The 288,358-nt window shown below is 33.2% G+C and overlaps 5 protein-coding genes and 2 long non-coding RNA genes across 52 annotated transcripts; 1 reads left to right on the top strand and 6 right to left on the bottom strand.

Annotated features, from left to right (window-relative positions):
• Positions 1-5,252: 5,252 nt before the first annotated feature.
• On the bottom strand, positions 5,253-8,950 carry LOC141454110 (uncharacterized). The gene is made up of 2 exons (XM_074127962.1): positions 8,420-8,950; positions 5,253-8,308 (listed from the first exon to the last, which is right to left on the bottom strand). The coding sequence occupies exon 2, from the start codon at positions 7,940-7,942 to the stop codon at positions 5,300-5,302; it is 2,643 nt and encodes an 880-aa protein (XP_073984063.1). The 5' UTR covers positions 7,943-8,308; positions 8,420-8,950; the 3' UTR covers positions 5,253-5,299.
• A 2,331-nt stretch (positions 8,951-11,281) lies between these two features.
• Positions 11,282-50,053, bottom strand: LOC141454749 (uncharacterized). 11 transcript variants are annotated; one of them, XM_074129315.1, is made up of 5 exons: positions 49,915-50,047; positions 46,304-46,443; positions 45,021-45,160; positions 39,929-40,061; positions 31,608-35,963 (listed from the first exon to the last, which is right to left on the bottom strand). In XM_074129315.1, the coding sequence occupies exon 5, from the start codon at positions 34,357-34,359 to the stop codon at positions 32,689-32,691; it is 1,671 nt and encodes a 556-aa protein (XP_073985416.1). In that variant the 5' UTR covers positions 34,360-35,963; positions 39,929-40,061; positions 45,021-45,160; positions 46,304-46,443; positions 49,915-50,047; the 3' UTR covers positions 31,608-32,688. The 11 variants fall into 11 exon arrangements, 3 of the variants coding, with proteins under 3 accessions (XP_073985416.1, XP_073985417.1, XP_073985415.1); XR_012458931.1 differs by lacking the exons at positions 31,608-35,963; positions 46,304-46,443; positions 49,915-50,047 and adding exons at positions 11,283-13,166; positions 45,298-45,829; XR_012458930.1 differs by lacking the exons at positions 31,608-35,963; positions 46,304-46,443; positions 49,915-50,047 and adding exons at positions 15,118-17,766; positions 45,298-45,829.
• On the bottom strand, positions 25,517-31,527 carry LOC141454748 (uncharacterized). Its single transcript, XM_074129313.1, has 3 exons — positions 31,114-31,527; positions 30,780-31,025; positions 25,517-30,691 (listed from the first exon to the last, which is right to left on the bottom strand). The coding sequence occupies exon 3, from the start codon at positions 30,468-30,470 to the stop codon at positions 26,727-26,729; it is 3,744 nt and encodes a 1,247-aa protein (XP_073985414.1). The 5' UTR covers positions 30,471-30,691; positions 30,780-31,025; positions 31,114-31,527; the 3' UTR covers positions 25,517-26,726.
• A 3,702-nt stretch (positions 50,054-53,755) lies between the features above and the next one.
• Positions 53,756-75,689, bottom strand: LOC141454750 (uncharacterized). Of its 16 annotated transcripts, none has more exons than XR_012458948.1 (11): positions 74,760-75,678; positions 73,380-73,594; positions 71,456-71,604; positions 70,821-70,927; positions 68,656-68,920; positions 67,472-67,620; positions 61,402-61,494; positions 59,452-60,607; positions 57,554-57,681; positions 57,220-57,308; positions 56,965-57,142 (listed from the first exon to the last, which is right to left on the bottom strand). It is a non-coding gene; the product is annotated as an uncharacterized lncRNA (long non-coding RNA). The 16 variants fall into 16 exon arrangements; XR_012458951.1 differs by lacking the exon at positions 57,220-57,308 and having other exon boundaries at positions 59,429-59,541; positions 59,699-60,607; XR_012458945.1 differs by lacking the exon at positions 57,220-57,308 and having other exon boundaries at positions 59,452-59,541; positions 59,699-60,607; positions 74,760-75,671.
• A 4,044-nt stretch (positions 75,690-79,733) lies between these two features.
• Positions 79,734-84,470, bottom strand: LOC141454711 (serine/threonine-protein kinase mos-like). Its single transcript, XM_074129253.1, has 5 exons — positions 84,031-84,470; positions 82,757-82,985; positions 81,700-81,886; positions 81,438-81,587; positions 79,734-80,036 (listed from the first exon to the last, which is right to left on the bottom strand). Exons 1-5 carry the CDS (start codon positions 84,335-84,337, stop codon positions 79,854-79,856), a joined length of 1,056 nt encoding a protein of 351 aa, XP_073985354.1. The 5' UTR covers positions 84,338-84,470; the 3' UTR covers positions 79,734-79,853.
• A 2,071-nt stretch (positions 84,471-86,541) lies between these two features.
• On the bottom strand, positions 86,542-264,084 carry LOC141454708 (somatostatin receptor type 2-like). 21 transcript variants are annotated; one of them, XM_074129241.1, is made up of 9 exons: positions 263,907-264,065; positions 198,369-198,486; positions 195,101-195,260; positions 152,340-152,451; positions 129,729-129,858; positions 125,286-125,387; positions 93,382-93,530; positions 93,161-93,288; positions 86,542-88,905 (listed from the first exon to the last, which is right to left on the bottom strand). In XM_074129241.1, exon 9 carries the CDS (start codon positions 88,870-88,872, stop codon positions 87,613-87,615), a length of 1,260 nt encoding a protein of 419 aa, XP_073985342.1. In that variant the 5' UTR covers positions 88,873-88,905; positions 93,161-93,288; positions 93,382-93,530; positions 125,286-125,387; positions 129,729-129,858; positions 152,340-152,451; positions 195,101-195,260; positions 198,369-198,486; positions 263,907-264,065; the 3' UTR covers positions 86,542-87,612. The 21 variants fall into 21 exon arrangements, with proteins under 21 accessions (XP_073985342.1, XP_073985343.1, XP_073985338.1 ...); XM_074129242.1 differs by having other exon boundaries at positions 129,802-129,858; XM_074129237.1 differs by lacking the exon at positions 93,382-93,530.
• Positions 255,782-276,246, top strand: LOC141454712 (uncharacterized). The gene is made up of 3 exons (XR_012458906.1): positions 255,782-255,907; positions 261,025-261,203; positions 275,911-276,246. It is a non-coding gene; the product is annotated as an uncharacterized lncRNA (long non-coding RNA).
• Positions 276,247-288,358: the final 12,112 nt, after the last annotated feature.

Raw genomic sequence — 288,358 nt, 5'->3', positions numbered from 1 at the left:
TCTTCACTTCTTGGTGAAGCATGGACGATCTCACATCACAGACTGCTTTTCGATTTATGCTGAAATCTCGGGGTTATTTTTGGACATAACTTTATAGCCGGAGATTATTTCAGTTTAAATTTCGATGTAAGTAACATTATTTTTTTCTAATGATAATGCAATTGTTCTTAAGTTCAAAAAAAAATTGGTCTTTCTATTGTCTAAATGAAAGAACCTAGGCTTAGATTATGAGTGTGGTGTCAAGCAAACCTATGCCACCGTAAATCTCTCTAGATTCTGTATTAGTAGATTTGTGTAATCCAGTCTTGGTAGATTTGGAATCAGAAAAAGAAATATCTTGATAATTTAGGTACTTATTTCAGAAATTGAAAACAAATCGTGCTTGTACCTCAATATTGAGCACATACGTATAACATGTTGAGTTCATGGTTTCAAATTTAATTTTACCATGGCTTCAAAAAGGAACCAACAGTTTCACATATCGTACTCTATGGATATAGTGCAAGATTCAGGCGTTTTGGTGTTGAATGTTGCTTGTATAGTTAAGCTGGCATATCCGAAGGTACCACCAAGTAGCCAGAATCTAGTTCCAGTGGAGCGGGTTACATGGTAATGGTTACAATTTTATGGTTAGCAAAGAAATTATTTTTTATTGAATTTAAAACAAACATTCAAATAAAGAAAGGTATTCAATGATTCAAGTACTTAAATGCTGTTTAAAATTAGTCGTAAGTAGCCCTAATCTGCTTAAAATAATCCCTACAAGAAAAGAAAATCGTTACCAGGTATTCGCACCTTTTTATGCTTTGTTATACCTTTAAGTAAACTAATTAAAACCCTAAATTTATGTTATTTTAGTATACTTAAGAGAGAACTGATTGAATACTTTGAAAATATACCGATTAGTGATGAAATCGATTCTGGCTTGGTTTAATATCCACTACCAGCTTTTTAGCTTACTCGATTATTTATTTAACTATTTAACATAAGTTTATTTGATTATTTAGATTATCTAGAGCTGCTGATTAAGGAGAGGCTATTTTCGAGTTATCATTTAACGTGCGCTCTCTTTAACGGAGGGGATGAGAAGATGGTGCATCTCTAAGCTGAAGCTACTTTGAGGAAGTAAGTAGATTGTGAACAGTAACCAGGCATTTTGACATCCATGAGTGTTTTCAGACAACACTGGATTTTGGAAAAGTAGTTAACTGTAAGGCTGATTTAACTGCGTACTTAAAAACAAAAAAAAGTTTTCAAATTTGAAAATATTTGTGCTTCATGGCCAGCAAAGAATATAATTGCTGATGATTGCTGTTATGAACATTCTGCCTGTTCTGACGAATTTATTGATCTTTCAATGATTTATTCGCATATTCAAATATGCAATTGATGTTTATAATTGCATATGATACTTTATCCTTTTTTTTAACGGGTATTTTCTTATTATTTCTTCCTTTTAGATGTAGAGGATTTTTGGAAACCGGGAAGGGCAATTTTTTTTAAACATTTTGTGTGAAGTTCTTAAGTATATTATGTAAAGTGCTACTTTTCGTTTCTATGACATAATCTTTGACAATGGTGTCAGCTGATACTTTAATATTCCAAGACAATCCACTAGATTGACGAAAAGACTTATATTTAGATACGACACTATTATTCCGAATGACAACCTCGTCGAGATAGAAGTTCGGATTTCAAGATATTCTTGGTCTGTACGTCAGTACGAATCACAGCATAACGTAGCCTTTAAGTCTTGAAATATCCGATATTAATCTTCTAATGAACATAAAAAGAGAAACACTATTATATTTTTTAATTTTTACAAGTAATGGTTCCACCAAATACAGAGTTTAGCAGACACACAATATTATCGCTTTGTTGAAAGCATCTTAAATTAGATTGTCTCACCATCACCGTTGTTAGGGGGCGCTGGTACATGATTCCCGTCTCTCTGGGTTTAATATTCTTTTTCTCAATCTCTTTGCTCGGCATTCATTACCAATTCTGTATAAACTGATCAAATATTTTTTTTTTTTTTTTTTTTATGATTTAAGGCGCGTCAACATCTAAGGTTATTGGCGCCCGGAGCTTTTTTCAGTGCACTGCCGGCCTCCGGACAGTGTTCTCTCGTTACAGACAACACTGTCCAGTCACTGGACAGTGAGCTGTAAGAAGCTCCTAGGAAGAAAAAATCTAAGGGTCAGCAGCTGGATTCGAACCCGGGACCTCCGCGTGGGAGTCCAGTATGCTAACCTCATAGCTAATCCCTTCCCTCAGATCAAATATTATTTTAAAATAAATTTCAGACTTTTATTTCCATTAAATTCATTAATAAAATGACTTATAATTGCTTCTTTTTTTACTTAAAAGTTATTCCTCTTTAAAAAATAAAATAAAAAGTGCACCTTATTGAAAATTTTAAATTTGTTTTTCAATTTTGGAGACCTGTTCTTGTTATGAGCTTTTTAAGTCAAAGATAACATCTCTATAGCATTAAAGGATAGGTTAAGGTGTTTCTCTTTTCTTATTTTTTTAGAATTACTTTCCAGGAGATTTTCCATAGCTGAATTGCTGTCCAAGTATTCTGTTTTCTCGTGTTCAACGTTTCCATATTCTTCCTCGTAGACCAAAGGCACAATAAGTCTCTTGTGGCTGCGGTGCCGTGGGGCATAGGTCTCGTTCCCCCATTTCTAATCTATCTTCGTGGACCATGCTCAGTTATGATCTTCTTAGCAAGGTTACCTCTTTTTATTTTCGAGAAGAGCAAGAATAATTGACTGTGTGTTTTGAAAATTCAGATTTTTTTTTTTTTTTTAAAGAAACTTGTCAGGGAAATCATTTTAAGTAAATAAAAAAGGTTATAATAAACTTAACTCCTACTTCGATCAATTACTGAACACTTCAAAACTGATTATAGTTTTAACATTCATGTCTAATTATAAATTTTTACCAAAATAAATTCTGAACAAATAGACTTCCTTGACGGTCGAAGTTCCACGTGGACGTCTTTTTGGCTAAAAATATAAGTAAAAATTCAAATGTAGATAATAAAAAATAAAAAACTGTTCTTTTTTTGTTTTTCTTATTATTATTTCATTTATTAATTTGTGAATTCTATAATTTATACCTATTTTAGAAATTAATGTTATGTTTCTTTTGAATTGAATAAAGACTTCTTTCTTTCTTTCTTATCAATGTTTACCAAAGTTCTAGACCTTTTTCGGTCAATTGGACTGTCGGGGCTCAATTTACGAGAGATGTTACCAAAAGCTAGCATATCAAAAGGTACAATCTATGGTCTACAAAAAAACCAATTGCCTTGGAATAGTCGCGCTTTCTACGTTACTTTAAGTTTTAACACCAAGATTAGCAACTTATTACCAAGTTACTTGAATTTATTAATTAGCTAATAAGTTTCTTTTTCTTGGGTAAATACGAGGGTCGTTTGAAAAGTCCGTGCAAAGTCAGAGAGATAGCACTACTGGCGCGTATCGAGGTTATGTTTAGTTAGTAGCATCTCTTGGAAGAACACACACCAAGTTTCAGCCAGATCGGTCTATTTCTTTGTGTTTGGCATTCGTTTGAATCGAGGAAGTCGAGTGATTTTCAAAAAATGGACGAAAAAGAATTTCGTGTGTTGATTAAACACTACTTTATGAAAGGCAAAACGCCTGAGGAGACTAAAGAGAAGCTTGATAAACATAATGGTGACTCTGCACCTTCGATTAGAACAGTTTATAAGTGGTTTCAAAATTTTCGGAGTGGCCATATGGGGCACAAGTGACGCTGAACGTTCTGGACGCCCTGTTGAGGTTACTACTCCAGAAATCATTGATAAAATCCATGATATGGTGATGGATGACAGAAGAGTGAAGGTGCGTGAGATTGCTAGTGCTGTGGGCATCTCGAATGAACGGGTACATAATATTTTGCATCAACATTTGGACATGACAAAGCTATCCGCAAGATGGGTGCCGCAATTGCTCACGCTTGACCAAAAACTAAATCGTGTGAAGTGTTGCAAGGACGGTTTGCAGCTGTTCCAGAAGAATCCGCAGGACTTTAAGCGTCGTTTCGTCACTGTGCATGAAACATGGATACATCACTACACTCCTGAGACCAAAGAACAATCTAAACAATGGGTTACCAAGGGGGAATCTGCGCCAAAAAAGGCGAAGACCGTTCCTTCGGCCGGAAAGATTATGGCGACTGTCTTTTGGGATTCACAAGGAATAATCCTCATCGACTATCTGGAAAAGGGTAAAACTATTACAGGTGCATTTTATTCATCGTTATTGGACCGTTTGAAAACCGAGCTGCAAGAAAAACGCCCACGATTGGCCCACAAAAAAGTCCTTTTCCATCACGCACCAGCTCACACCTCAGCAGTTGTGGTCGCAAAATTAATGGAAATAGGGTTCCAACTCGTTTCACATCCCCCCTATTCTCCAGAGTTGGCTCCCTCGGACTACTATTTGTTCTCCAATATGAAGAAATGGCTGGCGGGAAAAAGATTTTATTTAAACGAAGAGGTGATTGCAGAAACGAATGGCTATTTTTCTGACTTGGACAAATCCTATTATTCGGAAGGGATCAACAAACTAGAGCATCGTTGGACGAAGTGTATAAGCCTAAAAGGAGACTATGTTGAAAAATAAAAAAGGTTTACCCCAAAAAATTAAGTAGTTTTTATTTTTGCACGGACTTTTCAAACGACCCTCGTATTCCTCCAGATAAATCTCCGATTCTTCAAACAAAAGTAATAGAAACTGAATCAACATAAATAACTTCTCAAATGTAAGTACTGAGGATCATTCTCATTGTGAACAAAATGAAGATAGTAGTAACAGCTATAATCAATGTGAAAGTGTAAAAGAAAGAAATCAAGAAGTCAATATGACGAGGGAAAAGGAGTTTATTACATCCAATAACTATTGACATAATTAATGAAAAAAAACATAATATGGGGAGCAACAGAATCGATAAAATTTATTTATTTATTTATTTTATTTATTTATTTATTTACAAGACGGGCAATCACCCAGTTACAAAGAAATATAATTTAAAATAACATTTAATAATAACTCAATATATAATAATTATAGAATATACATACATCATACATTTATACATATATATATCGTAGAATAGAAATAAAGATAATATAGAAATAATATATACACATAATTTACTTAATAGATAAACAAAATACTTCAAAATATGTACTATAAAATATACTTTAAAAATCTTTATATCACAAATAACCGGTAAGTTTTCCCTAGTACCAATCACCGCAAAATCAGCCATTTAACAAATGTTTCAACTCGATCATGTTGGTGTTAAATATATCAAAATCAGCGGGTAGATGATTAACTTGATCCGCAACTCTTGGAAAATAACTGAACTTACGATAATTAGTACCATGGCACACTTGTTTTTGTCTAGTACCGTTTGTTGGCACGTGAAAATTTAACAATGATAAAAGTTCAGGGCAGTTTATATTATTATTTAGAATTTTGAAAATAAAATTTAAGTCTGTGGCTTGTATACGAAACTGTAAAGTACTCAAACCAGTAAATTCCATTACGTCATCGTACGGTACCTCCGTCATGACTTTTGTCTCTCGATACCAGAGCAATCTTAGGAATCTTCTTTGAAGTGATTCAAGTTTGTTGACGTAAGTTTTCTGATAAGGAGACCATAAAGCAGAGCAGTACTCAAGAATAGGTCGCACCATTACTTTGTAAAGGATAATTATGGTTCTGACATCTTTAAAGTTTCGAGTAGATCTAGATATAAAGCCAAGCATTTTATTTGCCTTTGTGACTATGGAGTTCATGTGGAGGTTGAATGAAAGGTTAGCACAGAACGTAACACCAAGGTCCTTCACTACATTAGATCTACTTAGAGTTGAAGCATGAAGAGAATAATCGAAGTTTGTACACGTCCGACTACGATGATAGGATACTACCTTACATTTAGAGATGTTTAGGCTCATATCATTTTCATCGCACCAAACACTCAGTCTATGAAGAGAGTTTTGGAGGAGGAGAAAGTCATCCGCAGAGTTAATGGCAGTATAAATCTTTAAATCGTCAGCAAAAAGCAGAAAGTTTACTGAATTGAGACATGTAGATATATCATTGATAAAAATTTTGAATAAAAAAGGGCCAAGAATAGAACCTTGAGGTACACCAGATGATACAAGAAATTCTTCTGACATTAGTGATTTGTATTTAACAGATTGATGTCTTGCGGTGAGGTAGGAGTAAAACCAGTCAAGTAGTGATCCATGAATTCCACAATGGGATAGTTTATGAATTAGTTTGGAATGATTGACACGATCAAAAGCTTTGGCGAAATCGAGATATACAGCATCGACCTGCTTGGCAGTAACTAAGGCTCTCCGCAGATAGTCCTCAAATAGTAACAAATTAGTGAGCGTCGATCTACCAGAATGGAAGCCATGCTGTTCACTGAGGATGAGGTTGTCGAGTAAAGGCCGAAGAATGTCAATTACAGACTTTTCAAATATTTTCGCAATTGCTGATTGAATGCAAATTGGTCTATAATTTGTAACATCCCTCTTATCTCCAGATTTGTAAATCGGAACTACAAAACTTGTTTTTAGCATGTCCGGATAAATCCCATGTTTTATGGATTTGGTAAATAATGAGGCCAGAATCGGAGCCAGAGCAAGTTGACAATTTTTTAATACTGCAGATGGTATTCCATCAGGTCCTGTACCTTTCCTGATGTTGACATTAGACAGTTGTCTTAGTACATCTTCGGTGCTGAATTCTATCATTGAGATGTTCACTGAATTCAAAGATATCACATCTTTATTGGTTGCGGTATCTAGAACAGACTTATTATATACACTTGAGAAATACTCAGCAAACAGGTTTACCGTATCTTGGTTACTCGAAGAATAAGTGTTATTGAAGTGGGCAGCATCTGGAATGGCATTATTGTTTTTTTGCCTGTTGATATAGTTCCAGAAATCCTTTATATCACAACTTTCATTTATTGCTGATTCTACATCATGTATATAGAATGCATAATCCCGTTTAGTTAATTTTTTACATTGCGCACGTACCTTAGAGAAGTGCTCATAGTCCTTACGAAGTAGAGAGATTCTATATTGTTGATGTGCTGCTTTCTTTTTCTTAGTTGACGTTATTAACTCCTTTGAAAACCAATTCGGGTAGTCTGACTCGAAAATTTTCTTGCGCGGAGTAAATTCAGAGATTAATTCCGTCACAACTCGTCCAAACAAATCAAAGGCAGTATTTACATCAGCTGTACCTAGCACGTAATCCCAGTCGTAGTTGACTAGATAACTCGAAATTGTCTTGAAGTCGCAATTTCTATAATCAAAGACTAGATAAGGTTCTTTAAACACATTTTTCTCACAGCCTAGATTAAAGCTAAACTGAAGTGGCGGGTGATACCCTTCCTTTTTAAAGATGCTGTCATGAGCCAAATTAACTGCTATGTTTTTATCAGTAGAGAACACTAAATCAAGGAATTCACCTAGACAGTTTGTTATGCCATTTATTTGATGCATTTGAGCGTAAACATAAGTATCCACGACAAGTTGTCCCGCTGGAGGCAGAGATTCACAGGTGTTATCAGCTACATTTAACCAATTAACAGAAGGAATATTGTAGTCACCTACAATGAACGCTTTGTTGAAATTAGTTGACTGAAGTATATGTTCGATCGTCATGCAATGTTGTTGATAATCTTGCAGAGGTGAGGCAGGAGGAATGTAGACTACACCAATCAGTATGCATTCTGACTCAAACTTAAGTGATACAAATTTTTGCTCTATAGTGTTCGAACATAGCTTTAACTCAAACGATTGTATGTTCTTCCTAACAGCAATTAAGACACCACCACCAGATTTTTTACAGCTAGTATCACATGTTCTGTCCATCCTATAAACGTTATATCTATCCAATCCAAGTTCAGAAGTATTTATATCGGTATTTAAGTTAGTTTCAGTCAATAAAATTATATCGTATATACAGGAGTTGGCAAACTGTTTTAGTTTACATAATTTCGTTCTTATTCTATTTGCATTTTGGTAGTAGATTTGTAACTGGGTATTTAAAAGTTTTTTTTACTTACAATTTGTGGCTGCCCTCTAACATATTTAATAGTTAAGTCAGTTTCTCCTGCTGTAATTCTTTCTTCCAACTTGATCCGTAATTGACGCAAGAGCTCTCTTTCCATTGGCGTTGAATCTTTTTTAACACGCACGTCACTTAGTTGTGGTACATTAGTAACCAACCGCCTTTGCCTGAATATTTTATAGGCTGCCGTTTTATTTTCAAATATTACTTTAAGTGGTCTAATTTTATTTTCAGATGGTTTACCTAGCCTAAAAGTAGTTAGCACAGTAGACACTTACCCCAGCAGATCTAACTAGCATTTCAACTTGATTCTTGTCGTTGCTTTTCTTTTCCTCATTATCTTCTCTATCCTCCTCAGGCAGGTTAAAAATAATTAGATTACTTTTTCTTTCGTCACGGTCCTCAAATTCTCTTACAAGTTTATCTTGCATAAAGATATCATTCGCATACTGGCAGTTACAGGTGTTACTTTGTTGTTTTAAATTTGCAATGTCTCTTTTTAACTCCATTATTAGATTTTTTAGAGAAGGTAGATCTTTTAATCCTATATTGCAATCATTGCAAAGGAATTTTAGTGTTCTTCTCTTTAAAGCCATACACTTAGCTTCAGAAGTAGACAACCCAGCACATGAAGAATGAACAAAACCATTACACCCATCACAAGTATAAACATTATCACTTGATTTCTCGTTATCCGCAATAGATTTGGAACAATAAAGACAATCTTGAACATTCACCATAGTTGAATAATATGTAAAACTAATGAATATTGGTGATGTAAATATTAGCAAGTGTTGATGGAAGGAAGGTTATATCCCTTAAAGATTGGGATATATAAGGGAGAAAGTAATTAACGCCACAATTACTAACATTCTGGTATTATGTACAGTGCCTCACAAAAGTTTTCATAGACCCTGGTAAGAAGAATTAATATAATTAATTTGGAAATTAATAAATTGAGAAAAATGTAATTTTAGTATTCTCGATGAAGAATCCATTTCGAAAAGTTTCATTTGCTGAAACTTTAAGCCGCTAGTGAATGAAACAAGAACAAAAATTAACCATTTTTACCTGACAAAAGTTATCATACATTGATCTATCAATATTTTATTTTCATGTGATTCGCCAAATGGTTAAATGTGAGAGCAAAGAGGCCCTATATAAGTCTAGAGAGTCGTCAACATGGTTAAATTAAGTGTAAGGTGGTACTTTTTAAGTCTTGCGAGTCGGCAACATTGGTAAATGTGAATTTAAAAAGGTCCTGAATAGGTCTAGTGCAGGGGCCTGCAACCTATTTCAAGTAGAGAGCCATTTTTCTTTAAATAATTTTAATAAATATTACCAAGAGCCGCAAGGATGATAGTGTAAAAAACTCTGTAGATCATTTGTTTTTTCACAAATTATGATTTTATGATATTCAATAACATTTTTTTTTATCCATTTATTTTTACATATTACAAACTAAATAAACAAATAAATAATAACTAAACCTGTGTTTGAATGAAAGTATTATATAATTACGTGCTTTATTTTAACATAATTCTATTCAATTTCAAACCTATCACATTTAAAATTCTTTTTGAAAAAAGTAGCTGTAATAAATGAAGTTTTCATTTGTTTCAATAAAATTATAATATATAATATACGAGGGTCGTTTGAAAAGTCCGTGCAAAAATAAAAACTACTTAATTTTTTGGGGTAAACCTTTTTTATTTTTCAACATAGTCTCCTTTTAGGCTTACACTTCGTCCAACGCTGCTCTAGTTTGTTGATCCCTTCCGAATAATAGGATTTGTCCAAGTCTGAAAAATAGCCATTCGTTTCAGCAATCACCTCCTCGTTTGAATAAAATCTTTTTCCCGCCAGCCATTTCTTCATATTGGGGAACAAATAGTAGTCCGAGGGAGCCAAGTCTGGAGAATAGGGGGGATGTGAAACGAGTTGGAACCCTATTTCCATTAATTTTGCGACCACAACTGCTGAGGTGTGAGCTGGTGCGTTGTCGTGATGGAAAAGGACTTTTTTGTGGGCCAATCGTGGGCGTTTTTCTTGCAGCTCGGTTTTCAAACGGTCCAGTAACGATGAATAATATGCACCTGTAATAGTTTTACCCTTTTCCAGATAGTCGATGAGGATTATTCCTTGCGAATCCCAAAAGACAGTCGCCATAATCTTTCCGGCCGAAGGAACGGTCTTCGCCTTTTTTGGCGCAGATTCCCCCTTGGTAACCCATTGTTTAGATTGTTCTTTGGTCTCAGGAGTGTAGTGATGTATCCATGTTTCATGCACAGTGACGAAACGACGCTTAAAGTCCTGCGGATTCTTCTGGATAGCTGCAAACCGTCCTTGCAACACTTCACACGATTTCGTTTTTGGTCAAGCGTGAGCAATCGCGGCACCCATCTTGCGGATAGCTTTGTCATGTCCAAATGTTGATGCAAAATATTATGTACCCGTTCATTCGAGATGCCCACAGCACTAGCAATCTCACGCACCTTCACTCTTCTGTCATCCATCACCATATCATGGATTTTATCAATGGTTTCTTGAGTAGTAACCTCAACAGGGCGTCCAGAACGTTCAGCGTCACTTGTGCCCATATGGCCACTCCGAAAATTTTGAAACCACTTATAAACTGTTCTAATCGAAGGTGCAGAGTCTCCATAATGTTTATCAATCTTCTCTTTAGTCTCCTGAGGCGTTTTGCCTTTCATAAAGTAGTGTTTAATCAACACACAAAATTCTTTTTCGTATACTCCTGTATAATTCTAGTGGATCGTCAACATGGTTATATTTGAGTGAAAGGAGGCCCTACATAATTCCAGAGAGTCGTCAACATGGGTAAATGTGAATGTAAGGAGGTCCTATAAAGTATAGAAAGTCGTCTACGTTATGGTAGTAACAAATATAGTGCATAAAGCAATAGTAAAGATGTAATTATAACTTTTAGTTGTTTCAGACTGCGACCTTTTATTTGCCATTCGCAACTACTGTAATAATCCTTTGAGCGCTGCAGTTTTTGCAACTAATTTTATTTATTTTTACCGATTTTTTTAAGCAGGCAAGCAATACTGATTGGAAAGGGTTATAAAAAAAAAAGGTTATATTTAAACATGCAATTTATCATGAATAAAATACATTTCTTATAATAACATATAGACACTCTCCGAGTTTATTTACATGGAGAAAAGTGATAAAAAAAAATGTAATAACATTGTAAAATTTATAATGAAAGATTTATTAAATCAAATCACTCTAAAGTTTAGAGTCTAAAATAAGGATTTCTAATGTAAGTACATAAACATCACAAATATGAGTTAACCCGTTGCCGCATACTTTTAATTTGATGATCGTGCTCAGAAACACACTTTTTTTTCTCAATTGTTTATGGCTGCCAGATGGAATCAAGTGTAAGTTGTATGTTTGGAAGTAAAAATTATCACATTTGGCCACGGTTTTTCCAAAAAACCTCTCAACGGCTATAACCGTCATTTGCTCATCATGTCATTTTTTCTCTTTCCAGAGCTAATGACGGCTATGACCGTCGTGACGACTATACAGCATTTGCCTTACTAATTCAAAATGATTCCTATGAATAAAAGAGAGTAAATAGGTGTAATCTTAACACAAGAAAATCAATTTAAAACAAAATGATCATTTGTAATTTATTTTGCTTATAAAATAGTAAAAATAAAAAAAAAAATTAATTTAGGAAACAAATTACAAATCTCTAAACATACAAAAAAGCATTATAAATGATAGAATTCGAAGCATTCTGGACACAATGGTGGTTTACTTGGACAAATTTTACATCTGTATGACGTTTCTTTTCTAATTCGGAGGGTCGTACATTGTCTGCACCGTAAAAAATAAGTTTTACGCTGAAAATCAACAGGCGGAGGTATCTTTTCCAAGAAATGTTGTTGTGGACAATTTGTTGATGTCAGTGGTAATGCATTTATTTGTTTCGGTCGACCACGCGTAGGTGTTAATGCCACTAAATTCTTTCCAGAAATCTCAGTATGAGGTAGTCCGATCAGTGATTGTATTAGCAAATCTCTAAACTTATATACCATCTAATGGATTTTCGAGGTGACGAATAATACGAAATCATTTGATCACATCTGTCAACTCCTGACATATTCAAATTGTGTTCGGCTAAATCATTTGGTTTATTCTTCTTTTGTCCAAATTTGTTAGTAACTTCCACTATTTCCGGATGATGATTTGTTGTTATGGACAGAACGTTCCGTTTATCTCGCCATTTCGATACATAAATTTGACCTCGTCTACGCCATATATATATATATATATATATTCGCCCTTTTTTAACTTCTTTGATGTTACTTCTTGAGGATTACCTTTTCTGTTAGGACGAAGCGTTCCGGTTGTGTGTGTTTTATGTTTTAGCAGCTCTTTTGACAGCTCGACACTGTTGTAAAAATTGTCCATAAAGAGATGATGTCCTTTATTCAAATATGGCTGCATTAACCACAAAACAAGACTACTTGTTTTGGATGTTTTCTCTATGTTATGTGATTTTCCTTCATAAATTTCAATATTTAGCACATATCCGTCCGGCGTATTAAGTTCAAATAGTTTTATGCCATATTTTGCTTTTTTTTAATGTATTATTCAATAATTAACAAGTGTATGCGTTAGTACACTTCCTACTAACGCTGTACTTTTTTTTTATTAATTAAAATGTGCACGATGGTTATAGTCGTCGTTTGCCTACATATCAACAAAGATCGGACGGCTATAGCCGTCATTTGCGGCAACGAGTTAACAAAGATGTTCATTATTAATATTTTTACATCAATGTCACAATAAAATTGTTTTAAAATAAATCCAGTGCCATCTATTAGATGCCTCAATTCGTAATTTTATTATATAAAGTAGTTAGTTCCTGAATAGGTTTTCTCTATTGTAAAGGTGTATAATTGTAGAATAACACTCTTTCTTTAGGTTTGGTAGCTCGTTCAATATCATATACTTGTAACGTTAAAACTGCCTCATTCGTATCTGAAAATGATAAAAATAATTTATTGTAACTTGCTTAATAAATATTAATAAACATCTTGATTATACTCTTATCCTGTCTATAGATGGCTGTTTTTTAGCCAAATTAAAAAAACTTAAAAATTTTTTACTTTATACATTACTTTATTTTTTATTACATTATTTTATTTATACATTACTTGATTTTATTTTATAAAATTTACTTCTATCGATCATTTTTACTTTTACCACTTTAACCAATTTTATTTTTAAACAAGCGGGCATTTATAAATGTTTTTTGTTTTTAAATGCTAGTAATGTTTGTTTATGGACAGTACTCTATATAACTCATTCATTTTCAACAGAAGATAATTCTCCGTGTACTATCACTAGAATAGTCTTGAAATACAATAATCCTTAACATCTCCAACAGGATGAAGGTGAATGGGCCAAATTGATAAGATCTCTCACGTACTGAACATCACCAAAATACTAGATCTTCCTACATTCCACCTCCACTTTCTCTTTCTCCCAACATTATACCCTTCAAAAAACTGAACTTACGAATGATACTTAGCGAAGGGGACAGAAAAAATAAAATCAATCAAACGTTTGGTTTAGCGCCCACACGAACCTTTAATTCTAAGGAGTTTCAAAGTTGTGCAGGAATAACAAATTTTTAGAGATGTATTCTTAAAAAGAGGTTGGGAGCATACGCGCTGCTCATTACTAAGTAATTTTAAATATATAAATGTAATAAATGAAATGCTAAATAAATGTAATACAATTAGAGGATGAAATTAAGAAGAAAAAAATAGTTTTTAGTTAGAAAAGTTTTTTTCCTAATTCCCTAAAATACCATAACTTTGACAAAATTCACACCTTTTACAATACAACATACTATCATAGAAAATTTTACCAGTAATAATACCAAGTATAGATGTAAGAACACATCTTATCAGATAATATTTTGATGGGAATTTCCAATTTTTATGGAAAGAAAATATATAACTACCTTTACCAAGGAAAATCTAGAAGAAAAAGTAACTATACAAAAATAATAAATAGATACTCCCTCTTGAAAATGGTTATCTCAAACCAGATTTGTTTTTCTCTCAAGAAAAATTAACATGAACTTTAAACTTTTCATTTAAAGAAAAACCTTTTTTATCAATCCCAATTGTGACGAATCTTTTCAATGTTGTAAAAGAAGTCTTGGAAAGTGATTTCCAAATTACTTTATTTCCTAATAGTAACAAAGGAACGTTTTAATAAACTAAGACAGGAGTTCCACTAAATATCTTTTCATAGAAATTACTGCTTAACATGCACTGGATCATTCCTAAACTCTATAAAAAATGTATTGGAAAATAGAGCCTAGGTGAGAGCTTACTTCGTGCACTTTTCATAATTGTGGTAATTAAAACAGAGAGACAAAAAGAATTAAATCAGATTTTTGGTTTATTTAACATTAGCTGGCCTTAAAATTACTTTTAAATGCAAATTTAAACTGATTGCCCAAAATTTTATTTAAGGGCAACCTGAACCCATTAAAGTCCACTAACAACTTCCACTTTATTCACATAAAGTACCATTTATCAGCAATTACTCCAAAAACTTGGAAGTAGGTTGTCCTTAATCTAACTATAAAAAAAGAAGGCAGAAAGTAGCCTAAATTGAACGTTGTAACTTCAGTATGATTGGCTAAAATCTTCGAAAACCACTTCCTCTTACTACAATTCTCACAATCATAATTGGACCAATCTTCTTGATAACTCAGTAAAACTTGATTGCTCTTAAACCAACTATAATTGAAGAAGGTGACAATATACTGGTAAACAGAAAGTGTTTCAGAAAATTTGGATCAATCTGAATTCATTCTTCAAATCTAATATTACATTTTGGGACATGACAAAACTCCACATATTAAAGTAACAGAAGATTTTATTATATTCAAGTATTTTATCAAATATAACATTCATTTTTACTGAAAACATTAGAGAATTGATTTTTAAAGCATATGTACATAGAATGTAATAAATCATAAATATAACAGAATCATAAATAAATCAACAGGGGAAGTATTTAATAACGAAAACAGTGTTCTATTTAATATCCTTTCAGCGAAAGAGAGAGCTTACTTCGTGCACTTTTCATAATTTTGGTAATTTAAAGAAAATCTAAAAAAAATAAATCAGATTATTGGTTTAATTTACCAATTAGTTTACCAGTTGATAAAAGAAATGCCTGTAATTCAATGTTCGAAGAATATTAGCTTTTTTACTATTATTACAAATATCATTCACAAATTTATCTTTGCTTATAAGCTTAGTTTGATCTTATTTGCTGGTAAACTTTATTTGTTGTCTAATGTGGGTAAGAAGATTATACAGAAACTGAACTGGTAATAAACTATCTTCTTTTTTACAGCAACTTTTTACAAATATGATAAAATTTAACTAATTTACAAAGATTTCTATAGAATTCACATAGAATAACTTTATTTTTTAATAAACTTCTGTATGTTCACGTAGTTACAAATCACATAATTGATAGTATTTTGAACGAAATGACATCCCAGATTCAAATAATTTGTAGGTATATTAATCTTTAGGATTCTAGGTGGTATATTATTATTAAAATACATTAATTTGATCTAAAATTGCTATATTGATCAACCAGAAAAGTAAATATTGAATGTATAGTTCAGTATTGATTGGTTTTTGAGCTATCTTAGTGAACTAAACATCACATCTAAGGTCTAAACTGCCCTTATTAAGGATAATATAACTGGTTTAAAACAGGCACATCACATAAACCTAAATTTTATTTTTTGATTAATATTAACGAATAGAAAGAAATTGATTGATTGTACTTACGGGAAAAAAGAAGATTGGGTAAAGGCTGATTTAAGTTATTTAAAAAACGGCTCACAGGTAAAAGTTTCCGCCTACACTTAACTATTATTATTAAGTATTATGTAAAATTCAATTACAATGAGGAAATGCGAGCTAAAATTTTATATGAAAAATATGAAGGTTTTCTGCTTTAGGGCTTACATATGAAACAATTTCAACACAAGATTAAGATCTTACCACTAACGTAGTATTACAGACAATAAAGATTTTGCAAAAATATTAACTTAAAGGAGAAAATTATCGCGTAGGTTCGTGAAAATTCGCCACTTACAAGGTAGGTAATAGGTTAAGTAGTTTTTACGGATTTTCTTAAAAACAGCTTCAAAGATTTTGTTCAATCTTTGTGTACTTTTTATTTAAGCCGCATTACGTAAATTTTACTGAAAACTGTTCTCTGACATCTTGTTTTTAGACCACTTCTGGAGTACAACTTCAGCCCTAGGTCTAAGTCGTAAACTAGCATTTAAATAAAATTTTAAGTTTTACTACTAATTTATTATTAAACATTACCTATTATTTAATTAAAATTCCAATTTTGAAGAAAATCTATCGAGCAGATTTTCAAGAATTAGCCAAAGAAGGTCAGGAGTACAGGTGCTCATTTTTGCCTTAAAAAACAATTTCTAGAGGAAAAAATATTTTAAACTACTTAATTCAACTTGATAATTTAATATTCTTTCATTTTTTAAAAGAAAAAAATTAGTTTTATTAATTTTCAATTGGAACTACTTTTCGTATTCTTCCGCAAAACCATGTGCTTAGGTGTGACGTCATAAAGTAGTCCAACATTATTTCTTTAAAAAAAAGAATATAAAACAATTAATAGTGTAGGAAAATCATTTTTTTTATCTAAATTAATTTGTTATTAATCCATTTTAAACAGAATTATGCTTAAATTTGATTTTATAAAAAAACAAAGTTCAAATATGGCGACTAACGGATTTTTGCAGTCAGTTGCCATTGAGCTCCCGACCAGTGAACATCTATGCAGTTCACGTAAGTAAGATTTTATTACTTATTTAATTAAATTCAATCAAATTTTTGTTAAATTTAATAAAGTGATACGACTATATTAAATTTACGGGGTTTTAGATATTTTTTTACTAAAAATTTAAAAAAAATGAATTAGCACGTGGTCGACCAATGAATCTTGCATGCCTGGACAAGCAATGATTCGTATTTCTTTAATTATTTTTCTATTTCACTTAATTAATTTTTACTTTTTAACATAACATTAATTTTCGGTATAATTTTAAACATTTTTTAACTAAAAAATTTAACAAAATGAATTAGCACATGGTCGACCAATGAATCTTGCATGCCTGGACAAGCAATGATTCGTATTTCTTTAATTATTTTTCTATTTCACTTTATTAATTTTTACTTTTTAACATAAAATTAATTTTCGGTATAAATTTAAATATTTTTTAACTAAAAAATTTCAAAAAATGAATTAGCACGTGGTCGACGAATGAATCTTGCATGCCTAGACAAGCAATGATTCGTATTTCTTTAATTATTTTTATATTTCACATTATTAATTTTTACATTTTGAATTTAAATTCATGTTTATTGTAATTTCAATTTTTTTTTTTGTTGTAACTTGACTCTTGAAATAGCTTTAGACCTTGGGACATTTCTTATCAACTTTTCTATAACAATCAATAGTCCGAATTGTGAAGTATGTCATCCCGAACAGTCTTTACCTACCTTGAACAGAATAAGCAGGGGTTAAGTAAATTTAGGAAAAAAACAAGTAAGTAATAATATTTATTATTTTATTCAATAAGAACACTGCAAATTAAAATTTTATAATAGAAATTCAAATAGTTTAAAATAAAATTAATTATTGAAATCAATTAAGGATTCAAATGAAACATTCTACAATTGATTGCATTTTGAAATAATTTTAAAGCGCACAATAAGAAAGGCAACCTTCACTTTGGAGTTAAGCGTTGAATGAAAAGAAAGATATAAATATCTTTGATTTAAAATACACCAAGTAAATTTATATGATTCTATGAGTAATGGGCTAACTTCATTAAAAAATTTTGTTTTGGAGGGCATTTCGTTTCCCTAAAAAGATTTCTTATGTTCTTAAATATAATATTCTAGACTGAGGAAAATTAAAATATTATTCAAGGTTTATGAGACATTTTCATACAGCAAATCATAAAACGTTCTCAATTATTGAAAACAATATCTAGATTTTAAGTTTGTACAATTCATTAATAAGGAAAGATAATCCTTAACCTTTTAGTTATTGCGATAATCGGTAGGTAATTTTTGGGGAGCGAAATCTGATCTCTACCTCCTCGAGGTGCTCCCTGGGCAACTACTCCCGGGAGTAGGCTAACAGAGACAGTACACGTTTCAAAGCTCAAATTTAGCTTCAATTAACACTTACTTTTACAAATTTTCTAGTATAATCTTTCGCTTCAATGTTAATTATAATTCCACTTATTTTACATTTTCATATTTAATTAATATGGTGTAACTAATAGCATGATAATAATGCATGAAAAAATTAAATCATTTCACTAATTGCATGTTCACTACTCACCTAAATGAATATTTGGAATTATAATTATTTAAAACATTTAAGTGGCCACTAAAAATGTTTTTACTCGGTTTTTTAAAACTAAATGTGAATCACATATACCGACTAATTAATTATTGCGTTAGATCTATCTCGGATACGCATCCTGCACAACACTTCGTGACAAAAAAAACTGGCTCCGATTTTATACATTACACGTTTCTTTGTTTTAAAATCTTTTGTTTCTTGGTTGATTTGTTCAATTGCAGGCTGAGGTTTCAGTTGTTAATCGACTTCTTCTTGATTCTTGAATTTCTCTTTCTTTGTTGGATTTGCAGACTTGCTTTTCTTCAAGTCTGTACCTTTTTGTAAGCCCACTTACCCACCAGTCCCATCAGAAGAAACTATATCTCAGGAATTTCAATTGATGACTAAAGTATCTAGCTTGTAAGTTAGGTTAAGCTTAGTTGTAAGTTGGGCAAGTGTTCCCCAGACATATATAAAAGAAACCATATCTTAAACATTTCAATACATAGCTAAAGTATCTAGTTTCTAAGTTAGGTTAAGCTTAGTTGCAAGTTGGGCAAGTGTGCCCCTGCCATATAAAAAGAAACTATATCAAAGGAATTTCAATGGATGGCTAAAGTATCTAGGTTGTAAGTTAGGTTAAGCTAAGTTGTTACTTGGGCAAGAGAGCCCCTGCCATATGAGAAGAAACCACATATCAGAAATTTCAATTTATAGCTAAAGTATTTAGTTTGTAAGTTAGGATAAGCTTAGTTGTAAGTTGGACAAGTGTGCCCCAGCCATATAAGAAGAAACCATATCAAAGGAATTTCAATGGATAACTAAAGTTTCTAGTTTGTAAGTTAGGTTAAGCTTAGTTATAAGTTGGGCAAGTGTGCCCCTGCCATATAAGAAGAAACCATATCAAAGGAATTTCAATGGATAACTAAAGTATCTAGTTTGTAAGTTAGGTTAAGCTTAGTTGTAAGTTGGGCAAGTGTGCTCCTGCCATATAAGAAGAAACAATATCAAAGGAATTTCAATGGATAGCAAAGTATCTAGTTTCTAAAATAAGTTAAGCTTAGTTGTAAGTTGGGCAAATGTGCCCCTGCCATATGAGAAGAAACCATATCAAAGGAATTACAATGGACGGCTAAAGTACCTAGTTTGTAACTTAGGTTAAGCTTAGTTGTAAGTTGGGCAAGTGTGCCCCTGCCATATAAGAAGAAAACATATCAAAGGAATTACAATGGATGGCTAAAGTATCTAGTTTGTAAGTTAGGTTAAGCTTAGTTGTAAAATGGGCAAGTGAGCCCTTCCCATATAAGAAGAAACCATATCTTAGAAATTTCAATGGATGGCAAAGTATCTAGTTTGTAAGTTAGGTTAAGCTTAGTTGTAAGTCGGGTAAGTGTGCCCTGCCAATAAAAAGAAACCATATCTTAGGAATTTCAATGGATGGCTAAAGTATCTAGTTTGTAAGTTACGTTAAGCTTAGTTGTAAGTCGGGTAAGTGTGCCCTGCCTATAAAAAGAAACCATATCTTAGGAATTTCAAAGGATATCTACAGTATCTAGTTTGTAAGTTAGGTTAAGCTTAGTTGTAAGTCGGGTAAGTGTGCCCTGCCTATAAAAAAAACCATATCTTAGGAATTTCAAAGGATATCTACAGTATCTAGTTTGTAAGTTAGGTTAAGCTTAGTTGTAAGTTGGGCAGGTGTGCCCCTCCAATATAAGAAGAAACCACATATCAGAAATTCCAATTGATGGCCAAAGTATCTAGTTTGTAAGTTAGGTCAAGCTTAGTTGTAAATTGGGCAAATGTGTTCCTGCCATATAAAAAGAAACCATATCTTAGGAATTTCAAAGGATATCTACAGTATCTAGTTTGTAAGTTAGGTTAAGCTTAGTTGTAAGTTGGGCAAGTGAGCCGCCGCCATATAAGAAGAAACCATATCAAAGGAATTTCAATGGATAACTAAAGTATCTAGTTTGTATGTTAGGTTAAGCTTAGTTGTAAGTTGGGCAAGTGAGCCCCTCCCATATAAGAAGAAACCATATCTTAGGAATTTCAATGGATGGCAAAGTATCTAGTTTCCTAAGTTAGGTTAAGCTTAGTTGTAAGTTGGGCAAGTGTGCCCCTGCCATATAAGAAGAAACCATATCAAAGGAATTTCAATGGATAGCTAAAGTATCTAGTTTGTAAGTTAGGTTAAGCTTAGTTGTAAGTTGGGAGAATGTGCCCCTGCCATATAAAAAGAAACCATATCTTAGGAATTTCAATGGATGGCTAAAGTACCTAGTTTCTAAGTTAAGTTAAGCTTAGTTGTAACTTGGGCAAGTGTGCCCCTGCCATATGAGAAGAAACCATATCAAAGGAATTACAATGGATGGCTAAAGTACCTAGTTTGTTAGTTAGGTTAAACTTAGTTGTAAGTTGGGCAAGTGTGCCCCTGCCATATAAGAAGAAAACATATCAAAGGAATTACAATGGATGGCTAAAGTACCTAGTTTGTAAGTTAGGTTAAGCTTAGTTGTAAGTTGGGCTAGTGTGCCCCTGTTATATAAGAAGAAACCATATCAAAGGAATTTCAATGGATAACTAAAGTATCTAGTTTGTAAGTTAGGTTAAGCTTAGTTGTAAAATGGGAAGGTGAGCCCTTCCCATATAAGAAGAAACCATATCTTAGGAATTTCAATTGATGGCAAAGTATCTAGTTTCTAAGTTAGGTTAAGCTTAGTTGTAAGTTGGGAGAGTGTGCCCCTGCCATATAAAAAGAAACCATATCTTAGGAATTCCAATGGATGGCTAAAGTATCTAGTTTGTAAGCTAGGTTAAGCTTAGTTGTAAGTTGGGCAGGTGTGCCCCTGCCATATAAGAAGAAACCATATATGAGGAATTTCAATGGATGGCTAAAGTACTTAGTTTCTAAGTTAAGTTAAGCTTAGTTGTAAGTTGGGCAAGTGTGTCCCTGCCATATGACAAGAAACCATATCAAAGGAATTACAATGGATGGCTAAAGTACCTAGTTTGTAAGTTAGGTTAAGCTTAGTTGTAAGTTGGGCAAGTGTGCCCCTGCCATATAAGAAGAAAACATATCAATGGAATTACAATGGATGGCTAAAGTACCTAGTTTGTAAGTTAGGTTAAGCTTAGTTGTAAGTTGGGCAAGTGTGCCCCTGTTATATAAGAAGAAACCATATCAAAGGAATTTCAATGGATAACTAAAGTATCTAGTTTGTAAGTTAGGTTAAGCTTAGTTGTAAAATGGGCAAGTGAGCCCTTCCCATATAAGAAGAAACCATATCTTAGGAATTTCAATTGATGGCAAAGTATCTAGTTTCTAAGTTAGGTTAAGCTTAGTTGTAAGTTGGGCAAGTGTGCCCGTGCCATATAAGAAGAAACCATATCACACTTTAATTTTGTTTTGCAGACTGTTGAAGTGTTCTTGAAGTATTGGTATATGTTTAAATTTTTTATTCTAACTTTGCATTATTGGTTCATTTAAGTGACTTTTTTTTCTTTTGGAACAGATAGTGTATATTTCTTGGCAATATATTTTTATTAATTAACCTACGTTTTAATCTTAAAAAGAAGGTTTTATTTAGGTAAAAGAGTGACATTGATTGGATGAAGAAAACGGTTAACAGGTTGATTGCGTTCGCTGGTTACTGAGAAACTTGTCGAGACGGTTTCATTTCAAATTCGTCCAAGGGTAGGAGATCTTTTCTAGTTATTATTGATAGTATTCTCAAAGCAGTCTTATTGTTGCTACATTAATAGCTTTGCAGTCAGTCGCAAATCTTTAGGAGTTCTATTATTAATAATTGAAACACTTACTTTTACAAATTTTCTAGTATAATTTTTCTCTTCAATGTTAATTATAATTCCACTTATTTTACATTTACATTTTCAATTAATATGGTGTAACTAATAGCATGATAATAATGCATGAAAAAATGAAATCATTTTATTAATTGCATGTTCACTACTCACCTAAATGAATACTTGGAATTATAATTATTTAAAACATTTTAGTGGCCACTAACAATGTTTTTACTCGGTTTTTTAAGAGCAACTGTTAATCAATTTACACCAACTAATTAATTATTTTAGTAGATTTATTTGAGATACACATTTTGCACAACACTCCGTGACAAAAAACACTGGCTCTGATTTTATACATTACACGTTTCTTTGTTTTAAAATCTTTTGTTTATTGGTTGATTTGTATAATTTCGGGCTGGGGTTTTAGTTGTTACTTGTCTTCTAGTTATTTCTTGAATTTCGTTTTCTTTGTTGGTTTTACTGACTTGGTTTTCTTCAAGTCTGTATCTTTTTATAATGCCAATTATCCACCAGTCCTTTCTAATTATCCCCCTATTTCCCTAATTGCCCCATCCTATACATAACCTAGAAATCTAGGTTTAACTCATTCTAGTCTCTGGTCAATGCAGGTAGATCTCCCTGTATTTCCTTTTATCTCGAAAGGATTTATTGATCCTATTACTTTTACCTCCAATTTTCTCCAGAAACATTTATATAAACTCCATTGTATGGAGTTCTACGTATCCCTATGCCTGCTTATATGACCAACTAGAATGCGGATGTGGGTAGAAAGGCGTTCTTTGGGGAGCAAAAACTGATCTCTACCTCCTCGAGGTGCTCCCCGGGCAACTACTCCCGGGAGTAGGCTAACAGAGATAGTACATTTTTTAAAGCTCAAATGTAGCTTCAATTTAAATTTTTTCCAAATTTAATTAAGCTTTATAAATAGAAATATATTCATTAACGATAAGCGAAATGATTACAAGCTATAAATTAGAACTGTTTAAAAAGGGTTGTAGAATATGAAAGTGTTATCTGGTGCAGTATCGCGAACGTTTGAGATATAGTACTAAATCTAAATTTGCTAACAAAAAATAAACCTCAACTGCTCCAGTTCGAGCATGAAATAAAACTAATAAGATCTCGTCAAGTTATTTCTTCCTCTGCTGCAAGCGTGTTTAATTTTTTTCAACTTTTTTCTATATTGATATCTTCTTTTCACTTAAATTTGTCTTTTCCTTTTATGATCAAAACTTAAATTAACTAGCGAAAAATTCATTGCCAGCTAAATATACAACTTCTGTACTAATCTAAGAAAAAGGTTTCTTTTTAAATCAATAATAGTTTATTTACAAAAACAAGTAAACGTGATAAACAGAAAAATATATACATAGCGATACTTCATAGAAGAATAAACATACTGACCTGACAGAATTAAAGAAGGCTTTTTGTTAGTTTAAGTGTAGTTTATTTAGTGACGTTTCACGAAAATAACATTATAGTTTACCTAACAAATTAAACTATTCATGTTCCAAACAATTAGTTTTAAGTATAGTTAAGATAATTATTAAGATCAAGGATAATGAAGAACGACAATGATAATGAAGATGTGGAACCAACCTTTGAAGTGAAAACCAAAAAATTGAAATGCTACTTAGTTATAAGTTAGTTTTAAGTTACGCTAATTCCAAGTTGTGATGAGGAAAACCAACTTTATTTAGTTAAGTTAGTTTTAAGAGACTTAAAACATTGTACATTGTATTTAAAAAAAAGAACAAAAAAGATATCTCTTACTATTTTTCTCCCTGATCCTCTTAATATTAAACTCCAGTATGTCATTAACTTGTATGACGAAGGGCAAAGCAACTATGATATGGAAGCCAAAAATGGTTAATACGAATTAAATAAATAAGAAGCTACAGAAGTGAGGAAGCCAAACCCTGACACTCAGTGATGTGGAAGTCAAACATAGTTTTAAATTAATTAATTTAGTAAATTTATAGCTGTAACTGTGTTGCAGTGATGTGAAAACAAAAACATTTGGTTAACATAAATTAGTTTTAGAAAAAAACATAAATTATTCTGTGAACCCATTATTGTTTAGTTGATAATTAGTTATAAGATATAATGTTAAAGAAACGCTAGTAGATATGTTTTGGTGATTGAGGGTCTTTTTTTGGAGCCGCGGCCTTATGGGAGACAGGGTGAGGGAATGCAGGGGGGTACCCCCGCTTCCTCACCCCGGTCCACACTAGGATAGCGCTGTGCGCGTCCGTGCGCGGCCCCCACTCCTAGCACTCCTTATGGCCGAGGTTGTGCGCACACGAGCGTCCGTATGCCGGAGGGTGTGACGTCATACGTCATCTTATCCACACTGATAACACAAAGATTAAGATATATTACACTTATTAAGACTTGGAAATATTTTAACACATTTTAATGTTATTTTTATTACTTATAGAGGATAAATATTAACTTTTTTTAATATTTACCAATAACGAGTGATTTTTGGTGTAAGGTTATGGATAACCTAATGTAACCTCCCCCGTATGTTATTTTTAAATTTATGAGAATATTTTTATCATTAAGAGGATAATCTTAACACTTTTAGCACAATAAACACTTGGAAATATGTTCATAATAATATTTTTAATATACTTACCAATAGCAAGTGAGTATTGGTGTAAGGTTATGGATAACCTAATGTAACCTCACCCCAATTAGAATATTATGTGTGTTTTTGGTGCTTTTAATGTCACCTTAAAGACATTAACTAGGTATCTCACATATGAGAGGTATTGTTAGCATCTTATCACTCATTATGTCACCATTTTAACACAAAATACGACATCTTACTGAGAGAGAGAGACGTAAGATTATGGATAACCTAATGTAACCTCGCCATCCATTATAATGTGTTTTTGGCGCTGTCACCTAAAATAACATTTTAAAGGTTATAATAATAATACATAGGGAATATACATCTTACCATATATATATTAACTAGGAAAGTATGTTGGAAAAGGAAAAAAAAAAAAAGAAAAAATAGTTTTATTTCTTTAATATATATTTATTGTGTTATAATTTCATCATCATATAAAATGTACAAGCATATATATATTTTTTTATGTAAAACTAAAATTATTCACTCTTTTAGACAAATATACTTCAATGTGATTACAATTGTAAATTTCATCTAATTTGGTAATAATATTATAACATAAACTTGAGATATTACAACATTTGCAAGTATCTGGCCCTTCCGTGCATTTAGGATTTGACCAACAACAATTAATATAGTGGAAGTCTTTATAATCACCTTTTTTTACATATGCATGTGATAATGTTTCCAATTCTTGCATATTGTTGTATAAAAGCATAAATTGAATTGCTTGCTCAGGTCCTAAAACACGTTTGTAGAAATCGTGTTGAAATTGGTGATAGAAAGGGTGAGTCATAACCAAATTCCATTCTTCCATTATGTAATTTTTTTCTAGTCACACAGTGTGTTCGTATAAAAAACTGAACTCACAATGGGTGGAAAAAATCTCCTCAGGAGAGTTAAATAAGAACGGAAGTGTGGTTAACCATAAAGTGGTGGGGATATCCATAGTTTATTAATACAATTTTTTTAAGCACATATCTGTTCAGGTAAAAAATGTTCTACACTAAATAATGGACATTTAATACAGTTAAAACACCAAAATAGTTTATCATATATAATACTTGAAAGAAGATCAATATTGTTTGTATACATACAGGTATAATAACAATTCCAAATAATACCTTTAGGTGGTGTGAGCAAGTTACAACATTTAACACAAAAATTATAATGTGAATTGGTATTAGTGAATAATATATCTCGGCCATTATTATTATTATTGAAAAGAATGTTTATTTTTCTAAAATAATACATTTTAATGGTTATTTTAATTGATTTAAAGTGATGTAATAATAAAGATGTCTTGTCTGGATAACAATACATTATAGCAATATAATCTGATATTGACATTGGTTTACCAGCATCAAATTCCACATTATCAAAACAATATAAATCTATGAAACATTTTTTATACGTATCTATACAAAAATAAGAGTAAACATTGAATAATTTACATTGGATAGTTGAAGGTATTTCCAATCGGGAAATATCGTTCCTTTTATCTAAATTTAAACATATTTTAATCATACTTGCATCTAAAAGTGATAATGGTTGGAAATACCTCTTATCATCATCGTCAATAGTAAATTTTAAGCAAAGATTAGATATTGTATGCATGGTTAATGGTGCTGTTATTTGTCTAGCTGGTGGTGTCCAAAAGGAAGAGTATGCACACCATCGGATAAAATGAATCGTTTATCATCTAGAAAAGATAAACTCTTCTTATTACATTCATATGTGAACAGGTGGTGAAGTTTGGATTGAATAGTTTTAAAGGAGGAATATAAAACACATTCTTTATTGTGTAAAATATTTAAATAATCGGAAAAAGTGATCCTATTAACACCACTTTTTTTAACACCCTTCGCTTTTTTTATAATACCACGCTTAAATATTTTCAGGCTATACATTTTAGGCCTTAATGCAACCAACTCTTGAATAGGATCACCACCAGTCTCATCGGAAAATTTACCCAACACCTTCTTATTGTGATTTGAGAAAGATTTATGCGTGGGCGGGTAGTTGGAAGTGTCAAAGTGTGTTTTTAATGTAATTAGGTCATCATAAACATCGTTGGTTTCAATTTTATAAATATATGAGTCTGTGTCGGAATAGAGAAGGGTTAATGTTTTAGGAGTATAGTATTTTAACATGACCTGGTAATGGAAATGATACATGTAATGTTTGGAAAGTTCTAAAATGGAAAATCCAACGTAAATGGGCCGATCAAAGTGAATGGACTCTTGTTGCAGATGAACAGCAATAACGTTTTCATTGAAAATTGTACGATCTTTAAAGTTGGCCCGTTTGGACAGCTTTAGCAATGCTTGTTCAGATGTGACAATTTTAATGTTTAATCGTTTCCTCTTGTTTTCAATACATTTACCAAAAACAGAGTTGTTCATCAACTTATAGAAATCCTTTTCAAAATCATTTCTAGCCGCCTTTCTAAGGTTAGTATTTAGTTCTATATAAGGTTTAAGCCAGGGAGATTGATTGAATTTCAACATTCTATGCACCTTTTTAAGAACAACACCCATGGATAGTGCTTGTTTTAAATTTCTATAATGAATCACATAATGGTGTTTATCCTCTAGCGTGGTATAGAGTTTTTTATTTTGATGATGCGGTAGTGGTGGAAACTGGGCGAAATAGTCGTGTAAGTGTGTAGGTATGTGTAGATCAACCTCTAGAATATAGCCAATATCGCTGTTGTCTGGAATGGCGGTTATGTCAAAGTCCTCTCCCCCACCCCCCTCTCCCCCATTGACCCATTCAAACCCGCCGAACGGGAGGTGCTGTATCATTGCGAAGCCGTAAAGATTGTTAACATCTATATAGAGAATATAGTTTGTTGGTTGTGTAGCATCATAGTCGGGTATGTAGGGATTATTGGCTTTAGCATATCTTGTAACACAGGAAGTGATGCCTCCTCTAATACCCGATTCAATCATTAGCAATTTGTCATAGTCCGTTAGAAGATCCAATTTAACTTTTGTACATTTTAAACATGCATCAAATGCTAGGCCAGGTGTTGTGAAATACCAACTTGGATCAATATAGTAGATAGACTCACAAACCTTTCTAAACTGTTCAAATATGTCGCTTAAGAGAATTATATCCGTTGTCAAATACAATTCTGTGTATTCTTTGAGTGTTTCTATATGGAATGTAGACCAAACCTTTTGCGCATGTTGATAGTCGCCAGCGGATATGTGCTCATCGGTTAAATCATTAAAGAAATACTGTTTAGGTGGTAAAGATCGATCGGACATTTTTTCCATACTAGTTAGATAGGTGTATGGATAAACACCTTTTCTAAGTAGTAAAGCCCGCTGCCCATTGTCGGGAAATTGTTTCTCCATTTGTGGATATTCCGTCAAGTTATTTATAAGATGTTCTAAGCTATCCGGTAGAAACTTATATGTATCCAAAAAGCGTAGCCATATGGATGGGCAATCGGAAAACTTTTTCGAAAAACTTATATATTTCTCCTTGGAATTTGGTATTACCTTCACCTCTCCTGGATCAACGCCCAAAGACAAGATAATTGGATGAGCATCATATCCGCTAAGGTTATGAATGTAGACTGGCAGGAAATTGGGTAATTGAAAATTCAAATTGCAGTTTACATGTGCAGCACACACAAATTCCCCCGTAAGATGGTCATGATGATGCGCTTTTTTGTCCAATCTATTGAACACCCCTTCACACATTCCACAATGAGTAGCATTAGCAAAATCCTCACATTGTTGTGTGGTTAGCTCTTTCATGGGAATAATCGTCTTATATAAGACTTCCACATCTTTAACCACTGAATGTAAATATTCCATAAATTTTTCAACCGCATCATCACCAGTATATAGGAAAATGTCCTTTTGTTGATAGTTTGCTAGCGAAGAGACAACCTTAGCCCCAACACTACAGATTTGGTGTTTATGTGTTTGTCTTGACCAGGATGTGGATGAATTTCCGGGTGCGCCGTCTATAGGTAAAAGTAAGGATTCAAAATCTGCATAGATAACTATTGGTATGTGTTGTTTGTGGTGGTAATTTGTAAACTGTAATTGTTCACATGGTAAAGGCATACTAATTCGACACGGTTCGTGTTGATTACAGAATAACTGGTGTGCTTTTAATCGTTCCTCACCTGTTTCCCCATCTACTGTTCTATAATCACGAACAAATGTTTTAAAGCACCGTTTACATATAACAACACCATTACCATGATTACTAAGTTGTGAAGATACAAGTCTGGATAAATCTTTTATTAATGAATAGTGTAAGCTATTATTATTTTCCTCGCTGGTTAATAATAGTAAGTCGAAATGTTCTACGGACTTATTATTCGAACTTATTGAGAGAGGATAAACCAGATTCTGCTCGGTTAATGAGTAAACATTTATCGAGACTTTATTATCTTTTTCAAATCTAGCAATATCCTTTAAAGGTGTTGGAAAGGAGATATTATCAAAATTATAACAATGATTCAATTTTTTATACATGGTTAAACACCCAGGTTTCTTTAGTTGGCCACACAAGATGGCATATTTAAAGCAATAATCATCGCTATTACGTATATTTATGATAGCCTTTTTATCAGCTATTTCCTTTGGTAAAGGAATATACCCTCTTCCGCCCAGCGGACGATATTTAGTTAATCTAATGACAATGGAATCTATGGAATCTAATTTCCAACCTGATCCACTAGTTTCAAATTCCTGCATTTCACTCATAATTTTTGCATAGGTTTTGTTAAGATAGTGAATCAAGTTGGAACTAGCATTGATAATTTCTATTGATGTTTTAAAATTAGCATCCGTATACTGTTCAAGATCAGAATTCCTATATCGACTGTAAACACATTCTAAGAAGATGGATGATTTAAAAATTAATAGCTCTTCTCTGGCTTTAGTTAAATACTTTAGAAGCACCTCGTGTTTATCTTGTAAAAATAGCGCGGGGTCTTTTATATTATTAGTATTTTTGATGCAAATATTTTGGGCTGATTTATTTAATGCACTAATCACTGCACCATCTTCTAAAGGAACCGATAATAATCGATATTGTTTTTGATTACACACATTCATGCTTCCGGCCTTAACGTTTGTCGTCGTCGTCGTCGTCGAATCATCACATTTAATACAATTTAATGAGATATGATTTAATAAATCTACGAATGTGTGGAATATACTAGCACAGTTTGCACATTTTCTTGGTGAACATGACACAATATGTCTCTTTAAAGTGCCTAAAGTGTGGAATATATTACCACATTTGAAGCATTTTTTGGGTGAACATATTACAACATGTCTCTTTAAATTGTATGGTTTGGAATAGTGTTTGCCACATTTATCACACGTTAGATTAGGCATAATTTTTTTTTTTTTTAACTTACAAAAAATTAACTATTCTTCGTTGTTGTTGTTGTTGTTGATGCATGTCTTCCTGGTCTTCTTTGGCTTCTTCTTCTTTGGAGGTTCCTCCTCCTCCTCCTCCTCCTCCTGCTCCTCTACCACCTCTTGGTGAGATGATTCAAATTGAATAACGTTTATGTTATTTTGTATTCCCTTATAAATAAGGACTAAATCACCATCTTGAAAAAGAATGCAAAGGTTAGTGAGAAAAAAAAAATAATTTTTACCTTAATTAAATTATTTTTTTTTTTAAAAAAATTAATATACCTTTATAGTCGAATATATCTTCGTAATCAAATGAGTTAACAAATCTTTTGGGTAAAAAAACGGAACTCAATGTATCACTTTTATCATGTATTGTGACTAATATTGCAGGTCCGAATTTAGTTTTCTCTAATTTAGTAAAAGATGCTATCAGATATGGTTTATTTACTTCCAAATCGCCGAGTTTTTTGTACAATTCACTCGTAGGGTGATTAAGTTTTTTTAATAGATCATTACTCATTATCTTTTCTAAAAAAAAATGTTCATACTGTACAATTTTCTTCTTCTTCTATTTAACTTCTTTTTTACAATTGTAGTTTAAAAAAAAATTAATTACCTGGTTTTCTTAATGGTGATGATGATTAACACGTACACGATGGTGAGAGAGAGAAACAAATACTAGATAATCTACATCCGATATGCACCTATTTTATACTCTCTCTCATGTGAGATAAGAGTTAACCACAAACTTCCTTTGCATACGCGCGATTATACTTATTCACACGGCCCCGATTAACGCCAAAAAAACTAACTTGGATAAAGATAAAACTTATTTTGAATAATAATAATATGTGGTTAAAAAAATAAAAAACATAATCTTTATAAATATTTTTTCAACACCACTTGATAAAACTAGGATATAGATAAAACTTATTTTATTAATAAGAGGTTAAAAAAACATAATCTTTATACATATTTTATTTAAAAGAATTTCTACAAACTTTATATATATAAGTCTATAATAACAGCGTAACACATGTAGAAAAAATACTAGATTTAAAAAAAAAAAACAAAAACTCAACTTTCCATACTTAATAGTAAATTATGTATTTTTTTTTAAGTTTATGTGTGTGTGTGTGTGTGTGTGTGTGTGTGTGTGTGTGTAAAAACTTAAAACTCATTACTTAATTACTCCATACATACACAAAACTTAATACTCAGTACACAAATTATGTACGTCTTAGATCATAATCATGTTCCAATCTTTCATACTTAATTACTCCATACATACACAAAACTTAATACTCAGTACACAAATTATGTACGTCTTAGACCATAATCATGTTCCAATCTTTCATACTTAATTACTCCATACACAAAAAAACTTAAAACTCATTACTTAATTACTCCATACATACACAAAACTTAAATATACTTAATACTCAGTACACAAATTATGTACATCTTAGACCATAATCATGTTCCAATCTTTCATACTTAATTACTCCATACACAAAAAAACTTAAAACACATTACTTAATTACTTCATTCATACACAAAACTTGATCCTCAGTACACAAATTATGTATTTCTTAGACCATAATCATGTTCCAATCTTTCATACTTAATTACTCCATACACAAAAAAACTTAAAACTCATTACTTAATTACTCCATACATACACAAAACTTAAATATACTTAATACTCAGTACACAAATTATGTACGTCTTAGACCATAATCATGTTCCAATCTTTCATACTTAATTACTCCACACACAAAAAACTTAAAACTCATTACTTAATTACTCCATACATACACAAAACTTAATACTCAGTACACAAATTATGTACGTCTTAGACCCACATCATGTTCCAATCTTTCATACTTACTTACTCCATACACAAAAAACTTAAAACTCATTACTTAATTACTCCATACACACACACACACACACACACACACACACACACACAAACACAAAACTTGAAACTCAATACTTAATTACTCCATACATACAAAAACTTAAATATATACTCAATACACAAAAACTTTATGTAGTTTTATGTTTTTATGTATTGCTACAAGCATGTTTTTAACCCCCTCGGGATGTTTCCATTTCTCCCCTAAAAACTTTATGTTTTAACCCATCATGTTCCCATATGTTGATCTATACATAATACTCAAATTAATCATTCTTCTTCTGCTTCTACTTCTTTCTCTTCCAACTGAAGATTCATCGTCAATTTATTCAAAAGGTGTTGAAGTTGATTTAAAATGGAGTTTTGATTGCAGACAATATTGAATAAAACTGAGGAATCTTCTATTGTATCAGTGACGCTATCTAGGAATTCATTAAAACTATAAAATAAATCATCAGATTTAAAATATATACGACCGTTTGTATGTCTAAAGGCTGTTTTTACGTTACGCGGTACACCGGGAAAAATGTACGATACATCACCGATAAAGGTGCTAGTTAAATCACATTCATTAAATTTGTTAACAAAAGATTTATTGTAGATTATGTAAGTACTTCCTGTATTTGAATGAAAAATTGCGTTTACGGAAACATTGACACCTCCAGGCACCATCAACAATGATTGAATGTCCTCTTGATAGGTTAGATGAAGGTATGGATAGTTAAATATGTAAAGATGATTGTCTGCAATCATAACAATATCTTTGTTTGGACGTTGATAAATGCCTGATACATGGGTAAAATTTGCTGGTAGAAATCTTAACCATCTGTTTATCATCTTTGGCCGCGTGTAATCACGTTGTAAACGTATCGATTCTTGTAAAGGAATTATCCAAACATAATTGTTATAAAATAAATACAGACGTTTATGAGCCACCAAAAATGCCCCAATGTGTTTCAAATAATAACATATGTCCATAAATGGTTGATTAGTTGGAGGCAGAGGTCTTTTTGTGGTGGTGGTTACAGGTGGTGGTGATGATGTTGTTGTTGTTGTTGTTGTTGTTGTTGTTGTTGTTGTGGATGGGGTTGATGCAGCAGGTGTGGTTGTTGTTGTGGGAGGTGGCTTCAAAGGTGGACCATACATAATTTGTATTGCACGTATTTCCTCTTCAAATAGGTCTAATTCATCAAATGAGGATACATGTGGAAAGATATAAGATGGGAACATAAGACTTTGCCTATCCGATGAATGACTTAACCCAAGTCCATGACCTATTTCGTGAACTAATACCCAAAAAAGCGACGTGACATCATCATCCTTTATCGTGGAGGAGGAGGGAAGGGTTAAATCTGTGTGCCAAGTTATAGCATCATTTAAATGGATTTCCACTGCTTTCTTATATATATGAGGATACTCTGCATGTGCTAAGATACCGCTTCCATCAACAAAAGGTGCGTAACAATAGGTGGATTTATTTGTAATACATAGATGTTTCCCTCGGGCAAAAGCAATAGAGATATTTGGTGAATTATGTGATCGTTTGAATGTTAAGTTTGCATATTTTGACCAAATGGAAAACGCCCGTTCTGCTACTGAAGAATACTGTGGCGGATATATGTACCAAGTTATATCATTTTTACCCCATTTAGTTGTACTGGAACCCACAATAAAAGGTGTAAAATTATCCTCAACACCACACCTACGTGTCTTAATTACTTTTAACGTTTGCGGATTTTCCATACCATCTGTGGGTAAATTATATTTCTCTTGTAATATTATGACAGCATCTTTAATCGCTGCTTCACTAGTATTGTCTTCATGTTTTAAATAACCAAACCTTTGCAAATACGCAATTGTTGTTGGATTATATGCGCTTATTAGGTGGATAAAACATACAAACAAACAAAAATATTTGGCGGTAAATATTAAAGTAGACATCTCTTATCACACACACACACAGCGAGGCGACAGCACACTGTTAACCGCAAAAGTTCCTGTAATGTACTAGTAAGAAAACCACAAACTGATAACCCGTGCTAAAAACAAAACACACACACGCGCATGCATGTACATGTCTCTCAGTGTGTTTTTTATCTTAATACGATACACGACCACAACGTTAATGACGATTACAACAACAATGAGTCTTCATTATTCTACACCTGTTTTACATTTTAAACGTGATTTCAAAGTTTTAGTGGGGTTAACAAGTGCAAGTGTTGTTAATAATAACTATAGTGCTGTTGTGCATATAGTAAAGAAAAAAGTTGAAATTAATCTATCACTTCCTCAATGGCAACAACTACAGCAGAAATTTGGTGAAATTCTTCATTATTTTGGAAGGATGAATAGAAAAGATCAAGATAAGAATGTAACGCTTATAGAAGATAATAACGTCTTTTTGTACCTTAGACATCATCAAAATAGAAAATTATTAACGCTTAAGGAAACAACCACGCCCAATTCATCTATTAAAGAAATAAATTTAAATAAAAAACAAATTATGTCAATTATACAGAATGCTTGGTTAATTAATAATTATTTACATAATTTAATGTTGCTAATATCTTTGGAAAATACACTTGTTATTACCAATGAAGTGAATAACCAGTCGGTTAACGAAGACAACGATGGTAGTGATAAATGTGTTTTTAGTTTACAATAAAATGATGACGTCACATCCTCCAATAGTGGAGGGAGGGGGGGGGGATGATTTTAGTATAAGAAACTTTAAAAAAAAATACCAGTTCACATCCATATATTGTCTAGTGTAACTAGACCTCTTTACAAAAAAAAAAAAAAAAATCATGCAACCGCTAATTATTGATTTACAAGGATTTCAAAAAAGGAAAAGTCTCCATGATGAAGATACATTTATTGTTCGTGAAATGGCCATTGCTGACACAAACCTACACATAATTGGCAGTTGGATGTTTAAATTACCCAATAATAACGAGAACTTATGCTATGCTCCAAATAGATGGCTTATGAAAAACCATCATGGAATTGACCACAATGCAGGCAATCAATCTTACGATCAATTCATCATCATTTTACACAAGTATACATCAGGATGTAACTATTTGTTCTCCAAAGGTATGGAAAAATGTCAATTTTTAGAAAAGAAATTGGATAAACCTGTATATGATTTACATGATTTTGGTTGTCCACCCATTAAATCATTACCCAATGTTAATAATTATAAATGTTCATTTCATTATAATACTAATTTTATTTGTTCATTACAATATGTATATAGATTATCTTCTTGGGCAAACATTAATAAATTTAAATTAGATTTTTTCAATTATAAAGTTAGATTAAATACTTTTACTCATTGTAACAACAACATCGATGATGCTGGTGATGATGATGATGATTATAATGTTTGCGTGAGCAAAGAAGTGTTAGCCTTTAATGGATTCATATATATTAAGAAAAATTATGTAAAATGTATATATTGTAATCTTGTTTTAGATTTAAATACGCTCACAGAATGTCCATGTAGTTTACATAAAAAGGAAAGCCCTTTTTGTTCTTACCTAAAATATAAACGCATGTAAGAAAAAAAAAAAAACAATTATATGCTATTGTATTTTAATAAATATATATATTTAAGAAAAAAAAAATCTATTTTCTTTCTTTTCCTTTTCCAACATAATTTCCTAGTTAATATACATATGGTAAGATGTATATTCCCTATGTATTATTATTATAACCTTTAAGATGCTATTTTAGGTGACAGCGCCAAAAACACATTCTAATGTGAGGAGGTTACATTAGGTTATCCATAATCTTACGTCTCTCTCTCAGTAAGATGACATATTTTGTGATAAAATGGTGTCATAATGAGCGATAAGATGCTCACAATACCTCTCATATGTGAGATAATGTCTTTAAGATGCTATTTTAGGTGACTTTAAAAACACCAAAAACACTAATGGAGGGTGAGGTTACATTAGGTTATCCATAACCTTACACAAAAAATCACTCGTTATTGGTAAGTATATTAAAAATATTTTTATGAACATATTTCCAAGTGTTTATTGTGCTAAAAGTGACAAGATTATCCTCTTAATGATAAAAAATATACTCATGTTAAATCACAACCCTAATTTGTTATCCATCATAACCTGTGATAAGATGTCGTATGACGTCACATGGGGGTGCACCTACAGCGCACTCCTGCGGCCTGTCTCGTTATTTATTAGACACCTACTCGTGTGGACCGGTGGTATTATAATAATAATAATAATGGAGGAGGTTACATTAGGTTATCCATAACCTTACACAACAAAATCACTCGTTATTGGTAAATATTAAATAAAAAAAAATAAATAAAAATATTATTACGAACATATTCTATGTGTTTATTGTGGCTAAAAGCGACAAGATTATCCTAACATTAAAATTGTGATAAAAAAATGTCTTAATAAGTGTAATATATCTTAATCTTTGTGTTATCAGTGTGGATAAGATGACGTATGACGTCACACCCTCCGGCATACGGACGCTCGTGTGCGCACAACCTCGGCCATAAGGAGTGCTAGGAGTGGGGGCCGCGCACGGACGCGCACAGCGCTATCCTAGTGTGGACCGGGGTGAGGAAGCGGGGGTACCCCCCTGCATTCCCTCACCCTGTCTCCCATAAGGCCGCGGCTCCAAAAAAAGACCCTCAATCACCAAAACATATCTACTAACGCTAATTCCAAGCTGCGATATGGAAGCCAAATACCATTTAAATGCTTATTATTAATAAGTTAGTTATAAGAACCGCTAGATCTAAGCTGGGATGTGGAAAAAACTCACAATGCAATCGATAGTTAGTTATAAGCTAATTTTAAGAAAACGCTAGCGCTAATGCTGTGATGAGGAAACCAAACATCGTTCAGTAATTAAGTTCCCTAGTTTCAAATAATAGTTATAATTCTGATGCAGTGATGTGGAAACCAATATTTTTTCAAACCTAATTTAGTTAGTTAGTTTTATAAGATAGTTATAATCTTCATGAGATGATGAGAACACCAAAAAATATTTCAAACGTAGTTAAATTAGTTATTTTACTAACTCTTAAGTAAGTATAAACCAGAAGCTGTGATGTGAAAACCGTGTAATATAATAAGAAGTTATATGATTCGCACATGTACCAACTTAGATGTCAAGCAAAAGATGGATAAATAGAAAAAGAAATCTAACTCTACAATATTTTTACATAAGGGACTTATGTTTTTAACATTCTCATCCAGGTAAAAAAAACTTAGTTTTAAGAATTAGTTTTAATGAGGCTGGGATGACGTTATAGATGAGCAAAGTGAATATGGATGAAGGTATGGAATGGAAGTCCTATAAATATTTCGGATGTAATGGTAGATGGCTTAACGGAGAATGGAGAAAAGAATATGTTCTAATCAATTTGGTGTTTGTTGAAATTGGTCCTCTCGTTGTTGCAAAATATTTTTTTTTAAGAAAATGTTGATTGGATCAATTGTAGTTTGTATAATATCGCATTTGCTTTGAGTGCTAGTAGTTGAAACGATACTCCAAAAAATGATGCACATGGACTTTATAAAAACAATTCTTTCCTAGTGTCCCATACCATCGATTATTAATCTCGATTGAATTATAATCACTGCTGCTCATCATTGAATATTTTCAGAAGCAGATTTGTAAACTCTGTTCTTATTTGTATTGACCCTCTATATTTATCATTAGCATTTATGTATATTATTATTTCTCTCATGGCAAAGACTGTTGATTATTTAGGCATTTATTCCTCCTGAAACTCATCAGTATTGACACACGTTGGAATTTCGTAAAGTTACAAGTTGATACTTGATTAAACTTTTCTTAGTGAATCTTTCTCTTATGTATTAGGAAGTAAGAATTGAAACTGACTATATCATAAGTGACAATAAAAACTGATAGATGGCACTACTTTTAGTTACATTTTTAGTTGTAGTTTAGTTTAAGTAAAGCATTAGTTTTAGAGTAGCGATAGAATTAAGTATTAGTTATAAAAGTAGGTATAGTTTTAAGAATTAGTTACTGATGTAGGTATAGCTTTAAGAATTATTTATAGAAGTAAGTATATTTTTAAGAACTAGTTATAGAAGTAGGTATAGTTTTAAGAATTAGTTATAGAAATAGGTATAGTTTTAACGAATTAGTTATAGAAGTAGGTGTAGTTTTAAGCACATTTAAAGGCCATCATATCAGTTTACATTCATTGAAAAAGTTTAGGTGTAGTGAGATGCAGTTTTAATAGATAACTAACCTGATTTGTTTAAAATTCTTACTCCTACTACATTATGTTACTAACCTGTATATAACTAGCTCCTACCCTAACTTCGTGTAAAAGATAAGCGAATTTGAAGCTATTTTCCAGACATGCAATTTTACTCTTTTATTCGTCTAAAACTATCTGCACCTTACGCTCCTTTGCACGTTAATAAAAAAATAATTGCTAGCTTAAATGCGACACTTAATTCTTCTAGAGTTCACTACTAATACGATATATTTTAAAAGTATGGTACCATACTATTAATATCCTGGCTAATATAAAATAAAACGGTGCGCGTTCTGATCATATTTGTATTAGCGGGTCTTCTAGGGAACGATAAAATCGGATATCCGGGTATTAAGATAATCCGTGAACGTCAAAACATTCGGTATGAAATATCCATCGTCCGAGTTACTATTTTATTTTAAATAGCTTAAAAGTTTATTCGGCTTGAAGCGTCTTCGGGAAGTAATACGGTGTGGCAAACGGAATTAAATCGGTTACCGCTGTATTTCGATAATATGTGATCTCTAGAACAACTATTAACGACATATGTCGCCGAAAAAATAATTTACTGTTATTAATGTGCCAAGCAGAACTGGGCGCAGAGCATGTTCGAGTATAAGAGTTCTAATTTAGTGAAATTGCTTGTCTTGCTTCGAATTGAGTGCTTCAGTCTCAAATTGTCTATTTGTACGGTTTTATGTGTATATTATGATTTTGGTTAAACATTTATGTAGATTTTTAATTCTACTTAATTTCAAAAAATGTGCTTTTATTTAATACGTTCAACGTTTTGAATTTAATGTTTTGAGATAGTTTTTCTTTCTGTTGAGAGTTTAATGTTCATGGACTTGTTTTCGCTGCAGTAGATTAACAATCCATAGGGGTTAAACTCTAAATAGATGAAATCCTTTTTATAGATTCGAAACGTGGGAAGTTAAATAAAAACTAAAAATATTTTTGTTGTTATCGTTAATGTAAATTTTAAACGTATTAGTAATCAAATATTTAGAAGCTAATGTACTTCTTTTATTTTTGTGTTTACTTTGACCTTGATCTGCGAAATCTGAGTAGATTGTTAGGCGAACACAGAGCTTCGTTTTGTTTGGTTTGTGTGTGAATTCTCGATAGCTGTTCTTCAAAAATGGTCCATTGTAAATTAATTGTATCTTTAAAGGCAGTTACTTTTGTTATGTAGATAGTAAATGGAAGTAAACCTGATACCTCTTTTTTAGGATTCTTTGATGTTCGTTGGTTCATAGATTCTTTGTAGGCTGTTATTTCTGCTATGCAACTAGAACATGGAACTAATCCAAACCACCGCATTACGTAAATCTACTTCTTATGAAACTCCAGCCTAGCAAAAATTAGAATAGAATAATCATTAGTTTTTAAGTTTACTTAGATATAAGTTAAGGAAATTTTACAGATCATGGCAAATGATTGGAATCCCAATGGGTGCCAACTGAAATCAGTTCTAAGGTAACTTGGCTACAAGACAGGAGACATGAACCCTTTATGTCAGATGAATGTAATATCCTTAGAATCGCAAAGGTTGCCCAACCAAATTCACATTTTACGAAATATCTCAGGATACGATAGGTGTTTAGTTAATCAAGTAATGGATTAAATTAAGCTTTTAAAGTTCGCGTTTATATCTTAAGACTTCACCTATTGGTGTTCACATCTCTTGCAAATAATTAAGTAATTTATAAGTAAACCACAAACTCAGACGAAACCCATATCTTAGGAATATCAACGTGTGCCTAACGTGATTAGTTAGTAAGTTAAGTTAGCTGTAAGTTGGAAGAAATCCACCCTCCAAGTTAGACGAAACCGATATCTTTGGAATATTAAGAAAAGCCACACGTGATTAGTTTGTATGGGAATAGAATGACTTAAGCTTATTGTCTAGGTGCGATACTAGTCCAATGACTTCTTTTTTTTATTTACATCATCAGCAGTTAGCTTAGTTAGATAGTAAATAGCTTTAGTTAACATGTTTGTAAGTTGGGCAGTGTGCACCTTCCACATTAGAAGAAACCTTATCTAAAGAACCTCAACAGATGACTCAGTAATTAGTTTATAAGATGGTTTAGTTGTAAAGTTGGGCAAGTGGGCCCCTGCTAAATAAAAAGAAGTCATATCTTCGGAATTTCAATGGATGGCTAAAGTATCTAGTTTGTAAGATAGGTTAAGCTTAGTTGTAAGTTGGGCAATTATGTCCCTCCCATATAAGAACAAACCATATCTTAGGAATTTGAATCGATGGCTAAAGTATCTAGTTTGTAAGTTAGGTTAAGCTTAGTTGTAAGTTGGGAAGTGTGCCCTGCCTATAAAAAGAAACCATATATTAGGAATTTCAATAGATGGATAAAGTATCTAGTTTGTAAGTTAGGTTAAGCTTAATTGTAAGTTGGGCAAGTGTGCCCCTGCCAAACAAGAAGAAACCATATCTTAGGAATTTCAAAGGAAAGCTACAGTATCTAGTTTGTAAGTTAGGTTAAGCTTAGTTGTAAGTTGGGCAAGTGAGCCCCTGCCATATAAGAAGAAACCATATCAAAGGAATATCAATGGATAGCTAAAGTATCTAGTTTGTAAGTTAAGTTAAGCTTAGTTGTAAGTTGGGCAAGTGTGCCACTGCTATACAAGAAGAAACCATATCTTAGGAATTTGAATCGATGGCTAAAGTATCTAGTTTGTAAGTTAGGTTAAGCTAAGTTGTAAGTTGGGTAAGTGTGCCCTGCCTATAAAAAGAAACCATATATTAGGAATTTCAATGGATGGCTAAAGTATCTAGTTTGTAATTAGGTTAAGCTTAGTTGTGAGTTGGGCAAGTGAGTCACTGCCATACAAGAAGAAACCATATATCAGAAATTTCAATGGATGACAAAATTATCTAGTTTGTAAGTTCGGTTAAGCTTAGTTGTAAGTTGGGCAAGTGTGTCCCTGCTATATAAGAAGAAACCATATCATTGGAATTTCAATGGATAACTATATTATCTAGTTTGTAAGTTAAATTCAGCTTAGTTGTAAGCTGAGCAAGTGTGCTCCAGCCATAAAAGAAGAAACCATATCTTAGGAATTCTAATGTGTGGCTAAAGTATGTAGTTCGTAAGTTAAGTTAAGTTTAGTTGTAAGTTGGGCAAGTGTACCCCTGCCATATAAGAAGAAACCATATCTTAGGAATTTCAATGGATGGCTAAAGTATCAGTTTGTAAGTTAGGTTAAGCTTAGTTGTATGTTGGGCAAGTATGCCTTTATCATATAAGAAGAAACCATTTCATACGAATTTCAATGGATGGCTAAAGTATCTAGTTTGTAAGTTAGGTTAAGCTTAGTTGTAACTTGGGCAAGAGAGCCCCTGCCATATAAGAAGAAACCATATGTTAGGAATTTCAATGGATGGCTAAAGTATCTAATTTGATAGTTAGGTTAAGCTTAGTTGTAAATAGGGCAAGTGTGTCCCTGCTATATAAGAAGAAACTATATCTTAGGAATTTCAATGGATAGCTAAAGTAACTAGTTTGTATCTTAGGTTAAGCTTAGTTGTAATTTGGGCAAGTGTGCCCCTGCCATATAAGAAGAAATCATATCTTAACAATTTCAATGGATGACTAAATTATCTAGTTTGTAACTTAGGTTAAGCTTAGGTGTAAGTTGGGCAAGTGTGCCCCTGCCATATAAGAAGAAACCATATCAAAGGAATTTCGATGGATGGATAAAGTATCTAGTTTGTAAGTTAGGTTAAGCTTAGTTGTAAGTTGGGCAAGTGAGCCCTGCCTATAAAAAGAAACCATATCTTATTAACTTCAACGGGTGGCTAAAGTATCTAGTTTGTAAGTTAGGTTAAGCTTAGTTGTGAGTTGGGCAAGTGTGTCCCTGCCATATAAGAAGAAACCATATGTTAGGAATTTCAATGGATGGCTAAAGTATCTAATTTGATAGTTAGGTTAAGCTTAGTTGTAAATTGGGCAAGTGTGTCCCTGCCATATAAGAAGAAACTATATCTTAGGAATTTCAATGGATAGCTAAAGTATCTAGTTTGTATCTTAGGTTAAGCTTAGTTGTAAGTTGGGCAAGTGTGCCCCTGCCATATAAGAAGAAATCATATCTTAACAATTTCAATGGATGACTAAATTATCTAGTTTGTAACTTAGGTTAAGCTTAGTTGTAAGTTGGGCAAGTGTGCCCCTGCCATATAAGAAGAAACCATATCAAAGGAATTTCGATGGATAGCTAAAGTATCTAGTTTGTAAGTTAGGTTAAGCTTAGTTGTAAGTTGGGCAAGTGTGCCCGTGCCATATAAGAAGAAACCATATCAAAGGAATTTCAATGGATAACTAATGTATCTAGTTTGTAAGTTAGGTTAAGCTTAGTTGTAAGTTGGGCAAGGGTGCCCCTGCCATATAAGATGAAACCATATCTTTCTAATCTCTATAGTGGATCTCACAGTAATTGATAAGTAGTATTTTAAGGAAATTGTTTGGAACTAATTGTTTATTTAGTTACATACCGACTATAAAGGTAATTTTAGTGCAAGACAGCTAATAAATACACAACTTAAACTAATTTAAGTAAACACTTTAATTTTGTTTTGCAGACTGTTGAAGTGTTCTTGAAGTATTGGTATATGTTTACATTTTTTTTTTTCTAACTTTGCATTATTGGTCCATTTAAGTGACTTTTTTTTCTTTTGGAACAGATAGTGTATATTTCTTGGCAATATATTTTTATTAATTAACCTACGTTCTAATTTTAAAAAAGAAGGTTTTATTTAGGTAAAAGAGTGACATTGATTGGAAGAAGAAAACGGTTAACAGGTTGATTGCGTTCGCTGGTTACTAAGAAACTTGTCGAGACGGTTTCATTTCAAATTCGTCCAAGGGTAGGAGATCTTTTCTAGTTATTATTGATAGTATTCTCAAAGCAGTCTTATTGTTGCTACATTAATAGCTTTGCAGTCAGTCGCAAATCTTTAGGAGTTCTATTATTAATAATTGAAACACTTACTTTTACAAATTTTCTAGTATAATTTTTCTCTTCAATGTTAATTATAATTCCACTTATTTTACATTTACATTTTCAATTAATATGGTGTAACTAATAGCATGATAATAATGCATGAAAAAATTAAATCATTTCATTAATTGCATGTTCTCTACTCACCTAAATGAATACTTGGAATTATAATTATTTAAAACATTTTAGTGGCCACTAACAATGTTTTTACTCGGTTTTTTAAGAGCAACTGTTAATCAATTTACACCAACTAATTAATTATTTTAGTAGATTTATTTGAGATACACATTTTGCACAACACTCCGTGACAAAAAACACTGGCTCTGATTTTATACATTACACGTTTCTTTGTTTTAAAATCTTTTGTTTATTGGTTGATTTGTATAATTTCGGGCTGGGGTTTTAGTTGTTACTTGTCTTCTAGTTATTTCTTGAATTTCGTTTTCTTTGTTGGTTTTACTGACTTGGTTTTCTTCAAGTCTGTATCCTTTTATAATGCCAATTACCCACCAGTCCAAAAACCCTTTTCTTTCCGAACGCCTTTCTAATTATCCTCGTATTTCCCTAATTTTCTCCATCCTATACATAACCTAGAAATTTAGGTTTAACTCATTTTAGTCACTGGTCTATGCAGACAGATCTCCCAGAATATACCTCAATCACTAAATGATATTCTCACCCTATTCCCTTTACCTCTAATTTTATCCCAAACAATTTTTACAAGCTCCATTGTATGGAGTTCTACGTATCCCTATGCCTGCTTAAATGACCAACTAGAATGCGGATGTGGGTAGAAAGGCGTTCTTAGGGGAGCGAAATCTGATCTCTACCTCCTCGAGGTGCTCCCTGGGCAACTACTCTTGGGAGTAGGCTAACAGAGACAGTACACTTTTTAAAGATTAAAAAAGCTTTAATTTTTTTTCCAAATTTGATTAAACTTTATAAATGCAAAGATTTTCATTAACGATAAAACCTCCCGTATTGGGAAGTGGACTAGCCACTTCTTTGAGGACCTTGGTGTCACAGCGGGTACCCTAGCCTAACACGAACAATACATGTTCGCTAAAATCTAGCGCACCACTCCTACGTATGTATGTTGCGGTCAATTTTTTTAAGTAGTAACACAGGTAAATTTCAATGATGTCCTGAAGGAAGGTGGCCTTCTATTATATATTGTACATAATGATACTTCATGGCAGAATAAACTTTCTGCCCTGACAGAATTAAAGAAAGCCTTTCGTCAAGCTTCATCAAGGCAAAACTAACTAAACATAAATATTAAGTAGATTTTTACCTCTTTTGAAAATGATTATCTCACATCACATTTGTTTTTTCTTCAAGAAAAATTGACAAGAACTTGCATATTTCGTTTTAAGAAAAACATTTTTCATCTATCCCAGTAGTGACGAATCCTCTCAATATTATAATAAAATTCTGGAAAGAGATTATCGACAATATAATTATTTTATTTCATAATCATAACAGAGGAAGTATTTAATAATGAAAACAGAGTTCTATTTAATATCCTTTCATAGAAATTACTGCAAAATAGAGCGTAAGAGAGAGCTTACTTCGTGCACTTTTCATAATTTTGGTAACTTTGGTAATTCCAACTGAAACAGTCTGCAGTCTTGTATACCTCTTGACTGCATTTCTATTGAAATTAAATATATTTATTCCACACAAAGCCACACAAAACCAAATCACCATATAAAGAACCAAAATATTCCACTTTTGTTCTCTATTACCAACAATCACAATACACCAAAAGAAATGTTTAGTACAAATGGAGGGAAACTTCTAGAATCATGTGTCCTCACTTTTGCAGAAAGACAGTGTAGCAATTATATATTTAATATTTATCAATATGAATATTATTAATAATTAATTGAAAGTATTTAAAATTTTAAATATAAAATTATTTTTATAAAACCTTCTGACAATTAGTTATAATAATGTTTGAAATAATTTCTTATTTCTGTTCCTGTGAACGAATCAAGATAACAAATTTACTTCGTTTCACTTGAGTTTGATTCAGTGACTTTTATCTAAATCACTAAGTTCTATTACAGAAGAGAAAAAAATTCGAGAGAATTATCACACGATTTTCTCCTACTACAATAATTGTCCAGGTTCTTCCATTACACTTCGATACTGCAAATCTTAAAACCTCTTAATTTTTAAAAACAATATCAAGATTTTAAGTTTGTACATTGCATTAATAAGAAGAGATATCCCTATACATTGATGTTATTCCGATAATCGGTAGACAATTTTTGGGGAGCGAAATCTGATCTCTACCTCCTCGAGGTGCCCCTGGGCAACTTCTCCCGGGAGTAGGCTAACAGAGAAAGTACACACTTCAAAGCTTAAATGCAGCTTCAATTAAACATTTTTCCAACTTTAATTAAACATTAAAAATACAAAGATCTTCATTAACGATAAGCGAAATGTCTACAAACTGTAAATTACGACAGCTTTAAAAGGGTTGTAGAACATAAAAGTCTTTTCTGATTCTGTATCGCGAAAGTTTGAGATATATATGAAAAATTGCTAAAAAAAAAAAAAAAAATATACCTCAACTGCTCCAGTTCGAACTTGAAATAAAACTAATAAGATCTCGTCAAGTTTTTTTCTTCCCCTCCAGCTAGCGTGCTTAATTTTCTTCAACTGTTTTCTGTATCAATGTCTTCTTTTTACTTAAATATGCCTTTTACCTTTTATGATCGAAACTTAAATTAACTAGCGAAAAATTTATTGCCAGCTAAATATACAATTTCTGTACTAATCTAGGAATCGGGATTCTTTTTAAATCAATAATGGTTTATTTACAAAAACTCGTAAAAGTGATAAACAGAGAAATATATACCTACATAGCGATACTTCATGGCAGAATAAACATTCTGGCCTGACAGAATTAAAGAAGGCTTTTCATTAGTTTAAGTGTAGTTTATTTATTGACGTTTCACGGAAATAACATTATAGTTTACCTAACAAATTAAACTATTCATGTTCAAAACAATTAGTTTTAAGTATAGTTAAGATAATAATTAAGATCAAGGATAATGAAGAACGGCAATGATAATGAGATGTGGAACCAAGCTTTGAAGTGAAAACCAAAAAATTGAAATGCTACTTAGTTATAAGTTAGTTATAAGTAACGCTAATCCCAACCTATGATGAGGAAAACCAACTTCATTTACTTAAGTTAGTTTTAAGAGACTTTAAGTTTGTTTATTGCATTAAAAAAAGAAAGAAAAGATATCTCTTACTATTTTTCTCCCTAATCCTCTTGATATTAAACACCAGTATGACATTATATTGTACGACCAAGGGTAAAGCATTATTGTTTAGGTGATAATTAGTTATAAGATATTAGTTAAAGAAACGCTAATTCCAAGCTGCGATATGGAAGCCAAATACCATTTAAATGCTTATTATTAATAAGTTAGTTATGAGAACCGCTAGATCTAAGCTGGGATGTGGAAAAAACTCACAATGCAATCGATAGTTAGTTATAAGCTAGTTTTAAGAAAACGCCAGCGCTAATGCTGTGATGAGGAAACCAAACATCGTTCAGTAATTAAGTTAATTAAGTTCCCTAGTTTTAAATAATAGTTATAATTCTGATGCAGTGATGTGGAAACCAATGTTTTTCAAACGTAATTTAGTTAGTTAGTTTCCTAACTCTTATGTAAGTATAAACCAGAAGCTTTGATATGAAAACTGTGTATTATAAGAAGTTATGTGATTCGTACCTGCGCCAACTTTGATGTCACGTATGAGTTGGATAAATAGACAAAGGAATCTACTTTTATTCTACAATAGTTTACTTATGGGAAAATAAATACAAGGATTTTTTTAATTAAACCTTCTCTTTCAGGTAAAAGAAAATTTAGTTTTAAGAATTAGTTTTAATGAGGCTGGGATGACGTTATGGATGGGCAAAGTGGTTATCGATGATGGAATGGATTTTTAATAGTCCTACAAATGTTTTGGATGTAATGGTAGATGGCTTAGCGGACAATGGAGAAAAGAATTTATTCTAGACAATTTGGTGTTTGTTGAAATTGGTCGTTTCGTTGTTACAAAATCTTATGGTTGTTGTTTTTTCCAATTTGTTTGTTTACGAAAATGTTGATTGGATTTATTGCAGTTTGTGTATTCTCGCATTTGCTTTGAGAGAATTGATACTCCAAAAAATGATACACATGGAATAAGAAACAATTCTTTTCTTTTGGTGTCAGACCCAGTCGATTATTAATCTCGATTGAATTATAATCACTGCTGCTCATCATTGAATATTTTGAGAAGAAGATTTTGTGAACTCTGTGCTTATCTTACCTTTACCGTTTATATTTATCATTAGCATTTATATATTTTATTATTTGTCTCCTGGCAGAGACTTTGTTAATTATTTGGGCATTTATTCCCCCTGAATCTCATCAGTATTGACACCCTCTAATTCTACCATCATTATGTTTTTTTATTACCAATTATCACATTTTGGAATTTCGTAAAGTTAAGCTATGATTTTAGATTAGCAATTTTATGCCAGGCGTATATTATACTCATTAGGTCTGTTAGATTTGTGTGTAGGGTTTCAAGAAAAACGGAAAAAGTATGTAAATTATTAGTTTTATTCGGATTTCCGGGTTTTCCGTTTCTACCAATATATTTTTATGCCTGTTGTAAATTGTCCTTATTAAGCTTGCTAGTTTTGGATGAGAAAATGGAAAACTGAATAATTTTCATTGCTTTTACTGGTAGTTCTTAGTTTTATGTTTCTTTAATGGTTTTGGTTTTGCCAATCGTAAATTATACAAGTTAGATCGGCTATTTTTGGATTTGGAGATTTTGAAAATAGGGAATAATGCTTAATCTTTATTTCTTTTGCATGCATTTCCTTGTAGTCGGTTTCTAAAATTGTACATTTATGCCAAACGAATATTATAAACATTAGTTCAACCAATTTTGGATGTTTTGTTTCATTACTTTTTCATGAATTTCGTTATTTTGATTGAATATTGAACACATTTAAAATATAATAAATGAAACACGCTATAATGAATAATCTAAAAGATAGGTTGAGACGCTTTGTTCTAGAAAGGATTGCGAAGTCTTTCTTTGGTAATGGTAAGACAAAATTAATAGTAAATCTTAAATTTTCGGTATCGAGCTGAATGAAGTTTTTAGTCAGTAGTAAGTGATATTGTCATCCGATGAAAGTACGAAGTCACCTTTGGGCCAATCTATTATCTCCTTCAATGTATTTTCATATTAGCATAAAGTTATTGCAGAAGATTGAAGTCTTATTGTTGATTGATGGTTACAATGGATTGGCATGGCTGAGGAACAACGTTAGATTTGTTGACATCCTTTTGCTCCACATCTTCAACTTCATATAAAAATAGTTTTTATTGATTTACTTATGAAAATTTTAGTTACGTTACTTTTAAATCGTGAAATATCAATACATCTTATGGGGATTTATTAAAAATTTTCCTCGTTTGTTATACCAATATTATTGTCCCATTATTATTAATATAGTTTCATAAGATTGGTTGGTTCTGTTATACATAGCTTGTGAAGAGAGTGGAATTTCTAAATATATTATTTTGGTATTTGCTCTGTTTAAATCAAAGGATAAATTAGAAATTGAAGTCCTTATATTTAAATTAAAGAAATTGTAGAAATTCTGTACATTCTGTTCTTACTTTTAAAGTAACTTCAGGAATGGAAAAAATAGACATTAAGGTCATGTCAGTGCCATCTAGCGGCAATAGCTTGAACTAGAGAAATCTAATTATATAGAAACTAGTTTCAGTGATCACCGCTAGGTAGCAAGAACATGGACGTTGACACTATTAAAATAAACATTAAATAACCTCCTAACAAAACAACTGTCTGACAAGGCATGGGGTAGATAGGGTATACTAGGCATTGTCCAAATTTTCGCTTTATCTGATTTATCATGTAGCAACAGTAATAATTTGCCTTTTTTATTAAATGTTCTTCAGCTACGTTGATAAACATTTTACACCGTCTTTTAAAAAGAAGTTTTCCTCTAAAAAATATAGATGTTTAAAATTCACTGTTTACCTCTTAATTTGATGTTTTTTTTTATTTATGATTATTAGTTTTCTAGTTGATGCTGCTGTAACTAAGTCAGTGAGAACTTTACATACCTTAGAAAATTGTATTGTCAAATTGCATTAAGCGATAGCTTCCTAGGAAATTAAAAAACTTGTTTTTGCATCATTACTGCGTTTAAGGACTTCTTACAGGTAAGCTACATTTTTGTGTATACTTTTATTTTTAATTACGAGTTGATGTGATTAGAAGTGTTTACGAAATTGACTTGTTTCCAAGACAGTTGATACTAGGTGCATTTTAAGTGTACACATGTAATTTTAAATTGTTGATTTTAGTCTTCATTATTTTGTTTCATTAAAATGTTTCAACGGTCATAAGTAGGTAGATTTAGTTCGTAACATGTAATAATTTTATTACTGTAAAAATAAATAGCCAATTAAGATTATGTATTTGGGAATTATGAACTTCCACTTAAATATTCACATTTCCCTTATTTAATAGGGAAAGTAATCTCCATGAAATTTAAATTAATAATGTAAAGTTTAACAACGTCCTAAAATTATGGACCTTGGATATTGCAAGGTTCACACCAGTAGTTTTAAATTCTAACATTAAAAATTGATTTTTTTTCTAAATATTTGTAAATTACTATGAAAACAATGGTATAAATAAGAGTTTATATAATTTTTATTTTTGTTCTCAGCGTTCTTTCGACATTCTAATAGTTATTTTGAACTAGTCAATTCAGACAAATGACTGGGTTGATGACATTCACGACATTTTATCCAGTGAAACACATTTTAACTCCTACAGCAACAGTAAGTACATGTTTTCAGCTTACAGCATGTTGTTTCTCAGTTAAGATATTAGTGTCTTAGATATTAGTGATATGTCGTATTATCTAAAGAGAAATAATAAAGTATACAGTAATAGATTCGATACCTAGAAAGTGCAATGATTTTATTGATTTTTGCAACAATTAATTCTGTGTCTTGGTGCAAGAAGTGCCAATGTCAGATTTTGGTAAAAATGAGTAAAAAATCTGTTTTGATATATTAACCATCAAAATTTTTCTTGCAAGGAGTGCCGAAGTCAATTTCAAAGTAGAAACTGAGTTACTAAAACTTACTAGTGCCAATGTCAAAATTTAGCATCAATATTTCCTCCCCTCCAGGTAAACTAAAGAGGACGTACACTCGTAATCCTTTTTTTGACATTGGCACTTCTTGCACCAAGCCACAGAATTAAAGTATTTCAAATAGGAAGATGGGGCGTGTTGTCTTCCGATAATTCATTATTTCACCCATTTCTTTATTTTGAAGGATCCTTCTATTCTTCCAGCAAGTACGGCCGTATTTATAAGGTAATTCGCATCCATTCTATTTTGATGATAAACTAAACTAGATTCTCTAATTGTGGAAGTATTCTTATCTATTATTTATTACGTTCAGAGTAGTACTACATACATAAACTAAAATTTTTTTTCATATAAATTTTTATCTTTGTAGCTGAAATAAAGCTTTTAATTTTTGTGAAAGAAGGTTTTAATTTGATTGAAATTCTGTTATATTTTAAAATCACAACTATTTCTAATCTGTATAAAAAAAAATAATTAAATAATTAGAATATTAGTAGCATGTTTGTTGTATTGTTCAATCAGAATAATCTTTTTAATAAATGATGTTTTTGAAAATATATTTCATTTTCTTTGAAGAAAGGGTTAGGTTCTTTAAAAATTGATTTAAACTTTTATATCAATGCTTTAGTTTTATTGCAGTCATATTTATTTAATTTTTATGAATACATAATCAATTATTATAAATGTTTTTTTATTCCTAGATCCTTAATTCAAGCTAAACTCAGTAAAAACTAATTATTTTAAGTACTTAAATATTGTTGATTGTACATAATGTTGATTTTCAGATTAAATACCTCTGATACTGGAGTACTGCCTGCAAAACTGTTCATCAATAGAAGCCCAAGTGAAATAGACGTAAATCATCTATCCTAGGAAATTTTTGTGAAGAATCAATTAATAAAACAAGTATTATGTAGTTACTTCAGTAGGGTTTATAAATTTAATACTGATTCCCCCTGCCCGCTATGTGGGAACAATAAAGATGACCTAATTCATTTCCTAATTATCTGCCCGATGTTAGATGTCTTAAGATCCAAGTATTTACATATGCACAACATTAACTTTTCTTCCTGTATACAACCTGAAATTCTGTTGGAGAACCTGTTATGTTTCGACTCGGTAAATAAAGTAAAATATATGTATTTTTTTGTAATTAATTCTATAAAAATTAGAAATTTGTTTTCATTAATTTAATAGGTTTTTTGTTTTATTTGTAAAAGTGAATAGTTGGTAATCGATCTTAGTAGTGTGTCATTTCCATCGGAATCTATTAGATTTAAGTATATCTAATTGTTGATTATAATTTATCATAATTTGTATGGAAAGGAATTGTTTTTAGAAGGCTGTATTGCTAGAAGCTCAACATAGTTGAGCAACACGTTTTGGTATCTGTAGTGTTAAGACTATTAGTCAATAGTTTAGGTGGATTCTTATATTCTCCATTCTAATTTTTAACAAGACCTAAGGGTCACCATTTTTGTGTTGAAATGAAGGCCTTCACGTCAACTCTTCAGCTCTTTCTGTGTGTTTTTCATCTCTAGATTATTTATTTATTTCTGACTTCTCATTTTGTTTTTCTTGTATAAATAAGTAATTATCTGTAAGGTGAGATTTGTGATTTAGATTTATGAAAATCAAGGATGAACGGTTTGCTGTTGACTTTCGTATCTTCTCCTTCACGCTGACACCTTTATTCACACTGAAGTTTCGTTATTTCGTAACTTTCCTTACAAGAACCCACCTGTTTCCTTTAATATACGTACAAACTTTATAGAAATTGTATTTTATTTCATTGATAATTGAAGTAATATTAAAATACTGTACGCTATACACAATATTGGTCTAATTTATTGGCAAAACTTGAACTTCATTCATAATTGTGATATCAAAATTGCATTAGAAAAGGTTTCAATGAAATTCTTTTGTTCTTTAGCTGGAACCTTCGCCCAAGAACTGTCCTTTGTCGACTTGCTTATTGCAGAGATGGCCTTTCATCACATCCAGCATGTAATTTGATATATTTCAAATCTATTTCTACATTCTGTTAAATAAATCAATAACGAAATCTCCATACCTACCATGTTATCTTATGGAGCTGTTCTTCATATAATCGTATCCATTGTTTGTTACATCTAAAGCATCAATTAAACCTTTATTGCAATAAATTAAATATTTTCCTTTGAATCTGAATAAAATTTGTAATTTCGTGCCAAAGAAACTTTAAATTAGATCGAAAAAATAAGACGTCAAACATTCATATTTAATCAAACTATTTTTCTGCGGAACTAAACATTTTTAACTAATGAAACTTGTTTTCAAATTTTAATTAATAAGTTCTTTAACAAATAGTTTAGATGTGTAGGTTTTTTCAACACAAATTAAACCTTTTTACGAGTTACTTGCAGAAAGGTTTGATTTGTTACAGACTTAACTAAGATTTTGTATGTAAAATGCTATATAAGTGTATACATATAAGTGCAAATGAATATCTATCATTTACTAAGGTTATACATGAAAACTTACAGCCCTTGGCCGACTCGCAGCCCAGTAAAGCTGAGACATAATCTAAAATAATTACTTTTGAGGGAATTTCTTTGAATGCTGCAGCACTTCCGTAAATAAGAGGTGATTCCAATCCATCTCTATTCCTGCATTATCCAAATAAGGAAATCTACCTACCACTCTGTGGTGTTATCTTCCAGGTAATCTTATCCATTATTTATTAAAACTTGAGCTTTTTAACGTGATTAATTTTTTTTGTACATATTCTGTTGAATCGAAATGAGTAAAGATTCGGTGTGAAAGAAAGTTTTATTTGACTGAAAAATTGAAAGGTACGAGATCAAAAAATGACGAGTACCGTATTTGACGTCATATAAGACGCACCCTTATTTAGAAGGCCACACACAAGGAAAAAAAGTTTCAATAGTCCGCGCGACAGCGCGGTACCACAATAACTTAAAATGTGGTTTCTTTTAGTTCTCACATTTCGTAAAAGCCAAATAAACAATCATTGAATGCAATTACCAAACATATTTTTATTAAGGAAAATTAACAAACGGCAAGCTTTTTGAACATGATATGTAAATTTCAGTTCAGTGAACGCTAAACTGATCCATAAACCAGAAGAGAGGTTTTTCTTAAGAGTCCACCAGGTCGCCTCGCCCATACGTTCTGTAACCACAGTTTCATTCCAGCTTCGTCCATCCAGCCTTTCGGATGAACAGTCAATTATAAATTAAAGCAACGCAGTTTAGTCATTATTAAACCTGATAAAATAATTATGGCAGATGTAGAAAAAGTTATGTGTGTCTAGAACTTTATCCGGGCTAAAAATAGCATTCAGTATTGAAAGTTAACCTGTGTCCTTCACGTATAAGACGCAGGTAACTTTTTTGAGACCTAATTTAGGCAAAAAAGTGCGTCTTATAAGCCGTCAAATAAGGTATTAATTTAAAAAATGTTTATTTCACTTAAAAGCTTACAGTAAACTACTATTTTGAAATGAATTATGTTAATGTAATTACTATCACAATGTTTAACTTTCTTGCGTTTTCTTTCAAGGAGGTTGAGTTTGATTTGTAGGACGATGCAGTAGACGAACAGTCTATCTCATTGTATAATGTCATTTTTCAGAGTTGAAACAGGCCAAACTGGAGTGCTTCCTGCAAAAGAGGTTCATCGAATCAAGCCAAAATAAAAAAGACGTTGGAAACAACTGTCCAACTGCAACGCTTCCAATTCATTTATTATTTAGTCGATTATTTGTAAAAAAATATATTTAAGTTTGAAAATTTAATTTAAATTTAAATTTTATAATGTAGATAATTTTAAGAATGATTACCTAAAAGATGTAATTGAATTCAAAATGTTTTTGTAATACAAAACAAGAAAAAATGTATATTTGGTAGCAAAATAAAGAATTATCTATAAATGATTAAAAAAGTCATTATGTATTTTCTCTTTTTTCCCTAGACTTCTTATTTTTATTATATTTGCAAAAAAAAACAAAGTTAATAAAGACCAAAAATGATAAGAGGCAAATAAAGTAATGTACAGCAGGTACGTATAAACCTGAAAATTCTTTTTAATTTAAACAAAAAAAATAAAATAAAGTAGTAGTAGTACCAAAAAATAGCGTCAGAGAGCGTTAAAAAGCAGAAAAGGTAAAAAAAAAATGAAAAAATTGCATGAGAAAGACGTGAAACAAAAATAGGAAAATTAGTTCAAATATTTGCCACCAGGTAGCAGCACCCACTGAACTTGCTTACATGTAAAGAAAGTTTAGTTCATATGTTTGCCACTAGGTAGCAGCACTAACACTGTTTATATACTACTGTCAAACAAGATGTCTCCTCAGTACGACTACAGTGTCGTACTCGTGAGGAGGGGGCTATGTCGCTCGTCGCTCCAAAAATATCTAATCTAGTCAAAACTCCTCTCTCCACATATACAATCTTTACAATATGTCATGTGCAATGGTTAGGGAGATGCGTTCACCTCGACGGTCGGAAGGCAACTAATCGCCCCACCCGGCCCGGCCCGCTCCGCGAACTTTCTTATATACCCTCTAGATGGCGTCATATCACCATGACAACGGGCTCCCCCCTACTTTTAGTTCCACCAGCTGTCACTAGATCGCTCGTGCTGTCTGTTTTACCTCTCGTAGCCTTCTTTGCACACTCTCAAGACTTTGGCAGCCATTGTTGTAACCTTGCTATCTTCTTACACACTCTCTAGACTCTGGCAGCCATTGTTGTAACTTTGCTATCTTGTCACACACTCTTAAGACTTTGGCGGCCATTGTTGTAACCTTGCTTAATGCTTCTTACACACTCTCACGACTCTGGCAGCCATTTTTAACCTTTTTTTATATTTTCTTTTAACTTCTACGCAATTTTTTCATTTTTTTAAAATGTTGTATATTATTGAGAGATTAAAAGGGAAAATAAATACAATATTGTTATAATTAAATCGATTATTATTTATTAATTATTTATACATTTTTTTACAATAAATTTTTATAAAATCTTTACAACTTTAAACTAAAATTTAACCTCGTTGGTGACTCTTTAGACATTATTTCACCAGTATTTAACCATGTTGGCGACTCACTAGACTTATATAGGACCACCTTACACCCACTTTAAACCACATTGGTGACTCACAAGACTTATATAGAATCACCTTACTCATACTTACAATCATGTTAGTGACTCACAAGACTTATACAGGACCTCTTTAAACTCACATTTAACCACGCTGGTGACCCTTAAGACTTATACAGGACCACCTTAAACTCATATTCAAGCATGTTGGGAACTCACAAGACTTATATTGGACTACCTTAAGCCCACTTTTAACCATATTGGTGACTCACAAGACTTATGTAGGATTACTTAACACTCACTTTTAACCAAGTTGGTGACTCTCAAGACTTATATTGGATTACTTTACAGACACTTCTAATTGAATTAGTGATATTTAAGACTTATAAAGAACCACCTTACATAAACTTTTAACCATATTGGTGGCTCACAAGACTTATACAGAACTACCATGGTTCAATGTGTAAGGTGGTCTTATATAAGTCTTGTGAGTCATCAACATGGTTATATGTGAATGTAAGATGGTCTAATACAAGTCTTGAGAGTCACCAACATGATTAAATGTGAGTTTAAAGTGATCATAGTTATAAGTCGTGTGAGTCGCCAACATGATTAAATGTGAGAGTAAGGTAGTCCTATATAAGTCTAGTAAGTTGTCAACATGGTTAAATGTGGGTGTAAGATAGTTCTATACAAGTCTAGTGAGTCATCATGGTTAAATGTGAGTGTAAGGAGGTACTGCAGGTATATAAGTCTTGTGAGCCGTTAACATGTTTACATTTAAGTGTGCTGCATAAGACTAGTTAGTTGACAATATGGTTAAATGTGAGTGTAAGAAGGCCCTATATGTCTTGTGAGTCGTCAAATTGGTTAAATGTTAGAGTAAGACAGTCTTGTATAAGTCTAGTGATTACTTAGTGTGTTCATTATGCATAACAAAAAACTTACATATCTCAGTTACGTTCAGAAATCCGATGTTCTCTAAGCAGATTCCAGGAAAGTATCTCTGTCGTTGTCGGAAGTTGAGAAACCATCCATTTCAGGAAGATATCTTAGGTGCTGACGTAGTGTTTCCTGTAAAATAAAAAAAATAGCTCAATTTGTGGTTTGAACTTATTTATAAGGATGTACAGTTGATTAATAATGCTTACATTGTCAGATAAGAGGTTTTTTTTCCTCTTACTTCAGTTCGAATTTGTAGGGACTGATAAATTTCTGGACTTAAAGGGATTCCGTTTTTCTTAAGCAATAAATAAATATTAATGATTAATTCAAGAAAATAAAACAATGGAGGACAATTTAAAAAATTGTTCTCTCCCTCTTCGTTTAATAATCAATTTAATTTCATATTAAATTAGGCATGTTCTCAAACTACTTTTTTTATGATTACACTATTTTGAAACTATTCACACCTTATTCATGAAAATAAACTATATAACGCATTCTTTAAGTATAATATATGCACATATATTGCAAAAAACTTACATATTAATGTTTTGTTCAGAAATCCGATATCTGTAAAGCCCAATATATGGCACTGCAGGTAAATATTTATGACGATGCCAGAGGTTTCAACCAATTCTGGAAGATAACTAGTATTTGATGAGGTGCTCCTTGAAGAAAGAAAAATTAATTGGCTTAATATTCAATGTAAAATTATTACTTAGAAGGATGTGTAATTCAAAAAATAATGTTTATATCTGTAGATCAACTTAATTAAGTAATAAAGAGGAATTTAGAAATTATCTGAGTTTTGATTCTTCCCTTAGTTCGAATAGTGTAGAGAATGGTAAACCAATACTTAAAGGGATTACTCTTCCCTTAGGCAATAAACAAATATTAAATGATTAACTCAAGTGAATACAGTTTTGAGAACAAATTGTACTTTTTCGTGTAATAATCATTTGAGGTTCACAAACTACTTACGTTAATTTGAATTCATTTCATGTTTTCAAAACATAATAATAATGTTTTATACAAATATGCAGCTTGAGATTTAATAAAATATTTCGAAACCAACGGCTCTAGCTCTAATGTACTAATGTCTAACTAACTTTCCTACCATGATCAACATGTGGAATACAATAAATAAGTAGCATTGTCTATAATCGTAGCGGTTTAAAAATCTATATAAATCTGTATTTTGTATTTTCAACAAAGTTTAAATTGTCAATATTTTCAATGATTGGTCGATAAAACTGAATATTCAATTTCTCATTAAACTTGTTTTCAATCAAATTACCGGTACACCTAAAAAAGATAACTGAAGATACTGATAACAGTCTCAAGTTTTCGTTTTAACATGTTTGTTACTTGAAAGTAACAAGAAACGTTACGAAACGAAACAACATTCATTTAGATAAAGTGAAAAATTTAATGGGTCTTAGATTTGAACAAATTCCAAATGAAATCTGGATAGATCGAAAAGATTATATTGAAAAACTATTAAGTAAATTTAATATGGGTGTAAACCCAGAAAATTCAGATTACGAATAACTTAAAAATATTATCAACAATCACTATTAACTAAAATTGCCATTACAAGAATTAACAGGAAGCTTAATGTTATTGGTTGCAATACTGCAAGAGGACTGATCAAGAACAAAGAATAATTATACAGAAAAACTTGTTAATTCATGCATGAATTCAATAGTAAATATTCCACCTGAGAAACAGGAGTGGGTAGAGGTACAAATTTGGCAATAAACTGCTCTCTTACACGAGTGTAAAAGCTCAATAAACTAGAAAATGCTGAATATAATGTTTATAGTTAAGCTTAATGGATACTGATTGGCTTATATCTATAGATTGCACGTTTCCGAAATAGCATGCGAAACTTCATGCATAATGGCATGGTAGGTAATATCGATTATATTACCATGATGTGAAGATAAAGTTTAGTGCAACCTAGTGAACTATATTCCTATAATTGACATTAAATTTGGAATGAGTAACCTTTTCTATATCTTTACTTAACAAATGTTTGTTCTCAATTCAATCATTAGAACTACGACAATTATCTCCCGTTTGTTCCACATATCATAGGACTGTTTTAAAAACCCCATGTCTTTTGAGTTTGACTTTTCAAATAAGAGATGTTATTATTACTTATATTAAGTAATATAAATATACAATATATTAGAAGCAGTGTAACAATACAAACAAGGAAATCGAAACTAGGCATTACAAACTTTTCCTCCATTATGTTCGCTCAATTTTACTGACAATACAATATACAGTCTGAAAAGCTCCGAGACAAGTGCAGTAGAACTTTTTAGAATCTAAAGCTGAATTCATTCAATAATTTAGGACGTAACAGAGGCCTCAAATTTATTAAGAAAATTTCGTTATAATACCAACGGAATAACAAAATCTGCACATACTGCAATCCCAGTCACTCTTCCAACTTCTTTCCTCAACAGATGTCCAAAACAATGCAGGGTAAGGATCTTCACTCCTCCACAGGTATCACACTAAAGATTAATAAAAAGAAGAAATTATTTCTTTATCATCATTTCAGTTTGGAAATGTCTTAACTGGATCCCTAATCACCACTTAAGAATGTCGACAACTAAGCTCGCGAAGCCATCCATTCCTTAAAGCTAAACAGACATAGGAAAAAATGCTTACCAATATTAAATCTGAATATTATCTTTACTTTTTGTAAGAAAGAAAGAAGCACTTATAAAAACGAAGTTTACTATTTGCTTGAGAATTCATTTCTATGAAATTCATTAATAATTATTTCGTTTTTGCCTCAGAATTTTCTATTATTTTTAAACTTAATTCATAAAATATTGTTTATTTTGATTTAAGTACTTTCTACCAAAATAAATTTGGTATTTTTATTAACTGAAAACGAATAATAATTGAGAACTTTTATTTTACTCGCCACAGCACACACTTTAATTGTATCCCTGACAAGTTTCAGGCTTTAAACCATCCTTAGAGATGGATTAATCAGAACAGATAACACACAACGACTTCACCACGTTACCATCTCGTACAACACAGGTTGACTGAATGAGGGAGGTTACATGGTGTTTACATGTATTATTCAATATTCAAAATGTTAATGAATTGAACAACATTTTGTCAAAATGATGAAACAACTACTGATGAAACCTAGTACTTGTAAAGGGTTATATATTTAGTACATATTTTAGAACTGTAAAGTTGGAATTTTATTTTACATGGGAGACACGAATTTAATTTAAGAAAACGCGGAATTAAACTAAGTTCATTTGAACAGGGAAACAATTATTGCTAAAATATTGATGAATATAATGTTTTTGAGATTGACTCTTACGTTTTGCAAATTAATATTATTTCTAAGATGTCCATCCGTTTTCTCTTGTTTCTTTTATGTAACAGCGTCATTGCGTTATTGATACCGTCATTACATACCTTTTTTTTATAGATTCCTAACCAAAGTTGTTGGAATATTCACACTGAATTGATGTTTTACGTATTTTTCACCTGGGCTTACATTGATAAACAGTTTTGCAGGCAGTCCTCTAGAATCCCCAGTATGTAATTCTGAAAATTAAAATTATTTATTTTAATTAAAATAATTAAAACGTGTACTGAGTTTTACCTAGTATTAAGAAGCACGAGAAAAACATCTATAGCAATTTATGTATATTATAAAAATTAAATAAGCACTATAATTAATCTAAAGAATTGATCTCTTTTTAAAAAACCTTTAAAAACCTAAATCTTTATCTGTTTGTCACTAATTTAGCTGTGAATCGCGATTACGTTTTACCAAACTCTGAACTTGACTACAATACTGACCATTTTCTTATTATAGAAATAAAATTTGCAAATAACAGCTAAAAATATTAAAAAACATTGCTCTCTGAAAATAGACAGGTAGAAATGAAGTGGTGAAAATAGGTAGAAATTTGACACTAAGGGTACGCTACACCGAATAAGTTGCACCATTAACTAAAGTATGTAACATATGTAAACTTTAAGCGGAAATAAAACTAAAAAGAATTTACTCGGAGTAACCTACAAGATCGATTAAAAGCCTACACAACCTAAAAACTTAATCAAACTTCAAAAATAACATTCATAACTTAGTTTAGACGATGCAATGATGAGCTACACTAACGAATTAAATAAATATTAAATAACGTATGAAATAAATATTTTTTAAAAAAAGTAAACGTTTTTCTTAATTCTCCTGCAAAATAATATATATTTTTTAGTGTCAATAAATCATATAATAAATAAGATAGTGATACAAACATACAAATTACCTACACCTAACCTAAATAATGCTTTTTTAAAGTAATTGATTCATAGCGAAAGTTGTTTGTACATACCCATTTGATCAATGTCAACAACGTCTTTTTCATTTCCACTTCTGTTGATAGACGGTTTTGCAGGTACTACTTACAGTATTGGCTGTTTTCAATCTGAAAATCATTATTACATGAAATAAACAATTTACAGAGTTATTCTTGAACTAAAAAAAAAAAAATTATTTAATGATATCACAAATTAAAACGCAATCGTTTGTTTAAGATAAATTTGTATATTTCAAAAATTTAAGAAATAAATAAAATATAAACGATGTAAATAAACGATTTTTCAAGTTTAATTTTGTTCAAAATTATTTCATTTCATTCAAAAAGGCTTAAGAAACACATTTACCTAAAGATTGATTATGGAGACTAAATACGTTGAAAATTGGAAAGGTAGTAAGTGCCCCATGATTACTGTCCAAGTACAGATTGCCCTAGTAGTCTTTCATTACAAAGTTTTTTTTTTAAATCAATTTTTCAAGAGAAATGTTCCAATACATGCTCTAGACCATAATAATATAATGAAAGTACGATGTTTACAGTAAATCGTACATGCTGTTCAAGAGAAAATACGAAAAATCAGATTCAGTAAATTTGTAGTTAGATTGCGATATTTTCACCAAAAAAAGCCATTAAACTAAATATCAAAATTACAATTCTTTATGAGTTTCAATTATTGATTTTCACCACAAACGAAACTTAACGATTCGTAAAAACATTTATCGAAAACAAATATATCCGTAGAAAACTGAATAACATTCTACTTGATCGTAAAATCTTTTTAATTACTATAGGTAAGAAAAAGTAATTGAATTGTAACGATTGCATGGTAGACAAAAGTGAAAGGGCCAAGTGACAAAGGTAAGTCGATACAAAAGGAAAGGTCTTGTTCTCACTACACTTGCTCCACCAAGTACTTCTCATTGTACTCCTGCTCGTAGGCAGGAAATACAGAGCTAGTTACTTCTTATCAGTCCTATCTACGAAGCCATTTAATGTTTCATCTCAATTGCCGAAATCACCATGTATAAATTTACCTAAGTTTCGATATTTCTCACATCTTTTTCAAGTCTTAAAATTTATTATATACGAAGTACAATAACAAAAACATGAAACGATTCTCCCAAAATAGATAAACAATTGTATGTAATACCTACATACGTTACTTAATATCATTAAATACGGTTCCTTTTTATTAAACCTATATCTGTTGATTTAATGACTCCTCAGTTATACTGTTAATATAATATAAGTAGTCGAGTTCTACAAGCGAATTAAGCTTATCGTACTCATCTTCCTCGTCTTAGAATCTTCATTGTGGTTTTCGTTTCACTTCGATATAAGACTACTACTTCTAGAACCTTACTTTTTATAGGTCTTCGTAAAGGCTTAAGAATTTACTAATTTGATGAGGATCAGGTTACGTACGCAGTACATAATAATATTTGTTATTTTGTCCGTAGTAGGACGTATTTTTATATCTCTTATCGGTTTTTCAACCATCTCAGAGGTAGAAAAACAAGATTAGGGTAAGGATTTCAACTTAACTGCTCTCCCCGTGTCGCACTACACTTACTAACTGAGCAGACTACGTAAGGGAGGTTATGTGATGTTATCCAAAATATTAATGTATTGTCAAACATTTGTAAAAATTATGAATTATAATAATTGAAACCTAGTACATGTTAAAAGGATTTTTTTTTTTTAATTCTGTGCGAGTAATATTTTAGAACTGAGAAGTTGGGAATGTATTTTATACATATGTATGAGGGAGGCGCGAGAATTTAAGTTTAAAACACGGACATTGTTGCATTTTCACTGCGACATAATTATTGATAAGTAAAATCCTTAACAAAAACTTACAGTTTAAAAAGTTAAGTATAAGGGTTGATTAAACGCCAAAAGGTACACAAATCAGCAAGTACCCAACATTTCATTCAAGCTTAGTTGATATAATTTAAGTAATTTTGCTGCATTAACTTTTCCTTCACATTTTTTAGAATTTATTAGATGTCACAGACCCTTATGCTGGCCCGTTCGTTCATAATATTATTTGGTTATAATTATGATAAAATGTATATTATATCTTCGTTTTTAAATAGGTACTTTATTTTAACTCTATTCCAAATTATTCTTCTGATTTATCTTTAATATGCCCTTTATTCTGAAGTTGTCACATCTTATACATGCATGTTAAAGTAGAAAAAGACAAAGTTAGAGTCGGCTACTGTTTAAATTTGAATCACGGAGGATTTAAAACAATATTTCAGACTTGAATTCGTCTTACCGAAATATTCGTGAGCACAAATAACACACAGGTTATAACAAGTAGATTATTCAACAACAATTATTCATTTCTCAATTGTAATTTAATTTTACTTATAGTAAAATACTGGAATAATTAGCTGTCCTAAAAGTATGCAATACTTATTCATTTTATATTACATAACATATATATAACATTGTGAGAAGAACAGCTACATTGAGAGTGTGATTGAAGAAAACTATATTATTTGCGATAGAGCCAGATAATTATTACCTATTAAACAGTAGCCGACTCTAACTTTGTCTTTTTCTACTTTAACATGCATGTATAAGATGTGACAACTTCAGAATAAAGGGCATATTAAAGATAAATCAGAAGAATAATTTGGAATAGAGTTAAAATAAAGTACCTATTTAAAAACGAAGATATAATATACATTTTATCATAATTATAACCAAATAATATTATGAACGAACGGGCCAGCATAAGGGTCTGTGACATCTAATAAATTCTAAAAAATGTGAAGGAAAAGTTAATGCAGCAAAATTACTTAAATTATATCAACTAAGCTTGAATGAAATGTTGGGTACTTGCTGATTTGTGTACCTTTTGGCGTTTAATCAACCCTTATACTTAACTTTTTAAACTGTAAGTTTTTGTTAAGGAGATTTTTGTACCTTTTGGATAGATTTTCATTTTTGTCTATTTTGCTAAGTTACATATCTGCTTTACTGTTTTTTTTAAATTAGGAATAAGCAATTCTATCATTATAACCTGATAAGGTGTTAAGTAGGAACCGTAACTACCACTGGAGAGATCTTTTTAAAGAATGATTATAGTTGCGGTCCCCAAACCATCCTCAATAACAATTTTTTTGAGAAAGCCTTTTTATATAAAATAGGAAGGTATTTGTACGTAAAAAGCAAATTTAAACTGCGATTTCAGACCTTCCTTTTAAGAGGAGTAAGAAAAATAAACGGGCGATTACAGTACTTCTCCCTAAGGCAAAGATTTTGAATCGAACGACAATTCATTAATGTAAATAGGTTCACCCATTGATAATTTTAACGATTTCAGTACTTCCTCTTAGTAGGTGTAAGAGCATGATGGCACTTCACAGCCATGTAGAGGAGCTTTAATCACTTCTTCGTGCTAAATTTTATCAAAATCGGACAAAGCGTTATAGAAATATTGGTAATAATAGTTTTAGAAACGGCCTTACTTGGGTGGGGCAAACTCCCCTCCATATGAGGCATAGCGACGAGACTTTTAAAGTGCAAATCTGTACAAAATTTCGATTCGAATGACACTTCATTCATGAAAATCAGTTCACTTGTCGATAATTTGAAACGATTGCTATACTTCCCCTTAACTAGTGTAAGAGCAGATCGCCGCTTTAATGTTACGTAGAGGAACCCTAACTCTATCATCCTACCAAATTTTATCAAAATCGGGCTAAGATTTACAGAGTAATTAGTAATAATAATTTTGAAGGGGGCCTTACATAAAAGGGGCTAACTCCTCTCCCATTCGGTGTACAGCGTCGAAACCCCCAAAAGGCACATCTACATAAAAGTCCCAATCGAATAACACCTCATTCATGAAAATCGGTTCGTGCGTTTAGGCGCTACGCAGTCTACAAAAAAGGTAACAACAAGAAGAAGAAGAAGAACAACAACAATTTCTGAAAATGCCGTTTTTGCTCATTTTCGGCAACTTTTTTCTCGAAATCTATTAGGTCTGGGGGGTTGCAAAAAAATTACAGTTATAAAGGAGGGTTTGCCCTATATTTTAAAGAAAATTTGGGAATTTTATCTTTTATTGAAAAAGAGAAAAAAATTGTCAAAGTTGGGTGTTTTTCAACGTTACGCTTTTTCGTGCACTTTTTGACGATCAATCCTTATACAACTGTCCTACCGGACAGTTTTAATGTCCTACCGGACAGTTTTAATATGAGATTCTAATCATTTAAGAAATGCGTAAATTAGTAAAATCTTTAAAGGAAAACTTTTAATCAGCAAAGAACTTGCAATATGCTGGAATATTTAAGCTTTATGAATGGCTTTCTATTTGCATGTTTCTAATACTTAGATTTCTATCCGAAGCAGAAACACTTTAGTTTTATAAAAGAGAAGCTAATTAGGTCGATCTTTTTTGAAAAACAAGATGTAAAAACAATGGCTGAAGGTGGAAAATTTTTCGTAATTTCACTAGAATACTTATGTTTCCATATTTGACAGTTAATATTATTAAGACCAGGGCTAGATTGTGTGAGCTAGGTAGATCTGTTTTGAAAAACCTGAAGTAAAAACGAATAGGAAAGGTGAAAATTACTCAAAATTTCACTAGAATACACGTTTCCTTAATTAATATTAAGTCCATGGCTAGTTTAGAAGTGGACCTTTTCTCTTAATTTCACTGGAACGCTTCTGTTTCCGTTTTGATAGTAATTATTAAGTTAAAAGCTAGATTCTGCCAATCTATTTTGAAAAAAGAAGTAAAAACAGTTGGAAAAGGAGGAACATTTCTCCTAATTTCACTAGAATACTTACTTATGTTTTCGTGCTTTACAGTTAATTTTAAGACCAAGGGTAGATTATGTAAGCTAGGTCAATCAATTTTGAGAAACAAGAAAGAAAAACCATTGGAAAAAGTGGTTCAGTAGTCTTTCTGGAAACAATTTCTCCTGTATCCAATGCTATTTACTTCTTGTGTTTCGAAATTGATCATCCCAATATGCACAATCTAGCGTTAGCCTTAATATTAAGTATTAAATACCGGAGCAGCATCATTCCTGTAGCATTGTCTTATTATTAACTATCGTATACAGAAACCACAGCATCTCAGTGAAATTGGAATGAAAGTTCAATTTTTCCAATTGATTTTACTTTTCTTTTCTTTTTTTTTTACAAAAATGATGGACTTTACAATTACAATCTAGCATTGGTCTTAATACTAACTATCATATAAGCAAAATTAGACGACAATTTTGACTTTTTCTATAGCTTTTTACCTCTTACTTTTAAAAAAGATCATACCTACATGTACATTTTACCATTAGCCTTAATAGTGACTATCAAATACAATGCAGGAGTGTTCGAGTGAAAGCAGAAAACGATTTCTACTTTTTCCAATGGTTTTTACTTCTTGATTTTCAATCTAAATAAACCCAACATATAGAATCTAGAATTGCGTTTCATATTAACTATCAAATACAGAAACAGCAGTATTCAGATGAAATTAGGCAAGAACTTTAACTTTTTCCAATCGTTCTTACTTCTTAATGTTAAAAAAGGATCGTACCTACATTTATATTGTAACATGAACATTCCCTTAATATTATCTAACAAATGCAGAAACAACAGCATTTCAGTGAAATTAGGAGACCATTTCCACTTTTTCCAATTTACTTTTACTTCTTCATTAACAAAAGAGATCATCTCTTTATGTATAATGTATCATTACTCTTTATCTTAACTTTAAAATGCAGAAACATCAGCATTACAGTGAAATTAGGAGAAAATGTCCACTTTTTCCAATGGCTATTTCTTCATACTTTAAAAAGAAAATCTACATCTACATTTTTTCTTGAAGAACAGTACCACAGTTAGAGAATCTGTACCTTCTGGATAGTTTGAATTTAGGGAAATCACTGCACTTACTAGGTATCTAATCTATTGCTGCATACTTTTTAAAATTACATGCGTACACTTAAAATGCATCTACTATCAGCTGTCTTGGAAACATGTCAATTTTATAAACACTTCTAATCACATCAACTCCTAATTAAAAATAAAATTATACACAAAAAATGTTGCTTACCTGCACGAAGTCCTTAACGCAGTAATGATGCAAAATCGAGTTTTTTAATTTCCTAGGAAGTTATCGCTTAATGCAAATAAATAATACCATCAGTTTTCGAAGGTATGTAAAGTTCTCACTGACTTTGTTACAGCAGCATCAACTTAATACTATCAATCATAAATAAAAAAAACATCAACTTATGTGGTAAACATTGAATTTTAAACATGGACTTTTTTTTAGAGGAAAACTTCTTTTTAAAATACTGAAAATATGAAGTGCTTATCAACGTGGGTGAAGAACATTTAATAAGTAAGGCAAATTATTACTTTGCCACAAGGTAAACACAATACTTGGACAAAACCGAATGATCTTTTTACCTACCGGTCAGTTGTTTTGTTAGGTTACTTAGTGTTTATTTTAATAGTTTCAAAGTACATGTTCATGCTACCTAGCGGTAATCACTGGAACTACTTCCTATATAATTAAATTTTTCTAGTTTAAGCAATCGCCGCTAGATAGATCTGGAATGCTTTTTATGTCTTTTTTTTCCATTCCTAATTTTAAGTAATGAAGAGAATGTATAGAATTTCTAATAAGGTTGCCGAATTTCTTTAAGTTAAATATAAGGTTATTTAAGGTTAAGGTTATTCTTTGATTTAAATAAAACTTCACAAGCTATGTATAATAGAACCAACCAATTTTAAGAAACTATTATAATAGTTCCCACGATGTTTGTCAAGGTACAGATTGCTCCACACCAACTGTTATGGCAGTCTTATTTATCACAGAGAGTTTTTAGTTTTTTATCAATATTTGAAGAGAAATGCTCTAGATCATAATAATATAATGAAAGTACGTTGTTTAGAGGAAATCGCAAATGCTGTTTAACAGAAAATACGAAAAATCAGATTCAGTAAATTGGTAGTTAAATTGACAGATTTTCCCCAAAAGGAGCCATTAAACTAAATATCAAAATTTGATTTTTCTATAATTGATTTTCATCACACACGAAAGTTGACGATTCGTAAAAACATTAATCATTAACAAATATTTTCGTTGAGAACTGAATAACTTTCAAATTACTCGTAAACCATGTAATTATTATGGGTAAGAAAAAGTAATTGAATTGTAACGTGTGCTTGGTGGATATTAAAGTAAAAGTGAAAAATTAAAGGGCCAAATGATAAAGATAAGCAACATACCTTATTAAGCCGATACAAAAGGAAAGGCCTTGTTCACACAATACTTGGTCCAGCAAGTACCTCTCATTCTACTCCAGCTTGTAGGCACTACTACCCTCTTCACTCTTGTTACGAGATAGTCCAAAACCATTACCAACGAAATAACGAGCTGGTAACTTCATATCAGTCCTATCTACGAAGCCATTTAATTTTTCATCTGAATTGGCGAAATCACCATCATGTATAAATACCATAGTTTCGATATATTTCACACCTTTTTCAAGCCCTAAAATTTATGATACATAAATATTGTCATCTTGTTATTTTTTCTTACACTGGTTATATTATACGAAGTAAAACAATAACAAAAACGATTCTTTCTAACGAAACGCTTTTTAACAATAAAGCTGTACAAATATGTTAATAAAACATCTTTAACAGTTTATGTACTTTATCAATTGTTATAGATGTTTTTCTCTAGTTTCTTAATTCAAGGTAAAATTCAAAATGCACTGTAATTTAATTAAACATTTTGGATTTTCAGATTAAACACTGCTGATAATACAGTACTGCCTGCAAAACCGTTCGTCAATAGAAGACCAGATGGAAAAGAAGTAAATCAACTAGCTAAGAAAATATATCTTCAGATTTAATTAAGAATAAGTTAATTAAATAAGATTGTCGTAACTACATTAATGTATACAGCCAGATTTGGGCAAAATTTCTAAAGTCTAGACACAGCTCCACTAGATTTATACATATAGGACCTTCTTTCATTCATATTTAATCATAAAGACGACTTCTTTCATTCACAATTATTTAACTTAATTGGTTAAATGTGAGTGAAGGGAGGTCCTATATAGGTCTCGTGATTCACCAGTCAATTGAAGTTTTCCCAAACTGTGTAAAGATTTTATTAAACTTATTGTAAAAAAGTTTATAAATTATTTTTAAATAATTAAAAAAATTGTTAATTAATAATATTTTATTTATTTTTCCTTTTCATCTCTTAATGAAATTAAAAATAATGAAAAAAATACGAAAAAAGAAAACAAAAAAATTAGTTGAAAAAGGCCCCCCCCCCAAAGTCTAGAAAGAGAAATCTAATCGTTAAAATAATGATTGTTCTGCTACCTAGGAGTGACAGTACAAACTGCAGTTCATTTGTTATTAACTCCATTGTTTTATTTAAATTATTATGTACCTCAAGCTTTTTTTAATTAGAATATATTATAGTTATATGGCATTATGAATGTTTTAATTATTGATACCGGAAGTAAGCTAAAAAAAATTGTTTCATTTGATTCTTCAAAAAAATTTCTTAGGATAGATGATTTACGTCTATTTCACTTCGGCTTCTATTGATGAACAGTGTTGCAGGCAGTACTTCAGTATCAGAGATATTTAATCTGAAAATCAACATCATGTACAATCAACAATACTTATGTACTTAAAATAATTAGTTTTTACTGAGTTTAGCTTGAATAAGGAACCTAGAAAAAAAAAAGTTTAATAACTGATTTTGTATTCATTAAAGTTAAATAAATGCGAATAAATGAAAGTTTAAATCATATTTTAAAGAGCCTAACCTTTTCTTTCATAGAAAATGAAATATATTTTCAAAAAACATACTTATTATTTATCAAAACGATTACTCTGATTGAACAATACAACAACAAACATACTACTAATATTCTAAGTTTTCAATATATTTTTTTTATACAGAATAGAAATAGGTCTGTAATTGAAAAATATAACAGAATTTTAATCAAATTAAAACCTTCTTTCAAAAAATTACTGTTTTTAGCTATAAAGATAAAAATTTCTATGAAAAAAGTTTTAGTTTATGTAGTATTACTCTGAACGTAGTGAATAATAGATAAGAATACTTGTAGGACAGTTCTACAGTTAGAAAAGTGTAATACCTAAGAAAAGTGTAAGCAAATGCACTTTTTTTAAAAAAACGTAAATCTAAGTTCATGTACCTTCTGGATAGCTTGAATTTAGGCAAATCATTGCACTTAGTAGGTATCTAATCTATTTTTTTTTGCCGGCGCATCGACGTCTATGGCCATTAGCGCCCAAATCTAATCTATTACTGTAAACTTTATTATTTATCTTCACATAATACGACATAATATCTTAACTGAGAAACAACATGCTGTAAGCTGAAAACATGTACTTACTGTAGCTGTAGGAGTTAACATGTTTTACACTGGATAAAATGTCATCAACCCAGCCATTTGTTTGAATTGAACTAGTTCAGAGTTACCATTAGGATGTCGAAAGAACGCTGAGAACAAAAATAAAAATTATATAAACTATTATTTATACGATTGTTTTCATTGAAATTTACAAATAATAACAATAGAAAAAAATCAGTTTTCATTAAGTTAAAATTTAAAACTACTGGTGCGAACCTTGCAAAATGCAAGGTCCATAATTCTAGGACGGTATTAAACTTCACATTATTAATTTAAATTTCATGGAGATTACTCTCCCCTTTAATTGAGAGAAATGTGAATATTTACGTGGAAGTTCATAATTCACAAATACATAATCGGAATTAGCAATTTACTTTTACAGTAGTAAAAACGACCAAAAATTGTTAACAAGTTACAAACTAAATCTACCTACTTATGACCGTTGAAACATTTTTATGAAACAAAATAATGAAGGCTAAAATAACTTATGCGTACACTTAAAATGCAACTACTATCAACTGTATTGGAAACATGTCAATTTCATAAACACTTCTAATCACATCAACTCATAATTACATAAATTAGAAATAAAAATATACACAAAAAATGTTGCTTACCTGCAAGAAGTCTTCAACACAGTAATGGTGCAAAATCAAGTTTTTCATTTTCCTATGAAATTATCGCTTAATGCAAATAAATAATACCATTAGTTTTCTGGAGTATGTAACGTTCTTACTGACTTTGTTACAGCAGCAGCAACTTAAAACTACCAATCATAAGTATATAACATCAAATTATGAAGTAAACAGTGAATTTTAAATATGGTAATTTTTTAGGAAGGAATCTTTTTTTTAAAAAATATGATATTAACGAAGGTAAAGTATATTTAGTGAATAAAGCAAATTATTGTTATTGCTACTAGATAGAGATTACTTCGAAAAAACTGAATAACACTTACGAAGAAATTGAATAACACTTTCGAAAAAACTGAATAACACTTCTTGCCTTACTGGGCAGTTACAAAGGTTTTGTTGTGAGGTTATACCTTTTAATATTGTCAAAGGTACATGCTCATGCTACCTAGCGGCAATAGCTCGAACTAGTTATGCAATTACATCTTTATAGTTCAAATGATCGCCACTAGATAGGACTGACGAACCATAAATCCAACGTCTTCCTTCTTTAAATTTTTCATTGATATTGAACAAATATCAAAATAATCTCCTTAACAAAAACTTACAGTTTAAAATGTTAAGTATAAGGGTTGATTAAACGCCAAACTGCTGATTTGTGCGGATTTTGGCGTTTAATCAACCCTTATACTTAACATTTTAAACTGTAAGTTTTTGTTAAGGAGATTTTTGTACCTTTTAGATAGATTTTTCTTTTTGTCTATTATTTGGGTGGGGCAAACTCCCCTCCTTATGAGGCATAGCGTCGAGACTTTTAAAGTACAAGTCTGAACAAAATTTCGATTCGAATGACACTTCATTCATGAAAATCGGTTCACGTCTCGATAATTTGAAACGATTGCTATACTTCCTCTTAACAAGTGTAAGAGCAGAATGTCGTTTTAAAGTTACGTAGGGGAGCCCTAACCCTATCATCCTACCAAATTTTATCAAAATCGGGCCAAGATTTACAGAGAAATTAGAAATAATAATTTTGGAGGTGGCCTTACATAAAGGGGGCTAACTCCTCTCCCATTCGATGTACAGCGTCGAGACCCCCAAAAGGCACATCTACATAAAATTCCGAATCGAATGACACCTCATTCATGAAAATCGGTTCACGCGTTTAGGCGCTACGCAGTTTACAAAAAAGGTAACAACAACAACAACAACAACAAGAACAAGAAGAACAACCATTTTTGAAAATGCCGTTTTTGCTCATTTTCAGCAACTTTTTTCTCGAAATCTATTATATCTATGTTGTTACAAAAAAATTACAGTCATAAACGAGGATTTGCCCTACATTTTAAAGAAAATTTGGGAATTTTATCTTTTATAGAAAAAGAGAAAAAAATTGTCAAAGTTGGGAGTTTTTCAACGTTACGCTTTTTCGTGCAGTTTTTGACGATCAACCCTTATACAACTGTCCTACCGGACAGTTTTAATACAAATCTTATGAAATTATTTTAATAATTATGGAAACAATGTTGGTACAGGAGATGAAAATTCTTTATTTATTTCCATAATTTGTATTAATAATTCACTGTTTACAATTAATGTACCTATTTCTATTAGTAAATTCTAAAAACTAACGATTTTTATAAGATGAAGATGAGGTTGTCAACAATTTAGAAGCCACGGCAGCCGAGCGGTTAGAGGTGAGACCTGCAAAGCTAACATGTATTGTGGTACTGGGTTCGATTCCCGGTCTTAGGCCTTGGAATTTATTTAATGGTTAATAGGAGTAATTTACAGTAAAGTATGTTTGCTAGTCGCCTCCGTCCACGACACCTAATTGGTAGTTGGACCTAAAGGCCACCTGAAAATATAGGAATCACTTTACTTTAAATTCCTTAAAGGAAATACTTACTTGTCAACAATTCTAATGTTCCCAGCCATGCTAATCCGTTGTATCCATCAAGTAAGACTTCAAACTTTTGCATTTACTTGTTGCTAATATGAAGATATTCACTCAAGACCAGAGGTAATTAAAGTAAGCAGAGAAGAATACCCAAACTGCTTTTTTTTTTTTTAACTCTTGAAGCATTTCTCTTATTGAAGACTAGAATAACTGCAAACGGACTACTGAAATAAATCAGCATTTACAAAGAAATATAAGATACTCGATTACATTAAATTAACCATAACAAAAAATATTTTAGGTCGATGCACCAGTAAGTGTACACCAACGAATTCTGGTGGGAGCATTCACGAATTTCTCTCGTCAGGACATACATATTTATTAAATTTTCATTAAACATAGTATTTTTACTAAAATATAGTGTCAGGTATTATAAAATGATTCTATTGGAAGAAGTGTAAGAGCTTTCTCAAAACCACAAAATAAAATCGGGAAAAAAGGATTTCGCTAGGTGTAGGATAAAAGGGATTTTGAGGTTATTATGAATGGTAAGATCAATGCAAAACGAAGAGCATTTACTATTTTCCCAAAGATTCTTGATTAGGGAGACTGGATTCGTTGACAGTTGGAAAAGTAGTACCCTAAGATTTCTGTCATAAGTATATATTGCTGCATAAGCAACAGCTATAGCAGTCTTTTATTTATTACAGAGTTTTTAGCTATTCTTCAAGAGGCTTAAAAGAAGTTTAGATTGCGGAGTTTGCTTCCCTTCTTTCGGTCTACTGCGAGAGATCCAGTGAATCTTTAGTCGAGAAACAGTTACATGAATGAGTGGGAGAATTTCACGGACCCATAGAGATTTTTCTCATGCCGTCTGCAAATGAGATGAGTCTGAAGTGAACAGCGAGCGGCAACAGGATCAAGATTTAGGAAAAAAATTATTGCTCTTTCTTTCGCTAAGGTACACGGTCCTGCATTAAGGTGTTGCGCAATAGAAATAAATAAAAGGGGAATGAGAATTAAGTTTTGAGGAACGTCAGCTTGTTCGGGGAGTGTACAGGATTAGACAAATCCACGATTCAGCGAAAATATCGGGTCAAAAATCCGAAATATGGGATCACCGATTTCTCATTCTGATTTCTTACTCTTCCCTGGCCCAGACACAAGTCTTTGTAACATCCAGGGCCATCAAAAGCCTTCAGTTCAAGGAGGGAAGCGATAGCGCACAGAACGCGAGACGTACGCTTGATGGATTTTTCAAGAAAAATGTTTCAATACAAGCACTAGATCATAATAATATAATGAAATTACTTATTAAAGTATATTAAAGTAAAGGTGAGAATGAATGCTCAAATTTAAAGGGCCAAGTGACAAAGATAAGCAACATACCTTATTAAGCCGATGCAAAAGCAAAGGTCTTGTTCACACAACACTTGCTCCAACAAGTACTTCTCATTCTACTTCTGCTTGCAGGCACTTCTACCCCCTTTATTCCTGTTACAAAATAGTCAATAACTATTGGCAGCGAAATACTGAGGTACTAACTTCATATCAATTCTATCTCGAAGCCATTTAATTTTTCATCTGAACTGCCGAAATCACCATCATGTATAAATACCATAGTTTCGGTATATTTCACACCTTTTTGCGAGCCCTAAAATTTATGGTACATACATATTGTCATTTTGTTATTTTTTCTTACACTGGTTATATTATACGAAGTACAACAATAACAAAAACGATTCTCCCAAAATATATAAACAATTGTAATTATAATTAATGTAATACGTACATAGGTTACTTAATATCATTAAATAAGATTCCTTTTTATTAAATCTATACCCATTGATTTAAAGACCGCTCGGTTATGCTGTTAATGTTATATAAGAAGTCAATGTCTTGTACACGTCTAACTCATCCTGCAAGCGAATTAAGCTTATCGTACTCATCTTCCTCGTCTTGTGGTTTTCGTTACTTCACTTTGACATAGAACTAACACTTCACGAACTTTATTTTTAATAGGTCTTCGTGAAGCCTTAAGAATTTACTTATCTGATGAGGATCTAGGTTACGTCCGCAGTACATAATAATATTTGCATTTTTATTATACTCCTTATCGGTTTCAGACTTTCATTCATCTCAGAGGTAGAGTTACCAGAATAATGTAGAGACTTCGCCTTCGCTGATGTTCTGGTGTTGCAAACATACGTGTTGTTCACTTACAGACTGAGCAGACTTTGTAAGGGAGGTTACGGTGGTGTTATCTAAAATATTAAGGAATTGTCAAACATTTGTAAAAATTATGAATGTAAAATAATTGAAATGTAGTACATGTCTAAAGGTTCTATATGTTAATTCCGTGATAGTAATATTTTAGAACTGAGAAGGTGGAAATGTATTTTATGCGGGGAGAGGGCACGAAATTTAAAATATGGACGTTGTTGCATTCTCACTGAAATAATTATTGTTAAATAAAATATGGATGAATATGTTAGTCAAATTGTTTCAAAAATTCGAAATGAGTAAACTCTGAAACACCAGCATTCCAGTGAAATGAGGAGAATATTTCCACTTTTATCAATGGTTATTACTTCTTGTTTTTCAAAATAGATCATCTCAACATGTACAATCTAGGTTTGCCTGAAATATTAATTATCTAATGCAGAAACGGCAGCATTCCAGTGAAATTAGAAGATGATTTCAACTTTTTCCAATGGTTTTTACTTCTTGTTTTTCAAAATAGAATGAACCAATTTGCACAATCTTGCATTGGCTTATCAAACACATAAACAGCTGGGTTCACGTGAAATAAAGAAATAAATTGAACTTTTTCTAATGGATTATACTTCCTAAGTTTCAAAATAGATGGACCCTTCATTTGTAATCTAGCATACATTCACTATCAAATACGAAATCGCTGCATTTCAGTAAAATTAGGGTTTCGACTTTTTCCAACGGTATTACTTCTTGATTAACAAAAGAGATTGACCCTTTATTTATAATGTATCATTGTTCTTTATATTAAGTATAAAATGCAGAAACATCAGCATTCCAGTGCAATTAGGAGAATATTTCCACTTTTTGCAGAAGTACATTAGAATTAATTAGAAGAACATTAGAGGGAAGGGATTAGCTATGAGGTTAGCATACTGGACTCCCACGCGGAGGTCCCGGGTTCGAATCCAGCAGCTGACCCTTAGATTTTCTCTTCCTAGGAGCTTCTTACAGCTCACTGTCCGGTGATGGACAGTGTTATCTGTAACGAGAGAACACTGTCCGGAGGCCGACAGTGCACTGGAAAAAGCTCCGGGCGCTAATAACCTCAGCTGTTGATGCGCCAAAATAAAAAAGAATATTAGATTTATTGGCAACCTTTTTACTCCACATCTTCATCTTCTTATAAAAATCATTAGTTTTTATTGATTTTCTTATGGAAATTTTACTTACGTTACTTGTGAATAGTGAAATATCAATACATCTTATGTAGATTTTTTAAGAATGATTGGTTGGTTCAATAATACATAGCTTGTGAAGAGAGTGGAATTTATAAATATATTATTTTGGTATTTGCTCTGATTAAAGCAAAGAATAAATCAGAAATTCAGGTTGTTAAATATAATTTAAGAAATTGGGCAACCTTATTAGAAATTCTATGCATACTGTTCTTACTTTAAAATTAAGAATGGAAAAAATTGACGTTTTAAGAGCATGCTTATGCTGTCTAGCGGCGGTTGCTTGAACTAGAATGATGAAATTACTTAGAAACTAGTTTTAGGGACCACCGCTAGGTAGCATGAACATGTACTTTGACACTATTAAAATAAACATTAAATAATCTCCTAACCAAACAACTGTCCGGTAAGGCAATGGGGATTATTTATAATGTATCATTAGTCTTTATATTAAGTATAAAATGCAGAAACATCGGCATTACAGTGAAAGTAGGAAAAAATTCCCACTTTTTCCAATGGTTATTTCTTCATATGTACTTAAACAAAAAAAAACATTCTTACATCGGTCTTCATATTAACTATCAAATACAAAACAGGAGTGTTCGAATGAAATTAGAGGACAATTTCTACATATTCCACTGGTTTTTATTCTTGTTTTTCACTTTACATCGTCCCTTGCTGTATAAACTAGAATTGGCTAATATATACAGTAACCACAGTATGTATCTCAGTGAAATTGGAATAAAAGTTCAATTTTTCCAATTGTTTTTCTTTCTGTTTTTCAAAAATGATAGAGTTCACAATTACAGTCTAAGCATTGGTCTTAATACTAACTATCAAATAAGCAAATTTTTACTTTTTCTATAGCTTTTTACCAATCACTTTTAAAAAAAGATAGTACCTACATGTATATTTTACCATTGGCCTTAATAGTGACTATCAAATGCAAAACAGGAGTGTTCGAGTGAAAGTAGAAGACGATATCTACTTTTTCCAATGGTTTTTACTTCTTGATTTTCAATTTAGATCGATCCAACATATACAATTGTAGGATTGCCTTTAATATTAACTATCAAATGCAGAACAGCAGCATTACAGTGAAATTAAGAGACTATTTCCACTTTTTTCATTCGCTTTTACTTTATTTCAAAATAGTTCGACCTAACTTGTATAATCTAGCATTGGGTTTTTAGTTGACTATCAAATTTAATTAATTATAGAATAATTATGATTCTATTTATTTATAAAATGACTAGTGTCATTTTGTCATGCACTAAAGAGTGGCTGGCTGGTTGATGTGTAGCTGAAAACCTTAACTACAAAAGCAAATTCTAAACTTTAATTTTGATATTACATTAATTATCTAACTAATATATTGGATTGGTCCACCTGAAAACCCTAACTAAAAAGCAAATTCTGAACTTAAATTTTGAAATTCCTTTAAATATCTAACTAACGTGTGTTTATTTCCAAAGTAGCTGGTTGATGTGTACCTGAAAACCTTAACTAAAAATCAAAATCTAAATTTTAATTTTGTAATTATTTTAGTTATCTAACTATATATTGTATTGGTCCACCTGAAAACCCTAACTAAAAAGCAAATTCTAAACTTTAATTTTAAAATTACTGTAACGAAGTTGACCTGGGCATAGAAGAAAGGCCTAGATTGTTCTAGGGGTTAAGCGACCAAAGTCGGTATCAGGCCACCACTGTGTAGAAAAAAGGGCGGTATCTACCTGTGGCAGAGAAGAAAGGCCTAGATTGTTCTAGGGGTTAAGCGACCAAAGTCGTTATCAGGCCACCACTGTGTAGACAAAAGGGCCGGTCTCTATCTGAACTAGAAAGGAAAGGGCTAGATTGTTCAAGGAGTTAGTGACCTGTGTAAAAGCCAGCTAAGAGAAAGGCCTCAGTTGGGGTGGTGGCATATGTGTTTTCCCAGCCAGTGATTGACAGGTAGGAGCGAGACAGAGAGTAGGAGGAGGGCGGCCCCAGCTGAGGTGGTGGCAGTATGTTTTCTCCAGCCAATGAACGTCAGGAGGGCGTGGAAACTTATGCTCAGAGAGTTGGAGGAGGGCAGTCCCAGTTGGAGGGAGGCACGCAGTTAAAAGGAGGCAGACACAGCTGGAGAAGTCAGTTTTAAGGAGTTCTTAACGAGTTTTTTAATCGAGTTCTGAGAGTTTTACTGTCTTGTAGTTTCTAGTCAGTCAGTGAGTTTTGGAGTTAGTCTTGGAGAGTCAGTGTTGGGACATAGTTAGAGAGAGTCAGTGTTGTGGAGTGCTTCAGTGGTAGCTAGTTGGGCAATTAGTCAGTTGATGAGTAGAGCTGTGTTAGTGCAGCTGAGCCTAGTGCAATTCGGTGCAGTGCGGATCAGGGGTCAGTCGTGGAACAGTTTTGTGGCGTTACGTAGTGAGTAAGTAACAGTAAACTGTTGTGACTGTTGTAAATGGTGACTGTAATGAATAGCGTTAGTTGCTAGTAAATGTTAATGTTAGTTAATATTAATGTGTGAATAAATCAGGTTATTACTTACAACTTTAGCGAGTTTTATTATTTAATCAAACCCACATAATATTAAAATAACTAGTGGCAGGCACTAGTTGTGTAAATAAAGTTTTTGGAAAAACTTTACATTACTTTAACTATCTAATATGTTGTTCCTTTCCTTCCTCTAGGCATCCCTGACAAATTGAATCATAATTATAAATAAATCCGAAGTATTTATCGTTGACGTTGATAGCAGAAAATTTGCCAAAGTATGTTATAACAAAAATAAATTTTGATAAGGAGATTTTAGTAAGTGACAGCGAGCCTAGAGCGAGTGACACTCTACTAATCGCGCCCAAACGTCATCGATATAACCACTATAATTCCCCAGTCTACCTTTTTTTGCTGTAGGTTGAGTCAAAGTAGATAAAAATAACAATTATTTATATCAAAAGTACATAAAATTTTAAAACATTAAAACAACCAAAATTAATGGTTAGGAACAATTTCTAATCTAAACAAGATATGCTGATTCATTTGAAATAGTTTATAACAATTGAAAAATTGGTTTGATATTTTTTATAGTTGATAATAATGCTTGTAATTCTAGTCTAACTTTCGACATTGACGGTCTGTTGCCGGGAAATGAATTCCAACATTGCCTGTATAAATCAGAGTATCCCGGTTCGTGAAAAACGAAACATTTAGGTCTCTCTCCCAAAGATACCACCTGTAATTTCAAGAGGAAAATTTAGAATTATTTCAAATTTGCTATGGTTTTATAATGTGTCGAAATGGGTTTAAAACATGAAGCCCCATCCTCTTTTGTTCTCATGAGCTTAAGATGAGATGGTGTTTAAACTTAGGTGCCAAGGTAGCCGAGCGGTTAGAGGCGAGACTTGCAGTGCTAATGGGTATTGTGTTATAGGTTTCGATTCCCGGTCTAGGCCTTGGATTTTATTTAATGTTGAATATGAAAATTTTATAGTAAAGTACAACATTGCTATTAGCCTCCGTCAACGATAGTAAGTGGTAGTCGGACGTAAAGTCCCCTGAAAAAATTGGTAATACTTTATTTATAAACTCCAAGCTCAGAAATCAGAATAATGTAACGAGAAGACGAAGAAGGTACAGTGATTTGTCGAATGGTGAAGGAACATCGCTTCTAAACCATGAGTGAGTTTAATACTTTCGTTCGTTAGAGTTTATTTATGAAAAATCCAACCAAACTTTCAATAAAAATTGTATTTACCATGCAACAAAGGAAAAATTATGATACGTAAGTAATTTTCGGCCCTGCGACATACTTTTCGAGAAACGGATCAAGCAGAAGTGAGAGTTGTTACCGCGTATAAAACTATGGCACAAGTAAAGAATGGCACATGAAGCTGATGGGTCAGTGTGTTTATGGTTAAATGTTGGAAGAGAAAAGAGTTACGCGCAATCTTTGGGTCGGATGCTCGGGATAAATGCAGAAAAAGAATCTCCAAAAATGAAGAATTGATTTATTTAGAAAATTAGATCTAGAGTACACACACTGTGTGATATGTATATGGGTACTAAGTAAATATGAGAACTTTTGGAGTTCGATAAACATAAAGAAAAGTGCCTAGAAGCTCTAGGATACAAGGTGGAAACCCAAATTTTGTTCTGGAAGGCGATTTAGAGCGTCCGTGAATTAGGCCATAGATGAAAAGGAAATGTGTCTAGGAATCCTGGCAACTGGTACTAAAAATAGCTAACGTCTATTTTCGGGCATCGTAAAAGTCTAAAGAAGTATAATAAAGTTGACAATAATCTTATTACATGTCTAGCTGAGGTCAAGCTAGCAAAAGTAGCCACATTCTTGCAGCAAAAGTTTTAACGTAGGTTTCGGTAAATTTGTTGGTCTGAACGTACCAGAAAGGAACGAATTGAAGACTACGAGAAAAGAAGGAATTTTTTGACAGTTATTATTAGATATGATTAATAATTAAAGAGATACCTTCAGATAGTTAAAAAACAAAATTCTGCATACAAACATTTTAATTAGTGTTTGAAGCAGATAAATGTGGCGTTACAAAAAGAAAGAAAAAGTATTCGAGCTAATTTATCCGTTTTTGAGAATATTTACGTGGTAAACATTGAATACCTTATAAATAAGAGCTTCTTTTGGTATTCCTTTATAGGGTAAATCGCAATGTAGGAATTGCCACATGGTTATGCCAAATGAATATGTATCACATTCAACAGTAGGTAAATCACCTCTAAGTAATTCGGGTGCTGCGTAGGCAATTGTTCCCTAAGAATAAAACAAAGTAAACCTTATATTATACTCCTGATATATAAAATTAGTCACTCGGTATAGCGATGTTACTAATTGTTGTTTGCAAAAATTAAAAAAGTATTACTACCTGATGGTTCAAATTATGACCTAAATTTTCTATTTCATTTTTAAAATAGTTGTATGATGCACCAAAGTCGCATAACTTGCAAGTTTTCGTTGTTGGATCAACTAAAATATTTAAAGGTTTGACGTCTAGATGAATAATTCCTAACGAATGGCAGTATTCCAATCCAGCGCTTATACTTAATAAATATCTAAAACACAAAAGAGAGTAATCATTATTAAAAAAATTGTCTACAGATTCAAATTTTAGTATAATTTGATCAAATCTTATTGATACTATCATTATTTTTTCTTTCCTCTACGATTAAAAGTTACAAAAACTTTAAAGTTTTTCACTTTTTTCAGCCGCGAAATGTTATTATTTCTAAAAACAAGCACCTGAAAAAAAAAGAAAATTGAAATCTGTTGAAAGGGAGTTGAAAAGTAGGTACACCTACAAACCGCTGTTTCCCGTGCGCTTTGGCAAAGTGTAGTATTCCCTTTAACCATTTGGCTGATTACTAAAAGATTACTGCTTTCAGAGATAGTATTACCTCTGCTGAGAATGGAGGAGGAAATGGCAGAGGGCGAATAAATGAAGACATGTTCAGTCATTGACAGATAGGACTTGTTCTTACACTAATACTGTAACAATTGGAAACAAATAAAAGCCTTAGTAAATGACAGCATGTAGATTCTTCAGCCTCCAAAAAATAAAAATAGAAAATAATCTTAATAAAAAGAAAAAATACATAAGATAAATATTTTTAAATATGATTTTGTAAATTTCTATGATTATGATTTCTATTTATCTATTCCAGTTTTTATTCCAGCAATTAAAAACTGTTCATGAATAATAATGAAGGTTAGTTAATTTCCTGCATAAAGAGAATAAATTGCTTTTTTTTGTCACCTTAAAGTAACCAAGCCCACTCCTATAACCGACCCGTTGGTCAGTGTAAAATTGACTTTAAGTCTATGGGAATATGAGTACATACTACCCTAGAAAATTAGTTAACACTCAAACACTGTGTTCTATGAATAGTTCAGAGAATCACTTATACATTAACACTTATTATTACCTGAGTCTCTCGTCGGATGTGATAGGTCTGTAAGTATTATGTATAAGTGTGTGGAGATTAAGAGAAAACCATGGTTCCATTACTACTAGACCGTAAGGTGCATCTGCATTTGTCAGTACATCAAAAACTTTAACTAAACTGGAATGATTTAATCCCAATGCATTTTTCTCTTTTGCTAAAGATGTTGCTTCTTTAGAGCTCATTAATACTTTCACAGCTACATTCCTGTCTGAATAAAAAATGATCAATTATAGCTAGGTATTTCTGATCTTTAATATTAACTGTTAATAACAAACATGATGAGCTGGTGAAAATCCTTCTGCTAGATAAATAAATCATAAAAAATTAAAATAGGCATGCAATTTTCTTGATTAAAGGTAAATATTAATAGAAATAACTTATTTTTAGAGCAAGTGCTTGAATAATATAAATATGATGCATTGAGGAGGATCTAACACACACAGTGATTAACAAAGCAAGTCAACAAACTAAATCATTTCTTTGAGAAATGATTGTTGAGGGGAATTGTGGATAAGACTTCTACAGCTATGGCAGGGAGGCAGCTTTTCGGCTCTTCTGTAGTTTTTTGAAGAACTGCTCTAAATGATTAATAGATTGGGATAATCTTTACAAGAAATTTTAAACTATGGAAGAATAATCATTTTCAGTCAGCACCTTTACTCTGTGGGCAAGTTAATGAGGGAGCAGATTGAGCAAGTATTGTTATGGCAATCCTAAATTATATCCTTGGTTTGAATTGCAACACTGATTTGATTTTGGTGCTTTTCTCTTTAATTGTGAAAAGTTTCGAGTTGTTTGTACATCTTAGGCTCCAAGTATGACATAACTTTAAGGGGATCCAGCCTAACGACACCAATAACACTTGTTTCAATCACTTATTTTTCTCTTAGGATATAACAAAATAGAAGACGACTACAGTTAATAAACCATATCTTCTAGGTTGCAAGAAATCTAGCATTATACCCATTTCTTATTCACACCACCAATCTAAGTATCTTCTGATTTTGGTTTATGATGTTCCTACAGTAAATTTCATTTTCCGAGCAATTAGAAAATGGCCCCTAACTCTTAAAAAATAAAAAAAATAATGTGAAAATGAAGCTGGATGACAATCCGAAAGGCACGAATCAGAGAACACAACGATAAAGGCACAAATAAAGTCAATGATATCTCCAGAAATTGAACAGATTAACGGACGCAAAATATTGTTTGAAAACTGCTTTAACAAGAAAGTAAATTAAATTCTAACTGACCTTTAAGATTTAGTAAAACGACGGTGCCAAAGCCTCCTTTACCAAGTATCCTGTATTTATTTTCATCTTGAATTCCATAATACATCAAATTCCACAGTTCATAATGGATAGCTTTTTGAGATGGTTTATCAAAATTAAGTGAATTTTTTAATGTTCTTACTGGTTTACTGATTAATGGGGAGGCAGTCTTAGGAATATCTGGTACTGATAAAAATTTAGCTGAATTCTGAGGTTGAATTACATTACTGAATGCTGCCGAAAGATATCGCGGGCTAGATCGTTTAAAACTTCTTATTGGTGATGCCATTTCTATTCACATTAGATTTTGTCCAGTAAAGATAAAATAAATCAATTTTTTTTTTCTTATGGACTGTTTTGTTTCACTTAATTATATGATTTGTGATCGTTCATCAAGTTTCAAATAATGCTGAGTTAACTTTGAACTCGTGCTTGTATTTACTTCTTGTGTCTATTAATTTTATTGTTAAAACTATGATAAAGTGTTTTTTCGTATTGAACGTTATATACATTTTTTTAACATAAATTGAAGAATAGCTCAAACTTTTTTGGTAATGATGTTTTAAGATTTTTTTTTTTTGAAAGAATATCACTGTCAGACATTTAATAAATATCCATATCCATGTTTAAATGCATACCTACTTTCTTTTTAATAGTCACGCTGACACTAGTCTCCAATATAATATGGGTTCCGTGGTCAATGACTTTTTAATTAATAATTACATGTAGGCGTTATCATGCCAAAGGGCTTCGCATCTTCAACAAAATAATTTATTTCTTTTATTTAATTAAATTAGTCCCTGTTACAGTTTCGTTGATTTTACTTGGTTTGTGTACTAGCTGTTGGAATATTCTTCGTCCATTATCAAATAAAAAAATCTGATTAGAACGGATTACTTGGGATTTCCTCTTTCTCTGAAATTATTGAATTGACCTAATCCGAGTTCCATAACGTGAGCACGTATTTTTGAATTCACTTTAGAGACAAAAATGTTTATTAATAAGCGTGGGTCAGAAAAAGTTTTCAAATTAAAGATAGCTGAAATTAAAAGTAGTACCTTATTTTCTATTCAACACGTAGTTAATTTATACAAGAACGCCACTTATGCTGTATGAGTGAGATGAAATTCAGCTGGTACCTTCCCAATATCACGAGGTTTAAAGCCAAGTTGTAGTAGGTCTTTTCAGCAACATCAACATCGAATGGAAGACGTATGGGAAAATTAGGGTACTGGCTGGCGGCGAGACCCTATATAGCTGCTGATGATCAAATTGTAAACTGCTTCAGATGAACAAGCTTTAGCTTTGGTGTTGAGGCTATTACATGTGAAAGAAGTGTTTCTAGATTACTCTGAATGGGAGGCTTGGAAGTTTGCAAACTGCTATTTATCAAATACTAAGTTAATTCATAACAGTATGAGATTGCTTGGACATACTTATGGGTATTCTTATTCATATTTTCATTGGGTTCCCGGCTTTTAGGTCAAAATACGTAATGACCCAGGAGGATTCCGATGATATCTTCAAAGGATTTAAACCGCATTTACAGCCCAGCCAAATGCCGCAGTTAAGCTGCAAAAAAGCGAGGGCGCATAAATGGTCGTAGCAATGGTGGGAGGATTTTGAAAACAAATTTATTACTAGATTATATTGAACCAAATTGATGAAACTTCAGATCAATATATATTTTTTTTATTTCAAAACAGAATTGCTGAAAAAAGAATCAAACTTGTGGAATATGCTGCTCGGCGAATATTATAACTGAAAATTATTGTACAAGATGGTGAACCAATAACTTTTAACCATTATTACTAGTAGAATCAAGTGTTAGAAGTAATTAATTGCAAGTGAGATTGATGATGATGGTGATGGGCAACAATTCAGTTGGATATCCACTTATGCTTAGGCTTACTGAGACAAAGAAAATGAAATTTACTTGCTCGGAGTTACAAATGTTACCATAGCCACAAAACGCTTAATTGTTTTTACACAAATATTCACACATCAGTTAAAGAGGGCAAAAAAATTAAAAATTACTTATAGGTCATTTATTTAAAATGTCAAATCATTTTAGTGCAATGGTAGATTTCTACTTTTGTAGTTCAACATTTAAAGCTGGTGAATTAAATGATAAAATGAAGTAAGCATAAATTTAAGAAGTCCAGAAATAACAAGAAGAGTCTTTTATCTATAAGAATAAGTTCATTTGAAACAGTTTTGGCGTTACATGTGAAAGATTTTGTTCACTTACATAGAAAAGTTCAAGTTTTAGCTAATGATGGCCTAAATTCCAAAGACATAACTCAATATACAAGCAAACTAAACCTTCACGACTTGCAAACTGTAAGACTTTAGTTTGACTACTTCCAACGTTCCATGATGGACTGATTAAATATAGTTGAGAGTTGCAATGTGAGAAAAGATGAGAGGCTTTACACCTAGATATTTGCATATTAGAGAAGAAGGGATGGAAATAACAAACAAAATAAGAAATTATTCCGAAAGTTTTAATTTACAATACTAATACGTTCATTTTTTGAGGCTAGGAAAAGTAGTATATAACATGAGCATTTATTAACTATAATATAGGATAATAGTATATATTATTTTAATTGATTATTAAATAATACTATATTTCTTAATGAAAATGTTACCCTGCATTTACGGTGGGTTGTATTCAATAAAGAGATATGAGACATGAAAGAAGAGTATTTTTTTTTCTTTGGTCGAGCTTTGGTCCATGGAGTCGCCACGCCATCCATCTCGTCATGGACCAATTTCTTTTTGGACTAATGATGACGAGCAGGAGGGGCGGGCTCAAAGGCGGCTCTGTCATGGCTCGAACGCTACGGCCTTAAATCACATACAGACTCTTTTTAAATTTTCTTCTCCTTTGGACTAGAATTATATATCATTGGAACTAATAAATCTTTAATTTATAATCTAATAAATTTAAATAAATGCTGTATACATCGGATACATCGCTGTACACAGTACACACACATAGATAACTAGAATTTTCTCTTTTCTTTCCCATTCGATCTTTTTGGTCTTTTTTTTGGCATATTTACAAATAGACAATGAATTTACATGTTTAATTGTATAAAACATATAATAAGGTACAAGAGGAGTTTCTAAACAACAATTTTAATGTACATTGAGATGTTTACTTAGGAATTAGGTATAATATAATTTAATCTTACCATACTTTATAAATGTATTTATATACATGTACATTATTTACGAAAAAGAACAAATAAAGGTAATTAACAAATAGAAAGTCATTTTCTTTTCAAGTGTAAGTAGTTATAACAGGTGGCAGATTTTCAGAAATATATATTTACAAATTCTCGAAAACTATTCACTTAAAAAATAACTTTTGTTTATTCTTGAAAAAAATGATATGTCAAATTTGATCGAGTTATACATACGATAACAAAGTCATTCCGCAGCTTTATTTACAAAAACTAAGTTCAAAAAAAAAAAAAAAAAAATAGGTACATAAAAAATTGTATATTATTACTGTGAGCATAACCACTCATTTTTGTAAAGTATGAATAAATTTTACAATTCAGTTGGAGTTAGATTAATTTTCACTCCATTTTTGACTGGAGTTGTAGTATCACTAGTGACGGTGATATTAGACCTAGATGTGAGCGCCGTTGTGGAATGTTCACCTCTGCTCACCAACGGTCCAGTTTCAGCACCTTCGTCTGTATGGTCGGCTCTATTTTTACCAGCTCTGGCACGTTCAGAGCCGCCTCTCTGGGTACGCCTGGGAAATACACTATTCTCTAAGTGTAAAGTGGCATTCACTTCTTTACCAGCAGCACAAGTGCACGCTTTTACAAAACTTTTCTTAAAATTATCACTTAAAAATGCATAAAGTATTGGATTCATTGCTGAATTTGAATAGCTAAAGAATCCGGCAAACAGGAATACGGTAACAGTGAACTTTGATTGGCACTGTTTTGGCGGAGTGAAAATCAACGCCATCTGTGTGATCCAATATGGTAACCAACACAAAACGTATACTGTTATTACAGTCAATACTAATTTAGTAACTTTTCTATGTGATTTCTTTTTCTCTTTTGATTTATTCTTTGGTCCTACTGTTTGTAACTTTCTTATAACCATGAAATAAAAACAAAATATTAACACCACAGGTACAGCAAATCCCAATACAAATGAGTACAATGTAAACGCTGTCTGGCCGCTTAGATTTTCGCCTTCCGGCCAAAGTATATTACAACTTTTCACCTGGTCATCATCCATTATATTTGCATACATGAATATTGGTATCATAAATATGGCACTTGCCGTCCAAGCGCTCAACGATACAATTTTCGAGATGAAAGGTGTCCTCATTTTGGGCGCCGTTATCGGGTGACATACAGCCACATAACGATCTGCACTCATTATGGTTAAAAATATACTACTAGTAAATTGATTTATACTTGTTGAAGCCATGTACAATTTACACATTACATTACCAAATGGCCATAATTGAAGGCTCATCGTTGCTATTAAAAATGGTATACCTATTAGGAAACATTCATCGGCTACAGCTAAATTTACAATATACAAATTTGTAACAGTTTGCATTTTGGAAAATCTCAGTACAACATATATTACTAATGTATTGCCCAACAGGCCGACAATACAAACAAACGCATACAGTACTTGAGTAAATATGTGTAATGTTGGTTGATCTGTACTGCCACAGAACTGAGTCTCGTTACCATATGATGAGTTGTAGAGAGATTCAATTGAACCGTTTTCTAAAGAATCGGCCAACCAGCTGACTGTGGTATCCTTAGACATTATACCTTTTCCTCACAAGTATTCACTGACCACCTGAAACTCAAGGATTATCATTATTTTGTCTCTTTTCAAAAAAAAAAAAAAAATTAATTAAGATATTCATTTATATTTAATTATAAATTTATATTCCAAAATAACAAGCTTTATGCTTGTTTCTTTACGTTCAGTCTACCTGCTCTCGGGAACAGAGATAGTTGAGATAGAAACAGATATTAAGAAGTAAAGAAAAAAAATCAATCTGTTTCCAAATAAGTATTGTTTAGTAAAAGATTCGATTTATTAGTTCACACATAAAAACTGATTTCACGAACTGGGCTATTTTTAATTTTTTTTTTCATTTAAGGCGCGTTACCATCTGAGGTCATTGGTGCCCGGGGCATTTTCGATGCACTGGCAGCCTCCGGACAGCGTTCTCTGGTTACTTCATTGTACTCACCGGTTAGTGTACTGTGAGCGGTTTTTTTTCCCAACGTTTCGATCATCAAAGGGGCTAAAAAAAAAAAGTCCTAACATTAATGCAACAATGTACGCTATTGCTGGACCAAGCAAAAGAAGGTGGGATATTTCACACTAATTGCTGAAACGGCGATGTGTTTAAACAGGTATCTGAGAACATTATACTTGTGTTTAGTCAAAGGGACAACACTGTTTTACCGAAGATTTTATAAACAGATCTTGGAAGGCCAATTGATCATTCCCTCTTTCATATAATTTACTCTGTCCTAAAGAAAACTATTAGAAAATTCCTACTTAGAAATAAATTTTCTAAGAGGAAACTTGAGGTAAGTCGTGTGATTTTTCACACAAATGAATTTTTTTGTCAGACAAAATCTTTTCCTAATTACACTTTACTTTTAAAGCATTCCAGAAATTACTACTTTTTAAAGAAAGTCTGCTTTGATGGCCTTGTGATGCAACTGTGGTCCCTTTTTAATTGACCAATTTTTAATTGGTCTAACATAAACTTAACATTAAACATTAAATAAGCTCCATTTAAATATTACTGTAACGTTTCGTATTTAATATGGCTTTAAATATATATTTCTACTTTAAAATTCGGTAAAATTTGAATTAAAAGAATTATTTTAATGCAAAGTGAATAAAGTGCTGCAACTAAGGTAAATGAGATAATTAACCATATTTCATCAAAATGAGTACTGTTTCTTGGGACAGGGTATTATAGATCTATTTTCACAATTTAACGTTTGAGGAATACTGTGTCCTGAGAGTGTAAATTTATTATTAAATGTCAAATATCAAATTAACCTGAGAATTTTATTTGGCCAATAACGGCACCAAACAATCAATTTAACAGAAAAGATTTTACAATAAATAGAAGTACTTTTAGAAAAACTTAATTTCCAACAAACATTTTTTTCCCAATTCGTACTTTGTCCTACAACTTGAACACTTTTTAAACCAAAAACTAAAGTAACATTTTCCGGCCAGTAAATAAAGTGTAAAACAATCAAAAGGTTTCTTGCTCTTGTTGTCAGAAAGCCGACTAACGGAAATTGCCAGAGTTTTGTTGGAAATGGCTGATAACTTTGTTTTCTTCCAAGTTTAACTTTTTTGTGATTTCTTGTATTTCCTTTTGCGTTAGAAACATTCAATGATGATAAAAACAATGTTATCTTCTTAATAACAGTAAAAACTGTATTGTTTTAAAAACAATTTTAGAGAAAATATGGCATAATATTGAACCAGGTGCGCACACAGAATTTTTGGAGGGGTTTTCAAGTTTATTAGTTTTTAATTTTTGAACTATTCTTTCATTTAGAATATATCACAATGATTTTTTTCCAATGAGATTAATTTTGAGAAAAATATTACAAAATAATTTAGGCAACACAATCTCTTTAAACTATTTTTAAAAAAATATTAAAAATAATTGGCTGTCATTGCTTTAAACTTATGTCTCTATCAGGTTATTGGACTGCTCCCGTATAGAAAAGGGGAGGCCGGTGTGTATGCCGCTAATCCGAGGTATGAAATCAGTGAGTCTAAAAAAACTAGATTTTCTAGCAGTAATTATGCACTCGTCGGAGTACAAACCATTAAGTATAACTAACTATTAAACAAATAAGTTTATTCTAACTAATAATTCGTTTATCAATACATTCAAAGTTGGTCAAAAATTGCTAACTTTTTCTTGCTAATAAAACATGAGAAACCGGACATCGTTGCCTCTTTTCCATTCCAGCAGAAGTAAGTAGGCACTTTCAAAGAGATTCGTTTTCTTTTCCCTTTACTATAACGTCTACATCAAACTCATACCCTACTCATACTTCTTTGGCTTAAGACCCTGAATATTCCATACGCCAAAAGTAATAGACTTTTACGAAGTGTTTTTTCGTTTGCTATTAGATCCATACTGCTTATTTCTTTTATGGAAGCCTTACAGTTGGTTTTAAGAAGAAGGGATGCTGGCTCTTCGCCCTACCGCTGCCAGGATGACTAGGGGCAGTTATTTTGGGGCGCCCTACCATAAATAGAAAGCCTTCACCACGGCTACGAGTCTATTTACCCCGCCGATTCTGACATCCTACATAAAGAATACGCGTTTTCCATTGGGCACCATTAGGAGGTAGAGATCAGCGTTAACCTATCAGCACCAATGCTACATCTGCACTAAAATAAAATGAAGGAAATGTGGTTTTGGATTCTTTATTATTCAACCGAATAAGTTTTGTCAGTTAAAGAAAATTTCTGCAATATGAGATTGTAAATTGAAAAGCAAAGGGCTATACGATAAAATGATTTCATTTAGAAATGGCGATGTAGTACACTCCACATAATTTAGTAAGTGAATTGCATTTGCAAGTTTAATTATTGATAGACATGTTTATTGAAATAATTTGCAGCATTTGACCAAAATGAAATCATCTGATAAATATTATAAATTAAAATTTGTAAATAATTACAAACAGGAGAGACAGTTATAATGATTTATTACTAATATTATTATTTATCTTAATTTCACCTTATTTTGCATTCGAGGGTCACAAACCACCCAACTATATTGAAAGCAAACTAAGATTTACAACCCACTAGACAGTGCAAGCAAGCCTTATGTTTATATCTTCATAGACGTCCATTCTTTTTCACTTTTCGGCAAACTTCCTTTAAATTTGTTTCCCCTCTCCATCTATAATAAATTTCCACCAGTTTCCATATTTATTTAAAAGCATCCACCGTCAAAGGAAAAAAAAACCTTATGACACATGACTCTATTTCAATGCTATAAATCTCTCATGATTGTGAAATATATCAGCAATATTTCAACTAACAACAACCAACCGCAATGGAAGAATATATATATTGCAGAAGGTAAAAATGTTTTATTTACTTAGTTTTATAAATATATAAATAACGCTATTTGCACAGGGTAATATTTAAATACCAATTTTTTGTTTTTTATCTATTCTTTTGCTATAAATCTTTGTGTCCTCGAAAAACAATAAAAGTCTGTCTAATAAATGATTGATTGGAAAGGTAAGCTCGAAATTAACTAAGCAAAGTTACCGTAGCCGAAACCTGAATCAATTTTGATTTTAAATATAATTATTAGTTTGCAACTCTGACCAATAACGGATGTTGAAATAAGCAGAGGTCCAAACATTCTATGTATTGCCTGATTTTTCAGGCTGGCTTTTATTTTTTGAAACAACTAGCAAACATACTTTACTATTAATTTGTCATATTAAACTGTAAACAAAATCCAAGGCCTAGACCTGGAATTGAACCCAGTACTACAATACTGTCTTACTCATATTTCATAAGAAGATTTGGAAGTTTTACTTACTGGGGAAGTAATCATACAGATCAAATCAGCTGCTTCATAAATATGATAATTCTGTAAAACATTTTGACGTTGAAAAGTTCTCACAAAGAAATTAAAAATATATTTTAAATGAGGTAGGTACGAACTAAATACTAGGAAGATTAATTTTACCCAAAATGATTGATGCACATAAAAAAAGAAATTTCGTAAGATAGATAATTATTAAGAGCAGTAACATATGGGATGAGCAATTAGCTCATGTTTAACGACTGGATTCCCACGTTGAGATCCCGTGTTCTACTTCAGTTGCTAGCTGGGTAGGTTTTCTCTTCCTAGGAGCTTCTTACAGTTCACTGTACGGTGATGAAAAAAAAAAACATTGAAATAAGCTCCGGGCGCCAATGACCACAGATATTGCAGATTCTCTAAACTTAAGGTTGTCTAAAGTCACAGTTCCATGTATATCGATTAATAGAAGTACTTTTTTAAAAGACATATTATTACCTGAATGAGGATTTGGAACTAGTTATACATCAAAGTAAAAAGTATTAGCACTGCTAATAATCCTCCCAACTAGATCAGTTTATAGCTGAGCATGTCTGGCAGCCTTCCCAGTCCACAAGATCAACTTTCTGGAAAAAAAAATTAAGATTTAAATGAAAGAGTAGGTTTTACATTTTTTTTTTAGTCGTAGCGCGCGCGTTTTTTTTTTGTTTTTTTATAACCTTTCTGGTTTCGGACTTTCATCCATTTTCAGAGGTTGATTCTCCGTCTCACTCAATGCACCAAATCCAGAACTGAAGATCTAATCACATTTTAAGCTATTTTGTTTCTTAGCATGGAGGGTTCTTCCTCCACTACTTCAGAATGTTTCCTGGAATATAAATATTTAAGAGGACTATCAGCACTTTTCGTTCAGTAATAATAAATAATCCTACTCGTTGATACAAAACTCGAGAATCAGGAAAATTGTAAGTTCTACTTGATCAGTCAGTATTTAACGAAGGCCTATCAATTATCTGCTCTTATCTCATTGCAGCCTCAAGGCAGGCATTATTCCCTCGCAACAGAAAACAGAAAGTTTAAGGCAATCCTGCTTCGAATCCGGCGTGACTGTCGAGAGTGATACCACCTAGCTAAATCTTTTACTCAATGGAACCATTCCATAGTTACCGTTTTTAACCAAGGAATTCAAATTTACTGGTTTTGGAGGGGTTAACTAGGTTGAGTCCCACGCTTTCAAGAACCAGCATTGTCCAATAAGATCTTGGAACACTGTCGCTGACTGATCTATCATGACTAAGAACATTCTCTTAGAATAGCCAAAGAAGAATTGAGAAAAAAGATGTACCACTATGTCTATCCAACCATAACCTAAGAACGTTCTCTCGTAATTTCTAACCCTGGATACTCCCGTTAACATCTAAATGTCAAGGCCACTTAATGTCTTCTCGGTAAAAGCGAGTGAAATGACATCCTACAGGATCAATATGCAGAATTCCAATTAAAGGAATCTTTATTCAATAAAAACTTTATCGATAAGAGGCTAGAAGGAGAAAAATATTATGTTTCAATGAGACTAATATTTCAATAGAATTTCTTATTTCAGCTTACATTCAATTTGCCTTGAATAATCTCTTATTTTCCAATAATTTCCCAACATTACACTAAATTATCAATTTTCCTATTTATTATAAAGAAGAAAAGAAGTTATATTTTGTCGCTGCCATTACCATGATATCGTAGACAGTCTTTTTCTTTTGGTCTAGTTCTACCTACTTTAAATGGTCTTCATTCACAAACTGACCATTTTGAAATATTTTCAGTAACAGCTGTCAATGGAAAATTAAAGCTTGGGATTGTCAAGATTTTGTTACGCTCTCAACGACTTCTCATGCACCCAACGAGGTAATGCATTTCCGTGCCAGTCCCTAACTTTTCTGGACTGGTTAGATTTTTGCTTGATGACCATTCACCACTAGAATATGTCATAGACTATACTAGATGTCTTTTACACAATGCCGGTCTAAATAAATGTCCACAGGATATTCTGTTTTGAAGAATATCTATCACTCTGGAATAATATTATAGAAAACGACAGTCGCATGAGGATCTCTCATCAGATTTACTCTGAGCGCATCCGAAAATATGTATTTTTGGGAAATCTCTTCTTGAAAAATCAAGACAGTCCTGAAAAGAAGGAGTTTTAGCTGTCAAAGAAAGCACATGGATTCTGCTGCTGCAGTCATAAATTTTTTTGAACTTTTTCCTTGTTTTCTTTTTAATCTATAGAGAGGAAATCATTAAATTTTGATTTTCCAAATTGAAACAAAACAAAAAACCAGAAAAATAAATCTTCTAACACCACCTGTGGAGGAAAGTTTCTCTTTAGATAAATCACAAAAAAAAATGGATATTTTCTTTCATGTACAGTTTGCTAACTATGTATGTTATAACATAATTATTCACTGTGTCTTAATGATATCTCGCGAGTCATGTTGCAGTGATATGTAAAACCGCTGTCAAAATAACGAGATATCATTATAATATTAAAACAGGATGCGGTTTATTCTTAATGGGTGCCACATCGCATTTTATCTTTCTCTAACACAAATGGCATGTGCATATTACATGCTTTTTTAAAGTAAATTATAAAACAATTATTCTCATTTTCAGAATTAAATTTATAATTCACTCAGTTCCTCTTTTAATTAAAAATTATCAGGAACTCAATCAATGGCAGCTTTTATTTAAAGAAGTATTATAAATACATTTATTAAAGGTATATTCTCTTTGCCAACTTAATGTTTCAAGATTTCAAGTATTAAAACGCTACAGATTTTATTTAGGCAAACAAGTTTAACGAGGAGCTTAAATTTGCCACCTCTAAAACTTTTTCCTACCCTTTCCCTTTATAAGCGATTCAATGGTTACCATTCCTAAATATTTAAACTTTTTTCCAGCAGAATAAGTGCACTAAATTTGGTCGAAATCGATGTAATGGTATAAGATACAACCAATTTCCTAGTCGACTCCCCATCACACATGGACGATGCGTTGTAAACCTCCCAATCTGTTTAACACTGATTATTAATTTTAGGATATTATTTATTGAAGTTAATTTCATCCAATAAAATAACAGTTAATGAAAAAATTCTGTTACCAAGTGAAAATAAAGGCCGTAAGATAAGAGGTAATTCTTCTTTCTTTTTTTTATAGCGGGACTGAAGGAAAACGGTGTGCCCTACAGGAGAAAGCATTCAAAGCATTTGATGGATAATCCAATAGAAAAGTAAAAGGAAAAGGATATTGGACTCCAGTAATACCACCCTTTGAAGATCCAACAGCGATTTAGAAGTGTCCAGCGAACGCTCAGGACACGTTCCGCTTTTATTGACTTATGAGTTCTGGATCATTGGAGAGTGACGTAATCTCTAAAAACTCTTTTGGCTTTAAAACGTTATTTATTTATATTTGTGAGTTATTATTTCTTGGATCAAATTTACTATTAATATGACATTATTTATAAATATAAAATTTAAGAGAACTATTTCTGAGTAGAGTTAATTTTATTTAGATAAATTTGTGAACTAAAACTGGTTCAAACACTTTTATTCAAATTCTCAAGGTTCTAGCACACATTTTTTTTTAAACTTAGCGTTTATATTAAATATATTTGTTCACTACGATAAGAAATAATTTTGAAGGAATTCCCAGATCCCAGAACTCTATTTAAGTAAAGATAAATTACAATTAAAAATAAATTCCAATGCTTCAGTTTTTTCAAACGTCTAATTTTCAATATCATTAATATTTCTCATTAGAATATTCTAGAAAGAAATGCGGCCTGCGGCTTTAGTCTGTGGGGGAAACCAAGTTTCAACTTCATGGAAATCGTTTCATCAATTGTGTGTTACTGGTACATTAAGGGTGAAAATGGAAAACCTGCTATTTGGTGGATGAGTGATGTACAGTGATACCTCAGATCAAAGGAATGAGAAACATTTTCGAGTACAGAGGTGACATCATCAATTAGAGCCTGATGAAGTCATGTATCAAATAATTGTCTCTCTTGCCAGTTCTCTGCGTTATGAAGATTCCCTTCGTATAGGTATGTCCATTGTGTTTTTGTACGTAATCTGGATTTATAAAGAAATATAATGTTTACATAATATCAAGAATAACAAAAGAAAAACAACAGAGCAGAGTCCTCTAATGATCTACCTGATGCTTTAAACTTAGGTGATGGACAATGCTGTTTGTGAACGAGAGAATATGTCCACAGGTCGGCAGGGCACTGAGTGTATTGGAACCCGAGCGCCTTAAGATAATGGGCATTAAATTATATGCAATAAAGAACTTAAACTCAAATAAAGAAAAACCCTAACATTTCAACTTCGATTTGGTGATTTAAGATGAGGGAATATAAAATGTTGCAAGAGTAACTGGATGACCAAAACTTCTAACCAGCTTTGGCTTAATATATAGATCCATTAGCTGATACTAATTGATTAGAAACTTAACAAAATTCGATATAAATTACAGGCTTGAAGCCTTCGTTTTAATGACTTCCAGCCTATACATCTCTGATGGAAGGTTCAGCTTAATTAGGTATTGCTGCTACACAATAATGCGAAATTCACCCAAAGCAATTTTTTCCCAAATCTATATATATATATAGAGCAATTTATTGGAAAGCCTCTCTCTTATTTTCTGTACAATTTTCTAATTGTAGTTCCCACATAGCTGATGGAGAAAATTGATATTTGTAAGACTGTATTAGGTAAAAGGCGAACTACATATACAACACCTTGGACAACATATGGGTTTGATAGCAATATCAATCTTGTTCTCAATAAATTTAGAAATAGAAAGAATTTCCAATTCTAGAGGAAAATGTTTTCTGCTGAAAATAATTTTTTCTACTTTGTTCTCTTCTCTCTAAAAATGACAAATAAATCACGCACAAACCCTTTATCCATTTTCAGTTAGGAACACATTTTTTCTGTTGGTTTTTGAAAAAAAAAAATATATATCCAACTGAATAATTAATTCTATCCATTTAAAGTATATATTTGTAATTATTCAAAGTAATTGGGAAAAGATAAGTTTTATTATAGGGGGGAAAGTTAAGAAAAAGGCGAAGAAAAGAATTAAAAGGAAAAACGCCTGAAGAAGTTTAGTGACAGTAACATTGATTAGAGTTAACAGAATCTCGGACAAGGAAGGGAACTTGGGATATCATTGGATAAAGAAGAAGAAGAAGAAGAAGAAGAAGAAAGTGGAATTGTTGAAGCTACTTAACAACTGGGCATACTTCCCAGTATAAGTTGGAACTAGAGTGAATACATCTCCAATTAAGGGATATAACAGACAGCTGTGACCATCAATCCATTTGTCGTTAAACTGGCCAGCATCCAACCCCCTCTTCTTTTCACTAACTCAACATTAAAACTTCTTTTTTTGCCTTTTAAGGGTCGCACATGCAACCAGAAATTTGACCAAAGGCAGAATCTGACCAAATTTTTTTTGCTAACAAAATTAGAGCTCTTATAAAGTTTTTAAAAATTTCATTAATTTTTTTTTTATGTACTAATTTCTTAATTGTGAACTAGTTTCTTAATATTTATTACAATGAATAGCTTAGTTTGTGGATGGAACCGACTAACAAACGTACTTACTTCACACTATAGCGCCTAGTCCAGAAATCTTAGCCATTATCAGAATACATCTTAGCCTGTCGGACAACTAACAATCTTGGCTATCTTAGTAATTTCCTTGCATTTAAAAACTACTGGGAGGAATATAATTCTACAAAACTAAACTTATACTGAGATTATATTGAAGTTGTACTTGGCAGACATTCAAGAAGATAGTGCTATCCTGAGAAATGTAAATTTTCAAATTCTCTTTAAAGGATAAAGCAAAACTTTTTACCACCGCTATCGAACATTTAGAATTTTTTCCCATATAATGTTTAAAACTAGGTAAAAACAAGTAGTTTTAATAATTTCGTTTTTCTGAAAATTGCTGTTGTTTTACAATTAAGCAATAATTATATTTATTGTAAAAATAAATTAATTTCCTTATCGTTTATTCAGATAACCGCATACACGATGTACACGATTCATTCTCTTTGAACAAACATATATGTGTACGCTGTGTTATCTTAAGTAATCTACTAATATAATCCACGAAGTAAAATTACACTTGTGCTCCCTGCTCCAGAGATTGTAACAGACGATCAACATTATAAAACCACTGACTTCTGAAATTTAGTTTATGTAACATAAAATATTCCTGGTCTATTCTTGTAACTTGTTTACTTTTTATCCTCTGTGTTATTTATTTGACTTGTATATTATTTTATGGAATAGAATTTTCTTTGAATGTAAATAAAGATGTATTTTCTTTATGTTTGCTCTTTTATGAAATTAAATAGGAGCTTTTAAATTTATGAATTTGAGTATTGATTTCTCGTTCTGAATTATGCAAACTAACAGGTTTCCTCATGTTGATTCAGAGGTCTTCTGAAGAAGTTAGATCTGGAAAGGGGTGGCACCAGCAGATTTTGTGGGAAGATGGGGTAAATACTAATGAAAATTCCTGTCTGACCGCGATACTAAGGCGATCCCAAGCAAGATTCCAGGTGCTGGAGAAGGATATACTCTTTCTAGAACCCTCTCAGATCTTGCGATTTCTTAAGATGAATTGCGCTCTAATGCACAACTTTGTTTCATGGGTAACATATGGGAAAGTGGAGAGTCCAGAAAGATGGTCAATTCGGATATTTATTTGAATGTCTTCCAGACACGAGCAATATAGAAAGAGTTGGTTGTACAGATAGACTTCCCTAGGATGTAGGAAGCAACATTTTAAAATAATAAAACTTAATATACAATATTATAAAAGTTCTACTTGAAAAGAGTGTTCAGAAACGAAGTGAATGTACACACAATTCACTGGCAATCTCAAAAGACATGTATGAAAGAAAAATCTATCCAAGTAAAACAAACTTTGGGTCAAAATGAGTAACATAAATGAATATTGCGGATGAATGGGTATTTCCGTTATTCCTTTTTAGGACATTTTCTTATCGAGGAAGGTTTGAGCCGGCAGTCGGTTGTTTTGGTCCATCGACTATGATCAATGCCCGACTTCCTTCTCCCCTTCACCTTATCTAGTCTATTGACCTCTGAGAATTGAATAAAAGTTGCTATGTTAAATGTGACAACGTATAGAACAAGTAAGAGGACGTATCTACTTCTTCTATGTACTTCCTTGTTTACAACCTTTCCTTCCTTTATTTTCTATCTATTGGATTACCGTTCTACATCTCTAAAATAATTCCTCTATTTGTGGACCTCAGACAATCTTTTCTTTTTATTCACTAACTTCTTTCTACTTTTCGATTGTAGTGAGTGTTTTTGTTTTAAGTATTACTTACGTTATTGTAGATTACTCTCTCTTTTTTGTATCAAATTCTCCAACGAGACCTCTATTTCAAAAACGAAATACATGTTTCAAATTCTCTACTAACAAAACTAAGCAAAAACAAAAATAAAAAATAGTATGGTTACAATATTGGTACTTTACTGAAAGATGAATACGCTTCTTCATCACAAGCTTTTCATACATTATTTCATTTTCAGTCAATGTTTAGAGTTGCAGTATGCGGCAGTCCTCTCAATCCTTTGCAAACACTCTGGCAGAGTTAGTGCTAAGTTAGTTAGGACCAGCAGACCTGAAGGTGAACTCTATTGGTCAACTGCAACAAAACTCTCCCATTTTCACTCTGCACACTTTGAAAACTGCTAAACGAGTAAAATTAACGTCCAATGGAGCCACAATAGATCTTATAGACTACTCCAATTTAAGTAATAACACTGTCAACAAGGGAGCCATAATAGTCCCTATTATTTACAAGAACGTAGGAAACCAAGTACTCCTTCCTAAGTAATAATACTAAAACCCAAGGGAGTCACTAAAGATTTTTGGAGTAAGATTAGAGTTAGCTTTATCAATTCTTTTTTCTTATCTAACAATAATTTACATTCAAAATTACACATACAGACTCTCATGATAATTACATGAAGACTGCAATTATTCGAAAAACTTCTAATTAAACAAATACATTCACGAATATAAAAATTTGAGTTTAAGTTTAAGGAGAGATTAGAGAAAAGGTAACTAAAGAATTGTTTGGAGGTTAGCGTGCAGCATTATCATTGGACGGTTTATGTTGCACCTAAAGTAAGAATAGACAAAACTAAATCCAACTGTAGGCACGGCTATGTCACGAACCAGTCATTCTATTTGTTTGAACAGTTTGTAATCAGCAAACTATAAACTACATCATTATGATGATTAGAAGATTAAATAAGGCGTATATATTACTAATTATTATCACATTAGTATTACAAATTATTTAAACAATCTTTATGTATTACTAAGTTTAATTTATTGAATTGGAAAAATATTAAATTTCAATTCTGAACTGTTTGTTCCATTCATTTAATGTAAATGAATGAAATGAATTTTCTTCGCGAGTTTAGTTTTTTCATTTCCCTAAATGATTTACAATGATCAATTACATTAAAACGGATACTAGTTTCAGGAATAATCTTATGAAATATGACAAAATTTTGCATTTTGTGGGACGTGCAACCATGAAACATAATGACTAGCAGCTACTGCATTCGACAAAATTCAATTTAAACAGATAAGTTTGTCAATTTTTTTTATTTATCCTTTTATTGAAATTTACACCTATACCAATAAGGGTACAATAAGTAAATGAGATGTGTATAAATAAATAACGTGACAGACGTGAATGACGGTCATCCAGTGATCAATTAAATTGTAATATTTGCATTAAAAAAAATCGTGTGGCTGTATAAAACTATATAATCAAATTATTAACTATAAAAGTCAACTCAGTTAAATAGAATTGATAAACGGAAAGATTATCAATTTTAAAAGATACGTTTAATCAAGACGCATTTTTCGTAAAAAGCTTTCTGAAGAAAAAGAAGAGAATTGAGATTTTATCGATAAATATTATTATCATTGTTGTAAACCAGTTTAAATTAAAGCACCAACTCATCAATTCCTGAAATGTTCCAGAAATTATATTTATTTTATGAACTATTTTTTTACAATAAAAATAAATTTATAACAAATGGGAAACAATAAACTATTTATTCAATAAAAATTTTAGTTACAGACAATAAAACTTTAATATGGTGCTCATAAAACTCCTCGCCATGTGTTCTAATAAAAGAAAAGGTTTTTATTGCAGGCAAGGTTCTCGATTAGGTGCAGTTTTTATTTTTTCTTATTTTCTGTAAAAATAAAAGTTTTGAGAAATTGTCGAATATTTTATATCTAGGAAGCCCCTAGAAAAGAAAGGAAGAGACAGCTAATTTGGGATAACCAACTTGGTGGGTGCCAAAAACTCTTTCACTTGCTACGAAAGATTAATTCTGGTAATTTCCAAGTTCATAGTTAGTCAGGAAACGCTACTACATATTCTGACAGCACAGCTGGAGCCTCGAAGATTTCCGTTCTCGATATCATCCATCCTTTTAACAGGGGGTTACGAATCCCAGATTGGTCTCAGCTAACGTTTATCTGTGGGTTTGTTAAACCTAAACTTGTGAGCAATGTGAGCGTAATGTGTTTTAGTTGTTAATCTTAGAGCCTGCAATAAAGCCAAGACTCCTAAAGAAGCGGCTAAACCGCTTCTATCTATGGGGATTAGGCGGGGGGGTCTTCAGGGCTTATTGACAATATAATATTTTACATTGTTATTACAAAGTTAGTTTATCTTCTGTCCTGCTTGATTATGAACTGTGTGTGATCGGTTTTATATGTTTAATAATTAATTATTATATCATTTATAGCATTAACACAAAACATCCAGGAGCCGGCTTTTGGTGTACGCTCATTGGATAATAAATTAAAAATGTAGAATACAATAAATCGAAAGTTGGTGAACAAAAAAAACCAACTATATGAAAGAAATAGTGAAGCCTCTCATTTATTAAGCTGGAAGTTCGCAGAACATTTTGCCTTCAACGAAAACAAATGATTTGAATCGCTTCAAAGAAGACCAATATTGCTTGTATTTTGCAGATTTTCGTCAATTTGTCTCATTACCGTTTTTGTTTTAGTCTTTTAATACATTTATCTTTTTAAAATTGTTAAAAAAAAACATGTGAGAAACATTGAAAAGACAAAAATTATATATTTTAATTTATTTTCAACCTAGAAATAACATTTTCAGAATATTTTATCTTTTTTTGCTTTTTATCGCCCCTAATGTCCATCAAGGCCAGTACCTTCCACTGGACTTCTTTACCGCCCACAGAGGGACGTTTTTGTCCACTCTGATAACAGAATAATTAAGGAGATTACATCTGAAACAATGTTAAATTTTTACATGATTAACGAAAAGAAAATAGAATTTTTTTGAGCACTCATGTATTTGCACGTTAAAGTTACTAAATTATATTTTAGTGAGTTGGGTACATTCTGCCCATTGCAGCTTAGAATTTAATTTTAAAGTAAGACAATAAGCCCTTAGTTAATGTCTAAATAAAAACAGGACATTATGCTGGCTACTGATAATGTAAATGTTCTTATGCAAGTGCTTTTCGCTGTCAGCTAACACCAGTTGGTTAATTATTTAATAACGAGCTAAAGCCGGGAGAGATGCTACCTGAATTCCTGCGAGAAATCTCAACTTATAGCCAGGTTTTTTGTTTTGTTTTGTTTTATAATCGCTGCAGACTTAAAAAAAAAATAAAATAAAATAAAATTACAATATTATAATTTTCTGTTGCAAAAATTGATTTTATGGGTGCCCTGGGAAAGCTGTAAGAATAAGCTTTTCTCCGAGGAGTAATTTTATTTTGTATTCTTTTCTCGGACCTTATTTTTAATTTATTATTTTTTTTAAGCACTAGAAAAAATTTGCTGCAAGAGTAAATTACATTAAAAGAAATTAAATCTACTAGCAGATTTTAATTTAACTATATCTGTAATAAAAAAATATTTATTTAAAGGGAGATAAGCCGACCGGATGGAAATAGGATATGACAAAGAACTTTATGACTGCGATAAGTGAAATTCCAGAAAAAGGAAATCTCTCCCAAAGGAGATTGTGAATTAATCTAAGAAGGAAACAGACCTAGTTAATCTAATGAATTAAAGTTAACAGATAATAACGCAATAAGCAATTTCTATAAACTCTAAAAGGATTCAAACTGTTTTAATCCTGAAAGTTTAAATGAATGGTAGGCAAAAAGACCCTCATGCGAAAACTTTAACTCAAATAATTAAAATTTTCATACTTATATCTCACAAATTATTCTTCAAACTTTAGACTTTAAAACTTTTAAACTGTTCCTCTCTGATTATACAAGGGTATAGCAAGAGAACGGTACCTGTAAAAGGAGCTGGAGGTTACAGTAACTCCTAAAAAGTAAATGTAACTATATTATAATACTTTTAAAAGTGGCCTAACAGAAGAAAAGATGGTGATAGCTTAACAGAAAAATGTGCCCTTCTAAAATGATTTTTTCTAGAAAATTATTATTTTTTTTCGTTCAAATAAATATTAATAGTCATACTAACCAACTTTGCGGGAGATAGAAATGTAATTTAGGGATCTGTGGTGAGAAATATTTTGAATTTGACCACCGTTGTTTTGAGGTCATTCTGAAATGAGAGGGAGAGAAAATTGATTAAAATTATTTCTACTTTTGAGGATGATCGATTTTCATCAAAAACCGATTTTCACCGTAGGAGCTTTTATGCAAATCTCAAATTTGGTCTTTGTGCAGTTTTCTGTTTTGTAGTTTAGTAATGTAAAAGTAAGTAAAGTAATTGCCTATTTATTCAGGCGGGCTTTACGTCCAACTACCAATTAGATGTCGCGGACGGAGGCGACTAGCAAACATGCTTTACTGTAAATTTCTTTTATTAATCATTAAATAAAATCCAAGGCCTAAGACCGGGAATCGAACCCAGTACATATTAGCTTCGCAGGTCTCGCCTCTAAACGCTCGGCTACCGTGGCGCCTTGTTTTGTAGTTTATGCTGACCACGTACACAAACATAAACACACATCATAGCAATTTAAAGAGGAGGGAGGGACCAATTGTATAAACCATTTTTTTTTTTAGCTACTAATGATGGCAAAAGAATTAGCTAAATAAATTTAACCAAGATTTAGATAAATTTAATTTCTATAGATGAAATATTGAAGATGTAAGGTTTGCTTGGAATAGGATGCCACAGAATGGTTGTAAACACACAAAGATTCCCACTAGTTCAATATTTATATACACCAACTTGAGTAATGGAAGATTACAGCTTTGGAACGGTTTATATAATTATGCTTTAGTAAATATATGTATATAAGATGTCTGAGACACTTCCTGAATGCAAACAATTTATATACAAAGCTATAAGAGGGTCCTAAATTCAATATTTATACAGTATTTTCCCGAAAGATCTAGTTTTTTACTAAAGGAGTGCTGCGATCGTGTCCAATATTTGAAAATAAGATTTTAATGGAAGAAGACGTTTTGGAGTCTCCTGAATGCGAAAGAAAAAGAGAAGTTTCGAATGGGTCAATCTCTATGTGAACATAAGATAACGCAACCTTGCTGTTCTGCCTTCTGGATCAACTATCGCTCTCAATTTAAGGTAGATGAAAGGTAGTGTAATTACATGCTTAGTTACCTGAAGTGTAATTTCTGGCAGGTCTATCCATCTACCTGTACCACATGATGTTCTGTAAATTCAATGTTAAATCAAAGAATGTCTTATAAGATTCCAAGTAGATGTTTTAAGTTTGAATTAGTATAACTGACCATGGCGGACAAAAAAGAACTATATACCGCCCTAGTTGCCCCAATATTGACGTACGGAATACAACTGGAAGGGCCAAAAAATCGAACATCAATCGACTACAAAATTTACAGTCTAAAATTCTAAAGACAATAGTTAACACTCCCTTCTACGTCACCAATCACACAATACATTCTGATCTAAATATTCCTCTCGTTTCTGGAAATAGACCCAATCTCGATACACAGAGCTCCTCTCAAATCTAACCAGTCATTACAACCCTCTGATCCACAACATGTCTACTAAAACACTTCCTTCAAATCCACAGCGCAGACTAAAGCGGCTGTAGCGACCATCTCAATACATAACGCCGATCTCCTAAGATGGTTGCTGTGTAAGCTTGCCAATCTGGCGAACTAAGGGCTTCCATCACTGGATTGTAGATGTCCACTCCACTCGCCCTCTTGGCGCATATGCATGTGCGGTGTTTTTGTATTTGCGCTGACCTTATATCCCATCTCTTTTGCTTATTGTAAATTAATGACACTTGCAAAATAAATAAATAAAAAAAAATCTAACAAAAATTATACAATTTATAAATAAATTACTGCTAGACGGAAAATAAAAAATAAAGTTTAAATAATTTTTTAAAACACATTTTTGGAAAATATGATTGAAAAAACAATCAACTTTCGCAATTTAGGTACTGATGTGAAATATATATCCTCTTTGGTCCTTCAAAGATTTTAGGAAAAAAGCTTCTAATAACACAATTAAATTCTGGAGTGGAATTTTAAAAAAATCTTCTGAAGCAGAAATAGGCATTACAAAATGAGCATTACTATAATCCGTCTTTTTAGATCACATATTTCGTGTATTTAACAACGAAAGAATCCATATAGTCTATTGAAAGAATTATCGATATTTTGTGGTGCATATTGATCCTGTACATTGGATCTTACTTATGAAAATTATAGATATACACAGAATTCTAAGCGTGCACTAGATGATATCTTGGAATAGAAGTAGATTAAATAAAGTTGAAAGTAAATTCCGGATTTCCAGTAGAGTTGTTGCCAAGGCAGGTAGAATATCACGTAGTTTAAAGAAGTTCATCGCCTTTTTATCCCTTCAAGCTACAAACCGTCCCCAGTTCAATTATCTGCAGAAAGTTTCATCTCATTTTACTAAACAATTCAATACATTTTCTTATTTATACAGAAAGAGACATTTTCTCTAATACTATTAATTCATTTCAAAGATACTGCCTGCGCTATTATTATTTCAATTTGTTTTTTATTGCCCCTTAGTTGTTAATCTTTAATTTTCTTAGAGATGTTTAATGTATCCTTTCTTTTATATTCAAATTATGCATATCTCATTTTGTTTATTTAAACAACACTCTCATTCTTGCTGTAACTCTGCTTCCGTTTTTAAATTACAATTCTCTAATATCACGTATTCTTTTAACAAAATTCGAGTATCCAAGACTTCTTTTTCTTCTCCACAGCTCTACAACCCGGGCTGGGCCATGGCTTCCAAAACAACAACCTTCAACGGCATCTCTATCCATTTCCTTCTCTTTCCAGTTTGTCACTTTTAGCCTCTCCATTCGTTCATCACATCATCCAACAAGCACCTTCTGGATCTACCTCTCCTCTCTTTTCTCAAAATGGAGAAATATCCAAGGCAACTTAATGTTAAATTAGAATTTCTATATGAATTTTAATAACTTTGTTCCATATAAATTGTTTGTGCTGCCAGTTTGGGTATCTTAAGTCTGTGACGTCCTTAAAGACCTAAAGAAACTTCCCCTTGAAGAGCAGATGCTATAAAATACTATTTTTCCTCTACACTATACTAATTACAACCAAATCGGCCTCCTTTTGAATACTACGCAAGCTAGTTTCGTTATATTTATTAGGGTTAGTCATTACGCCACAGTAAACGACCGGAAAGAGGCGAAAACGGAAATACTAAAATATTCTTTTTGGTCTTCGTTCGATTCTCGGCCTTGGACTTAAGATTTTATTTAATGGGTTATACGAAGGAATTAATAACATGAAGAAACTATGTGAGCATATCCGACTTCTTCCAAAACGCAAAATTTGGAATTGGATTTAAAGTCCGTCTGAAAAGTAGGTATTATTTAACAACTCACTTTATAATAATTGCTTTTTGATAGTGACAAATACAAAATGACTTACGATAAAACAGTATTTAAAGAAGGCGATAGTGTAGTCCTGAGCACAAATACATCAACGAGTTCTGGGCACTCAGTCACATTATTAACATATTATTACATACAAACTGTTGCAGGACTCTTGCAATCAAAAAGTTGCAAAAATATGATACAGCAGCAGCCTTAGGCACGATTTATAAATAAAAAAAAAGGTTATAAACAAAAATATGAAAAAGATCTGGATAATACTTTTCAACCAACTGCATACATGATCTTGTTCGCCGCTATAAATCAAAGGATAATAGCACATTCAGACAGAGAAGTAGGAAAATACCAAAGTGCTTATACCCTACAGGAAGATCTATAGTAGATCATATTTTTCTTCCAAGTAGATGCTAAAGATAGCTATGAATATAAGTTGCTCTTTTTGCGCGCAGCAATGAATTCCGCAGATCGAGCTTAAGTTGTTTACCAATGTTAGAATGATGGTGCGCTTAAAACTTCTGCAAACTTCAGCGGGCCAGAAGACCTCAAATCTGGCAACCCTAGATGTTATAAAGAATTGGAAATAAATTCGGTATAGACACCCTCACATTTCGTCTGAGGTGATGATTCGAGGCCTTTAATAGTATAGTTTTTGGTGTTTTATCCCAAACCGATAATTTAACATTTAGAGATGAACACAAAAAGAGATCTATCTCAAATTAAATTCACCTTATACAAATTTTAGAATATTTCAATAAGTAATATTCTATAAAAGATCGTTTCATTTTTATGTCGCACTAAAATTCACTTTAATGCTACATACATCTTCCTGGTTGTTCAATGAACTGTTTTAGCTGTTTGATGTAAGGATCCAAGGATCTGGAACCCTTGTTTATAAATAATTTCTTCTAAAATAAGAGTTATTTACATTCGAAGTGACAGAATCTTCAAAAGCTACTATAGTACTTCTTGACAAAAGCATTGTAAATAGTATCAATTCTTCTGTCGCAATCTGACAATCGACGAAAACCATAAACTTTAATAGAATTAAAGAAAGAAGGCGTGTTGTGTATAAAATCGACGGTATTATCCCAAATTAAGGGGTCCAATCACGTGAATACGTATTCAGTTTGTTCTTTTTCTGCAATTTAATTCAATTCATATACTTCCGGGCTAGTTCTATATATTAAATAACCATATTTCTGTTCAATTTAAAATATTTCTGATTCTCATTTATTTCGGATTCCAGATTTCAAGATTCCAGAATAATTGATGATCCATCAGCAATTAACTAACTTTCCAACAAACGTCCAAGAATCAATCTGGAACCCTTGTTTGGAATCCAGATTTCAAGATTCCAGAGTAATTGATGATCCATTCAAACGTATATTTGCGACGTTTAAGCTAACGCCACGAAACTTTCTAAACTTGTTTTCTGTAGGGAGCAGAGAACCCCCACAGGTAGTTCCTACAGTTTTCCTACACTCTCTGATGTTAGCCTGGATTTACCACTCCATCAAAGGTAAAGATGATATTTCATATGGCCTCCTTTGGTTATGACTAGAAAAAGGTAAAGTTTGAACTGTTTCAACTCAGTGCCCATGCAGAGACTTTTACAGCTCACGAGAGATATCTGCCATAAGTAGGTAATGCACTGGGAAAAACAGTTCGGAGCACCAAGACCCACAGGTGTCTAGAAGCTCATACACTGTGACCATAGGTAACTGCATAGAACAGCTCTGGGTTCCTCTACAGAAACGATTAATGAAAAATGTACCGTAGAAACTGCCAAGCTTTCAAGTACGAGTATATAGTAACAACGCCTTGACTGAAATATCTGCAGACAAAATTATTTCCTCTTGAAATAAATCCAGTTAAAGAAACCATCACTTCATTGTTAACAGTGCTGGATAGCAGCTGGTGGTGCAGCTGATACAGTCCAAATAATTTATACAAAATCTTCCAATTCAATGCTAAACCATTGTAGAAGTGGAGCCATGGCTCTTACTACAAGAATAATCCAGCTAATGGATGTGTTAATACAGATAAACTTTAATGAAAATAAAATCAAATATTTTTCTTATAATTTTATTCTTGACTAGTAGGTATTTTCTCTTTGTATATATATTTTCTAAGATTTGTATAAAATTATCTATCTAGCACTGCTTCCTTTATAAGACCCTTGTTTGCTTCATATATTCCATGTTTACGGAATAAATCAAGCCAACGCCAGCAGAATGTTGACTTAACATTTCACTCTTTACTTAGGCTGTCAATCTTTGAATAAATTGATTTTTCCCTCCGTTCGTGGAAACTTTATTTTTTATTTAGAAAATTTCATTAGATATGTTCATTAGACTGCCAAAAAATATTTAACTTACGAAATAAATGAGAATCAGAAATATTTTAAATTGAACAGAAATATGGTTATTTAATATATAGAACTAGCCCGGAAGTATATGAACTGAATTAAATTGCAGCAAAAATAACAAACTGAATACGTGATTGGACCCCTTAATTTGGGATAATACCGTCGATTTTATACACAACACGCCTTCTTTCTTTACTGCTATTAAAGTTTATGGTTTTCGTCGATTGTCAGATTGCGACAGAAGAATTGATACTATTTACAATGCTTTTGTCACGAAGTACTATTAGCTTTTGAAGATTCTGTCACTTCGAATGTAAATAACTCTTATTTTAGAAGAAATTATTTACAGTTTAGAGGAACTGTCTATCGTTTTTGTCTTCGTCCATGGGAATGGTTGCACTGAATAGAATCTGAACATTAAACTGGTAAAACAATTGTAATGTAAATGAAGTGGGGAGGCTGTTTGTTGAAGAGTTATCCTCGTTATCAGGCTGGGATTCATAAAGGGATTCAATCACCTCTAAAGAAATGGATGGCTTTCTTCCCTCCTAAGGAAGAGTTCATGACTTCACTTTCCTCTCTTTCTTACTTTTAAAGCAGGAGTGGGTTGGATCAAAAAAGTATGGTTCACGGATCTACAAAAAATTGATCATCGCCAATGGTATGTGTAGGAAATGGTAGTGTGACTCTTCAAAAACTTCATGACCCAAACTCAAAATGAAATGTGAAAATCAGAATCGTTTAAATTTAAGTTTGAAAGACTGGCACAATCTTAGAATTAAGTCTTATTAAGGTAAGAGAAAGAAACTATTTTAAAAACAAAAATACTTTGCTTAATTGTTTAAATAAGAGACTTCAACCCATATTAAATAAATTTTATGAAGAGTGTAAAAAAATGCAATACTTTTAGCGTAACCAGCTTAAAACATAGAATAAAACAATTGGAGTAATAACTAGTTTAAAATAAAAACTTAATTATTAAATACAAAAATTTAATTTAAAAATAAAAACAATAAAATACCTGTAAATTTTTACTGCTACAGCAGCAATCAAATTAAATTCTTTTTTCAAAACAAAATGGAAAATACTTCAAACAATTATAATCAAAATAAATTGCACAGTTCTGACCACTCTACTAAAACAGTATTAGCAAATTTTATCCCATTCAATTAAATATCAATAATTTCAGTAAACTTTGTACTTCAGTTTCATAATTCTATTTTCATTCTGTGTAAAATCAACGAGTTATAATAAAATTGCACAATGTTTGCCACGAGTAAACTGTTAAAGTAAGTAAATAAAAAACATTGTCACAAAAAGGAAAAAAAACTATCTTTGATCTCTAAAGATATTTTCATTTAAAATTGGGATAACCAGTTTCAATAGTAGATGTTTAATGAGTTATTGAATCAAAGGAGGAGTTAACTAGTTATTACAATCAAAAGAAGGAAAGATTCGCTAAAGTTATCTCAGATTATCCACGAAGAGGTCATCCAGAATAGATGTTCAGCAAGATTGATGGATTAATGGATCGTACAGATAACTGATTAGAAAATATAATTTCAATAATAGTTCGTATTATGGCCCCGATAAATAGTATCTGGAAATAGGAAATTGTTGTCAAAACTACATACGAATTAGGGAGACGGTATTTCACAGAGAGGTAATGGATTGAAAAAATTGGATGGTGATGAATTAGATTCCTTATTGGACTTGAGAAAATTCAAAATTGTTAGACTGTTACAGTTTTATCGTTGCACTCATATATCTTTTTCTTAAAACCACTTATACTTTTTCTTGAAATTTGAATTTATTTCTAAAAAAATAAAGGTGGCAAAACTGAACATTTCCTAGAGATGTCATTTTACTCCAAAGTAACTCCTCCGCTGGAAATTCACCGGAAACGTTTCTAATAAATATTAAAATGTACTGATGTGGCAAACTGAACGTGTCTTCCAATTAAAAATAAGTAATTATAAAAAAGAAAATCTATTCATTAAAACGTTATTTCTAGTTTATCGATTCACTTTTTCGATACGGTGGGCACCACATCTTCTTAAAAAAAAAACAACACTTTTTTTGTACTCAGGGCGCCTAAAAACCAAAAATTTGGTAAAAACTCAAAAATAAAAAACCTGCATCAGTGCTTCTTTCTTACGAGAAGTAAGGGAACGTAAACTTCTAATCAGCCGGTCGATTGAATATGCAGAAAATTTAATGTACTTTTGCTGCACAGAAAATAAATAAAGTCATAGTTAAGAGTAGATAATTTGAGAGAAGGTTTACAAAAACTCCAATAAATTAAACAGTCATGAACGTAACTAATATTTCATACGATAAAGTTCACTATATTTCATAACTTAAAGACATTAACTAAATGGCAAAACATTCCACTGGCGAATATTACAATTTATGAATGAAGCTTTTGTTATTCTTTATCGCGTTCACAGTTTTTTCTAATGTTTTGGCACTTTAGATAATGAGTTGTAAATAATATTTGTTAAAATATGAAAGTTTTATATTCATAGCTTTGCTGAAAAAAAGCCCATCAGCTACCTTTACCTTCTACTGTTCGCTGAAGCCCCTCATGTTCAACTACCTCAGAGCTTCGCCTTTCCACATTATAAAGAGCAAAATAAAGCAAAGAAAAATGATTCAAAAAATTACAGTTTCAAAATGGTAAACAATTTTTTTGATTTTGAACAAAGAATGGACGAGAAAATGGGAAATAAGAAGCAATAAAGGAAAAAGCGGCACGTTTCTTTCACGATCCAAGCTAATAATAAATAACACAACATTTTAATAATATACAACACCAATCTCGCTCCAATTCCAAAATAATCTCCAGTTCAAAATTCTTCGAAAATTCGCTCAGTTTCCCCCTGGTATGTATAAAATTTGACCCTCCACACTGACCTGAATATTTCCTACATCAAGTCGTAAGACCTAGTCCTTTCCGTTTACATTTTCACTATGATCCCATAAAAATCCTCTTTTCATGCAGCTGAACTCCCCTCAAATCCCAGCAAATCCTAGTCGTCGTCTGAAACGCCAGTGACCTGGGAGACCTCAATTCACAGTTGACAAATTATAGGGGGGCATCATCATTGGATAGCTTTATCTGAAAGTGATGCAGAATCATCAAACTTACTAATTGAATATATTATACAGGTACAAAATTCATAATAAATAAATATAGAAAGATTTCGAACAATCATAAAATAACAAAACTTGATTGATTGATGACCTGGCTGATATTGATTTCTTGGCGCCTTTGAAAGAAAGGAGTCAGTCCGTTTTTGGTGAACAACTTGACTTGAAGGATTAGTTGTAATATTAATCTCAACTCCTTAGCAAGAAACGAATAGAATAAAAAAGCGATTGTGTTAATACGAATACTAAGGTCTATAAAATGACAAACCAACGCTGTTTAAAGAATAGCACATTCTCCATAAGAGTTCTTCAAAATTATTATCAATTCAGTTGTTATCGCTTCCAGATTGTCAGCTACTTAGAATTCCCTTCTTGATTAGTGTATCAACTCTTGAGTGGAAGCAAATATCACTATGCCAGAAAAATAAGACATTATGATAAAATTGTTTTTTAAATAATATAAAAAAAAATTATGAAATCAAGAGAATGTTCATTGGATAAATCGTAACAGTGTTTCGCAACAATTCTCCAACTCAAAATGTTGTAATTCCACTGGGAAATTGTATAATTAACTTGCTGAATTTGAAAGAAAACATTAATTTTAAAGCCAGCCAGCTGATTTATAGAATTGATTACAAAATCAGCAACTAAAGAACATTGACCTGGAGGATTTCTAATCTGCTAGAATTACGACTTAACCTCTATATTTAATATTCAGAGAACGACTTAGCGAGCAAACCACATAAAAAAGAAGTTAGAACATTAGCATTCACAGTTCGCTCAGGCAATAAGTAACAATCTATCAGGTCCACTTTTATTTCCCAAAAACCACCATCCTATTCTCCAAGAATTTATAAACGTATTTCTCTTTACTCCTTAATGAAGATACCAGAAAACATTTTTAACATAAACTTCCTTCTTCTGACTCGATTTGTTTTACTTTTTGGAAGATCCAAAAAACTTGTTTTTGTTTTTTTAAACTTTCATTGATTTTCCTCTTAAACTTTAGATTTTCGTTTAGGACAACACTTTCTGAGAGGGCAGACGCCTGGCTTCGTCATACCTGTACTCTTTTGAGCTCAAGAAACAAAATAGTTTGCGTGGGTGGGTGGTAAATTTAGTCCAGAGGCAGGCAATAATTCTTCAGAAGCTTATGTTTACTAAGATCTACTGACCTACTGTTTACAATAGTTCTTTTTAAAAGCCACAACCGAGAGAGCACATGTATATAGCGGAGATTTAACTAGAGACAGTACTTTTCTTAAAAAGTTTTCCAAATCACTCCTTTTAAGACTCCAAAGTCTAAAGGGACAGCCCTAAAGTGGATGACCATTCTGTTGCTAGGTTAACTCTCAAAGCAAACAACCAAGAAGCAAGGAAGGTTTTTTGGGGGGAATTTTATTGATATAGCACCGATGTGTAGGTATGATATGACCTAATGTAATCAGTGCTCATATTCGTGTAGAATCGGAATTGGGGCACGGATTTAGTCCGAAATCCGGCCGAAATCTCTTCTGTCTCGTTTGCCACGAGAAGGGAACTAGAAAGTTGGCGTTCTTCCGAAAGGATTGAGTTTGAATGGCAAGGGGATCCTAATCAATAATTAATTGAATTAGTTCCTTAAATAGAAAATTTTCTCATGAACAAGGGAAATTTTCTGGTAGTGCGAAAAGACATTGGAACGTCTCACACAGGAACTGGATAATGGAGATAATTAAAATTATAATTACAGCCGCCTGGATTTCAGGGAGGTGAATGTTAAGCTTTTGATGAGGGCACAACCTATGACGTGTTCAGATATTATAATAGGGGCTATGTTTAGTTAGAAGTTAGAAGCTTTCTTTCATCTTTCTGAAGTCAGAATTTTTTTTATTGCTTTCAAACTAGAGACTACTCTGTCTTCAGGGCTGTAGAACATATTTCACTCGTAACAGATTACAACGAACTAATCAGTATTTGATGATGTAAAAATATCTAATAATTTTAATGATGACAATCGTAATTTATTTTACATTGTGGGTTTACAATTCTAGAAATTCAACACAATTCAGCCAGGCTTTTGTACAGTTCTTTTTGTGTCTATGTTCCTGATTATGTAGTGACTCAAGATTGCAATCCGTTACAAGCGTTCATGAGAGTTCGTGACAAGTTATTGTCTTGGTACCTCCATCCTAAGATCACCAATGTTGGAGCGGAAGAATGAAAGCCTTACAAATTTAGATCTATGTAGAAACATTGAGATTAAGAATGAGTGGTTCTTATTGACAAGTAGGACATCGTGCTTTTTATTAAACTACTTAGCGTTGATCTGCTTTAAAAACTTTACTTACAGAGCAAGTATACTATCTGAAGTAAAAGATATAAAATCTGTTAAGAAGCTCTCAAGGAGAGAAAGAGCAGCGCTGTTACGAAGGCAAATAAAAGGCCTGAAGTATCTCTTCATAAGAGGCAGCATCAAGTAATTTTCCTTGATAGAAAACCTACCAAAACAAATTAAATTTTTGTATATATTATTGTCATTTTTCCAAAGCAAAAGATATTAGGAGAATACTCCATACTTCTCCTTCTGATGAGAAAATGATTAACCAAACATCCCTTAATTCACAAAAAATGGTCAATAAAGGGCCAAATAAAGTTCACAGTTTTGAACAACAGCATCAAATATTTTATTTTAGAAGAATTAAATAAAGTTTAATAAAAATATCCTTCACTTAAAGTTCATTCACTCTTCCAAAAAGTGTGTAAATTAAATTTTGTTTTGTGTTAGATTTGCTTTTAAGTTACGGTGATTATATCTGCATTTGCACATGTGTTTAATTGTCCGTATAATTATTAAAACTGTCCGGTAGGACAGTTGTATAAGGGTTGATCGTCAAAAACTGCACGAAAAAGCGTAACGTTGAAAAACACCCAACTTTGACAATTTTTTTCTCTTTCTAAGTATCTAAAGTTTACATTGGGTTTCAATGAAAGTCTGAGAATTCAATCATCTTCATCTATTTCTGCAAAGTACTATGTAAAATACGTTCGACTGCGTGTCACTTCCAAAAAAAAAAAAATAAATAAAAAGGTTCTGCAAGTACTTGCACGTTTCATTGGACTGATATTTTGTGCCCGTCTTTTCTGAAGTAAGTGCGTACGTGAACATGAGAAGTAATCAATAGTTTGCCGTACCTGTTTGCCCATAAGTACGTATGGTTTTTTGTGGATATCCTGTATGAATGTGTAAGATATCAGAAGGTTTTTTTTTTCTTTTTTTTTATGTATGAATAAGTAATGTCAGCTTTTGATGTAAATATAGTCAGGAATCTTTAACCGCCGGTGTTTGCAGATGTGTACTCATGCGTAATTTTGTGTATACATATGTGATGCTGCCAGCGTAGAAGGTAAATGTGTACTTTTTTTTTTATTTATTTATTCTTCTGCTTTAACTTAAGACTCTTCACAAACTTATTAGATTTCAGTTAAGTAAATTCTAAACTGATGATAAGGTTTCATGAAACCTCTTCATGTAAATTAAAATCTCGTTTGTGTCACTCACTATCGACATTAGTTAACTAATGACTTCCGAGCTCCATGGAAGTGAAACAGTCTCCTGAAAATTCCGAGGAGTACATTTCATTTCTTGGTTACAATTATATTAGAATGATTAATTATAATTGTATTATTATTGTTCTCTATTATTTTTCGTGGAAATCTGGAAAAACTGTAAAATCTTTGCTTAATTCAGTTGAAAAATTCCGGATGGCTGATTTCGACCAATTCTCACTGTGGCTTCCTCTTGTGACAGTCGAATTGATTAAGATTTTTTGCTTTCCAGTTTGCTGTTCAACACACTCCAATATAAAAATCACCTTTCCTATTTTAGGAACATCGACATATGGATTACCGGTGAGAAGTAATAAATCAACTTGAAATGTAATAACAAGGCATAAAAGAAGCAGAAAGTTGGTGAAGACAAAGCACGATTTATCTGAATAGTAAAACAAAGAAAAGATATCAAAAGTATTTGCGATAAAATGGTTACAGTAAGAATTATTTTCTTTATTGATGAAGGCGAAGAGGTGAATTTGCTGAATCCATGTTCGAGATTTGTTCGCCCTCCCCCCAAACCCCTGAGGAACAACAACAGATATCACATTGCTGGGTTCTCTTTTATTTTCCTTTCTACCCGTACAATCACTTTCTATTTGGTCTCAAATTACAATTTACCCAAACAATTGTGTTCAGAAGACAGCGGAGGAGCGGTTGTAACCCGCAAGCTAGGTCTTTTCCTTAGAAATACTAGTACACCCTTTTTTCCTTTGTCCTTCTATCTCTCTCTTCTCTCCCTTTTCTTACAGCCATTGTTTTTGCAGGAGAACGGCATTTGATCAAGACATCACTCTAAACCTAGTAAATAGCCCAATACCAAAGATCTTCAACATATACACATACATACAAGAAAAGGATTGTTTCTCTACCTGTAGCTATAAAATTGAAGAAACAATGAACCAGCTAAAAACTGATACTTTTTTCTTAAAAAATAAAAATAAATAAAATGCTCTTTTAATCCAACTACAAATATAAACAGCAATTCCTTAATTTTTTTTTGGAATTTATTGTAAAAAAAAAAAAAATATTTTAATGCCGGTAATTATAAAAGAAGAGATTCTAAAATTTCCACAGATGTGAATATATAGTTTTCGTGACCGCAAATTGTTAAACTTAGGATGGAAGAATTGCGAGGAATCGGTCAAGTAAAACATGGTTTAACTTCATTTTCCACAGATGGTTTAACTGCAGATAATGGCAAAAATTTCCAAATATTTGTCAAAATCTGCTAAGCTGCTGGTTACGTAGTCAACCTTACCGTACTCATTTCGAAATTCCGTTTTCTAAAAGAAATCGTAGTTCCTGTTAAAAAGAAACCCATGTAATCCAACCCTCTTTCTTCATTTCAATTCTCTCCTCAACTCCGAGGTAGTCTTCCCCGCCGCCTGGAACGTCAGTGGTCGCAAAAAACTGCTGCTGCACTAAGGACAACCATCAAATTTTAAAAGTTAAGAATCAATATAATTAAATATTGTCCCTCTTAAGTGTACATTATCAGCCCGGGAACAGTATTGAAACTTTTATTTACGTACATTTTTTTATCTATAAAAAATATAAAAATAAAATTTTTCATGATGGACATCTTTACCAGCTCTAAGGATTCTACGAACTTGATTCAACCGCACAATTCTTAAGCAAAATAATACGCGATTTCCACCATTATTTCTCTCTCTCTCTGTAGATCACTTTATTAAATTTTGATGATTTCCAAACAGAGTAACTAAACTAATGCAATAACTATTTGTATCAGTGAACAGGTCGATAACTCTCTACCCATAGGAGTAGAATGTAAACAAGTGAACCCAAACAAAATTGAGGAAACGAGAACAGGCAGGCGGAAATTGAAACCTTGGAATCATTAACTTAAAAAAAAAGAAGGAAGAAAACAAAATATAAAGAAGAAGACTAACACAGCGTCAGACAAATAGTATGATAGAACACCCCAGAGATCAATTTCGGATTTAGAATTAAGGGATCTTCTTTATTTTATTTAATTTAGAAATTATTTTCTCTTACAACAGCAAGAGGAAGTAAAAAAAAGAAATAGGATTTTGGAACTAATTATAGAAAATCTTGACATCACAGAGGAGTATATTCCCTAAAAAGTTTGAACCCTAAAACAAAACGTATAAATAAATAATAAAACGTCAACCATTCAGGGCTTAAAGTATTACAATTCAAATAATTGTTAACAAGTTACTGGAAATAAATGAATTCATTCAAAAACATTACTTCAACAACAGAAACACTTAATTAATATCAGAGTTTGGCATTGTAAGCTCTGCGAGTGCCTTTTAATCTTCTCCAGAGATAGTAGCGCAGAATGATTGTTATTAAAAAATGGAAAGATCTTCGGTTTAAAGAGAAAGAAGGCAATTATTCTTTTCTTTTTTGTTAATCCTCTCTTCTGTTAAATTTAATGTTTTATACATCAGCGAACAAAATATTCTTAAGCCCCTAGGAAGCCCTTTACCGGCTAAAAGCTATATTACTTTAAAAAGGGCTACTTTAAAATGTTAATCTAAAATGGTTGTTAAAGTAATGAAAGGATCAATAACTTACAGTTTAAAATTAAAGGAAGTGTAGAACAAGAATAACTGATAAGGAAGAATGGGATTTTAATCAATACCATCTGAACCAAAACAATAAAAAAATAAAAATAAAAATAAATAAAAGATCCTATCGTAAGAGTATATTTTTACAAAAAACTATATGCAAGCTAGTAGAGAATCCATCCAGTCTTTGAAAGAGTAGCCAGAATTAAGACATTTAAGACATTATCACTATTATTTATTCACGAGGTAAGAAATGAAGCCCTACCATTCGCTGTCTTAAATGGATGCAATATGATTGCAATGTGTTTGAATCTGGAGTTTACCTGTTGGTTCTTTTTTGAACGCGCTGTAACTTCTTCTTTCTGCTGCCTATAAAGGATCTAGTATCCTCAATTATATCTTTTAACATCATGTCAGCTCTGTTGTCAAACTTTTCCTCATTAACCCATTTTTACCCATGTTAACACTGTTATAAACTTTCTTCCTCAATGCTTCACTCAATTTTCACCTTTGCTTGGACTCTAAGAAGAGTATTTGGAGAATTTGCACACATCAACTATCTTTTTACACCCTATATGATTACGTAAGTATTTTAGGAATAACTACGTAAGATGTTGTTTTTAGACTGAAAAGTCCATCATGATTGGCTAAGCTCAGTTTTGTTCAACTTTTGGTTAAAAGAGAATTAGAAAAGAATAAAGTGAGGATGAAACAACTATTGGGATAAGTTTTAATTACTTCTGCAAAACACAATCAAACTTTAGATCCATTTCAAACTATAGGTTGAATTTCTGATCCTGGAGAGATTCTTGAATTTGAACGAGTTTATCAATACGAGTAATTTGAAGTGAAGTATGTTTGCAAACTGTATTCCAGCGAATGCCACCAGTTTAATAAAAGCCTCTGGAGAAGATGGGTACTTGCCTTTATAACTTGTCTAAAGGACTTCTGAAGTATTCGCCACAATAAATAACTTCATATAAGGAAGAGATAAATCTCAGAAGTAATTCTCTAAATGCAATTGCATTAGCAGAAACACAATGGGCTCATCAATTATTAAGGTAAGCTAAAGAAATAACTTCTGTTTTACCTTGTGATAAAGTAGGGTTCAGTAACAATAATGTAGACATCAATGCAGTCAACTAAGCTATCTGTTGATCCTTTTTAAAAACTTAAAGTAGGAGTAATATTTCTAATACAAGGATTTAAAATTTAAGATAAAATTTGAAAAAAAATCTATTAAACTCCTAGATGAATACCTCAACACAAGATTGGTAAGTAATGGAAACTGTTTATCACTATTCTGAACAGCATAAAGCGATGAGAACAAAAGAAATATCTATGTATAAAAAAACATTCCATCAATGTTTAGTCTTCGACAAAAAATATTAAAGCTTAAATGTAACATTATAATTACAAAGCAAATGTAATAATGTAAAAATACGCGAGATTAAAAGAACGATGCTTAATAATAAATTTGTTTATACTTTTAATTTATACTAAAATATTTAGCAATTTTGTAAAAATGCTCTAATAATTCATACAGTGACACCTAAACTGTTGATTACGACTCAATGTCGTCACTATATGACAGAATACGAGTATGCTGGCAACAACATGTAAGGTCATTGGCGCCCAGAGCTTTTTTCAGTGCACTATTGGCCTTCAAATAGTGTTCTTTCGTTACAGATAACCTTGTTCTCCTACATCTGACATTAAGATGTAAGAAGCTCCAAGAAAGAAAATAACCAAGGGCTTACAGCTGGATAAGAGGGAATCTCCGCTTAGGAATTCAGTATAAGCTAATCCCCTTCATTGTATTATTATAATAAAAATTATGAATGTTGATATCTATGTATTAATATCACTCAGAAATATTTAAAAAATAAGTTTCTTGTATGAGTAAAATCTTTGTGTAAATATATAATTTACACAAACCTACTTTTGTGCTTCTTTCGATTTTTGGGGAATCTCTAGTTTTAGATAAAAACTTATGAATTATCCAGGAAGTAGAGAAGGTATTATTTGTTTTTACTGAATGTAGCGCAGTGGTGAATAAAAAATGTAAAATAAACCATAATTTGGAGAGCAAAGGTTAATAAGAGAGCGAGGACATCTCCGAGTCCGATAAGAGGATTAAATTTTTGAGAAAAAAGAGGCCGATGTTTACACATTTTTGAAAAATTGAACAGAGCCACTTCAATCGGAGTTGAAGAGAAAAATATTAAAATTTTAATACCATTTCATAAAATGGTCTAACATTGTTGTAACATAAATAAAACTTCTTGATTAAATAACTTTCTGCGTAACTGTAGAATTCTGACATTGGTGTATTAGTTGGAAACGCTGAGACATAACCGCACTTTGCGGTTGCAAGCATTGGTTATTTATGGAAGTTTATAACAGAAGAGAATGTACATCTACCGGTAGTAACAGCATCCAGAATTCTCTAAAGCCTTCCTCATTATGAGAGCATTAATTTCTCTACTTTCACAAGCGCTGCAATTATAAAATTCTAATGGGAACTTTTATTATTAATTCTTAATTTTTGTAGAAGTTTTTTGTAAATTAAGTGGCTAGTTAGTCAAACCATTAACATTGTTTAGTTTTGATCTAGTTCTGTTTTCTAGAAAAATGAGAAATAAATGGAAACCCATCTTTTAAGTTACATATATGGTTATCCGATTACCTTCAAATTTGAAATTTCAGTCATGCTTAAAACTTCATTTAATATTATGTAGCTATTGAAAATGAAAACATACATTATACTAGAGTGCCACTTTTAGAGGGGTGTTTAAAGTTTATTGTGTACTACAGAAAAGAATAAATAATTTCTCCTTGAAAATGTTTCAGACAAAATGGCAAGAATTCAGATGGTTAAATAGTGTACGAAATCATTTTCCTCAGATTGATGCTTCTTGACTTTAGTTTAGGAAGAAAAAATTACTATAGAAATGAGAGGTTAGCATAATCTAGATTCCAATACGGAGATCCCGGGTTCTAATTCAGCTGCAGCTGGCCGGTAGATTTCCTAACTTCCTAATTAAAAAAATTACAATATAATATATCAAAAAGAGAACTAAGCTAGAGCTTTTTAGCAACTTCTATTTCAGATATTGCATTAACATAGACATTAACACGCAACATTATTTGTTTTCCAGTGTAAACATAACTTTGCAATCTTGATAATGTCACAATATTCTAGAATATAGAATGAGAGAAAATATATATTTATATATTACTAATCTCTAATTTAGTTGGACAGAACTATTTTTTTATTTCATTGAAAACTATTCAAGGAAACTTAGGAAAACTAATGTTTGATACGTTTCATAACTTGCAATAGATTAAAATGAAACTAATGAATGAAAAGTTTGCAATTAACTTTATATTCTCGTCTCCATTTTGGGACTCATTGAAATTCACATAAAATATTGCTGGAGTTCTTCATTTTCCATTCATCTACTTTCATTCATGAAAACTTTTCGAGTAAGTAGTAGAGTGTAATTACAGTTAATGGGTTTGAAGCAGAATACGACAAAGAAAGCGTAATTTTTTTTTATAAAACTAGAGAGCTCTTTTTTTAAGGCATGTTAAGATGAAGGAATGTTTGATTATTTTGGATGTTGTCAATAAAAAAATCAATCAAATCAATAACAACACAAAAATGGGAGAGCTAGTGGACTCAGCTTTATTATGTTTAACTTCTAGGTTTGGTTTATGAAAGAGTTTAAAAGTTAGAAGCTTTGATAACCAAGTTAAGATCGAAAGATGGTGAGAAAAACGCTAACGTAATCTACTTGCCACATTGCCTTTCTTGAAAATCTCTCTGTGAATGCGTTGATCCTAACTGTACTCTTTGAATCCCTAAAAGCCTTTGTACAAACTTACATAATATTGATTATGGGGGAAAAAAAAACTAAGCTGAAATTGCGTGGTAACAATAGAAGGTTATAGAAAACAAAATTCTTAGCATGGTGGAGGAGGAAATGAAGTTTGCGTTTATCGTCCTCCTCTGTTTTGTGGTCTTGCTTCTGTGATTTTGTTTTAACATTGTTATCTTATTGTGTATAGCTAAGTACTATACACACTTGCAGATCAATTTCTGTTATTTGGAAGAATTTCTCATAAATGTTCGTTCGATTTTTGGGAATTTCGTGAGAGAGGGATGGGTAGGCTCTCTTTTTCAGGCGTGGCTTTACGTCCAACTACCAATCTGGTATCGTGACGGAGGCGTCTAGCAAACACACTTTACTGTAAATTTCTTTAATTAACCATTAAATAAAATCCAAGGTCTAGACCAGGAATAGGACCCAGTACCACAATACATGTTAGCTTTACAGGTCCCGGTCTCCAACCGCTCGGCTACCGTGGCGCCTAAGGGATGGGTAGGCTCCCTTTAAAGAGATGTTTCGGTAGAATGTACGGATGGATCCTTACTGTTCTATGTTACTGAGGAGTATTAAATAAGTTACCAAGTTCGAAGAAAATCTCTTCGAAGATCTTCAGAGATTCCAGTAAGGAAAAGTAGGCCACCATCTTTTCTTTTTTTTTGAACGAACATTTTGGAAAATAAATTAATGCAATTGTTAGAAGTTTTGGCTAGAAATTGTAGGTTCCTCTTTGGGCTTTCTCTAAAGGTTTTAGGTATTACGGATATCCTTTAGCAACAAAGCCACTGAACAAGACAAAATTTCTATGTAGATACAATTGGCTATTGTGTTAAACCGATTTTAGAACTATAAAAACTAATCTCGTCACTTGAAGTATTTAGACAAGTTTTTACCCTAAAAAATTGCAAAGAAAATTTCCACTTTCCCTGTCACCGGGCTCAAACTTCTAATTTCCTTTCAGCCTGTACCCATAAATCCAATGTCCATTTTTATTTCTTACTCTGACAGCTCAATGTCACATGCGTCTCTGTCAGCAGCGGCCCCTTACTACATCCATCATACATAGAGAACATGTACACTCAAAATGGATGGAAAAAAAATATAGTCTGCAATCCATCAATTTAATCAATCTGGGGATCAACTGGTTAAGTCTTGTCAACCAACCAACTCTGCCTCCCCAAATTTCATTTTCAGCAACATTTAACTTATTGTAATGAGTTTACTGGAACATACTAACAAGATACATCATTTAACATAAAATCGATGACAGAAATTCAAGTCCTTGTAAAGGAACCAATAAAAATTAATTAATAAAAAAGATACACATTAAATGGTGCACAAGATAAAACTGGGAACAATTCATAAATATGATTGGCTAATAGAGAAAATTAACAAGACTCGTGAACATCAATAGTTGATTTGTTTGAGGTTGTTTTTGTTTGTTTCTACTATTGTGAACTAACTTAATTCTTACAATTTGCAATACAATAATACTCGCCACATTTAGTACTATAATAAAACAGAAAACAAACTGGTTTCAAAAAGAAGGAGCTGTCAGAAGGAAATTCAATAACTGAAAATGGATTGCCGACGTTTTCTGATCCCAGACATGAAATGAATATGTTAGTAGGGGTTTCAAAGTTGGCAGAATCACGGCTAATAAAAGTCACAATCATCAACCAAATCGTAATTGATTGCGTTTCGAATTTTAATAAAAATGTATAAAAAGTAACGGCAACTAATTCTGAGTAAAGTGATTACTGATGAAATTAGAAAAAGTAAACTAATAAACGTAATAAAATGAAATAACAGCTATTACAGATTGCAAGATGACCTATCAACTAAAAATCGCAGACCACAACTGATCAATTTAAAGCTTACATTAACCAGAATCAGAACTCTGTCTCATTGCTCATTATAATTAGAGTATTTAGACTGAATACTGTACAGGGCGACAAGCAATAATTTATTTTCATCTTTCGAATTTCCCATTTGTTGGCAAAAAATAAAAATGCATCATTTATCTTTTACTCACAAGTTTTCACTTTATTTTCACCAGCTGTGTGGCTCCACCTCTAATGCCTGCTATTCACTGGTGACACTTCCATTACTTGTGGCTCCGTCACCGCCTTCAGCGCTGCAAATAAAATTAACATTAGCTAAGCCTTTATATCGCTGTAACAAAAAAGAAAAAAAATATTAAACTTCCATTTATTCTCTTTCACTCATTGTTATTTAGTCCCATTGTTATTTTACATTATCTGCAGCTTTAATAAAAGTGCTTGCGGCTTATTTATGAAGTCATTAAATATACATTAAATTCTCTACATTAAATTTGTATAGGTTGGACTAAGTACTGCAAAGCTACTCCGGTTAAATCGAACATTTATCACATAATGTGAAAGTTGTTTTTTATTAATACTTTTCAAATGTTTGTATCTCTATTTCAGAGAGCTGCAAACGAAATAGATCTACTGAGTCCTCCAGTAGTGCTAGGTGAGACCACTAGACCTCCCATCATATACTATTCTCTGGCGGAAAGCCGGTAGTCAAGGATAATCCCTACTGAAATAACATAACCCTCCGTACAAATGGTCCTTTCAACGTAATAGACACCTTCAAATTAAAAGAAACCAGGAGGATTTTAGCTAGGATGGATGTATAAAAAAAAATATATAGTAAATACAAAAAGATTTACTCTCATCAAACCAGGTAACTATCTACGCTTCCTAAACATTTCCCGGAATAAGATTAGCCGGAGTCAGTATAACCATTCCTTAGTGCTGAAACACCTTCTCCAACACCACCAGGAAGGGTGTGTTTCTCTGATACCTGGTAACTCCAGTACCAGGAAGAACAAGGGGGCTGGCAGATTGGGATAATCATTTCCTTTAGCTTCTATCGATTCCCATATTTGTTGAAGCCCTCAATGATCCACTTAAAGCTAAAGAGAATTATTTCGAAAATTGTTGTACTGGCTGATCCAAATTTGGAGCGTTTGGAACACTTATCCGCCAATTTGCCTATAATGAACGATATGATGGTACGGATCAGTTCATCTCTAACGATGAGTTCAGTGGATTTCGTGAAACCCAAACAGGACTGATAAAGCCTTTCAACTTCTCAGAATCATCTGAATTCGGTAGGTTCTGTAGGGCTTACCAACAAGAAAAAGATGTGTTCCCTTTTCTAGAGTTCATGAGTGAGCAGGAAAAATAATCTGTCTTTCCCATTAATGATTGTTTGAAATGTGATGAGATATATTCAGCATCTTTGACTTTGAACATGATGAATGAATGATGCATGAAGAGCATGATGAAAAAATGATTGTGAAAGAGCTTCAACCAATGGCTCTTAAAGTTTCCTTTATGATTTGTTCTAGATTTTTGTTCAACTCGGCTTGTGATGTTCTCAGTGGTAGTTTTAAGGGTTTAGATGGACTTTAAAAGAGAATGGTTCTTTTCTGCCCATAGAAATCATCTAAAGCTTCTGATTCGGCCAGAGATGGAAGAGGATTCATGATTTTGCTTCCATACTGCCTATCCTCATTGAAAAGTAGTGGGGATGAAGATAATTATGGTAAGATCAGATAATGATAATCATTTATTAATAAATATAAATGGTAACTATAAATAAATAATGAAGAAATTGATATAATATGTTAGTTAAGTACAAATAATTAAAATTAAAAGATCAAAAGCAACTTACAATATTACGTTACATTATTAAAACCAACTATGAAAACCTCATCATCCAGAACGGAGCTTTTAAATTTCACGCTTCTCTGCTAGTAAAAGAAAAAGATAAGCTCAAGAAACTAGAAACAAGAAGTTGCTCTCACCTAGGCTGTCTTTATATAGCACAAAGAAACCCAACTATAGTCAAACCTTATTACAATGCTTGCGGAACCATATATGTTTACAGGGCGTTATAAGTGAAATGAAACAGGAAGTCTTGGAGAAAAAGGTTTTTGTTTTTTTCTCTATCGCTAAAGGAAGTTGCGAAAGGTGGGCAAGAAAGAAAAAGGTATTAGCAAGCATGTACAGCAGATAGATAGAACGGTGTGCGTTGCTGTTGCGGTGGGCAAGGAACATTAAATAAAGTTCCCTACTACAGACTGGTTTCAACAGATTTGTTGGGGGATTTGAGGTTATTTTAGCGCTGCCAATTTGAATTTACTGTAAACGGATTCGTGTCAGACTTTACTTTAAAAATGTATACATTTGTCTCTTTATTGGTGTTTCCAAGCTAAGCCCTAATTTTATGAAATTTCCATAATCTTTTCTTTATATTGCCGTAATATATTTCCCAAGTGGCACCGAAAATATTAGTTACTTCAGATTTATACTGAACATAATTTAGAACAATCAAATGACAGTTACAGATTCATTGAATGAAATAATTTTATTTTTTATTCTAGCATAAAAGACAAGCAGCTCAATAATCTAAAATTGAATACCAAGAAACTGATATTACCTCATCTAACAATACAATTTAGAGTCCAAACTCTTTCTAAATTACCTTTTACAAAGTTTCGTAAGTTAATATTCAAAACAATCAATTGTTCATTTTCTCAATAATAACTCAATAAGTTACCGACATTGTGATTCAGAATTCTAATACTTCAAATATTGAAAAGTGAATACAATTCAATTTCCAGTTTTTCTTAGCTCGCAATAAAGATTTAACAAATGCTGATTTATCTAACGCCTAATGAATGAATATCCGCCTAGTGCTTTTACTATTTTAAATTAATAAAATTGATAAACAATATCAAAAGAATGTTAAAAGTAAGGATAGGATTAAAATTAATGCAGAATGAAAGGGTTAGTCATAACCATGGGGAGAAAACAACCAACATCTTGTAAAGGTTAAGCATCAATTACAAAAGATGGCTCGCAATTTCAATTAAAATCCTCCCTGACAAGATGCAAGAATTCATATTGGCTTAAATCTTAGAGCAATCTCTTTAATAAAGGAATACAACATTTATACAGGAAATACCTACTATGTATATTCTAACTACAGTTTGGTTGCACCAATTAAATCATTATCTTTTTGGCGCACCCATTAATGTGGTTTCTCTTGGAATGTTAACACCTATTTCAATCAAAGAGTTTTAGGAAGCATAAAACCAGGCTCTTTATAATTTAAATAAACCTTTTTTAGTTGGTTTTTGCCCGTAAATTTAACCTTGATTGAGGTATAGGTTTCCAGAGGACCGATTTGTAGCTTAAATTAACGCTGCATTCATTGAGCTGGTTCAAAGGCAAGTTCATGATCAAGGTACAGTCATGCCCGCCAAAACACAATAGAATCGGTTCACACAGGAACTGTTATTCAAGTCACAAGTCCTCTCATAACATCCGATTAACGTAGGTAGCCACACTACAAGGGAAGATCACCGAGTTCCTAAAACTTTTATGCTTACATCACACGCAGAAAAAAACGACACTGCACTCAAAGATTCTTTGCCATGCATTCGGGCGATTACAGTGCGGACATTTGCTTAGAATCTTGATATGAACGTTTCCTCTAATCACCATTTAACACCATTTAAATGTTTTCATTTGATTATGAGCGAAGTTAGACTTGAATGAGAGCGTGTCTCTAGTTTTAACCGACCCACGGCCATCTAGGCAAGACCTCGTATAAATGAACGCTTATTGAAACCAGCAATACTTTTTGAAATTGAGAAAAATTCATCGTCATTTTATGTGATAATTTTGCGTATTGATTAAACATTATCACGCGATTGGAATTAGCTGCCATAATTATAGTACTCGGTTACAAATGGAAGGTAATCTATTACCTGGAAAATGAAGATTCCTTTAGACAAGCAATTTTTGTCTATGAGTTAAAAAAAAAAAATTCAATTAGTATCACTAATGGTTCGGTCCTGTGAAATGCTTACTTAACATTCTAATAGAAGGAGTCCCTATACTCCAGCAATGTGATGATCGATCCAAACCTAGTTCTCTTTATAACAGCCAATTAAATAAGCACTTAAATAAAGAATCACTCTTTAATATAAACCCTTGCAGTGCTTCATCTGTTCTTTTAACTCCTCTATATTCCATAATGGGATCTCTCAACTCAGAAGCACGATAGAAACGAGTAAAATGATGAAACGTATGTCTTGCCCTAAATTGAAAATTACTTTTGTAAAAAATTCCTCCATATTTCTGAGAACAATGTATGAAGAAAACTATTGAACTTGAAAAATATTTATACTATCGATTGAAACAAATCAAACAGTTTCATCAATTTTTAGGCTTTTGATTTTGTTGTAGGTGCCCGCCTTTTTCCGAATGAAAGTCCAGAAAAACTAATAAGCCAGACTACACAATTCAAATTACTCCATTTGTCGAGTAATAAATAATACATCGACTGTATGTGGACTGATTTCGCCTGTGAAGTCTGTGGAAGATAAGGACAAAGGGAAAAAATTGTTTTATTAGACTGCATAGGAAATTACCCAGGTTTGATTTGCAACACAGTAGTAATGTGGAAATCTAGTAAGCTGTTTTCATTGGATTGTTGAAGCTTACCGTCACGTAAACCATTTCTTTTCAGTTTTCTTTGTTTAGCGTTCCATCTCAAACTGCCTAGAAATGAAAAGAAATAAAAATTAATAAAATAATTTAGAAAAATGGCTGCAACTGTCGTTTATATAGCAAGGTTTTGATTCTAAATTATAAATAAATTTAAAAGGTGCAACCGAAACTAAGGGAAACTAGATTCGAACCCATTGACTAATCATCCTAAAACTCAAACTCAAGATGAATTAGGTACTTTTCGTTGTTGAGGCGACTTAGATGTATGTAAATATCAATTGATATGAGCTAACAAAATGGTATCAAGGTTGACAATATGTAGCGCATTAAAAATTTCCTCGCTTTTCAGATAAAACCTATCAACAATGCTGCAAGAAAATTGACAATTAAATGCTTCATACGTAATTAATATCTATAAAGTAGATGTAATATTAGTATGAGGACAGGGCTTCTTTCAGTTTACCTTTTGTGTTAACTCAGTGCAGTAGAGCTGTAATGAAAACTGTATTCTGTTATCTGTGTGAATGTTTCACTTTAAGAGAACAGTTAATATAACTATGTTTTGTATTTTATTTCTTTTTTAATTATCTTTATCTTTATACTTACTTTCAAAAACTTAAAAATACTATGAACTATTCTTTTGAACCTATTTCAATGACATCATTCAAAGTGTTTCTCTCAGTTATTTGTGCTTATGCTTGTATATATTTATGTTAATTTATGCTGTACCCAACTGTATTTGAGACAGGACGTAAGTCCGATAAATCAAATTATTAAATAATTATTTTTTTTTTAAAAAAAGTAGATGTAATGAAACTAAATAAAAGAACTAATTGTCACGGAAATTCACTTAAGATCTGAGTTCATTTAAGTGAAATTTCATTAAAATGAAGCCTGCTCGATGGAAATCATTTGTGAGGCGATTAAAATAAACAACTTAATCAGCGATCTATGGAGGTCTTTATTCACCAGCAATCTAAGAACGAAGGTGTTGTCTCGGCCCTGCGTATGCAAGATGAGACATTCTGGCCCAACCTAGGGATTAGCTGATTTACCTTTCATGTTGAATGATGAAATTCCCTGAGTAGATAGCTACTGAATGATAAGTTTAGTTGTTCCAAGGCAGCAACCAATCACAAATCATAGGCTGAATAATCAAAGGATAATTAGTATTCTATGGCATCAAGTTCATCTACGAATTTCTGGGTCGTATTTCAAAGGACCCAGAAAATGTTACCACCTTTTTATAAAAAGGAGGGTTGAAATTCCAAAAAACTCATTACCAAGTTTTCTTTATTTCGGACGACGTGCCAAAAAACGATTATTAATATGAGAAAGTGTACTAACAGAAACAAGCCAGTGTTTCGTCAGCACAGATCTTCCTTTACAGTAATGCGAACTCTTGAGACTTAAAGAAAGAAAATTAAGGAGTAATTTAAGAATGGATATTTAAAAGAAACTAATCTCTAAATGCCAAGTTTTCTGAATGCACAACGCGTGTAGGCTGTCGTACGGTGGCAGACAACAGATAAAACGTTGGAAAGCGCAAAATGAGATATGGGCGGAAGCCGACATTGGAATAAATGATAATAACCGTAAGCAACATACGTTTTTTTTGGTTGATGTTTTTCTTATAAAACAACAAATTATAAAATAATTAATCAAGTTAAATGAATTTTACAATAAATGAATGAAAAAGGAAGTCATTTGTTTCCTTAAATTTACTGTAAATTTTACACGTTAAACACTCATACTAGTTGCATCACGATAAAGGTGATGGTATCAAAATGATTAATGGCGAAGGAAATTTATTAAAAGAATTTATTTACTTTTTATTAAAATATTGCTGCTATTATTAAATTGTTGCCCTTATAAAAAGTTAATTACAGGTGAGTAATTATTTGGTCGTTCTGGTTTCTTTTTTTTATTAACAACTTTTTAATTTTTTACATTTTGGTTAATTAAAACTGAGTAATTTATTAAAATGGTTACATTTATTTCGTTATTTTTAGATGTTCTAACCTGAGTTTTATCCATATATTGCTCTGACATTTTTCTCTTTTCAGTGTTACTCATAGAGCTTAATAAATACATTTGAAAAATTTAAATTTAGGTCTTCATTAACTGAGGGGTTATAGCTTTTGGAAGAGCGAAACTGTACTCATTCCTAAATCCTAACTGGCCCTTAGAGAACCCCACAACACTCCAGCCTAGATTTTTTTTTTGTGCCAAGAGAAATGTACGAATATGTAATAACACATTACGAAAGAGTAGGCAGGCAGTGTAGCGGTGAACTTCAGTTTACGTTTAGGTTCGCCGCTAAACTCGAATAGTTGCATTAATCAACTCTTCGGGCACTGCAGGCCGCTTAGAATAATGTGTTATGCTGAGATATCAGATCGCCAAGATCCCTGAAGAGATTAGCTAATCTACTTCTCTCTTTTTATAGGTTTGATAAAACGATGGTGATTTTTCATGATGTTACCATCTTTACAAAGGAAAACATTCCCTACATTCTGAATAAAGGCAAACCCAATTCTTTATCCAAGCTTAGTTCTGGTTTAACACCTGGTTTTATGCTAAGTACAGAATATTTGCTTACTTAAAATTGATTCAATTTATGAAATAACAAGTTGCGTGGTTGCCGGAGTTAAGTGATAAAACTTCAGCTAGGTTAAGTTGTTCATGTTTTCCTATTTTTATTCGGAAATTTCATTTTTTAATTTTTGATTAGTTTTTGATTTTTGTCAGAAGTAGTTTCATCAGTTTCAGAAGAAAATTTGATTCGCGCTAACAAAATTTCTTTTATATCTGAGTGTGACAGAAGCATTGTTTGCAAGTCAAATTCTCCACACCTAACTGACGCAATATTTAATGTAGAATGAATTTCAGAAACCAATCAAAATAAATTTTTTATTTTTTATTTTTTTTATTTTTTAATTTATTTATTTATTTGCTACCTGTATAAAAAATAAATATACACCAGGCAAATTGTTAATAGTAGAAGTGCAGTGTAGGATGCGAAAACTGCCCGGCATAGCCGACGCACACCGCAACCGTAAGGACGCAGGAAGAGAGAAATCAGCCAGTGCTGACACTCTCGGGAATTCTAGTTGTGAAAAGGTCTAGGTTAGGAGATCACGAGGCCAACGTCGTTTCAGACGTCGTGGGGGATTATCAGGATGGGATGATGAGGAAAGAGATTGAGCTGTTGGATTGGGATGACAGGATAGGTTTTTGTGGAAATTGAGGAATCGTGAATGAATTGTTTCAGTGACAAAAGGAATATTTAGGTCTTTGTGAAGGATGATGTTAGTTACATAATAGGGAGCATTTACAATTCGGCGGAGGACTTTTGATTGGAAGGATTGGATGCGGGAGATATTGGAAGGTTTAGTTGAGCCCCACAGCTCTGATCCGTAAGTCCAGATGGGTTTAAGTAACGTCTTGTAGAGAGTTAGTTTATTAGGTGTGGTTAGTTTAGATTTAGGTCCCATCATGCGTCTTAGTTGTCCGTACCTTTGGTTTAGTTGTAGTCGTTTCAGTCTCGTGTGTGGATTCCACGTGAGTCTACTGTCCAAGTAGAAACCCAGGTAGCGTACTACATTCGAGGTAGGGATGGGATTGTTGAGGATGAAAACACTGGGGCACGTTTGACGCCTGAGCGTGAAAGTTACTTGAACGCTCTTGCTTTCATTAATTTTTATGCGCCAATGGGTGCACCAGCTTTCAATTAGGTTGAGGTGCTCTTGAAGGAATTTTGAGGTTTCGGATGGTTCTGAGTGGGTAGAGAGGATGGCAGTATCGTCAGCATAAGTAGTGATTAAGGTGTTTGGGTGAGTAGGAATATCAGCAGTGTATACAGTGTAAAGGATGGGACCAAGGATGCTGCCTTGTGGAACTCCGACGGAAATAGGTTTAACTGGAGAATATTCGGAGCCCATTCGAACTTTAAAATGTCGATCAGCCAAGTAGGAGCGTAAAATTAAATAATAAGTGCTTGGAAGGAATTTTTTAAGTTTGTAGAGGAGACCTAAGTGCCATACCTTATCGAAGGCCTGGGCAATGTCCAGGAAAACTCCTGAGCAGTACTTTTTATTCTCAAAAGCAGAAGAGATGACATCGACGACTCTGAAGCATTGCTGGCTAGTGGAGTGGTTAGCGCGGAATCCGAATTGGTGAGATGGAATAATGTCATTGGAGTCAAGGATGGGCAGAATTCTTTTGAGGAGGAGCTTTTCAAAGATTTTAGAGAGGTTGGGAAGTAAGCTTATAGGTCTGAAAGACTTGGGGTCGTTGGGAGGCTTCTTGGGCTTAGGAATCATGGTTATGATGGAGTATTTCCATTGGATGGGGAAATGAGTAGTACGGAGAATCGAATTGTATATCAGAGTAATGTACATTATGGCCTTCTGAGGAAGATGACGAAGTATTTTGCCGTTTATAAGGTCATATCCTGGACTTTTCTTGAGAGAAGAATGTTGGATAAGATATTTGACCTCGGAAGGATGGAAGGGTTTAGGAGGAAGGCTAAGAGGAAGAGGGACGTCTAAGAATTCTTGTATGATATTACTGAGGGGTTGCGAGGAAGAATGGGGTGTGAAGGTTTCCTGGAGGTGATTAGCAAACAGGACAGACTTTTCTTCGTCAGATCTGGCCCATGACCCATCGGGATGACGGAGAGGGGAGGGGATGGAATGATGTTTTAGAAGCTTCTTTGTTGCTCTACAAAGGCTGTAATCATCTGTGGAGAGGGATTCAAGGAAGTTAGTATATTGTAAGGAACGATAATTAGATAATTGAGCTTGAAGTGTACGGGTGAGCTGTTGGAAAGTATTTTTGTCGGATGGGTAACGGGTCCGCTGCCAGCGAGATCGAGCTTTATGTTTTGCTGCTAGCCTAGTTTTGCTTGACTACAGACCAAACATCAGCAAGGCAGATCCAACCAAAATTGGATAGCTTGCCTTTAAGGGTAAATTATTAATTGTTAATTCTTGATTTGTTAATTACAAAGCAAGAAGTAAGTTGTTTATGTTATATTACTTTAGGTAAAAATTAAGATGTTTTTAATATGATTTCTATGATATAGGTATTATTAATCAGCATTAATTAATAAATCATTTTGTATCATTATAACTATTTACGTTGGATCGTTTGCTTTAAGGGAGTTGAAGATTGAATTTAATTTATAATTATTTGAAAGTAGCAGTTGTGTCTACTGATTTTCGTTAGTTATTAAGATAACATATTTTAGTTTATATTGTATATTGTATGAAGACTTGAAATAAAAATAATAATTGTTAATTCGCCACTACCACCCATGCAGAGTAGAATTGGTTCAAATTGGCGACGAGCAAAATGTCGCATTTATTAATGTTGCACCATCAACATCTTCTAGTTAGACTCAATTGCAATGGAAGGCAAATAAGAACTTTGGAATATTAGAAAATGAAATAGTACATAATGACAATATAATACAATAACTATAATAACAGTAATGACTACAATAGTTAACAATGATAATACAAAATTATTATTACTCTAAAGGATCCACTATAGAAACTAAGAGACATTTACCTAGGGAAGATTATGGGTGATGACAGCTAAGAGACAGGCTAACCAGTTTATAAATGGAGAATAGCCTCCACTGTCAATTCAGGCATTATCATTTAGCCACTGATGTTAGTATTATGCCAACAGAAGGCCCCTTCAACAGTGTTTCATCTTAGTTTAAGATCTGTTATTCAGTATATTAACAACAAGAAATTATTATCTAATAGTTTCAAAAAGAAATTAGTTTTGCTGCATAATTATTGGATTAATAATAAAAAAAGGAGTAGAAATTAATTAATAAACCAAAATTAAGGGTTGAAGAGCATTTGCTAAAGAGATGAAGTCTATCAAAACTCCTTTAATTCGCAAATTAAGAGCGAAGGTACAAAATTATTTAGATAAAAAATAATGATCAACCCACGCAAGACCAAATTCATCAAACCCCAGTAACTCTGTTAAAAGTAGATAAAAAAAACGAATGCTGGCGCTTGTTACAAGAAAGTTTGATTATTTACTTCAAAAGAAAACTTACTAAAAATTAAGAAAAGTTTTAGTAGTTGTAAACATGACGATGCAAGTTATTGAGTTAAATGATTAATGTGGGCTCTCTTAAAAGTTCCATTGTTGTTTAGAAAACAATTTAGTTCCCCATTAAAAGCAGCCTGAACGATGATTATTATTTGCTTCAATTATAATTAAAATGAATGGCTGTAAATATTATCTTAAAAACAAATACACAGAAAAATAGTTATAGTAAAGAAAAATGATTAATGAAATTTTAATGAAAGGACTATTTCCCACGACAGTACCAGACAAAATAAAACCATCAGTTACTGAAAGCACAAGTACATACATCTCAATTTGATGACCATCATAAATTACATCAATATTTTGATAAATGTTCTGTTGTATAAGTGAAACATTACGTAAATTTATTGTTACGTAGGGAATAAAAAGGATGGAAAATTAATATAATGAAAACCGAATGGGAAGCCCCAGTAAAAGATAGATGAGACGTTTCAATTACCTAATATTGACGTTTGAAGTACACATGGAAAATATGGAGAAATTTCTATTGTATTATTTTAAACTTGAATTCTTCTTAAATCGCTAGTCGCGCTTAAGACTTCGCTTCACATTCCTTTTTAAAAAGAACTAAGTAAAAGTAAAAAGGTCTTTATTCCTGCCAGAAACTGAAGAGAAATTGCGAGGAATTGTTCAACATCAGCACCACGGTAGCCGAGCGGTTAGAGGCGAGGCTCGCAAAGATATCATGTATTGTGGTGGTGGTACTGGGTTCGATTCCCCGTCTAGGCCTTGCATTTTATTTAATGGTTAATAAAAGGAATTCGCAGTACAGTACGTTTGCTTGTCGTCTCTGTCCACGACACCTAATTTGGTAACTGGACGTAAAACTCGCATGAATATTTAGGCATTACTTTACTTTTAGCGAAAATATTACTAAAAATACTTACAAACCAGTATTCGAGGCCAAATTTTTAATAATACTAATATTATTAGAGGCGCTAAATGTAAAATTGTCCATGATTAATTCAATCATGTAAAATTTAATCAAGAATATTAGTCTAGATGCGACTAATTCTTTTGTTTTTTTGTTTTAATTTCTATTTATTTAAGGTGCGTCAACATCTGAGGTCATTGGATCTTTTTTTTTTTTTGGGGTGCAATGCCACCGAAAGCTAAAAGCTCCTAAGAGTCAGCAACTGGATTCGAACCTGTTTTTTTCCGCGTCGGAATCCAGGACACGCTAATCGCTGAGCTAATTCCTTTCCTCGAAGCTATTCTATCAATTGCGATTAAAGACTGTCCGTTAATTATAATTTATTATCAATCAGTGGTTATTATTTTTAATGACTAATCATTAGTCTTAAACCCAACGATTATATTTCATCTACGGTTATACGAGCTCTCTCTTACGGGCAGACGTTTTTAATGACTACGCGATTTAAAAAATCAGATTAAACAGGCTAATTTAGTAGTCGATTATATTTTCGACTAATTTAAGTTAATAAATTAATCATCTGTCCACTAAACTGAAATATTCATTAATCACAATTAAGATTAAAATAATCTTTAGTTGTTACTTGTTATCGGCCAAAGAATAATTTAGTTATAAGAATTAGATATGATTCAACTTTGTACAATTTTAATGGGAGTTGCGGAACGAAAACGGAATGGTTTTTACTGTTACAAGTGCAATACCAGAGATATTTTTCGATCCAGTCCTCTCTTGTTTAGCTAGTCAGTCGTATTATTCTGTATTTTTTAATTATATATTTATTTAAGCTCTGTATTTTGTACTGGAGAAATTTTAGGAATTTTTAAAGTGGTAGTAATTAGTTTTATACTGGTTCATCCCCAAGGTAAGCTAACAGTTTTAAAGTTTTATCCTTGAAATAAGTATAGATTTTGATTTAATATATTAAAGTTTAAGATGGTATGTTTCAAACTAACTTAGGATATGTTTAAGTTAAGTGGTAAACAGTTAGTTACTTTAGTAAAGCGACAAGTTGTTAATTTGAACATAATAGTATGTTAAGCTGGGGTGCCTTAAGGTTCTATCTTGTTAAGCTAGAAGATCCCTCTTCACACAAAGATAACAAAGTGGGCTAAGTTACTTTTGGTGACAAAAGTTTATTACACTTTATCAGGATGAGGGGCGCTAAAATTCTTTAGAAATTGTAAAACTTTTCCGGAGTTCCATATCTAATTAATTTTCAGTCATGTTTGTGATAGATGTGTTAGATATAATTCTTGTAAGTTTAACAGGAATTTTCTACTCAGAAATATTGGAAATTTTCACTTAAGGAAATGTAAGTAATTTGAAGAAATTAACTATGAAAATATAAAGTAGCAATAGACAAAAGTAAGAGTTTAACCTCTTCGACAGGAACTAATTTACATATAGGAGGAAGCAAGTTCGCGTGCAGAAACAGTTTAGAGTGTTCGCCTCTATTGACTATTAGCACTGCTGGAAGTCTTTATAACAGTTTTGAAAAAACGAGAATGACGGGCCTGGGTTGATTAGGCAAAACGACGGAGGCAATAAGTTAACTTCTTCTTCAGAATACAGTGGCTAGATCAGCCTAAAGTTTTACCAAATTCATTGCTTACAACATAGTGACCGCTTAACAGTAACTGCTTAATAACCCCTCTTAAATGAACAGATTTGAAAACAAATATGAAAAATCATATACGAGGTGTGGCTATTAAATAAAGAGACTATTGCTGTAAAACATTTTATTTTAAATTTATACATATTTAGTTATTATCACCTTCAATATACACCACTCCCCTATCCCTTAAACGCTCCATGAGAATTTACCATTGTTCGAAACAGTGCTGGAAGTCTTTTTCTGTCAGCTCCTGCATGACGCGTGCCGCTTTTTCTTTCACAGGCTTCAACGGTCTGAAATCGTGTTCCTTTTAGTGCAGATTTGACTTTGGGGGACAGATAAAAGTCATATGGGGGTCAGGTCAGGCGAATGGCCTAAAACTGGGATGTTGTACTTGGGCTAGAAACGTCTTGACAGACAATGCAGTGTGAGCTGGCGCGTTGTCTTGTTGGAGATCCCATGATTTGTCTTTCCACAAATCGGGACGTTTTTTCCTTACACTTTCACGGAGTTGAGTAAGCACCTCACGGTAGTAATGTTGATTAATTATAATCGACATTTTGTTGGTATCCGTTTTGGGCGTGGAAGGGCGACCCGGGCGGTCATCATCTCCGACGTCTTCTCGCCCATCTTGGAAACTTTTGAAACATTCAAAAACTTGCGCACGTGATAAACTTTCATCACCATAAACTTCTTTTAATAAAAGATAAGTTTCATCAAGTTTTGATGTGAAATTTCACGACAATTCGTTGCTCTACTACATGTGTAGTATCATGTTTTCGGCAAAACGAAACTAACACCTCTTACACAAACGACGGTTCTGGTCAGACAGATTTCTCTACAAACACGTGAGACGCTGCAATCTAAAGAGAAGGCTGTACGCCACTCAGCTGTCGGTCGTTAGGATTTGGCGCATACTTAGTTCTTCTGTAGCAGCATCAGTCTCTTTATTTAATAGCCACCACTCGTAAATTTCACACTTCCACTACTTATCAGAAAACAACCCCAAAGACGTCTTAAACCATAAAGGAGTAGTTTTACAAAATTGGCAGAAGTAACCAGCATGAATTAGGACTTGAGTTTGTCTTTAGATACATGAGTTCGCTGATGGCTAAGCCATATGGAGACTTCCATGTAATAAGACAAATTATAATTCTCTTTTAAAAACACAATCAAAATTAAATTAAATTAAAGAAAAAAGAGTGTTAAAGCCACAAAACAAATAGATCTACGATTTTTCTTTGGTCTGATCTAAAGGAATCAAGCAAAGAAATCAGGAAGCAGACAGAGAAATATCTTCCAACAAATTGAAATCTGCTTCAGGCATTTCCATACATGCCTGGTTAGACAGGCTGATATTCTGCCTTATCCGCCGCCCTTTGGTAACATATGTACCCGTATTATTATTAGCCAGTTCTATCAACTAGAAATATAACCAAGATTTGGGTTTTCACTTTCTGTTTAGATTAATCTGCCTTCTACCTTTTTCTGGATGGAAAGAAAATATTGCCATCTTGATAAACTTTTTTAAAGAATTTTAACGGAAAATATGTTATGTATACACAGTTTTATTCGCAACAGTGTGTTTGTGGAGTGAGTGTGTGTGTCAGAGAGAGATAGAAATATAATGGGTCTTCTCAAAAAACAAAGATCAGTTGGCGTCAGCTCAATCTAGTACCTCTTACTGTGATGCGACAGTATTATCTGAAAGTTTCGTAACTGCCTAAAACTAAAATTATCCTAACTTCAATAATCTCAGATACTGTTGTAAAAGTTCTTAAGAAGAGTTAAGTAAGCACAGGCTTCCCTATAGTTTCCTTGAATAGCACAACTTGGTAGCAAGGATACACCACCAAGTTGGTATGGTTTGCAACAAATCACCCTCTTGTTTTTTAGTAAAAAGACGGCAAAATCTGAACATTGAATCAAGGTGGCTACTATTTTGACCTGCTGTTTACATGGACATGTAAAGGAAACGACCTACCATTGCATTTATTCTTATGTAGAAGCACAGGTTAAGGTAGTAAGTTTCGCAGACGATGGATTGTAAACAGTGGCCGGCTGATTACAGTGCCCATAAATCTGTAGGTATTATCTTTGATGGACTGCAAACTCCAAGGTAACTTTAGTAGCATCCTCAAAGACAATGCAACGCTCAAGGCATGATAATGCTTCTCGGAAAAGAATTTGTGGGAGTGGATTGGTAAATAAAGTTCAGCAGTTATCTACAACCTCTATAATTTCCTGCCGATTTATCTCTTATTAGAATATCTGGGTTGGTTCATCTCGTGCAAAGATGCTGTGGAAAAGAAATACAAAATAAAATGGCGATATTTGAGGCCGCTAACCCGTAAGATATCCTCTACTAAGAGGAAAAGTCTTAAAGTGGAAGAGGTGCCGGACGTTGTCTAGTGTGGGGTGTAGCAGAACTTTATTGGGGTTGAGGACGATCTACTACGATATCGGAAGTGAGGGTTAGATAAACAGACTCTATAAAACGTTCAATATTATTGTTGGTATCCTTTGATATTGACAGTAAAATATATGGATGAAGCCAGACTTATTGATTATTTGTCGACAGTACACATATGCAAATGCTACCGAATATTACTTCAATAACACTGACGATAAATTTGGTCGTATATGGCGTAATTTAGAAAATAAAGAGAATAAAAATTCATTTTACTATTGGCACAATTAACGATTACACCGTGAATATAGCCTTTTGTTTGGACACACTTGATTCTGGCAAAAATCACTTTTGTCTTTTTGAAAACATTGAACAAAACATCTGACAGGACAAACAACTCGTTCAGGGAAGGAAACCTCTGTTCTATTTACTATAATACCAGTATAATGTTTAAGGGGAGGAAATTTATGCTTTGCTACCTTCCTAAATAAAAAGTCTCTTTTTTGGAGTAGGATTTCGTTTTGGGAGCAGTTTGGGGTGTTATTAATCCAATCGCCTCCACTGGATAACAGAACTTGTGAGAGAGTACATCGAAGTTAAAGAAATACCAGATAACAGAACTGCAGCAAGAGTTCTTCACTATAATACCGCGGGATTAATCTAGTCACAAATGTTGTTAAAAGGGTACTTCTTAAAAATAATAGATTTAAATAAACCAAACTGAGAATAATTTTTATTTTTTGAAAGTTGAATATATTTTTTAATTTTTTGGCCTGAAGCGGAAGCAGGTAGTAAACTTAGAATCAATAAAAATAATTAGAAATAAGTGATACAATTTCTGAGAGACTTCAATTTTACGAGAATCATTACGTAAAGATTTAAATTTTATTCAGAAAACGCAATCGTGTTAAATAAACGCTGATTAATCACTGTTGAGCCAAATGATTCATCCAATCTCCTTCGCCATCCGTCCTTCTAAAGTTAAAAGGGTTAATAACCTCAGCGCTGTAAGGTTTTATTTGTCTAGCATTTAGAAATAGTAACTGTTGCTAAAATTCCCTCACATTAATCTAGAACAAGTCTTATCAGAATCTAGTGCCTCTAGGGTTAAGGAGTTTCTGCCTATAACTAAGAGAGATGCTATGAACTAACAACTGCCATAAATCAAGACTTAAAACACTATTGATTAGCCTTATTACTATTAAAGACTTTGTTCATGCTACACAGTTTACTAGACTAGAGGATAAATTACATAAATAAGCAGGATAGTTTACAGTAAACGCTTAAAAGAATCCAAAAAGATTAAAGTTTTTAATGTGTATTTCCCTATTTTACAATTCCACATTCATCCGTAACAGCCAACTCCGTAGAGACTACGAGATGCCAACAATTGAGGAATATATTTATCTGTGCAAAATTTAAAAACCAAAGTATCCCTTATTAGCGAAAACAGTAAATATAACAACAATTTCAGCAACTGAGACCGAAAACTCGCCTGCTCCAAGACATTTACGGCTTATTTAGTTGTCCTTCAAATTTTCATTCTTTGTTATGCAGAAATTAAGTAATCTTAAATGTTGTTAAAAGAGAAAGTATTGGTTTGTCGAAGCTTAGTTTCTTTATCAATTATTGTTTTACACTTAAAACTACCATTTTGTAAGGTTAACCTAGTAATAAAATAAAAAATATAAATCATCTCTAGAACTACCAGACTGGAATATCAGAAAGATTCATCTTTATTTCATGACGAGGTGTCGTGAAAGAAAGATTTTTTTTTTCCAACTTCTGCCAAGCTACTTTCATTTTCTCTAATTAATTCTTTATTGTTTTATGTCTTGGGATACTTTCACCATTCTAGGGGTAGCTAATAGAAGGGCTTTTAGCGCGGGCATTAGTAGCTTGGAGCCGCCTTCCAGAACAGAGTATTGTGACGAGGAGGTTCTAGTCACGAAATGACTGGATATTAACAACATCAGCGCAATCTGGGTCACACGCAGTCGATTGATTCCTTTAAAATCTTTAGACTTTCGGATCTTTCCAGTTTACGTCAGTGATCGGAGCGTCTCGTTTTCCAGCAATGCTGACGGAATCTGATTTGATATAGAATCATCATGACGCTATGTTGGTACTGTTGCCTTAGTCTTAACAACCGGATTTCCAGTGAAGATCATTCAATATTAATGTTTCTGCGGACTACTACCCAACTTGTTGGGTGACTTCTTTAATTTATTCGAGAGAGAAAATTTTTAATTTCTTATTTAAGGCTCTTAACGTTTTCAGTTTAAGGTCATAGGCGCTCGAAGCGTTTATTCAATGCACTGCTGGTCTCCGTTGTAGACTGCACGATCCATAACGGATAACTAGTGGAAGAAGCTCCTAGAGCCAGTAGCTGGAATCTGGGATCTCCGCGTGGGAATCCAGTGGGGCTGTTAGCTAATGTCTCACCTGGGAAGAAAAATTATTGCCAATTTTAGTCTTTTGGGTTTATTTCTGCTGAGCTTTCGCCCTAGAAACTGGATGTTGGTTTTGATTACATATTTAAGTTGCATTTCAACTTTTTTTTTTTAATTCGCTCAGTTTTAACTGGCTAGCATGTAAAAAATTAAAAACGCTAAAATGCAATTTAAATGTAATAATAACCAATGCACAAGAGGTCAGTTACGACAGCTTAAGCCTGTAGGAAGACTTAGTTCCCAGGTCGGAAGCTGAGCAATATAAATAAATACTGAATGTCAATGAATTCTCTTCCCCTTTCAGATTATTACTATCCCATTAAACTGGATGAGAGAACTTCCAATACTAAGCCAACCGAATTAGGCTTTGCATTTATCATTTACTTTATTATGTAAAAACGTACTTACACCTTATTAAATATAAACACAATACTTCCTCTTCTAGCTGTCAGAACACAGAAGGAAATTCGGCTTCTTTGCTGGGCCAGAAGAAGTACCGGAGTAGGAGTAGCGCTCCTGTTTTGAAGATGGTTGAAAGTATCTCAAATACTTGCTGGTTGAACACAATTTCCAAAAACCGGACACAGAATTCTCAGCGTTTAAATAAATTAAAAAATAATTCAAATTTAATAACAATATCAAAGCTTCAGAGTGTCATAACCAATAATATTTATTTATGTGTGACTTTTGGTTCTATTGAGGATTACAAAAAAAAAAATAAAAAAAAGGGTATAATTATATCGTCACAGGTGATATTTAATTTTCAAGATGTTATTAGATAATAATTTTTGTAATGGCCATTTCTCGTAATACAAAGATGTTTATCAGAGTGTCGTGACAATGATCAGATGACGTGAAAATGTCACAATTCATAGTGACACACGGAAATTTAAAGGTTTTTCACTATGAATATAGTGTTTATTGTTGTACATTCAAGGCTCATAACTAATTTCTAAAGGATGTATATGTATTTTATTGTTTATAAACATAAAGTTATAACAGTGAGTTTGCTTTACAAAGTTGAAATAAATTTTTTTAACTTAAATGATTTTTTTAAGAAAAAATATAAATCATTAATTTTGCGCTCATCCTCTATTACAAGCAACCGTTCAATACTTCCCAATTTGGTGTCGTTCACAGATAAATATTTACTGATATGATCATTTCTAAACATTGAGAATAAAGGGCACTCCAGTATAAGTGTAGAATATCATTTGTCTGATTTAAATCACATAAATTACAAGGTTCTTCGCTACTAAATTTAAAGGCAGTTAATTTCTAAAGTCAAATTTCTTTAAATTCCAATGTTCAACGGAAATAAACGCCTCAAATGTAATGGTTTTTAATGATTCCAGATATGCATACATATAAATAAAGCACAGCTCAAAAACGTTGTATTCGCCGGAATCTTAAACTTGGATAGTAGTATAGTTTGTTCGGTAATGGCCAGAGAAAATTATTTGTAAAAATGGTTCGAATCTAGCTGCTGGTGGTCCTTAGACATTCTCTTCTTAGGAGCTTCTTATATCTCATTGTCTGGTGACGGATAGTGTTGTCTGTAACGAGAGAACACTGTCCGACCGAGGGAGAGCACTGGTAAAAGCTCTGGGCGCCAATGAGCTCAGTCGTTAACGGGCCTTAAAATTAAAAAAAAGAATAAAAAAGACTCCAAATTTCACTTGAAAAGACCTTTCTCATTTTTACGTAATTTTTCTCGACAGCAGATTTATTTGAAATCGATATATTTGTATTTTTTATCGAGATTGCTTTACTCGGGTAAAGTTTGAATAATTTTGTTTGTAATTTTAAACAGTTTCATCTACTTTTAGAGCTTGAAGTAAGTATAGTCAGACCCTTTCGTACATTATCTAATGTCTTTATAAAAGAATAGTATTTCAGGTCATTTTCTGATATTAATTAGGCAATTCATTGTGTGATACGTGATACAATATTTCCTGGTACATAGAGTTCCGCTAAGGCCAAGAAAGGCTACTAATTCAGGACTCAAAATTAAGGACCTTTATCTCTCAGCAACTATTTCCTTAGTTCTTAGTCTTTAGGAACAGCAAAATAAAAAACTAATTCCACTAATGGATACAAATACCATTTCCCATCCTGCAACCACAACAAAAGAACTAATAAGTAACTCTTTGATCATCTAGAAAGGTTTTCCTCAACACTAACACCACCAGCATTGTGTTACAAAATAGATATGCTTTAATAATGTTCCACTATGTCTGGCTAACGAAATTAATGTATCGAGTTTAAATTTACACTTGATCGCTTAATTAGTGATTAACAATGTACAGGTTTTTTTTTTTTAATATATAAAAAACTAAATAGATTTTATTTAATATTAAACATTTACCGTAACCACTGAACTTGAGATCATAAGTATGCAATTATATCAATAACTACCAATAATCTCAACTATTGCCTCACACTCAGGCCTTTCCTTTTCAATAATGTGCACCAACTTCCCTTATCAGATCGCTACTCCATTACACATTCCCAAAACAGGACTAATCTTCAAACTTCAACCAAAATCCCTCCTTCACCACTCAAACCTTCTTCAGGGCAGAACTGTCTCCCTCCTCAAAACCATCGGCATCCTTTGGTACATTACAACGTGTACATACAAATAAATAAGTAAATGGTAATAACAATTTGATCAAAATGAAAGAAATTGGCTTTAAAAGAAAATGAAAAAGTGAAATTTAATTGAAAATGTTTGAAAAAAATGGAAACTGATATCATGACGGGTATTTTTACTGTATTAGTATTGGGTTAACACATAGCCTAAAGAAAAGTCGAAAATCTTTCTTACCTGACAAATTTAATCAAATAATAATCTATGAATTAACTTTGGTCGATCAATAATTGAATTGGTTGAATAAATAATTAAATTTTTTTTAGTACGCCCTGAGTTAGTTTTTGTTTTAGTCGACGTTTGGTCTGTTTTTAGTTTGCGTCGGTATTGTTAATCGCTTCTACAGTTCAGTACGTAGTGAATTTCAAAATCGGTGCGTTGTTTTATCATAAAGTTTGGGTACTTCTTTTTCTCTCTTTAATTTGTTTGGATTTGTTCATTCCGAAAGGATTCTTCAAGAATACATGTAGCTTATTCACGGCAGTTTTCACCCGTACATACCAAGGGAAGCATAAGCAGTAAGTATTTAAGTATAGAAGCATTGAGTAGTACTTTGGAGTATTATGATTTTGAATGTGTCCGTCAGAATATGAGTTTTTAAGATGTCTTAAATTCAGAGTTGTATGTGGTATCTTGATTGGTTTTTTGTCAAAGCTGTAAACCAAGATATTTTAATGTTTCGCACGTAGTCTTCCACTGCATTGTTTGACCAGAGTTTTTATGAGATGATTTCCACTAGTGAAAGCAGTAAATAATGTTATCTTATGATGTCAGAATGTTATTTGTTGCTGTAGGATGTTTGGAAGGGAAACTATCACAATAAACCGGAAAGACACCTTTTTTAGAGTGAAAATAAAATTAGAACTAATTGACATTAAGCTGAGGAAAATACAGAATGAAAGTGGTTTAAAAGAATCGATTTAATAGTAAAAAGCCGCAGATCAATAGATAACAAAAGATAGAGGAAAGATAATGTCAACTAATGTTTTCGATATTGCTCAGAAGTAACTTTCAAAAGAACTTGAATGCTTGACCAATCTTCCGATGATAATTAAAGCTTTGCAAAAGTTATGAGAAGGATAAGCTAGCAGTCAAAAATGTTTGGGAAAAATAGGTCAGTATGATGTTAAAGAGTTTTTGAGGCGACTGAATAACACTTGGAAGATGATGATATATTTTTTGGACCTAGTGGTTTTGTGTGGAACCGGCCCCACTCTTCAAATTATTGTTACGATCATAAAAATTGGAAAGGATCAATATGTTGTTGTACAGGATGGTTAAAGGACAGATGGGAATACATGGACAACTAGCCACTCCAGGTAAATAGAATGGAGGAGTGAGGCCAGCTGGCAAAATGTAATTTACTTAGAAACTTGTTCCTTGCCCATATGGTTTTCCGACAATTTAATAATAAAATGGAAGTTTGTGATGCTGTAGGTTTTTGCAAATGGCGTAATTGTGGGTTCTGTGATTGTATTTGACAAGTTTGTTTGAGGTAATAATTTGCTTGTGAGGTAGCTTGCTTATACGAGGGTCGTTTGAAAAGTCAGTGCAAAGTCAGAGAGATAGCACTACTGGCGCGTATCGAGGTTATGTTTAGTTAGTAGCATCTCTTGGAAGAACACACACCAAGTTTCAGCCAGATCGGTCTATTTCTTTGTGTTTGGCATTCGTTTGAATCGAGGAAGTCGAGTGATTTTCAAAAAATGGACGAAAAAGAATTTCGTGTGTTGATTAAACACTACTTTATGAAAGGCAAAACGCCTCAGGAGACTAAAGAGAAGCTTGATAAACATTATGGTGACTCTGCACCTTCGATTAGAACAGTTTATAAGTGGTTTCAAAATTTTCGGAGTGGCCATATGGGCACAAGTGACGCTGAACGTTCTGGACGCCCTGTTGAGGTTACTACTCCAGAAATCATTGATAAAATCCATTATATGGTGATGGATGACAGAAGAGTGAAGGTGCATGAGATTTCTAGTGCTGTAGGCATCTCGAATGAACGGGTACATAATATTTTGCATCAACATTTGGACATGACAAAGCTATCCGCAAGATGGGTGCCGCGATTGCTCACGCTTGACCAAAAACGAAATCGTGTGAAGTGTTGCAAGGACGGTTTGCAGCTGTTCCAGAAGAATCCGCAGGACTTTAAGCGTCGTTTCGTCACTGTGGATGAAACATGGATACATCACTACACTCCTGAGACCAAAGAACAATCTAAACAATGGGTTACCAAGGGGGAATCTGCGCCAAAAAAGGCGAAGACCTTTCCTTCGGCCGGAAAGATTATGGCGACTGTCTTTTGGGTTTCGCAAGGAATAATCCTCATCGACTATCTGGAAAAGGGTAAAACTATTACAGGTGCATATTATTCATCGTTATTGGACCGTTTGAAAACCGAGCTGCAAGAAAAACGCCCACGATTGGCCCACAAAAAAGTCCTTTTCCATCACGACAACGCACCAGCTCACACCTCAGCAGTTGTGGTCGCAAAATTAATGGAAATAGGGTTCCAACTCGTTTCACATCCCCCCTATTCTCCAGACTTGGCTCCCTCGGACTACTATTTGTTCCCCAAAATGAAGAAATGGCTGGCGGGAAAAAGATTTTATTCAAACGAGGAGGTGATTGCAGAAACGAATGGCTATTTTTCAGACTTGGACAAATCCTATTATTCGGAAGGGATGAACAAACTAGAGCAGCGTTGGACGAAGTGTGTAAGCCTAAAAGGAGACTATGTTGAAAAATAAAAAAGGTTTACCCCAAAAAATTAAGTAGTTTTTATTTTTGCACGGACTTTTCAAACGACCCTCGTAATTAAATTTTGTTTTCTGAATGTTTACGAAATGTCTCAAAAACTAGAGAGATAAATGGAGCTCCAAATATTAGAAAATTTCTAAATATTGTTAAAAAAAAAAAAAATCAAATTAAGAGTTATAAACTATTCCGAACTAGAAAGACGTGCCCTCTTTAATGAATACCAGACCCCTTTTAATAATCTTTCGAATTAAAAACAAAAAATAGTAATGGAAAAGAAAAATTAATTTTCGCATTTCTAAAAAAGAAATTAACAGCTTTTTTTTTCCAGTTTAATACTAATGAAAGTAATAATTTAAGAAAGGTTTATTAAAAATTCCTTTTTCTGAAAAAAAGAAAACATCAGAAGAAAAATTACATTTCATCTGTATTCATTTGTTAATTGAATATTTTAAGAGCGGCACTTATTACATGTTCTACGTAATGTGTGTAAATATACCACTCAAAACATACAACCTAAAGTACGTTGGTTTATTGTACTATAATTTCAAGGGTCCTCAGAAAACTGGCTTTTTCTTTTTTTTAAAAGTATGACGGATTGCTAGCATTTCCTGGATAATTAAGCTCGAATAACCCTTGATACTTAATTAAATGGGATTTATTTTCTCTATAGAGCTTTGCTACAAAATATGCTTGGGTATTATTATACAGGGTGTTCAGCATAAGACTACGGTAACTTCGGGAGGCGATTCTGGGCATCATTTGCAACAAAAAATTTCATATAAACTATGGCTCGATTCGGCTCCGTTTTATAGATATTTTTAATTTTATGTTTTTTCAAGGTGTTACTACTTTTTAGCAAAAAGTTGTCTACATTTCTCAAACTATTAAAGCTACAGCTATTTTAATAAGCTTATTAGAAAGAAGGTTAAATTTCCTTTTGAATAAGCTAATTTGTATTCCAAAATAATAATATTAAGTATTTTACTTTGTGGCCCAAACATAAGAAATAGCAAGTTTCTAATTTTTTCCAAAAACTTTGACTTCTCTTTTCTCAAAAACATTTTATATGAAAAACCGTGCACTATTCAGGAAAAACATCTACATACGATCACCTTTCGAACGGTAAACAATAATTGGGGTTATGTTGAAAATTGATGCAGAAATCTGTGATTAATTGCAAAAAAGTAGGCCTCAAAATAGTGTCGGCATTATGAAAGGAACTTATTATCGCTCTAATCTCCAAGTTAAAAACTGATATGTTTTATCCTAATACGGTTTATAAAAACAAATAAATACACAAGAAGAAAAGATAGTTTAAAGTCAACATTTTCATTAGATATTTAGTTGTCATTTTGCTATCATTATGCCAGCGTATTCGAATATTGAATATCGCGAAATGTTATACATCTACGGTTTCGTACATGGGAATAGTGGAGAAGCTAGGCGGGAGTATTCTAGATGTTTTCCAGATAGCGTGTTCCGAAAGCTAAGACGATCGTGGAGGTGTACTGGCGGTCCCGTGAAGTATTCCATCCACTATTATTTAATTTGGGGATCAGAGCGAGTAATAAGTTCTTGGCTTATTCATTAGCTCTCCACAATCTCCTGTGTTCGGCTTATTCATTAGCTCTTCACAACCTGTTAATTCCAAAAGTTTGTTGAGTAGTTCAAGAAAATCTGTGATTTATTCACATTATTTGGCATATTTCTTTAATTAACTAAAGAATAACACACAGATCTAAACTCGTTAAACGAAAACCCTTTCTTTCGAAATTGGTACCTATAACTCATTTAATATCATGTTCATTTTTCTTCTTTTTATTTTATTATTTTTAATGTAAGTTTTATATTTTTGAATATAGTTCTTAAATAAATTAATTATTAAATTACACGTTTGCAAAAAATGGTACAGGATTTGATGATTCTGAACAATTATATTCTTATGGTAGGTAAATTCCTTTCATAATGCCGACGCTGTTTTGAGGCCTACTTTTTTGCAATTAATCACAGATTTCTGCATCAATTTTTAACATAACCCCAATTGTTGTATACCGTTCGAAAGGTGATCGTATGTAGATGTTTTTCCTGAATAGTGCACGGTTTTTTCATATAAAAAGTTTTTGAGAAAAATGAAGTCAAAGTTTTTGGAAAAAATTAGAAATTTGCTATTTCTTATGTTTGGGCTACAAAGTAAAATACTTAATATTATTATTTTGGAATACAAATTAGCTTATTTAAAAGGAAATTTAACCTTATTTCTAATGAGCTTATTTAAATAGCTGTAGCTTTAATAGTTTGAGAAATATAGACAACGTTTTGCTAAAAAGTAGTAACACCTTGAAAAAACATAAAATTAAAAATATCTATAAAACGGAGCCGAATCGAGCCATAGTTTATATGGAATTTTTTGTTGCAAATGATGCCCAGAATCGCCTCCCGAAGTTACCGTAGTCTTATGCTGAACACCCTGTATAGCAAGAATGTGTAAATACCATTAGAGTTCAGATAGATTGTGTTGGTTAGTCGGATCGTTGCGCATCACAATGGGTTTTTATAAATCAATCTCCATACCTGTAGAGTTCATTCAAAGTCCAGGAATCTGGAAGAAATCTTATAAGTGAAGGTTGTTGGAAAACAGTTTTCTTCTTGGATGGGCCGAACATTCAGTTATATAAATCCTTCCTGAGCAACACAATTTGGTTTGGTGCAGTTTTCTCCATTTCATGATTAAAAAAAATCTATGCCGGTTTACGCTGCTGCAGGCCCATGCGATTCAGTCTGTGTAAAGTGGTCACATACGATAAACTGGAATATGGCTTTGTTTATTTCTTTTGAAATAGAATTCATTACGTCTTCCCCAAAAAAAGGTTTGAAAACAACTGCCATATTTGTGCCAAAATAGACCTATTTAGAATCTACTAAATACATCGTTTAAATACATCAGCTGGAATTCGTTTTCAGAGAAATTTGAGGAAAACTGAAAAACCTTTTTTTTAATTTTGGTTGCACGTTTGTCGTTAATGTTAGAATTTCAAAAATTCATTTCAAACTCGGTGATGATACGTAAGTTATAGATCCATACATTCTACCAAAATGCCACGTTAGAGGTAAGCGTAAACATCCCTGTTGACTGGAAATGCTCTAAAATGAAGTTTTCTCCATAAAAATTGTACATTTCTTTAATAAATGCAGTTAGTAAATTTTACTAGCCTAGGCTTTTCCATTTCTTCATTTCTGCGTCGTTACTGATTTCACAGGTTTCAGATCTGGAATATAGTTTTGTTTCCTTCAAAGCAGTTTCTTCCTAAGTTAGGGTGGTAGAGAATGTCACATGGGTCTAATGTAAATGCGTTCAAAACAGTATTGATAAAATCAAATTATTACCACATCTAATAATTCCTGCTGACTATTGATAACAAAAATTAAAGCGACTAATCTTTTTATAAAACCGATTAACGTTAAAAATAAAAGAAAATAATAAATTTCGTACTTCTTTTAAAAGGTATGAAAAATTTATTTAATTTGTTTGCACAAAACATCGAGAAGGAAAGCAGTAAGGTTACCTGTGAAATCCAGCTAGTCAGTCCAAGAGAAACATAATTCTTATCTGCGAGGGACTTCGAGACTGTGTAAGATGATCACCGGCACCACTCCTTACTTGCCAACAGCTTTCACCTGAAAAAAAGTTTATTTAATCAAAGTCTCAGCTATCCTACTCAATAATAAAAATAAATAAATTAATGAACTCGTGGTCCAATCCACAGTTAATAACAGAGATTGAAACAGTCTCAACATTCAGTTTCTCTTAATTCTTAAATGGTTCCGGGATTTTCCTTCATGACAACAGACCTTTCGGGTCTGTTCCACAAGATAGCTTTCTAGAGAGAGTAGACAGCCTACAACTTTTAACTTTCTCAATAAATACAGAAATTGTACCGAACTATTTGTTTTTTGGGGAGTATGCTAAACTTCTTTGGTCCAGCATTTTGGATCAATTAAACTAAACCAATTGCAAGTGTTCAATTGCAAAAACAGCACTGCAAAAATGGCAGACAGATTACAGTAATGGTAATAAAGGGAGATTCTATAAAACTATGGCAGATCAACCATCGTTTAAGGGAACTGTCACTAAGAAATGGGTTGTTACAATAATAAGCAGGCTGAGAGCGAACCACGCGGTGTGCGGATCGTATCTACACAGGATCAACAAAAGGTCCTCTCCTCTTTGCGTAGATTGCAATGAGGAGGAGGATTTCAAACATGTAATAATGATATGTCCACGTTATGTAGTAGAAAGGAAACGAATGTTTGACGATTTATACATGTATTTAGATGCACCATTTCGCTACGAAGACATAATATTCTCCTCCAATATCTATGTGTTTAAATCTTCAGCAGAGCTAGCAAAGAAATATGAATGTATTTAAAAGTTATAGCCGATTAGAATGAATGTAAGAAAATGATTAGAGAAGGATTACGTGATTTTAATTTCGGTTAAGCTAAAAGGATGGCAGGAATATAGAGTACTGATCCATCCATTAGTTGTAAGTTTGTATGTAAATAGTTGTATATAGTAGAGGGATGAATGTGTGAAGCGAATGTATTTATAAGTAAGAATCGAGAGTGAGACTATAGTTCCAATAGAAATTAAAAAATGTTGAATAAAATTCAACTATAAAGAAATTAAAACCTGAAATGGGAAATGGATATATGAAAACAAGTGTATTGGTTATGTAAAATGAATTTGTAAGTGAGGGAACCCCAGTTAGGATATCACGTGTAGCTACTTTTTATTTATTAGAGAAAAGTTATTAGCGAAGTATAGTACTTCCGACTTTATCCAAGGCACCAAATTGGTAGCAGGACGTTAAAGCCCCGCCTGAAAGATAGGCGATTAATTTACCTTTACTATGGCAACAGTTCAACAGAGAAAAAACAAATATGAAAACGTTGAAAGTTATGTTTTAGTTTAAGAAGGTGAAGTTACCGTCTGGGGTATTGCAAACAGACTCATACAAAACACAAACACTCCAGGCGACCAACCTAGAAATCAATTTTATATCTTTGCTTAAAACTTCCGTAATACAAGGAACGGAAATGAAAAAGAAGCTGTTAGAAGGGATGCTAAGAAATTGTTAACTTCCTCTAATACTAGGACTGGATAGATTCTAGAACATTTCTTCTTTAAGCTTTAGGTTTTAGTTGTTTGACTTCAGGATTCGAAATATTGTTAGTTACCGTATTAATAATATATTAAAACTTATTCTGTTTTTCAATAATGTTTAAATAATGACCTGAATTCTAAAATAGAAAATTTAAGCCTTAACACCAAACCAACTGGGAACTACTTTACATGAACTTCTTTTTCCGTTTACAATCAAATAGAAGTATGGCGTTTTTGAAAAACGAATTCGCGTAAGAAGTTTACACTTTTTTTGCAGAATAAAGGCTATAATTTTTGGGCATCATTTTTTCGGATTCAAGAATGCAAAGGTTCTGACAAAACTGGTTTAATGGAAGCGACAGTTTATTTAGAATTTTCTCAAATTCATGAGAAATGTGGCCTATATGTTCTAAGAAATGAATAAATTATGAGTAAATGGTAAATTGTAGGAGTAATTTATGAGAAATCATCTTAGTGAAGAGTTACTCAGAACGGGCCTCTCCTCGAGCCACTATCGCGACTCAGAGAGTACCTAAAGAAGCTGGAGGTCTGCTACGTGTCACCAAACAGCCAATTCTTGAAGTGATGGAGCAAACCCAGATACTCAACAACTGCGATGCCATTATCCAATCAAGATTAAAGAAAACCTGGAAAGTAACCAAACCCATCAAAGATATAGTTCTCCCTCTAGAATCCTGTCGATTTTGTGATTTCTTACATATCTTGCAATTTTATGTAATGATATCAAGGTTTTGCCTAGCACTACCCCTAGGATGAATAGATTTTGAAAAGATAGCAGTTTATCATTAATACGAACCCCTCCAAAAGTAATCCTACGATTGAACAATACGAAGTTTAAAATGGGTGGCAATATAAAATACAAACGCACTCAATTATCTAAACATTTATTTCTGATAGAAACTTACTAGCTAAAGATTGCCACACTTCTCTCACCATGTTAGAGAAAGTAAATATAGTGTAATTTATTTAAACCATAGATTCAATAAATAAATCTATTTATATATTCTCGTTATTTCAGTAACATGATCCAAAACAGGTGATTAGAATGTATCGTACATCGTATTAGAGTCAGTACCTAATAAACCTTCAATAAAATATAAAACAATTTCCCGCGAACAGACAGTATCTACAAGTGATTGTGACAGCAGCTTTATTCATAGTACAAATAAGGATAGAAGAAAAAAAGAAAATATTCCAGCATAACTAGATATTGGACAGCCAATTTGCTTGGAAAGTTAGAAAGATTTTTATATTTCCACTACAGCAACAGCTTGACAGTTTTATTAAATAAAGTAATGATGAGTGACAGACGGACAAACATTTTTTTATAGTACTTATCGCCAGTACCACAAAAATAAAGTTAAAGTTCAATTTAAGAGATTTTTGAAAGTAACAGGTATGCTACTGCATGGACAATTTATAAAACGATTTCTTTACGCAAGTTTGTGCCCAGATGCACAAAATGTAGAAAATCTAGTACACACTTGCACAGTATAAATCATCTTTTATTGTAAAACTAACAAGTTATATTTTAAACCATATTTATGGGCTTTCTGATTTCTTTCGAAACTAAGAATTCTCGATGAGATTAAATCAAATAATCAAAATTGTTACAGGAAGACAGTATTTTAGTCATAAAATTATTTAAAAGGCAATAACAGCAAAAGACAATAATAATGTTTCATACTAAGTTACTTATTTCTTTATCCAACTGCTACTGTGTTAAAACGCCAAAGATTACATTAAATAATTTTTAAAGAATAGTTCGATTTTAGTAACTTTATAAGTTGAATCCATTTCAACATAATTTTCAGCGAAATGTCCTGCCTGAGTACAGGAAAAGTTTTCGATTCAGAAGGCAGGTCATTACGCTGAAACATTAAAAAAAATAAAAAAATAATATTCCCAACGGCTAGCTAATCCTGTTGATTAACCCTAGCTAATCTAATATTTGATTAAACTCAGGCCGCACTTATACTCCTTAATTACTTGAGTCTATAGAATTACCAAGTGAAAAGCATTAAGGGGCGCCGTAAAAATGTTGATCATTAATTCTATTTTTTAGCGGGAAGAAACAGTATTAGCGGTTAAATTAGCTCTCTAAAATCTGTACTTTTTTTTTTTGACCCATCAAGTTGCTCCTAAAAGGTTTTCGTATAATATAGATCTACTTTATAGAATAGAAGCTTAGTACCATATCTGCGATAGCTAGCTTCTTTAGAGCTTCTAGCTTCTACAAACAGAAAGTTTGTAGCAGCAAAACGGACATGGTGAACGAGCTGCTTAGACTATGAACCGATAACGAATGATTTGATTGATAGCAAGTTGAATCTTGATGAAATATTCAAGTTTTTTTTGCGCATGCCTACGATGCTGAATTCCGATAAATAACGTTATTCATTACAAGACAGAAGAAGCTGCCTGCTCTTAAGACTATTTTTCTTCAAGCTCACTGTCTACTGATGTACTATATTGTCTTAGTCGAGAGGATACTGTCCAGTGGTTGGCAAGCACTGACAAAAAATTACAGGTGCCAATGACAACACACGTTGATCTGGTTTAAATTAAAAACATGTACAAAACAATGAATTATAATCAATTCCTGAGACGAGGAGATGAGAAATGCCTGAAGAATTGGCAGAGATGCTAGAGATTGCCATTATCTGGCTGATCTAAACTGGTTTACTTAAGTAAGAGAGATTTGTCAAATTTCAAGAGAAACTAAGTACTTAAAAATGTGAAGCAAGCTTTACTTACAAAATAAAAAGATAATCTAATTCATCAACCTTCCTTAAAGTACTTTCCTATCGACATGAGAGTATAATATCAATTCTAGGCGCTCTGTGCCTTAAAATTTTGAAGAACTATTATCTATACTCTACAATCACCTGTTTTATCTAAAAAAGAGATTAATAAATGAGAGAGAATGAAGCATCTTTCATTTAGTTATTCTATACAAACAGAATAAGTGTTAGCACGTTGGTCTAGAAGGAAATGTGTCCGCGTTACGTAATAAGAATAAGCCAGACGATTTATGTAATTTATTTGAAAGTGCCCATTTTTTAATATAATTAGAGAGAAGCAAATATTTGAACAAATCTATTAATGATAATATATAGAATAGTTCGACTTGAATAACAAAATTCAGGAAAACTAAACCGCGTTTTAATAGACCGTGCATTGTACTAAAGTTTACAGATTTATGATTTTCTCAAGTACTTTGGAAACTACAGTTTTAATTGGTTGTTTAGCGTGATTTGTTTAGAGTTATCAACATGAATAAAAGTTTTAAGTAAGATTCAACTTAAGTGTTATCCGAACGTTTTTAAATTCACTCGAACAGAATTTTTTGATAGAATGAATGAACTCAAAAGTGGTTTAACTATTCAATTTTTGTATCATTACTATTTATTGAAGCAGTTGGCCATTGCATGTATTATAAATGTAATTCAGAGTTATTTGCTTGAGCAAATAATGGCTTTTAGTATGGAAACATAAAACAGTAACGATATTAAATGGAAATTAAAGTATTAGAAGTGGTAAGCTCCCCTTATAAGTAAGAGCCCCATAGTACACTGGACCAATAAAAGACCGTGTTGTCTGAAACGAGAGAACACCAATGATCTCCTGGCGCCAATGAACTCAGATATTTAAAAAATAGATCTGAAACGATTAAGCTTTCAATAACGTCTCCTATATTTGTTAGTTTAGACCAGAGTTCATTTTGGACCAATAAAGAAAATATCCCTGATTATAAATTATAATAATTAAAAACGGGAGGATAAATTTAGATTCAGATATGAGTAAATAAGGGCCACTTAGACTTAAGATTTTATTTATGAATTTATAAACTCTTAATTAGTTCAAAGTTTTGAACAACTAAGAACAGCCTTTTAAACTATCATAAGTTGTAAGAAATAGTCTCTAATGATTTAAAAGATTTCATTTATAATAATTTAATTAATATATTTCAAAATATGATAACCAACAAGAATCTACTGGGACGTAACATATCTTGGCAAACATTCAATGTAACCATGGTTAATCGCTGTTTATTAACAGCCTGTGTTACACTCGGTGGCCGGCATTTGCTGCAATTTGGCTCATCTTTTGCTCGAAATTGTATTTTGTACAGACTGATGCACATTCTACGACATTTTTTATGGTAAAGTTAATGGTAGTCTGCATGCATTCAGAGTAAAAAGGGACTAGAGATATTTAAAAACACCGACTTCTAAATTGATGTAGCACTCCATTAAGCTAGAGCATAATTAGACTACATTTTGATTGCCGATAGCTTTTACAAGGAGCATCAGACATTAAAAAGGTTATGTTCAACTCTTTAACAGGATATATTAAACTTACAAAGAGGAGTTAATCCAATTTTGTTCATAGAATATTCAACGAAAATTCAAGTTTATTTGCTTGGGTCCTCCCAAATTGTTAATCACCTCTTGACTTAGATCGATACTATCTTGTCGTACCATTTTGGTTATAAAATTCAATCGTACAAGGCTACGCTGAGCATTTGGTTTCTTAACTATGTATTACATTAAAAAAAGTTCTAATTAATTGAAATTACATGAAATTTAAAAATTAAAATGTTAAATATTTCATGTATAATAATGCAAACACTTGCATATGAAATTAAGGCATTTCAGGAAAATCTTCATAGTATTATATTTTCATTAACTTAAAAAGCTTCTCCACAAGTTCAGGCCTGATTCAAATTTTAAAATAGGTTTCATAAGAAGTGATGATACATAAAGTTACTTTACACGTAAAATTTACAACGCAACACGTTAGAACTGATTATGTGGTTTAACTCATATTACCTACATAAACTTTAGATATACAGGGTGTCCCGAATTTAAATGTCATAACTTCGGGAGTGTGTAGGGGATCGATAAACTAAAAGAAAAAGTGGTATAGAGATATGCTCGTTTTTGCTTCGTTTTGGAGAAAATCGCAAAAAACATAAAACGTAGTTTTTATTTCTGTACTTATTTATTACTTTTTAATTCATATTTATTTGTTCGCGTTGTCACTTGCCTAATGTAAATAAATTTGTTCAAAATGTTGCCCTCTTGCAGCAATGCAAGCATTGCATCTAGTACGGACAGCTCGTGTTGCAGCCAAACACTGATTTGGTGATATTTGGTGTACTGCAGCCACGATTCGGTCTTGTAATTGCTCTCTTGAGTTGATTGGTAACGAATAAACTTCCTGCTTCAGGAGACCCCATGCAAAAAAGTCCAGTGGTGTCAGATCAGGCGATCGGGGTGGCCAAGATACTACTCCTCCACGTCCAATCCATCTTCGTGGATAATGGTTGTCTAGCCAAGCTCGAGTAGCTCTGCCATAATGAGCTGGACACCCATCGAGCTGGAACCACATTTCGATGCGTTGCTGCAGGTTGATATCTTCTAAATAATTAAGCAACTCGTTCTCCAAAAAGTCTGCTGGCTGCATTTAATCTGCGGGGTAAAAAAATTGGTCCCACTACAGACTCGTTCAAAATTCCGAGCCAAACGTTAACAGCAAATTCATGCTGGAACCTCCATTCCCTAACAGCCCGTGGATTTTCATCAGCCCATATAAAAACTACGTTTTATGTTTTTTGCGATTTTCTCCAAAACGAAGCAAAAACGAGCATATCTCTATACCACTTTTTCTTTTAGTTTATCGATCCCCTACACGCTCCCGAAGTTATGACATTTAAATTCGGGACACCCTGTATATACATATTTTTAGAAGGTTCAAGGTAAAAATAAATACTCCTTAAAAACACGAAAGCAGAATCAAAAATACAAAATAAATACGCAGAAGAATTGAGAATTTTGTTGGACATGGAACCTAGGCCAAAGGATGAACCTCTTCCACACAACTAGATGAAGTTTCAAAAAAATTCTAGCGTCTAAACTTCATATTTTTTTTTTAAATTGGAATTTATACTCAAAAATAATTGATTTCAATGTTTATATATTCATTTTGAAGATGCCATTTTTTTGGCAAATTAAAAACAAGAAGTAGGAACAACATTTCACAAAGATGGCACACTTTAGAAGAAGATTCCTTCTAGAGTACTTTTATCCAATGTTCCTAGAAAATGTTTTCAATAAAATTAGTAAATTTTTATGTTTTGTAACAAAGGAAGTTTAATTTAAATCGTAGTAATGAGGCACTTCCGATTCTCTTAAAATTTAGAAACGGTTCATATTTGATTTTTTTATTATTTTACGTTATTCTAGTGAACCAAAACTAGACTACGAAGAGCTTTTACAAACTGTAAATATCAATAATGATAAAAGAACGTGGGTGTAATGACAACGGTTATTTTTAGACATAAATCAAGAAAATTTAAAAAATAGCAACGTTTTCTACCTGCATTGTGCTTTCCATCAATGAATTTTCTCTTATTCAATTTCATGTGTTCCGTTTTCTCTGTTACAAATATAATTGATTTCAACCAATGAAATGTAAGAATTGTTGATTGCCAGATTCCCATTAATTCTTTATTAAAAACGAATTTAATTCGGTTATTATAAAAGATACTGTCTGTAAATTGTTCAGTATTAATTACCTTTTAGATGAGTAAATTCTATAGTTAAAGGGAGCACAAATAGGGCATATATCCACTGTTTGAACATTGCAGACAATGCAGTGCACAACTTCCGCCAACCCTTCATAGTCTATCCTGCATTTATGCAGTTAGTATTTTTCTCCGAAACCACTATTTAATGCTCAAACCCAATTATTTTGTATATAATCTCTATTGTTTGTATCATGTTTTCCGGTACAATGGCTATTTTGTTATTCAGGGAAATTTTAATGAATGTTATACATTGTAGGGAAGTTTTAGAAGTCCCTATGTTTCCAGAACTTTGTCTGTGTTAGTTTGTTAGGAGCCATCTGCTGTCTATACTTTCTTTGATTGGTTAAATGATATCCAGTGAGTGGTTCGATGGTACGCATTGTGAAGTTTAAAATTCTTGTATTTATGTATAAAGGATCTCTTTCTGTTCTAACTGTTAATATCTTGGATATATATCATGATATTTTGTATGGAGGAGAGTTTTTATTCGTAAACACAAGGCGCAGAATGCTAAAAAGTATGTGATCAGTAACTATCTGAAACGGTTGGCATAGTTAATTAATAACGCTTTGACGCCGACCAAAATATACTCACTGTAATCACACATGAACGTTCATCACTGGAGAGGTCACGCAGCGCCGTCGGACGACGTTTCGGTAAAATTTCGGCTGTTGACCATTTCTCCCGATTGGCCATCTCACCCGACTTTACCCTATTCAAGATCTACACCCAACAAAGTTTTGTACGTCTGTTACTGGAAATATCCAACCAATGAATAACTTTATGGACTTCAAAATTAAAATTATAGTCCAATGAAGGTTACAGCAGTCAATCCTGCTTCTTCTTTTCCAAAACTGTTTAAATCCAATCCTTAGAAAGTTTAATCAGTGATTAAAGCTATCTTTTGAAAGCTCCTCGTCTAAAACTTTGAACCTCAAAAGTGTCCACGTAAAAAAACAATCTTCATCCTGACTGCTCCTATCTTTTGGTAAAGTGATGCCAGTTCATGCTTTCCGATCTTCGGCCAGATAGAACTAAAGTGATGGTGCTCATGCGTCATGAGCTCCTCGATAAGTGTATTAAGATATAATTGCTACTTCCCCAACCGTCATTAACTGAAATATAATGATTCCCACCTTATGATGTAGCAAGAAGCGAAACAAATATTTATTTTCCAAGAAATCTACTCAAAATTTCACAAAAAAAAATGAACAAACGCAGATAAATTTACGTCACGAATTAGTCTGAATAATTTATTTTTAATCCCACTTTCTCCGCTAACATTTTTAATTCTTTTTTATTTTTAAAAAAATAAAAGGACTTTGTAAAAAAAGAAAAAAGAGTCCTTTAATATGATTAAACGAATCCTGTTCAATTAAGAAGATTTTATACAATAAAAATTATTTAAAAAAAAAAATATTCCAGGAATTCTTAATACCTACAATACTGAGTTTTGGAACACGATTTTTGGATCGAAAGTTATTTTCCAAACGAAAATGTAATTAGTTTTTCATGGAATTTTGTAAATTTGATCAAAAGCTGTTTTTGGAATTTCCGGCCCAACTTTCCTCGATATTCTTTGTAATCCTTCCTCACTTTTTAAAATTGTTTTCTACATTTTAGAGCACTAATTAAAAAAAAAAAAGAAGACAATTTTATGTACAATTTTTAACTATCCCTTGGCATACTTTTTTTGTTATTTATTTAAAGAATTTTACAACTGCACTACATGGTTTACAACAACCAAAACGGATGTATGTAGTGTACACACTATACACACGGTACGTTCACTGGCTTAAGGCCCGCGCCCTAAACAATAACTTGAACTCATGAACGTCGTTCATCCAGCGAAGACTGCCGCATTTCGCTATAAATAGGGTGCGTGCTGCTTGCTACTGCTTCTCTGGATAGCCGACGTCAGGCATTCAGAATGTACTCGGGACTGACGCCGCCTCAGACTTCTTGGCTCTGGTTATTGGGAGCTGAAGGAGTTGTGAGGGTTTGGATGTGCGGATTCGAATGTGAAGCTAGTTTGGAATGTTCAGATAACGGACTTGACCTAAGTAGCAATCGAAGGGAATACTCAGGTCGGTGTGAATGGAGAGGTTAGTTACATATAAGGAAGCATTGACTATAGTGCGCAGGATTTAGGATTAAATGGTGTGTTCGTTCGATTGGTAGTCCCGTTGTAGCATACTTCTTAAATAGGTAAAACCTTTTTATACTTTATAAGCCATATAAAGATCTTTATTCCCATTGGTCTTGATCTGATCAGTTTAGAGGTCCTGGTGACTGATCAGATGACTGGCTGATGCCCAAAATACATCTGAAGAAGGACATCAGTCGAAAGCAGCCAAAATAGCAGGCTCATCTCTGCAAATATCTCGTGATTTTAATCTATTAAAGGACCCCATCAAGTGATTTCTTTCAAATCGGTTGATTTTTAATCGTGTGTCCCCTCTCAAATTTGTAAGGAATTCCATTGCCACTTCCTCCAAATTGAGTTTAACTCAGGCTTATAAACTTCTTTTGAGAATCTTCCCTGTAATAATTCAAGCACTTTTTCTCCTCATGCCAAAGGAGGTAATTCCTCGTTAGTTACCAGAATCTTACAACTTTCCTGACTCTTTACATTTAGGTAACCCCTAAGAATCACCTTCAGAAGATTAATTCAGCGGAAGATTGAGCATCAGAAACCATTTTTACCGACCTCACAAAAATCTTCTTAGTACACTTTTTTATTATATAAAAAACGCTGCGGTTTCAGTAGAAATCTTTAGATTGCTTTTTGAACATTGAACATTCCAAACTAGCTTCTCATTCGAATCCGCACATCCAAGCCCTCTCAACTCCTTCATATCCCAATTATCAGCCAAGAAGTCTGAGGCAGCGTTTTTTACCTTCTAAACTACTTATGCGGATTTGTTCCACTCTTCTAAGAAATTCCTTTTTAAAATGAAATAGAAATGTAAGCAAAACTTCTATCCTAGTAAATTCTTTAATCTAGTTTACAATAATAAAAGTGTAAGAACAATAATGTTGACTCGGTAGTTACTACCAAAATGGTTATAAACATAAATGTAGTAGTAACATGAGCGGTAGCCAATGGTAACTACACCCTAACAGCCAACCATTGATTAGAACATAGGGTTGCGCACATACAGATAACATACAGATGTCAAATTGTGTACAGGATGCCAGGTTAAGAGAAACGACAAAAGTCTGCCAGGGAAATCACTGTCAAAACTGCAGATCCACAAAATGTTTCTCGGGTTATTTATAAATAAATATAAAATATTGTTGCTATTTATTTAATTTATTTTTTTGTGATGTTCAAATGTTTAATGACGTCAGTATGTTAATTTTACTTTTAAGATTTTTTTAATGATCATACGTATAAAATCTGTCAGTGATCGGCAATAGTAGGCAGCTTCTAGGACCTATTCTAGTGGGCTTCCAAGCACTCAGAAAAAAAGTCTATAAAAGGGGACAATCTCATCGAAGGAAAAGATCGCTGTTTCTGTCCGATTCTAACGTACTCAAATGAGTCTTGGCTCCCGCATAACAAAGCTTAAGTGACAAGTCCAGGCTATGGAGGTGAGTGATATCTCTATACGCCCAAGTTTGGAGCAAGATATGGGAAAAGGCATGTAGAAAGGAGAAATAATTGGGCTTTCGTGGGTAGAGATAAAATACCACTTCTCATATTCATAAAAAGATTTATTTTTATTAATTTTGTACGTTATCTGAATATTGGTGTTTTACTAACATTACTTAGGCGCCACGGTAGCCGAGCGGTTAGAGGCGAGACCTGCGAAGCTAAAATGTATTGTGGTACTGGGTTCGATTCCCGGTCATAGGCCTTGGATTTTATTTAATGTTTAAAAATGAGAAATAGTAAAGTATGTTTGCTAGAAGCCTCCGTCCACGACACCTAATTTGGTAGTTGGACGTTAAGCCCCGCCTGAAAAAATAGGCGATTACTTTACTTTTACTTACTTTTTTTACTTACATTACTTATTTCCAACTTAGTTATATTTTGTATACGTATATAATCCAGGCTTGCCTAAGTTTAGTGATATAGATTTTGCAATATTAAATGTTACTTAACCAAGGCTAATATTAATGTAGCAATAAACGTAAATATGTAATTGAAATTTAATAGGGTAATACCGGGTTGAGGCCTATTTAAATTCTAATAAGCTCTTAAACCAATCTCAAGTAGAGAATAAGCTCTGGCAACCTATTTCAAGTAGAGAGCTATTTTTCCTTAAATAATTTAAAAAAAATTCTTAACCAAGAGCCGCAGGGATGATGGTCATTTGCAGAAACAAATTATTATTTTATGATATTCAATAACATTTACATGTTTTATATATTTATTTTCAACTATGACAAATCACTGTTAAAGTTTAGATGTGGAATCCGCTATTAATTCCTCATTTAATTATTTTTATAGAAATGTTAGTACATTTGGTCTAGATGAGGAATATACCAGATTTAATCTTCATTTCAACAATATCAAAGTTATAACTCAAATTAGGTTAGCCAGTTCAAAATTCACAAGAATTTATTTAAATAAGGTGAAATATATATTTGATGTTAATAAACTTTGTATCTGTGGTAAATTGCGACAACCTGATTCTGTTACTCATTTTCTATTGGAATGCCCCAGCTTCCATTGTTATAGAAAATTATATTCATTCAAATACATATTTTAATCCCAACAGTTCTGATGTACTTAAACCATTAAAATTAAGAGATTTTCTTACAAATTAGGTCACAATTATGTTATTATCTTATTATTATTATTATTATTATTATTATTATTATTATTATTATTATTATTACTACTACTACTACTACTACTACTACTACTACTACTACTTTTAAGTTCAATGTATTTCTTTTATTATCTTTTATGTGAAATTTCTTTCCTGTAAAATGAGTACTCGTAACTCTTTGCTATGATGTATTTCTAAAAGCAATAAATATACATATTTATTTTTACATATTACAAAGTAAATAAACGTATAAATAATCACTAAACCTGTGTTTGAATGAAAAGGCGGCAGTCTTTTGTATAATTACGTACTTTATTTTATTATAATTTTATCAATTTCTACCCTATCATATTTAAAATTGTTTTTGAAAAAATATCTTTACTTTAATAAATGAACTTTTCATTTGTTTCGATAAAATTGAAATATACTAGAGCTGGTACTTATTGGAAGTGAAGGGCAGATGATCGAATAGAAAAATTAATGTTCGAGTTACTGGTGGAAGGATGGACCCGACGGGGTCTTCCCTGAACCAGTTGGGTAAAGGAAGCTAAGAGAGGGATTGCAGGAAAGAGGAAGCGACTGGATGAATAGAAAGGAACTGGCAATGAATAGCGATGAATAGAACCCGCAAGTCCTCTATACTGTCGAAGATGGCAGAAGAGCAATAAATTATGTAATGTACGTATTTAAAGGAAAGTAGACTCGGAACTATTATCGTAAGTTCGCATCCAAGACATTCCTACATTATTTTTGGTTTTTGACAAAATGAGGAGGTAAAGGTTGATGTCCAATGTTGTTGTGTTGATTCAGAAAGAACCGATTAACCTTACCTACCTGCCGAACTCATCTGATCCTTAGGTCCATTATATTCCAGCAAAACAACAACTTTATTCGTTGATAAATGTTACATTCATAGTTCTACAAGTATGCAGCGACTTTTTGATAGATTATTCATTAATAAGAACGTTATGTAATATGTATTGACGCTGTAAATGCGTTTTTAGTTAGCTAAGTTTCCATAATCTCCACAGAGATTTGCTTAGAAAGTTGTTATGAAGCCAAAATAACAATGGCCACCTAGAAGATCTTTAGCAAGTCCCTGAGATGGTTATGGTTGACATTAGTTTGTAGACCTCCGTTAAGCATGTTAAGTGTATGATTATGTGCTACAACAAGGTTCTGTAAAATGTCTTTCCAATTTCAAATGTTCCTTTCTGAACAATTTCCGCGATAGATGATCTAATGGTTTCAGTAATGTCTACATATCAAAGAGATGAACAAGCCAAGGGTTTGATATTTTTATACCGCTGGAATCTACTTTCATATTGTGCCAAAAGCTTGTTAACTTTAATGGTTTCCATTACCATGTTTATGGTGAGAATTTTATAAATGTTAGAGTAGTGTTAGTTTATGTTGGATGTCTGCAGGGTGCACAGTTCCCTGAAGTAGCATTATTTTTAATTGTTTTTAAAAATAATCACCTACATGTGGCGTAATCACTAAATTACACTGAAAATTTCATTTAAGAGGAAAACGACGAACACATTTCCAACGTATCATTTCTGCAGGAAAAAGAAATATATAAAGACCAAAAATAGAAGTAAAACGGCCGGATGTAGGTAGACTTTGATGTTATCAATAAAAACAAACAGAGCGCGCACAAACTTCTTGAATGTAAATATAAATAAATGTTTGATGAACATAAATAGACTAATTATAAAACTGATCTCGCCTTTTATCGCCTCTTACTCAAACATTCTCATAAAAAATATTACAGCAAAGTTTATATTTCTTCTATTTTTAATTATTTAGAAGACGAAATGCGCTTCAATTTCATCCTCTAGAAAATAATTTTACTGGAAAGACTACTGCCAGCGGCCTTTTATTAAGTGACGCTGCCAATTTATTCCAAGATACTATATAAAAGTTTTGTAGATTTGGAAGACAGTATAAAGATAGACACTAATTTGTATGTGGGTGGAGTGAATTGTTGGAAAAGAAATGTAGAATTTGTTTGTCAATTCATTTTACAGCGACATTATACCGCTACAGAAAGTATTCTAAGTAAAAGTACTTAGAAAATGAAAAAAAAAAACAGAGTGGATGTTGATATAAATTTGAAGTTGAGTAAAAGAACTTTTAGTAAATAAAAAGAAAATCGTCTTCTAAAACTTTTTCTCAATAAAGTAACAATTTAGGTTCAATTATTTTCAGATGCTTCTTAAACTAACAAACTTATTTTAGCACAAACATCTAAATTAGTTTTGATGATCTGTGGAAAGATAAGGGAGTAATTTTATTAAGGCAATTTGGTAGAAATTACGCATAAACAAAAGTGATAAAACACAATTACATGTGTAAGTTTCTCTGTAATAATTCGATATAGCCAGCTATAATTATCGTTTATTGCGGTAACTTTGCTTAATTTAGATAACTGTAAATGATATTGTTTTTAATTGAATTTCTAAAACACTCTAGATATAGTTTATACACACTCAGGTAAAATATAAAAAGATAGTTAAACCAGAGCAATTCCTATAAATACCTAGGAGCATTTTGCTGTGGTTAGAATTTAATATAAAATGGTGTGCACAGACATATCTGGTAGATTGCCAGGACAGGATAGAGAATGGAGTAATGACCAGGTGGGTTTTGTAATTGCCTTGTAATATACTGTTTTCAATCCAACCAATAACATTTCCACAGCGCCCATATGCTGGTTATCTAAACAGTGAAACCTAGGGTTTGGAAAAGGATTGGTTTAATCTTAGAACTCGTGAGAGAGCCTTTTTGTATTATTGTAGAAACAATTGTTAGGAGGATCCTTTATTTGCTCTGGACATCCCCCAGGAACAAAAACTTAATCCTTTCCTATATTTGTGGGGTGCTGCTACTAGGAACTGAAGGTCGTGAAAGGAAATTGAATTACACCATATGAGCAAATATTGTAGGACATTCACAAGTGTTAATGCACAAAAACTAGATCATATAAGGTTTTTAGCAGAACAATTGATATATTTTATGTTTGGATGCTAAATTTAAAGTTGAATATTTAAATTAAACTCTACGTTTTAGTAATTTCCAACCCTTCCAGAATAAATAAACTCTATTCAAGTATGGACTTTGTGTACCTGAATTAGAAATTGTTTTGCCTTAAAATGGCTGCATCCCTAAATTACAAAGATTTAATTTGGAACAGTCTCTTGCTGAGATTTAATTATAAAGGATAATGGGGAAAACCTTAAACTACTCCTTCTGATACCAAATACCAAGAAATAGATACTTTTAAAATCATATTAAGGTTGTGACGGGAATGTTTAATTTAAATTGCCCTTTACTGCCAAGAAAGGTGCTTGTAGGAAGGTTGGTACCTTAAATGAGATTTCCGTTGTAACTTTGTTTTTTTTTTTACTTTTTTGAACCATATTACCTATTTGCTCAAAAGTTGGCTAGTAAAGGATTGTATTGCGTACCTCCCTGAAGAAGACAATTGTTATGTTCTCACTTTCTGTGAAGTGTCACGAGCTTTCAGGACTTTAGAGCTCAAGAAAAGGCAGACACACTGGCTCAGAAATGTTCAAATTCTTTCATGGATCCGAAACTCTTTAAATAACGAAATCCATCTTCAAATTCCCATGTACCCAGCGAATTAGAGGGGTAAATAAGCATAGCGGCGTAAATACCTTCTCCAAAAGCAGTAAAAGAATTCATCGGAGACGCCCTAAGAAGAAGTTAACCAAAAGAGAGCTTGTTTAAAGGTGTTTTCAGAGTCCTGAACGAAACTAACAGGTATTCTACTTTCTACATTTAAGATCACTCTACGATGCCTCTTGAGAAATGGACCACAGCTAGCTGGTGTTTTCTAAAGCGATAAAATCTCTACTGTGTTTCAAATTTTGGGGATTCGTTACTCCTTTCTCTATGCTTATTTACCCCTCTAATTCGCTGGGTACATGGGAATTTGAAGATGGATTTCGTTATTTGAAGAGTTTCGGACCCATGAAAGAATTTGAACATTTCTGTGCCAGTATGTCTGCCCTTTTCTTGAGCTCAAAAGTCCTGAAAGCTCGTGACACTTCACTATTGTCTTTCTCTATTGCCTTCATCGTCGAACACATCTTAGCCCCTTGTTACTTCGATGCACTTTAATTCTGGAAAGCAGGGTCAAACTTGTGCAACAAAAGAAAGGTTCCAAATAGAAACTCTGAAATTGCATACAATTTGTTCAGATATTTGGTTTACATGAAACTTAAGAAGAGAACATCTTTTTTCAAACTGCACAGTGACTGAACATTTGAAATTCGCACTTTGTTACCTTTCTATAAATGATTGAACCAGCGTTATTAACCATTTTCAAGGCGTGTTGCACAAATTTGCAAGTGGTACACCAGTCTGGGAACCACTTAAGAAGTGGCTAAGAACACTGAAGAAGTGGCTATTCCGCTGGAAATTATAATTTACTACCTTAACTTTACAAATTTAAAATATTCAAATATAAAATAAAAAAAAATAAAAATAAAAACGGCTACATCGCTGGAAACTTATTTATAACTCATGAATATAAAATTTGCCAACTAAAGGGGCGAGAATAATGAACGTTATCTCAGTAGGTGCGACCGCCTCTCTTCAGTACCATGAAGTTGAATGTATGTAAGCATCACGTAGCTGTTATATGTTAAGTATCACATGTCATCCTACGTGATAATAACAGTTTGTTATAAAAAAAATATGTGTAAAAACCATATTGCTACCTACATGCTAAATATTAATGGAAATTTATTAAAGAATGAAAACAGTAAACTGGTGCTAGCAAATCTGGAGCTCTATTCAAAATGTGAGTTGATTTATGTTATGAAATGCGCTGATTTTAAAAAGCTTTCTATAAAACAAAATGAGACATTATTTACATAGATGTTTGGCCACTAGGTGTGGGGGGCTGATATATTATTATGAAGCCCTCGTAACTTCACTAATTTCTCTTCACAAAATAATTCAAATAGGAATGAAAGCTTCGTAAATGAGAGATACCGATGGATTGAAAGGGGGACACATTCAAATTTTAGACCACATATATCTAAGTACAAAAAGGTTCAATGTTGAACGTTTCGACCATTCTAAAAAACTTCGGGGATAATTTTAATTTATTGTTTGAATTAATGAAACTTTTATTTGTTTAATATAATGCCTTCTTTGTAAAGGCACCAGAGAGAGTAACGGAATTTTTGCAATTTTAGAATTCTTGTAATATTTGTAGTTGTCATTAACGACAGAGTTCTAACTTGTGGCCGGCCGGCTTGTGATGTTTGAATTTTAAAGAAAACAATATGAGCAATTTTTTTTAACAAAATTGAGAAAAAAGCTGAAACAACACCTCTATAAAGTCGCACTTCCTCTTGATGGATTTAACAGGAAACCATAATCCCCGGAAATGGCAACCGTATATAAAAACGGAATACCTGGTTCAAGCTTGACGGGATTTTTTTTATATATTCTATTCACAGACGCACAGAACATATGCATGAACCAAATTACACGCTATAATACCATGATGTATACTTGTTTTATTAAAGCTGTAATGATAATATAAAAAATCCAATAAGTTGGCAATATGAGCGCAATGTGGAAATAACAGTTCGAACCGGTGGGGCAATCAATTCGAACGGAGGGGCCGTGCAATCGGAGGAGGGAACCACGCACACCTGACGCCCGCTTTAATGAATAAACTGGAAATTTGTGCCTGGAAAAAACACACAGGTTTCAATAAGGTTGAAATCTAAAAATTTAATTTTGGGATTATTGACAACGTGAATACCTTTAACAAAATTAAAACTTAATTAGCAATAAATTAAGAACCTTTTTCTTAATTAAACTTGACTGATACATGATAAGAATTGATTTTTAATTAAGTAACTGAAGTAACCTTAATGTCTCCTTTACATTAGTGGTAGTAGAATGTGATAAACTAATTACAATGAAGAACGAAATTAATTTAATTTCACTTTTACGATGTCTTGAATGACGAAACCAATTAGAAATAATCATTTCGTTTATAGAAATGGTTCAAGAATAGGGTATCTTTTTCAATTTTTGTTAGCTAAATATACCAGAAAAACTGCAGATATGCAAATTGCAGTTAATACTGCACACTAGAAACTTGTGCATCTTTGTTTTTTGCGGGATATGAAGACGGGAACGAAGTTGCCAAATTGTAGGTAACCTTAAGGGCAATGCCTTATTTCGCATTAAGTCTTGATGAAATCATTTAAAAGGAAAATCAAATATAATTTACTACATAAAAGAGAAATAAAAATAAATGTAAAAAAAGAAATAAAACCATCTTTATTAACTTAATACTTTTCAGAATGATGTTCTAAACAACTTCCATTATTTGGTATTTATTCCGTTAATTCTTTTTAATGGGGCCTCGTTTGACAGATGGCAATAAAACCCTTGTGCATAGCTGCAGATAGAGAATAATCCTAGATTAGTTTTAAAACTTTCAAAGGATTTATTTTAATGGGTTTTCATTGTTTTTAGAAAAAGCTTTAAAAAAACTTATTATCTCAACTCAAATAATTAGTATTACAATAAAAATTAAAATTAGTAATTAATGGCGTTCTCAGCAGATTGCAAAAGTTATCTCTCTAACAGCAAGTTTTATCTTTTAATGAACTTCAACATCAAGATTTTTGGTATTGAAATAACCAAGGAAAATCATTTCATTGTTCTGCCAGCTCCATTTTTATTACTATATGTATATTTTTCCAGAAATAAATCAGTTCATGCAAATAATAAATATGCTTATTCTCAAAGAGAAGAAATAATAATAATAAATAATAATGTAATATCTACCTTCTAAAATATGTCCAAATACGTTCTACAAATATGTAACTTCTTACTAGACATACAGAACAAGGTAAAATATTAAACATTTCTGAAAAATATAATGTTAAAAATTAATAGGTCGGCTTCAAAAATTGATTACAAGAAAATTTACATTTTACGCTCAGGATAACAGAGTATAGAACATCAACTAATACTCGGAGAATTGTAGGCCAATGAATGAATGGATTATAAGAAACTGGAATGGAATCCTGATTCACCAATCTGAGTTTACATGCCTGATCACGTGTTGAGATGCCTAAAAATCCTAGAAATCTTTCTAATAATGCGGACAATCTCCAGCAAAACCATTCTGCTTGTTTATATTCGTTAAACGCTACGTTAAAAGGCAAAACGGTACACCATCTGCACTTGTGCGAAGGGAGATGATATTGGTGGGATATGTACTAGAAGTACTAGTATGCACTATTGGATTACATAAGTGATAGGAACATGCCGAAATGGTACTTCGGAGAAAAGTACCAACCTCCTTATCACATAGCTTCCTATAATTGAATTTCCAGGAAAAACGGTTTCACATAAAAGTTGCAGACAACATGTACGTAAGTAAGCTAAGTATAAGGGAAAAACATTGAAGTCGTTTTTGAAAAAATCTCAATAAAATGATTTTAAAAAAATACTCTGCAGAGGTGCATTTCCGGCCCTTGAGATTTAATTCGCTTAGTTCCTGTCATGTCCCATGGGGATAGTAACAGGAAATATAATTTCTAAGGTTCCTGCGATGAGCTGGGACGTTTATTTATACTTATGTATAAATATGTATAAATTATGTATGCTTATGCACCTATATCCACAGACCGATTATAAAAAAGAAAAATGATATCGGGAGGCGCTCAAAACTACTCTTCCGGTGAAGCTCGAAATAGAATATTTATGATTGCCCCAAACCTGGTGAGGGAAAGGAAATGGTGATCTAGAAAGGAAATGGAAAATATATTGCTTTTACATAGAATTAGACCAATGAGACTTGCAACCCAAATGAGCTATGTATTCGGGGAATTTACAAAATGGCGGCAAATGTTCGCTAGGCAAAGTTCGCTTCAAGTTCCAAGTCATTTCAATCGACATTCGCTCAACTCAGTAATAATTGCGCAATTATATAAATTACTAGATTTAATGTATAAAGCGCTGAAAAAAAAGCGGGATTGCTTAGAACTATGGTGACCAATCATAGTGCAAGATTGCCAGTGGATGGCCAGGGTATGTACTTCTAGTACGTACTAGAAGCAGAACTACCCAAAGTTGAGAATTTGAGATAGGAACTTGAAAACAGTAAATAACATTGAAATTATAAAAACTCTAATCTTTGGAATTCCAACGGTGTAATCTAAACAAAAAGACGATAGCCAACTTGTAAAACTCCAAATATAAATTCGAGATTCTCCAGCAGGCTAATTTCATACCGTCAACTACGCTATTTCGCTGACTAAATAATTAGCCATAACTATATCCAGTTCTATACTTTATATCTATCTGTAAATAGTTCACTAAATTAGTTATTTCAAAGTGCTCTGAAGTCTATATTTCTAGGTACTGGTTAGTTTTCATTAGGTCTTACAAATATCTTTTATATGTGCTACTCCTTGCTGTTTGATGCTTGACTAAGTTGGGACTTTGTACTCTCCCAAATACTCAGCATTTCTAGAGAGAATAAAACTTACCTCTTTTTGTTTTGTCTAATTGGAAGTCACAAAGTAGAAAGTTAATAAAACTAATTTTTTCATTCGTTCACAAGTGACGTGCAATTGTAGAGATGCAGTGAAAACACCTGTGGAATGTGTAGCACCGTATGTAAATAGCTATGTAAAGGAATTCTAAAAGTTTATGTATGCTAATCAAAGGTAAAGGATATTGAGTTAATTAGTAGAACTATTTGAATATTCCCTACTTTCCAATGAATAGAACAGTATTCAGTTACCACCTTCTAGACAAGTTTAATCGTAACGTATTGATTAAATTAGACGGGAGTTTCGATACTCCTTATGAACAAATAGTCTTGTGTTTCTAGTAAAAAGATAACTCAAGCTAACAATGAATATTCATTATCTTATACAGCTTTCATTAATATTGTAATGGATGCGCCTTGAACTGATAACATCTGAAACGTAAACACACCACAACTGATAGTTAATTCTGTTTTTAAGGTACCTTGATTACCAGAGAAGGCCAACTACCATCTCATTACGCTTTTCTTATGAATGCTATCCGGAAATCCAGACTAGATGCACCAATTCTCATTACAATGTCCATTAGGGCAGTTTGGATTATCCATCCGTTGAATAAACTAATTACAAAGGAGTTAATAGCAAACAGAGCATCCTAGATGGCAGAGAAAATTATGTCTTGGCACTTGATTATCTCATCAGCCCAAATATATAAACATATTGCAACTAGCTCTGTCTGAAAAGCTGATTTTTTGGGTTTTACCAAGATATCACACCCCGAATTCGCGCCATACAAGCCTCAGAACCCTATTTCTCTGTACTGATCGTTAAAGTTTTGAAGTAACAACAATGAATCAATAAGTATTATTGATGGTCAAACATTTTCAGATTATTTATAAAACAAATTCTCCAAATAACTCAAGAGAAAAAGTAAATGATCGCGTTTTTTCCTAAATGAAAAAGTAATTCGTTTCTAAATGCGCCCTCAGTTGCTGACATCAACCTTCAGTCTACAAGAATTTAGTGAAGTTCAGGGACATTTAACTAAAATCATCTAAACTGGTCTTATTAATTATGAAAGAGTGCCTAACGAATTAGGTTCTTAACCATCGTACACACATTTTAGCCAATTTCAAAATAAGCACTTCCGTCGTTGAAAAAAAATGAATTACAAAAATGTAACCGATCACTACCACCATTCTTCTCCGTACAGAAAGTTTGGAATATTTTTTAGGGCATTATTTATTCGTAAACATACTAATGGAGAAAGCGAAAGAGAAAAAAATAACATTATTCAATGCACCAATTACGTAGAATTAAGGTTGAAAAAAAAATCCAACATACTTGAACTAGAAAGGACTCTTATAACTGCTGAAACACATTAAGGTACTACTGCAAGAAGGGCTCTCCAGTTAATTGCTTATTCTAAAATAAATGCCAATTTTCCTTTTCATTAAATTTTACTCTTTTCCGTGCTTTATATTTCATTTATTACGACTTTTCATTCAATAGTAAATAATAAGCAATTGAAAATGAATTCTCTGCATACATTCTATAACTTACAAGCAATAAAATTGCAATTAGCAAATCTGATACAATTTTTTTGTGTGTAATAATTAAAACTAAAAAAGAAAACTAATGGATTGATTACTAGATTGGTTTAAAGTAAACCGTGGAGGGAGGAATAGATTGTCAGAAAATTAATTTCTCTTCGCTTTTATTTTCTGCAAGAAATATGTTGCTGGGGAATCGTGAATGGTTCTGTACAACAGCAATATAATTAGTAATTTAATTAGATCGCTTATTATTATTATAATTAATTACAAATATGAAAATTAATTAAATTAATTGTCTGGAAATCTTTTGAAAACGAAATATAATAACTTCAAAGATACCCTTTGTCTAAATTTATAGAAGTTCCTGAACCTTGCCAGTTTAAAAGTCAACCTCCTTGGCTAAAATGTCTTTTAAAATGGCGTTGAAAGTAAATCCCTAAAGGACTTTTAAAGGAAAGACAATCGTTGTTGGCCTAGTAAGAAGAGACAATGTCACTTTGGCAGACTCCCTCTCCTGACAGGAACAGCTAGTGCAAACATTAAATCTGGGTTTTGTCAACTGAACAAACCAGCCGTTTTCAATTCATCAGGGGTTTAGCTGCAAACATTGTTCTATTCATAGAATAAACTGGAACAAAATTACGTTATTTTAATTTTCAATCTTTATTAGAGCGTCACTTTTACCATTTATCTCTTCTTCTAAGCTATTTATTTTTGAAAGTGCAGTACGAGGCCACAAAAAGCAAGGAAATAAAGCAATTAACATTTAGTCTGTCCGGTTTTAAAAGATGATTTTTTCTTTTCTTTTGTTTTTTAAATAATAAAACTTAAAAAAAAGGTTACTCATTCTTCGTGCGCTGAGCGTTTTTATACCGTGAAAGAAGTTTATAAAATTTGCCGCTTCAGTCTCATTGAAGATATAGTAGCCACCTTAGGCGCCACGGTATCCGAGCGGGTTAAAAGGCGAGACCTGCAAAGCTGAAATGCATTGTGGTACTGGGTTCGATTCCCGGTCTTGGCCTTGGATTTTATTTAATGATTAAATGAGAAATAGTAAAGTACGTTTGCTAGTCGCCTCCGTCCACGACACCTAGTAAATGGTAGTTGGACGTTAAGCCTCGCCTGAAAAAATAGGCGATTACTTTACTTTACTTTTTAGTAGGCACCTTAGAGGTTGGCCAGAGAACTGCCTACGCTAAAAGATCTAAACAGCTAAATAATCTCGGTAATTAAAAATAAAAGTAAGACCGCAAAACAAACGATGGAGGACAGATCTCAGATTACTGATGTACTAAAATGTTCTGGCTCATCAATCGAGTGATTCCGAAGAATTAAGATCATCAACCAGGATGTACTCACTATAAAAGACCTTGGGACTAGAGAATGAACAACAATTAAATATTTATCTTCAATAAGATACACCTTATCACATCAAGTAGAAATGTCTAACCTCCAAAAGCAATATGATTTTCTTAGGAGAAATTCAAATACTTCAGGATGCTGCTTATTTAATTGAAATCTATTTCTTGTTTATATATTGGACTTATTATTTTTGGTCTGCAAGGAGAATACCTTCCAAACACGAGATCTACTTATTCATTAACTGTAATCATCTACCTAACGTAGACTGTAAAAGCTAAGTTTTGACATTATTATCATTAGTAGTAGTATTATTTTCGAACCTTAGATAGCGATGAATGCAACAATAATGTACGATTTCCTAGTCTAGCTATTGGTCATCTAAACATTTGAGGGCAGGAGTTCAAAATTACAGTTATTTGCAAATGGATGTAAATATTACGGCTCCAATCCCAGAGCCACAATTCTGGTGGGTAGTTACAATGATACTATACAAGTTGCTAATTATTCTCTAGGTAATACTTGGACCAGTCTCACTTTCCAAAGCTTATTTTATTTCGAACTAGATCCTGGGATTGCCTACTAGAATGCAATTAAATTCACTTAGCCTTGAATCTTGAGCACGATCATGGCAGTATTTCAGTAATTGGCTATTTTGAGTCTGACACTACTCCCAAATTTCAATTAATTATCTTCTCTTTATTATTCTAAACGAAATAACTATCGCATTACAAGGTGCGATGAGGTATCCCCAGAAAAGACGGTTGTTTCCTGCAGATCATTCTACTATCAGAACAACCTTCTCTCTAACAGCCACTTCTGTCTCTACTAAGTGAAAATATGCTTTCACTCGGTATCAATCTTGCACGCAGAAGCGACAAATAGAATTAGGATGAGACTGTTTGTTGAGTTGATCAAACCGTCGACGCCACATCGCCTCTCCCATACATGTTTGTCAAAATATGACTGCTGACCAAGCCATATGGGATACAGGCCGACTAATGTCGCCTACCGGATTTGTCCCACAACTGCTAACTCTATTGTTACGGCATCTGATAACAGAGTTTGTTGTCCACAGTAACAACCCTTTGGGAAGTTCGCCCAGCCATATTAAATTAAACTTGTTGGCTTCCAGTGTCCAGTTTGATGCCGAGAGCAACATTCCATAGTAACTTTGTTTTGACATTCCTCCAGTTCTGACTAGGCCATCATGCCACCAGCCTGCAATGTAGGCTTTGCCTCATTAATTAATATAAAAAGCGAACAGAAAATTGACTATTTTGTTAGGCATCTACAGAACAATTGTTTATAAATATTGATCTGAATTGTCGCCATAATCAAAAACACTGATCTAAAACTTTCGGTTGGAGAGAGGACGTGGATCTGGAGTATTGTAAATAATAAAATAAACATCATTCTTATTTATGATGTATTTAAACGATCGCGATGGAAAGCCAATCATCACGAGTTCAAAGCTGATTAATAATGAGATCCTGTTTTCGCCGTCTTCGTGATTATTATTATTTTTAAATGGCACCGCGTATTTAGCGAACAAAAAAAATATAAGAGGCCAGTAGAGTGATAAACTATCTTGTAATAATGTACCTAAACGGTAACTCGTGCTATTTTTAGCATCCCGTCAACATTAAACTCTAACATGACATAAATATATATACGCGTACAGCTATAAATGTCAGCGAGCATCATCATCAAGCAGGTCCCTCCTAATAATATTTTTTACATCTGTTTTTTTTTTTTTTTAATATTATACATTTAAATATTTATCATTCATTACACTATTCTAGTGAACCATCAATATGATTTCATCTCACACGATTTTCACTGTTACTGTTTCTTCGTTACAGGTTCCTTGCAATAAAAATTAACGCGATACGATGTCACTGCTGAGTCTGTTACAAAAAGAGCTGGACATCCTGATGCTGCATATTACTAAGGACCTTTAATACCCGCAAGAGTCTACAAAAACCACCTTACTAACTGCACAAAATACAAAATATAAACTTGTGTGCAAAACATTATAAATATAATGGGAATGAGAAAATTAGCACAGAAAAAGCAGGTTTTTAGTTTGTTTTTTTTGAAATCTTGCTCAGTGTTTTCTAAACATCTCAATTGAACTGTTCGATGGAGACGAATGTAATGGTGTTTGAGGAGATGTTGGTTGTAGATGTTGATGGATAAATAACACCTTGTATTGGTATAAGATATTATATATGTATTTGACTGACTGCCAAGGACTGTATACTTTACACTACAAGAACAGAACAGACTGACTGACGTGGCTAAAACGATGTGTACAATTAAAGTGTAAGACTTTGAACAGAATCCCTTTTTGACTTTCCTCTCGTTTTTATATACATTCGCCGAGCCTCCCTTCTCTGTGTGCCGAGGGGGCTGTCTCTTTCTCTCTGGCTAGAGTGGGTGAGTGGTGGGGTTTCACTACCCCTACGCTAGAGTGGATGAGTGGTGGGGTTCCACTACCTTTACACGAAATATGTTTCTAAACCCTTCAAGTAGTCTTAAAAGATTTTGTAAACTACAGACATACTGTATAGATTCGATTTGATAAAATAACAAATTAATATTATAATTCCTTTTAAACCAGATTTAATTTTTAATGCCAATATTTTAACAGAACTTTCATATTAATATTGACACTTGTTAATCACTGTTTACATCATATAACTTTACGATTGGTATATGTTAATAATATTTAATCAATCTCAGATTAAAATTGTACACGTGTTCAGCTTTAATCTCTCGATAATCTCAAAAAGTTGCCTCCACTTTGTTATGATTAATGTTTACCTGATTTGTTTAAATATCAGATTCATTGTACTGTTTGTGAAACGAAATTACATCTATTAAATGGATTTCCATGCTAACTGTATGATGCTCTGATTTTTGTATTTTTTAACTTCGTTTAGTAAATTAACTTTATTTATTTACTTTATTAACTAAGGCACCTCAATGATGTCATTAATTTAGCCATTAGTTTCAGGATACTTCCAACTTCAGGACATTACTCTCTCTCGTTGCAAGTAACTGTCCGGATAGTGAGTCAGAGGGGCTTCTCTTGAAAGAAACTTTAAGGTCCGACAGGAGTCTAGCTCGGGATCTACGGCTTGGAGTCTGATGCACTAACGACTTAGCTAAATCCTATCTCATTGTTATTTCTATTTTTAATTTAAGACACATTTTTCAGTGCACAGTCTCTGGTCTGCGGCCTTTTTACAGACTATGGACAGTGAGCTTTAAAAAGCTCCTAGGAAGAGAAAATTCAAACGCCAGCATAATAATAATAATAATTTAGTATTATCATTATGGGTGAAAGTTCGAAACCAATCAGGATTAAGATAAACATGCAACCTACCACGGATAAAATCAGAGTTTAACTAGCACTGCATGCAAACCAAATTTTCAAAACTATCAAATAATAGCCAGTATAAAATTTGAGTTATCTGTTTTTAAAACTAACTTTCGAAACAGTTTCTATTGTTTGCTAAAATAGTGAATTCACAGAAAAAATTTTAATCAATGTTTAAATATTTAATTTAAGTCAGTTTAATCTTTTTTTGGGTGCTAATTTTGAGTTTAAAACATTGATTATCTATATTTCTGAGACTGTACATATGTATCTGAGATTGAGTGTGGCGGACCAAAGTTGAAACTTGGTCGTGAGTGATATTGTCAGTGCACTGTGGTTTTATTTGTGTTTGTATATAGTTATTTTCCGAGCGTGTTACATTATCTTCGAATTCTCCCCCATAAATCTTAAGAAGTTTCATCGATAGAGTGAAAGGTCGGCAGACAGCGGGGGCCAAGGACTCCCGGATAATTAGTCAGATTAAATAATTCTACCATTAACCCGAATGTTACTAATCAATCAATCAATTGTAATAATGCTAACTTACTTGCTAACATGATGGAAGTGGTAAGTACTAGTACTCTGGATAAGGATAATAATATAAACAAAAGTACACTGAAGGTAAATAAACGCCCCAATGAGGAAAATATTGCATATAGTAAGTCTAAGGTTCACGTACAAGAGGCTAACTCAGGTAACTTAAATTATAAAACTGATTACATAAAAAATGTACTACAAAATAGAAATAAAGTAGGCGATAAAGGTCCTTATATTGTGAATTTAAAGGGCAATATGGGTAATCTGGGCAAGGTCCATCGTATGGCATTAGGAAAGTGGCTACTAAAGACATCTATGACGTATAAAGATGATGTATTGAACATCGCAGTTACAGGTAAAAACCGTATGAAAATAGTAACTAATATTGCCCAAGCAGCCAACGAATTACTTAACTTGGATATCCTTAAAGAAAGGGAAATTTCAGCTTATATTCCTAACTTTAGAATTCATAGTACAGGGGTTATTAGAGATGTCGATATAGACTTAGAGGAAGAAGAAGAAATATTATCGGAAACAGTAAAGATACCATCTGAATATTAAATGAAGATAAAATTTATTTATTTTTGGTTATTCTAACATCAAAGTGAAGTATTTATAATATATGTTAGATACAACCAACTTCTAAGCAACAGAAATGTGGACACATTTTGCACATTAAATGAGTGTAAAACTATATTTTATTGGTAAAATTTTGGTACAAACATAAAGAATATAATGTGGTAGAGCGCAGGATTTGAAAAGTTTTATTTCAACTCAAAAATAATCATAATAAAAATATAGAGAAACCAAGTTCGAAATATTAGCCGAGCAGAAAGTTTATAATCATTGGGAACATATACCTGGTCCTAACCCAAGCGCAAGTTTAGTACTTATCCTTAGATTGCTTCAACTCAATCAAGCTTCCAAGGTTAGACAAGTAATCTCCGTAAATCCTTCTTTCAAATATACAATATTGTGAGTTTATACTTCTTCTTTTTTTCTTCGCGTTCTTAAATATATTACTCGCCAAGATTTTCCATCATTCCAGTATGTTGGAAAAGGATCAAATTTTCACGAAGGGTCTTTGCAAAAGAAAATACTTCAAGAAAGATACTCTTTTGAGTTTTCCTTTTCAAGAAAGAAAGGGGGAGAATGCATCTTCTGCTACGGTCTCAAGGCTTTAAAAATATTGCAAGAAATTGAAGAATATTAAAAGAATAGTTATATTTGATTTTCATTCATCAGACACTGGTAACTCATTGCAGTTCTTTACTTGGAAGAGGCCGAGTGTCAAAGCAGTCTTAAACTGGCCTAATGCCATTTTTTAGAACCTCAGGAAGGCTAAAAAATAATAATAATCCAAGAAAATAAAATAAATACATAAAAGAAAATAAATAAATAAAATTAAACACTCCCACAAGGTCTTCTAAACGGGTATTTAAATAGATACCTCATCAGATATTTTTGTAGAGCGAATATTTTCGTTCGATTGTTTTTTGAAATTATTTGCAATAATAATATGTAATGGAAAGTAATTTAGTATGCATTATGTTAGCATTTTATTTACTCATGTATTCAAGAAAAAGATTGTATATAGGTATAGAAGTATACATATGATGTACAGAGAATATATAAGATAATATTTCTTTTAAAGCGATTTTTCCTTAACAAATGGTTTCTATCGACTAACAACAATATCATTCCAAGTAGACATTGCTTACATTCTTCTTGGTTCAAGTCCATTTTCCTTCTTAAATCACTCTCCATGCTGCTTTTCGTTGACCTCTTCCATTCACTATTTCTTCGATCTACCCTTTATCAGTCTACTGTCCGTGTTGATTCATTTAGGCAGCCGATTTTCGTCTATTTATTTTCAAATGTCCCAACCATAGAACTTACTTTTTTACCTCTACCTTTCTGTTAACATTCCTATTTCCGTCCCTCTTTGGGTTCTTTGCAAGTTTCCTCGTTCAATGCTCGGTTTTCCTTTTTCCCCTCTTATATGATATATTGCAATATTTAGAAAAACAAGAGTACGAAAGTGAAGCAACACTGAATCCTTAATGCGAAAAAAAACTTGACTAAAAGTACTCCAAATAATGTACAGATATTCGGTTAAAAGCACAGATATACTCGTATTCTCTTCATTTATAAACACAGATATATTCTCATTTCATTTATATACACAGATGTATATTCCCTGACTCCTGTCAGATACTTTTTAATTAAGTTAAAACAATAATTTCATTTTTTCGTATTTGAGGTACCAAAACCACAAATGTTTGTTTTTCTTCAATGAATTTACTAGAAAGGGAGAAAGAGAATTCGGCAACCAAAAGTTTAATTTTAAATGAAGAATTGTTTTGATTTAATTTTTTTTTTGTATAAAAACACAATTGGTATAAATAAACAATTGGTATAAATAAACAATTTATGTGTCACAGTGAAGGGAAGGGTTGAGGTTTTGGGAAAAACAAAAATTATATTCCGCGTTCCGACCAGATATTTAAACTTTATTTGTTTTGTTGTAATATACCTGTGATTTTGTTTGTGGTTATTTGTTAAATTGGATGAAGTTGAATAACATCATCATGGCAAACAATAATGTAAAATGAAATGCATCTCTTTTAATAACGTTTCAGCAAACTATAGCAAATATTGCATAACAATAATGCATTCTAGTTTCTATCATGAAGCTTTAGCTTCTAAAATCCTACCTTATCTCTCCGTTCATTAACAAAGTAAATACGCAGAATAAACTTAGTGAGATGGATTAAGTAAATGCATTTAACATCTTGCTCAACAAAGCTGTACATTCATCAGTTTACTACCCTGAGATTATGTAAGCAGCAAGTTGATTGAAGATGAGAAGTTGATATCGTTGAATATGTGAACCACTTTGCAACTACACTCGAATATGTCTGAAGGAACATTTATAGAATAGTGCAGGGAATCTGGTTCAGATTCAAAAACCTCCAAGGTTATATTAATTTTAATTGTGGAGTTGGAGAAAGATGAAAGTTTTTTTAACGATAGGAAATATAGGTAGGTCTTACCATTGTAAGCAATAGTTGCAGCGGTGATTGTAAGTACACAATTTGAAATGCGGAGAAGTAGTCGCCAAACTCTACCAATATACTTCTTGTGTAACTTCAGCATTCACTCGAGCAATCATGACGAGTCTACTTCTTGCTTTACAATCATTATTAACAATTAAATCAGAAATAGAACTAGCTCGGTCGTGTGTGAAGAATACACTCAGTTATTGATACCTTTATAAGTGTTTACCTTATCACTTCATTCATATCATTAACACTTTCATCTTAATCATCACACCATTTCTCTCATTCCAGCACACTACAGTGAATTGTAGAGTTTCCTTATGGATACACTAAACCCAAACAGTAGAGGTTGTAGGATACACAAACGAACTTCCTCGGCTAGTCCTGAGGTTACTTAAGTTTTGCCGGAGTAACTGCTAATACTTGGCAAGAACACTCGTAAAGATGTAGCCAAGGTAACTTCCGCAAGATCTTGAAGGATTCTACACTCTTTCATCTAATGCTTGGAAAATCGCCGAATGTAAGTAGTGTTTTTTTGGGGGGGGGGGATATCCGGAGGTTGGCCATGTTCTCTGTAGTGGCATATCCACTTCCTCCACCAACCACAAAAATAAAAACATTGTTTCAGAGAAATTTTTAAAATAAAAGTGATCCGGCTTCATGCAGCAAGTTATAAAAAAAATACCTAAAGTATCTCCTGAAAACAACGAAAGGCTGGAAAACCTTCTGTAAAAGAATCATCTTCTGATTAAAAAAAGAATTTCTTTAAATTTTTACTTCAATCTTAAAATATTCTTAATTAATTACTAACACTATCCATCACCGGTGAACTGTAAAAAGCTCCTAGAAAAAGAACATCTAAGGGCCAGCAGCTGGATTCGAACATAAGACATTAACCTATTGTTCGGGCGGATATTGAAGTGAGTGGTTGGTTGAAGTACTTTGGAGTTGGTTAATTGATTTGGCGCTGAAGTGGTAATTCGTAATGGTTGTTCGTATATCCAACTGCTTTCTAAGCCTATTTCATAGAAGGAGGGGATGACGGCAAATGGCGTTACTTCTACTTCTTTCCACTGTAGAATGTCTGCTGGACTCTATCGGCCATAACTTTTCTTAAAATGGCTAGAACTATCAATTCCCTACTATACTACACTCTAATAAACACTGGTACTTTATCATTTCTACAGATATATGTAAATAAATTAGGCGAGAGTATGGTTTGCCAAATGTTTTTGTTTTTTACTTCTTACTTCCCAGCGTCGGTATTTTTATGTTGACATTAATATGTTCAGTGAACCTTAGCACATATATACACTGTATAATATTGGAGATTATATATGTAGAAAGCCGAATTTGAATTAAATTAATTAAGTCCGGTCAATATAATCAATTTATACCCCACATAACAAACTGTTGTTCACCAAACTGACCCTACACTTATAGCCTAAGTTGATTTAGTGTTATCAAACTTTACCACTCACATAAGCTTAATTATCTTCACTCAAACTCCGTACGTAAATAAAAATTATATTTTTTTTTTCTGCTATTAAAAAACAAAAATTTGTTAAGTTTTTTCCCCAAGCATAAGCAGCCAAAAGGCACATTAGTAAAGTATGGTTGGATTTTCTTCTTTATATCTTGTACTGTGGACTTGATAAATCGCCTTTATGTGCACGACAAACATTTCGACAATGTGTGCCATGTGCCATGGAGATAATATTCTGTTATTGGATGCACGTACTGGAGAATTGTCTCTTTGCCTTATTCATTGAGTTTTGATAAAGTTGTTTGTGTTTGTTCATATTTAACAGAATTAGGAACGATTACATTATCACTAGTTTATTGTTTTTGTTTCTATTATTTCCTTTGTCAATATTCCTAAAGTGGTTGGTTTCGACAGTTAACTGATGTAGCGTCGAAGTGCAACATTTTCCTTGCTGTTATTCAAGCTTCACGCGTTCTGTTTCATTCTTTTCTCCATATTTGGTGCACTTGTCCACCATATGAGTCTAGTGTTTTGTGAGGCAGTGTCCTATGGTCTTTTTTTAGACGTTGTGTGCCACAGGCTGTAGGCAGTAAACATTTCGATGCACGTTTCTGCCAAGGCCTTTTAAATAAGACATAATGTATTTCTAAGCCAAGCCTGGTGGTTCTTGCAACATTTCGTTGATACTGTTGGCTTATTAGTTTCTTTCTGTAAGATTTTGCTTCGTGACTTTATGGATAGATGTCTTCTATTGTCTTACTGTGCACCATTAATTCTTTTGGCTTTATTAGTCAAATATTCACATTATGCATGTTATTTCCCTGAGGTTTTCGGAAGCCCAATCATTCGGATTAAACTTAATTTTTTGTTTTTGTTTTTACAGCTTAAAAACTAAAGTAAAGTTATAACTTGCCTATGGATAGTATTTATTTGACGATATGGCCTGCTGATTAAGAACCGAGATAACATTATCTAATGTAATAATATTATATGAAGGTGCCATCCTAGCTTGAGTGGCTACAGATTGTGAAAGAAATTTTTTTTTTTTTTCTTTTTTCGGATGGCGCTATTGGCCAAGAAGTCGATGCACAAAAAGAACAGTTATGAAGAACTTGAATAATAATTTCATTATACTTTTTTTAAAGGCTCATAAATATGCCAAAATATGTGCTATTATGCACTAAAAACCATTGTTACATGCCCAATGAACTAAAAGCTGATACGAGATAATTAAGTGCAATCACACACCAATCACTTCTATACATTCTTATTTGAGCATAACTTTGAGAGTAAAAATTTCAGATACGTTGACGGAATATAAAATGGTATTTCTCGAGGGATCAATCTTCATAAAGCTGAACTTTTACTCTACTAGATGGAAAAACAAGCACACTAATAAAATGAAAAGTAAACTTTAATCTCAATACAATCTAAGCAAACCGATATTTTTATTAAGGCCCATTTCAATCAAGATACAAGCAAAAAGGTCACAGAATTTCCCTTAAGAAATGAACGCACTTAAAGATAAATAAAAGTAACAGCCTCAATGTCAAGGAGGCGGCGACATGGAAGATTGATTAGTTTTTCCCATTCAGTTACCACCAGCTACCACTTTTCAAAAAGTTTGCTTTAGCACTCTTTCAATTCCTTGTGGTAATTCCTGAGGTTTTCTTAAAGAAGTCTTCCATCAAAGAACAATAAAATGTGTCTAACGCTAATTAGAAGTTTTGAGAGGACATCTTAAAAGAAGATAAGGTAGTAGGTATACCACGTTCTTTGCCACCTTCTTTACTTTTGTCTTCTTCAACAACACGAGCTCCCTTTAAGATTTGGTTGTGCCCATTTAAGAGCAGATGTTTTTTACCCATTTTTTAATTATGTCGTGTAGCTGCAAATAAAGAAAATTGCTGTGAATCTTACTCTAATTTAATATTTTTTATTTTTAACATAAGACTTATGTTTATTTATATAAACTGAGGTGCTAGACTCTAGAAAAGTGTTTGCACCCCTAGCTGCAGTCCATACAGCGAGCTCCTAGGAATAGAAAATAAGCTAGTAAGGCACTAGGATCAGAAAAAGGGAAGGTCATGGGTTTGAGGTAAGGTTAACGGGTTCTAGGCCAACTACTTTCCCAATAGTTTTTCCGTTTTCCGAAGACTCATAGTTATCTGTCCAGAATTCATCTTATTTTCTGCAACAAAAAAAATATACAATACGGAAGACAAAATAACCCTGATGAGTAGGCTTTGGACGCAATGACCACCAACTTTGAAGGTTCTTATTAAAGAAGTACAATGACTGTAATTTTGAGAGAAATAAGGCTGTAATTTTGTTGTTACTCTTCAAGTATATATATATATAAATATATAAAATAAGTACATTACTCCCTAATAAATAATATAGAAGCTCAAATGAACATGGCGAGTAGGCGTGGCTGTTGTTGATGTAACTTCGGGTGAGTAGTTTAGCTCTCCCTTAAGGGCGTTACGCCCCTGTCTTTAACAAGTTATTTTTATACATCTAACTTTATTTAAGTCCCGGAAAATATATGTAATAAAATATTGAAGTTTATAAAATAATAACATTTACATCTTAGTTTCTTTAGGCGATTAACTTTTAGATGTTTAGCAAATGAGTGCCCATCAAAAACTTCATATTTAAAAGAAAGAAAGAGAGCACAATAAAACCCCCAAAAAATACTTCAGATAGACTCATTTGAGACTGAGATTAGTATGAAAGAATCAGGTAATTTTTTATTGTATACTTTTATCTGTTGAACAAAATTACACTAAATAATAATAAATAATTTAAAACGTAATTTTGAATTTTAAACTAATGGTTATACAACTTAACACAACCTCAATTAGGAAGTAAAACAAAACAAAAAAAATTATGAAGTTCAACAAATCTTTTGCGAAACTTGATGACAGTTTTTAGACTTCCTACACCACACTTGCTGTCTGAGAGTTGACAGAAATATGAAGTCGAATTTTCTACCCCAAACTGACTGATCGACCTAAACACGTGTGCCAGGCGGATCAAATCCGGATATTATCCAGCGGATCTGACCACATTATCGTTTCACTGAACGGATTTTTCATTTCTCTTAAAGAGTTTCATGAAATTACATCCAAGGATTATTTCTACACTTTATATATATTCATTACAAGTTCTCAAGGCTAGAATAGTAGGTGAAAACGTATGCTCTTTGTATTAGTATATAATAAATTAGAAGTTAACTAAATGTTCTTTGTCAGTAGTGTTAATTTCAGGTGTTGAAAATTTCTAGTTTATTTTATCAGATTAGCCGTATCTAAGTAGTTATTCATTTTATTTTAAATTAATGTATCATTATTCTATACTTTAATTATTTTCGACTAACTCAGGATGTAATGGTTTTAATTTTTAATTTAAGATTCCTTAATTTTTGTAAATTGTTGAACATGTGCAGGACAGTCTCCTTGCCACAAGATGTATTTTTCTTTAGGCAAATAAAATATATTATATTATATTACAAGTTCTGCCCAATTCTTTAGACAATAAACTCCGTTCTCGATCTTTGCGAACAACCCTGCCTCAATCACAGCTTGGCTCTGATCTACATTCTACTAGGGACTTTAAATGCTACCGATGGGTTTTTCTTTTACTTTGCTTTTGATTATCTCTCTCCTACTTTTCTTTCAGATTTCTTTGCACATTAAAACTATGTATAAATACATAATAAAGTTGTTTAAAAATCTGTAGAATGTATACACAAAATAATTGCACAAATTTTATTAACTTTACGACCGTATTAAAAAAATCTAATATAATGCCTTTAATATGGAGAGATGAAGCAACAAGAAATTATTACTTTCATAACCATATGATAATCGGAAAATGACTCCTGAAGAAAACCCTTATATGAAGGTAGAGGGCGGCAGGATCTAATAATTCACGGACCACTTGCCCTTTACACGCTTATATTTTTCGCTTCGTTAACTTTCCATTAAAAAAAGAAAGGGATGGAAGGAAGAATTGGGCGGGCGGATCAAGAATCTAATATATATTCTTTTTCAAAGACTACAAAAGGATCAAAACGTTTAGTGTTATTGGTTTAAAGCAATAAATATTTATCAAAAACCAGAAATTTTTCTGCAAAACGTTTACGGTGTGAACGCTTTGTTGCATAATCTTTAATTGTCACTAGGCTTTTATTGAAAATTTTAATTGTCCTCAACTAAGGAGTGGTAGGAGCTGCTACATGAACAAGAAACCTCTTCAGCGATACTAGAAGCCAATCTTTTGAGAAAATTGTCAAAAACTATGAAACCTGTACTACAAATGTTGGAAACCCAAGACCAGTGATAAATTCGAGCGACAAAATTTGTGTTGAAGCGTCTGGCAACAATGACAAAATCGGAACGGCTTTTTTTTTTCTTCTTTTCAGGGAAAGCGCGCCGAAACTTGAACCTTCAGTGAAAACTCTCAGTTCGTAAAACTGACAGGGATTGAGCACCTCTTTTACATTATTTGATCACTTTGGGTCCCTCTCCATTACTCTCAAGAAAGTCAACAAAAACACAGGTAATGGAGCAGGCAATCAACAATGCAATAAACTTTTTTTAAAAAAACACAAAATTATGAAAGCAATAACATGAAATAAGAAAGAAATACTTACCGAAAACCAACTACTTCAGATATTGGCAAAAAGTCAGGTGATTATTGGTTACCTAAATAACTGGTAAACCACTATATTTCAATAATTTATCACTCGAGTAATTCTTAAGTTAGCTGACACTAGTTTTGGAGAGGAAACTAAAAATTTGAGAGAAAATAAATAGCAGAACATAAAAGAACAACTGGCACAGCAGAGTATGAGATAACTAAGCATATTTACTACGTTGTGGAACCGTTGTATATACTCGTATGTTTGTAAATATTCATTTAATTTACTGACATAAAATTACTGAGGGATGCGCCATAATAAACAAAACAATGCAGTTCTGCTTTAGTAACATTTTGTTCTATTTTAAGTTGTAACAAATGGTCCCATTTTATTGAAATAAGGTTAGATGAATTTTTATTGGCCATTAAATAGAAGCAATCAATCTTCTTCTTAATGTATTAACCTTCATTCTTTACAAAGATGAAAGAAAAATTGAGTAATCGATATAATTAGTTAAAGAATGAGGAAATAAAAGAGGAATAGTATTATTTTTTTGTGCTCTTACTTTAGTAACTCATAAGAGCCTTATTGTGCCTTAAATCCATAAAGCCTAGTGAAAGGGAACCAAGTATCGGACAGAGGTCGATGAAAAATCTAACAGCATCCTACAATCGACCCTGGACAGGCCCGAATCAACAATTTGGACGGTTGAAAACATCAGAGCTCTTCCATAAGGATGAGTACTGCGAGACCGAGCTCGTACGGAAATCTAAACAAGAGAAATTGGCACGTCAACAGCTAGACGAGGCCAATGAGGGGAGAGTAAGGCGCCCGATTTGGCCCTTCAGTCCATCTCCTGTCCGATCAACGATCCTAGACCATTCCAACACCTGTCTGGAAGTGAAAACACCAGAATTTAACGATTCAAAGCAGCCTGTTTATCCAAACAGATGCAAACCTCTTTCAACAGGGAGATACGAATCCGTTCATCCGAAATACTGCAAAGAATAACATAACATCGGTCTGGAAACGGTGGTCTACTCTCCAAGTAAGTCAAAGTAGAAAGAAGCTTTCAGATCTGCCGTTAATCCTGGAACCATTCTTGTAATATCTAAATTAATTTTTGGGTGATTCTCCAGACAGATCCAATACTAATCCTCCCTAGAAGGCATCCCAATATTATATAAATGGCAAAAGTGTAATATTATTATGGTAATAAATTAATTAACTAATTTCAAATCCCTTTTATACTGTTAACTCTTTATTAAATATATTAAATTATGAATTTTAAATTTATCTTTGTTAATGTAATTGGAATATCAGAAGACTAGGGAAAACACCTGAACAGTCGGAATGGTCGGAATTACCTGGCCATTCCGTTACGCGAACAAAAGATTCATTGTTCTTAAGGATTTATAAGAGTTAGCTTTCTATGAAGAAAAGATATCGAATTACTATAGAGATAGTTATGCTGTCCAAACAGTATAGTCGAGAAGCCAATAAGCTGCAAGTTAAGTATTGTTCTTTGGACACAGGGTGGGTTCTAAAATGTTAATATTCGGACAGAATAAGGGTCTATCTAACTTTCAGCTTCAGAACTATGTAATTGTTTTTATAAATCAGTTTTTCGTTAAGTGTTAATGTTCGTTTTCGTTACTGATAATTATTTTATTTTTTATTTTACCCGAAAATTAAATTGTTATTAAATATCTCTTTACATTATTCTCACACTTCGTGAAAAATCCTTCATCACGTCATTAACCAAATCCTCGGAGTCGCCCTCACTAGACTGAAAAGAAACTAATCGACGCTACCAACTTTATGAACAACGATCAGTTTTGTTAAAGTACTGAATTTAAGTACGGAAGTTCGACTAAACATTCTAACTCATCACCAATCCAATCCTTGTGTTCTAATCCTTCAAAAATTCTATTTTACCAAGAAAAATCGCTAGCTACAAGTACCTAAAAAACTTTTTGACAATGACTATCTAAAGTTAGTATGCTTATCGTAAATTTCATTTTAATACTGCAACCCACTCAAATCCTTTACTCTCTCTCGCCAACACCTGAAATCTGGGAGATTGAAGAGAAGTGGCTATGATCTATGTATGTAATGAGAGCATGCTCAATGAAGATGTCTTCTACAATGCAATATCCCGGAAAGGTAGACTTCCAAATAATAAATAGACACTGTCAATAGTAAAATCGCTAGAGACGAAATCACAAGACCCATTATTGACATTTTAGTCGTCGGATAAGAGTACGGGATAAGAGGCGACGGACTTGCCACCGTTTTCCATCCGCTTTTGCTTTTTGTCTGCACTTTACTTCTGATCGAAGACTGGCAGCAGTTATCCTTTTAAAAGCGTGCATAGAGATCGGTTTGCTCAGGTTGATCCATTTGCGCACCTCTTTTTGCCAATTCATCGGCTCTCTCGTTTCCTAGCAGCCCACAGTGTCCTGGAATCCATTGGAGCGCTATAGTCTTAGTGCTTTCATTGGCAGCCTCAATCGCTGCTCTGCATTTCGCTATGACTCCCGACTCTGCATAGCTAAATTCCAAACTAACTTTTGCTTTGTTTAACAGTACCATTTAAGTATAATGAAGGTCAATACCTTTTTTTGCATTAAAGCAAATATGAATACGTAACTTCGTTAAAAGTGAGTCATGTGAGTTAGCACCAGATATTTTCGTATAATGTCATTTAACAGGAAACCCTCCTAATCACAGGTACATAATCTCATTTCTCATTTCCTATTTTTTTTTAATGCCCTAACCCAACCATGAATGAGATAAATTTGACAGCTGATCATAAATTACAAACATAATGACAGCCGAATTATTCACTGACCTCAATTCTCCATGTTATTAAGGTTCGGTATGAAAGCCATATTTTTTTTTACTTAAATCACTTTGCAAAATCAGCAAAACTCACGATATATTGATTTAAGACAAACTTACAACAATTTTAATTAGCAATAACATTGGCATTTCTCTTCCGAGTATTTTTAAATCATGAACACAGCCTTTTACAATTTCCTTTTGAATGGACGAAAAGAGGTAATACTTGTCCTTCTAACGGTAATTCGTACTACGAAGAAACAGGAGAAGGGAGCGATGTTAAAAGTGATGCTGATGGGATTGATACTGCAGATTAGATCTCACACAAGAATTATAATGATAAATGTTGGAATATGTATGACCTAATCAATGGTCTTATGATCTCATAATCCTCAATGGAAAAAAAAGCAGAGAGGATTTCATCGGATCTTTAAACACAAGACTATTCCATTCACTTCTGTGACTGTGTGAAAATATGAAGAGTTAGCAGGGACACCAGACTGGGATGTCTGTCACTTTACGAGTACAATGGTTACTTTGAAGGTGGAGAGAGTCACATTTTAAAGACAAATTTGGTTTGGCCACCAAATTACGTAGGAGAATACAGCAAAAATCGATCTTTGGAAATGATGGCAATAAAATGTTGAACGGGGCAAAAAATTTGGACGCTGTAAACATCAATGGAATTGAAAAACTAAACGTATTTATTATTACTTTCTTTTTAGAATTCAAGAAGTTGATTTTGCGTCCAAAGAGTTTATTAACATTAGTTTAGATCTAATAATAGAGCGGTTTAAATAAGGCAATTTTTACAAAAGTTCACTTTACACATATAAGAAATTTCATAATTAATCCCCTACGTAATTAAATAAATTAACTTTGTAGGATGGATAAGCCCTGACGAGGTGTCGTCACCAAACCTACAGAACCTTCACACACACTTTTAATGTGTCCATTATCCACATAAATATCATTGACCCTAGATATCCATAGCGATAAATGAAAATAAAAAATAAATTACAGCACAAATAACTGTCACCCACATGTTCACAATTAAATCGTGGAAGAGCCATATAACCGTGTAAAGAGATTTAAATAACTTAATCAGTATTCATAATGGTTGTATGCATAAATTAATTTACAGACATTCATACAGTTTGTTGGACTCTGGGTTTAGAGAGAAATTGCAGTATATAATTCATATTAGTTCTGGATGTTTTTGTTTTGTGTGTTGTTAAAATACGAATAGTTGAACGACACAACTTAATAGATAAAATAGTTTGTTAACTACAAAAACTTGTCGAGTGTGAAAATCAATTGGGATTTGAACAAGAAATTTTCTCGGAACTTTCTTTGGGGTAAGCAGTATTAATCGGGAGATTTCATCAATTTTGGACAGGCTTTCCATCGCATCTGGCTTACCAGATTGCTTGCTTAATTCAAGTGCATCCTGCCTAATGCACATTATCTTCTTCCGGGTCGTTTGGGGAAATACCTACTCTCTTTCTTTCCCAATTTGTGCGAGTGTTGCCCCAGGGGATAGTTCTTGGACCTAAACACACTGTTGATACGCCGGTTGACAAGGCAATCCTAATTTCTCACAAATACCAGGCTAGTCCATCGCTCCCTTCAATCCCTTATAGAATCCCTTGAGCATTGACCCAATAAATTGAGAAATAAAATAAATCTAGTTACATTAAACTCTAAAGCTAACTATCCTGACACTCGTTTAGCTACAGCACTCCTCTTCGTACCACAGTAAAATGCCTAAGTATCTCCATGAATAAACAACTATACTGGAATCCTTACACGAGACATAATAGGAAAGAACTTAACAAACAATTCAATCTTCTCTCTAAACTCTCGACAAACGATCGAAACTTTCATTAATCAACGAACGACACAATAATACTTAAAACTAGTTGAAATTACAGTACGGAAGTCTGGGGACTCAGCCAAAGCTTCCAGTATCAACAAAAGACATATTCTTTCGATCAAAAACAATTCGTGGAATCGACGAATACATAATACTTTGATACTAGTTCTACTTTGCAAAATGAATCATGTATGATATTATTAAAATGTAGAATATGTCTGCAGCTACTATTTCTTTATTTCTTGAAAAATAATTTTCCAAATCTTTGCATCTATTACGAAAATAGAAAACACTGAAATACTTTCGCTTCCAAGAAGTAAGATGTTGTTGTTTCAGTCAATAATAACAGATGAATATCAGGAAATCATTACAAGTAACTAATTAATATAAACACATTGCTGCAGAACTACTCATTAAACTGCATTGATTGTACTTACTAAGCTACAAGACTGTCTCTATGATGAACTTCAAGAGTTTCACTGTGGATTTACATTGGATGCTGTCAACAAGAATGCCTTCGGTTGCTTGTATTCCCCAGCTTAATTTAAATTTGTGCCACAATAGTCCACATCGCAGAGATACACTGATTGCGCCTTACTGCAAAAGACAATATCAATATTTGTAATTAATAACAAAACATGTGCCTTGTCTTGTTCAAATTATAAGACAAAAGTTTTATTTAAGCTTAAAGTTTGCTTAATTAATTAACTTTGCTCATTAAGTTCAACAAGAAAATAAGCTGATTAAAACTAAAAATGGAATTACTTTAGGTACAGCACAAAATTGTCAAGAAAATGCTGCGAAGAGGAAAAAAAAATTAATAAAAAAACTTTTACAACATAATGTGATGGTGATACTTTTATTAGAACTGTAGAAGTTAAGTTTTAAAACGTAATTACACAGTGCTTTTTATAAAATTTATAATTTTACTAATTCAATATAATTATTCAATAAAAAATAACTATTTATTGAACTATTGTATGTAGGAATATGATGAGTAAAGTTTTAGAAAGATTGCTCCGTAACTGTTGGGATTAGCTGTTCAGCAACAATGTTTCGATTCAGGTGTGCCGTGTCCACAGGAAAACAATACAGGAATTCGCCTGAAGTGATTCTCCAAAGGAATGCAGCTTCAGTGGAACAATTACCACTATTTTCATCGCCTAGACTTCTTAGATACATAATGGGGCGCCGCAAAATACTACCAAATACTCAGCGATTTCATGACTAATATGGAATGATGGCATATTTCCAAATCAAGATGGGATACAAGTAAATTTTGTACGGAAACTGTAACTTAATTAGTAAAAAGTTTGAAACTTTGTTTTGCGAATGTTTATAACCTGCTGAAGAGCAACATCCTAGATACAGATAAAGTTTCTTATGACTATACATGAAAAAAGAAGTTGAGTAACTAAAATATACAATAGATGTATTAGGACGATATATCAATTAGCCCCAGCTCATGATGTTACAAAGTACACCTCCAAAACGGTTTCATTAGTTACTGGCTATGTGTTTTAAACTGATCCTTAGTTGGTTTTTGGCGATGTAAGCTGGAAGGATAATGAAGGAAGAGCCATCGACGTAATGATCCCAACTGATTAAAACACCTCCTAACAGACTAAAACACCTTTAGAAAAAGTTTAGAAGTAGGGTAAAAGTGTGGGAAGTGGTAAAAACGATCCAATTCTAGATTTTCCTAGGCGTTATTAATCTTGTAAGAAGCAGGTATCAGCTGAGAAGTTTAGAAGGGAGGAGAACACTTAATAGATATTTAAGGTTAGGGTTACCAAACATTCTAGCAGAGACTAACTCGTTTTGAAGATTCTAACCGGCGTCCCGGCTAGTATTATTTTATCCCGGTTATTTGATAAAATTAGGAAAATGCCAAATGTACGTAAAAGCAATAGAAAATATTTGATCAAAAGATAATTATAGAATACATGAGATAGATTGGCTGAATCAATTGTTATACAAGCTATATTCTAATTTACTTGATATTGACAGCAAAGAAGAATTAAACAGTTCGTTTTATTTCATTTCTGGTGCTCTAGATGAGAGGTGTAGATTTGTAAGAATTTTATTAAACAGCTATAAAGAAATTCCGCCACCAAATTATAATTAAACTCCTACCAGTATCAAATTTAAGTTATTTTTTGTAAATATATCAGTTTTCATTATTTTTCTTTGTTTTTAAGATATAATTATTGTACGAGGGGTGATTTTGGTTTTGTATATCTTACTTTTATTTTATTTTGTATTTATCTTTCACAAGTGGAAGTAATGGGTAGTGCCTATTTCTTTTTATAATTGTTTTTACTAGCAGAGGCCAAACTCTTGTTATAGAAATGTATCATTTCTTATAAGCAATAAAACAAATAAAATAAAATAAATACAAGCTTTATTGCCTCTAAACTCCATTGTGAACTAAGTTTAACTGATTTTTTCGACGTAATCAGGAATTAAGTGTTTTAAAAAACGTCCTGCGGAGGTTTAGGTTTTATCCGACGTTGGTCTGTATTCTCTCCGAGTAGGTGGTATAGTCTAGATACTAAAAGAAGTCAAGTTCTCTAGAAATATCTGTCCTGTTTTGTCCATAAAGTCTTTCTGTGCCTACTTCTAGCTCTCTGTCGATTTGTTCATTCCTTATTAACCACGGTACTGCAATAGCGATATGCAGCTTTTTTTTTCAAAACTTGCAGCTTATTCATTACAGTCTTTATAAGGGTCATACTTACTGACGTATGTCAGTAATGGACTGAGTAAAAGTTGTACACGAGAGTTCTGGAGCAAAGAAGTTTCTGAAGTGTCTGACGGCGGTTAATTAAAAGTCTGAGAGTTTAAGAGAAACTGATTAATACAAAATTGATGAAAGTAATCCAGATCTCTATTTAGCCTTTTCAATATTTCATGGAAATTAGCGTACGAGGTGTTCCTTTCTGATTCTAAGTTTATCTGACGTCAACATGATCTTAGTTTGGTTCGAATCTAAGGAGCCACCCAGTTTTCTTCTATTTCAAATGATTGTCAGTATTATTAGATCAACTGGCTGAAGTAAAGAGAATACTATTTCAATTTGAGAATTCAAATTTATCAAATAATGAGCAGTATTTTGAAAATAAATACAATACTGGTTATTTATTTCGCCAAAGTTATTACCACACCTTTGTTATTTAAAGCACCCACACCATTTTATCGTTAGTAAATTTACAATTTAAATATCAAGTGAACTCTAAAACAGAAAGGGTTAAAGTATTGTGAATGCAATGCTATTACTACACCTACGAATATTCTATTTTCTATCCTAAACCACTGAAGTACTTTTTAATTAACTGGTTGAAGTAAATAACAATGAACTAAAATGTTTTGAATCTGTAATGTTTAGTAATGTTAAACTGCTTGTAAAATAAATTTCAAAAATTTTATGTGAATTGAAAATATTAATTTCTTACCCTGGTAATTCGCAAGTACATTCAATAAAATGAATAATAATAGAGGCAAATGGAACATTATATTAGACAAGTTCCTCCGCATTTTACAGCTGCTTTGAAGAGTTTTATATTAACAATTTTGAAAAACGCTCTCCAGAATTGGAGTTTGAGAATATTCGAGAATCGTTTAATATAGATTAGTAACTAATCAGCTGTTAAAGAAGTAAAATCAAACCTTTTTAAAGATAATTATCCAATTAATTGAGCTTACAAAATGGAGATATTGCCGCAGTGGTAGTGTGGCTAGTGACTCAAGACGCGGAAATCTCCGTTTCAATTCAGCTAGCAGCCCTTACATTTCAGTCTATCCAACGTCTCACTGGATCTATCTGCAAGTACAATCACAATTATTGGCCAAATTTTCTTCTAGAATCCCTTCAATATTCAATAAAGAGAGGGAAGAATGACAAGCCTATTTTTGCTCCCAAGTGGTACAAATTGTCCAACAAATAGATGTTTTCTACTCTTAGCTGCACAAAAGGGTGGATTTTGCAAAAAAAAAAACCAGTTCACTCCTGGACTTCCACCTGTATTATCTGTGCGCACTTCTGCATGGAAGGAGCTATACAAGAGTGATATAGAACCTACGCTAAGCTGTTGTCAATTTCATTAATCAAATCATTAGGCGCAGAAATCTAGAAGACTCAGAAGATTTCCGGCTCAGCGAGATGATATACGAGGTGTGTTCAAAAAATAAGGTGAATTTTCATTTTTCTTAAAAAATATTTATTTATTCATCGATTTTTATTTTGTCTCCTTCAAAGTAGTCCCCCTCAGATATAATACATATGTGCCAGCATTTTTTCCAATCCTCGGAACAGTTCTGATATGCACTTTTTGGTATGTCCTTGAGCTCTCTCAGCGATTCGGTTTTTATCTCCTCAATCGTCGCAAATCTCCGTCCTTTCATGGGTCTCTTCAATCATGGGAACAGGAAAAAGTCGCAGGGCGCCAAATCTGGTGAATACGGTGACTGAGACATGATAATGTCATTCAACAATTCCTGAGCGATGCTCATGCGACGGTTTTTTTGATCAAAATTCAGCAATTTTGGAACGAACTTCGCTACTACACGCTTCATGCCCAAAATTTCCGAAAAAAATTGCAGGACATGTGCCAACCGATATGCCGACAACCTCAGCAACTTCTCTAATTGTGATTCGACGATTCTTCTCAACATTTTCATCGGTTGTTGATGTGCTGGGGCGTCCAGGGCGAGCGTCGTCATTCACATCTTCTCGACCTTCTGTGAAAAGCTTGTACCACTTGTAAACATTTTTTTGACACAGAGTACTCTCACCGTACGCCACTCTCAACATTTCAAGTGTTTTTGAGCACTTAATTCCATTTTTTACACAAAATTTGATGCAAATTCGTTGATCCATTTTTTTCGACAGAAGAAAATCGCCGAACTCGCAAAACACGTCTTATTTATGCCTCTAACATACAAACTAAACATGCTATATAGCTACAACTTTGAAAATATGTTCGAGACAAGTGTACCAACATAAAAAAAAAAGACAATCGAAATTCGAATGTACGTAGCCCGCGAAATTTGAAAATTCACCTTATTTTTTGAACATACCTCGTATACCTCTTATCTTCGTATCCTCGGAGTTGATAGAAAGTCTGCCATGAAAGTGTTCTGAACTTAAACCGACAGTACACAGTGAAGTTCTTTGCTCCCCTTGTGATGCACCTCAAGTGAAAATAAATAATGATCAGCACCGAACTAATGAATAAACAAAAAAAATCATTAATTCCGAGAGAGTCGCAACGAGAGAAAATCATCCTTTTTTTGACCCCTAGAATTTTCATAATTTTGCTTTGAAGGCTTCGTTCATTTCATTCATTATTTTCTTTCATAAAGCCTCTTTCATCCACTAAATTTTCCCTTTTATTCATCGTTAGAGCGTACCTAATGGAAATCGCTTTGCATTAAGTATTCAACTGGTACTTTAATAAGAAGCTGCAAGGTGAATATCTTTATAAATTTTTGCTAGTGATCTTTGTTAAGTTCTAGTTTTAATTCAACATCCGTTCTGATTTAATATTCTTTTGACAGATTGGTATTTCCGAACAAAGTATAAAAAAGACGAAGAAGAAAAATTGAAAAAGAAGAAAATTAATTAAACAAATGAAAAATTGGTTTCAAAAGAAATAATGATCGGCAATTTTTCACAAGCATGATGACAATTCAAATCATTTCCCTTTGAAACGAGCAAAATTTCTTTTTACGAAAGCTAATAAGGTTCATATTTCAAGCTTCTATTCAAATTTAACTTTTAGTAAAATATCAGCCAGCATTATCTTCTAAAGGTAATATTGCTTCAATCTTTCAGGAAAATGTAGTAACCTTCTCTGCTGATAAAAAGAGGTTCATTTATAAAATTAAATAGGTGACAACGCCAACTTGATGTGCCTTTGAATGATGGCTGCACTTTGGGGATTGAGTTAAGTAAATATTTAGAAAGATTGCCTCGAAATTTTTGCCATTAACTGTCCACCAACAATGTTGAATTCAGTGACGATACAGGCAGTAATTAGTAAAGATTTTTAACTTTATTTCTCCTAATTTATTGCGTACGATACTATTTAGAAACTGCTGAAAGGACAACTTCCGAGGATTCAGATGATTCTAAATAAAGTTCCTTCATGTGGAAGTAACGAGTTTAGGAGTAATGCCATCTGGTTGCTAGCCTAGGCTATCGCAGGAACCTCAAGTTCTTTAAGGTTTCCGTTTCGTCTTGGTATTCCTCTTTACTCAATCCTTTGTCCTTCTATCCTCAGAACACTTATTCTTGCATCCTCAGTTTGGTACTTCATAAGCCCTCTTTACTGCAATTTCTATCTTTTCACTCTTTTCCTACTTGCGAAAGTAGCCACACTTCCTAACCTTCTGAGTCCAACATAAACTTATTCCTTCCTGATTTCCTCTCTTCAGTCCCCAATTCCTCCTTGTCCCGATGTGGTCCCAAAAATTACTCCTATCATTACCATGCTTTTCCATATTTCTACTAGAATTTCGGTCCGCACTTTCACCTTTCCTAACAATCACTTTTCTTAATTTCCCAAACCGTTTCGTCCTTCTGCAATTAATCAAAGAATAATGTTATTTAATAATTTTAAACGTTATTTTGACACGTTCTAAATGTAGAAGCCCTAAAACAAATTGAAAGGGCGAAATAAGGAAAAACAACATTAACTTTGAACATAGAAATCATTTATAATAATTAATAAATTCTCTCACATAAAAATTTACACCTTCCAGACTATTTGGGTGAGTTGATTCTAGAAATAGTAGGTGGTCTTTCGTAATTTCCATAAAAAGATTAAATATTTTTCATAAATTAAAAGATAAAATACTGGAAAATTTTGCGAATAGTAATGAAGAAAAAAACCTGGACAATATATCATGCACTATTAATGCGAGAACTTGTGCAGAAGACAGTCTGGACCTCGATTAGGCGGATAGTCATTCATATATTCTGTGTATGTTACGGACAATCAGCACTCCTAGCTATCTATTGGCGCAATTTATGGTCCCCGTAACTGTCACCAGACGTCTGCAATTGTCACTATAGAATGGTGTCATTGTCCGCTATCGTCACACGACCAGCACGGTCCCTTATCTGCTGCCCTTATTGTAGCATTAATAGTTTTCTCGATTTAATAATTTAAATAACAAGAAGGTTAAAAAGTGATCCAACTCAGTTATTTCTTTACTAAGTCGTAATTATTTACATATTAAAGTTAATCACCAATTTTAATTTTAACAAATTATCAAAGAAGCCGATAGAAAGTAGTTATATTCGTACAAAAAATTAGACCGGATGACTAAAACCTAGCCACTTCTTGTCAAACTGAAGATCAAATTTAATCAAGTGATATTGTAAAACACTATATTCCTTGTAGGAGCAAATACTGATATCGTTTCATACTTCCGAAATTAAGATTTCAGTAGAAATCGTAAGCATATTCCTGCCACCATGCTTGTCGTAGAGTTCGTTGGATTGCTGATGCAATCAACATGTCGTTTTGATAAGATGTTGCTGCGTCTTTTACAGGTATCTATCTCTCCCACTTCAGCTTGGATTTAAATCCGATTATATATATATTAAAAAGATTTAAAGACAGCTGGTTAAAAAAAAAGAATCTGCCTTACATTCCCAGAATCGGGCTATTTCAGGATTAACTGTGACGCAAGCTTCTATTTCATGGATTTATCTCATTCAGTTTCTTATATTCTTTTAAAATTTTCTGCCATAATTTCTATAAAGACGATTTAGTAGAAATAATTTTCTGAACAGACAAGAATGTTCGGTTAGTCAGAGATGAATGTTAAGCCTATTTACCTCTCTTTCATTTCAAGGATTCCAGCTTTTAGAATATGATGTTATCTTCTTTCTTTTGCTCTCTTTTTTTCCCCCAAGAAAATACTTCCTAATTACTTTCCCTAGTTGAACTTCCTGCTTTCATTACAAGATACCCTGATTAACAGGAAATGAAAAGATTTATTAAGAAAATTCTTTTACTAGATTAAACATCTGACTTTTCTTTCAATATACAACATTCAACTGCTGGTTTTGGTTTAATTAAGGAAATTCGTTAGTGATGAGATGTTTGAGGCTGAGAGTAGCAATACAACACAGAAACATACAATAATCTGTAGAAACTTAACTTTTATTTTACTCAATTTATGTTAGACAAGTGAAATATTTTGTTGTTGGTTTAGCGAACATTATCTCTCATGTTTGTCTGAAATAGAACATGTTTTAAAACTCATTCAGTAGATGCTAATTAGTTCATTACGATATTTAACTTCAAAATTATCCTACTTAAACGATTCCAATTAATTTCACACGTTATATCAACGATTTTTACAAGGACCCATATAAAGAATCTAATTTCAGTCAACTAAAATAGATCGTGACTTATCTTTTATTATAACGCAGACTCTTCGTTATTATGTAAAACTCTATTGAGTCTTTAATAAACTGTGGTGGGGTTGTATGGCCCAGGTCTGGCAATCCGCTTCTTCTTTAAAGAGACGAAAAATTGGATTAGAATAGGTCACAGCTTCCTTAATTTGAATTCCCTTGCTCTTGCAAATCGAATACTTCAATCAATCAACCCCATATTGCACAATGAAGTGAATTTTTGAATAAGAAAAAAAACTTTAGAAGCACCTCCTGGCTTGCTCAAGATCAATTTTTTCCAAGAACACCTTAGTTACCGAGGGGAGGAAAAGAACGATATCAGTTTATTGGAGTTTACTGTAACAGTTTGCTATTGGGTACACAAAACTATCAAAAATGTTTCCGCAAAAGCTGAACCCTAATAACTTTGGGGTATTACTGTAGTTTTGGTTGGATAGTCACAATTAAAAAAATAATGAATCAGGGAATGCAAAATTTCACAAGAGTTCACCAAGTTATTCGAACTTTTTCTTCCAGAATTTTAGAATTCTAATATTTTCCTTCAATTTATAAGACATATTAACTTCTTTTTCGAGTTAACCTATAAGTCTGTAGTTGAATCAATATTGAATTTCAATGTACCAGTATAAAATGCTATTTGAAAATAATATTCTTGTACACCAATAGCCTAAGAATCTAAATTTAGCTCCAGGAATCAAAACATTTGCTCGAATTCAGAGAACATTGGCTGGTAGAAAACACTCCATTTAGAGTTATGATTTGATAACTGAACATTCTGCGAAAAATTTCGGGTCCTTAATAATGTGAAAAATAGAATTTGTATTTGCATTAAGTTCGCCTAATACAGCTTAACATTACGGTACAACATTAATTAATTTAAAAACATAGATGAAAATTCAGTAATTAATATTAATTTTACTAAATAAAAATGTACCAGCAAAAATAAAATCAAAGGGAAAGTTCAAAATTACAATTTTATTTAAAAGAGATTGATTAAACAATTTTGCAGGTAAGTAAATAGAGAAAGAGCCCACGTTAGTAACGTTTCGCTGGCACTACACTCTTGCCTTTTGATCTGCAACCATATTGACGAACACGTTGTTTAAACGTTAAATTCATTTGGGATTTTGCTTAGGCAAGCTTATTTTGCTTGATAATACGATATGTTGCCCTGCCTCAGTTATAACTGAATTATTTACACCGGCTAGAAAGTTATTATTTGCTTAATCAACCACAAAAGTAATTATTTTCCGCAATCAACTTTCGAGAGTATTCTGTATTAAACAAAAATTATGAATATTGGTGGCAGGATTGATAGAGATTGTTGATTGATTGTACCTTAAATAATAATAACAAAAGGATTTTCTAAAAAATAATTCATAAAAATTAGAATGTTTTGTAACAATATAGATTCGAAAACATTTCTAGATGGAACCAATGGACAATTTGGCTTAGGTTTTACAGAATGGAGTGCTGACCATTCTCTCTAAAATTTACCTAAATAAGAATTTTCGGATTAAACAGCTAAACGCTTTACAGATATCGTTTGGTTAATGTAAGACGGTTTGGAATCCTATGGAATTAAAATAAAAAGAGTGGTTAAAACAGAAAATATAATCTACTTAAAAAAGAAATTATAAGAGCTGTACTCTACGAGGCAGAAACGTCTTAAAATAATAACAAATTTAAAATACATAAATAAACATTAAAAAATAAATAAATCTGGTGAATATAACCAAACATAAGTTCAAAGAATACATTATGTGAGACGTTTATATAACCGAGTTCCTTTTAAATTTAAGAAAATTAACAAAAACCAAGCATCTCATTACTCTTTAAATTTATTATTATTATTATTTATTTAAGGTTATTGGAACCCGGAGCTTTATTCATTGTATTGCCGGTCTGCGGACAGTGTTCTCTCATTACAGACTAAACTAACAATCACCAAAAAGTGAACTGTAAGAAGCTCTTAGAAGGAGAAAACCTGAGGATCCTGCAGCTGGATACGAAGCCAGAATCTCCGCATGGGAATCCAACACACTTAGCTATTCTTCATTCTCAAGAGAAATTGACTTAGATTACAAGCAATTATTTACTGTTTCACATTGATTTAGGCTGCTAAGAGAATAAAGTAATCCTACTGCTTTCTAAATAAAGAATCAAAACACTTCTCCCCTCTCTTTTTTTTTAAGGAGGAGCATATTTTAGGTGAGAGATATTGCTCCTATTTGGAGAAAACACTTCTGGCCCTGCTGCAGCTAAATAGTTCCTATAACCTAAATTTTAATTATACGCTGAAAATAGAATAAATATTGAAATAAGGCGCTTCTGTCATTGACAAGTCGTGATGAACACCATATTCTGGCAATATGCCCTCAATAGAGCTCACTCTATTAAATTATAGACAATTTAGAGTAAAGGATTCTGCCAATGGCCATTACGGCTGACGGAAGCATTAAACAATGGTTTTCGGATTTTCAAACACATTTCAATCAATCAAAATCAGAAGGGCTCTTCCGTCGTCTGACTGGATGGAAAACTGCCAAATCTTTTAACTTCCCACTCATTAGCATTTCTTGTTGCTCACTTTTAAAAGTCGCTATGTCACGTTTCACTTTTAAATAATTTGATTTTTCTTGTTTTCCAAATGGTAATAAGTTACAGTTACGGATAAAAATGATTGGCATGTAACTAAGAGCGAATTTTAAAGAGTAAATTTAAGAAATCCGTTTGTAGGCGCAAGACAAGACACTTCTCCTTGGCAGCACGAATGGCGGGCTTCAGAAGATTACTGACCTAGTTACCCAGCATTCCATTTTGAGGATGCTTCTTCACGAGACGGGACTAGCTGCGAAACTGCTAACTAGATTAAGTGGCCCATGGGGTGATGGAAACCCCATTTTATCTCCTTGGAAAATGCTTGCATTATTAAACGATCAAGCTGTCAGACGTAGTTCTAAGTAATTGCTCACTTCTTTTTTGGCCAACAAAGGGCTGATGTGAGAACAAGAAGACCCATGTGCCTCTTGTGGCCTAATTGCTAATTCTTCTCTCCTATGAAGACCCTGAATCCACATTCCGATTAGATTCCCATTCCTCATTATTGAACTTCTTTTGCAGGAGTAAATTGTAGAGCTCTGTTTAGAAATATTCTCCTCATTTCAGTGTTTTGCTGAAGAAAAATAAAAACTATTGGAAAAACTGAAAATTATCTCCTAATTTCACTGGAATGCTGCTGTTTCTGCATTTGATAGTTATTATTAAGGGCAATGGACGATTGTACATTAAGGGTCATCTATTTTGAAAAGCTAGAAGTGAAAACCAGTGGAAAAAGTGGAAATAGTCTCCTAATTTCAGTGTTTTGCTCCTGTTTCTGCAGTTGATAGTTAATATTAAAGGCAATGCACGATTGTATATTATGGGTCGACCTATTTTGAAAAGCAAGAAGTGAATACCAGTGGAAAAAGTGGAAGTAATCTCCTCATTTCAATGGATTCCGCTGATTCTGCATTTGATAGTAAATATTAAGGGCAATGCAAGATTGTACATCTTGGGTCGATCTATTTTAAAAAGCAAGAAGTAAGAACTATTGGAAAAAGTGGAAATAGTCTCCTAATTTCACTGGAATACTGCTGTTTCTGCATTTGATAGTTAATATTAAGGGCAATGCAAGATTGTACATTATGGGTCGACCTATTTTAAAAAGCAAGAAGTGAATACCAGTAGAAAAAGTGAGAATAGTCACCTAATTTCAGTGTATTGCTGCCGATTCTGCATTTGATAGTTAATATAAAGGCCAGAGCTCGACTGTACATCTTGAGTCGATCTATTTTAAAAAAAGAGACGTAAAAGCCATTGGAAAAAGTGGAAATCGTCCCCTCATTTCAATGGAACGCTGCTGTCTCAGCAGTTTATAGTCAATATTAAGGGCAATGCTAGATTGTATACGTTAGATCGATCAATTTTGAAAAGGGAGAAGTAAAAACAATTGGAAAAAGTGGAAGTAATCTCCTCATTTCAATGGATTCCGCTGATTCTGCATTTGATAGTAAATATTAAGGGCAATGCAAGATTGTACATCTTGGGTCGATCTATTTTAAAAAGCAAGAAGTAAGAACTATTGGAAAAAGTGGAAATAGTCTCCTAATTTCACTGGAATACTGCTGTTTCTGCATTTGATAGTTAATATTAAGGGCAATGCAAGATTGTACATTATGGGTCGACCTATTTTAAAAAGCAAGAAGTGAATACCAGTGGAAAAAGTGAGAATAGTCACCTAATTTCAGTGTATTGCTGCCGATTCTGCATTTGATAGTTAATATAAAGGCCAGAGCTCGACTGTACATCTTGAGTCGATCTATTTTAAAAAAAGAGACGTAAAAGCCATTGGAAAAAGTGGAAATCGTCCCCTCATTTCAATGGAACGCTGCTGTCTCAGCAGTTTATAGTCAATATTAAGGGCAATGCTAGATTGTATACGTTAGATCGATCAATTTTGAAAAGGGAGAAGTAAAAACAATTGGAAAAAGTGGAAGTAATCTCCTCATTTCAATGGATTCCGCTGATTCTGCATTTGATAGTAAATATTAAGGGCAATGCAAGATTGTACATCTTGGGTCGATCTATTTTAAAAAGCAAGAAGTAAGAACTATTGGAAAAAGTGGAAATAGTCTCCTAATTTCACTGGAATACTGCTGTTTCTGCATTTGATAGTTAATATTAAGGGCAATGCAAGATTGTACATTATGGGTCGACCTATTTTAAAAAGCAAGAAGTGAATACCAGTGGAAAAAGTGAGAATAGTCACCTAATTTCAGTGTATTGCTGCCGATTCTGCATTTGATAGTTAATATAAAGGCCAGAGCTCGACTGTACATCTTGAGTCGATCTATTTTAAAAAAAGAGACGTAAAAGCCATTGGAAAAAGTGGAAATCGTCCCCTCATTTCAATGGAACGCTGCTGTCTCAGCAGTTTATAGTCAATATTAAGGGCAATGCTAGATTGTATACGTTAGATCGATCAATTTTGAAAAGGGAGAAGTAAAAACAATTGGAAAAAGTGGAAGTAATCTCCTCATTTCAATGGATTCCGCTGATTCTGCATTTGATAGTAAATATTAAGGGCAATGCAAGATTGTACATCTTGGGTCGATCTATTTTAAAAAGCAAGAAGTAAGAACTATTGGAAAAAGTGGAAATAGTCTCCTAATTTCACTGGAATACTGCTGTTTCTGCATTTGATAGTTAATATTAAGGGCAATGCAAGATTGTACATTATGGGTCGACCTATTTTAAAAAGCAAGAAGTGAATACCAGTGGAAAAAGTGAGAATAGTCACCTAATTTCAGTGTATTGCTGCCGATTCTGCATTTGATAGTTAATATTAAGGCCAGAGCTAGATTGTACATCATGAGTCGATCTATTTTAAAAAAAGAGACGTAAAAGCCATTGGAAAAAGTGGAAATAGTCCCCTCATTTCAATGGAACGCTGCTGTCTCAGCAGTTTATAGTCAATATTAAAGGAATGCTAGATTGTATACGTTGGGTCGATCTATTTTAAAAAAGGAGAATTAAAAAACATTGGAAAAAGTGGAAATAGTCCTCTCATTTCAATGGAACGCTGCTGTCTCAGCAGTTTAGAGTCAATATTAAGGGCAATGCTAGATTGTATACGTTAGATCGATCTATTTTGAAAAGGGAGAAGTAAAAACAATTGGAAAAAGTGGAAGTAATCTCCTCATTTCAATGGATTCCGCTGATTCTGCATTTGATAGTAAATATTAAGGGCAATGCAAGATTGTACATCTTGGGTCGATCTATTTTAAAAAGCAAGAAGTAAGAACTATTGGAAAAAGTGGAAATAGTCTCCTAATTTCACTGGAATACTGCTGTTTCTGCATTTGATAGTTAATATTAAGGGCAATGCAAGATTGTACATTATGGGTCGACCTATTTTAAAAAGCAAGAAGTGAATACCAGTGGAAAAAGTGAGAATAGTCACCTAATTTCAGTGCATTGCTGCTGATTCTGCATTTGATAGTAAATATTAAGGGCAATGCAAGATTGCACATTTTGGGTCGATCTATTTTAAAAAGCAAGAAGTAAGAACTATTGGAAAAAGTGGAAATAGTCTCCTAATTTCACTGGAATACTGCTGTTTCTGCATTTGATAGTTAATATTAAGGGCAATGCAAGATTGTACATTATGGGTCGACCTATTTTGAAAAGCAAGAAGTGAATACCAGTAGAAAAAGTGAGAATAGTCACCTAATTTCAGTGTATTGCTGCCGATTCTGCATTTGATAGTTAATATAAAGGCCAGAGCTCGACTGTACATCTTGAGTCGATCTATTTTAAAAAAAGAGACGTAAAAGCCATTGGAAAAAGTGGAAATCGTCCCCTCATTTCAATGGAACGCTGCTGTCTCAGCAGTTTATAGTCAATATTAAGGGCAATGCTAGATTGTATACGTTAGATCGATCAATTTTGAAAAGGGAGAAGTAAAAACAATTGGAAAAAGTGGAAGTAATCTCCTCATTTCAATGGATTCCGCTGATTCTGCATTTGATAGTAAATATTAAGGGCAATGCAAGATTGTACATCTTGGGTCGATCTATTTTAAAAAGCAAGAAGTAAGAACTATTGGAAAAAGTGGAAATAGTCTCCTAATTTCACTGGAATACTGCTGATTCTGCATTTGAAAGTTAATATTAAGGCCATAGCTAGATTGTACATCTTAGGTCGATCTATTTTGAAGAAGAAGAAGTAAAAACTAGTGGAAAAACTGGAAATCTCCTCGTAATTTCACTCTATTGCTGCTGTTTCTGCATTAGTTTATTAATATTAAGGGCAATGCAAGATTGTACATTATGGGTCGACCTATTTTGAAAAGCAAGAAGTGAATACCAGTAGAAAAAGTGAGAATAGTCACCTAATTTCAGTGTATTGCTGCCGATTCTGCATTTGATAGTTAATATAAAGGCCAGAGCTCGACTGTACATCTTGAGTCGATCTATTTTAAAAAAAGAGACGTAAAAGCCATTGGAAAAAGTGGAAATCGTCCCCTCATTTCAATGGAACGCTGCTGTCTCAGCAGTTTATAGTCAATATTAAGGGCAATGCTAGATTGTATACGTTAGATCGATCAATTTTGAAAAGGGAGAAGTAAAAACAATTGGAAAAAGTGGAAGTAATCTCCTCGTTTCAATGGATTCCGCTGATTCTGCATTTGATAGTAAATATTAAGGGCAATGCAAGATTGTACATCTTGGGTCGATCTATTTTAAAAAGCAAGAAGTAAGAACTATTGGAAAAAGTGGAAATAGTCTCCTAATTTCACTGGAATACTGCTGTTTCTGCATTTGATAGTTAATATTAAGGGCAATGCAAGATTGTACATTATGGGTCGACCTATTTTAAAAAGCAAGAAGTGAATACCAGTAGAAAAAGTGAGAATAGTCACCTAATTTCAGTGTATTGCTGCCGATTCTGCATTTGATAGTTAATATAAAGGCCAGAGCTCGATTGTACATCTTGGGTCGATCTATTTTAAAAAACAAGAAGTTAAAACCTCTGGAAAAAGTGGAAATCTCCTCCTAATTTCACTCTATTGCTGCTGTTTCTGCATTTGATAGGTAATATTAAAGGCAATGCTAGCTTGTACAGTTACGGTCGATCAACTTTTAAGAACAAGAAGTAAAAACCATTGGAAAAAGTGGTAATAGTCCCCTCATTTCAATGGAACGCTGCTGCTTCTGCAGTTGATAGTCAATATTAAAGGCAATGCTAGCTTCTACACTTAGGGTCGATCTACTTTTAAGAACAAGAAGTAGAAACTAGTAGAAAAAGCGGAAATATCCTACTAATTTCACTCTATTCCTGCTGTCTCTGCATTTGATAGGTAATATTAAGGACAGAGCTAGATTGTATATCTTGGGTCGATCTATTTTAAAAAACCAGAAGTAAAAACCTATAGAAAAATTGGAAATCTCCTTCAAATTTCACTGAATTGCTGCTGTTTCTGTCTTTGACACTTACTATTAAGGCAAATACTAAATTGTTCATTTTGGATTGGTCCATTTCGAAGATCAAGAAGTAATAACTAGTGTAAAAAGTGGAAATCTATTTTATAATTTCACTCTATTGCAGCCGTTTCTGCATTAGTTAGTTAGTTAAGGCCATAGCTAGATTGTACATCTGGGATCGATCTATTTTGAAGAAGAAGAAGTAAAAACTAGTGGAAAAACTGGAAATCTCCTCGTAATTTCACTCTATTGCTGCTGTTTCTGCATTAGTTTATTAATATTAAGGCCAAGGCTAGATTGTACATCTTGGGACGAACTATTATGAAGAACAAGAAGTAAAAACTACTGGATGAATTAGAACTTTACTACCAGTTTCACTGGAATACTACTGATTTGATAGTTAATATTAAGGCCAAAGCTAGATTGCACATCTAAGGTCGATCTAATTTGATAAATAAGAAGTAAAAACCTGTGGAAAAAGTGGAAATCTCCTCCGAATTTCACTGAATGGCTGCTGTAACTGTCTTTGATGCGTACTATTAGGGCCAATACTAAATTGTTCATTTTGGGTCGATCTATTATAAAAAACAAGAAGTAAATTCCTCTGGAAAAAGTGGAAATCTCCTCCTAATTTCACTCTATTGCTACTGTTTCTGCATTTGATAGGTAATATTAAGGCCAGAGCTAGATTGTACATCTTGGGTCGAACTATTACGAAGAACAAGAAGTAAAAACTACTGGATGAAGTAGAACTTTACTACCAGTTTCACTGGAATACTACTGATTCCGTATTTGATAGTTAATATTAAGGCCAAAGCTAGATTGCACATCTAAGGTCGATCTAATTTGATAAATAAGAAGTAAAAACCTGTGGAAAAAGTGGAAATCTCCTCCAAATTTCACTGAATGGCTGCTGTTACTGTCTTTGATGCGTACTATTAAGGCCAATACTAAATTGTTCATTTTGGGTCGATCTACTTTTAAGAACAAGAAGTAAAAACTAGTAGAAAAAGTGGAAATCTCCTACTAATTTCACACTATTCCTGCTGTTTCTTCATTTGATAGGCAATATTAAGGCCAGAGCTAGATTGTACATCTTGGGTCGATCTATTTTGAAGAACAAGAAGTAGAAACTAGCAGAAAATGTGGAAATCTTCTACTAATTTCACTCTATTCCTGCTGTCTCTGCATTTGATAGGTAATATTAAGGCCAGAGCTAGATTGTACATCTTGGGTCAATCTATTTTAGAAAACAAGAAGTAAAAACCTCTGGAAAAAGTGGAAATCTCCTCCTAATTTCACTCTATTGCGGCTGTTTCTGCATTTGATAGGTAATATTAAGGCCATAGCTAGTTTGTACATCTTGGGTCGATCTATTTTGAAGAACAAGAAGTAGAAACTAGTAGAAAAAGTGGAAATCTCCTACTAATTTCACTCTATTCCTGCAGTCTCTGCATTTGATAGGCAATATTAAGGCCAGAGCAAGATTGTACATCTTGGGTCGATCTATTTTAAAAAACAAGAAGTAAAAACCTCTGGAAAAAGTGGAAATCTCCACCTATTTTCACTCTATTGCTGCTGTTTCTGTATTTGATAGGTAATATTAAGGCCAGAGCTCGATTGTACATCTTGGGTCGAGCTATTTTAAAAGACAAGAAGGAAAAACCTCTGGAAAAAGTGGAAATCTCCTCCTAATTTCACTCTATTGCGGCTGTTTCTGCATTTGATAGGTAATATTAAGGCCATAGCTAGTTTGTACATCTTGGGTCGATCTATTTTGAAGAACAAGAAGTAGAAACTAGTAGAAAAAGTGGAAATCTCCTACTAATTTCACTCTATTCCTGCAGTCTCTGCATTTGATAGGCAATATTAAGGCCAGAGCAAGATTGTACATCTTGGGTCGATCTATTTTAAAAAACAAGAAGTAAAAACCTCTGGAAAAAGTGGAAATCTTCTCCTATTTTCACTCTATTGCTGCTGTTTCTGTATTTGATAGGCAATATTAAGGCCAGAGCAAGATGGTACATCTTGGGTCGATCTATTTTAAAAAACAAGAAGTAAAAACCTCTGGAAAAAGTGGAAATCTCCTACTAATTTCACTCTATTCCTGCAGTCTCTGCATTTGATAGGCAATATTAAGGCCATATCTAGATTGTACATCTTGGGTCGATCTATTTTAAAAAAGAAGAAGTAAAAACCTCTGGAAAAAGTGGAAATCTCCTACTAATTTCACTCTATTCCTGCAGTCTCTGCATTTGATAGGCAATATTAAGGCCATAGCTAGATTGTAAATTTGGGTCGATCTATTTTAAAAAACAAGGAGAAAAACCTATGGAAAAAGTGGAAATCTCCTTCTAACTTCACTGAATTGCTGCTGTTTCTGTCTTTGACACTTACTATTAAGGCAAAATTGTTCATCTTGGATTGGTCCATTTCGAAGATCAAGAAGTAATAACTAGTAGAAAAAGTGGAAATCTATTCTTAATTTCACTCTATTGCAGCCGTTTCTGCATTAGTTAGCTAATAATAAGGCCAGAGCTAGATTGTACATCTGGGGTCGATCTATTTTGAAGAACAAGAAGTAAAAACTAGTGGAAAAACTGGAAATCTCCTTGTAATTTCACTCTATTGCTGCTGTTTCTGCATTAGTTTGTTAATATTAAGGCCAAGGCTAGACTGTACATCTTGGGTCGAACTATTATGAAGAACAAGAAGTAAAAACTTGTGGATGAATTAGAACTTTACTCCCAGTTTCACTGGAATACTGCTGATTCTGTATTTGATAGTTAATATTAAGGCCAAGGCTAGATTGTACATCTTGGGTCGAACTATTATGAAGAACAAGAAGTAAAAACTAGTGGATGAAGTAGAACTTTACTCCCAGTTTCACTGGAATACTGCTGATTCTGTATTTGATAGTTAATATTAAGGCCAAAGCTAGATTGCACATCTAAGGTCGATCAAATTTGATAAATAAGAAGTAAAAACCTGTGGAAAAAGTGGAAATCTCCTCCTAATTTCACTCTATTGCTGCTGTTTCTGCATTCGATAGGTAATATTAAGGCCAGAGCTAGATTGTACATCTTGGGTCGAACTATTATGAAGAACAAGAAGTAAAAACTACTGGATGAATTAGAACTTTACTACCAGTTTCACTGGAATACTACTGATTTGATAGTTAATATTAAGGCCAAAGCTAGATTGCACATCTAAGGTCGACCTATTTTAAAAAGCAAGAAGTGAATACCAGTGGAAAAAGTGAGAATAGTCACCTAATTTCAGTGTATTGCTGCCGATTCGGCATTTGATAGTTAATATTAAGGCCAGAGCTCGATTGTACATCTTCAGTCGATCTATTTTAAAAAAAGAGACGTAAAAGCCAGTAGAAAAAGTGAGAATAGTCACCTAATTTCAGTGTATTGCTGCCGATTATGCATTTGATAGTTAATATAAAGGCCAGAGCTCGATTGTACATCTTGAGTCGATCTATTTTAAAAAAAGAGACGTAAAAGCCAGTAGAAAAAGTGAGAATAGTCACCTAATTTCAGTGTATTGCTGCCGATTCTGCATTTGATAGTTAATATAAAGGCCAGAGCTCGATTGTACATCTTGAGTCGATCTATTTTAAAAAAAGAGACGTAAAAGCCAGTAGAAAAAGTGAGAATAGTCACCTAATTTCAGTGTATTGCTGCCGATTCGGCATTTGATAGTTAATATAAAGGCCAGAGCTCGATTGTACATCTTGAGTCGATCTATTTTAAAAAAAGAGACGTAAAAGCCATTGGAAAAAGTGGAAATAGTCCCCTCATTTCAATGGAACGCTGCTGTCTCAGCAGTTTATAGTCAATATTAAGGGCAATGCTAGATTGTATACGTTAGATCGATCAATTTTGAAAAGGGAGAAGTAAAAACAATTTGGAAAAAGTGGAAGTAATCTCCTCGTTTCAATGGATTCCGCTGATTCTGCATTTGATAGTAAATATTAAGGGCATTGCAAGATTGTATATCTTGGGTCGATCTATTTTAAAAAGCAAGAAGTAAGTACTATTGGAAAAAGTGGAAATAGTCTCCTAATTTCACTGGAATACTGCTGTTTCTGCATTTGATAGTTAATATTAAGGGCAATGCAAGATTGTACATCTTGGGTCGATCCATTTTAAAAAGCAAGAAGTAAGAACTATTGGAAAAAGTGGAAATTGTCTCCTAATTTCACTGGAATACTGCTGTTTCTGCTTTTGATAGTTAATATTAAGGGCAACGCAAGATTGTACATTATGGGTCGACCTATTTTAAAAAGCAAGAAGTGAATACCAGTGGAAAAAGTGAGAATAGTCACCTAATTTCAGTGTATTGCTGCCGATTCTGCATTTGATAGTTAATATTAAGGCCAGAGCTAGATTGTACATCTTGAGTCGATCTATTTTAAAAAAAGAGACGTAAAAGTCATTGGAAAAAGTGGAAATAGTCTCCTAATTTCAATGGAACGCTGCTGTCTCAGCAGTTTATAGTCAATATTAAGGGAATGCTAGATTGTATACGTTAGATCGATCAATTTTGAAAAGGGAGAAGTAAAAACAATTGGAAAAAGTGGAAGTAATCTCCTCATTTCAATGGATTCCGCTGATTCTGCATTTGATAGTAAATATTAAGGGCATTGCAAGATTGTATATCTTGGGTCGATCTATTTTAAAAAGCAAGAAGTAAGTACTATTGGAAAAAGTGGAAATAGTCTCCTAATTTCACTGGAATACTGCTGTTTCTGCATTTGATAGTTAATATTAAGGGCAATGCAAGATTGTACATCTTGGGTCGATCCATTTTAAAAAGCAAGAAGTAAGAACTATTGGAAAAAGTGGAAATTGTCTCCTAATTTCACTGGAATACTGCTGTTTCTGCTTTTGATAGTTAATATTAAGGGCAACGCAAGATTGTACATTATGGGTCGACCTATTTTAAAAAGCAAGAAGTGAATACCAGTGGAAAAAGTGAGAATAGTCACCTAATTTCAGTGTATTGCTGCCGATTCTGCATTTGATAGTTAATATTAAGGCCAGAGCTAGATTGTACATCTTGAGTCGATCTATTTTAAAAAAAGAGACGTAAAAGTCATTGGAAAAAGTGGAAATAGTCCCCTCATTTCAATGGAACGCTGCTGTCTCAGCAGTTTATAGTCAATATTAAGGGAATGCTAGATTGTATACGTTGGGTCGATCTATTTTGAAAAAGGAGAATTAAAAAACATTGGAAAAAGTGGAAATAGTCCTCTCATTTCAATGGAACGCTGCTGTCTCAGCAGTTTAGAGTCAATATTAAGGGCAATGCTAGATTGTATACGTTAGATCGATCTATTTTGAAAAGGGAGAAGTAAAAACAATTGGAAAAAGTGGAAGTAATCTCCTCATTTCAATGGATTCCGCTGATTCTGCATTTGATAGTAAATATTAAGGGCAATGCAAGATTGTACATCTTGGGTCGATCTATTTTAAAAAGCAAGAAGTAAGAACTATTGGAAAAAGTGGAAATTGTCTCCTAATTTCACTGGAATACTGCTGTTTCTGCATTTGATAGTTAATATTAAGGGCAATGCTAGCTTCTACACTTAGGGTCGATCTACTTTTAAGAACAAGAAGTAGAAACTAGTAGAAAAAGCGGAAATATCCTACTAATTTCACTCTATTCCTGCTGTCTCTGCATTTGATAGGTAATATTAAGGACAGAGCTAGATTGTATATCTTGGGTCGATCTATTTTAAAAAACCAGAAGTAAAAACCTATAGAAAAATTGGAAATCTCCTTCTAATTTCACTGAATTGCTGCTGTTTCTGTCTTTGACACTTACTATTAAGGCAAATACTAAATTGTTCATTTTGGATTGGTCCATTTCGAAGATCAAGAAGTAATAACTAGTGGAAAAAGTGGAAATCTATTTTTAATTTCACTCTATTGCAGCCGTTTCTGCATTAGTTAGTTAGTTAAGGCCATAGCTAGATTGTACATCTTGGGTCGATCTATTTTGAAGAAGAAGAAGTAAAAACTAGTGGAAAAACTGGAAATCTCCTCGTAATTTCACTCTATTGCTGCTGTTTCTGCATTAGTTTATTAATATTAAGGCCAAGGCTAGATTGTACATCTTGGGACGAACTATTATGAAGAACAAGAAGTAAAAACTACTGGATGAATTAGAACTTTACTACCAGTTTCACTGGAATACTACTGATTTGATAGTTAATATTAAGGCCAAAGCTAGATTGCACATCTAAGGTCGACCTATTTTAAAAAGCAAGAAGTGAATACCAGTGGAAAAAGTGAGAATAGTCACCTAATTTCAGTGTATTGCTGCCGATTCGGCATTTGATAGTTAATATTAAGGCCAGAGCTCGATTGTACATCTTGAGTCGATCTATTTTAAAAAAAGAGACGTAAAAGCCAGTAGAAAAAGTGAGAATAGTCACCTAATTTCAGTGTATTGCTGCTGATTCTGCATTTGAAAGTTAATATTAAGGGCAATGCAAGATTGTACATCTTGGGTCGATCCATTTTAAAAAGCAAGAAGTAAGAACTATTGGAAAAAGTGGAAATTGTCTCCTAATTTCACTGGAATACTGCTGTTTCTGCTTTTGATAGTTAATATTAAGGGCAACGCAAGATTGTACATTATGGGTCGACCTATTTTAAAAAGCAAGAAGTGAATACCAGTGGAAAAAGTGAGAATAGTCACCTAATTTCAGTGTATTGCTGCCGATTCTGCATTTGATAGTTAATATTAAGGCCAGAGCTAGATTGTACATCTTGAGTCGATCTATTTTAAAAAAAGAGACGTAAAAGTCATTGGAAAAAGTGGAAATAGTCCCCTCATTTCAATGGAACGCTGCTGTCTCAGCAGTTTATAGTCAATATTAAGGGAATGCTAGATTGTATACGTTAGATCGATCAATTTTGAAAAGGGAGAAGTAAAAACAATTGGAAAAAGTGGAAGTAATCTCCTCATTTCAATGGATTCCGCTGATTCTGCATTTGATAGTAAATATTAAGGGCATTGCAAGATTGTATATCTTGGGTCGATCTATTTTAAAAAGCAAGAAGTAAGTACTATTGGAAAAAGTGGAAATAGTCTCCTAATTTCACTGGAATACTGCTGTTTCTGCATTTGATAGTTAATATTAAGGGCAATGCAAGATTGTACATTATGGGTCGACCTATTTTAAAAAGCAAGAAGTGAATACCAGTGGAAAAAGTGAGAATAGTCACCTAATTTCAGTGTATTGCTGCTGATTCTGCATTTGAAAGTTAATATTAAGGGCAATGCAAGATTGTACATCTTGGGTCGATCCATTTTAAAAAGCAAGAAGTAAGAACTATTGGAAAAAGTGGAAATTGTCTCCTAATTTCACTGGAATACTGCTGTTTCTGCTTTTGATAGTTAATATTAAGGGCAACGCAAGATTATACATTATGGGTCGACCTATTTTAAAAAGCAAGAAGTGAATACCAGTGGAAAAAGTGAGAATAGTCACCTAATTTCAGTGTATTGCTGCCGATTCTGCATTTGATAGTTAATATTAAGGCCAGAGCTAGATTGTACATCTTGAGTCGATCTATTTTAAAAAAAGAGACGTAAAAGTCATTGGAAAAAGTGGAAATAGTCCCCTCATTTCAATGGAACGCTGCTGTCTCAGCAGTTTATAGTCAATATTAAGGGAATGCTAGATTGTATACGTTGGGTCGATCTATTTTGAAAAAGGAGAATTAAAAAACATTGGAAAAAGTGGAAATAGTCCTCTCATTTCAATGGAACGCTGCTGTCTCAGCAGTTTAGAGTCAATATTAAGGGCAATGCTAGATTGTATACGTTAGATCGATCTATTTTGAAAAGGGAGAAGTAAAAACAATTGGAAAAAGTGGAAGTAATCTCCTCATTTCAATGGATTCCGCTGATTCTGCATTTGATAGTAAATATTAAGAGCAATGCAAGATTGTACATCTTGGGTCGATCTATTTTAAAAAGCAAGAAGTAAGAACTATTGGAAAAAGTGGAAATAGTCTCCTAATTTCACTGGAATACTGCTGTTTCTGCATTTGATAGTTAATATTAAAGGCAATGCTAGCTTCTACACTTAGGGTCGATCTACTTTTAAGTACAAGAAGTAGAAACTAGTAGAAAAAGCGGAAATATCCTACTAATTTCACTCTATTCCTGCTGTCTCTGCATTTGATAGGTAATATTAAGGACAGAGCTAGATTGTATATCTTGGGTCGATCTATTTTAAAAAACCAGAAGTAAAAACCTATAGAAAAATTGGAAATCTCCTTCTAATTTCACTGAATTGCTGCTGTTTCTGTCTTTGACACTTACTATTAAGGCAAATACTAAATTGTTCATTTTGGATTGGTCCATTTCGAAGATCAAGAAGTAATAACTAGTGGAAAAAGTGGAAATCTATTTTTAATTTCACTCTATTGCAGCCGTTTCTGCATTAGTTAGTTAGTTAAGGCCATAGCTAGATTGTACATCTTAGGTCGATCTATTTTGAAGAAGAAGAAGTAAAAACTAGTGGAAAAACTGGAAATCTCCTCGTAATTTCACTCTATTGCTGCTGTTTCTGCATTAGTTTATTAATATTAAGGCCAAGGCTAGATTGTACATCTTGGGACGAACTATTATGAAGAACAAGAAGTAAAAACTACTGGATGAATTAGAACTTTACTACCAGTTTCACTGGAATACTACTGATTTGATAGTTAATATTAAGGCCAAAGCTAGATTGCACATCTAAGGTCGATCTAATTTGATAAATAAGAAGTAAAAACCTGTGGAAAAAGTGGAAATCTCCTCCAAATTTCACTGAATGGCTGCTGTAACTGTCTTTGATGCGTACTATTAAGGCCAATACTAAATTGTTCATTTTGGGTCGATCTATTTTAAAAAACAAGAAGTAAATACCTCTGGAAAAATTGGAAATCTCCTCCTAATTTCACTCTATTGCTACTGTTTCTGCATTTGATAGGTAATATTAAGGCCAGAGCTAGATTGTACATCTTGGGTCGAACTATTATGAAGAACAAGAAGTAAAAACTACTGGATGAAGTAGAACTTTACTACCAGTTTCACTGGAATACTACTGATTCCGTATTTGATAGTTAATATTAAGGCCAAAGCTAGATTGCACATCTAAGGTCGATCTAATTTGATAAATAAGAAGTAAAAACCTGTGGAAAAAGTGGAAATCTCCTCCAAATTTCACTGAATGGCTGCTGTTACTGTCTTTGATGCGTACTATTAAGGCCAATACTAAATTGTTCATTTTGGGTCGATCTACTTTTAAGAACAAGAAGTAAAAACTAGTAGAAAAAGTGGAAATCTCCTACTAATTTCACACTATTCCTGCTGTTTCTTCATTTGATAGGCAATATTAAGGCCAGAGCTAGATTGTACATCTTGGGTCGATCTATTTTGAAGAACAAGAAGTAGAAACTAGCAGAAAATGTGGAAATCTTCTACTAATTTCACTCTATTCCTGCTGTCTCTGCATTTGATAGGTAATATTAAGGACAGAGCTAGATTGTATATCTTGGGTCGATCTATTTTAAAAAACCAGAAGTAAAAACCTATAGAAAAATTGGAAATCTCCTTCTAATTTCACTCTATTGCTGCTGTTTCTGCATTTGATAGGTAATATTAAAAGCAATGCTAGCTTGTACACTTACGTTCGATCAACTTTTAAGAACAAGAAGTAAAAACTAGTAGAAAAGGTGGAAATCTCCTACTAATTTCACACTATTCCTGCTGTTTCTTCATTTGATAGGCAATATTAAGGCCAGAGCTAGATTGTACATCTTGGGTCGATCTATTTTGAAGAACAAGAAGTAGAAACTAGCAGAAAATGTGGAAATCTTCTACTAATTTCACTCTATTCCTGCTGTCTCTGCATTTGATAGGTAATATTAAGGCCAGAGCTAGATTGTACATCTTGAGTCGATCTATTTTGAAGAACAAGAAGTAGAAACTAGCAGAAAATGTGGAAATCTTCTACTAATTTCACTCTATTCCTGCAGTCTCTGCATTTGATAGGCAATATTAATGCCAGTGCTAGATTGTACATCTTGGGTCGATCTATTTTGAAGAACAAGAAGTAGAAACTAGCAGAAAATGTGGAAATCTTCTACTAATTTCACTCTATTCCTGCAGTCTCTGCATTTGATAGGCAATATTAAGGCCAGAGCTAGATTGTACATCTTGGGTCGATCTATTTTGAAGAACAAGAAGTAGAAACTAGCAGAAAATGTGGAAATCTTCTACTAATTTCACTCTATTCCTGCAGTCTCTGCATTTGATAGGCAATATTAAGGCCAGAGCTAGATTGTACATCTTGAGTCGATCTATTTTGAAGAACAAGAAGTAGAAACTAGCAGAAAATGTGGAAATCTTCTACTAATTTCACTCTATTCCTGCAGTCTCTGCATTTGATAGGCAATATTAAGGCCAGAGCTAGATTGTACATCTTGGGTCGATCTACTTTTAAGAACAAGGAGTAAAAACTAGTAGAAAAAGTGGAAATCTCCTCCTAATTTCACTCTATTGCGGCTGTTTCTGCATTTGATGGGCAATATTAAGGCCAGTGCTAGATTGTACATCTTGGGTCGATCTACTTTTAAGAACAAGGAGTAAAAACTAGTAGAAAAAGTGGAAATCTCCTCCTAATTTCACTCTATTGCGGCTGTTTCTGCATTTGATAGGCAATATTAAGGCCAGTGCTAGATTGTACATCTTGGGTCGATCTACTTTTAAGAACAAGGAGTAAAAACTAGTAGAAAAAGTGGAAATCTCCTCCTAATTTCACTCTATTGCGGCTGTTTCTGCATTTGATAGGCAATATTAAGGCCAGTGCTAGATTGTACATCTTGGGTCGATCTACTTTTAAGAACAAGGAGTAAAAACTAGTAGAAAAAGTGGAAATCTCCTCCTAATTTCACTCTATTGCGGCTGTTTCTGCATTTGATGGGCAATATTAAGGACAGAGCTAGATTGTACATCTTGGGTCGATCTATTTTGAAGAACAAGAAGTAGAAACTAGTAGAAAAAGTGGAAATCTCCTCCTAATTTCACTCTATTGCGGCTGTTTCTGCATTTGATAGGTAATATTAAGGCCAGAGCTAGATTGTACATCTTGAGTCGATCTATTTTAAAAAAAGAGACGTAAAAGCCATTGGAAAAAGTGGAAATAGTCCCCTCATTTCAATGGAACGCTGCTGTCTCAGCAGTTTATAGTCAATATTAAGGGAATGCTAGATTGTATACGTTGGGTCGATCTATTTTGAAAAAGGAGAATTAAAAAACATTGGAAAAAGTGGAAATAGTCCTCTCATTTCAATGGAACGCTGCTGTCTCAGCAGTTTAGAGTCAATATTAAGGGCAATGCTAGATTGTATACGTTAGATCGATCTATTTTGAAAAGGGAGAAGTAAAAACAATTGGAAAAAGTGGAAGTAATCTCCTCATTTCAATGGATTCCGCTGATTCTGCATTTGATAGTAAATATTAAGAGCAATGCAAGATTGTACATCTTGGGTCGATCTATTTTAAAAAGCAAGAAGTAAGAACTATTAGAAAAAGTGGAAATTGTCTCCTAATTTCACTGGAATGCTGCTGTTTCTGCAGTTGATAGTTAATATTAAGGGCAATGCACGATTTTACATTATGGGTCGAACTATTTTGAAAAGCAAGAAGTGAATACCAATGAAAAAAGTGAGAATAGTCAACTAATTTCAGTGTATTGCTGCTGATTCTGCATTTGATAGGTAATATTAAGGCCAGAGCTAGATTGTGTATCTTGGGTCGATCTATTTTAAAAAGCAAGAAGTAAGAACTATTAGAAAAAGTGGAAATTGTCTCCTAATTTCACTGGAATGCTGCTGTTTCTGCAGTTGATAGTTAATATTAAGGGCAATGCACGATTTTACATTATGGGTCGAACTATTTTGAAAAGCAAGAAGTGAATACCAATGAAAAAAGTGAGAATAGTCATCTAATTTCAGTGTATTGCTGCTGATTCTGCATTTGATAGGTAATATTAAGGCCAGAGCTAGATTGTACATCTTGGGTCGAACTATTATGAAGAACAAGAAGTAAAAACTACTGGATGAAGTAGAACTTTACTACCAGTTTCACTGGAATACTACTGATTTGATAGTTAATATTAAGGCCAAAGCTAGATTGCACATCTAAGGTCGATCTAATTTGATAAATAAGTAGTAAAAACCTGTGGAAAAAGTGGAAATCTCCTCCAAATTTCACTGAATGGCTGCTGTAACTGTCTTTGATGCGTACTATTAAGGCCAATACTAAATTGTTCATTTTGGGTCGATCTATTTTAAAAAACAAGAAGTAAATACCTCTGGAAAAAGTGGAAATCTCCTCCTAATTTCACTCTATTGCTACTGTTTCTGCATTTGATAGGTAATATTAAGGCCAGAGCTAGATTGTACATCTTGGGTCGATCTATTTTGAAGAACAAGAAGTAGAAACTAGCAGAAAATGTGGAAATCTTCTACTAATTTCACTCTATTCCTGCTGTTTCTGCATTTGATAGGTAATATTAAAAGCAATGCTAGCTTGTACACTTACGTTCGATCAACTTTTAAGAACAAGAAGTAAAAACCTTCGGAAAAAGTGGTAATAGTCCCCTCATTTCAATGGAACGCTGCTGCTTCTGCAGTTGATAGTCAATATTAAAGGCAATGCTAGCTTCTACACTTAGGGTCGATCTACTTTTAAGAACAAGAAGTAGAAACTAGTAGAAAAAGTGGAAATCTCCTCCTAATTTCACTCTATTGCTGCTGTTTCTGCATTTGATAGGTAATATTAAAGGCAATGCTAGCTTCTACACTTAGGGTCGATCTACTTTTAAGAACAAGAAGTAGAAACTAGTAGAAAAAGTGGAAATCTCCCCCTAATTTCACTTTATTGCTACTGTTTCTGCATTTGATAGGTAATATTAAGGCCAGAGCTAGATTGTACATCTTGAGTCGATCTATTTTAAAAAAAGAGACGTAAAAGCCATTGGAAAAAGTGGAAATAGTCCCCTCATTTCAATGGAACGCTGCTGTCTCAGCAGTTTATAGTCAATATTAAGGGAATGCTAGATTGTATACGTTGGGTCGATCTATTTTGAAAAAGGAGAATTAAAAAACATTGGAAAAAGTGGAAATAGTCCTCTCATTTCAATGGAACGCTGCTGTCTCAGCAGTTTAGAGTCAATATTAAGGGCAATGCTAGATTGTATACGTTAGATCGATCTATTTTGAAAAGGGAGAAGTAAAAACAATTGGAAAAAGTGGAAGTAATCTCCTCATTTCAATGGATTCCGCTGATTCTGCATTTGATAGTAAATATTAAGGGCAATGCAAGATTGTACATCTTGGGTCGATCTATTTTAAAAAGCAAGAAGTAAGAACTATTGGAAAAAGTGGAAATAGTCTCCTAATTTCACTGGAATACTGCTGTTTCTGCATTTGATAGTTAATATTAAGGGCAATGCAAGATTGTACATTATGGGTCGACCTATTTTAAAAAGCAAGAAGTGAATACCAGTGGAAAAAGTGAGAATAGTCACCTAATTTCAGTGTATTGCTGCTGATTCTGCATTTGATAGTAAATATTAAGGGCAATGCAAGATTGCAAATCTTGGGTCGATCTATTTTAAAAAGCAAAAAGTAAGAACTATTAAAAAAAGTGGAAATAGTCTCCTAATTTCACTGGAATTCTGCTGTTTCTGCATTTGATAGTTAATATTAAGGGCAATGCAAGATTGTACATTATGGGTCGACCTATTTTAAAAAGCAAGAAGTGAATACCAGTGAAAAAAGTGAGAATAGTCACCTAATTTCAGTGTATTGCTGCTCATTCTGCATTTGATAGTTAATATTAAGGGCAATGCAAGATTGTACAAGCTGGGTCGATCTATTTCAAAAAGCAAGAAGTAAGAACTATTGGAAAAAGTTGAAATTGTCTTCTAATTTCACTGGAATGCTGCTGTTTCTGCAGTTGATAGTTAATATTAAGGGCAATGCACGATTTTACATTATGGGTCGACCTATTTTGAAAAGCAAGAAGTGAATACCAATGAAAAAAGTGAGAATAGTCAACTAATTTCAGTGTATTGCTGCTGATTCTGCATTTGATAGGTAATATTAAGGCCAGAGCTAGATTGTACATTATGGGTCGATCTATTTTGAAGAACAAGAAGTAGAAACTAGCAGAAAATGTGGAAATCTTCTACTAATTTCACTCTATTCCTGCTGTCTCTGCATTTGATAGGTAATATTAAGGACAGATCTAGATTGTATATCTTGGGTCGATCTATTTTAAAAAACCAGAAGTAAAAACCTTCGGAAAAAGTGGTAATAGTCCCCTCATTTCAATGGAACGCTGCTGCTTCAGCAGTTGATAGTCAATATTAAAGGCAATGCTAGCTTCTACACTTAGGGTCGATCTACTTTTAAGAACAAGAAGTAGAAACTAGTAGAAAAAGTGGAAATCTCCTCCTAATTTCACTCTATTGCTGCTGTTTCTGCATTTGATAGGTAATATTAAAGGCAATGCTAGCTTGTACACTTACGGTCGATCAACTTTTAAGAACAAAAAGTAAAAACCTTCGGAAAAAGTGGTAATAGTCCCCACATTTCAATGGAACGCTGCTGCTTCTGCAGTTGATAGTCAATATTAAAGGCAATGCTAGCTTCTACACTTAGGGTCGATCTACTTTTAAGAACAAGAAGTAGAAACTAGTAGAAAAAGTGGAAATCTCCTCCTAATTTCACTTTATTGCTGCTGTTTCTGCATTTGATAGGTAATATTAAAGGCAATGCTAGCTTGTACACTTACGGTCGATCAACTTTCAAGAACAAGAAGTATAAACCTTCGGAAAAAGTGGTAATAGTCCCCTCATTTCAATGGAACGCTGCTGTCTCAGCAGTTTATAGTCAATATTAAAGGCAATGCTAGCTTGTACACTTACGGTCGATCAACTTTTAAGAACAAGAAGTAAAAACCTTCGGAAAAAGTGGTAATAGTCCCCTCATTTCAATGGAACGCTGCTGCTTCTGCAGTTGATAGTCAATATTAAAGGCAATGCTAGCTTCTACATTTAGGGTCGATCTACTTTTAAGAACAAGAAGAAGAAACTAGCAGAAAATGTGGAAATCTTCTACTAATTTCACTCTATTCCTGCTGTCTCTGCATTTGATAGGTAATATTAAGGACAGAGCTAGATTGTATATCTTGGGTCGATCTATTTTAAAAAACCAGAAGTAAAAACCTCTGGAAAAAGTGGAAATCTCCTACTAACTTCACTGAATTGCTGCTGTTTCTGTCTTTGATACTTACTATTAAGGCAAAATTGTTCATCTTGGATTGGTCCATTTCGAAGATCAAGAAGTAATAACTAGTAGAAAAAGTGGAAATCTATTTTTAATTTCACTCTATTGCAGCCGTTTCTGCATTAGTTAGTTAGTTAAGGCCATAGCTAGATTGTACATCTGGGGTCGATCTATTTTGAAGAAGAAGAAGTAAAAACTAGTGGAAAAACTGGAAATCTCCTCGTAATTTCACTCTATTGCTGCTGTTTCTGCATTAGTTTATTAATATTAAGGCCAAGGCTAGATTGTACATCTTGGGACGAACTATTATGAAGAACAAGAAGTAAAAACTACTGGATGAATTAGAACTTTACTACCAGTTTCACTGGAATACTACTGATTTGATAGTTAATATTAAGGGCAATGCAAGATTGTACATCTTGGGTCGATCTATTTTAAAAAGCAAGAAGTAAGAACTATTGGAAAAAGTGGAAATAGTCTCCTAATTTCACTGGAATACTGCTGTTTCTGCATTTGATAGTTAATATTAAGGGCAATGCAAGATTGTACATTATGGGTCGACCTATTTTAAAAAGCAAGAAGTGAATACCAGTGGAAAAAGTGAGAATAGTCACCTAATTTCAGTGTATTGCTGCTGATTCTGCATTTGATAGTAAATATTAAGGGCAATGCAAGATTGCAAATCTTGGGTCGATCTATTTTAAAAAGCAAAAAGTAAGAACTATTGGAAAAAGTGGAAATAGTCTCCTAATTTCACTGGAATTCTGCTGTTTCTGCATTTGATAGTTAATATTAAGGGCAATGCAAGATTGTACATTATGGGTCGACCTATTTTAAAAAGCAAGAAGTGAATACCAGTGAAAAAAGTGAGAATAGTCACCTAATTTCAGTGTATTGCTGCTCATTCTGCATTTGATAGTTAATATTAAGGGCAATGCAAGATTGTACAAGCTGGGTCGATCTATTTCAAAAAGCAAGAAGTAAGAACTATTGGAAAAAGTTGAAATTGTCTTCTAATTTCACTGGAATGCTGCTGTTTCTGCAGTTGATAGTTAATATAAAGGGCAATGCACGATTTTACATTATGGGTCGACCTATTTTGAAAAGCAAGAAGTGAATACCAATGAAAAAAGTGAGAATAGTCAACTAATTTCAGTGTATTGCTGCTGATTCTGCATTTGATAGGAAATATTAAGGCCAGAGCTAGATTGTACATTATGGGTCGATCTATTTTGAAGAACAAGTAGAAACTAGCAGAAAATGTGGAAATCTTCTACTAATTTCACTCTATTCCTGCTGTCTCTGCATTTGATAGGTAATATTAAGGACAGAGCTAGATTGTATATCTTGGGTCGATCTATTTTAAAAAACCAGAAGTAAAAACCTTCGGAAAAAGTGGTAATAGTCCCCTCATTTCAATGGAACGCTGCTGCTTCTGCAGTTGATAGTCAATATTAAAGGCAATGCTAGCTTCAACACTTAGGGTCGATCTACTTTTAAGAACAAGAAGTAGAAACTAGTAGAAAAAGTGGAAATCTCCTCCTAATTTCACTCTATTGCTGCTGTTTCTGCATTTGATAGGTAATATTAAAGGCAATGCTAGCTTGTACACTTACGGTCGATCAACTTTTAAGAACAAAAAGTAAAAACCTTCGGAAAAAGTGGTAATAGTCCCCTCATTTCAATGGAACGCTGCTGCTTCTGCAGTTGATAGTCAATATTAAAGGCAATGCTAGCTTCTACACTTAGGGTCGATCTACTTTTAAGAACAAGAAGTAGAAACTAGTAGAAAAAGTGGAAATCTCCTCCTAATTTCACTTTATTGCTGCTGTTTCTGCATTTGATAGGTAATATTAAAGGCAATGCTAGCTTGTACACTTACGGTCGATCAACTTTCAAGAACAAGAAGTATAAACCTTCGGAAAAAGTGGTAATAGTCCCCTCATTTCAATGGAACGCTGCTGTCTCAGCAGTTTAGAGTCAATATTAAGGGCAATGCTAGATTGTATACGTTAGATCGATCTATTTTGAAAAGGGAGAAGTAAAAACAATTGGAAAAAGTGGAAGTAATCTCCTCATTTCAATGGATTCCGCTGATTCTGCATTTGATAGTAAATATTAAGAGCAATGCAAGATTGTACATCTTGGGTCGATCTATTTTAAAAAGCAAGAAGTAGAAACTAGCAGAAAATGTGGAAATCTTCTACTAATTTCACTCTATTCCTGCTGTCTCTGCATTTGATAGGTAATATTAAGGACAGAGCTAGATTGTATATCTTGGGTCGATCTATTTTAAAAAACCAGAAGTAAAAACCTCTGGAAAAAGTGGAAATCTCCTACTAACTTCACTGAATTGCTGCTGTTTCTGTCTTTGATACTTACTATTAAGGCAAAATTGTTCATCTTGGATTGGTCCATTTCGAAGATCAAGAAGTAATAACTAGTAGAAAAAGTGGAAATCTATTTTTAATTTCACTCTATTGCAGCCGTTTCTGCATTAGTTAGTTAGTTAAGGCCATAGCTAGATTGTACATCTGGGGTCGACCTATTTTGAAGAAGAAGAAGTAAAAACTAGTGGAAAAACTGGAAATCTCCTCGTAATTTCACTCTATTGCTGCTGTTTCTGCATTAGTTTATTAATATTAAGGCCAAGGCTAGATTGTACATCTTGGGACGAACTATTATGAAGAACAAGAAGTAAAAACTACTGGATGAATTAGAACTTTACTACCAGTTTCACTGGAATACTACTGATTTGATAGTTAATATTAAGGCCAAAGCTAGATTGCACATCTAAGGTCGATCTAATTTGATAAATAAGAAGTAAAAACCTGTGGAAAAAGTGGAAATCTCCTCCAAATTTCACTGAATGGCTGCTGTAACTGTCTTTGATGCGTACTATTAAGGCCAATACTAAATTGTTCATTTTGGGTCGATCTATTTTAAAAAACAAGAAGTAAAAACCTCTGGAAAAAGTGGAAATCTCCTACTAATTTCACACTATTCCTGCTGTTTCTTCATTTGATAGGCAATATTAAGGCCAGAGCTAGATTGTACATCTTGGGTCGATCTATTTTGAAGAACAAGAAGTAGAAACTAGCAGAAAATGTGGAAATCTTCTACTAATTTCACTCTATTCCTGCTGTCTCTGCATTTGATAGGTAATATTAAGGACAGAGCTAGATTGTATATCTTGGGTCGATCTATTTTAAAAAACCAGAAGTAAAAACCTATAGAAAAATTGGAAATCTCCTTCTAATTTCACTCTATTGCTGCTGTTTCTGCATTTGATAGGTAATATTAAAAGCAATGCTAGCTTGTACACTTACGTTCGATCAACTTTTAAGAACAAGAAGTAAAAACTAGTAGAAAAGGTGGAAATCTCCTACTAATTTCACACTATTCCTGCTGTTTCTTCATTTGATAGGCAATATTAAGGCCAGAGCTAGATTGTACATCTTGGGTCGATCTATTTTGAAGAACAAGAAGTAGAAACTAGCAGAAAATGTGGAAATCTTCTACTAATTTCACTCTATTCCTGCTGTCTCTGCATTTGATAGGTAATATTAAGGCCAGAGCTAGATTGTACATCTTGAGTCGATCTATTTTGAAGAACAAGAAGTAGAAACTAGCAGAAAATGTGGAAATCTCCTACTAATTTCACTCTATTCCTGCTGTCTCTGCATTTGATAGGTAATATTAAGGCCAGAGCTAGATTGTACATCTTGAGTCGATCTATTTTGAAGAACAAGAAGTAGAAACTAGCAGAAAATGTGGAAATCTCCTACTAATTTCACTCTATTCCTGCTGTCTCTGCATTTGATAGGTAATATTAAGGCCAGAGCTAGATTGTACATCTTGAGTCGATCTATTTTGAAGAACAAGAAGTAGAAACTAGCAGAAAATGTGGAAATCTTCTACTAATTTCACTCTATTCCTGCAGTCTCTGCATTTGATAGGCAATATTAATGCCAGTGCTAGATTGTACATCTTGGGTCGATCTATTTTGAAGAACAAGAAGTAGAAACTAGCAGAAAATGTGGAAATCTTCTACTAATTTCACTCTATTCCTGCAGTCTCTGCATTTGATAGGCAATATTAAAGCCAGAGCTAGATTGTACATCTTGGGTCGATCTACTTTTAAGAACAAGGAGTAAAAACTAGTAGAAAAAGTGGAAATCTCCTCCTAATTTCACTCTATTGTGGCTGTTTCTGCATTTGATGGGCAATATTAAGGCCAGTGCTAGATTGTACATCTTGGGTCTATCTACTTTTAAGAACAAGGAGTAAAAACTAGTAGAAAAAGTGGAAATCTCCTCCTAATTTCACTCTATTGCGGCTGTTTCTGCATTTGATAGGCAATATTAAGGCCAGTGCTAGATTGTACATCTTGGGTCGATCTACTTTTAAGAACAAGGAGTAAAAACTAGTAGAAAAAGTGGAAATCTCCTCCTAATTTCACTCTATTGCGGCTGTTTCTGCATTTGATAGGCAATATTAAGGCCAGTGCTAGATTGTACATCTTGGGTCGATCTACTTTTAAGAACAAGGAGTAAAAACTAGTAGAAAAAGTGGAAATCTCCTCCTAATTTCACTCTATTGCGGCTGTTTCTGCATTTGATGGGCAATATTAAGGACAGAGCTAGATTGTACATCTTGGGTCGATCTATTTTGAAGAACAAGAAGTAGAAACTAGCAGAAAATGTGGAAATCTTCTACTAATTTCACTCTATTGCGGCTGTTTCTGCATTTGATAGGTAATATTAAGGAAAGAGCTAGATTGTACATCTTGGGTCGATCTATTTTGAAGAACAAGAAGTAGAAACTAGCAGAAAATGTGGAAATCTTCTACTAATTTCACTCTATTGCGGCTGTTTCTGCATTTGATGGGCAATATTAAGGACAGAGCTAGATTGTACATCTTGGGTCGATCTACTTTTAAGAACAAGGAGTAAAAACTAGTAGAAAAAGTGGAAATCTCCTCCTAATTTCACTCTATTGCGGCTGTTTCTGCATTTGATGGGCAATATTAAGGACAGAGCTAGATTGTACATCTTGGGTCGATCTATTTTGAAGAACAAGAAGTAGAAACTAGCAGAAAATGTGGAAATCTTCTACTAATTTCACTCTATTGCGGCTGTTTCTGCATTTGATAGGTAATATTAAGGAAAGAGCTAGATTGTACATCTTGGGTCGATCTATTTTGAAGAACAAGAAGTAGAAACTAGCAGAAAATGTGGAAATCTTCTACTAATTTCACTCTATTGCGGCTGTTTCTGCATTTGATAGGTAATATTAAGGAAAGAGCTAGATTGTACATCTTGGGTCGATCTATTTTGAAGAACAAGAAGTAGAAACTAGCAGAAAATGTGGAAATCTTCTACTAATTTCACTCTATTGCGGCTGTTGCTGCATTTGATAGGTAATATTAAGGAAAGAGCTAGATTGTACATCTTGGGTCGATCTATTTTGAAGAACAAGAAGTAGAAACTAGCAGAAAATGTGGAAATCTTCTACTAATTTCACTCTATTGCGGCTGTTTCTGCATTTGATAGGTAATATTAAGGAAAGAGCTAGATTGTACATCTTGGGTCGATCTATTTTGAAGAACAAGAAGTAGAAACTAGCAGAAAATGTGGAAATCTCCTACTAATTTCACTCTATTGCGGCTGTTTCTGCATTTGATAGGTAATATTAAGGAAAGAGCTAGATTGTACATCTTGGGTCGATCTATTTTGAAGAACAAGAAGTAGAAACTAGCAGAAAATGTGGAAATCTTCTACTAATTTCACTCTATTGCGGCTGTTTCTGCATTTGATAGGTAATATTAAGGAAAGAGCTAGATTGTACATCTTGGGTCGATCTATTTTGAAGAACAAGAAGTAGAAACTAGCAGAAAATGTGGAAATCTCCTCCTAATTTCACTCTATTGCGGCTGTTTCTGCATTTGATAGGTAATATTAAGGCCATAGCTAGATTGTACATCTTGGGTCGATCTACTTTTAAGAACAAGAAGTAAAAACTAGTAGAAAAAGTGGAAATCTCCTCCTAATTTCACTCTATTACTGCTGTCTCTGCATTTGATGGGCAATATTAAGGACAGAGCTAGATTGTACATCTTGGGTCGATCTATTTTGAAGAACAAGAAGTAGAAACTAGCAGAAAATGTGGAAATCTTCTACTAATTTCACTCTATTCCTGCTGTCTCTGCATTTGATAGGTAATATTAAGGCCAGAGCTAGATTGTACATCTTGGGTCGATCTATTTTGAAGAACAAGAAGTAGAAACTAGCAGAAAATGTGGAAATCTTCTACTAATTTCACTCTATTCCTGCTGTCTCTGCATTTGATAGGTAATATTAAGGCCAGAGCTAGATTGTACATCTTGGGTCGATCTATTTTAAAAAACAAGAAGTAAAAACCTCTGGAAAAAGTGGAAATCTCCTCTTAATTTCACTCTATTGCGGCTGTTTCTGCATTTGATAGGTAATATCAAGGCCATAGCTAGTTTGTACATCTTGGGTCGATCTATTTTGAAGAACAAGAAGTAGAAACTAGTAGAAAAAGTGGAAATCTCCTACTAATTTCACTCTATTCCTGCAGTCTCTGCATTTGATAGGCAATATTAAGGCCATAGCTAGATTGTACATCTTGGGTCGATCTATTTTAAAAAACAAGAAGTAAAAACCTCTGGAAAAAGTGGAAATCTCCTTCTAATTTCACTCTATTGCGGCTGTTTCTGCATTAGTTTTTTAATATTAAGGCCAAGGCTAGATTGTACATCGTGGGTCGATCTATTTTAAAAAACAAGAAGAAAAACCTGTGGAAAAAGTGGAAATCTCCTACTAACTTCACTGAATTGCTGCTGTTTCTGTCTTTGATACTTACTATTAAGGCAAAATTGTTCATCTTGGATTGGTCCATTTCGAAGATCAAGAAGTAATAACTAGTAGAAAAAGTGGAAATCTCCTACTAATTTCACTCTATTCCTGCAGTCTCTGCATTTGATAGGCAATATTAAGGCCAGAGCTAGATTGTACATCTGGGGTCGATCTATTTTGAAGAACAAGAAGTAAAAACTAGTGGAAAAACTGGAAATCTCCTCGTAATTTCACTCTATTGCTGCTGTTTCTGCATTAGTTTGTTAATATTAAGCCCAAGGCTAGATTGTACATCTTGGGTCGAACTATTATGAAGAACAAGAAGTAAAAACTAGTGGATGAATTAGAACTTTACTCCCAGTTTCACTGGAATACTGCTGATTCTGTATTTGATAGTTAATATTAAGGCCAAGGCTAGATTGTACATCTTGGGTCGAACTATTATGAAGAACAAGAAGTAAAAACTAGTGGATGAAGTAGAACTTTACTCCCAGTTTCACTGGAATACTGCTGATTCTGTATTTGATAGTTAATATTAAGGCCAAAGCTAGATTGCACATCTAAGGTCGATCAAATTTGATAAATAAGAAGTAAAAACCTGTGGAAAAAGTGGAAATCTCCTTTTAATTTCACTCTATTGCTGCTGCTTCTGCATTTGATAGGTAATATTAAGGCCAGAGCTAGCTTGTACACTTAGGGTCGATCTACTTTTAAGAACAAGAAGTAAAAACCATTGGAAAAAGTGGTAATAGTCCCCTCATTTCAATGGAACGCTGCTGTTTCTGCAGTTGATAGTCAATATTAAGGGCAATGCTAGATTGTATACGTTGGGTCGATCTATACTGAAAACGGAGAAGTAAAAAACATTGGAAAAAGTGGAAATAGTCCCCTCATTTCAATGGAACGCTGCTGTTTCTGCAGTTGATAGTCAATATTAAGGGCAATGCTAGATTGTATACGTTGGGTCGATCTATACTGAAAACGGAGAAGTAAAAAACATTGGAAAAAGTGGAAATAGTCCCCTCATTTCAATGGAACGCTGCTGTTTCTGCAGTTGATAGTCAATATTAAGGGCAATGCTAGATTGTATACGTTGGGTCGATCTATACTGAAAACGGAGAAGTAAAAAACATTGGAAAAAGTGGAAATAGTCCCCTCATTTCAATGGAACGCTGCTGTTTCTGCAGTTGATAGTCAATATTAAGGGCAATGCTAGATTGTATACGTTGGGTCGATCTATACTGAAAACGGAGAAGTAAAAAACATTGGAAAAAGTGGAAATAGTCCCCTCATTTCAATGGAACGCTGCTGTTTCTGCAGTTGATAGTCAATATTAAGGGCAATGCTAGATTGTATACGTTGGGTCGATCTATACTGAAAACGGGGAAGTAAAAAACATTGGAAAAAGTGGTAATAGTCCCCTCATTTCAATGGAACGCTGCTGTTTCTGCAGTTTATAGTCAATATTAAGGGCAATGCTAGATTGTATACGTTGGGTCGATCTATACTGAAAACGGAGAAGTAAAAAACATTGGAAAAAGTGGAAATAGTCCCCTCATTTCAATGGAACGCTGCTGTTTCTGCAGTTGATAGTCAATATTAAGGGCAATGCTAGATTGTATACGTTGGTTCGATCTATACTGAAAACGGAGAAGTAAAAAACATTGGAAAAAGTGGAAATAGTTCCCTCATTTCAATGGAACGCTGCTGTCTCAGCAGTTTATAGTCAATATTAAGGGCAATGCTAGATTGTATACGTTGGGTCGATCTATACTGAAAACGGAGAAGTAAAATACATTGGAAAAAGTGGAAATATTCCCCTCATTTCAATGGAATGCTGCTGTTTCTTCATTTGATAGTTAATATTAAGGGCAATGCTACTTTATACACATAGGGTTGAACTATTCTAAAAAAAGAGACGTAAAAGCCAATGGAAAAAGTGGAAATAGTCCCCTCATTTCAATGGAACGCTGCTGTCTCAGCAGTTTATAGTCAATATTAAAGGCAATGCTAGATTGTATACGTTGGGTCGATCTATTTTGAAATAGAAGAAGTAAAAAACATTGGAAAACGTGGAAATATTCCCCTCATTTCAATGGAATGCTGCTGTTTCTTCATTTGATAGTTAATATTAAGGGCAATGCTACTTTATTCACATAGGGTTGAACTATTCTAAAAAAAGAGACGTAAAAGCCAATGGAAAAAGTGGAAATAGTCCCCTCATTTCAATGGAACGCTGCTGTCTCAGCAGTTTATAGTCAATATTAAGGGCACTGCTAGATTGCACAAGTTAGATCGATCTATTTTGAAAAAGGTGTTGCTGCAGTTGATAGTCAATGTTAGCTTGTACACTTAGGGTCGATCTACTTTTAGTAGCAAGAAGTAAAAACGATTGAAAAAAGTGGAAATAGTATCCTCATTTCAATGGAACGCTGCTGCTTCTGCAGTTGATAGTCAATATTAAAGGCAATACTAGCTTGTACACTTAGGGTCGATCTACTTTTAAGAACAAGAAGTAAAAACCATTGGAAAAAGTGGTAATAGTCCCCTCATTTCAATGGAACGCTGCTGTTTCTGCAGTTGATAGTCAATATTAAAGGCAATGTTAGCTTGTACACTTAGGGTCGATCTACTTTTAATAACAAGAAGTAAAAACCATTGGAAAAAGTGGATATATTCTCCTAATTTGACACAAATCTTTAAAAATATGTCGCTCGCACTGTTTGCTTAAGTTTGCACGGAAGGAAACAAACAAAAGTCATGAAATTATGATTTATCCCATAAATTCCCGATATTTTTCTTTTTACTGATGTGGGCAGAAAATGTATCCAGTCTTGGTATTGACAAAGGTGCTTGCGGAAAGATAGAATATATATGTAGTCGAAAACAATGCATTCTCGCACGACCTACCCTACTTCGAAAGAACTGTGAGTAAGTCAAGTTTTCTTTGTTTTTTTCACTGTTTCTGATTGGTCCTTACCCTATATCATAGATAAATATGGATTGTCTGAAGTGCTAGGAATAAATTTTTATACAGACTTCTCGTGAGAATTGAGAGAGAGAGAACTTTTATTGCTGTTATATTCGCTCTTTAGATGTGTGAGAGCCTGGGCAACCCTATTATCTTGGCAACCCTACTCAGACAACCCGACCTGCATCGATAATGGGGTGCTTTCGTTTTCTTTTTCTTTTATTTGCCTGTGGTTAAGACGTGACATGTTTTTTGAAATTTCATTTTTTTTTTCTTGAGAATGTTTGCGTTAATTCATTACGTTAATTAAGATTATCAGAAGTAAACTCAAACCAAGAGGAAACGCATAAATATATTTGTCTAAATAGACTTCACTGATGAATACAGTAACATGCTTTTTCTTTGCTTTAACAGTGTTACTCTCTTTAAACTTTTGTTTTTTATTTCTTTTTAAATTTTGTATCTCTAGTATTCAGTGAGAAGATCTGCTCGGTCTCCTGAGTGTCAATGGGTTGAGCTAGGAAATAGTCTTTGTGTACGTTATCACTTCAGCTCAAAATAAAAATAAAAAAATTAGAAATCGCAGGGACCACAAAACATAATAATTAGGGGTTTGTCACCCCAAAGGAATGGTTGGGAATAATGCTGGCTTAATTTAGAATAACTAAAGTTCCATTTTTCAAGGGAAGTAACTAACAATTTACTTCCGAACTTCCTGTCACAGAAGTGCAGTTTTTTCGAGAATATCTCTAAAAATGATTAGTCTCTTCAATGAATTCTGTCGAGAGATTACGATCATAGGCTCAGTACACTGGTAGCTGCCCAATCGTTATGTCCAGTTTTATAGCTTTTTGCAATTTTCCGATTTTGTGGTATTTTGTTCCACTGACCACTGTGAAACGGAAATTGCCGGTACTAAACTCAAAATGGAAAAGTTCAACAAGGAAATGCAACATCCTCTCACTGCTTCCTCAGGCAGATCTATGATTTCCAAGATACTATTTTACTTCTCTGTCTGTTCCAAAATTGTCACTAATTAGTATCTTTTATTTTTCATGAAGATAGTTTTTTTTATACTCGCCAGCACTGACTCCCATCAACTTTCTATTCTTTCATTTTTTCTTCTCCCAATTAGAGAGATTTAGTTTTTCCGCAACTTCTTCAGCATACACCCTAATGTTCTAAAACTTGTTTTCATCCAATTTACATATTTACTTCCAACATCCCTCGACTATAAAAACGCCGTTTAGAATTTTGATGAGAACACAGGCTTGTAAATCTTAAAATTAATCAATCAATAAATTGTTTTATCAGATTTTATCAAAATTCTCCTCTCAGACAAGATAATAAGAAACTAACAACAACAATGTCTTGGTCATTACAAAAAGAAAGTAATTGTTATTAATGCGTCTATTAATAATTTAGCAACATATAAATCAAAAAAGTTAGTTACAAGTTTTATTGATCAAACTTTGTGTGAATAGGTACAAAAATTGTATCTGATAGAAAAATTGTATCTGACAAATGATTGTTTTTAAAGTTAATCAAAAATATTCCACAAAGAGGAAATAAACTAAAGGAACTATGGAAAAAAAAAAATAAAACTTCGTTAACATGAGTTCAATGTGGCAAACAGGCAAAATTGGTTATTCATTTAGGTCAAACAATTGTCCCGTACGGATAATCAAGTTAAAAGTACAAAGTATTGAAATTGTTTCAATGATTTGATTTGATTTTCTCTCAACTGAAAATTGAAAAGATCCGTAACAAAGAATGGAACAAAGATTTACATATCCCTTTTGTTTTTTAGCAGGCAATAACCCCATACTGATTCCATTCACAAAGAGCTAACAATTTTCAGCAATTAGTTACTATTCTAGTAAAAACTAGATTTGTTTTAATATGGGCACAATAATTTTTACCAGCTAATAGCTTTCGACTATTATTACAATTCGCTTTATTTTATTTTATTTTTTTTTTAACGCTGACCTAACTTGAAGTCTTCTCTGGGGGTGCATTCATACCAATGAGAGGCATTTTTTCATAAAGAGTTAACTTAAAAAAAAGTATTATGACAACTTTGAGGTACTGCTGGCCTCTCGCAGATGATTATACCTCAGCTAATGCTGGATTCAGCTTACTGTTCGAAATACATACCTTTTTTTTTTGCAGTAAGTTGGTTACAAAACTAGCATTATTCCGCATAGATAAATTCCAAATAGAATTTATATAGAACGACATAAATTACCTGAAATAATATATATTTCCTTGGACAACATACTTGACAATGAAATCAATTAACCAGGAACATAACCATACTTACATCTGAGTAGAATTAATTACTGTTCAAATGGTATATAAATAGAAACGATATTCTTCAAGTTAAATGATTCAAATATCGACCAAAGCAAAAGGTATTTTACCTAAAATATACCATTAACCCTCCGAGGTGTCTGAGACGCAGTAGTATACATAACTTCAGCAATACCCCCCCAAATACATGCATATGAAGTCAGATTGGATAAAGCATTAGAGAAGTTTCTGATTAGATCTGAACCGCTTTGAAAGCAAAGGTATTACTATTAAACAGGTTTCCCAAAATTCTGATTAGAGTGAAATAGATAAAACAAAGGAGTTAGCAAACTTCAAAGGGAAGATAATAATGGTGAACAACATAAAATCAAAACCACCATTCCCTTATAGTTTTAACTAATTTAAAGTTTATAAACGTAATATAGATTGAATAATAAAGAAATATAGTTCAATTCTGTTTTACAACTTAAAACGAAGATAATGTTCTTTCTCTATCCATTATTTAAATTATGAGAAAATAAAAAAATTTTGATTGTTACAACAGAGACAGAAAAACAGAATTCTGCTTCTTTCATTTTATTGAATTATTAAATCATTTGAATATATTGATATTATGAGTTCAGTTTATTCTTTCATCGACAATGCTTATCGATTAAGAAAATGAAATAGCTAAAAAGAAAAAAAACTCATAAAAACTATAGAGAAATAAAGTGTAAACAAGTAGGAAAATAGAAAATTAAAGACAAAAAAAACAATTTTCTAGTTAGTTTAGGTAATTAATTCGACATTGTGACAACTAAAAACGAACCTAGATTTCATTTTGCAGCATGCAAACACCATCATAATATCCTAAGAAGGATCTGCGGTTACTCCAGCTTAACTCAAAAGAAAAATTGGCCATGGATGGTGGCTAAAGACTGCTTAAATTTAGTAGCAAAGAATTCGCGTAAACTGCAGCTATTAATTAAAATTACTAAATAACCAAACTTAATGGAAGTGAATCATTAATTGATTCGCATTGAAGAGCCATTCTAAAGAGTGAGAAAGTGAAAAATCAAATTAATTTGAATCAATATTAATTTAATAAAAAATATTGAACAATTATCGTAGAATGTGAGATGTATTTAGTGGTTTTGTCATAATTAAAGCAGGATTTCTGCCAACAGGTATTATTAATTATTTAGAACAAATACCACCCAAAGCAAGTACTTTATTTTTGCGTCCTTGCGATCCACTAAACATTTAAAGCACCCGAAAGTTGAGAAACGCATTTTTTTAAGCATCTAACTAAAATATTCCAAGCTTTTTTTTAATAAATAAATAAAAGATTCAGGAACAAAAAGGACCAATCAGAATTAAATTTAAATAAAAAAAAGGTCTAAAAGTTGCGTAAATAAAAATTAGGTTCCTCGCTAAACGTTTATCCCTTTTTTAGCTTGAATGTAAAGTGACACAACCAAAGTGATGCCATATTTGTACTATTTTTTCCTATCCAAACTGATATAAATATGAGACGAATGTGACGTAGCTGTTACGGGTGACATAAAATAATACTTTTATACGTATGTCTGATATTCTTATATATACTACAAACAGAGAGCCTAGTAAAGAGTGTCTTTTTATTCGGTTTCTTGCTGGAATTTGGCCAGCACTAAGACTGAAGAGGGCTCCACTTGTGGCTGCTATATTAGCCAAACAGAGGGATTCATGTTTGTTTTTTTTGCTATCTCTCTCTCTGTCTTACATAAATATTTCCTGTTCTGACATACAAATATACCAACTGAAGCCCATGAACCTTTTCAGCCTAATTAAATTTAATTCGACCATAGCCACGTTGATTTTTGTCTTTAATATGGCCGTTCAAAGAAATATGGGCCCCAAATGTCTTTAAAGAAACGTATTCTTTCATTAGTATAATTTATAAAGAAGTCTTTTGTATGTACTTGCTCATCGTAAAACTAATTTATTTCTTGATATTGTCAATTAAATCTCACTGAAAGCAGTGCCAGGATCTAATTACTGAACAAAAAGGGCAAATGGAAAGAGACAAAAAAAATGCTACAAAATTACGAAAGAATCCAAAAGTAAGGCACTTCATTGTTCATATTCCTTCACTTTTTGAAGTTTTTTCAAAATCTCAGCAGCGAGTCCCATTTTATTGTTTTATATATTTTTTTTACGAATAATAATGTGCCAATGAGCATTATTTAATAATTTGATTGTTATAATAGGTCGTAGAACGTAGTAGTGTGGGTCTATGAGAAGAATAAAGTTCCCTGTAAGAATCAACTATCAGACATCTGGTTCTCACGTTACTTGAGAGTCACGAATACTGGCTAGTTCCAGGTCCCTTGTACAGTCCAGGATTTAACAAACGTGTAAGCTGAGGAGGCGGTGAAGGAGCCACTTCGTTGATTACAGAAATTCCTATGGAATTTAGCAGATCACCTTGTCAGTCCAGGGAGGGACCATTACAGTTTTGCTTGTCTTTACCTGGTCTCGGCTAAGAATGGCAATGACGGTGATAGCTATATTTTTTACAAACCACTGAGCCACAGAAGGAAAAAAAAAAATGGCCACAGAAGATTTTAAGGGATCTGAAATAGTTAAATAAATTTAATATTTAAAATCTAAAAATTATATTTATAAATTAGCGAAGAGATTAACTCTTCGGTTAGCTGTGTAGATTTGCACGCGGAGAACCTGGGTACAAAATTAGCTGTGGCCCTAAGATGATTACAACTTCCTAGGAGTTACTTACATCTCACTGTCCGGTGATGGACAGTGTAACGAGAACATTGTTCTAAGGCCGACGGTGCACTGAAAAAAAATCGGTGCAAATGACCTCAGACGTTGACGCGTCTTAAATTAAAAATAGAAGAAATTAGACGTGTAATTAAAACTGTCCGGTAGGACAGTTGTATAAGGGGTGATCGTCAAAAAGTGCTCAGAAAAAGCGTAACGTTGAAAAACATCCAACTTTGACAATTTTTTTCTCTTTTTCTATAAAAGATAAAATTCCCAAATTTTCTTTATAATATAGGTCAAATCCTCCTTTAAAACTGTAATTTTTTTGCAACAACCCAGATCTAATAGATTTTGAGAAAAAAATGGCCGAAAATGAGTAAAAAGGCTTTTTCAGAAAATGTTCTTGTTGTTGTTGTGGTTGATGTTGTTCTTGTTACCTTTTTTTGTTACAGATAACTCGGGCAGTTAACTTATAAAGCATTTTCTTGGATCGGAGGTGATAACATACCTGAGTTTGCTGTCCACTTGTGGGGAAGAAAGAGAAATTGCTATATTCTTTGGTTGCTAATGAGCCATCACCAGGATGATCATCTTTACAAAGATTTAATTTGGGTTAACAGTAGATGGGCAAAAGGGAAATATCCTTTGGAATGCGGGTTGGCCACAAGTCTTTGCCCATCTTTACAACCAGGTTCTCCTGGAGTTGTTGAGCCATTCCTTAAGAATTCCTCAAGAGATTCCAACTCATGAACAATGTCCATTAGCATCCTTGGATGAAAACTAGCAACTCTAGCAATTATTCATCTTGTTTGACGTCGTAGTTGTCTCTCTAATGGATTATGGAACACTTGTTTACCACATCACGACCAAACAAATTAGTACAAATTTCTTTGTTTGCTTAATTACCTGACTGTTTACCTGATTAGTTAAGAACAAAGTTTAACTACAAACTCTAAAACTATAAACCATTTACTTGTTACTAATCTATTTAACACGAAAGTGCCTTTCAAACACTGCCTAGAGATTGTAGGAGGCGTCTACACTAACTTTAGTCAAACTGAAATTCAATATATAATTAATTTTTGTTAGATTAAACTGTGAGTATAATTTATAGCAATGTTTATGTTCTGAAGATTAGCGTGCAGTTAGTTATTTACACCGTTTAAAAGACAAAATATTTTTTTAATGTAAACTAATTTACAATCCAATAAAATGTGTTGACAAAACATAATGAATACTTTTCGATATTTATCATAATCTTAATCAAACTCTAATTATTAAATTCATTACTAGGTTCCTGGATAACCACTTTTGGATAAAACTTTGGATCTCTAACTTCACGAATTACAATTTAGTTAGTAGCGACAATTACAAAATAGGGCCTGCAGCAGGTTGTTGATTTGGGCAAATAGTTTGGGGTTAGCGAACCCACAGGCAAACATATCACAACACAATATCTCATTTCATATTGTTGCTTTACCGACAATACTCCGTGAGGGCACCCATAAACAGGCGCATCCTAGTTTTGCTCATATCGAGGTAAGCCTCAGACCATTTCCAGTCAGTTGTTCGCCACTTTCAAAAAGGTCATTCCAGAACTTAGCTCTGCTGCTTTCTTTTACGATACTTCTTGAATTCCTTCTTTCAAGGAGTTCTCTCTGTAAGGGTTCAGCCCCTACATAGAGGTTGTAGCCCTTTGTCTTGTTAAAGTGTCCGCTTCCTCAATTTTCTATCACGCCATATTTGGCACCCAAAGTGGGACTGTTTTCTCTTCTTTTCATAGGTCTTTCAGTTTTGTAAGGAATTCTCAAACCATTCATGGCCTAATATAACAAAGCATTTTCATGGAAAGCATTTCTAGCTATCGAAATGGATTACTATCTCCTGGTCTCCGATATTTCCACCTGGAAGTTGATGGAAAATTTACTCATAGACCTTGAGCACCTGATTCCTGGGCTAAACTTCTTCAGGAATCCATCCGACCCAATCAGTAGCCCACATCAACTAGCTATGCAGGCCCTTCATTAATTTTTCGAGTTAGGGATGTCACAGATGGGTGATGGTGTAGTTAGGCTAAGGTACCCGCAGACACTTTTCCTTAAGGAGAAACGTGGTTAATGTTAGTCGCACGGTGCATTCCACTTCCTGTAGCAATTTACCATCGTTAAAACGTTTTTTTTTAATCAATGTAGTCGAAAGTAAACTTAATATAAGATACTCCTGAACAAGAAAGCTTGGACAAGCTCTCTTCCAACAAAACAAAAGACTTAACAGGACCTCTTCTCGAAGTACAAGCATATAATTCCCTCTTTAAGATGGATAGTATGTGACGAAAATTTTCTATTGGTTAGAATACAGGATAAAGGAACAAAAAAAAAAACGTGTTCTCATCTAGTTTGTAATCATGATATGCAAATGTAAATTACTCTACTACACTGACAAAAGGTTTTGTAAAGGAAGGAAGTCTTGTATGTGCATTTTCTGTTGAAGTAAACTGTTTCCTTTCAGATCTATATGGGAGTAAGAGAAGATTGGTGCGTAACGAGATTTCATGCTTTTATGGGTCACATTCCGAGTAATTTTATAGCGCAATAAAAACTATATGAGATGAGTTAAAACTCTGCTCTATATACTTTCATTAATGTCTTCTATTCGGGTTCATGGAATGGCGAACTTTTGTTTTTATATTGCGTCCGAGTAAATCTTTCCATTTATTATTCTGATTTTAAAAAATAAAAATAAATTAATTAATTAATAAAGAAAATAGAAAATAATAAGAATCAATTACGATAAATTACCTTCCTTTCAAATCTGTTGAATTGAAACTCATTTTACAGAATAACAAGAAGTAGATTCATTTGTAAATTATTTACAAATGTAGTGACAACTACAGTCGATAGAATTGTGTAAATTTCAGTCAAACTACTGCCATTCAACCGTATTCAGTTCAACTCTATGAATTGTCCAGTTAAAATAATGTACCCATATTGACATTGGTCGATTCTGGATGCTGGATGACCCATCTGCATCACAATAAAGATAACTAACTCTACTCAACAAACTAGTCTAAATTGTACGAAAACATTCATTGAATGATGCAAGTTATTCAACCTTCTGCCAGTTAGTTGTTAGTGGTACTCCAAAAAATCAAGATGGCTTACTTTACTTATGTAGGTTTATTTCAATAATTTTACTTTATTTTCTTTTAGGATTTAATATTTATTTTGCAAACTTTAGTTAATAATTTCCTCAGTTACCGTTAACCAATTGAGCAATATTGTGCTAACTATTTAGTTTTATTATTGGTCTTTAAATGGATATTTCTGATCAGTTTAACTCAAATATCTAAGAATATTAATAGTAAAGACTGGGGACTATCGCGTCTTGATCCAAGTTGCTGATTAGGGGTCCAAGAATGTCAGTGAGATGTTATTTCTTATACGAAATTGATCTCTCAGGACAATGTTTAGACCCCTTCCTAGACATTGAGATTTGAGGATTCACCCTTAGGTGATTTAAGGGACTCGTAACAGATCCAAATTGTAGACTTCACTGAATAGAATTAAATGAGCGGAGGTTACAATTCAAGACCTGTGGTCGTAATACATTGATGGCAATTGTTAAATTTGTTCGGACTTTTGTAAGTCTAGTCGGCTCAAGTTGGGGACTTCTTTTATATGGCTTGCTAAGATGCTTGATCCCTCTCCAAAGTGGAACCATAATAAACCATATAGCATTAAAAAAAAGAAAAGTTAGGCCGCATTATGCGCTGCCATGGTTACAGAATTACTTTTTTCTGCTAGGAGTATGATGATAATACAGATACTTCAACAAATCCCATTCATAGGAAATGTAGCACGCAGGATGCGCTCATATTGAAAACCGAAGGATGTGGGAAATCCGCCGAGCGCTTGTATCACCCTTCTAATGTTAAAAAACTGACGATATTCGAGTTCGCTGGATATGTTATTCTGCTCCAAAAAACCTTGCATTCTTAGGAAGATGATTTTTAACCTCTCCTTGGGAGGGGAGATTCTGAACTCGACAAAAACTAGTAGTGACTCGCAAAATGAAAATCATTTCACTTAAAATAAATTGTTAATTCTTAATTTTGAAAGAGAAATACCACTGCAATAGATAGTTTAATAATGTATTTATAATTAATTTCTTTGTAATATTTAAATAAATCAAAGGTAAAATTATAACTGCCAATTACTTTAGAACAAAGTGATGCAATTACGTTAGGGTCAAAGGATAAAATAACAGAGGACAAATTGGGTAACCGTAGGTTACCTGGTTCATAGTAAAGATGACCTGTAGCAAAATTATCGCTAACCTGTTAGCTTCCTTCGCTTTAACACATTTATTACAATTAGTTGATATTTAGAAGTATTATACTATCTAGTTCCGCCCGTTATTTCGTAATATCAAATTAGCGAAATCAGATGATTAACCGAATTATCTACATTTACAGAAATCACTTTAGGATATTAAATTTAAGTATGTTCGAAACTAATGAAATAGAATTAGACAAGATTCAGGGATTCAGTTCCTGATTGATTTGAGAAGATACGTGAACTAGAGAGACCGCACGTTTCGAGTTATTGTAGGCTAATTGAAGATTTAGGTTGATTTTAGTTTTGTTGCGCAGATCGTGTGCCACGTATTTAAACAAGGTATTCTTTTGAGGGGCGAAGAGTAACTCAATAGAAAGGCAGACTTGTTTCCTGAATGCCCAGTCTTATCTTCTAGACTCTTTCTAAGCAGAAAAATAACTGCAGAGCATTTTACATTAGCTATTTTCCATTTTCCTCGTTTTGAAGAACAAAAAGGCTAGTCGTGGCAAGCAATCTACGCTCTAATCTGAATAGTACGAGCAACGCTTGAGTTGGCTGCTAATCTGAACGAAAACATAAAGGGCGCCGTGCCAAAAAGAAAAAAACAAAGATAAGAGAATATCAGAACCAAATTCTGTTGGAAAATTGATATCGATTATTGTGAACAAATTTACAAGAAAAGTGTAATAACTTTCTAAACGTCAATTTGCCAATTCGAATAAGTTGTTTCTTCTGTAAGTTCCAAAAAGATGTCAATTTATTGTATACAGTTCAGGAAGGTGGGTTTTTAAAGAAGCTGGGACTTGTAAATCTGCGCTTTAAATTCTGAAAGCAATTAATCATTAAAAAGAAAGTGCCAAGTTTATAAAAAAATCAAACGAGTACATGTAGAATTCGTCTAATTTACTTTCGAAAGAATTGTAAGCGTTTAGTCATAATATTAGTATTACAAGGATTTAAAGAGCATTAAAACGGAAAGAATTTCCCGAAGTTTGGATTTCATAAATTCCATTCTACACCTAACAGTGTTACTGCGCTGTAGACAACCAGTCAGTCTGTCTGAGCAAAAAAAAAAGTTTTGCCCGGCAGTCATTCTTGACGTCGCCCAAGCTTTTAATCGGATTGGCACCCTAGAAGCTGTGACAGTTTAAGTGCTTTCATACCCAGAACTAGGCTATTTGATTTTCAGTTCTTACCTGACCGGGTTTTATTTTTTGGGAAAAGAATGGTTTAGCAGCCATTTCACTCATTTATCCTAAACTTGCAGATGTTCTAGGAAGACGCATTGTTGTAGATGCTTCTGTACATGGTATATAACAGATACTACAGATATTCTAATCTCTTTTGTTGACGACACTGCTACCTCATAGCGACATTGTAATAGCCTTTAGAAATCAACAAAACCATGAGAGCTATGTAGAAAGCTAGGTCGAAAATAGAGATTGTAAATTAATATAATAAAAAAGCTATCACATAATTTGGACACTAAGAAGAATCTTTTACTTTTGATACATCTAAAATTTCACTTTCGAGTGTTGACCGTGCGCAAATTAGAGTTTTATTCATCGTCAAACAACTTAAATGGCGGCACCTTCATTCCTGATTGAAATAACAAGAACTTAACACATTATTTTAACTGCTGTTAACGATAGTTGGAACAAAAACAAAACCTCTGCTCAATTACAAATTAATGATTATTTGTTATTGTTATATCGTCAATGAATTGTGGATTTAGCATTCTCTGATTCTCGCCTTCCAATAAAATAACACATGTTAATGCCCTCTTCTTTGTGGCAATGCTACCTGCATCAAGAACACTCATTTCATTGCCTTTCTGGACTGGTTAAGGATCAAATGTAAAAAAAGTTACATCCGATTTTCAGGCTCAACTCATTAATCTGTCATCTTGAGTACTCCCACTTTTGCTAAATAACCCGCCTGGACAATCAAAAAGAAGCTGGCCTCGTACAACTTTTATGGGAGACTAACGAAAAGTGATAACAAGAACAACACATTCTGCGAAGACACGCCAACGGACGAGTATTCCTCACGAATGGCTCAGGTGATCTTTTACTCAATTACTAAGGCAATTATTTACAGAAGTAAATTACTAATGTATTAAACAGAAAACAATATTAAATTTGTATTTCATTTTTGCTTTAATCAATTATTTATGAAACATGAACTCATAAATTTCAACGAATATTCACCATCTGAAAACTTCTGAGTAAATTATAAATTCAGAGAGAACATTATCAAGTAGCCTTGCTGGAAATTCCTAACAGTTACTTATAAATTATTTACATTTAAAGTTGCTTATCATTTACTTAAAAGACGAACCAATTGGAGAAACGAATGACAACTCAATTCAGCACTCTGGAGTTAGACTATTCCTTTATTTAAAAAGTAAAAAGAGTACAGTGTGAATATACGGTTTCCTGCCACTTACACTGCAACTTCCTTATTAAGTTTAAATCTGTGTTTATATTTCCCATTGTTATGGAAATTTTAGCTTTCGCCCTGAATTGTATTTTCTTTGTTGGACAATATTCTAAGTAATTTTAAATTTAAAATACTATATTTTCCATTTTCATTAAGGAAACAATCTTATGTAAATCACAAGACTAAAACAATTTTCACTAATTTTCTTCAAGTCTAGACTTTTAACTAAATGATTATTTGTTTTAAAAATGAAAACCGATAAAGATATGGTTTTTCACATCACATCATATCCTTTCCACACCACTTAGTGCTAGTCTTTGTCGCTGAGGGATGAGGAGAGGATGGGACTAGGATTCTGAAAATGGGATTATTAGTTTTGTTATTTATCCAAAAGCAGGCTTTTTTTCCACTCTCCTTTTCCCCCAAAAAAGAGGAGGTAAGAGAAAGTGGAATCAAAGAAATTAATTAAGAATCAGTCGAGGAATTCACGAAAAAAATGGCAGATTACTTGTCATAATTATTAATATTATTCTTACAAGATATTTACAAATTGCAAAAGCAACAAACAAATCTCTTAAACGCATCTTTTTGTAAATAATATTAGAACTGGCCATAAACAATAATTCAAGATATTTTCGAGTAATTGAGGTGATTCAATGATTGATTATGAATAAGGGAAAGATTTAGAAGCAGTTTCGTGAAGAGACCAGAGAAATGAGAATAATTACAAGCTGAAAATAAAGGACAGAGATGAAAAATTACTGTGTGAAGGAAGTGACAGTTCACATATGTTTATAAGATAAAGTACACTTTTACTTCATCAATAGATCCTTAGAATATGTAGCACTTTAAGATTTCCAGGTATAGAGTATGCACAAAATTGTCGGGTTAATACCACAGTTGCTGTAACATAATGTAAAAAACTTTGTAGATCAGTCAGGTGAGTTTCTTAACTTAAGACAATGCCAGGTGTCTAGAGTAAGAATAATGTGAGTTCAGGGCCGTGGTATAACCCAGGCCGCTTGCTAGAGATAACTAACTTTCAAGTAGCAGAGTTCATATTGACTTTTTAAGGATCAGTTCACTGACTATCGTGGTGAGTAAAGTATAAAAGGATTTAATAAGAGATTGTTGAGAAACGAGGTTAGTTGAGATGAGATGTTAGAAGATGATGGGTGAAGAAGAGATATACCAAAGCGAAAACTGAACTGGAACTGTAGCAGCGCGAACGTAATTCAACGATGATCGGCGTAGTGCACAAATTGTGGTTGGCTAGCTTGAAATAAATGATTATGAATGTGGATCAAAGCCTAAATGAAATCTAAAGAACTTTGAATGTGTTTCAATTTCTAAGATTCGTTATGTAGAGAATAAAAACGTACGCCCCTTAGGATGCCCGTTTGCTCAATTATTTTGGTACTGTTTCCAGCAAACATTTACACTTCTAGCCTCTCTATTATTTGGAAACTCCCCACTCAATTAGACTTTTAACGTGTTACGATGCCTGTGAAACCATTGTAACCGTATATTTTGAATGTTAGCAGGCTGAAATGCCAAATGTTTCCGAAAAACCCCACCTGGTACGAAAAATAGTTTTTTTTTTGTTTCTCTGAAATGTGTTTTTAGAGAAACTAGAAGTTAATTTTTCTCGAAGTACCATCTACACAAATTAACATTTATTTTACTGCCGAATCATCCTTACTTGCCGCTTCAGTCTATGGAAAAATGTTAATATCGTAAAGAAGATATTCTCTTGGTTATATATAGGTATTCAATTCAATTTTTGTGCGGGCCACATGCTGATTGCACAGTTCTGATGTAGGTAGTCTCCTATAAGTTCAAATAGTTTCTGATTAAAACTACTATACCAAGCCAGCTTTAATTTAATCCTCAAAAGATATTATTAAGATATAAAAACAGAATGTATGTACATATAGCTCGTTTAAATAATTTCTCCAGTATAAAAATGCTGAGCTGAGATGTATGTCAATGTGGTTAGGTCACGGCAGAACTAGCGTGCTTCTTTACAGACGCATTTAATTTAGTTAATTTAGTTGTGAGCCCCCAAACTTCTTGTCGGTTAACCTGAATGAGTTCCTCTCATTTCCCATCATCTCTTTGATGTTTTCAACATTAAATATAACCAGGTTTCATTAAGTCTTTTTTTCTTCCTTTACAAAAAAATAAAAAAAAAAATCTTGCTAAAATTTGAAAGATATCATTAAAATATTTGTGAAAAAAAGATAAATTTTTTAAGAGTGACAGGTTTGTGTTTACGATAATATTGGCGCAAAAGTAAAAAAATTGAATTAACTTTTTCAAGTAAATTTTAGTGTTGAAAGGTTTCTTTTAATTGGACAGAAATATTTTTAGTAACTCTATGTAGCAAGCTGTTCATCGTGATCATTATATAAAATCAAAAGAATAATAATTTTGCCTGCTGCTACCAATCATTTTCTATGTCACAAATAATTTCAGCAAACCTGTTAAAATGCATATTCATGTAACTGGACGATTGCAATCTAGCTAGAACTTTATTTTTATTTATTTATTGTAGACAAATCACAGTTTTACAAGTTGTTAAATCATTATATTTCTACCAATTTTTCCTCATTTATGTTTTAAAATTTTATGGGTTGCTTATCTTAAAATTGCCCAAAATCTAATGAAAAACTGCTTCCCAGAAGACCTTATAACCAAAATCCGAAGGAAAGCATCAGAGAGAAGTATGATAATGCACTTTCATTCTTTTCTGCAAAAGGCCAATTGATAATTCAACAACTTCTAGGAAGTGCAATGTTAAGATTCGCCGTACAAACTGCACATTGATAGGTAATCTTATAATTAAATAAAAAACGAAACTACAAAACGGCTCAATTCAATAACATAGAATAGAATAGGATAGAAAAGAAATTTATTATTCTGGGACAATTGTCCCCTAAGAATAAAAACAGGTACAACTAGAGGCCTTAATAGTTTGGCCTGTGATTAAACAGAAAATAAATAAATAAATATTTACAAAAAGTGAAAATCAAAATAACAGCAGAAATTAAGGAAATAAATTAAAACAATTAGAATTTCGGAGGAAGCTGAATAGAAAGGAGATAACTGAATAGAATAGGGATTTAAAGATGGATAGGGTAGGAGCACGGCGGACAGATGATGGCAAGGAGTTCCAGAGAGAGGTAGCATGTATTAGGAAGGACTTGTCAAATGATGAGGTACGGTGAGAGGGAATATAGAGATCAGATGAGCGAGATCTAGTATTACAGGAATGAATGGGGGATTTAAACTTAAGGAGTTGAAAAATATAGGAAGGCCTTTGAGACTGGATTGGATGACTTGAAAAAGGAAAGAAGCCAAAAAATATTGGCGGCGAAAGACAGGAAAAAGCCACTTCAACTCATCGTAGCAGTGGCGAAATGCGAGAGTCTCTGGGAAATGCTGAAAATAAATCTTATGAAGCAGTTCATGAGGCGCTTGAGCTTAGCTTCAATATCACTAGAAAGACCGGCCATACACTAAACAACCATAGTCGAAATGGGGGAAAATAAGAGAGGAAACATACGGAACAGACATTGCCGAATTTGGAAAAAAGAATGAAATAACAATACAGTAATGTGAAGAGCGAATACCGGAAGGTTAATTTTATCTTTTATAGACCACAAAATCGACCAAAGATTTTAACTACAGGATCATAAATTAGGATACAGGATAATTGAGAAAAAAAAAAAATAATAAAGTTCGGCACTTCTCGTATACAGTCGGCTGCGTTATAGGTTGATACCCAATTTGAGCTCAAATTTCCCGGTAAAAAATTAGCATAATCATAATTGGATTGGCAGCTAAATTTAAGTAAGCAGAGATTCCTCTCAAATTTAGATTGCATGAATTACCAACGTAGCTCCCGTATAAGTTATAGAAAACTTCGTAGATGGCAGTGTACTAACTACATTTGCGGGTTGCCTGTAATCTTAAAATACATATATAAAGGCCAATAGAGACGTTGATGTGAGCATTATGGTTAAGCGAGTAAGTTTCAAAACCAAATTTTAAATAATTATCTCTGCTGTTACCTCTTCCATAACTTCTCCAACATAACCTACAACATAAATGCGGTAATAAATATGAATTACGTTCAGGAATGAAAGCTATTTGGATTTCACGATTTAAGAGAGCTGATACAGACAAGGAGAATATAACAAGAGTACGATGAGGCACGGAGGAGACGGCTACAGTTTTGTAGAAGGTATGTTAACTTGGGTAGATAAGGCTGAGAATGACAGTTAGGTAAATATTTTGGAATACTAAGACGGCGGCACCTTGCCTGCTTAAAGGGTGATGGACTACAACAGCGTGCTGTACCTCCAGTGCAGACACTGGATGCATGTTAAATAGATAGCCTGGTTAGTACTCCTCATCCTCATAGTTCAGAATCCATCTCGTAGATAACTCTCGTTTCCTTCGATCTATTTTCACCCATTTCTTTTGTTACAGATTTGACAGGTTTTTTTTCCTTTATGTTTCAAATTTGTTATCGAAACGCATGTCGGTAGCCATATAAAATACTGTAAATAAAATAAATTAAATCCAATATCTAGTCAGCGAAAGTCCAGCAAGGAGATCTCGGTCGAGAAAATCCAAAGAATAGAAGGAAAACCTATTAAAATATAAAATACATAAAGAAACTTACGCACGCACCATACAAAGAACATGAAAAATGAGTTGTTTTTCTAAAAGAAAAACTTGTTAGCTGTACAAACTACGGCCCTTTGCAGGGAGCTTCTAAAATTACAAGGGAAATACTCGAACCTTCTTGATGCTTATCCGATCACGTAGGATTGTGGCATTTTCTCACACACTCCTAAACAACAACCTTTCCCGTAACACAATCCTGGGTAATTCTAATATAAAAAGAAGAAATTTGATCACAAGTCGAATTGATACCTGTGAAGAATGATAATATTCAAAAAGAAAAAAACATCAGCTTTCAGATAATATAGAGAAGAAATTGGGAACATCTCTCTGTCTATGAGCGAGAAACGGAAACCGGAAGTATGAAGAAGGAAAAAAAATTGAAGAGGATATCTCCCTTTTTATGAAGTCAGGAAAGAATTACATTTGTTGTTAACGTTATATCAACATCCTTTCAAAAGTAATTGAAAATTTACAAGTAGGTATTTCTTTTTAAATTCTATTTCCTGTTGTTTCTCACATCATTTCCATACAAGGAATCAATCATCTTGGTACCTGCTTCCTTACAAACAGTATTTTCGATCTCCTGTTCTATTTATTTTGCCAAACTAACCTCTTTTATTTCTGGAACGTAATACCTTACCCCCTTAAGTAAATAAATAAGTCTTGATCTATTTCTTAACTGTAATTCCCCTCCCACCAAATAAGTTCTTTTTGAATTTGGCTATGATATTTATTTAAGAGATGGAACATGAATTGTAGGTTATAGTTTAACTATTTCAAGTTAAAAGCGAGAGATGTGCCCATCAAAGTGGGTCCTTTGAGTGTAGTTAAGTGAAGAGATATTAGTGAATTGTTCGTGATATTAGGTGCTACTCTGCCTTTGAGTGTCTTAAGATCTCTGAATAAGAAATTAATTCATTAAGGTCGCAAAGCTAGGTGTCAAGATGCAAACATCTGCATTACAATTATCAATCTACTCAAGCTACAATATTTTAATTAATCCCTTCTTTAAAATTCTTAGTTTAGTAGAAAATAGTGGAAGACAAAATCATCGAATCGAACCAGCGTTCATTTCCTATTCATAGAGATCAAGCGATGAAAATTACATTTTAACAAATCTAAGAATCTAAGAATTAAATTATTCAAAAAAGTAGTAATCTTAATTTTGCAAAAATTTCCATTATCTTTAATTATGTGAATATGTAAGGGTAATCGAATAAAGTGAATTTCTGATACGTAGTATTTATATTTTTAAATTGCTCTTATTGTTCTTAATCAGTAAATTATTTATTTCAAAGTGCACTATAAAGTCTATATTCCCTTAGATTGTATTCTTTAAATGATCTTGTGCCTACCTACTCACCTGTTCCAAAATACGTTAAGGCAAGTACACAGCCTGCCTTCCAGGACTGTAGTAACTAACTGTAAATTATTTTTAAAAATATTTAGACTATTTTGTATTTTTTTTATTGTTATTTCTACTTTTCAATATAATCTATATAATAGACAGTTACCATGGCAGCCGAGCGTTTAGGGGCTAGACCAGCAAAGCTAAGATGTATTGCGGTATTAGTATATATATCCCCTGGTCTATACCTTGGATTTTATTTAATGGTTAATATGACTAATTTATAGTAAAGTACGTTTGTTAGTCGCCTTCGTTCACGTCACCTAATTGGTAGTTGGATATAAATCCAGAAGAAAAAAAAATATCGTAATTAGATGAATAAATAAATAAATAAATAATTATAATAGTAATAGATCCAGCTGCTGACCCTTAGATTTTCTCTTCCTAGGAGCTTCTTACAGCTCACTGTCCGGTGATGGACAGTTTTGTCTGTAACGAGAGAGCACTGTCCGGAGGCCGGCAGTGCACTGAAAAAAGCTCCGGGCGCCAATAACCTTAGATGTTGACGCGCCTTAAATCATAAATAAATAGTAATAGATTTAGCGTGTGGTTTAAATGAATTAAATAATTTTGGAAGTGCATTAAACGGGAAACATATTCATTTCTTAAGGGGCAAAAAACCACACCCTTATTGCAGGAACCATTTGTTCCTATAACAGAGCCCTTGAAACAAGTATTTAAGTTCAAAGCTCAAAATCGAAAAGCTGTACGATAACAGGAAGCCCTCTTTGGAAGATTAAGAGAAATTAAAAGAGAAAGTACACCACATTCTCAGGATAAAAACAAAAATCAAGTTTCAATAAGTGGATTAAGCGCAATTCAGTAACATTTCTCGCCAATAAATCTCAAAATATTCACAAATTTTTGTATTAGTCACAAGCATTAATGTTATAAAGTGAATAAAATTAAATTATTGAATAGTAAATAACCGCTGCCTTTTAAGTACAATATCAACGTTAATTTTATAAACATGTAATAATTTATAACAGTTAAATATCTAAATGTAAGCAAAGTATTTCGTGACCTGTCAACATTGTTCTTAGCCGTTACAGCTGGAGACTCTTGTTTGATTACATTATAAGTCTTGACTGCTACTGCACAGAGAGAGTGTGTGAGAGGTTTAAACCGGTCTGAATGAATCTATAAACGGACAATGGAAGCTACAATTCCGCAACAAACCTAACTTCTTTGTTATCTTATTTTATAAAAGGTAGTTTGTAACTCGTCAAATATAGTAAAGATGAGACACTGTCAACAATAAGTTCTGCAACTATTTAATTAAATGATAAAAGACTTATCTTCTACTGTACTATACCACTTGGGTTATATAAACTAGGGCAAACAACTTCAATACAATATATCATTCACAATTAGTTTCTTTTATAATAACGTCTACAACAATCACTCAATAGTCAATTATCTTCTTCCTTTTGTTTGAATCCTCAGGGTGTCGCGAAAGTGAATAAAAGCTCTGGTCTAAGACACTCTTATGACCTTCTCTATATAAAAGTCTCAAACTTCTCTCTTTTTTCTTTGGATTTTTTATGGTTCATACTTTAATAAGCAGCAACATTATGTGGGTGTTGAAACAGTTCTTGTAGAACTTTAGAGGTAAGTTCAAAGTGTTCTCATAAAATCAATTTTCATAATGCAAATTTCAGGTAAAAGTTAAAAATAATTAATACACTAAGCTCCAAAGAGATCAGCTACAGCTGTCGGGAATAGAGTCACGGCCGGATTTTCCTATAGGCTAACTAGGTTTCAGCCTAGGGCCTCAAGATCAAGAGGGGCCTACATTTAAATTGTTAGCAAAATTAAAATTACACTATTCTAAAAACAGTACCAATAACAACATGTTTCATTTAACAAATTGATATATATCACAGTAGTGATGTATTTTATTATCTCTCACGTAATTTACAAACTTAAAAATGGGAGGTGAAAGGGCCTCATAAGTGGAATAGCGTAGGGCCTCTTTTCATCTAAATCCGGCCCTGAATACAGTAGAAAATTTTATAGGGAATTCTCACTTGCGTCAATCAATCCACTATATTGTGCGCTTAAAACATGAGCACTTCATTAATGGTGTATGCAAATGACAGAGACCATGTGTTGTTACCTAAAATGGCATTTAATTCAGAATCATAATCCTTCCACAAACAAACAAACCCTGAATTCAATTCTCGAAAAAACAAAAATGTTACCAATAATAGACTATGATCTACTTTTACTTAACTTTAAATGCACAACACACTTTTTCAAAATGACCCTTGGGTTTGTTGAATACAACAATGTGATTTAGTTAGGAGATAGAAGACTTTCGCATACCTATGCTAAATTTAGTTACAATTACACTAGTATAATTTGATGACTATAATAACCATATGTTTTGTTATTCGATTAATGCAAGACTTATTTATTTCCCTAATACAGATAGCAGTGTTCCCGTTTCAGCACGCTCTCACTTGATCCAAGTGACTACTCCAGTTCTGGCAGCCTATCTTAAATGAAAGAGGCTGATACTGAATCGAATCTCCACTTGCGGTCTCCTAGCTGATTGTTTTTCACCTGTACCCTTTCTCCGGGTTGAAAGTATTTGCTAGTTTAGTCCAACAACGTTTTCTTTCTCAGTGTTCTTCAACGAAATATGTTCTCATCTTATATCAATATCAAGAAAAATTTTGGTTTTTAGATATTAAGATAGGCCTGATGAGAAATAACTCTGCTGGACCATTATTGGAGGCTGCATTAACAATTTTTCTGCACTGCATCAGTAATCTTGCCAAATTTTGCTGAATTATCTCCAGTTTCTTCCCTACCATTGCATTTATTCCTTTCTTGACCAATTGAACATACATTTCAGTCTTGCCTTCTAGTAGCAGGGTGTCCAGACATGCATCGTTGCATGTTTCATTCGCTAGAAATGTTTGGGAATTCTTCCAACAGTTATTTTAGTTTTTCTTCTCTCTTCAAACAAACGGAAGCCAAATGAACTGTTTTGAACAGTACTTTATGCGAAGTTTCTGAATCGTTTGTCATGTGGTCATCATTTCCACATCGATAGCGTTTCCCTTGCAGATAATCTGGCATTATGTAACTAGCAAGTGCTAGTTTTAAATTCATTCATTTTACAATCATCCAAATTAGAACGTTGGTCAATCTTAGAAGTAATCATACTGGATTGTCCTCTGATTGTACTTCAACCAGCTTCAGCTGTTTCAATAACAACCTCTTCAATCCTCAAGGAAGAAGGCTATTATAGCTAACGCTATCGGCGTTTGCGCACATTTTAAGACAATATTGTCAGAAAACTCAAGAAAAGTAAGTTTATTCTTTATTTGAATGTCCTTGATTGGTGCAAGCTGTATAAGTAATACAGTAGCAGCTTGGAATTATAGGTAATTTTTAATAAATAATTTTATTTTTTAATTCTGAAATAATATGTTTAGTTCCGAAGTTTAGTAAATGTAATGTAAATTAGAGTCAACTTGGCAGACGGACTAAGTCCATGCCTGAAGTGTGCTCCGTTTTTAATTAAAAAAATGTTTGATTATTTAGTTACAGTAAATATTTTGTTTTTGTATGTACGATATGTTGTTTCTAAATAAACGCTACTATTATTATTATTATTAAATCAATATTGAACTTTAATTGAAGCTGGGTGCTTTCATTAGACTTAGAGATGCATCTTATTTAGAAGTGCAATTAGTAATTCAGAAACTAGAAATACTTTTTCTCCCTCATGTTGCGTACAGATACTAAAACTATCTTTACAAATAATCCAGTCTCATTAAACTAATTTTCCAATCTTTGATGTAGCAAGTAAAAGATTCAATTGTACCATCAAAGTGATCTATTTTAATGAGATTTTAAGTACACTTTGTAAATTATGAAGCATTTGTATGATGAGACACTCACTGTTGAAGTTCTCTACTTCTTGTTCATTATTTCCCACGATTGCACCACTATAGTACATTCCGAGCTAAAGTTAAATAAATAATATATTATTTATATTATAATATATTCAATAATTAATGCAAGCCTTATATTTACTCCCTTTACTTGGATAGAGGCACCCTCGAAGTTATCCCTCCCCGTGTTGTATGAAAATGAGAGTATGCCAAAAAAAAAAAAAACTCAGGCCTAATTTGAAAACTTTTTCCCTGGAAAGTTGGCAATCAATTTTTCAAAGTATTCAGCCTAGGCTAATATTTATCCGGAAACTCCCAATATAATCCACATATCAATTATAATTTTGTAAACAATGAAAACAATACTTCAAACTTTGGTTAGAAAAATCGATGCCAATATTTTCTAACAGAACAGTATTGATGTAGTTATTGTTTTGATTTATGGGCAGATTGAGTACAGAAGATTGATTTGCAAGACTGGTGTATTAGTGCCTCCTCTCCATACCTAGATCTGGACAGCATCATTTATTGTTGGGATTTTGCAAATAGAATGCTCCCCCCTTAGTCATTCGGTAACTTCTACAAAATGAGAATGTTAGTAAACATTTTGTCCACCAATCAGTGGTAGTGAACGCGGCTATGATTTATTCCTAACTTTCAACCAAAATTGATTACAACCATATTTTTAAATTCTTTTTTATTTTGAGTCTGTTATTGTGAGAAAAAAAGAAGTGCTTTGTGTGTTGGACTTTCGACACAACGAGAAATGCAACATTTTCTCTTCTATCCCAATCTTCTTTATTTATTTTATAAAAATAGTGGTGTTTAATAAGTTTGAGATTTACAAAATCGGTGAAACCAAGGCTTTCTTGGCCGGTTGTAGAGTGCCGATTTTTTTTTTCAGGCAAACTACCAAATTAGGTGTCGTGAACGGTGGGAACTAGTACACATACTTAACAATTAATTTCTCTTATAAACCATTAAATAAAATCCAAGGCCTAGACGGAGAATCTAACCCATTACCACAATACATATTAGCTTTACAGGTCACGCCTGTAATAACCGCTCGGCTATCGTGGAGCCTTACTGCAGACTATAGTATAAAGATCAACTTATTCTATCACACACACTATGCTCTTTAAAACTTCCAGAACGTACTGAAGAAAATCATTCGTTCAAGTATTTGTGTAATGACCGAAGTTCCAAATAGACATTTGGATTGTTTTCCACCTGATTGAAAATCACTAACAGCCCAAACTTGGCTAAGAATTTCTAGAGTTTTAGGAGCATCAGGGATATAATTTGGTAATTTACTTCCGAATTCATTGTTGGCGCTACTAAAAAAGGAGGTTGTGAAAATACTCGTTCTCACACGAGGAAATGGCGCTCTCTCAGTCTGCAGTTTATAATGTACATATGTACACTAAATACGGTTCATTAAAATTCCGTATCTAGTAAAAAATTAATTAGAAACGTAATAAATGTAGCAAGTGAAGTCTTGTGAGTGGTAGGTACCAGATTATTTAGATATAAAAGTGTAACACTGGCTAAATACCTCCGAGAATCTTCATGTTTCAACCGGTTGATTACAGCAACCTCGCGAATACTACTGGCTAAAGTCCAAAAAAAGAAAAAAGTCTAAAGGTCAGAAGACCACACAACTTCTGCATATTTTTTGTTAGTTTAAGTACAAAGGGTTTTTATTAAATATGTAAAGTCGACCTTTGTTCTCAGGACTAAGTCCAATTCTTGATTCTAACTAATTTATTTATTTTTTAAATCAATTGCCAGCGGATATAACGTACCCATTTTAAAAAAATAGAAAAGCTTTCGATGAACTGGTCCATTTCATTAAGTTAGTTTCAGTCAAGGCTACCCTAAATAAAAATTGGGGTCTAAGAAGATAATTTTATGCCTAATAGTGCAAACTAATGCCAAGGGAAAATAATAATAAATAAATAACTAATTGCAAATAGATCAACTAAACTCTTAAAAGTTGTATTGCAACAGTGGGATAGCAACAGCGAAGTTTGTCTCTTAATAAACCCCATAATACTCAAAATATCGCACATTTGATAAAGCGAAGTATTTTTAGCAATAATTCTGTTTGTTATAATTCTTTAATTAACCCTTGTAATTAGAAAATTATCAATTACAAAGTTGTAAATTTAAAAAAATTATTAGAATGAAAAAATTAATGCCAATTTCAGTCATTATAAACTTTATTCTGCCGAGCTTTCTGGACTAGGGACTAGATCATCTTCAGGGCTGTGGAACATATTTACAGTGTATTAACAATAATTATATTACAATGAATATGTATAATGTAACGAAAATTTACAAAAATATTTACCTAATTTACAATATACTGTTTTACGTCTTTAGAAGGTTGGTGTGTCTTCTGTCTTGTCTGTTCATGGACTCGGAAAGCTCGGCAAAATAAAGTTTATAATGACTGAAATTGGCAGTTATGTCTATGATTCAGTCACCAAAACTAATGAACAGTAATTAAAAAATTTACTTGAATCTTCCCCGTAAGGTAAGTATTATTGAAAAACTAGAGGTTCATTATCTACTTTAAAGAAATTGATCATTAATAGCTTATCCATCTTAAATTGAGCCAGTATTTAAACAAAATACAATGAACCTTAATTTTCGAATTAATTAAAAAAAAAATGTTATCCAATAAAATGAGATAACATCAATAAGTTCCAAATAATGAGCCCTAATTGCCAGTAAATATTTTCATTAAAATGAAACTTGTTTTTAAAAAAGTGGGATTTTTTTTTTTCTGTTTAATGAACTAAATGTTTTTAGAAGAAGGCGAGTGACCTCAACAATAGTCCTCGACATTTGGCACAAGCAGACGGAGGGAACTGCCTAGACTCAGTCGCCCTCCCATTCACCAACTCCATTGATGCTACAGTCCTTCTTACAAGGGGCATAGAAAAGCCAAGTATTCCTTCTTTGTTGAATGGATAAAAGAACTTCTACAGGTATTGAAGCACTTTATTTTAAAAAAAGTAATCACTTTTTTATTTTTTTATTGCAAACAATAAAAATAATTGATCGATTTTTATAATAAAATTTAATTATCTATTTACAGTAGTAAGTTGGTTTGTAAACGTGCTTTATGGAAACTATAATAAAATTGTATGAATCTTTGCACAATTATAGCTTAATCTCACCTCAAGTAACAATACTTATTAGAAAATTAATAACAAAGAGCTTACAGTAACTTAAGCTGAATGATTTGAGATTGTCCATTAAGTGCCGCGCCTCTGAAAACTCCAGAATCCATTCAGCACATTCCAAATGGATGTAAAATGTTGGCAGGCATAGAATATGTTACATTTGCCACAATGCTGTTGTTAAGAAATACCATTCTAGCTCTTTGTTCTCAGCATCCAATAGGAAACCATCAATTGGTGTTTTTCGCCCAAGTATGGTGGAAGACGAAAAGTAGAAAATATATTGAAACGAGCCCCCATTTAGTTTATAAATCAATAGATGGCCAAATTGTGCATATAATGCCTGCTGAATGTTCTTAAGTCAAGGGTTGAAATACGTAAATTAAACTGAACTTTGCGTCACAGCTGCAGCGAGTGCAAGAGGATCGGAGAGTACATGATTTACTGAAAATCGGAAGTATCTTTTGTGAAGATATGAGTGAAATATTTTATTAAGATTTGGAGGTAAGTTGGTATTCAATTAGTAAGACAATTTCAACGCTTTAGAATCATCTCTCGGAGTTGAGGATTTAAAATCAGATTCAAATGAAGATTGAAATTTAACTGATGAAAGGAGCTGACAGATTTGTTCTTAATACCGGCATTAGATAACAAGGATTGCTAACTCCACCAGCATTATTCCCGCATCTGAGTAACTTTCTGCCGTGTACCACCAGAGGCATTTCAGACTGGAAAACCGCTGCTTTAAACTAAAGAGATAATTGTATAGTAACAAACCTATCGCCTTTAATTGAAATATATTTCTGTAATATTATTATTTTTTGTGAATATTTTGAGGGGAATCAGAGGATAAGGCTGTAGTAGAGTTTGTTCAAGAGGGAAGAGAGCTGGCCGACAGTTCAGGGGGTGCAGCCTGTTACGTGTCTTGACAGTCAGAAGCTCTAATTTCATGTGAGAATCACAAAATTTGGCCTCCCTATTTCCTAGCACTATATTTTACACAAATTAAGATATTTAACCCCGAAGAATAGAACAAAGAAAAAAATTAACACCACCCAAAAAGTTATTGCATACAATTGTTTTTTGGTTGAAACAAAGTTTTGAAGCACACTTAAAAAGTTACAATATTAATACAAAATACGATAAAATAATACTGAGAAAAACAGATTTCACAAATAGCCGCCTTTCTTGTTTGTCCCGTTTTTTATTTGTTTATTTTTACAGAAAATGTCCGGGTAGACACACAGTTTTGATTACGTAATCATTACACTGCGGGTTATTTGAGAGAGATACAGTCACAGAAAGAAAGACAAACGCATACCTGTATATTATTGTACAACCAATACTGTTTACTACAGTATCTGGAGAACTAATCACTTTGTTAAATGTCTGGACAAGTTATTTATTTATTTTAAAGTCATATACATACTATATCCACCAATAATGTTTTGGTATTTTGATTTTGTTACAACCGCTTGCATATATCTTTGGTAAAATATCTTGGAAGTAAATATATTATTTTACATTTTTTCTTTGAATTAATTTGAAATAAATTTAGTTACTTCGGCGGGCTTCGCTCTAACACCTTCTAATGATAACTTACTAGTAATATTGTACATATTGGATAAAAAAATTAATGGAATCCACAAGTTCTTCTTCTTTAGTTACACTTCGTACATTATAATTGTTCTTTAACACGCATGAATTGTTTGTTCTGCATCAGCCAAAACCACGCTCTACTTACAAAAAGAATCATTAGACGCTTCAAAACCTTTTTTTTTTGTTTTTTTTTAATATTTCAAATAAATATGAAAGATATTTGTGTAAGTTCATTGTTCATGAACTTAAAAGAAACTTGTTACAGCCGCTTTTCATAAAAATTGTCAACAAACTATTTAGTAAGATAGCACACCTCTCTTCTACCGATTGGCAATTTTGGCAATGCTTTAACCGTTCTTTGATCTTCAAAAAAGGCGGTAGTAAATATTTTTTTGAAGAAGCAGCAAGTTCTCTCAGAAAACTCTTCAATAAATAGGTTTTTTTTCCAATAACAACTGTTCAACAATAAGTATACACATTTAGAAGTGTATCATGAATCTTTGGAGCTATTTTTTTGGTGAATAATATCGCTCTAATGAATTCTTATGTCGTGGCTGGCGGATTTCGGTAAAAAAAAGGGTTAATATCAGAAGCGACGAGGTACAAAAACATGCTAACATACATACAAACCACACCACGCACGCAAATTTGTATCACACAGATCGTGCTCTAAAATCATAGTGTTTTTTTTTTTCAAAATTAGGGGACTACAAAGATGGATTTCTGTTTTATAAATTCACGGCCGCACAATTTCTTGCTTCAATTGGGAGTAAGAGATGGTAAAATATTTATAAAGCCGACAAACCGGCTTTTAATGTTAAGGGTAATATATTCAAATTTGTTATTCATTGTAATGGATGCAATAATAAACTTTAAATATAATGCTATGTTAGATAAAATTGTACTTACGATACTGAATGAACGTTGATAGCCGTCAATGAAGGGTAAAACCAGCGTGTTGGCTGACAAGTACGAAGGTCGCACAGAGAATAGTTGACTGAGCCAACTGGCTTCGTCTGCTGTCCATATCCCACACCAGGGGTTGTTGTACCCCGCACATGCGCCAAACACTTTGATCACTCACTCTATCTCTCTTGCTCTCTAGCCGTCTCCACCTCTCTTCTGCTTGCCGCCTCTTCACAGATGCCTCCTCCACCTTCAAAGTGCCGCCTTTCGCCGCCCGCGTTGTGTCTACGTCCAAGACGACCACCGTCTCCGATCCACACACTTCCACTCTCAGTTACTAAAAAAGAAAAAACTTCCACCCCTTCTCAGACACCCGTTCTCTTCTCTATTCTCTTTTATACATGTGTCCACTTATACGCATCCATTACTCGCCACAGACTACGATTCTTTCTTCTTCAACATCTTCTATCTTCTACCATTGTTCTTCCTGTATATAATGAATCAATCACTGAGTCATTCTTAGCAATGTCATACATTTTTCGATTAAGATGGTAGCACCATCTTACTTTTATGTTTTCAAGATCTATTAAGAAAGAAATTCAAGTATAAAAGAAATAATCTTTCTTATCTTCCCGAAAGAGGAAAGTGAGATAATTGGTAAAGAACTTACCAGAAATAAAGTTTTGAAGTCCCATTGAATTGGAAGTATCTTTTAGGACATATTTCCTATCGGTTCAATTTCCTTCAGAACTATGTCCTTCTTTTTAGTAAACTTGGAAAAAAAACAACTTACCTAAAGGATTTTTTATAGAATTACTACAAAAACTAGTGTTAAAAACTAAGTGGATTTTAATTTTCTTACTTTTCAAATAGTTGGAATCATGCACTTTTGTTATTTTGTAAGTAGTAAAAAGTAAAGTTATTGCCTCTTTTTTCAGCTTACGTCCAACTGTCAATTTGGTGTTGTGCACGGAGGCGAATAGCAAACATACTTTACAGTCCATTTCTTGTATTAACCGTTAAATAAAATCCAAGGCCTAAGACCGGAAATCGAACCCAGCTCCACAATACATTTTAGCTTTACTGGTCTCGCCTCTAACCGCTCGGCTACCGTGGCGCCTGTTATTTTGTATTTTACACAGATATTTGATTTGGGGTTCTCTGAGAACAAAAAAGTTGTTTGTATTTGATCTGTGTGAGTCAGTGACTCGTGACTTAAAAAGGGAAAATCTACTTTGCTCAAGTGTCACCTGGAGACGAGATTAAAATGGTTAATCGAAAGTACCATTTTACCGACTCATTTATTATCTTGTTAAAAACGGTTTTCATGATTTTATTTAAACTATTTTACGGTGATTACAAACATAAAAAGGCTCTAAATTTGTTTTTTTGAAAAATGTTTTTTGGAAAATTCAATTAATGGCAATTCAGGAAGAGAGGGGCGCTGCTGAATTCCTTTCAAGTGTCAACACTGGGTAAAAAACAGAAATTTAAACAAAACAAGTTGGTTCCGTATTTTAAGTAATTTGTTCAATTAAATAATTGAAATAACCTATTTCAATGGTTTAAAGACGATAAAACAATTTAATTCTCAAAAAAATAAATTTAAATTTTACTCTCGTCGTATTGAAGCGGGTGTTCCTCAAGGAAGCATCTTAGGACCTATCCTATATGTTATATACTCAGCAGACATACCGATCCATCCTGAAACTGTCCTCCCTAACTAATGCAGATGATATCGCTATACTTTCTCCTCACATTAATCCGGTAACTTCACACAGAAACCTTCAAACTCATCTCTTTTCTCTTGAGAAATGGTTTTAAAAAATGGAAAATCAAGTTAAATGAAACAAAATCTCAAAATATTACTTTCACCTTCCGCCGGATCACTCTTCCTCCGATCTTCTATGACTCAATTCCAATTCCTACTGCCAATGTTGTCCGTTATCTTGGGCTTTATTTAGACAAAAGACTGACTTGGAACCCACATACACGACTTATACGAACTGAAGTTAACACGCGTTATCGACTACTTAAAAGGCTATTAGACCAACGTTTAACACTTTCACTTAATAAAAAACGACTGATTTACAATTCTATACTAAAACCCGCCTGGATGTACTGGTATTGAACTGTGGGGTTCAACGAAACGCGCCAATCTTCACAGAATTCAATCTCTTCAGTCTAAAATTCTCCCCACTATCGTTAACGGCTCCATTTTACGTTTCAAATCTAACTATTCACACAGGCCTGGAAATTCCGTTCGTAGGTCCAGGTTGCACGAACTCGCTATAAAAGTTTTCATCAGAATTTGCACTCTCATTCCAATCCTCTAGTAATAAATCCATTTATCATCTCATCACCATCCAGATCATCCTCCCAAACGATTAAAACGCCAGTGGCCTCGCGATTTTCTCTATTCTGAAGAGAGTAGCTAATCCTGGAGACGACTTAGGGAGTGTTATCACTGGGTAACTTCTCCCCTCAATTAGTGAGTTTGTAGTGGTGTCAGTTATTGTCATTGTTTCTTATAGCGTATCTAGGCACTGAGGTAACTTAACAAATAAATTAAAAAAAAAAAAATGTACCCTCATTACTATTCTTTTTCCGAGAATTTTCAAAGGAAACGTATGTTCTTCGGACGACTGAACTTTCCATTAATTAGGTAAAAATGAATGAATTAAACTTAACAGAAAGGAATAAACAAAAGAGTAAAACTTACAGTAATAGGCGCAAGTCAGTGTACATCATTATTCTGCAAAGCTAGTCGAAGAAATAACATTTACCACAACTCTAATGTTAGTTAGACAGAAGAAGCTGGGAGGAAATCTAATTAATTCATTTCCCGCGTTGCAAACGATTGGCAGGAAACACTCTTACAAGGTGCGTACCTGCCGTGCAAGTGTACACGTGTTCTAAACCCGCCCACAACAAGAGGATGATCTTAATTATTCCCTTATTCACTCTCCCTCTATCTCTAAGCATTCGTGGAAATGTAGTAGAACGTTCGCTCGGTCGATTTAAACAGAAACAATAAAAGCAACCTGTTCTTAGATCGTTCTTCGACACTAGCGAGTTCACAAGAGCACTTGGGATAGTTTTGAATTTATTTATTTTGAGACTTTCCAACGATTTACTTGAAACTTGATACCAACTTTGTGCTCACGAAGGAATATAACGGCTATTTGGAACTCTCTTTTTTTTTTTTTTTTATTAGGGCCATCTGATTAATCCGGGCGAGATGTCAAGCTGTTTGGTATCTCATCCAGTAGTCTCAAGAGTGGTGGCTTGCCATGAAGGAGTTCATTAGGGGCTATTCGCCGAGGCTGACTGCAGAATTAATCCGTCAAGGCCGTGGGGCTATAAGGATATATTGTAGGCCTAATAACTGGCCATTGCAGGCTCAGAAAACACATGCATCTTATGGGCCTGGCAGATGACAACCTTTGTAGGTTCTGTCAGGAAGAGAAGGAAACGGCACTGCACGTATTGTGTCAGTGTGAGGGGCTTGTCTGGCTAAGGATGTTACTTCTCGGGGAGGAAAAAACCAAGGCCTGTGAGCTTTACCCAAGAGTCGCTTTCCAGAATTAAGAGTCTGATTAAAAGGACAGGTCTGGAGGGTGAGCTTTAGAGTGAGGGGTGCCACAATAGATCCAAAGGGGTCGCAGTGGCGTAGGCCTTGTGGCCGCCTTAGTTGAATCTACAATCTATCTCATCCAGTATGCATGTACTTATTTCCCCCTTAATTTTTTTTTTTTAAATTTATTTTGTAATTTACAATGTACAATACACTATACAATAAGTAAATAGGGAGATAGAAGTATAGAGGCGTGAAAGGCAGGAGGAAAGAAACTGCCCAGCGGCAGCACTTTCTACAGGATATTAATTTTAGGCCTTCAGACTGCGAGGAAGTCGCGGGGCCACTGGCGATTCAGTCGGCGAGGAGTATTGTCAGGAATGTTAGAGGAGGCGAGAGACTGTACTAGAGGATTGGAGCTAGTCGAGAGAGTAGTGTGGAATTTTTGATATTTAGTCTTGGCTAATTGGTGTACGAAAGGGATGTTGAGGTCGTTGTGTAGAGTGAGGTTAGTTACGTAGAACGGAGCGTCAGCTATCTGTCGTAGTAGTTTTGATTGAAATGTCTGTACAGTCCGTATGTTTGTAGGTTTGGCTGAACCCCACAGTTCTAGTCCGTAAGTCCACATTGGTTTGAGGATAGTACTGTATATTAATCGTTTGAGTTCAATAGGTAATTTGGAGCGTCGTCCAAGAAGTCTGTAAAGTAGTTTCGCACGTTTTGTCATTGCTTGTCTTTTAAGTCTAGTGTGTGGGTTCCACGTGAGTCTCTTGTCTATGTAGAGCCCAAGGTAGCGCACCAGATCTGTATAAGGAAGAGGATTGCTGTTGAAGAGGACAGGTGGACAGGAGCCCCGCCGGAGAGTAAACGTGGCGTGCTGGCATTTCTGAGAGTTCATTTTAATCCGCCACTTCTTGGCCCAGGATTCTATTTTATGTAAGTGTGTCTGTAATTTGTATGAAGCTGATGTAGGATGTGTACTTGTGGCTAGTATGGCTGTGTCGTCTGCATATGTACAGAGTAGTGTAGAGGGTTGTACAGGTATGTCTGATGTGTATACTGTGTAGAGAACGGGGCCAAGTATACTCCCCTGCGGCACCCCCGCCCTCACTGTGGAGAAAGAAGAGATTGCTGAGCCAGTACTAATTTGAAAGTACCTATCTGAAAGATAGGAGCGCAAAATGAGGTAGTATGTTGAGGGAAGATGCTTTTTCAGTTTGAACAGTAATCCAGGATGCCAAACACGGTCGAAAGCCTGGCTTACGTCTAAGAATGCCCCTGCCCCCTTAATTAAGTGGTGAAAGTACTTCCGGCATCCCAGTTTCCTCGTCGATTTTGTTGTCAATATGGAAAATAATAACATGTTCACAAACAGATAAAGAATTAATTATATTCCATTCAAGATGGAGTCTGAATATACAAACTTTATTTCAGACTTAGTAGCGTATTCGCTAGATCATTCACTGCAAGAAGAAACAACCGAACGAACACAGAATACTCAAAGACAAGAGTCCTCAATGTGTATTCCGTGAATCAGCCTCATGCCCTCGCAAAAACAAAATGGTAATAATATACAGTAAATAGTTCAGTTGTAGTTAAATTGTAATGGTATTCAGAGCAGTCAAAAGCAAAAGAGCATCTGCAGCAGAAAGCTACAGATGGGTTGATCGAAGTAACACGTCATGAATCTAATTTCATGTTTATGATCTGGTTATCAGTAGAATAAATATCTCTCTCTAGCCTGGCTACATAATATTATGTCTATCACATTTTTGTTTCATGTCGAATGAAAAGAATAAGAGAGACTGATGCTGACCTAACCTAGTTATAGCACTATGGTGGGGTCAGATCTTGAGGAGACTATGTCAGGAGAAGGGGGATACGTTTCTTAATTTCCTGATGTCATGATGCGTTGCAATCATTAAATAGCGGAATAAGAACTCTGGCATTTGGAGATCAGAGTACGAGGTCACTGAGAGGGAAGATTGGATGTATTAGACATTAGAGGGATGGTGAAATAATCTTCTTTGATTCGGACCCTTGGAGAACAGAAGTCACCCTGCCTTTTAAGTCTAATCTAATCTAAACTACTTCTATCGTGATCCTACACTCTTGAAGTTAGAAATTACCGCTTCAAAAAATAAAAATTAATAAATAAATACTAAATCGACGTCAGCTATTGTGTAAACTAGACACTAAAAATTTTGTGCTGAGTTTAATTTACTTTTTTGAGGTAAATTGAGACTTTATTGTATTAACTTTGCTATTATATTGACAATTTGATTGTTATCTTAAGAACAAAGTTAAAAATAGCGCCTTTTAAAAACAACCACAGTAAGAGAAGAGCTGTAGGCAAAATGAGCCTCAGCGAAGAAGAAAGTGAATCAGACGATAGTTTTACTACCAAAACTTCAATGACCACCAAGGCGATCACCAAAGAGGCCAAAAGAGTTAGCGCGACTGGGTGCTCACCGCCCAAAAAGAAGACGAAAAAGAAGAAGCTTACAGCTACTGTAAAAGTAACTAAATCGACAACAAAAAGTGAACCGACTGCAATGAGCACTGCAATGCTAACCGAGGTAAGTGTCACCTCTTTACCGGCCACCGCAATATCTGCCCCTCCGGGCATTATCTCCGAAAATAAATTCGAAAACTTAAAAGACGACGACACTATGGAAACGAATACCACGGAAAAGCCGCAAAAAGAATACAAACCTCCTCCAATTTACATCAAAAACCTACAGAATTATATGGAATTCTGTAGAGAAATCACACTTTTAGTTGGAGCCAGCAACTACACATGCAAAACGAACCTCTCAGGAACCATTTTGACAGCGCTAACCGTAGAATCCTACAGAAGCATTGTTCATTATCTGAAAGATAAGAAATATACATACCACACTTACCAATTAAAACAGGACAAACCCTTCAGAGTGGTGATTCGTAACCTTCACTACAGTGTCCCAGCTGAAGATATTAAACAAGAAATTGAAGCGCAAGGACATAAGGTGAGAAAAGTCTCATTAGTTTACCACCCAATAACAAAGTACCCGCTGCCTCTGTTCTTTGTGGACTTAGAACCACAAACTAACAACAAAGAAATATTCAATCTTCGAGCAGTATTGAATACTATTATCCGTGTCGAAGAACCTTACAAACAAAACAATATTGTGCAATGCAAACGCTGTCAAACGTACGGCCATACCAGAGGTTACTGCCAACATGCCCCCCGCTGTGTAAAATGTGCAGGAGCCCATCTCACAGCTGAATGTACCAAAAAAACAGAAGACCCACCGAAATGCGTTCTGTGCCTTGGACAACATGTGGCGAGTTGGAAAGGATGCACTGTCCACAAAGAACTGCAACAGAAGAGAAAGCCGGAACCAGTCTATAATCACCCGTCTGCACTGAGAAGGCAACAGGAATCGAACCACGCCCCTCAGCTTCATTCTTCATCTCCTCTGCAGCTTGGAAGAAAGGCTTCATTGCCAAACACCAGTACCCTAAGCTATGCTGAAGTAGCAGCTGGACCATCTTCTCTTCAATCTCAAACCCAAGCTCCAGTCACAACCACTTCTCCAATTGACATCACATCAACACTCAACTATTTCATCACTGACTTGAAAAACCTGGTAACTCCACTAATTTCGCTTCTCACCTCGCTAATCAATAAACTACTTCCTTAAACTCCTACTATGGCTCACACTCAACATTCCTTAACTATTCTTCTTTGGAACGCTAATGGACTAACTTCACGACGACATGAACTGGACATTCTTCTCCATGAGAAAAGAATTGACATTGCGCTGATTACTGAGACCCACTTTACAAGCAGATCATATTTCTTCATAAACGACTACATTATTCACAGAACTGACCATCCAGACAACACAGCTCACGGAGGGACCGCCATACTAATCAGAAGAACTATACAACACAACTACACTCCTAGCGACTCAACTAACTTCTTGCAATCTACTACCATCACTCTACCCAGTAATCCTTTCCAGTTCTCTATCTCAGCAGTTTACTGCCCACCCAATCACCAAATAAACCAAGAGCAATTCCACCGATTCTTTCAATCCTTAGGACCTCGATTTCTTTCTGGCGGCGATTACAACGCGAAGCATCCTCAATGGGGAAGCAGAGTGAGAAATCCTCGAGGCATGACGCTCTCTAATACTATATCTTCCAATAGACTCAGTACTCTTTCACCCAACCAACCGACTTACTGGCCAACATCTCTCAGAAAACTTCCTGACCTGCTTGACTTTTTTGTCTGTTCTTCACTCACAAATATTCACACAGAAATACAAGGAATTAACGATCTCTCATCTGACCATAGTCCTGTCTTACTTACTTCTCCATGAGAAAAGAATTGACATTGCGCTGATTACTGAGACCCACTTTACAAGCAGATCATATTTCTTCTAGACGTGCGACCTATACCCATTCCACGTAGACCCACTCTGATTAACGGACCAATTGACTGGGCCCTCTTTCGTTCCAACTTAGAAGAAAAACTTGACTTACATACTTCACTGAAAACATCACAACAACTGGACGACAAAGTAAACGACTTCTCAGTGGCAATACAGCAGAGCATTTGGAATTCTACAATCTACATACGACCTTCTACAACTACTCTACCAATCCACAATCTACCACTTCACATCCGCACGCTAATCACAGCCAAAAGACGAGCTAGAAACCAATGGCAAAAGCAAAGGTACCCATCAAACAAACGAACTTTGAACAGACTAACCAGACAACTAAAACTAGAGTTACAGAAATATTACAATGACAGGTACGCAGACTTCACTGAACAACTAACAACTGAAAATAAATCTCTATGGACTGTTACTAGAAGAATATTGAAGTATAAGCAAATATCATCTCCACTTCGTCAGGATAATGGCTCTTGGACCAAGTCCGATGAAGAGAAAGCCAACTTATTTGCAACCCACCTTACAAATATATTCTCGCCACATATCGACATACTAGACCAGCGACATGCCGCAGACGTTAACAACAGACTGGACATTCCCCTCCAACTCAGCCTACCACTAAAACCCTTTACACCTGCAGACGTAATGAACGAAATTCGCCGACTGCCTAAAAAATCACCTGGCTACGATCTCATAACCTCAACCATCTTAAACGAACTTCCAAAAAAAGCCATACTATTCCTATCGCAATACTTAGCAATGAAACCATGGCTATAAGCCTTCTTAGAGGGATATTGATGGCAAAGAATACTCTGGAATAGTGTTCGATCTAAAGGAGAAAAAGGTTAGTTGCGAAATAACCCAATAAAATAAAGAAAATCTTATTAATTATTTACAAAGAAAGGAATTAACTCAATTGGATTCCCTTAAGCAAATCCTGGCTTCGATTCCATTTGCCTTGCTTTTTCTCTTTCTAATCTTACAGCTCTCTTTCCACTGAAGGATCACTATAAGAGGTTGGCAGGACGCCGCTTTAACTTAAGAGAAAAAATTATTGCCCTGAGAGTTAGTTTCTGCATAGCAGCATTTCCTAATAATTTTAGCTAATTTAAAAAAAAAGTATTCAAACTAAAAAAAAAGTTTTAATTATGAACATTAGACTTAATGATGTCAACCAGTCAAAATGGTTGTTTGAAATTGAAATACCCTTCCAGCCTCGGTCCAGAATGGTTGCCACTGGCAACAAACAACATTTGCTCTATTTTCCATAATAATAACTAGTTTGTAAACTTATACCTTGTTTATCGTCTGGCATATTACTCGCCACATATAACATGTGTACTTCATATCCTTTACCATCTCACTCCGCACAACCATTATCCATTAAAAGAAACTTTTTCATACTGTTCATATTCTCCACCTGGGCGTCCGGCAAAACTAAATTAATGTTCCTCCAAAAGACAATCCTACTACCTGGCGAATATCGCTGTTCATTTTGGAAAATTCATATTAGAGTTTCTTTAGTGAAAATATGCGTACTGATATCAGCCGAATTTCCTAAAATCTTGGCATTATTGGAGTAGAAAGCAAAGTATTTCTTTTTAATTAAATTATTAATTATTAATTAATTTTGTTTTGTTTGGCTCGGCCTTCCAAAATTGGGAAAAAAAGAAATAGAACGCAGCCCGAGTTGCACTTTCTTGTCCGAGAGAAATCTGAAATGGTTAGGTATAATTCTACTTAATTTTCTAATTAAACTTAGTATAAACACTGAGGGCATTTCCCAAGTTACAAGGATATGGTCTTAACCACACAACTGAAACTATCTGAAGAATAGGTTTACCAGTAGTAAAAACAGGCGAGTAAGGAGACGCATCAGATGGAGCGTTGTCCTTTAATTGCATGTTAAAACATCCTGGACAGGAACTGGACTATAAGGACCTCAAAACATATGTTTTTTGGTGAAATAAATGTCCGGAAGCGTTCACAAATCTTTTTTTACGAGAAGGAGGAAGTAAAAAGTGAAAATGCAGTTTTTCATTAACATAAAAACCAATATTATAATTAGGTTGTATCTGTATTATGTTGAGGAATAATTAAAATAATTTTAATTCTATTTAAAGCTATTAATGAATAAAATTTCTTTAATTTATTTTAATTTTAAAAGTAAATAAATACTCTGGCCATTATAAAGCATTGATGAGCTTTCTTTAATTATTAATAAATTGAAATGAATTCAATCTGTAATTAAATTTGGATTACTATTTTAATTGGGAATTTTATTCTATGATAATTTTTTTCTGCTGGGGTTCTTTTGTAATTACAGAATTCAATTTAAAACAAAATGGATTACAAATTGATTGATTAAAATAATAACAATCATTGATTGCTGATGTAACTTAGTTTAGATTTTTACATTCTCTTTCTAGATGAAAAAAATAGTTCCATCATTTGAAAGTATTCGCTTAAAATATCAGTTTCAAAGTTTTCTTAGCCAATTTTTATGATTTTGAAAACTAAAATTTTGCATTTCGATTTGTTCGTTCAGTTAGGTGACCTGATGTGATTTAGCGATCACAATTTACCATAAATACCGCTTTTCTCAAATGTTTTTGTTTTCCTTTCTAGAGATTTTCTGGTTGAAAATAGCTTTTAAGATATTCTTTCACAAACATTGTAACAATGTTTGTGAAAGAATTCACTTTGGGGCAGATCACTCTGAGGGAAGTGAAGGAAGAATTCTCTCTCTCTAGTGCCACTTCATTTTGTGGTTTACCCCAAACTCTATACGTGAGAAAAGGTTGAATAGGTTTTGCAATTTCAAGTTTTTAAACGATGTATAAAATTCGGGAATTGTAGTCGTGTGATTTGTTCACATCAAATCTTTTTTTTTCTCAAATAGATTATTGATTTGTATATGCTAGCCTTTGTCACTAAAAAATATGAAAGCATCTTATCTTTTTTTCGTGGGGCTTATCCTTACTTGGGTTCTATACAGCAGATTGTTCAGCTCACCAAAGAAATCCCTATTGAGATATCTACCTACAAATCCTGATGGGAAAATACAAATTCATTTCTTGGTCTTTTATATTATGTTCTTACAAATCATACCGAGCATTATCGTAAGTTTTCTTCTACGATCAACTTCTATGTACCTGGTTACAAGTAGCTTCATTAAATTCAGAAAACGTTTCCTTTAAACTTTAATAATTCATTTTATTACAGCCAGTTAATGAGTTTTCCCTCCTGTCCACTCGTCCGTTTCTCTTTGACCGTCACAAGAACCGTCGGACTTAATAAAGCTAGAGATAAACACAGAAGGCTGTGGACAGCCTCACAGATGTAAGCTCTGAATTAAAATTTGACATTTTTACATTAAATATCATTCATTTAAAGACTGAGAAACACATTTTGAAACCATATTTTTACTGATGTGCGCTACTACTCGGATGTAAGTTAACTCAAGCTCACACTAATTAACTACCGACCCCCAGCAAAGTTTACAACCACCCACACAACTGGAGAAACTATATGGTCCCTCTGGATCTTTAAACTGAGATTAGAGCTACGCTCCTGTGTAATTCCAAGTCAGCTGTACACAATAATCCGGGTCTGAAATGATCAAACAATACCGTAAATCCTATTTCAATCAAGAGGTATTGTTAAACAATTATTTTTTTTAATTCTTACTTCTTAGTAAGAACAAAAATGCTGATCGTATCACGTTTTTTAATTTCTGAGTTCATCGATAATCGAGTTTTTTATTTATTATTTGCTTTTTACTTTATCTTGTTACTTATGATTTCATCTCTTTCAATTTCTGGTTTATAATCACACCTTTCTATTATTTTTCAATAAGTTGTAACCTCCGACGCATGGATAAATATCTAGGCCAAATTATTCTTTGTTTTCTTATGTAATTCTTCATTACTATAAAATGAAGCGTTTCTTATTTTTCTTCTAATTTAAGTCAACATCTTAGGACCATCTTGGTGCCGTCAGCTACTTTCAATGCACTGTTAGCCTCCGGACGTATTCTCTCATTGCAGATAACATTTTCAATCCCAACAATAAGAAGATCTTTGGGGAAAAATCAAAGGACCTGCAGTGTATCCAGGATCTCCGTGCGGGAATCCAAGTACAAACTATTCAGCTGGTTCAATTGTCTATAAATTAAGTTTATTTAATATTGGATAGCTAGGGATGGACAGTAAAATGTAATTGTATAGTGAGACCTTTCCTCCTTACAGTCTAAGGACTAAGGAGTAGAGATTATCTGAACTAAAATCTTTATGTAAATGTATATTTCTGATGTCAATAAATCTCTCTATTATTTATTTTATTATCTGTCAATGTACGTGGCAAAAATTTTGTGTTAGCCCTTAGGGCAAAAACTCTAACAAGACAGTAATATTACTAACAGAGAATGTACAATTTATTAAAAATAAGTGGTTTCAATCACCTTATCTTGGTTTGGAAAATAATAAATCAATTTTACTAAGCTCCGCCAAATATAACAACACAAAAGCTATCTGTCCAGACAGATATTGTTTGGGTAGTTGCATTGAAAGGACACATTGTCTGCGGCTGGACATGGTCTATATCCTGCACTAGTTTCCTGTTCTTTGCCAATACATGTTCCAATATCTTCCTAAAACTGTGAAATTGATAACAGTGCAACACAATATCTGATGTGAATTAATCAATATAAAGGTGAATCATCCAGCTGTTCTTCAACTTTAATCTAAGGAAAATAATTGACAATCCAGTTAAAGAAGTGATATTCATATCATGAACTAACCAAAAATTATTATCCCTATAAATGTGAAAATTAACTTTTGAATCTTGCTAAAGTTTGTTAATGTTAAAATAAGCAACTATCCAAGTGTTGAGTGCGATATTCCCTTATTTCATTCTCTATTACTATTTTAATCTAAGTGTTAAATTTTCTTTAAAACTAGATGGCTTTAAAAAGCTTGGGAAACTTAGAACACATAAAACGAATCGCAGAACGATTTCTTGAAGTGAACGTCAACATTTGCTGACAAAGTTAGTAATGAAAAACTGGTAAAATGATTATACTAATCAAATTTACACAAAATCCAAATTCGTTATTAAACATTTATAGAGAACAAACTATAATTCTCTTTCCCTAAAAATCTATGGATTATCAACAATCTAAATTAAAGGAATAGATATTCCACCACGCATCATTGATTTATGCATAGGTTCACCCACAATCAATTTTTCCGAAACACCTCACACAACCCCCAAACTAACCTCATTCCTGTTAACTTTCCATAAATAAATTCTTCTAGAAGAATTGTTATTGAAAAAGTTGTCTACGTGCATACAAAGTATACATATAATGGTTATACAAGAATCAAAGGAACCATTCTCCATGAAAATATTGAAGAACGGGAATAATCCCTTTGGGTACTTCAGGTCAAGGAATTTTTTACGCAGAAGGAATTAACTTCAACTTCAGATCGCAATAATTACAGTATTTTCTAGAACCCTGATTGACTGCCTTCTGATCAGGGACATTTTCATTTTTTTAATTACATTCACTATGCAGTGTGGCTAATAAATAACGAGACTGATGATGCTACAGAAGAACTATGCATGCGCCAAATCCTAACGACCGACAGCTGGGCAGCGTAAAGCCTTCTCTTTCGATTTCAGCGTCTCACGTGTTTGTAGAGAAATCTGTCTGACCGGAACCATCGTTTGTGTAAGAGGTGTTAGTTTCGTTTTGCCGAAAACATGATACTACACATGTAGTAGAGCAACGAACGGTCGTGAAATTTCTCATAAAACTTGGTAAAACCACTACTGAAACTTATCTTTTATTAAAAGAAGTTTATGGTGATGAATGTTAATCACGTGAGCGCGAGTTTTTGAGTGGTTCAAGTGTTTCTAAGATGGGCCGAGAAGACTTCGGAGATGATGACCGCCCAGGTTGGCCTTACACGTCCAAAACGGATGAAAATATCGATTATAATTAATCAACATTACTACCGTGAGGTGCTTGCTCAACTCCGTGAAAGAGTAAGGAAAAAACGACCCGATTTATGGAAGAACAAGTCATGGGTTCTCCATCAAGACAACACGCCGGCTCACCTGCATTGTCTGTCAAGACGTTTCTAGCAAGTACAACATTCCAGTTTTAGGCCATCCGCCTTATTCGCCTGACCTGGCCCCACGTGACTTTTATCTGTTCCCCAAAGTGAAATCTGCATTAAAAGGAACACGATTTCAGTCCGTTGAAGCTGTGAAAGAAAAAGCGGCCAGCGTCATGCAGGAGCTGACAGAAAAAGACTTCCAGCACTGTTTCGAACAATGGTAAATTCGCATGGAGCGTTTTAGGGATAGGGGAGGGGTGTATATTGAAGGAGATAATAACTAAATATATATAAATTTAAAATAAAATGTTTTACAGCAATAGTCTCGTTATTTAATAGCCACATCTCGTATTTCTTCAATTACTGTGCGCTGTTGACACGGATCGGAAATTACCCCATTCGCTGCAAATTTTTGCAGCGATTTGGGCAGAAAATCAATTCTAGAAAGAGGCTTTTTTTCTCGATTTCAGCGACACGATTAACCCCCATTTTGTGTAAACAGAGTTGAGATTTGACCATTGCAGAAGAATAATGGCACATCAGTGGAAATCTACTCACACCCATTACCAGAAATTGCCTTAATCAAATACCTCGGTAAACATTTTCCTTATAAAAGTTGTAGATTTATAGTTTTTATCACTACACTAAAGTTAAATAAGATCCTAAGAGCTGTTCGTAAAATAAAAATAGAAGTAGTTGAGAAATCTATTAGGAAATTGGTACATGTGGGCAGCCATTATTCTCATAAACTATTGTTTTGTACCCATACTTTAAAATGCAACAAAAAAATCTTTTAAAAAAATTAAGTTATTAAAAGATGGTAAAAGAGGGTTAAAAAAGTATTATAATTGAATGAACACTATGTAATAAAAATTAAAAACTCAGTGTGTCACTTTCCAAGCATAAGTAACAAACATTTGCATTTGTAAGTGAGCAACTTGTACTGGTGACAGCTGGTTTAATATGGATCGTTAATAACAGTTGGTGGCATCCGCAGAATTGTGTTAAGATTACCAGCGACATGTTTTTAATTTGGTTGAAGGTACTGGACTGAGGGGTACAAGAAAGAAATATTATTTGCGGTATCTGTCCAGGAATCAGAAGTAAAAGAAAAAAGGGAGAGATCTTCTCAGCGTCCAATTTTATTTCTTTCTTCTGCTTCTGTTAGTTATAAACCCTTATTCCAGAGGTTGGTGAAGCTCCATCACAAAAACTTAACTAATATCTGGGAGAAGAGTGAGTTATTACCGGGTTAGACACAATCCGGAGGTTGCTCTCTTATTAAGTTTATTGCCTGTAAACCCTGTGCTCCATTTCATTCCGTCTGGCCACCCTCATTTCCTCACAGTCCAGATCAAACGGAACTCTCTTCCAACAATAGTATTTCCACTGAAAACAAGGCAAATTGTTGTGAATTCCTTTCCACCTACCGCTTCGCCTGACCACTTTACAAAGTACTGGACTTAATCTCCTCTTTAATAATAAAACCAAATCCACTTTCACCAATTCTCATCTTATCTTCTGTTTTGTGAACATTTCATTCTTCACCTCAGAAAAGGAGGGTCTTAAATGTTCTCCACTTCTCGCATTAATGTGCGCCAAGCGAGCGAACACACGTTCTAATCCTACTACAATACAACAAGACAAAGCTCCAGACTCTTTCTCACTGTGAGCATTCCTGAAATGTTCTCTTTGTTGGTGTAGAAACATGTGTTCTTGGCACGTCAATCGGTGATCGCCCGATTTAGTGTTTACAAGAACATTCAACGCCACTTATGAATTCATTTTTGTCACTCAACAAATTCAATGATTTCTTAAAACTTCTTTCCTAGTTTATTTTTTAGGGAGATTTAAATAATTAATATTTGCTTTATTTTAATATTATCAGCTAATATTTTACTTGATATTAATTTATTTCTGCGTCTAAAATAATAAAACCTGTCGCAGAGAATTGGAATAATTATTAAGTATGTGCAATTTAAACTATTATAGCGGATATAAACCTCTAAACTAAATAAGGACAAAAAAAGTATAGAACTAAAACTATTCGGTTATTGCCAATGACAAACAACATAATTCTAACAAGCTCAAATCTAATACTAAGAGGTTTTGAAAAGAATAATACTCTTACAATGTAAAAAAAAAAACTTACTTCAGACCAACTACAGAACTAAAATCAGAAATCCTTCATTAAACAAAACAGCGAATTGTCAAATGTAAACACTATTTTTTTATTTGATTTAATCTCCTTTACTTAATTTTCATGCTAATACAAAACTCTGGAGCATAGCGTTGTAAAAAGATTAAATTAATATAAAATGAAAGGCAAAGAATTAAATTCTAAGTAATATGCTCAGTAATATGTTTCTTAGGGCTTAAATGATGTCAAAAAAAAAATTAATTTTCATATTTAGTAATGTTATTCTGATAGAAAGAGAATGGAAATCACAGAAAAATAACAGTTGTTTACTCCACGTTGTTCTTATGGATTAGGCTAAAATACAAAAGTGCTTTAAGGGTGAACGGCGTATTGGAAAACATATTCACAGCTAGAACCTTCTAAGTATCGTACAACTGAACGAATACCGTTTACACCGTTTAATACAGTTCTTCCTTTTGTTCTAGGCTCCAGTTCGTTTATTTTAAATGTATGTACTTTTCAAGTCCACAGAACATTAAAGTAAATTAGTGCAAGATCTTCTTCTTCTTCTTACGTGGATGCTCGTGTCTATTTTTCTCCTGAATGTAATTTTTTCTCCAAAATGGTTGCAACTCATTTCCACAAAATTTACTAGGTATCTATTTTACAAGTTACTATTTCGCCCTCTATATGGTATCCAGTTAGAATATTATCTTGAAGGATTCTACCAGAATTGGCTAGAAAATGTAGCCATCGCAACCCACAGAGAGTCTACTCCTCTAGTCCTGTCAGTTAAACGGAACTCAGGAGTCTGGCGATAGATACCTAGGCTCTATATCAAACTAAAGTTAAATACAGAACATTCCATCAATGCATACTTTAAAATATTATTATTGATCGAAAAAATATTCGGAAAAGCTCCAGCAATATTCTTCAAATTCTTCGTAAGTATCCATTTCTTACCTAAATTCCCTCCCAGCGGTGTAAGTTATTTTATATGGATTTCTGAATCCTGGAGGATGCATGGCGAATGCTTTGGGCCATGTCTTGGCTGCTGGATTGCAGAGAAATCAGTTTCAACTCTTCAAAATCAGCGGCTCACCCGATCTCTAATTGTTTTTTAGAAGATATTAATGGTTCTAAATAAAAATCATTAAATTGTAACAGTAGCTGTAACAGAATGCTTCGAGAAGATTCAAATAGATTTTTGTAAAGGCCATTTTAAGATTTAACATTATTTTTGTTTCTCTGATTATGTTAATACAAATATACCTGAAATAGGAACCTATCTCTTGATTATTATTACAATTCTGTCTCATAATATAGTCTGGCTAGGTTCTGCATCAAAGGGCTTTAAGTTTACAACTTCATAGATAAGTATAACTTACTTTAGGTAAGTTCTATTTTGCATAGTTAAGTTTCTGCTCTCGTGAGATAGTTATGCGCGCTGCTTATTATAACTCACCTGAGAGTTAAATAATATCCCAGATAACTCTTCATAGTTCTCAGTTCGGGTCACAGAGGAAAATGATTCGGAAAAAGTATCAGGTTTTTCAAATTTGAATTTTCACTAAATCAAAAGAATTATAGTTGGTTTGAGGGGAAAACATCGCCTCTCTGAAGGGCGTAGTGTGATCACTACCATCTTCTTCAGGGAAATTAGCAGGAGCTTTCCGGTTTATCCTTGTTCTCACACTCACATTCCGCCATTCAGCAATTGATGTATACAACAACACACATTCATATTTAAACTTGCCCTTACAACACACTAGTCTATTGGGGCTTATCATCATGTTGTTTGCTACAGGACGAGGAGCACTGTTACAAAAAAAAAAATGGGAGAAAATTAGGAAATAAAAGCAATAGTATTGTAATGCAACAATTTGAGACCGGAATTATTCTGTATGCACATTACTGAAAGTAAAATTGCAGATGGTGCCATCTGGGACGGAATTTCTAGTTAACATTATTCATGAAAGGAAGCTGTTAAGGGCGTTATATTTTTAAAGTTTCTCTGAAAGAATTATACAAAAATATTAAGCACTTCCTTCCTTTTTGAGAGGATTTATGATATATTTCCCTTTTTTTATACAAACTAGGTAATTTCCTGTTATCCGCCAATTCTATTACATTTTACTTTTCCTGCTTTAACTCCGGAAATGAAATAAGCAATACTCCATATTGTACACATTACTAAAAAAAAGGAAATGGATAAAGTGCAATGTATATTAAATAAACAAACTTAATAATTAACTTATACTATTGTAATTAGCGTGGTTCGCAAACATAAATGTCGAAACTATTTTGCAGTGGGATAATTATTTATTTTCAATTTCCTGTTTCTGATTAGATTAGAGTTTAAATCGTTGCAAAGTATTTCACGTTTCCTGTCGGCATGTCTATCGTTTATTATTTCTGTTGTAATAAAACTAAATTATATTAAAACTAAGAACTGGTTAAGACTGGTTTTAATTATAACCCCGTTTAAACGATTTATTTAAGATAATGTCACTTACTTAGGTTGTCATTGATTTTATTTCTGGAACCTAGAATCTAACTTGACAATGTAATCTAATTTGTCTAGAGGAAATGCCACTTTGCTAAAGAAAATATCCAAGTTATGTGTTTAAGACATGACAGCTGGGCAACTAAAGCGGCACGATAACCAGGAAATAAATTGCTCCATATTTACAAATCTGCAACCCCAGGAATGGGAAATACTGTTGCCCAAGTGTTTTCCAAGTTATTCCAGACGTTCGTGGCAGTGAGGGGTTGGAGATACTTAGATGGTGAAATGGCAACTGTGGAGATAGCTGTAAAAAAAAAAAAAATTAATGGAGCACATGGTAAAAAGTGTTATGTTTCTGATATATTTCCTGGCGGCAATATTAGCGCTTGTCTCGCTGACAGTGAAACCATCCATGTAGAGATGTCAATTGGAACTGGCAGATTAGGCTGACAAAAACTTTTAAGTTACTGCTACCATTGATACTCGTGCACGTGGTTCTTCACGGGATTGAGGAGAATGATTATTTGGCGAAGAAAGGTGGTTCGCTGAGCCAATCATCCTTTTCCTCTCGTTCCTTATGGAACTTGCACCAGACTGATGAAACGTTGCATCCCACTTGTCGAATAGGCTGCAGATGGAAAAATGGGGTCTCTTGCTGAGTCACCTTCTCCTACAGTCAAAATTGGTATTATTTGGTCATGTGATCAGATAGCTCCAGATTATAAACTGCGAAGATCATTAAAGCTAGAAAGAAGCTGCATGAACTCCAGTGTGGTTTTATGTCCTAAAACAGGAACCACTGAGGTATAGTTGAGGATAGTTTGGTTACCGATACAAATAATAAAAATGAGGTGATGCAAAGTGAAATTAAATCACTAAAGGAGGATGATTCTGAATTAAGAAGAACTAATAAACGGCTGAATGGTGAAATAAGAATGTTGGAGAGAGAGAGGTCAGACGGAGGAATTTAGTACTTTTTGACTTAGATGTAGACATTGATTACAAGAATATTGCCTTATAGGAAATTTTAAAAATATTTAATACTAAATTGGAAGTTACTTGTTCAGAAAATGATATAACATTTATACGTACGCTTGGTAACAAGCCTAACAAACCACCTTTTTTGATTCGGTTCGAATCAGAGAAAAAGAGAAATGAAATCTTTCATAAGAGATTGAATTTAAAAGGAGAACATTTGTTTCTGAAGATTATTCAGAAATAAATAGGGAAGAGAGAAGCGTTCCTTATAAGTTTTATAAACAGGGAAGAGAAGAGGAATAGAACATCAAAATGGGCTACAGTTATATTGTTCTAAATGGGAAAAGATACTACGATGATATATTAAGTTCTAATCGCACATCTACTTCTTCAAAGAAGAAGCAGACTCCAAGAAGAAGGAAAATGGTGAGAAAAAGAAGCAGTGATAAAGAAGCAGGGGAAACATCCTAGACTGATGACTCCAACCGTCCTTCTACACCAATACTTTCCCAACTTGACCAGTGGTTGAGTACGGTGAAGACTCAGAAGAAACAAAAAACTTCCAATAGGCCTGCTGTCTTGGAATAGCAACTAGAGGAACTTTCGGCGACATCTGGCTCATCCTCAGAACTTCGCTTGTAGAAACTCTGATTCAGCTCAAACCAAGTCTAAAAGTAAAGGTATTAATTTTTATTTTGTGTTTATATTTCAAGAAATGTATTTTCTGTTTTGTCACTCAACTCCATTTGTATGAGAAATTCCTCAAAACAAAATAAATAAATATTATATTATATTATTATTAGATGAGAATAACTCTGCAAGTAAATAGAAGAAAATTAGTTTGATCTTGATTTTGATTAAAATAAGGGGAAAGCCAAGAAATAATTTATACAAAAAAGAAAAAGAAAAGTCCTCTTTTGTATATTTTATTTTGTTAAAATAAAAAAAATATTGCTTTACAGCTAACTAAACGTTCTCCATACGCACGCTCACATTATCTTTACTCCTTTTTCTACCGCAGAGAAGATATTTATGGCAACCACATATATTTTTTTAAAAAAACCCTCCCTACAATATTGTTAGAGTTTTGTATCGTTAGGGCTCAATATGATTTGTGTTACAGATTATCTAGTAATTTGCATATCAGGTTATATTTCTAATGTGGCTAGTAACACGTTCATGATTTAGTACAATATGTTCTGGTGATAAGAAAAGGTAATTTAGCTTTATCATAACCAATATCTCGTTATATTTATGGCCGTCGCTAGCGCCGGAAAGAAAGTATGTTGTTGTGAAAACTGATTTAGAAGGAAATGAAGCACAGTCCTTGGTGGCAAATATATGATAAATGCATTTTACTGCAAATTCTTAGAAAAACCGTGACTTTAATTAGATCGTGGTTAAACTTCGTTCGCACGAAGAATAAAGAATTGGCTTTATTAGAGCCATTATCTGTTTTAATTAGTCAAGAAAGAAAATTTGGTTGATTCTACTTTTATTGTGGTTTGCTATTCGCCTCCGTCCGCGACACCTAGTAAATGGTAGTTGGACGTTAAGCCCCGCCTGAAAAAAATAGGCGATTACTTTACTTACTTTTTTTTTTTACTTTTATTGTGAACTTAACGACAGAATGTTCCTATTGAACAGAGTTGGTACATACTTGTTTTGTTATTCTGGCGTTGAAACATAGTGAACATATTTTACTTTCTCTTTTTGTACTATAAAAAACCGAGTTTCTATTTTGATATTTTTACCACAAATATAATTTTTGAGATCCACTACGTACCAAATAATATTTTTAAAAAGTAGGTTTGTGTACACGAAACCACCAGGGCGCCACAGCAGCCGAGCGGTTAGAAGCGAGACCTGCAAAGCTAATATGTATTGTGGCCTTGGATTTTATTTAATGGTTAATAATAGGAATTTACAGTAAAGTATGTTTGCTAGTCGCCTCCATCCACGACACCTAATTGGTAGTTGGACGTAAAGCCTGCCTGAAAAAATAGGCGATTACTTTACTTACACGAAACCACCGTAACTTAGAATCGAAATAATCGCAGGTAATTAAAGTTAGATATTTTAAATTAGTCTGTAGTATTACTGGATTGGTTATAAGAAAAGTGGCATTAAAATTTGTGTTAGGAAAGAAGATGAGTCTCAGATTAGATAGGAACGTCCGGAGCCTATACATTAATTAGGATGTGCTCCAAAATGCAGTCTAGCGAAATTCAGATTAGGTTGGAACATTCGAATGATCACCGAATCCAGGATTGGCCATAGATGTTCCCTTGAGGGTCCCAATTAAGTTGAAACATCTGAAGTCATGTGGACGCAAATTAAGTTGAATATCCAAAGATTTATTCATTCAGGGGTGACCCTAGAACTCTGCTTAGCAACATTTTGGCAGAATTTGAAAAAAAAAAAAAAAACAGACTTACATGAACTATAATGTAGGAGGGCTTCGCTAAATTAGGGTTTCAAAATAAAGTAATAGCTGGCTGGATGCTCTTAAACTTCCAGAGAAGTGCATACTACCAAAACCTGATCGTAGATCACATCCAGCAGCCTCCAGATAGTAGACGTTCTTGTGAGCTATTGAAAAGCGATTAGCGTTCAAATTTGTTTTAATCATATAAAATACATGCTGCCAGAGACAAATATTCTAAAATAAAGGATTATAAATCATAAAGAATGGATTTTTAACGATAATCCCTACCTCCCATGCGACCTCTTTTACCCTCATTAATTTCCATTTAAATCATTCAATAAATATTTTAAACACTTTCCATCTATTTTCCAATGATATTGCTCTAACAATAATATATTATTTTCTAATCGATAAACGATAACATTTTTAATTAAATTATTTATTCAAATATAAATTCTATAACTGGACTATTATTTATTGCACGTCACTTGCATAACATACATATCTGCCAATATATCCTATTCTATTTCTCCAACTATTATTCATTTTTTTCTTTTTATTTTATTTGGAAAACAATTTATTTATATACGTCATAAAAATTGGCAGTTTATATATTTGTTTTACTTTGTAAATACTGAAAGAAATCAGAGGTTCAAACGCCTTTATAATTTAGGAAAATATCAATGCATTTCCCACTTTCAACAATTTCATGTTGGATTTTTTAAAGGAGATATCCATGTAAATTATTTCCTTAATTATTCTTACTTGCAGAAAGAAGCTAGCTGTTTGTTGGCATAAAAATCCTCGGTAAGTATTTTAGTTATCGAGCTGGATAACGGCGTGGCTTGATGTGCGAAGAAGATATTTTAATGGGTGCAGTCCGACCGGTAAAGCAAATGAAGAAAGGTTATTTCCAGAAGTGGTAATGTTCTATCCATAAAAAAGGGAAATATTGATATCATTTCTATGCAATTTCTATTCATGATATCATCAAGGCTTCATTTCTTGAAGAAGAAGGGTTGTGGTAAGGTACGTCTGCAAGTGGCGGCGAGGGGTTTCTGAAGATTCTAGAAGCTGATGTGGAAAGGGTTAGAGCGCCTTCTAAAGCCTTACTTAGTTTTATTTATTTATCGATCTATTGATGTAATGCCTATTTTGGTAGTCCGCTAACTGCTCATTTTTATTATTTTAACAGAACCAGATCGTCAATTGTAGCGCCCACTCAGAACACTCGGCGGAAGAAAGGGAGAACATTCAAAGTATTTCTGGGCTAACTTATTCTTCTTGCCAAACAGGAATTTGTCTCCATTAAATTGTGTTAACGATAAGCAAATTCTCTGAAGATCAGTTAAATGTAAAATTGGTTTTATTCCAGTAAATTTCCCCATATTTACCATTTGATAGGCTTTTACCTGAATGAGGCAAAATACTTGTTAATGTTCATGGCAGAGCCGCTATGCTGGAATTCTGGTGCTTCCATTTGAACAATTTTATTAAAGCAATTTCCCCATTAATATAACCTGTCTTTCGCTCTTCTTATTCCATTCATGTGTTACCTTCAATTCAGTCTTTGTGCTGCTATTTTCAACAGTCAGAACAACTCAATGGTAATTGGATTTCAATAATCATTTCGGTGAAAGAAATATGAGGAAAACTGTCAAAACTGCTTTGAATATTATTATCTTGTTTGTAAAATTATTAGAAGGCAGATGGAAATTTGCGCTTTGATTTGATTTCCGCCCTCTTATTCTCTTAACTGGAAGTTTGGAAATCGGTGATCATGAAAGCCTATTCAGGCTAAATTCTTTGCTAAAACGAGAAACATAGCCATTATATTGTACCTCGGCCAGCCAATCTTGTTTTTATACTTTTTATAACAATACATTTAAGGGTCCTCTGTAAATCAATCAGATTTGGTTTTCTTTATGTTGTGATTTGTAAAATATATATTATATACTACATTAAACTCTGTTAGTCTCCAGTTCTGATCCATGAACTCTTCTTGAATTATTAAAGTATACATTTTTTTTAAATTTCAGAACTCCATGGTAAATTGATATTAAATTTACAGCATTGTATAGCAAGAATCGAATGCTTCTTAAATCCATATTGTTCTTTCCTTGTTATTGTGGAGCAAGCTTATGGATAGTATAGTATTTAAAGCCTTAAACTGAGGCCTACAACTTTTTGGACACCTTTTTGACATCAATTGTCTAATAATTCTTTGAGGCAATTGGTACCTCACCATAA

This window comes from Rhodnius prolixus, unplaced genomic scaffold, assembly GCF_049639745.1.
Source record: "Rhodnius prolixus isolate KJV_2025 unplaced genomic scaffold, Rpr scaffold_9, whole genome shotgun sequence".
In the NCBI taxonomy this organism is placed as follows: domain Eukaryota; kingdom Metazoa; phylum Arthropoda; class Insecta; order Hemiptera; family Reduviidae; genus Rhodnius; species Rhodnius prolixus.
This window is presented reverse-complemented; position numbering and strand designations above follow the sequence as displayed.

Excerpts from the sequence above, each read along its gene's own strand:
- LOC141454711 (XM_074129253.1), bottom strand. The coding sequence starts at position 84,337 with ATGGCATCACCAATAAGAAGTTTTAAACGATCTAGCCCGCGATATCTT. Across the intron at positions 82,986-84,030 it reads CGTTTTACTAAATCTTAAAG|ACAGGAATGTAGCTGTGAAA; the intron begins GTCAGTTAGAAT and ends TTTTTTATTCAG. Across the intron at positions 81,887-82,756 it reads ACATCCGACGAGAGACTCAG|ATATTTATTAAGTATAAGCG; the intron begins GTAATAATAAGT and ends TTTGTGTTTTAG.
- LOC141454749 (XM_074129316.1), bottom strand. The coding sequence starts at position 34,359 with ATGTCTACTTTAATATTTACCGCCAAATATTTTTGTTTGTTTGTATGT.
- LOC141454748 (XM_074129313.1), bottom strand. The coding sequence starts at position 30,470 with ATGCCTAATCTAACGTGTGATAAATGTGGCAAACACTATTCCAAACCA.
- LOC141454708 (XM_074129246.1), bottom strand. The coding sequence starts at position 88,872 with ATGTCTAAGGATACCACAGTCAGCTGGTTGGCCGATTCTTTAGAAAAC.
- LOC141454110 (XM_074127962.1), bottom strand. The coding sequence starts at position 7,942 with ATGGACAGAACATGTGATACTAGCTGTAAAAAATCTGGTGGTGGTGTC.